This window comes from Camelus bactrianus, chromosome 1 (assembly GCF_048773025.1).
Source record: "Camelus bactrianus isolate YW-2024 breed Bactrian camel chromosome 1, ASM4877302v1, whole genome shotgun sequence".
NCBI classification, from domain to species: Eukaryota; Metazoa; Chordata; class Mammalia; order Artiodactyla; family Camelidae; genus Camelus; species Camelus bactrianus.
Genome location: NC_133539.1, coordinates 9180709 through 9468224, shown reverse-complemented (window position 1 = coordinate 9468224; position 287516 = coordinate 9180709). Strand labels below are relative to the sequence as shown.

At 46.2% G+C, this 287516-nt stretch overlaps 7 protein-coding genes, 1 long non-coding RNA gene, 1 other non-coding gene and 2 pseudogenes across 19 annotated transcripts; 4 read left to right on the top strand and 7 right to left on the bottom strand.

The window, feature by feature from the left end:
- Positions 1–29668: 29668 nt before the first annotated feature.
- Positions 29669–36126, top strand: KCNE2 (potassium voltage-gated channel subfamily E regulatory subunit 2). 2 transcript variants are annotated; one of them, XM_010956537.3, is made up of 3 exons: positions 29669–30064; positions 32383–32510; positions 35017–36126. In XM_010956537.3, the coding sequence occupies exon 3, from the start codon at positions 35029–35031 to the stop codon at positions 35398–35400; it is 372 nt and encodes a 123-aa protein (XP_010954839.1). In that variant the 5' UTR covers positions 29669–30064; positions 32383–32510; positions 35017–35028; the 3' UTR covers positions 35401–36126. The 2 variants fall into 2 exon arrangements, with proteins under 2 accessions (XP_010954839.1, XP_010954838.1); XM_010956536.3 differs by lacking the exon at positions 32383–32510 and having other exon boundaries at positions 29670–30064.
- Positions 36127–38969: 2843 nt separating this feature from the next.
- Positions 38970–49725, top strand: SMIM11 (small integral membrane protein 11). Of its 5 annotated transcripts, none has more exons than XM_045517805.2 (5): positions 39246–39319; positions 42214–42296; positions 42908–43010; positions 46489–46670; positions 48776–49725. In XM_045517805.2, exons 3-4 carry the CDS (start codon positions 42999–43001, stop codon positions 46651–46653), a joined length of 177 nt encoding a protein of 58 aa, XP_045373761.1. In that variant the 5' UTR covers positions 39246–39319; positions 42214–42296; positions 42908–42998; the 3' UTR covers positions 46654–46670; positions 48776–49725. The 5 variants fall into 5 exon arrangements, with proteins under 5 accessions (XP_010954837.1, XP_045373761.1, XP_045373763.1 ...); XM_045517806.2 differs by lacking the exon at positions 39246–39319 and adding an exon at positions 39418–39459; XM_010956535.3 differs by lacking the exons at positions 39246–39319; positions 42214–42296 and adding an exon at positions 38970–39028.
- On the bottom strand, positions 40678–42901 carry LOC141576438 (uncharacterized). Its single transcript, XR_012504857.1, has 3 exons — positions 42549–42901; positions 42248–42309; positions 40678–40996 (listed from the first exon to the last, which is right to left on the bottom strand). It is a non-coding gene; the product is annotated as an uncharacterized LOC141576438 (long non-coding RNA).
- Positions 49726–57305: 7580 nt separating the features above from the next.
- On the bottom strand, positions 57306–58061 carry C1H21orf140 (chromosome 1 C21orf140 homolog). The gene has a single exon (XM_010956533.1). It carries the CDS (start codon positions 58059–58061, stop codon positions 57306–57308), a length of 756 nt encoding a protein of 251 aa, XP_010954835.1.
- Positions 58062–66172: 8111 nt separating this feature from the next.
- On the bottom strand, positions 66173–72245 carry SMIM34 (small integral membrane protein 34). The gene is made up of 2 exons (XM_045517746.2): positions 71706–72245; positions 66173–68895 (listed from the first exon to the last, which is right to left on the bottom strand). Exons 1-2 carry the CDS (start codon positions 71710–71712, stop codon positions 68504–68506), a joined length of 399 nt encoding a protein of 132 aa, XP_045373702.1. The 5' UTR covers positions 71713–72245; the 3' UTR covers positions 66173–68503.
- An 18225-nt stretch (positions 72246–90470) lies between these two features.
- On the bottom strand, positions 90471–96119 carry KCNE1 (potassium voltage-gated channel subfamily E regulatory subunit 1). Of its 5 annotated transcripts, none has more exons than XM_074359403.1 (3): positions 95965–96119; positions 94916–95010; positions 90471–91089 (listed from the first exon to the last, which is right to left on the bottom strand). In XM_074359403.1, the coding sequence occupies exon 3, from the start codon at positions 91035–91037 to the stop codon at positions 90648–90650; it is 390 nt and encodes a 129-aa protein (XP_074215504.1). In that variant the 5' UTR covers positions 91038–91089; positions 94916–95010; positions 95965–96119; the 3' UTR covers positions 90471–90647. The 5 variants fall into 5 exon arrangements, with proteins under 5 accessions (XP_074215504.1, XP_074215631.1, XP_074215666.1 ...); XM_074359530.1 differs by having other exon boundaries at positions 90471–91086; XM_074359565.1 differs by lacking the exon at positions 95965–96119 and adding an exon at positions 95202–95336 and having other exon boundaries at positions 90471–91086.
- A 24049-nt stretch (positions 96120–120168) lies between these two features.
- RCAN1 (regulator of calcineurin 1) lies at positions 120169–210638 on the bottom strand. Of its 2 annotated transcripts, none has more exons than XM_074359308.1 (4): positions 210252–210638; positions 126321–126494; positions 124149–124308; positions 120169–121945 (listed from the first exon to the last, which is right to left on the bottom strand). In XM_074359308.1, the coding sequence occupies exons 1-4, from the start codon at positions 210492–210494 to the stop codon at positions 121773–121775; spliced, it is 750 nt and encodes a 249-aa protein (XP_074215409.1). In that variant the 5' UTR covers positions 210495–210638; the 3' UTR covers positions 120169–121772. The 2 variants fall into 2 exon arrangements, with proteins under 2 accessions (XP_074215409.1, XP_010954831.1); XM_010956529.3 differs by lacking the exon at positions 210252–210638 and adding an exon at positions 129137–129417.
- LOC141576319 (protein kish-A pseudogene) lies at positions 144177–175733 on the bottom strand (annotated as a pseudogene).
- Positions 188303–202480, bottom strand: LOC123617326 (large ribosomal subunit protein eL21-like; annotated as a pseudogene).
- Positions 210639–245660: 35022 nt separating the features above from the next.
- Positions 245661–283385, top strand: CLIC6 (chloride intracellular channel 6). Its single transcript, XM_010956528.3, has 6 exons — positions 245661–246874; positions 273172–273281; positions 273816–273941; positions 274533–274639; positions 275169–275350; positions 281282–283385. Exons 1-6 carry the CDS (start codon positions 245807–245809, stop codon positions 281441–281443), a joined length of 1755 nt encoding a protein of 584 aa, XP_010954830.3. The 5' UTR covers positions 245661–245806; the 3' UTR covers positions 281444–283385.
- On the top strand, positions 250927–250999 carry TRNAT-GGU (transfer RNA threonine (anticodon GGU)). The gene has a single exon. It is a non-coding gene; the product is annotated as a tRNA-Thr (tRNA).
- Positions 283386–287516: the final 4131 nt, after the last annotated feature.

Below are 287516 nucleotides of genomic sequence, written 5' to 3'. Positions count from 1 at the left end.
TTTATCAAATGCAAAATGTATTAACCACATAAGCCTATTAAATATTGTTCTTCAAACACCGCTTGTCCAACCAAGGACACAGAACTTAGCAGGTGAGGGTGTAGCTCAAGTGGTAGGGTGCCTGCTAAGCACGCTCAAGGACCTGGGCTCAATCCCCAGTACCTCCTCCAAAAGTAAATGAGCCTAATTATCTCCTCTCCAACCCCCAAAACTAAGCAAAAAGCAAGACATAGAACTTAGGAATTTACTTACAAATTTAAAAATTCCCTGATGTTTAAACATTGGTTACAAACTTCTTTAATCAAATTTTCCTAATTATCCACTTGAAATCGCAAGTCTATTATACAGGGTTCTTTTATATGCTTCAAAAAATTATTATCACAATGATGATGAAACTTTGTTATAATTACACTTAAAATAATAAAGTACTACTATAAAGTTACTAGAATTGTGGACCTGATACGTTTTCTGTATTATCTTTCTACTTATTTTTACTTTATCTGCTCCTGAGATGACACTGATTACATAAGGGTTATGATAACGTGTCAGACCAGAAGTCCAAGCGCTACCTCAGCCCAGTCTGAGCAGCAGGTTCTAGGCTCTGTGCTGACTGATTCTTGTTGAGATGTAGGATGTGGTTACAACACCCAAGGAAATGCAATTCTGAGCTTAGAAACTGGGTCCCTTTTATAGTTGAATTTGGATTGCTGTGTTTGGTGGATACCTTCCCTTTATCTTGCTGTATCCACTCTTCCCCATCCTCACCCTGATCTCTGCCTGGGGGGCCTGACCCTATAGCTCAGGATTGTGCAGATGCCTTTAACCAAACCCAGGCCGTGGCTGCAGCTGGTGCTCAGCAGAGCGTAGCTTTTCCTTTATTAAAATTGGCATCATTAGTATCACTGCCTGACTTCGTGTATGCTTGCTCAGGCGAGCTGGCGATTTGCGAGGTCGTGTCTGCGCGGACACACTGGAGAACTAAGGCGATTATGCAGATAATTCAAGCAAGAGCCTGGCTTTGCCTAAGCTCCGTAATCACCTGAAGAGCCTGTTTTTCAGAGCATCTCCAATGGCACATTCAGACAAAAACAATTTTGTTTTCTGGATGATTGCCTCACTCTTCTGGCCGTGTGACGTTAGCCCCAGTGGAAAAGTGATATTCATCACGCTCTGGTCCTGGAGCCTGTGGAATCAATAAACAAGATGTCGCGATTGGGACCGGTAACAGCTCCAACTGTGCACAGCAAGAAAAGAAAGAAAAGAAAAAGGAAAAGAACCCAGAGCTCTTCGCTCTCCATGTGCACAGCTCCCTTCTCCCCCTGCTCCCACCTCATGGCCGGGATTCACGCAAGGCCTAGCAAGCCAGCCGGGACCCTGTCGCTCCCTCGTCACTCTTCTGGCTGATGGTCACCAGGGCAGAGGCAGATCTTCCACGGAGCTCCTTTAAGTAACACAGGAACCTCCCCTGCTTACACCTGGCTGATGAAAATCTTAAATCAGTGTTAGCAGAACAATTGGCCACTTTGTGCCAACCGGCTTGGTGGTTCTTACTTGGGCCACGAGCATAGTCAGGACACATGGGCAGCTGTCTTGATGATTTGATTTGGAAGGTGCGAAGGACTCTTGGCCTTCCAGGGTGCCTGGAATTCTGCTGTTAGAGATATATTTGTTTAGCTGTCCAAGTGTTGTCTACCTCTAAGAGCCTCCTATTGAGAAGGGGTAGCTCCTTAGGCCATATAAATACAAATGAAAAGAGTTAATGCTCATTCAATGTTTGTACTATGTTACTTCATCCTCACAACATTCACAGGAGGGAGGTACTGCTATTATCCCCATTTCACAGGTGTGGGGTCCAAGGCACAGGGAGGTTCAGTAACTTGCCTCAAACCACACAGCAAATAAGTGGAGGAGCCAGCATTGAACCCGGGGAGTCCACTTGGAGTCCACGGCATCACTACTCCTCTCTTCTTCCTCTTGGGGTCGAAGTCAGTTCTCTCTCCAGTGGTGACAATTCAGCAGGGTAAGCGGGTGCACTGCAGCGGGCTTTGGTGGGAGGGGGGAAATGCAGATGAAGCAGAATCCAGGACAGAGATGAGGGGTCAGGGGCCTCAGCAGCGCATGTCAAGGTCTTCTGGAGACTGCTCAGGGATCTCTGGAAGAGGACAGGCCCCTCCCATTCTGGGTGGCCTTGAGTGGACCCAGCTGGGAGAAGGGAGTGTCTCACTTTGCCCACGGGCCACACCGTTGAGTGAACAGACTGCAAGAGGGGACCAGATACCCACATGAAGCAGGATACGCTCAGTGGAGCCCAATTCCTTCGATCAGTTTCTGGCTCTGCTGCTTTTTAAAAGGGAGACCCTGGGAAAGTAAAGTTTATCCTCTCTGGGACTCAGTTTCCTCCCCTGTGAAAGGGGAATGAGGATGGCAAAGGTACCTAACCCTTCGGGTGGTTGTGAGGACAGAATAACTGAGTGGTGTCCTGCCCCGAGCTGGGTGTTCAGTGGTGCTTGTCAGCGTGTGGGACAGTGCAGAGGGGCTGGGTGCAGGGAGGGGTGTCTCTGATGGATGTGGGAAGATGCTAGGGAGGGGTCTGTTTAAACTAGGGGAAGATTGGGGAAGACTCGGAGGAGATGGAGATGGGCTAGGTGGGCTGGCACACTTGGCGGAGCAGTGGGGTGGTGTGGAGGGCAGAAGTCGTGGATCACAGAGGGAAAGGAGGTGACACCTCCAGCAAGCTGGTGATTGACTTCTTGGTGCCATCTGGACTACCTGGAGATTCACTCCACGATTCTATCATTCCCCACGAGGCCAGGGGCCTCCGCCAGGCCCTGCCACTCGTCCTCCTGACTGTAGCCTTGTGCTGCTTCTGCCCCTCCCCAGAGTGGGTCTTTGCCCAGGGGCTCTGTCTTTGGCCTTGGGACTGAGAGCTTTGTTTGGTGGAGCGGTGGGATGACAAGCAGACTTCAGATGTTCGGAAGTGAGCAAGTGACTGCAAGATGTGGTGGTGGGTGAAGAACTTGTGATCAAGAATCTTGGCTGTGAAGATGATGTGGTACATAACTGCAGAAGAGTATTATTCAGGCATGAAAAATAAAGAGATCCTGCCATTTGGGGCAACAGAAATGGACATTGAGGGCATTATGCTAAGTGAGATAAATCAGGCAGAGAAAGACAAATACTCTATGCTACCACTTCTATGTGGAACCTAAAAAAGCCAAAACTGTAAAAACAGAGAATAGAATGGTGGTTATCGGGGGCCAGGGGTTGGGGTGAGGCATTGACGGGGGAGTCGTTATTTAAGGGTACAAACTTGCAGCTAGTAGTTTAAAAAGCTGGGGAGATCTAACGCACAGCATAGAGACTGCAGTTAACATCGCTGTACTGGGCAGCTCAAAGTTGCTGGGAGTCTAGACCTTCATTGGTCTCCCCACAGAAAAGGAGCGCTAATTACGTGATGTGATACAGATGCTGGCAACACTACTGTGATAATCATTTTGCAATACATAAATGTATCAAATCAGCAGGTTGCACACTTTGACAGGATGTTTTATGGTGATTATATCTCAGTAAAAGTTTTAAAATTTAATTTAATTTTTTTAAACAAGAATCTTGGCCATGAGTGATGGTCGGCTGGGGAGAGCTTGGGCTCAGGAGAAGGTGGTTTTGTAACATCAGGAGGAAGCCTGTGTGTTGAGGGGAGGCAGAGAAAGGCGTGAGAGGAAGGTTCTCTGGGGTGAGGGCAGACACGGGACAAGAGCTTAGCAGAAAGCTGTTGGCCCAGAGAGAGTGGGCACGCTGCTTTCCTGAAGCTGGGTGGAAGGAAAAGACGACAGGCTTGGGGAGAAGTAGTTATCAAAGACGGAGAGTGATCGTTGGTGTCAATGAAGATGACTCACTTTTCACGACCAGCTTTCTCCACAGTCCTGGGGGGGAGTCATCAGCCAGGAATGAGAGAACATACTAAAAGTTGCAAAACAGTAATTCTGCATAAAACCGTACATTTACCTCTGACGTCACGGTTCATGGAGCGCTCGTCGCGTGCCATGTCATTTAAATAGAGAGGAGACACCTGAAACAGCTACCGAGGTGAGCCGGCTTTGCAGGGCCCGGGTGTTCACAGAAAGTTTTGTCCACAAGGAGAGACTCCGGCAGGGAATCAGTGGGCAGCAGGCACGAGGGCTACGAGGGTCCCTCCATTTAGAGAGATTACGGTAGAGAAGCAGCTGTGGCCAGGACCCAAGCCAGGGCTGTTTGGGAGAACTTTTAAGGAGAGTCTAATTTATCAGGTTGGAGGTTTAAATTCAGAGGTGGTCCAAGTCCAGCGTTTTCAAGGACAAGCAAACGAAATGTACCACCTTGGCCAGGACTGTTGGGTGAAGGAGGGGGGTAACCTGTCATTACGTGTGGTCTCAGTGTCCCCAGAAACCCCGCTGCATCAAAGAAGACTCAGTGTGCCGACCTCACTTCTCTTGCGTGTCACCTGGCACATTTATGCAAGAAGACAGAATCACCAATCCTTTTACAAAATTATCTCTTTAGGGGAAAGAAAACAGATTATATCAGAGCAAAATCAGGCCTGGCCAATTTATTAGAGTTTGACATGAAGGTAAATCCCCCTGTGGGTATAACGTATATGGACTTTCAACAAACCTTTGTCTTGTCAGTAGCCGCTATGAGATACCGACTTCCTGTGAAATAGGTGAGGATGTAAATTTATGAAGACAGATCAGTTTAGGGAATGAATGTGCCCCCTGGTCAGGCAGCATGGCGGCCCAGAAAGGGTGAAATCTCCAGGGTTACCAAAGACACTAAATTCTTTGGTACTAAGTCATCAAATTGATGGATAGGGACTCTAGGTACATTTGGTAGGGACCCACAAGCGCCACACACACATTTATTGGTCCCTAATAATAGTAACAACAATCCTGACTTCCACAATTATTTAGCACATGCCTGTTCTACATCAGACCCTGCTCCAGGCGCCTTGTCATCTGCAGTCCTAGCCCTTACGAGAGTCCGGCAAGGCAGAAACAAATATTCCTAATTTATAGACGAGGAACAGAAGCTTGGAGAGAGCTTTGGGATTTTTGTTCTTTTGCCAGTATATTAAATTGCTTGGGCTCCACACAAAATACCACAGACTGGGTGGCTTACACATCAGATTTATTTTCTCACACTTCTGGAGGCTGAAAGTTTAAGATCAAGGGGTCAGCAGGTTTGGCTCTTCTGAAGCTTCTCTCCTTGGCTTGCCTCCTCCCTGTGTCCTCACGTGGTCTTTTCTCTGTCTGTGTCCTAATCTCTTCTTCTAAGGACATCAGTCAGATGGGATTAGGGCCCACCCTAAAGGTGGAGGACCTCATTTTAACGTAACCACTCCTTTGAAGACCCCATCTCCAAGTATAGTCACGTTCGGAGGGTGTCACACCGTGGGTCAAGGACTCAACCTGTGAGTTTTGGAGCGATGCAGTTCAGCCTGCAGCGACAGTAAGTAGAGTGAAGTGAGGGGGAGAGGGGATGAGCATGGTCGTGGAGTCTAGTTAGAGCCCTTCTCGGAAACAGGGAAGGTGTATTTCCCTGGGGGCAGGGGAGGGGGTGGTACCCGAGGAATTCCACAATAGGCGTCCATCATAAGCTATGAGTGGAAAGCATCTCGCTCTCCCTCTTCCTACACACCCTCCCTTTCATCCCCCAATCTTGACTTTTCTCTAGGTCAAAAGTACTGAATTGCTCTATGCATTTCCTTCACCCTAGGGCCCAAAATAGAGTTATAATGAGAGACCCGGCCACCTGCCACCCCAGCTCAGGGCCAAGTCGGACCCCAGGGAGAGCTGTGCCCGACACAGCACCATTCCTAGCACATAGTTGAGGTGGAGGATGCGGAATGCGGCTGAGGTTACTTGAATTCTTTTCAAGGCTGACATCCGCGCAACCCTAGGCACAAAAAGCCTTCTCTCTGCGTTCAATTTGTAGCAAAGCAAACAATTTGTAGCCAGTAAACAGGGTGTCTATTGTGTCGATGTTCTGTGGTTCTGTGAACTGGGCTTCAAAGAGGCTTTTTGTCCTAAAGGATATTTTAAAATTCTTCATTTGGTATAAAAGCTATTTAAAAAACTCTTTCTCAGACACTCAAATACCTCTTATATGAAGGAGAAGAAGAAGAAGAAGAAAAAAAAAACCCACAAAACTTACGAATAAGAAGGAATGGTCATTTGCAGCCCTGACTTCTCGTCTGGCCAAGTCAGCAGGGGTGATGGGGCACTTCCTGAGGTCCAGCCCCATACGAGGCTGGGAGACAGCTGGAGGCAGGGAGGAGGAGCCTCTTGCTGGGAGGGAGAGGGGGTGAGGATGATGAGCGAACAGAAACTGGCTGTGGAGGACTCTCCCGTCTCTCCTATGCTCACAGCTCTGCTCGGGAGGAACTGGAAAGAGAAGGCAGGGCTGCTCCCTTGCACAACTCCAGGGGGCGCTCTTCACCTTGGCAAAGCTCAACTGTTGTCTAAACTGCAGTGTGAGGGGTACCCCCTGCAGAGAGGTACACCTGGGCCAGGCACCAAGAGAGACATAGAAGAGGGGGGAAGCAGGGCTGGGGGGACCCAGGAATGCCTCGTGGAGGAATCAATCAGGAGCTGAAGGACGGGGTGTAAGGAGTCCGGGCAGGGACCTGGAGAAGCCCTAGCATGTGTACTATCAAATCATCCATGTGGAACCAAGATGCTCCCACAGGAACCGTCAGAGTGACAGCTTGTGTCCTGATCCCCAGGGCCCAGCAGACCCCCACCCCCGCCCAGCTGGCCTTCCTGGAGGCTGATCACAGAAGTGGTGCAACATCTCTCAGGATCCGAGAAGCAAGCTGCCTGTGGAATCACTACATCTTCATAAATAAACCCAGCTCCTTCTCAGGGGCTCATGCAGACCTGCCGCCCCTGGGCCGATCAAGATGGCAGAAGCATCCGAGTCCCCTAAGTGGTTGCTACCCCTCCTTATGCAGGGGAGGACACTGAGCCCCAGCAAAGGAGGCCAGTACACTAACACTTGACCTGTGATGGGGCAAAGATAGTGTATCAGATCCTTTCCTAGGAGCAGATTTGGACGGGGGAGGAGGGAAGGCCCTAAGCTGTTCTTGGTGGTGGTGGTGGTGGTGGTGGAGGAGGAGGAGACTGGCATATGCACCAGCAGGAAGGTGGACAAGAAGCAGGGAGAAGGCAGAGTGGAGTCCGAGACAAGTCTGCACACTACACAGTATTGCCTCCATCTGGCCTGGCTTGGACAGTCTGAATGATTTTGACATTATCCAGAAGACCTAGGATGCTGAACGAAGACTTCTCCAGATGCTCTGAAGTTACACTTCCAAGCATAATTCTTGGCTCTCCGAGAACCACAAGTAATTGATGACACTCCCCCGCCCCTTTCCACATCCTATTCTTTCCAGCTCCTGGACAGATAGATTTGCTTGTTTTCAGATTCATTCATTCCAGGCTTTGCAGCAATCTCAGATTTGACAAACACAAGCACGGTGTGGTTGCCTTCATCTGCGGTCACCTGGTCCTCATTAGGGCCATCGGAGGAGGCCAATGCCTGGTTCTGTGATTAGCACTTCCCCCTCCATGTGGGCTTGAAAGCTCTCAGCGGCCTCTGGTTGTTTGCACGAAGATCTCGGAGGACAGTGCCAGGCTCAGCTCAACATTTTCCACATGACTGATGGCATTCAAAGCTTTGCAATCCCAATAGGCAAATTTCTTGACTGGCTTTGTTTCTCGTTGGTTCAGGTGGAATAATAAGGTTTTTTTTCTGCCAGGAATGTCAGTGTGTGGTTGGGAAGCTGGCATTTTTCTCTAGGGAGGCAGGGAAGTTGACTGGTACGTGCCTGGGTGCCTGGCACCAACCGTCAGAAGAGTTGTTTCGGTATTTCTCATCTTAGTGAAATGAGAGGGTGTGCTGTAAGGGGTAGGTTGGGCGGACCCAAGGGGTCTTCCTGGGGGCTTGTGACTGCCTCTTGCTACCAGCCAGGCTGCTGTTCAGCCCTGCTTCACGCATTCTTCTACGGCCACGTGGGAACTGGGGCTGGGGTTGGCGGGGTGGGGGTGCTCTGGGATTCGTCTTTCATTTCTGCAGCTGGGAGAACGGCTTGGCCTCTGCCAAAACCTTTTGTCCCATTTTTCTCTTGCTCCATTGGGATATTTCCGGAACCAAATATACTCAACTAGTCCTCAGCTTCAGGAAGTAATTGAATATCCAAATGCTGGTCCTTCCATTGTCCGATGACCAGAACCAGCTGAAACAGTCAGTTTTGCAAAACATTATGCTCCAGTCATTTCCCTAAATGACTCTTCCAATTGTACTGTCTTCACATCCCCTTCTCACCGAGGTGCTCGAGGCCCACATGGATTCTGAGAATTCTTAGGGTAAATTCCACTCCTCATGCACCAGAGCTGTTAGGCAAAACTGCCCTCTCTTAAGGTGTTTTGTTCTACTGTACTTTGACATGGATTCCAAAGTCTGCATCCTACCATAGGCGGGCTATTGTTGTAATGATTATTTTGAAACGGACACATTGCTGAGCTCCTGGATCTGAGCCCGAAGATAAACATGGGTACTCAGGGGCCTTGAAATCCACACTCACAGCTTGCTGATCCTTGCAGGCCTGGTAGAACAGTGCCAGACTAAACAGAAAGCTGGCGCTCCCTCCCCGGGCCAGCACTTTGGGGCTTTTGTCAACTGGGCAGGAGTGCAAATCCTTGAAGACGCTCGCCATGGAAAGCTTGTTTCTTTCTGTCCTTTGGCCTGGACCTTGGCTAGTGTTGGCAAGGTGGCCTTGCGCTGCCCTGGGTGCCTTGACATTTCCTCATTTGGGCCTCTGGGGCCTTTGCTCCAACTCGACTGTATATCTCAGGGAGCAGGAAGGAGGGGTGACCCATGGTCTTGTTTCTTGTCCTCTGGGATTGAGAAGAAGCTTTGAGGTTGGGGAGAGTCAAGTTTCTCACAAGACAGGTGGAATGGGAATCAGAGAGGGGCGCTTTGGTATGGCAAGGAGGGGAGGGAAAACGGCAAACAAGCCAGGAGTGTGTGTTTATTATCTTGTGCTACAGGGTGTCTGATGTCACTCAGAGTCATTGAGTACCTGGGAAATTGTATCCTTTTCCCCAGCCAGGTGCCCCCGGACATGCAAATGCATTAGCTCTGCAGCCACGTGGTGCTTTGTCCAATGTGGCCGTGTTCCAGCCCCACTGTGTATCCCTCAGACCCTGGCACTGCAGGGGTGGTGGCCCTTCACAGTTCTTCCTGTAGGGGTCACCTCTCCATTCCTCCCTGTGACTTCTGCTGGCTTCCCTCAAAGCTTTCTATATCCCCATCTCTCTCTCCTTACCAGAAAGACACCAGAGAAAAAGGGGGAAATCCTCCAATTTGAGGAGTTCCCTCTTTCAGTTCTTTCTTTGGTTCTTAACCTCAAACAGTCCCTTGTCCCACCTGGGTGACACTGCTTCAAGGGGGCCTGCCTTTGGAACCTGTTTCCATTGTCTTTGGAAAGCAAGCCCAAGGGGAGAGTTGAAATTCAAATATAGAACATGTTCCTGAGGGTAAGGGAATCCTCACATCCACTGTGACTGGGATGAAGTGGGTGGGGGCTTATGTGGACAGGGGGTGCAAGCGGAGGGAAAGGGAGCTGGGATGGGTGGAGGGGAGGCCACGTCAACCATCTTGTCTCAGAAGAACCTCAGCTGGGTCACAGGAAATGCCATCCTGGAGTTGTCATGGAAACCTAAGGATATAGTGTCAGGTCACCTCTTTGTAAAGGGGCCCCTAGGAAGAAATGCGTACGATCTTTTATAATCTCATGACTTCCCTTGAGAATCAGCAAAGAACAAAGACCTGGGGAGACTCAACCCAGTGGAGCAAATTCAGCTCACTCCCAACTTAGGTTCCTTGAGGAGAGGAAACACAGTATCATTGCATTTCAATGCCAAGTGCAGTTCCAGGCTCAAAGTAAAGGCAAAGGAAGTGTTTGTTGGTGTGAAGGAGCCCAGGCTGGCCAGGGCTCAAGTGTGAGAGGAAGAACCAAGAAAATCAGAACAATTGGGCACTGGGTCCAGGGCCACACATGTCTTTAGATGCTGGGCTAAGAGGGTCCAGAGACAGATGGACCATGAGAAGGCAGGTGTTTTCACACGATGAGATATTACTTTCCCTTGATCTTCAGGACCTCTAATTCAGTACTCAGCAGTGATCATCCTTTTTTTTCAGTTTATTCCCTAAGTTTTTAAAATGATGGCTAGTTTTCTTTTAGTTCCAGGAAGTCCTTTTCTCGGACTCTAATTGTGTCTTCTGAGCATCCTCATTACTTGTTTCATCCAGCTCTTTCCTTCGCCCTCCTCCAATGGGGGCCACTTGAGCCAGAGGCTTGGTCTTTCTCTTCCTCGTCACAGAGGTCCTTAAATGCTCCTGATTTTGTGGCCCACTGGCAGGTAGATCAGGACGAGAGCATTTGTCAAGCAGCGGCAAAGTCAGTCAGCAAGGGATGGTTCAACAGTTTCTGCTTGTTGGAGCCAGCAATAAGCCAACTGGTCAAGCACTTCTCTGTAGCTCTGAGCAGACCATCTTCTCTTTGAAGCTCCTGGGATCAAGGTCTAGATCTTAAAGGAGATGAAGGGATGGGAATTAAGAGCACAGGTAGGAGAATTAGCTCTCAGGAGGAGGGGATATACCTTCTTCTGACCTGTAAGACTGGCTGGAGGGGTTATAAGTATCGACCCTCTACGTTTGCCATTTTGTGAACTGTCAGCTGGGGGAGCTCACAGGCAGTGGAAGAGATGGGCTCGTGGGTGCCATTTGAACGTTCCTCTGATTCAGAGAGAAATAGCCATTGAGCCGTGTCCTTCCGCGTCCCAGGGCTCTCATCTCTCACAGTCAGCTCAGCCTGCAGCTTGAGCACCTCCTCCCTGTCAAACACTACGTCAGGTGCTGTGAGGCACAAAGGACAATCGGAAGCCAGAGTCTCCACCCCCATCCCTCAAGGACCGGCTTAGCTGCCACCTCCGGAAGTCCCCCTCCTCTGAGGCACCAGGATGCTGCTTCCCCCCCCCCCTCTGTGGGGCTCTGGGAGGATGCGGCAGCTGGCCTGGGGCAGTTCACCCCCGAGAGCGCAGTGGTGTGGGGCGGTTTGGCAGGAAGGCCCTGGGGCTTTAGCTTTCCTGAGCTGCCCTTAGTGCACCTGTGGTGAAGGTGAGGCTAAGGAGGAGCTAAGGGCCTGGCTGGAGCAGGGCCAAGGAAGTCACAGCCAGACCTCACGGGAGAGGCCGAGTCGCCGGAAGCAGATGGCCTTTGATGGAGCCAAGAGGAGAAGACTGACCACATGGCCACAGCCTTTGGCCACCATTTCCAGTCTGGTGAGGCTCAACTAGCAGACAAGGGACACTGCCCAGGACCATTGGAGGCAGAAGTCACCACACCAAAGATGTTAGCAAACCACCGCTGGCCCATACTCTCAGAGGTCATGACCACCATGGGGCCAGGGAGAGAAATCTCAGAGACTTAGAATTTGAGTTTGTTTTGTTTTTTTCCTAGAAAGACCGAGCATAACTGAGAGGGATGTTTAAATTTGGGGATCTAAATTATAAAGCAGATTGGGTTAAAAATTAATCTTTTTCCTATTCACCAGCAGTAAAGTCCTAAAAGGAAGACAAATTTTAGACCAAATAAAGGAATTAGATTTCCTTCTTGCAAATCCAGGTTGTACAGGGAATTTGAATACTGCCCCCCAACACACACATTTTCATGTCCTTTAAGTCTTTTTCCTGACCCTATTGGTTAGAATAAGACCTAAAATTCATAGGGGAAACCACAAAAAGACAAACAACCCAATTTAAAAAATGAGTAAAGCACTTGAATAGACATTTTCTAAAGAAGATACATAAATGGCCAAAAAGCACATGAAAAGATGCTCAATGTCATTAGTCATCCAAGAAATGCAAATCAAAACCACAGTGAGATACCACTTCAAACCCACTAGGATGGCCAAGACTTTTTAAAAAGGGGGAAAAATGTGTTGGTGAGGATGTGGAAAAATTAGAGCCCTGATTCGTTGCTGATTGGAATGTATAATGGTGTGGCCACTGTGGAAAACAGTTTGGTGATTTCTCAATCAGTTAATTATAGAACCACATGTGACCCAAGAATAGATGTATACCCCTTCAAACTGAAAACAGGTGTTGAAACAAAACCTTGTTCACAAATATTCATGGCACACAATAGCCCAGATGACGAAAGAACCCAGACGTCAATCAACAGATGAGCAGATTAACAAAATGTAATGTATCCATACAATGGAATATTATTTAGCCATAGCAAGAATGAAATACCAATATATGTTACCGCATGAATGAAACATGGTGCTGGGAAACATTGTGCTAAGTGAAGAAACCAGACACAAAAGACCACATATCATTATATGATTCTGTTTATTTGAAGTAATCAGAGTAGGCAAATCCATAGACACAGAAAGCAGATGAGAGCTTGCCAGGGGCTGGGTGTGGGGAGGGAGGGATAGAGAGAGACTACGTAGTGGGCACAGGGTTTCCGTTTGGGGTGATGAAAAATTCTGGGACTAGATCAAGGTAGCAGTTACACAACACTGTGCAGATACTTAACGCTACTGAATTATACACTCCAAAATAGTATATTTTATGCTATATGTATTTTACCACAATTTAAAAAAATCCTCAGGAGTACTGCTGTAGCTGAAATTTCTGCCCTGCACTAATGATAGCCTGGATCCATTGTTGCTTGCTGCGCGCTGGGCATTTTACACAGACGGTCTCGTTTTGTCCTCACAGCAATGCTAGGAGGTGGTATCATTATTCCCATTTTGCGGGTGAGGAAGCAGATTTGGAGAGCAAAAGTGGTCTCCCCAGAACCCAAGCAGTTAGCCCTCCCACCATTCAGCGAGGTGGGGGGGAGGGAGGGGCTGCCAAGGTGGCCCTCCTTAGAGCAGGAGGTGAGAGCTCGGGACCGGCCCCCAGCCTTAGCAGAGGAGCTTCCTCACTGGCCTGGGGCAGAGAAGTGGGGGGCACCAGTGTAACCGCTTCAGGCTTCGATCTCTAAGGTACTGAACACAGGGCCGGGAAAGGGAATTTAGAAGGAGACACCGTCCCAAAGCCCATTGGGAGGAAGTCCAAGAATCGTCATCCGTGAAGGGATGGTTGGCGTTACCTGGACCCTGAATTAAGGCCCTTCTCCTCGGGCAAGAATGTGGTCCTGACCCCAAGGGAAGCCACTTCTTCAGTGTTTCCCAGCCCTGGAGGCCAGATTCACCCCACACCAGCGCTACATCAGTTTCCTGTGAAAAGGAGGGCAAACAGGCCTGCTGAGAAAGAGTGAGGGAGAAACACATGGCCTGAATCACTGTCGACGGGGCCACTGTCCCCAAGAAAGCACTTCAGGATGGTGGCTGCTCTGTCCCTGCTGTAGCAGACCACAGGCAAAATCTCCAGCTGAAGGACAAGCCTCAAGTGCAGGTGCAGCAAACAGAAAGGACGTGCCCTTGGCATTGGCCGTCCCAGCGTTGGGCCACTGTGCCTGGCTCTCCAGTGAAATCCTGCCCAGTGTGCCCTCTCCCCGATGATCATCAGAGCCCACTCTGATAAGGGGTCTGTATTTGGGCAGTAACTGGCATCAGAGCCACAGTCCTGTAGCTGGCCACCCCTGGATTCCTGTCTTCACGGGAACTTCGGTGAGACCGTAACTTTGGCCTCTTCTGAGTTACTAAAATAGAAGTGGCAAATATTTTTCAGCTCTCATGGCAACTCCTATTCTCTTGTAGTGGCTTCCTGGGGTGCAGTGTTGAGGATCCTGAGTCCATGTCTCAGGCTCGGTAGAAAAGATAACCACTGTTGACAAGGGACATCTGCACTGGACACGTAGCAGAAGTACAGGAGTGGAGGCTGATCCCCATCCCGTGGGCAGTAGACACTATTACATGGTGGCTCGGTAGTGGGCTGGGACGAGCGCCCCTATTATCGTAGGAATTCTTGTAAAGGATAACAAAGGCATTGATGCCATGGAAAAATCTTCGGAGGTGATGGCCACTCCATTCCATCCAAGAAAAAAAACTTTCAGAAAGACCCTTTTCTTCTCCATTATCTGTGCTCCTGAGAAGGGCAGCAGGTCAGGGGCTGTTTCCTCCTCTTTCCCCAAGGAGCACACTGGTTGTGGGCCAGCAAGGGCCTCTCTCTCCCAGGCTGTTCTGGAGCTCTTGTTTGCCCAGGGCAGCTGCAGCCACACAGTTTGTTTCTTGTCATGGAAAGCTGAAGCTTCTCAGAGCCCAAGCTAAATACTGGCTACAGCAGAACATCCAGTCTTTCTTCTTTTTTTTTCTTTCTTTTTTCATGAGCCCCTGGTGAATTGAAACCCAGAAGCCAACGGCCCACCTGCCAATTATTACAGTTAATTCTACGCAGGCTTGACTCAGGACCCGAGACAGAGAGTCCTGTTTGCTGCTGGGGGCGCACAGGGCGGGCAGGAGGGGCTGTGGCCCCAGGGCTGTGAATGCCCCTGTGTGTGCCTGAGCTGGTCCTGGCAGCCGCGGCGCCCTGCCCGCACCGGGAGTCTGGCATCCAAGTGTGACTTCAGCGGGGCCTCCTCCTGGAGTCTGCCTCTGAGATCAGAGACGTTGACTGTCGAGAGCTTGTCTTCCTCCTGTTACCTGCCGCAGCTGCCTGCGTCCCCTTAAGAACTCAGTGAAAAACCCTCGAGTTTACTTTTTCCAAAGGAAACGAGAAAAAGACATTCAAAGTTTTTTTCTGTTGCCTTTTCTCCTCTGACCCATTGCCTTATATGATCCCATTCATTCGGGCAGAGAACAGTCACCCTTTGTCCCCTGGAAGCACCTTTGGTGGGGGGCCACAGACGAGTTCCAGTTTGGTCTTGCCTCAAGGTGACCTCAATTCTAGTTAGTTGCGCAAAATCTCCCTCTCTCCTAAGTCCTTCGGTTGATTAATTAGTTTATCCATTCATCAGTTCATTCATTCCTAGTAAGCCTGGCAACCGGGCTGGGCATTGGGATGACAGTGGAGAGGAAGATGGATGTCCTGCTCTCTGGGAGTGACACCGGAAAGTAGAGCGTAAACAAATAATCAGAGGAATGACCGAGTACGTGTGGCCAGTGCTCAGTGAGGACGCTCAGGGGATAAAACCCAGCTTCACCCCTCAAGAGGGGAGGGAGTGCACGTAAGATGCTCAAGCAGCATCCAGGATGTGGTACAAACATCTAAGAAAGAGATATAATCTAGACCGTCGGGAGGTGCTGTCAGGAAGTTGTCCCTAACTTCCTTGAGGGTTAAGTGGCGAGCTGAATGGTGAGTAGGACGAAGCAGAGAGTGGCTCTGGGTGGTGGGACAGCAGGTCTCAGGAGAGCAAACAGTGTGCAGAGGTCCCCGAGACCCATGGCACCTTCCAACAGCTGAACTCTAGGGAGGCTGGAGCACGAGGGACAGTGCTGGGCAGTCTGGCACCAGGTGAGCTGCAGTGGGCAGCAGGCGGCCCCTCCCTGCCTCATGAGTCACGAGAATAGGGGCCTCTTTCTTCCCGATGCAGGGAGTCGATGGGGTGAATTGAGGCATAGTGCTGCATCACTGCTCCTGCTCCCGTCTGGTGGCCCCTGGATGCTGTTTTCCCTGACTCGGCAAGACCAGCCATTTCCCAAGAGAACTGCCCCATTGGACACCCTGCCAGGGCCCAGGCGGCTGCAAGATGATGATGGGTCACGGACCTTGACTCCAAGGAGCTCACCTATGAGTTGGGGGTGGATGGGCCTGGAAAGGGGTGACCTCATTACCCCAAGGAGGGAGCCATGACTTCTTCCAGGTGAGGAGGAGCTGGAGAAAGCTCGGAGAGGAAGTGAGACTCGAATGAGTCTCGTGGGGGAAGCCACTGCAGCCGTGAGGCCGGGGGTCCTCGGGCAGACAGTGCAGGCTGACTCCGAGACCGGAGTTCCGAGGCAATGTTTTATTGGGCTGTACGTCTCCTCACCCTAGAACAATTGCGCCTCCTTACTGACCCAGGCGGTGGGTGGCTGATTGGAACCATATGTTGGAACAAGTCTTCCCCTGTTGGTGCAGGATGGGGGCCCCATTCCAAACACGGCGCGGAGAGAGGAGCTGGCTGGGAGGAGCCAGTGCTGGGCTGGTCCCTCTTCCGTGAAGAACTCCATCCTCTGTGATGGAGAGCAGACCAAGGATGCCAGGTTGTGACATCTCCCCTGTGTTTTAGACGTGCCCACCCGGGGAGGTTTCTAGACCAGAAAACTGATCTTTAAAAAACTTATATCTGCTCAGGGTTCCAGGGGATCCTGTGCCCTGAGCCTCGCTCTGGCCTCAGCTGCAACAAATATCTCCCGACTGTGGCCCAACTCCCAGTAGCCACCTTAATCACACGGTATAAGCGTCTATTTTAGTTACATAAACAGAGTCGTCTACATTTGGACTCCGGGGCTGGCTGCAGGAATTTGTAAACAGCATGGTGGACGCGTTTCACAGAAAGTTGCCAGGACGCGCTCCTTTCCCACTGCCTTTGTCCAGTTTTCCCTTTTATAGAGAGTCTGGCTGGGAAAGAGAGACAGAACTTATTTGGGAATAGAGGACAATCTCTCAGGCAAATTCCTCTCTCCCACTCCCGCAGCCACTGCCTCCTCTTCAGAGATGCTGAGGTCTGGTGCGGAATGAAGCCTGCTCCTGAGTGACAAGTCCCTCCCGAACAGGAGCCTCGTCTAAATATAAATGTAAACCTCACAAAAAACAAATCTGGGGAGGTTTTATTCTTGGGAGGGCAACAGGGAATTTTGAAGTTTGAGGCAAGTTCTAAAACCTGTCAGACACTGCTGTTTCTATCCGACTCAAGACCCCAAGTGACATCACGATGTCCCCTTTGCTTCTCCCACCTAAGAGCTTTCTTGAGCTTCAAGCAGGAGCTGGTCAGGTTCTAGACGGGAGGGATGCTTGGAGCCAGCAAGAAGTGGTCGCCTCAAGGGGGAGAGGGGCATTCATCCTTTTCTTTCATTTAATAATCATTAATGAAGCATCCATTTGAATTTGAAACTGTGTTCAGCACTGTGGGCCTTGGAAGATGGATAACAGAAACTGATGGCCTCGAAAAACTTCAGTGATGGACGTGTGCACCATTACATCTGGTGGTGGTTTCACGGGTGTACACATCTATCAAAATTCATCAAATTGTACATCTGAAAGATGTGTAGTTTACTGCACAGGAATCATAACACAATAAAGGTGTTAAAAATTTTTAAGTGTCCGACAGTGAAAAAAAAAAAAGAGCTATCAAGCCATGAAAGACATGGAAGAAACTTAAAAGACATATTACTAAATGAAAGAAGTCAGTGTGAAAAGGATGCAAACTGTATGATTCCAACCAAATGACATTCTGGAAAAGGCACAGCTACAGAAACAATAAAAAGATCCTGGTTTCCAGGGGTTTGGGGAGACGGAGGGAGGGAGGGATGAATAGATGGAACACAGGGGAATTTTAGGGCAATGAAATGATTCTGTATGATGCTATAATGGTGGCTACATGTCATTATGCATTTGTCAAACACCATAGAATATACAATATCAAAAGTGAACCCTAATGTAAACTATGGACTTTGGTTGATAATAATGTGCCCATGTTGGTTCATCGATTGTACCAAATATGCTACATTGATGAGGGATGTTGAGGGTAGAGGAGTATATGTGTGTGGATGGGGAGGGCTACGTGGGAACTCTCTGTATTTTCTGCTCAATTCTGCTGTAAACCTGAAACTGCTCTAAAAAAATAATAAAGTCTATTAAAATTTTTTTAAAACTAAAGAAACCAAAGAAAAAACTTCCGTGAAAGGTGAGGACAAAGGGAGTAGAGTTTTCCTTATCATATGGATGCTTGCAGAATGGATGGATGGATGAAGAATAAAAGGTCTGTGGCTGAGAATGAAGCCTGCTACAGTGGTTGGAACTGAACCCTAATCTGAACTTCACTGCACGTTAACTTTTACTCAAACTTAAAGTTGGAGTCACAAACTGTCCCATTTTGTCTGGAACTCAGGAGGTGCCCAGGACACAGGATGGAGAAGAATTCCCAGGCAAACTAGCGTAAGTTGGTCACTCTACTCAAAATGTCAAAGAAAATAGAACTAGGAAAGAGAAAAGTTCGCGTAGAGGAAATACCTGAATTGGGAAAACGAGAGGTCACCGGGCCACGAGGCTTATACGAAACTGTTGTATCTCTCCTTCCAGGTTTTAGTATCAGAGAAAAAAGAAGCAGAAAATAATTTATCCACATAGAAAGAAACAGAGAAATTAGTAGGTTATATGAGGAATTGAGCATTGACAGGCAGAACAAGAGGGATTCAGTTCTTAAAATATTATCAAACAAGCTCAACAGTAAACAAAGCTGCAGGAAGTTTTTAACTTCGTCTCCACAGAAGACTGCAGAGAAATCCACGGCTTTGAATCACTCAAAATGCTGAAAGGGTCTGGAAGAGTTGTCTGTATCTCAGGAGCATCCATATAAGGAAACGCTGGAGTTAAAAAGAAGCAGCAATTTAAAGCAACTGATGTCCAATGTAAAGGTTCCGTCTTCTACCTAGATACTGTATTTCTTTATTTTTGCCGTAAGTATAACCCTTTTAGAAAGATCCGTAGGTGTTAATATTTAGTGATTTGATTTTGAAAAAAGCAAGGATGTCTGGCTCTTTTCATAAAGAGTTTCATGGGCTAGAAATGCTATAATTGAGTGGGAAGAAGCCGGGCATCAGAATCAGCAAAGGGCTTCTGTGAAGCCTTGCTGCTCCGTGCAATAAAAAGCTCAGCTTTGGCGCCACCTGGTGTCGGTTTCCTAAATCCCAAATGTAACACCCTGGAAAACAGGCACATTTCTTATTTAAGCTCAGAAAGTGACAGGAAAGACCGCTTGGATCACCAGAAACAATATTTCATGCATGTTGTACTGTGAGAAGTTTTGCAAAAGAATGACCTAGACCTGGGTCTTTTATTCTAAGACTTTTGAGTCCAAGATTATGACTTCTAGTGGCCACTATCTCATCTGTCAGATGTCAGTTGGGGCTTGGAGGCTGAGGGTAGGACCAGAGGCATACGCGTTGCATGAAGTGTCTTGCACATTGCCTGGCACACAGTAGGTACGCAAAAAATGGGAGAAGCTGAACTAGTGGCACTGGCTGTTGACATTGCGGATGGGCAGGGGGCCGGGTGAAGCTGGGAAGGCAGGCTGGGGGCTACGACTTCAGGCGGTATTTGAACTCTGGCGCTGTTAGTGATTTCCTGAGAGAAATTAAGGCAGAGCTGCAGTGAGAGCCGTGGGAGAATCCACAAGTGCAGCTGGAGCCTAGTTTCTTCAGCGGCAGCAAAGCACAAGGTTGAATTTCATGGCTGAGACTTTTCCTGAGGCTTGAACAAAGCTCTTAGGTCCTGCCCAACCTTTGACAAGTTTCCAGGGACGTCAGGAAGAGGAGACAGCTCTGCCTGAGACTGTCAGCAGGGTGAACAGGGATGTTGATAGTCACAAGAGGGGAACTGGAGGAAGGGGGAATGATGGTCGAGTTCCTTCACAGCATCTTGGTTCCTCCCTGAATCAACGGGCTGGACTAGAAAGTCTTCAAGGCCTCATGTGGTCCTAACGTTCTAGAGTCCTAGGGGCTGATAAACACGGATACAAAGCACAAAGCTTTGCTAGTGAGGATACGGAGCACCTGGAACTTGTACCCACTGCCGGCCAGAATGTAAATGGGCACAGCAACTCTGCGAGCTAAATCAGCGACTTCTTATAAAACTACACACGCATCTGCCACATGACCCAGCATTTGTGCTCTTGAGCATTTATCCCGGTGAAATGAACAGCTTACATTCACACCTAAACCTGGACGTGAGTGTTTATAATGACTCCACTCCTGATAGCAAAGAAATGAGAGCAACTCAAGTGTCCTTCGGCGGGCAAAAGAGTCAACGTCTGTGTAATGGGACACTGCTTGGAAATAAAAAGAAACTGGCTGTGGACACATGTGACAACTTGGATGGATCTCACGGGCATTATGCAGAATGGAAAAAAAACCAGGCTCAAAAGGTTATATACTGTGTAATCCTGTTTATAGAACAGTCTCAAAATTACAAGTTTATAATTACCCTATATAAAATAGATAAACAACAACGACCTACCGTACAGCACAGGGAACTGTATTCAGTTTCTTGTAATGAGTTGTAATGGAAAAGAATCTGAAAATAAGGTATATATGTATGTATATGTGATGCAGGAAAAACAGATGTGGGGCGCGAGGAGGGCCGTGTCCCAGGCTTCGGTTGAGCCCCTGGGACATGAGCCACCAAGTGTGGGTCCTTGGTTTGCGCAGAAAAGAATTCAAGAGCGAGCCACAGCTGAGTAAAGGTAGATTTATTCAGAGAGATACACTGAAAGGCAAGAGAAAGGCCATGAAGTGAGGGGGTTGGGTGCTCAGATTAGAGTAAAAGTAGGCACACACTCCACAGACAGAGTGCGGGCTGTCTCCAAACGGAGAGAGAGAGAAAGAAGCCAGGGGCAGTGATGCCCGTTTTCTTTATGGGCTTGGTGGCTTCATATGCAAATAAGTGGAAGGACCAGTCTAACTAGTCTGGGGAAGGGGCTGGGATTCCCAGGAAGTTGGCCATTTCCCACCCTTTGACCTTTTGTGGCGAGCCTTGGGACAGCCGTGGTGCCTGTGGGCATGCTATTCACCATGCTAATATTACAGTAGGCATATAATGAAGCTCAAGGTCTACTAGAAGTCAAATCTCCCACCATCCTGAGCCTCAAGGCCTGCTAGGGGTTGAATCTTTCACCATTTTGATGTTAATTGCCGTAGCATTCCTTGAATGGCTGTGCCCCGCCCCCTTCCTGTCTCACACGCATCACTGAATCGCTTTGCTGTATACCTGAAACTGACGCTGTAAATCGACTGCACTTCAATTAAAAATAAGAATTTAAAAAAGTACAGGTTTATGGAGACTGAAACTAGGGGAAAGGGATGGGAAGGAGGGTGTAAAGTGGGGTACGAAGGAGTCCCTTACCAGGGAAGGGGCAGTTCTTTACCTTAATTGTGGTGGTACTTCCATGAATCTCTATTTCAGAGAAAACTGCATCAAATTACACACACACACACATGAATATGTAGGAAAAAGCAAAATCTGAATAAGGTCTGTGGTCTAGTTAACAGCATCTTATGGATGCAGATGCCCTGGTTTTGATACTTTGCTATAGTTATGTAAGATGCCATCATTGGGGGAAGCTGGGTAAAGGGTACATGGGACTCAACATTTCTGCAAGTTCTATAATGATTTCAAAGTAAAAATAATAATAAAAAAGAGAAATGCATGGAATGGTTGCATCTGTCACTCTCTAACAAAAATGTAAAAAGAAATAAGCCAGAACCTTGCTAAGGGCTACTGGCAGTTAGATCCAGCGGGCAGGAGAACCCACCCGCCCAGAGCAAGGCAAAGTCGTTTCTATCTTATCCGCAGAACCAAACACGTCCAGACTGGGCTACTTTGGGAACCAGCACACTTGACAGCGCTGTGGGGACACAGTGTGGTCGTTTTGAACACCGCAGCCTCTGATTTGAATTTTCTTTCTCTAGCTTTAGCCAAGGAGAACCTATTCTAAACACTCTGCTTAGTCAGGCTCGAAAGACCATAAACTGGAACGTAGCCATCAGGAATTCCCTAGAGGTGGACCACAGGTTCCGCGGGGCCATCCCTTTTCTGGACACTCACAAAGCTGAGCTGTCTCCTTGAGGTCGCTACTCTGAAACCAATTCTTTTGTTTTTAATTTTATTCTACTGTTGTAAGAACATCTAACATGAGATCCACCCCTTTAAGAAAATAATGTGTGACACGTCATTGCTGACTCAGGGCACGAGGTTGTACGGCAGATCTCGAGAGTTTGTTCGCCTTGCTTGGCTGAAAGGTTATGCCTGATGATTAGCAATTCCCCATTTCCACCACCCTCCAGCCCCCAGCAACTCCCATTCTACCCTCTGAGTCTACGAATTTGACTATTTTAGATACCTCATTTAAGTGGGAGCACGCTGTATTTGTCTTTCTGTGACTGTCTTCTTTCCCTTAGCATAAGATCTTCAAGGTTCATCTGTGCTGTCACAGATTACAGAATTTCCATCTTCTTAAAGGCCATATATATATATATATGTATTCCATTATATGTATACACTACATTTTCTTCATCCATTCTTCTGCTGAGGGACACCCAGGTTGTCTCCACATCTTGACTGTGGTGAATAGTGCTGCAATGAACTTGGGAGTGGAGATATCTCTTTGAGATCCTGATTTCAATTCTTTGGGGTAAAGACCTGGGACTGGGGTGGCTGGATCACGTGGTAGTTCTTGTTTTAATTTTTTGAGCACCTCCATTCTGTTATCCACAGAGATGGCATCCTTTTGCATCCCCACCAACAGTGTGCAAGGGTTCCAATTTCTGAACATCCTCCTCAGCACTTGTCTTTTTTTTTTTTTTTTTTTTTGGTTTTTGTTGTTGTTTTTTAAATAACAGCAAATTTATTTTTGCTGACAAGTGTGAAGTGAGGCAAATTCTTAAAGCTGCCACGCATTGGAATCCAGATTTCTGGAGACAGTTTTCTCCAAGACAGGGCAAGGGTTTGTTCTAAATTTTCAAGGAAACATAATTCTCAAGGGAGCAGGTGCTTGGTTTTGGTGGATATCTCCCCTTGAGACCCAATCTGAGGGCATCAGGAGGGCAGAGGGGCTGGGGTCCTCGGTGGTGGGGTAGGCGAGCGGTTGGTGGGTGCCCTCCCGAGGAGTGCCCGGGGATTCCTCCTACCCTGGACACTCTCCATCGCAACCTTCTGTCTTTGAATCAGGCACACAAGTTCCAAAGAAAACCCACTCAACACTCTTCCTAAACGAAGGGCTCAGAAACAAGGAGAGATGCTGTCAAGGATACACCTGGAAAGAGTTTCGCTGGATGCGTTAACAGGAAGCTGGATTCTAAGCAGAGACCAAAAGGCAGGTCTGATTCCTGGCACAACTGGAAAGGTGAGACTCCCCCTTCCCTGTTCCCCTGTTTGGCTTGATCTGCTTTTCCCTGCAAGGGTCCACGGGCCTCCCACTTCTTCTGGGGGAACTGAAGCCCCCTTAGCTGTCCCTTCTCACCTTTCCATCCAGTTTCAGCGCCCACACACCTGTGGCCAGAGGCTGAGGACTCCTTTTTCTTCATTTTGATTCTCTTCCTCTTTGAAAACCACCTTTGTGAAATAACCCTGGTATCACAGGAAGGTATCATTCACTTCAGATTAAGGTGGGGGGGGAGAAATGCTCCCGGAGACGAGGGGGGCTCTTGTTTTTGCTCACAGAAACTGAATACAATATCCTGCCATTGGGCCCATGAGTGACATCTGCCTTGGCGCCCTTGGGCTTCACTGGAGCTGAGTAAGGTCAAGGAGAATGGAACACCATGAAGCTGAGGCATTACGTTGCAAAAATACGCCGGTAGCCTCTTGGTGGCAAGATTCTCACCCCCAGAAGCAAAGCTGGGAGAGCACCTTGGGTGAAGGGCTCCGCCCGGAGAGGAGAAACTTGAACAAAACTTGGTTTGCTCTATCACTCAAGCAGCGTTTTCAAAGCATCCTACCAGCTTGCTTCTTTCAAGGCTCAACCACGTATTTGGGGTGTTCCTGGTAAAGCCCTATTTGTGGGAAATGGTCACGCTTATTTGTGGCTCAGAGAAGAAAATTCCCGCAGTTCCTCAGTCAAGTAGTGTCATCCACTCCAGAACCACTGTCATCTCTTCTAATATTCTGAAACTGGGCATCCAGAAATCTGAAGCTCCTTGTACAGCTGCACAAAGCTACCAGTGTTTCTCAGCACAGCCAGCTCCAGCTTCTCACAAAGCCATTGCTCACATTAAGACCATCAAAGAAAACCTTCTATTTTATGAGCCCCATTTGCAAACTCCAGGTACTATTAATGTTTTTGAAATGATGCCGAGTTTCTTTTCCAAGCAGCTTTTTGATTGAAAGAATAACCTTGGTGCCTTGTAAATAGGTGATTTTGATTTCGTCCGAACTGAAATCTAGAATTGCCTCCTTTTCCATGAATTTGGAAAGCATTGGGAGCTTTTGTTCAACCAGACTCAGAATGAGTAACACAGACAATATTCTTGCTGTCATGGAGCTGAGGTACCAAGTTAGAGACAGGAAAAAAAAAAGCAATAAAATAGGATAACTTCAGAATTCAAAGATGCTATCACGCACGGTGGTGCAGGCTGTGCACAAGCTCCATTCACACTCTAGTCTAAGTGAATGGTGTCCCCTGGTTGTGCACTGCCCAGCCAGTGTAACAGTATGTGGTAGCCCTGCACAATTCAGAAAACTGAAAATGCTCTGAGTGACTGATGAGTGGTGTCTGAGGTAGGCATCAATGTTTCAGATTGGGTACACAGAGGGAAAAAAAACCTGCCTGAGAAGGTGTCATTTAAAGAGGTGAAGAAGCTAGCTGTGCTAAAATCTGCAGGACTAGCATTCCAGGCAGAGGAAACAGCTGATACAAAGATGTTGTGGCAAGCTGGATAATGGCCCCTCAAAGGTGTCCACGTCCTAATCCTTGGAACCTGTGAGTAAAGTTAACTTACGTGGTAAAGGGGACTTTGCAGTTGTGATTAAATGAGTCGCCTTGAGATGAGATGATCCTGGATTATCTGAGCGGGCCAAGTGCAATCACCAAGGTCCTTCTAAGAGAAAGGCGAGAAGGTGAGAGTCAGTGGTAAGAGGTGGGATGATGAAAGCAGAGGTTGGAGTCATACGAGGAAGGGGCCCTGAGCCAAGGAAAGCCGGCAGCCTCTGGAAGCTGGAAAAGACAAGGAAACAAGTTTTCCCCCAGAGTCTCCAGAAGGAATCAGCCCTGCTGACACCTTGAGTTCCGCCCAGTTAAGACCCGCTTTGGACTTCTGACCTCCAGAACTTTAAGACAAGAAATTTGTGCTGTTTTAAGGCACTAAGTTTGTGATACTATATTAGAGCAATGATGAGTACAGATGCTAACACAGAAACACAGGGAGCAGGGAAGCAGGACCAGGCTGTGAGGGAAGGATGAGGTCAGGATGGGGACCAGAGGCCAGGCCCTCTATGTACTGGGGGCTGCACTAAGGAGTCTGGAGTTTACTGTGAAGGTGATGGGAAACCAGTCGGGAGTTTTAAGCAAGGGAATAGCGTGTTTCGATTTATGTTTCTAAAAGGTCATGCTGGTCGCTTTTCAAAGTGAATGAATGAAGACAAAGAGGGAAAAGCTGAAGGCAGACGGCAAGCCGTGACCCAGTCCAGCCATGAGGAGGTGTTTCAGAGAGAAGTAGACTGAGTTGAAATGTGTTTTGAAGTGTCAAATTAGAACAAGGAGCCACCTGAGCAGTAAGAAACAAAGCTGGATCTATTGCTTGCCAGACAAAGGGACACGTTCAAAGGATCTGCTTGTGCAGACACAGGGAAAACTCGGCTTAAGGCAACCATAAAAAAGTACAACAAAAACGGGCAAGTTTCTGAGAACAGGTGTCTGGTTGGCTCATAACATGGACTGTAACTCTTCTCTGCAATTGGCCATTACACTAGTTTACAACACAAAAGCCCAGGCATGGCTTCCAAAGAGGTTGGGATGGGTTGCTATAGTTCTGCTGGGTGCAATGTCACCCAGTGTGCAAACTCACACAGCCACACTCAAGACTTGGAGAGGTCTTTCTTAATGGGAGTCAATCAGCTGTATCTGCAAATGGACTGGATGTGGGAGGTAAGGCAAAGAAAGGAATCAAAGCTCTGTCCTAGTTTTTGGCTTAAGGAGCTGGAAAGATTGTGGGGCCACTTGACTGTGATGGATCACAGGGGAGGAGCAGATCTGGTGGGAGAAGTGAGCATTCTGCTTGGACCCCTGACATTGAGATGTCCAAATGACATACACGTGGAAATGTCAAGTAAGCATTTGGCCATTTGAGACTGAAGTTTAGAGGAGAGAATTGGACTGGAGACATAAATCTACAAATATGGATTTTTAAGATATCAATTTTATTGTGGTCTAGTTTACATCAAGTTACACATACCCGTTTCAAGTGTACAGTTCAATGAGTTTTGACAAATGTATACACCCAGGGAACCACCACCATAATCAAGATATAGAACAATCAAGTCACCCCCAAAAATTCTCTCTCAACCCTTTGAATTCAACCTTCCCCTCACCTGGCCCCAGGAAACAACTGGTCTGCTTTTTATCACTGTGGATTACTTTTGCCCTTCCTAGAGTTTCTGGAAATAGACTCATTTAGTAAAACATGCTCTGCTCAGATACTGTTTTTGTGACTCACCCATGTTGTTGCATGTATCATGAATTTGTTCCTTTTTATTGTTGGGCAATATTCTATTGCCCATTTGGGTTATTCCCAAATATCCCTCAGCAGATATTTGAGGGATCTGCTATGAACACTCACGCGCAAGTCTTTGCAAGACTTGTTTCATGTATCTTGGGTAAATACCTAGAAGTGGAAGTGTTGGGGCCATTATGGTAACTTATTAAGAAACTGCCAAACTCTTTCCAAGTGGTTGTTTTACATTTTACATTCCCACCAGCGCTGATGAAGGTTCCAGTTACCCCACATCCTCACCAACACTTGGTGTTGTCAGTCTTTTTAAAATTTAGCCATTCTAGCAAGTGTGTAGTGGCAGCTCACTGTGGTTGTAGGTTCATTTCCCTAACGACTAATGATGTTGAGTCATCGAGGGGTGTAGGAAGAGGTTTGAGAACAGCCCAGTAAAAATATTTTTAAAAAGAAATAATTATTAACTCCAAGAAAAACAAAAAAGTGTAAAGGAGAGATGTTATTACAGTTCATGATGTGGGTCATCAAAGAACAATGTTTCTATCATCGCAGAAATACAAACTCTGAGGTTGGATTTAACCCTAAATTGTGATGTAACTGTACTGGGAGGGTGTGAAGGAGGGAAGAAGGTGTGGATGCAGGGTTACCTACCGTCCCAGGAGGGCAATGGATAGGGTCAGTGCAGGACTGAGGCAGAGACACTAACTGATTTGAGGATTTGCAAAGACAACTACCTAATAAGAGTCCTATTTACTTAAGGAGTGTTGTTAGCCTCTTGCTTTGTGTCCATAGTGGTGCCCTAAGAATGGTACAGGTCACCTGAAAGTCAGATTTGATTCTAAACAAAGTCCTCCACCCTCTTCTCTTCTGAAGGAATTTGGGGGTTTTATTAGAGCTGGCTGTCAGACTGAGTAACACTCAAATTTAAATCCAAAAGCAGACTCCACTCACTAGATTTATAAAAACATGTCATACATAGGCAGAGGAGCTCTGTAAGGACATGGGCTGAGGCTGGGCTTTAAAAAAGGACATTTGCTTTTACATAACTTGCTTTCTGGGCAGATAGCATTTTATTCTCCTGTTGGGGACGGGGCAGAGTGTACCTACTGAGAGCTTTCTGCAGAGGTCAAGGGCGCTGATGCCCATTGGGAGCAAACAGGGGACAGCTCTGTCCCCCTTCTGCTGTCTTCTCCAGGCTTTAAGGGACACCTGGGTCACACTGACCCTCTGCTTCTGCATCCACTTTGTCAGGTCTCCGTCTCATCCCAGTCGTGCGAATTGTGTACCGAGGCATGGGGAAGAGCTATGTAAAAATAAACCATGAAGGAGCCACTCTTCACCAGGTGCTAGAATGTTCTTTTCCTTGATGAGGTTGGTCAAGGTCTGTTTCTCACTGCCTTGTCCTCTTGTTTATTTCTCTTAAAAATAACGGCAAAAGCTAATGCGTGTAGGGCATTTACGCTGTTGCCAAATACCAGGTTCTGTATTAAGTGCTTTACATCCATTATCTCATCTAATTTTTGTGACAACCCAATGAGGCAGGATCTCTCCTGCTCTCCATCTTACAGATGAGGAATCCACCGATCAGGAACCCTGTGTAATTTGTTCACATGGTTTTTCAGCCTCCAGAGCCAAGCTCTTAGCCACCAGGATCTATTGCCTTCTGGTCCTGTCCTAATCCCCAAAGTGTAGACTTGCACACTGTTTTGGTTCTTCTTAACCTTTGCACTAGGAGAATTCAAGATGTGAGATTGCATGGCCAGGGCTGCTTAAAGAGCTGATTGGCCTCTGTTCCTTCTGTCTACCAGCAGGTGGCGCAGTCACCCCGGTGGAATTGCCCAGGGAGCCCTGCACTTTGAGCCCAGCTGGACCGTCAAACCGTTCCTTTCCAGTTGGGTTTGCCTTATCTCGTTCAGTGAAGGCGATTTGCGAGGGCAAACGGTGTCATGAGAAGCTGGTGCAGAGTTTCAGAGATCCCCGTGTTTCTTCAGATCACATCTCATACGTTAAGTATGATAATTTTGCCAGCTAAAACCTGGCACTTGCCATCTGCCTCTGCAAGGATTGGATCGCATTGGCACTGGCCATCTAGCTCTGCTTGGATTAGCTCACGAGTCGCTGCAGCCGCTGACCTTCAACACCCTCTGAAAGGAGTTCAGGATGGAGGTCAGGAACGAGGCGCTCTGTGCTCTGGGAGAACTGGCTGAACAGGCCGTCAGATAGTTAGATGTTTTCAGGAGAAGATTTTATGACCCCAGTTCTTGTGTCTCCTCATATCTAGAAAAGCACTAGAATCATAAACGGTGACGACTGCTCCTCATGACTAGCAGCAGCCTCTGCCTGAACGTGTGCTTGGCTGCACGTCCCCCCCTCACTGATGACATATATAATACTGAGCTTTCCCCCTGCCTCTTTGGAGCTGTTCCTCAGAGCTATCTGAGATGCTGGCTCCCTGGCTACAGTCCTCATTTGGCTCCAAATAAAACAACCCACAGCTCTCACGTTGTGTGGTTTTATTTCAGTCAACACTTTGTAGGGAGTTTTAAATCCCAGCCATCTTCCCCCTGCCACCCAGTGTGCTTCAAACTGCCTCGTTCAGAGCACCATTTAATGAGAAAATCCAATTGTGAAACAAAGTTAACGTTCCTTCGCATGAGTACGTGTCAGAGTGATGTCCAGCTTCTGGTGGAGCTGCCTCTCAGGACGGGACTCCAATCCTGGCTCTGCGTCTGTGTCGCTCTGTCCTCTTGACCTCTCTGTGCCGGGGCCCCTCAGCGGTAAAGTTGGTAGTCCCTTCTGCACTGGGTCGTGGCACCAGTGACATGATGCTGATGCAATGAAAGCATTTGGGAAGAACCTGGCACTGGTGAGAACTCAGAAAGTGTTAGCCCTTATGAAGTCCCACTCCGCCCAGTTCCAAGGACTCTCATTCTGATAGAAAAGTCTCTTTGGGTGAGAAGAGTTTGTTCCGCTCTTTTGAGGTTTTTGCTGACTTTGTGGGCTCGCTTTCAAATCCTCTGTTTAGCACCTTTCTGTGGCCAGTCTCTGTTCTACAAGACAACAGTGTTGTTCTAAGTCATTTGGAAATTGTCCCATACAGGGGTATTTAAATGAAATGTTGGCTTATGAGGAGGTGCTCAGAATAAGGGCACTTGTCTCCAATCATAGGGCTTTGTCCTCAACCCACACCGACCACTCAGAGATGGCTACGTTCATCTCAGCTCTTTGGGACACTTCCCTTCCCCACAAGGTCTGCAGGGAATGAGCTGTCCTCTGAGACTCATCCTGGGAGGGTGGCAAACTGTGCCCAGGCACTGCCCTGGCTGGGGCTGGCATCGTGAAGCCTGAAGAGGGAACTTGTAAGGCCCCTGCCCGATGCTGGACTCCCCGCAGGCACACCCCCTCGGCACCAAGGTTAATTACCAGCTGCCAGTCAGTATTTAACTTTCCACTTAAGATTAGATTAAATATTTGGGTTGGTAAAAGCCTAGGATTGCAGACGGGGGTGAGCCGGGGCACAGCTGGCTGCAGGCTGAAGCTGCCCAGCAGCCCGAGGGTTCTGCACCATCCCGGGGGCCCGCCAGCACCAGGGAGACCCTGCGGGGCTGCCCGGCTTCACAGGGAGGAGTTCTGCTCACGCACCGCCCAGTGCAGGTAAGTTTCCATCACTCATTATTTTTTTTTTTTGAGTAATTAAGTAACAAAGCTATTTTTCCCCCCAGAAAATTATGAAAGAAATGGTTTTCCTGGTATAAGAAGACCTGACCCTTCCTTCCTTCCTTCCTCGTTCGCAGACTTTCTCTCTTTCTTCTCCTTCTCCCTCTTCCCCCATCTTCCTTCTCCCTCTTTTTTGTAGTGTTTTCCTTGCTTGTTTCTTCAGTAGTCACCTTTGGATAAAACTTTTGAAAGTTTTTTTTTAATGGGAGTTTCAGGATTAGTGTGGATAACCATCTTTTTCTACTCTTGTTGTAAAACTGACAGACTCTGTTGCCTTTTGCAAGTCCCGGTGGTGCTAATGATCCACAACTTTTCAAGAAAAGTGAACTCTGGATTTGGGGGATCAAGTGCACGTTACTTTCTTCAGTGTCGGATTGTCCTGGTGGTGAATTGTGCACATTTGTGACAGGTGCAGCTGGAATTAGGTGGTCATCATGTGTCCTGAAGATCAGGCACAACTAATAGATATGCATCACCTCCAGCCATGGTCTTGGTCTCTTTTGTTTTGCCCACTGAGCTGACCAGCTACAGGTGATGGAAACAGGGAGTTACCGGAATTTGGGACTTCCGCTAGGACAGAACGGGTGCCGGGTGCCGGGTGCCAGCCTGGGGGGCTTGGGTTTCTAGTCTCAGCACTGTGACTGTGGACAGGTGATTTAGGCTCTCTGAGCTGCAGTTCCTCCACCTGCCAAAGCAGCAGACCAGCCCGAATCACCTCTAGGGGCCCATCTGGTTATTTGACTGAGCAAGAACCATCTATTTCAAAATGCCTGAAAAAAGTAGGTTCACATGTATTAGTTTGAACTATGTATGAAATTGCCAAATTTGACCCTTTTTAGCTTCTAAAACTGGCAACTTCATATAGTTCAATAGAGCATTACGTAATAGTTGCCTTCGCAGCACTGAAGTGAGTGCCTGGTAGGTATTCTGCTTAGAGGAGGGTTGAGCATTTATGCCAAATATGGTCAGTTCTCTCAGTTAAATAGTTATTCTGGGTATCAGAAATGTAGATCTGTTTGAAAGTGTTTTAGCAGCATGGCCATCAGTGAAATAGCTCTCATGCACTGGGGTTTGGTTTTTGCCCGTGTCTCAAGCAACAGCATCTGAATGGTGACTCCTCCTGGGGCTTGACTTTTTCATCCTGGCCAACGGTCAGCACTTAGGCATTTAATCTCCATAGGCCCTTTCCAGCTTTGTGATTAAGTCTTATCAAAAAGCACCTCCTGATCTGCTCAGCAGTGTGCCTCTGTCCACACTAGAAGAGCTGGACAAACAGTCGGCAGTATTAGCTCCAACAGGTGGACGGATGCTGCCTCGCCCACACCTGGAAACAAACCCCACTCCAGCGGGACCCAGCACCGAAGTCTCTTGTCTTAAAGCTATTTTTGGCAGAGATTTCTGGTTGGGCTTCAGGTTCCCATCCTCATTTCAGCTGTGGATGACTGAGGCTTCCCTTGAGGCTCCGCATCCTGGATGGCATCAAATTTACCTCTCCTGTGTCCCCCGTGTTCTCTCAGAGCCCTGAAGGGACAGGGGACTAACGATTGAGCACTTCTCATCAGCCAAGCACTGGCCCAGGGTTTTCGCAGGTGGTGAAAAACTAAAGTGTTGCTTTGATGAAAACGTTCACAGAGCGATGTTGGCAGTGAGTGTGGCCCATCCTACGGGCCTTCCTGTGTAACTCTGGGCCTTTACTGCCTCCACTCAGAGGGGCCATTGCAATTTCGAGCACAGTGGCACAGCCCACGAACGAGATATATGGGAGTCGAGTGGGCAGAGGAGCTCAAAGCACTTAGGAGCTTGCAATCCATCACCTCTCTGGGGGCACCCAGGTCCCAGGCCGGCCCCGTGTGGCCCAGTGCTTACCGATCTGGAGATGTGTCAAAGAAGCACTGTCCAGTGTGCAAAAATAACTAGAATAGTTTCCGTTTTGACGGAAAGACCACTACAGGGGATCTAATTCTCTGCCCAGAAGGGTCCTCTTCTTCCCTTTCTCAGTTTCCTCCTACCCCACATGCTCGGGACCCTCCACTATACCAAATTCCCCTCAGCACCCGCCAGCCCTTTATTTTGTAAACTTAGCTCTTCTAGGGTTGTTTGTTTGTTTTGTTCTGTTTTTTAAGTTATCTCTATGTTTTACCCATTTTTCAATTTGGCTTCACAAAAGGAAACGGAATTCTCTCTGGAGGGGCCACAGAGGGTGTACAAGCTGGGCAAATCACAGTTTTTTTTTTTTTTTTTTTAATCGGATGAAGAAGTGGAGAAGGGCTGGAAGAAACAAGAGGGTGAGAATGCTCGCAGGTGAAGTAATCCCACCCCGTCACATGTGTCAGGCTAGCCCTGACCTGGCGCTGCGGGGTAGGGGTGCCTTCTGATTCACGAAGTAAGTGTGAAATCCCCCCGAATGAGGAGACCTTGGCTCTTCAAGGATTAAGGAGCCAGTGGTGATGTCTTGAGTAGGATGACAGCCCGGTTAGCCGCACTCGCTCACAGTCCACTGTGTTGTTTTAAGGGGAAAAGCACGCCTCTGTTACATTGCTTGTAAACCCTGCGTGACGTGCCCTTGGGGAATCTTACCTGTTTGTTGTTTCTTTTCAACCCACCAGGCTTTGCGTGGAGGAGAGAGGGAGAGGAGGACCCAAGAGCTTTTCAAATAATAGAAATTAAAACATCAGATCAGAGGGGGAGGGGAGGGTATAGCTCAGGGGTAGAGCACGTGCTTAGCATGCATGAGGCCCTGGGTTCAATCTCCAGTCCCTCCACTAAAATAAACAAATAATAAACCTAATTGCCTCCTCCCTACCAAAAAGAAAAAAAGAAAAACATCAGATTGAGAAACCTGCATTATCTTAGGTACAAGAATTCTCAGTGAGTGAAATGAAGGGAAGGCATGTTCTGTGGGAGGAAAGACCTGGGTTTTTGTTTTTGTTTTTGTTTTTTTTTTTTGCTTCAGAGGGCACTGACTTAGAAGGCTGTTAGGTAAAGCCAATGTTGTTGACGGGGTGGCCCTGCAGGCTTACTTCCTGCTCCATCTCCCTGGTTCTGTTTCCCTGAATTTGCCCCATTTACGAGTCCTGCTCGGCTCCATTCTCTGAGCTCCGCATCCCTCTGTTCACACCTCTTGCCCACTCTGCGCCTCGCCCTGTCTGTGTCTCTCCCACTACATGGAGCTTCCTCAGACAGAAGTCTCGAACTTGTCATCGCTTCATTTCCAGTGCCCAGCGTGTGCCCAGCACAGTCATTTATTCACCAAACATCCATTGTGTACCTACTAGGGGGCCAGGCTCTGTGCCACTATTGGCTGTACCAAGATAGACAAAGGTCACACGAGCCCTGCCCTCACAGACATGACGGTCGACGGGGAAAGATACGCCAATAATCACACACACACACAGACACACAAACACTCACACCAGCAGTGTATACACATAACTACTACATATTGTAAAGAGAGCTTTGAAGAAAAGTAGTAAGACGCTATTGGAGAAGAGTGGTGGTATGGGTGGGGGGGACTGGCTGGGAGCAGGGCCAGGGAAGTTTTCTCAGAAGTGACAGTTAAGCTGGCCCAAAAGGGTGAGGAGGTAGCAGAGGGAAGAGCAGGCAGAAGTATTCCAGGCAGAGGGACTGGGACGTGCAAATGTCCTGAGGCAGGAGAACGCTTACTGCCTTGGGGGAAGGCAGGCCTGTAAGACCAGGTGGCATGAGGGTAGAATGAATGGGGAGGAGTGCAGGCCAGCCAGGACCAGGCCATGTACACCCGTTAGGGAATGAAGATTTTCTTTTGAGAACAACAGGAAGGGACTGCATTGTTTAAAAAACAACAGAGTGATAGGCTCCCATTTCCCTCTTAGCAAGAGCGCATTGATGGCCTTGCAGGGCAGAGAGGGGCAGAAGCAGCCTGAGGAGCTGGTTTTGGGGAAGGTTGCAGTGCGTTGCATTGTATCACCCAGGTGACAGGTGCTGGTGGCCGGGCAGTGAGAGTGAGGATGGCACAGAGAGTGGGAGTTGATGAATGATCTCTCAGGTTGTTCTTTTGTATCACTTCCCTAAAGTACTTCTTTCAAGTATGGATGTACACACTCATCTCCTCAGGATACTTGGAAAAGGCACTGTCTAGGCATAGGAGGTGGGGCCGACTGCAAAGTCTGTCAGTGCCCCTTGCAATCTTCTGCCCTGTAATTCTCTAAAAACACAGAACGTACATCAGTCATTACATCTTTCAACTGATGTCTGTTGACTATCTGTTATGAACAAGGCATCATGCTGGCTGTTGTGAGGTGACTGATCTATTCAGGAACAAAGTAATGAACGGAAGATTATTGAAGAAAATTTTGAACAAAAGAAAAACATAAGGAAGAAAAAATTTTGAATATACCACACACTATTAACACTGCAAATGCTTTATTTTCAGTCTTTTTTCATTTGCATGTATACATTTATTTACATATACAAATTGGGATCATACTATGTACAGTGTTATGTGCTCCGTTAAACTTTTATTGTAAGGTATCATGCATGCAAAAAATGCATAAAATGAGGTGGAAGGGCATAGCTCAGTGGCAGCGTGCATGCTTAGCATGCACTAGGTCCTGAGTTCAATACTCCATTCAGTTCAGTACCTCCATTAAAAATTAATTAATTTTTAAAAAAACTAATTACTTCCCCCCCAAAAAACAAATAAACAAATAAATATTTTTAAACTGCATAAAATGCATATGCAACATTTTAAGAATAACAAAATATTTACTCAATCACCAGCCAGATAAAAAAATAATAATAATATTTCTTTCCCCCCTTGCACGCCCCTCCCTCCTTCCCTTAAGGTAGCCGAGTGCAGAAAGAATCCGTTTTCTTAAACCTGTTCATCTATTTTATTATTTAAATTGCAGCAGGAGGGAAATATGCCTACTCTTTCCAATCTGACACAGACACTGGAAGATGCCTTCAAGAGGGTTTTTATTACTTACATGGACAATTGGCGCAGAAACACGACAGTTGAACAAGAGGCTCTGCAGGCCAAAGTTGATGCCGAGAACTTCTATTACGTCATCTTGTACCTCATGGTGATGATCGGGATGTTCTCTTTCATCATCGTAGCCATCCTGGTGAGCACGGTGAAATCCAAGAGACGAGAACACTCCAACGACCCCTACCACCAGTATATTGTGGAGGACTGGCAGGAGAAGTACAAGAGTCAGATCTTGAATCTGGAAGAATCCAAGGCCAACATCCCTGAGAGCACTGGTGCAGCGGGACTCATAATGTCTCCTTGATAAGCGCGAGAGACACAGAGCCATCGTCTGACATGCGAATATGAAGAGAGGCCCGTGCCATGGAGCAAATCCAAGTTGTCATGCTGAGATGACACTCAATTCCTCGCTCTCTGTTGAGAATTTTCATGGCGATCACATGGTTGGTCAACTGAGACAGATGGCATTTCGATCTCAGTGATTTATGCTTGTTTATTGGAGCAATACTTTATGCTGAAGATTTCTTTTACTTTCTGTGCAATGCAAATGCCATTTTAATCAATGTCAATAGTGGAAATAAGGCCAAATTTGAAGTAAAGTGCCTGGGCAGTGGCAGTGGGGACGGAAAGGAGAGATTAACAAATCATGGCATCTTCTTTCTCATGAAATATTATTTTGTATGTGACTAATTCAATTTATAAATAATCCAGGTGTTTTACCCAGACGCTGAGGTCCCAAAATCTATCACCTTCTCACTGGACTGACAGAGAAGCATTTATTTATTAATTCATGAATGCAGAGTTTGAAATGATGAATGAACAGAACCACTGAGCTTATTTGGAAGTCCGTGGACAGAACAAACATTTCACAGGGGCAGAGTCCACATCAGAGGAGTAGAATCTTTAAAAACTACCTGGTGCAACAGAAACATGTTAATTAACATTTAAAATTTTTACAGAAAACTAACCTTTAAAACTTCTTGTTATTATAAAAAAATAATAAAATGTTATAACATTGCTTTATAAACGACTCACTCTTTTCACTCAATTTATTTTCTCTATTTACAATTACTTCTTTTCACTTAAGTTTCAAGAGACTTATTTGCACTAACGTACGAAAGTGTGTGAATTGCTGATGTCTACTGAAGAGCCAGACAGCAGCTGCTTAATACTTTGAACCTTGGGGGTCATGATATCACAGGATGTTGGGGCTGGAAGGCAGCTGGGTGATCACTGTAGTCTTGTCAGACCATTTCATTTACAGATGGGAATCTCCAGTCCACAGGTTTGGTGACATCATTCGTTAATTCAATCAAACAGCATTTAATATCTGTCTACTTGGGTTGCTGACCTAGACCCCAGGAATACAGAAATGAGTGTGACTCCCTGAGCTGGAGGAACTCAGTAGAGAGGGAGTCAGACGTGGAAATAACATGGCGATACCAACACAAAGTGGCGTAGCTAGAGCAGGACAGAGGACAGTCCTAACTCCAGTTAAGGTCTACTCTTTCAGAGTAGCTGATTGTAGAAAGTCAATGTCAAGACAGATGTACGGGCTGCAGCTTCATGAAACTTCGTGCGTCCTCACTCACACTCTCCTCTCCCATCTACTCAACCAAGGCAGAGCGATTGTGAGCAGAACCTTGAGTCTCGGCACTAAGACAAAATTCAGTGACGGAGCCCTTCTTCAATGCCCTTTATGGATTATTTTGTCTCTTAGGGTGAGGTCTATATAGGGTATCTGTTTTCTGATAACAAACATCCAATTATGCAAACAGAAGCAGTGAATACAGTGTTAGGGAAAGTCATTCACATTCCAAGAGCAGAAATGGCAAGAGGGGCTTCCCTCCTGAGATCAGAAACCCAGAAATGCTGTACCACACAGGACATTTCAACCAGTGCGGCCAAAGCAGCAACCCAGGCTATAAAATCACAGCCTTGGGTCTGAATCCAGAGAGGAATCCAAGGTTTCTACCAGCTGACAAAGACTATCTCTTTGATCAAACTCTGGTTGGGCTCCTCTGAGCCTTTTTCTCAACTAGACCTCAACCCTGGCCTATAAACACTGCAGATTCTTGGCACAAAAGGTATCATCCACCTCCCCACACTAAGATGCTGAGCAAACACTACCATAGTTTCTAACAGCTCTAGGCTACTTCCCTACGAGAACCCTAGCTCCCTTTAAAGTGCCTGCCTTAGGAAAATCAATGAGCTGCCAGGAGAATTTACTGTTTGTTCCAGCCAAAATTTGATGAGAGGCCAATCAGCCCCCTGAATCTCTCCTAGAGCAGTTAGTTCCTTTAGAAATCTTATAATTATAAATCCTTCCTCTCCAGCTTTGAGCTGTTAATCTCTTACCACCCAGAAGTGTCTTGTCTCTTTGAAATGCCAACGTTCAAGGAGGTAGCCCTCCCACCTGGTGGGCACTTTGTTCTAACTTGTACCACTGCCTCCGGTCATAAAGAGAGAAGTTCGTTTCTCCTCCAGATAAGTGTCTATTAACAAACGCAGATCAAGTTGACCAATCCTTTCTGCTTTTTGGAAATTTCCACTTCCCTGACTCGGCTCAAGTGCCTGCACCCCTCATACTCCCTCATTCTCCCTCATTCTCCTTTTTTAAATGCCCAGTTACCTCTGCACAAATCAAAGTTGAGTTCAGTTCATGCTGGACTCTCTTCCCTACTGTGATAGTTACTAAATAAGGTCTATCCTTAACACTTCAGCTGGTGTCCGGCTTTGTTTATCTTTGACATAGGAAAACAAATTAAAGGGGAAAAATCAAGGTTTTCCTAATTAAGTATGTTTATTAACATCACTTAAAGTATATATAGCCAACATAGATGATTATCAGCCCACTTTACTTTGGGGTAATGGGAGAAACGCTCAATGTTGACAAGCATTTCAGGTCTGCAGTTACCGGCACTTGCTCCAGTTTGTCACTCCAGCATCAATTCCCACCAAACCCAGGCCTGCTACTTTCAGCCTGGCAACTAAAAATGCCAACTCAAACAACTTGCTGGTTTTCTTTTCTACCCCATTTGCTTTTAGAGTTTCTTCTGCTTGATCTACTGGCTCTATGTGATTTGAGTCCCCCTTACTTCTTACAGCACAGCTCAGGAGCAATTTGAAAAGGAACACATGGTAGTGTATGCCCTGCTGGAGTCTAGATCCAGATTACCCCAAGTCAGGTCCCAGCTCTGGCACTTGGGGCTTTAAAACACTGGACAAATTAATCTGTTTGTGTCTCCATTTCCTCATCTGTGAAATGGTTATAGTCTTCTCAGGTTCTTTATAGACTTATTAAGAGGCTTCTGTTAGACAAAAGCCTTAAAGTGCTTAAAACAAAGCTATTTTTGTTACTTTCTCCAGGGAAATGTCACTTGTTGACAGAACTAACCATCCAGCTTCACAACACCTATCCCGCCCTCCAATCCCTGTTTGTCCTTTCCTCTGCGCTCCCTAACATTCTGAATTTCATCACCACCAAGACGTCACAATGGGATTTGGAGTTAGACTGCCTGGGTTCAAACCTCGAATATGCCGCTCCAATTTGCAGCTCGTTTTCTTGTGCCGGCCACTTAATCTCCTCTTGCCTCAGTTTACTCATACAGAGAAGGGTGAGCCTAGTAAGAAGTCCGTGAACTTCCTTCTCGTTACCCTTGAATTTGGGTGTCGTTTGCGCCCTCCCGTGGGGCAAGGACTGACTGCGTTCAAACTCCGCTCCAGTTTACTAAGCGTGTGCTGGAAAGAATCTGGGAACCTTGTACCGGGCACCCTACCGCTATACCAAAGGAAAATGCATGCATTTCTGGCAGAGAAGATACACGCTAAATTTGGAAACTTCTGGGGACCCACGTGGCTTCAGTCGCACACAGCCAGGAGCACCCAGGGAGAGCGAGCGCCCCTCCGGCCGCCGTCCTCCTCCAGCTCAGGTAAGCTCAGAATGAGAACGTGCCCCGGGCCTTGAAGAAAGCGCCCGGCCCATGCCCAGCCAGCTCGCCCCAGGCCCAGCCAACTCCATCCCGTGACCCTATTCACGGTGCCACAAAGGCCTCCTCAGCCCACAGCGCGACTGCATGGAACGGCGCGCGCAGCGAGACGGCCCGGGCCCACTGCGCCGGCGCGCGGAGCGGTGCATGCCGGGACGTGTAGTTTCCCCGCGGCATTGTGGGAGTCGTGGTTTGTGTGCCGGCCGGAAGCAGGATCCTTCGCGGCCTGGAGTTGTAAGTGGGTGGCGTCCGTGTCAGGGGGATCGTGAGCCGAGGCCCCGCTGCTCTTCGGGGCGCTGGGGTTTGGGGAGTTGTATGGCAGGCCCCGCGTTCGCTCTTTTTCTTCAGGACGCCCTCCACCGGGGACCGCCAGGGTGACAACCTCCATCCCCCCCCGCCTCCCCCCCCCCCCCCCCACGCCCGGGCGCCCCTGCCTGCCTCGGTTGTCCAGGCGCCGCGATTCTGCGGACCAGGCACCAAGGGGCGGCGTGTTTAGGCTGGCAGGCAGGGCGAGCGCGGTCCAGAGTCGGTTCCGGCCAGAAATTTGGGGGCGAGCGAAAGCTCTGGACGCCCGGATTTGCAGAATGGTGGGGAAAGCGATTGTCGCCCTTGGCCCTCATTCTCGGGTCTGAGCGGGGCAGGTGTTGCTCCTCAAGTGTCGGGGCCATGCCCAGACAGCTGGGAGGACCCTGGCCCGGCTCTCTGGTTACAGAGGAACTGAGACCCAGCCCCTCGCCCTGGGAACCCCGGCAGACCCGGGCGTAGGGCCCAGAGGTCGGCCAAGTGATACCCAAGGTTCATCTGGAACCCCCTCCTCCCGCACCTACTGCTACCTCAAAGGACTGGGGAAAGGGTTGGGGTGGAAAGGGTAGAGACTGGGACTGAGAACAGCTTCGGAAAGTTCAGCCTAAGGACGCAGCCTAATTAGTGGCTGGAATGAGCCTAGACACCAAGAGACAGACCGAGCCTTGGGTTTGTTAGGTGTGCCTAGAAGAAAACGTAGATTGTGGACTATACATCGTCCATGTTGCTTTAACTGGCCTAATCAAAATAAGCCAATAGCTTTTCTGTTTTTTAGGAGAAAGCTAGCAAAGGAAAAATCAGAATATTTTTGCGGTAAAGGAAATAGAACTACATCTATGTAAGCCATTGTTATTTTGAGTTTTAAGCTAAGACTGCGGATAGTTCCAGGGGAAGTTTAAAACTTCCTGCACTTGATAGATTTTATGCCTCTTAAAATTGTCGGCATGTAGTTGGCTTTTGCAGTTCAACCCTCAGACACCAGCTGCCTCCTGGTTCTAACATCACATCAGGTGTACAGATGGCAGCAGAGCAAGTAGCCTGCTGATATATTTAGCTTTCTCAGTTGTCCTCGTTTGCTCAAGTCCTGCAGGGTGCTACAAAAATGGCTGAGTTGGAGCATGTAATTTAAGGGAAATAGAGGAAAAGTTATAATTTGGAGGCAGTGGGTGTGAATGAGCTTGATTGATTTGCCCTCTGGTCTCCCACCCTCAATGCACTCCTTACACTACTTTGCAGATTGACTTTAAATATATTTCTGTCCTAAAGAGATTGAATTTTATAACTCTGGATGTGAAGTGGAGGCAGCTGCCAGTATATTTTTACAGTCAGATGTCATGATATCAAAGAGAATGGTGACTTAGGAATTTTAGAGTTGCAGCGTTGTTCTTTGGATTCTGGTTTTAAAAATGATATCACTTTGGTTTAGAGAGGCTAATAACTTGCCCCAGGTCACATGCCCTGCCACTGGTGCCACCAAGAATAGAGTCCAGATGGCCAGTTCTCCTGGTCGTCCAGTGCTGGTTCTTTATATCATGCCCTGCTGTCTTGTGATGGCGGCGTTTTTCGCTGGATGCTGCAGGCTTATGCTCTTCAGTTTGACATGTCCATCTGTGGAAAGAGAGATTTATCATAATAATCATGATTGATATTTGTTTAGTGCTCTCTGTGTGCTGAGCATGGTGCCTAGTGTTTCCAGTCCAATCTCTGAAGGAGAATTTACAGACAAGAGAGCTGAGGCTTAGAGAGGTCGGGACTTGTCCAAGGTGACACCACTAGTAAACATAGTTTGTGTGCTGGCCGGGAGCAGGATCCTCCATGGCCTGGAGCTGTAAGTGGGTGGCATTCTTTTTAGTTTATTTCTTCCTATAAGCTTTTTGGACCTGTTTGTGGTCCTTGACCTTGGGAATTAATATCTTACCTACTTTAATTCACTTGTTATATAATTTGGTTTTAGAAAACGTGTGGGGAACAGCCAAACTTGTCTGCTTATATTTGTCTACAACTCAACAACAGCAGGAGTTGTAAAAATAAAATTTACACAAACTTAAACATTTTAATTTACAGCGTGGCTAATTCCTGCAATTAGTAGAGATCACTGAAAGTGAAAATTCCAGCAATAACCTGTTAGGAATGTATTTCTCCAGTGCAGGTCAGAATCTGCAGCTCTTAAAGACAAATAGTCCATTTATACATGAAGGTCACGGTCATCACATTTAAACACATTTATGGTGTAAATTCCTGTCGTTAGCTTATCTGACTTTGAAAAAGTCACGGGGAGAACTTGGCTGTCTTGTGCCAGCTGTCAGCTTGTTTTCAAGACACATTGACCTTGAATAGATAAGGCCTGAACTTTTTATATTTAGATGCTTTTGTAAGTGAAAGTTTAAAAAAAAAAAGTCCCTAAAGTTTATCTCATTATCCCCATTCTAAAGGCCTGTGAAATTTTGTGCTGCTTTTCTTAATTCTAATTGTAAGTACATTTAAAGAAGAGCATCCCTGTGATTTGGGGGTGCAAAGCTGTCTGCCTGCCTTAGAAGACTCTGGAGCCAGAGACTGGATGGGTTCAAATCCCAGTCTGTGCCCCCCTCCCCACCACCTCTTCACCCGTGTGACTCTGGACATGTCACTTGTTTCCTTGTGTCTGAAGTGCAGACAGTGAACTACACCTCGTGGGGCTGGTGTGAAGACTAGCTGAGCTAATGCATGCAGTGCACTTTAGCACAGCCGGGCACGATAAAGTGAAGCTGTGATCATGATGCTGTAAGTTGCCAAACTGCAGAAAAAGTCGGGCCCGCCTAGTTGACACCCCCTTTCTTCATTTGCAGATGGGACCGAGGCCCCAAGAGGGAAGTCACTTACCAGAGTGTGTAGGTTCCTCATCCAGAGCTCAAGTCTTCTGACTCTTGGGGTATGTGTCATATCTAAAAATAGTGACATGTGAGGCCTCAGAGCACATCCTGAGCTCCGCCCTGCCTTGTCACTTTCTGCCTCCCCTTCCCCTAGGTCTCCCTCACGTTTTAGAGGGAATTCTAGATATGAAAGGCTTTCTGAGGACAATTTTCCCCCCCTATCATTTATTTCTTTCCCTCCAGACATTTTTTCAAAACTAAGCTTAGCTTAACTCATACTTGGAGGGCCTGAGAAATAGAACGACACTCACCCACAAACCAGCTCTTGTTCAGGACAGGAGGAACAGACTTTGGACCTGGGTTCCTGTGTCCACAGACGAATGGAACAGGAGCACGTGTTGCCTTGTGAGCTGCACTGTCACCTCTGCTTGGGGCTTTGCTCCCTTCCCCGGTGCAGAGTGGCCCAGGAGCTCTTTGTTAAACAAGAGCCAAGGCTTCTCAGCCCTCACCCAGGCCTTGTGCTTTCCGCCCGGCCCTGGGTCACTTTGTGGGGACTCTTAACCCTCCTTTCTACAGTCTTGCACGCGTCCTCTCTCTCCATCAAAGAGAAGCTTTCCTAAGGTGGTCTGCTCTAGAAAACCCACATCAACCGGTTTCTTCTCCCCACCAGGGCGGTGAGACCTGACTCTCCAGCTCTCTCTCCTCCTATGATTGTCTGAGTGGCCTGTGCTGATCAGGAGTGAATTCCCCGTTGGTCCAACATGAACTGGAAGGTGAGGATAACTTTAAAGATTTATGTCTTGAATTTTTTCTTTCTCCTGATTATAAAACTTCAGAATACCAGTTCTGTAGAGATGGGTTGATTAAAAAGAAAAAAGGAGAAAGTAAAGTGGGAATCATAATAATATTTAATATTTTATTTTAAGTCAAATATATAAGGGTACATTTATTGACCAGATTTTTGGAGGAAGGCTAGACCTTATCTCTGAGAGGACGTACACTGACTTCAGATCCGCCTCGTTTTTCTTGCAAAAACGATGCCTTTAAAGTTTCACCTGCAGTTTCACACTTCGGTTTCCTTAAAGTGGATGAAGATCTTATGAAGCAGTTTACATACAAAATCTTTCCAGATTTTTATGCTCTTCTTCCCTAATCTTTTACATTTGTGTTACCAATAGTATTTTTTTTTCCAGTTCAAATTGAGTCCTTCAAAGCGTTCAACTTAGTTTTCATGGAAACAGCTTTTCCTTTACATAGTCACATTTCATTAATGTTGTGTTTAAATAAATTATCTGTTATCTATTCTACTATCACATACTACTTAAATAAACTGGCTGCGGCGTGAACAACAATTGACCCCTGTGAAACACAGATGCAGTTGGTGGGAGCGGAGTTCAGGGGCAACCAGAGAGTTTCCTGTTAGCCGCGAGCACCCAGAGGGCTGCGGGCAACAGCAGCTCTTCCTGGGGGAAGGGGGGTGTCACATTACCTCCCCAAAGTGGGTGGAGTGGGGTGGGGTGGAAGTTAGCTAAGAGAGCAATCAGATGCTTTGAAAAGTGTAAAATCAAATCCAAATCATGTATCATCTCACTATCCAGAGATGGCTACTACTAACAATTTGGTATATTTTCTTCTAGTATTTTTTCCATATATATATGAGTGTAATGTGCGTGCTTTCAAACTTAGGATCTCATTGTATGTATTTCTTCAGTTATTCTAAGCATTTCCTTGTTCAGAACAGCCCCTGGCTTTCCATTGCAAGGAGAACTGGAAAGGTCTGGAATCAGGAACTGGGAGCCGGGAGAGAACAGACCCCCTCCAGCTCCAGCTCTGTGGGGCCCGGGGGCCCTGCAAGAGGGCTCTGGGGACTGTTGTCCAGGAAGAGCCTGGCTGAGGTCCAGGAGGAAGAGTGAGGATTCTGTGAAGGAGTGGCAATGTGGGAGGGTCTGTTATGCATGTACTTGGGCTCCAGAGCTGCCCGTAGAAAGGTTGGGAGGGAAAGATGAGGCTGTGAGAGGATGTAAGTGAGGTGGGGGGAGCAGAGAGCAGTGTAGGGGCAGATTTAGGGGAGGATTTTTAGCCTCTGCAGAGCTTGAAGTCAGTAGGGATGACAGGCGGTACCTGGTTCTGGAGGCCTCAGCAACAGAGATCAGAGTGTGGCACTTGGGGCTCCGAGGCTGGCGTTCTCTCACTGCAGGGTGCATCAAAGCCCCCTTGAGGACCAGGTAAAATAAGGATTGCAGCCCCACCCCCAGAGTTTCTGATTGCAGAGGCCCGGGGTTAATGAGTTCCCAGGCGATGCTGGTGTATACCGGCAAGGCACTGCACAGAGCAAGGTTTCATTTTAATTACAGAGTGATATCAACCCCCCTTGACCACCCGGGCCAACTCTGCTTGTCACAAAAGAGTCCTTTCCTGTGTCAGAAACAAAATCTGCCCGAACCGTTCCAACTTTGGGCAGACACAGCTTCAGGGCTACCAGGGAGCAACCTCGTGTTTAGGAAGGTGGGGGAAGGGTGGGGTCCTTCCATGTAGTATGAGAAAGGAATGGCCCCTCCCCACGCCCTGACTCGGTGAGTCCCAGGAGGAGGAAGGACTACGGAACCCCCAGTGCATCCTGGGCTTGCCTTTCTGGCTCTGTCGGCTGGTGGCCATCAGCGACAGGCAACACTGCCTGTGCAGGAGCAGGACTATTTTAAAAGTCAGTCATTCTCATTACACAGGTATTGTATTTTTAATTGGTATAGATCTAGTCCACCCCAACATTATTTCATTCATTTACCTCCTTGAAGATTTGCATGTTTGGGGACTTAACATGAAGGGCTTGTTAGAAAGAAATCAAAGGAAGAAATTTAACACAACTGAGGAATTAGCAAATCTGTCCAAGAGAGATGCAGGAACAGGGGCCCTGAAACCTTCGGCTTTAGCCCTTGTGGTGTCCTTGACCTCCACTGCCACTGCTCCACCCCTCTCCCAGTCCGGAAACTTCTGCGTCTTGCTGCCTCCTCTCTACTACCTTTAAAATGAAAGTAAATACCCAAACCTAAACTTACTTGGGTCCAATTGTTGATGGGTTTCGATTTCAGTGGGTTTTCTAACTTCTGGCTGCGAGGTACATTCCTGTACCTTCTACAGCTAAGTTTTGGGTTTTAGGTCATGGGAACTGTGGGCTGTGATGGGGCCCTGTTATGATAGGACTCCAGAGGCTCATCCATAGAGACTGAGATAATTGAAAGCTTAACCTCTGCCAGGGTAAGTCAGCGCTTCAGCCTGGGAAGTCCCAGTGAGCGTGAAAGGAAGTTTGTATCTCCAAACTGGTGATTTTTGCTTCCAAGGAGGTAAAATTTAACGTTCTTTCCTTTCTTATCTGGCTTATAAACATAGAGCCAAGCCTCATCTCTAAAATGTGAACTTCCAAGAAAGTAGATGAATTAGAGGATTATTTGGGGGAGGTTGGGGAGATTTGCTGTAGGTCTGAGGGAGGAACGACTTGGACACCAAATCAGTGTTCTAAGCTGCTTGTGCTCAACCACAAGGCCTCAGCCCCAGCTGCCTTGCATCCTGGATGCACGGGAGCAAGTTGCACGCATCACTCTGTCTCTCGTCCCAGGTGGAGGGGACCCCGCGTTTAGCATTTGCCTTTAGATTTGATTGTGACATACAGGACTTCATAATAATGCCTGCTAGTGCAGAGAGTGAGTAATTCTAACCCCTGGTTATTCCCCAGACGTCATGTTAGCCAATGGGTTAAAACTTCCAACAGGAAATTAACTATAGGACCAGTGAATGAGTAGCTAAGTTTAATGTTTTAACTTGTATTGTATTTTATTTTTGTATTTATTTTACCTTCAAATACCAGTGCTAATGAGTAGCTGGAACCAAGAGAAAAATCATAGCCACCGATCTAAGTGGAGAATTCAGAAGGAAGGTTTGGACCGGCCTCCCTTTGTGGATGAAGAGACAGAAGCTCAGGAAAGTCAGGGGACTGACCCAGGTCGCATGGCCTGTCAGTGGCGGAGGGGGGGCTGTAACCAGGCCCCTGGCTCTGGCTCCTTGCTCTGGACCGTGTCATTGCCTCAGACGCAGAGGGCCTGGGTGATCGGCAAAGTGCCCGGTCAGGTTATGAGAGAGCAGAGTTATTCTGTCCGTCGTCCTCTGGTGGTCCTGTCTGTGAATGTTTGTCAAATGAAGGCACGTAGAAGAGCGTTCCTTACCAGTTCTGGAGCACTTAGAATGGTCTCCTTCTTTCAGGTTCTTGAGCACATACCTGTGCTGCTGTATATCTTGGCAGCCAAAACATTAATTCTCTGCCTGGCATTTGCCGGAGTCAAAATATACCAAAGGAAGAGATTGGAAGCAAAGCAGCAAAAACTGGAGGCTGAAAAGAAGAAGCAGTCAGAGAAGAAAGATGACTAAAGCTTCTGGAATCACAGGTATCGGGGCTTTACAAGCGCGCACCCCGTGGTGGGTGAGGGCGGGCACGCCAGCGGATGTGATGGTTCCGGGAATCCCGGCTCCCTCGGGTCTGAAGGCCGTGTGAGGGCGCGTGGCCCCACCTGTCGTCGAGGTAGCGCAGCCACAGCAGCTGTGTGGGTGAGGTGTGCAGATCCTGGCCGCACGCCCTGGCTGCCATGAGCCACAGAGTACGTGTCACTTGTCTCCGCCTCTGCTCTCGGCCCGCGGTGGTTCTGTCTCGTCCCCGGCAGTGATGCTTAACAGGAGTTGGGTCACAGGACTCTTGAGAATTTTCTGGAAGTTGTAGACCTTTTACCCAAAGAAGCGCACATACTAGAAACACCTAAATTGTACATAAAATTGCAGACAGGGATAGGGAGGAAGTGGGGTCCAGGTCATTTAAGACCCCTGCCTGTGCCCAAGATTAAGAAACCCCGCTAACCGCAGGATAAAGTCCGACTCCTAGGGGCGGCGTGTAAATCCCTTCCCAATGTGCCCTTCACCCAGGTCACGTCTGCCCCTCCCTCCGCTCCTGCGGGCCTTTCTGTGACCATGGTAGACTTTCATGCCCCTTGGCCTTTGCCAGTTAGTCCCCTGGCCTAGAGACCCGTCCCGATGATCACCTCGTCAGGCACAAAGTCTTCCTTGTTTTATCGGGTGCCTGTCACAGCACAGGGGGGGTGCCTGGAACGTGTCTGTTGAGTTAAGGCACCAGGAAGTTATTAAACCCCCCACTTACAGATCGAACGTACAGCAGTTAGCAGTTTTCTTAATTCTGGTGTACTCATCCAGTTGCATCATTTAGCAGCAAAGTTCTACGCTTTTCTTTAAAAATTAAAGGGTTCAAATATGGTAGCAGAGAATTCTAGATCAGTGGTTCCCAAATTTGGCTGATGGTCAGAATTTGCCTGGGGTGCCTATTAAAAATGCACATTCCCAGGCTCCAGAGAGCTTCCATCATGTCTGTGGTTGGGTCCGGGCATCTGTTCTTTTGAAGACCTTTTAGGTGATTCTTCCGTAGTCTTCTCAGCAACAGGCCACGGTAGGGACCACTGGATCGGTGACCCCCCCAAACCCCTCTCCTCCTGGAGGCAGGCTTCTGTAAAGGTGACTCCCTTACAGCACCAGTAGACTTGTCAAGGCTAAAAAGCACACTTATTAGTAACAATTGCAATATGTATTGAGAGATTATTCTGTGCCAGCATTTAGCTACGCATTTCATATACAGCGCTGTTATTGACAACTCCTAACAGTTCTGTGTGGTCCATTCAGATTTAAAAAATGGCCCATACTGTATGTAGGGAAGAGCAGAACCAGAATTGAACCCAGGCTGAACATCCAGCCACGGGGCCTCAGCCACAAGGCCCCAGCCCTGGCTGCGCTGCGTCCTGAATGCATGGGAGCGAGCTGCAGGCAGCGCTCCCTCCGCCTCTGTTCTCATCCCAGTGGAGGGGACCGTCCTCTCTCATTGCTCACTGCTCATGGGTCATCAGTGAGCTGTCTGCTTTGCCAGGCAAAATAAACTATTGTTAGGAAACCTTGCCTTTATAAATTGTTTTCCTAGAAAGATGTTTTACTGACTGAAACTCAGGAGTAGCACTATAGTGGGGCAAGAGGACGCACTTCGAAATCACAAAGGGCGAGGAAAGGCAGTTTCTATTGCAATGTTGGTTGGATTTCTTTTCCATACTGAGTCATCATTTTGTGGGTTAAACCACAAAGAGGAGGAAAAATTAGGTGTGAGGTCATAAACACTTCTCCCTCCCACAGACATCAGCACAGGCTGTCGGTGAGCAGGGATGGATGGCTTCCCCGGCTGAGCCCAGAACTGACGGGGGAGTCTGTCTCCCCTCCTTGCTGGCCGCTTTTTAAAGCTTGGCCTGGAGCCTTGTTTTAAACAAAAGGAATTTTTAGATGAAAGGAAATTGTGATGCTAAAAATACATTCATGAATAGATAATCTTCAGTGGTTTCTATTTGTTAAGTGTAAATGGCTGAGCAGAAAGGTTAGCGCTGAGCAAGTAAAACATTCACTGTTGTTCTCTCAGACATTTCATACTTACCCTTTTGGTTTTCCTTTCTAGGTTTTGTAATTTAAATGTCAACTTGAGTGGACTCCAGCTGAGAAGAAAGACTTAATTATTGAATGACGTGTCAGAAGATAAATTCCCAAGCTATAGCCTAACTTAAAGTGATGTGAATTTTTATACGCTTTTAAAAGAACCAGTATTTTGTTTACTGAAAAAAAACATACTTTGTTAAAAGGGTGTCTCTGGTGTTTGGAATAAGCCAAAGTGTGTGTGTGTTTCTCTCTTACACACACAAACCCCAGCATTTACGTTTCCAGCATTTCTGAGCTGTGGGTGCCAGATCATAGGTGCCCCTCCACAGAGGACTGGGCCGTAGCAGTGGCATCGGCCAGCTCACGCTCACCCACCCCTCCATCCCTCTGATCTGCTGCCCTGGTGTGTACCCCGCCTTCCTCCTCTTTCCCTCTTCCAAGCCCTTCCTCACGTGTTTTTACCATCGCAGCAGAGGGAGGTTGTTCGCTCATCCAGGAGCATCGGGCCTCCGCAGACGTGTGGGGGTCCTTGCAGGGAGGAGTACTGGGGAGACCTGTCTGCCATGATGGGCACCAAGTCTAGGAGAAACTCACTCTGTTGAGTCTTGTTGTGAAGAAGGAAGAGCAGCCCGCTGTGCTTTGTTCTCTGCCCACCAGTTTGCTGCTAAGAGAGGAAGTATGGGACATGCCGAGACTTTCAGAGTTGGGAGAAGTGGGGTTGATAGGTATTTTGACTTGGCACATAACAGATTGAGGTCTCTATTAAGAGGTTCATGTTTTTATACTTCTCTCAAGATACCAGAGAGGATGGGGAATAAGGAAGCAATAACCAAAGCCATAAACACGGTGGAATGTTTGGTCTCATTGCCAGTGGCGGCCAGGTGGAAAATTTGCATATTAGTAAATGCCCCCCGCCCCCAATTGGTGGAACTTGGAATTTTAAACATGAGGAATAAAGGGAATTATATCCTTCTTCAGTTCTACTGTGATTGCTGGGTGTGCTTAATCACAAATTAGAAAACACAAGTTATATAGGATCAGAGTTTTAAGAGACTCTCTGCCCTACAAGCTACAAATCCTGAAATAGTGAGAAGGGGCCCTTGCCTTCTGCTCACACCTCACCCTCCCTGCATGACGCTTCTCTGGCCTTTGCCGGGAGCCTCGCTGTGGCTGGGTCCCACACAGCATGAACAGATGACCCGAACAGAGGTGCAGTGCCCTGGGATTTCTGCAGCCTGGCCCCACACTTCCCTGACCTGCTCAGGTAGGGCCCAGGACTGACCCTGGGCTATGGCCTACCCTCTTGCCTTTGTCAGGCACCCTCCGTAGCCTGGCGGGTGACCCACCCACCCTGCTCTAGGCTCCTGCTCTGGGGTGTCAGCTTCTGGTTCCTCACCTCTCTGCAGGACCAGGGCATCACCAGCTCCCAGCACATCTGGCATTGCACACCCTACCTCTGGGTACACTGTCCTCCCACATGTCCTTCCACCCATGAGCCTCATTAATCCAAAGGCAGGGAATTGGAGAGGTGTTCTTGGCTTTCCATGGAGAATCTATGCCTACGTAGTAGATGTTCATGTTTATCTTAAACACAGATGTTTTTCTAGGCTTTGGGATCTTGGGAAATTTGGTAGAGGATGACCTAAGGATTGGACAAAACCATTGATCACGCCCACGGGTTTTCTGTAAACTGTTTTGGGGTTTAAGTTAACCTTTCTGATACTCTCTTAGACCACTAGGGGGAGATGGTCGCTCGTTGGAGTTTCGGATGCTATTCCAATCCATAAACATGAAGTCAGTAGATTTGTAGTTTGACTTCATTTATTTATTATTGATGTATATAGTCAGTTACAATGTGTCCATTTCTGGTGTACAGCATAATGTGTAGCTTGACTTTAAATAACTGGTTGGTGCATGAATGTGTGGGTGGATGCTGGTGGGTAGAGTGACTGTTAAAGCCCACAGCCAGGGCCTCATCTGACTGCAGCCATCCAGCCCCACTCGACCGTAACTGAGAACGAATCTGTCCCTGGGTAGGGGAAAGATGTTTCAAAGAGCATAAACTGGAATTTACGTCCTCCGCCCACAGGAGAGCCCCAGACTCCCTGACACAGACCATATTTAATCTTACTAGATGTGTGCCTAACACGTTTTTGGTCTTTAAGCTTACAACACATTAGAAGCAGAAATGAAGAAAGGCTGTTGGCAGCAGAAATACCTCAGAGCAAGAGAGATGATCTCTAAGCAGGAGACCAGGCCTAAGAACTGGTAGGTAGGATCGCCAAGCCAACGGTCAGACTGCCACCCATTGTGACCTGTTCATAATAATGATTTTAGTCATTAGGATAAGGTGAAACTGTCTTCATATACTTTGCTTAGGGAGGCATAGTCGTGCATAATATATTTCAGGAACTGAATATTTCAAACGAAAAATCTGAGGTGCTTGAAAAAAGGTCACCTTTCGCCATCCTGTCTCCAAATTCTCATCTCTAGGAAGCACAGTGGCCTGGATGACGCCTTCCTGAGGCGCATGCGCAGAGCTGCATCTCACCCGACGTGGACTTGATACCGGCACCCGCTGGGATCAATTCTTTAGTGCAGGTCTCGTCTGTGTCAGAGGGAGACAAGGCGTGATGGACAGCCTGGGGAGAAAAGTGGATTGAGGCCAGGTTCTCAAATGGGAGCATGTGCAAGAGGTTGTTTAAAATGCAGATTCTTGGGCTGGACTCCAGCCGCACCGCATCAGAACCCATTCGGGAGTGACCAGGAGTTTGTGTTCCCGTTTGAACCCCCCAGGGGATTGTGATGGGGTGGGTCTTGAGTCTCCTTTTGAGCTTTAAGTGCTGGGCAGAGGGAGATGAGCCAGGAGCCAGGCTGGGAAGAGCGTCTGAGCGGTAGAATGCCGAGCAGGAGCCAGAAGGCAGCCGCTGGTCCTCGTTCAGCACTTGCTCTTCCACCTGTTACCCCCAGCAGCTGTCATCATACCCTTCTCACAAATGAGGGGGCCGAGGCACAGAGAGGTTGGTCTCTCTATCTAACGCCCCACAGCTGGCCAGAGGCGGAGACAGGATGTGGACCTCAGCTCTGGGTTGGTACTTTTCACTCCTGTGCAAGGACAGGCAGGGCGGGCAGGTGCTCTCGTTCTTCAGAGTCATGGGTCGCCCCTTCCTCAAGACGACGCAATGAGGACAGAGGCCAGGCTGTGGGGAGCCAGGAGGACGAGAGGAAATAGAAACAGTGCCCTTTGCATTCTTACTTCGTGTGTGTGGTCTGCAAATTCAGGAGACAAACTTATGGCTAAGCAATATGTTGGTTATAAATAACTGGTTAGTTTTTCAAATAATTGGCTTAGTTTTCTCATGCTTCCAGATGTTTTGGACACTAATGTGTTGATCATACTATTTGAAGAGACACCATTAGCCCCATTGAATTAAATTTGGAGGGACTTCACCTGAAAACATGATGAACTGATTATTTGAAAATTGTAAAAGAACTTGTGTTTCCCAACGCTGCAGCGCGCTGCGTACCTCAAAGGAGGGGACAGAGACATTGGCAGCCTTGGAGGAAGGTGAGATTGATAGGTTTTTCCGGATGGAGTGAGCTTGATCCTGATCACAGGCTGAAGGAAATGGGAGAGGAAGGGAGGACTGAACCTGCAGGGCTGCGGGTGGGTGGCATCTGGGGGCCGGGCACTGGAGGCCCCGGTCAGTGCAGGGCGAGGGGATATTGAGGGGAGCTGGGCAGTGGCCTCCGTTTCCCCTGTGGCTTGAGGTAGAGGAGGGGTGCTGGGTGTGGTGGGTGGGGCTCGAGGGGCTGGATTCTGCTGTCCCCTCTCCTTCCCGGCCCTTTAGGGCAGAAAGCAGGGCCCTGGCTGTCACCAAGTCTTGTTGGGGAGGACAGCTTTGCCTCCTTGAGCCCTGTGGGGTGAGGCCTTTGTAACTGCCTGCCGTTGGGCCTGGAAATCACACTCAGGTTTTTAACCAGTGGGAACTGAGTGGACGGCTCAGCAGGAAACGTGTTTCCCCACCTTAACCTGAGAAGGCATCACCCTGCCCGGCACCCCTCAGGGTCTTTTCTTCTAGAAGAGCCCAAACTCCTTCTCATACAACAATTTTTCTTTTTCCATCCTGTCCCTTCCACACCTTCCTTTCATTCTGCTCACACTGCTCCCCACGCTATACACACACGCTCGCACACTCCACGCCCGGGGATGCGGGTAGACTCCATACTACCTCAGGCTTCTGCCTGGCTGGCCATCCCCTCCCTGCTTCTCCCGGTGATGGATTCCCCCTTCCTCTGGCCTCTGTTCCTGTTTCCCCTCTTCCTGCTGCTCTGCCCACGACTCCCCAGCACCAGGCCTTGGACTCTGAGCCCTCACTCCCCACACCTCCAGCATCTCACGGACCACTGACAGGTGCTCACCACCCGCTTGACTGCCTCGAGGACCTGAGCTTGCTTTCTTTGGGCCCCTGTCCTGAGTGCACATTACAGGCACATAGAAGGTGCTCGAATGCTTGGTGAGTGGATGAGTAACACCAAAGGGAAGGGAGCAGGGACTTTCAGCTGGCCACATTGCCATCCAAAATAAAAGACTACATTTCCCAGCTTCCCTTGTGACTAAGTCTGACCGGTGAGATTTAAGTGGAAGTGTTATGTGAGACTTCCTGGAAGGCCCCTTGAAAGGGGCGGGCCCTTCTTCCTCCCTGTCTCCTTGGCTGCCTGGAATGCTAATGCAAAGGCTTGTTCAGCAGACGTTGTGGACAGTGAGGTGACTGAGGACAGAACCACGTGTAGGACTGTGGAATAAAAAGATGAGACCTTGAGTTCTGTATGATCATGGATGCATCATGTTAGCCCTGCACTGCCACCTGGGCACTTCTAGTTCTTGTAAGGGGTGGAGCACCTTCTATTATGTTTAACTTCCTGATTGGCCAGGTGCGGCTCCATCAACCCAACTGATCCTGGACCTTCCTTGAGCGGTCAAGGCCAGAGCCAGTGAGCATCCAGCTCTATTTGTCTGTTTACCTCTGGGCTCAGTCCAGGGCAGCACCTTTTCTAACACCCACCTCCCCTGGGGGCACCCTGGCCCATGGGAAGGGAGTGGGGCTGTGGTTGTTGGTGCTGGCAAGGACCAGAGAGGATGGAATAGTCCCTCAGCCAACCTCTCAGAAGAGTCAGCACCACCGACATCAGAGTCTCTCCAGAGGACGTGTCCACACACGCAGGGCTGCTGTGCCTTGTCGCTCACTTTATTCCATACGACACTGCCCCCAGAAAGGTTGCAGGCTGCACTCAGCATCCTCCCTGCCCACCCCACCAGGAGAAACCTCTTATTACCCGTAATTGCCTAACTGATCATAGCTGGTCTTAAAAGAAATGCCAGAGAACAAAGTTTCCTTTGATCAAAGTATCTTGAGTGTGTCTCCTCTTATTATAACCAGTGATAAAAAAGCAGCAAGAATTTTCTTCCAAGAGTGAAAAGGAAGTGAGGTCAGTGACAGTAGGTCTCCATGGACAGGCTGGACACGATGCAGTGGTGTGGCACGTGGTAAGTGTGCAAAGCCCTCAGCTCTGGTTTGCTGAGCTCACTGAGCCTCAGGGAAGTAAAGTCATGTGTCCGAAGTCTCCTCGTTAACCAGCTGGAAACTTGAGATTCCAACTAGGCCCCTCCAATTCCCAAAGCCCAGTGCATTTTCCATTTTCTGCTGGAAGTTTCCAAGCTTGGTATAAAGCAGCATTTCTTAATTATGAGAACAATATTATGTAACTAAATTGCACATTAACGATGGCTCTTGATTTCTGGTTACACCACCGTTCGCTTTCTCCTACTTGCTTTCCTGATGATTGAACGAGGCCTCGAAGGAATAGAACCCTAATCTTGTTTTATTAGATCATTTTGGTTTCAAACAAAAATAGCTCCTATTGGTCTCTCTAGTTCATCTAATAGCCTAAAAGCCTCCCATTTTTTTTTTTTCTCACTGCAAAATGACGTGTCTTTAAAAGGTACTGGCCTCTAGCCTGACCTTGTGCTGTAATACATATTATTGTGGTCTTTGGTTGGGGGCAGCTGCTTTGCTGGCTGAGGTCAGTCTGATGTCAGAGGCGAGCCTTATGCCGTGTGAATTGTAGGAGTGAAAAGGAAAAATCTGGGCTTCAATAACCAAGCCAAGCGTGGTGGCTGGGCACACAGGCTTTAGCATCTGACTGGCCTGAGTGACTTCTCAACATCCCAGTTTCCTCCTCTGTAAAATAGGAAAGTGACAGAAGGTACCTGAGGGGGTTGTTATGAGGCTGAACCAAGCTGCTCAGTCGCGGAAAGGCTGTGTGCACAATGGCTCTCACCGTGAACTCTGGATTTGAACCTCAGATCCTCTGCACCGGAGCAAGTTAGGAATCTCTCCGTGACTCAGTTTACCCATCTGAGAACTGGAGACAGTGGTAGTTCCTACATCGGGGACCACTGTGAGGATTCAGTGAGGTAAGCAGGCATGGCTGCTAGTGCTGGTCACTACAGAACTCTGGGCAGGCGTGAGAGAAATGTGACATAGAGCAAAACACACTCACGTCCCCAAACCAGGCCACCTGCACGTAGGCCTGCACAGTGCCAGCGCCCTGAAGTCGCCAAAGAGGTCTGAGTACTATTCCTTCCTCTCAAGGAACTTACATTCTAAAACGTACATGAGACAAGTAGTAAAAACGACCACACTAAAGGAGCATGCAGCGAGAGCCATCCCACCAGGGTGACTGCCGGCGGGAGATGCGGCGTTTCAGCTGGCAGAAGAAAACCTCCTTTAGCACGTGTGCTCAACTGAATGGTGGTCCCCAGAGGCATCCAGGTCCTAAGGCCTGGAACCTGTGACTGTTGCCCTGTATGGACAAAGAATCTTTGCATATGTGATGAAGTTAAGGATTTTGAGATGGCGAGATGATTCTGGACTATCTGAATGGGCCTTAAATGCCATCACAAGTGTCCCTTCCAAGGGAGACAGAGGGAGATTTGACACAGAAGAGGAGAAAGTAATGTGGCCACAGAAGCAGAGATTGGAGTGATGTGGCCACAAGCCAAGGAATGCCGGCAGACGCCAGAAGCCAGAAGAGACCAGGAATGGATTCTCATCAGAGCCTCTGGAGGGAGCGTGGCCCTGCTGACACCTTAATTTTGGTTCAGTGGAACTAATTTCAGATTTCAGGCCTCCAGAACCCAGAGAGAATAAGTTTCTGTTGGTTTAATCCACCAAGCATGTGGTAATTTGTTACAGCAGCCACCAGAAACTCATCCTGCACCATTTGCTGTAAAGTGGGAGGTACAGCTGAGGCTGTCTGGTTCCAAGGGGCTGGCGGTGGTAGGTGCAATTTATCCCCAGATAAAATGCATGGTAACAGAAATGCTGCAGAAGTCCACTGAAAAGCACTGAACATCCATTTTCTGACAAAGCATTTCTAAATAATCCAGGGAGTTGCAGGAGGGAAGTCTGGCAGGAAGACAAGCAAAGAATCTGATGTTTCCGTGCTGGGCCAGCAGGAACCTGGCCTCACAATCTGATACAGAGGCCAATCTGTTAGGAGTTGGGTAGCAATTTTCAGATTTTGTTTTTGACACACCCCAGAATAATACAGTAATACTTTTATTGTAAACTTACTGCCTGAACATACATAAACAAGAGTGAATTTTTTGCTATGTTTAATAGGAGGCAGGCCTTTCTCTGTAGAAGTGAAAAATAACCACCACAGACCCTTGCAACCGCCATCAGCGCCCCCAAACTTGGTTAGCGTGCTGCTGCACCGGCCGCGGGCGGCTCAACCCTGAGAAGCAGCTGCGTGAAGGTCTGATGGCCTCCTGTTGGGATTCTTGGAGTTGGGGTGGGAGACAGATTGGATAAGTGGGTTCTGTAGACCCCCTCGCCCCAGTTTGTCACCTTTTCACCCGCCAAGTCCCACTTGAGCCAAACACTGCCAGAGCTTCCCAGGTTCCTTATGGGGACCGCCCCCTTGCCTTGGAGGCTCTGGATGGGGTTTCACCTTTTTGGCTGTCTCCTGCTCAGCCTCTGCCTCCTTGCTTTCAAGAAACAGGAAGGGAACATCCTGTTCAGCCACCATCTGGACCACATCTGCTGCTGGGAAGATGGCTCCCGGTGGACTGTTCTGGTGGGCTGAAACCAGTTGGCACACTACACAATTTCCACTCTTTGTGACCACACACTTGATTCTCTTTTTCTCTCAGACCCAAATTTTGACCACACAGTCTTTGGCTCTGTTCACGTCTGCTCCCTGCCAGCCTCCTTTGAGCTGGGTTAACTCTAATCCTCCCACTGACACAATAGCCCTCAGAATGGCCTCAACAAGATGGGAGTCCAGATCCCTAATTTACCAACAAGCTTTAATGAAACCTCCAGCGAACCTAAAGCTCTTGGCCAATGCTCTTAGGAACCTCAGTCTTCACAGCATCCCCGTGAAATCGTTGTTGTAGTATATTTGGCTGCAGTGGTCCAGAGCCAACAGAGTTGGTAAAGATAGTGCCTGTATTACAGTCCTACTGCTTGTTGGAATCACCCTTAGGAAAATTTACCAAGATAGTAGTTCTCCCATCTTCGCACTTTGTTAGTCAGTGTTTTCCATTTGCTTGGGTTTATCCTTTCAATCCCTTTGCTAATTAAATCACTGAAGAGTATATACTGGTAAGAATACACATTGTCAATGGACTGCAAACAAAACTCCTTTCTGTTATTGATGATAAACCATTTCAGAGAAGACCAGGCAGAGTCTAAAGGGTTCAGATAATTGTAAGGGGAAGGCAGGGAGAGTAGTTTATGGCCATAGGACTTGGCCACCTCAGGGCAACATACGATGCTCGTTAAGTTGATGACTGATGGGACATGGGCTTGGGCCTCCCACTCTTTGTCTTCTGTTGGCCTCAGCTCAGCCTGCTGCCTCCGCTCTTTGACCACAATGACACACTTCCCATAGGTCTTTTTCACCACATCACAGAACTCAAAGAAGAGGCTGTCTTCCTGTCTGACGCATAACTCATCCCTTAGGAACATCCGATATTTCCAAGGCACCCATCCTTGACCACCACCGGCGTGCACAATACACCACGTCGGAGTTGGCATGAAATAGCCGTCGCTGAAATCTTCCCCAGTTACAAGACTTTCAGGGAGATCAGTTTCCCCAAGATATATGGTTGTAAAGCCATCATACTGCAGTGTTCTCAGGGTTTTCAAATATTGGAGACATTGCTTCCTCTTGATGCTGCCAAATAGATTTCTGATAATGATGTTTCTTAAAAGAGGGTTTGCAAAGTGAGGCATGGTGGCTCCTCAAGTGTTTTTGAAAGCTTGGGTGTCTATCCTCTGCAGAGATCTAGCAGGAATGGGATGATGACCTCATAAAGGGCTTTCTTACAGCAGGGCCAGTCCCATAGATACGCTTTGGATTTCAAAGCGTCATGGAACACATATTCAGAACAGTTCTCTTCTGGCTTCTATGACATGGTATTGGGAACTACAGGCCATACAAAACATTGCTTTGACATCGCATCTGTAGTGGGTCTGGAGAGAGACTGGCAATTATATTAGTTTGCTAAGGCCGCCATAACAAAATTCCACAAACAGCAGACATTTCTTTCTTTCACAGTTCTGGAGGCTAGACGTCTAAGATCAAGGTGTCAGCAGTTCTGGTTTCTCACGAGACCTTTCTGCTTGGCTTGCAGATGTTGCCTTCCCGCCATGTCCCTACTTGGCCTTTCCTCTGTGTGCCCACGTGTCTCTGTCCTAAAGTCCTCTTCTTATAAGTACACTGGTCCTATGGGCTTAGGGCCCCGTCACATGCTCTTGTTTTACCTTAATCACCTCTTTAAAGACCCTATCTCCAAAGACAGTCACATTCTGAGGTACTAGGGGTTAGGGCTTCGACCTGTGATTTGGGGGAGACACAATTCAGCCCCTGACAGCAACCTTTTAACAGTGATGAGGCGAGTTCCTGACTCGTTTCCACTTGGGTCATGAAGATGGAGAGTAATATTTGTATTTATTCATCCATTCTAAGCACCTGCTTTGTGCCTGGCCCCAAGGGGACAGTCCTGACACATCCAGACAGACCTGGGCGTGCGTGTGGTTTCTGTCTGTGAGTGCACAGACTTTGTGCCCGCTGTCTGCCCACTTTCATAATCAAGAGTGCTTTTTCCAGTGGCACGAAGAGGGTATGGCCAACAGCAAAGGAAAGCTGGCCTGCACACCCATCTTTCACTGGGGCTGCCAATTCTTGAGCTAATTTAATACCCCATCTGCAAAGGACTTTAATTTTATATATTCAAGGCGAAATGCTAGTTTGCTTCAAACTCTAGCAGCCTCTTCAACTTCCTTTGTTTGTATTTTCTTGTCTCCTTAGAGCTAAAGATGTTTCTCAAGTGAGCATGATGGATTCCTTCAAATGAAGAGGTGGACAAAATGATTTATTATGTCCCTTACTTGACTATTGAATGGATGAGGATTTTCTTCCCACAAAGGGAATCCCCAAGGGGATTCCAGTTGCGGCAATGCCAGGCAGTACGACTAACCCAGTATAGTGACGTTAACACGAAGCGTGTGTTCTCCAAGCGCCTTTCTCAGAGCCCGGACTCAAGCAAAGCATTGAACTATGGATGGCCAGAAAAATTCAGAGAACCCTTCCCTTTGCTCCTTCCCCTGATGCTACACCATCCTTAACTATGGGTTCCACTGGGAGATACTGAGGGCCTAGGAGAAAGAACAAAGCTTCACTTTGGATCACCTCCTACTTTAGAGATTTTGCAGGGTGGCTGAAGAACCACCAGGGGGCAGTATGGATATGTCTCCATGAGGACTTAAGAGGCAACACTGTAACTACCTCCCAGGACAGGAGCTAGAAGCTTGCTATTCCTAAAGCGCCCCCCACCCCACGCATCCCTCCCCAGTCACAACCTTCTCCCTTGGCCCTGAGAGTAACTACTATCTGCTTTTCTAGAAAACGCTTCTGTACTTCTCTCTTCTCTGCTGCCCGGGGAACGGGTATTCTAAGGTAGAACAGTGTAACATGTCAATTCACTGAAATTAATTTTGCATGACTAGGGGATCAGGTTTGTTCAGTTCAAAGACAGACAGTGGCAGAGACCTTAGCTCAGTGTGTAAGTATTGCTCTGGTTCTGTCTGTGTACCTGGCGCAAATCATGCTTGTCCCACAAAGGAAGGGAACACTTGGAGAGTGGTTTCGTCCACCGCGACGCACCCCCTCCAAAAAAAAAAATCCCATGAACTAAAGGAGTTGTCCCGCATATAAACAGGTGTGTGTGCACGTGTGTGAGTTTGAGTCTTAGTCCACAAACGTGGCTGTGCAGGAAATGTTAGGGGCATTAGGCATGAGGCTGAGGTCAATCTCCCATCCGGGCTTCCCCTCCAGCCTTCCCCTGTGAGACACGGGCCAGCACACAGGGTCTGAAGCTGCTCCCACACCCTGCCTGGAACAGCGATCCTCAAGCCGGGTGCATCCAGGAACCCTGGGAGGAGCTTTGCTTCTTTCTGGTCTCCGAGCTTTGAAATGGTCTTGGCTGAGGCCTAGACATCACCACAATATTTGCAATCTTTCATGTGATTCTAAAGTGAGGCCAAGTTGAAACCCCCTGTCTGAGAACAAGGCCTCCTCAGGGCCTGGGGGGTCCCTGGGGGTGCAGAGCTGGCAGGGACCTCAGAGTTAGTTTTGAAAGGAACAGAACAATTTTTTTTCCCTCATGTACACATAGGTAGAGTTTTTAATGGAGAAAGGTTTGAGTTCTATAGAAATGAAAAGGGTAGAAGAGTAGGGGAAAAGTAGGGGACGGGGCTGGCTTCTCCCTGCTCCTGTGGAGACTTGAGGAATCCAGGCAACAAGGCGTCTCAGTCCCGCTGGGCTGCTGTAACAAGTTACCACAGACCCCGCTTAAACAGCGAGTGCTCAGCTCTCACGGCTCTGGGGGCAGGAAGTCCAAGATCACGTGTGGGCAGATCCAGCGTCTGGTGAGGGCTCAGCCCTGGTTTTCAGACAGCCGTCTACCCGGTGTGTCCTCACGTGGGCTGGGCAGAGACTGGAGGAGGCAAGCGCCCATGTCTTCTCTCAAAGGGCACCAATCCCATCATGGGGGCCCCACCCTCATGATCTCATCACCCACACAAATGCCCCACCTCCTAACACCAGGCATCAGAGGTTAGCCTTTCTCATAGGAGTTTTGTGGGGGACACAAAGATTCAGTCCGTAGCACATGGTTTGAGAATCCCCAGATCATGTTGGACTCTGGTAGCCACTGGTCCTCTGCCCAGATTTTTGGCCCTGGGCTTCCCTGCCCGCTTGTGGTTGGGAGGACCATGGGGCTAATCTAGCCAGTGAGTGGCAGTTGGGTGTGACGCATGTCTCTTCCAGGCTGAATCATTTAATCATCCAGGTGGGACTCCCTGGAGCGCTTCCCTTCAGCACAGAGAGCAGAGATGTTTCAGAGAGCGGATGCTCGGGAACTCTGGGTCTCAGAGCGAGGACAGGGCGACACAGAGCGGAGCCCCAGCCCACCCGCTGTGCGCACGTGGCGTGAGAGAGAAATGAACCTAGCGGGAGCCGGCAGCCTTCCCACTCCTCACCGTGAATGAAAATAAAGGTGTATTTTGGACAAAGAATTCATAGAACCATCACGTGGACCTAGCTTTGAGCCTCTTGCCCTGCTGTTTGACAACATACAGGCGTCTCAGACTCTCTGAGCCTCAATTATAGCACCCGCCTTGCGGCATTTTTATAAGGGGATCTCCTCTGACCATACGTCAAAGCAGCCAGCATCGGTAGTGTTCATTAAATCTTAGTTTTCGTCCCTTCTTGTCTCACTGTTAGTGGACACGTGGTTGCCTCCCTCGCTTCCATTTCCCCGCCCACTTCGCAACAGGGCCCTGAGTTCCCTTGGTGATCACCTGTCTCCCAGGAAGCTCAGGTTCTTTGGGAGGAAGCCCTGTCAGGTCCAGCTCCAGAACTAAGCCAATCAGCACAACGCGCCCCCCCCCCCCCGCCACCCCAGCCCATCACGTGGTTCAGGGTGTGCTTGTGACGTAAGCAGCCCCGCCCCAAATCTCAGAATTCTTCCTAGGATGTCTGGGCACTCGGGACCCGAGAGGGGCCCAAACTTACTTCCCTGCTTCTCTCTTTACCCCAGGAGGAAACATACCCTCTCCTCTTCTTGCAAAAAGCCTCCCTGACAATTGTTCAGATACATCCGACCCCAGCAGGGGACACAGCCTGGGCTCCAGCTGGGACCCCCTCTTGTTTTCTGCTGATTAAACTTCCCAATGTAACTCCCTGCTAAGTGAGTTTGCAAGGCAGCGGGTGTGGGATCAAGGGCCCTGCCTGGAGAGGCTCCCCTCTGCACCTCCTGCTAACAAAGAGGCACCAGTGTGAAAGGGCTTGTTTGGGCCTTAGGGGCAGCCTAGGGGCAGAAGGCATGGGGCAATCAGGGTTTCAAACAAGATAGGAGGAGCATGACTTGGGGCACAGACAGCTTAGTGCCTCTCTGGCAAATAATAATTACAGCAATAATACCCCCTGAGGAACCTCAGGATGTGCTCCCACGTGAAAGCCACGCAGAAGTCCCTGTCCTGGAAGTGATGTGGTTCAATTTGACATGTATGACTTCTGCTGGAGGCTCATTAACGTAATCCTGCTGGTTGGTTTCACGTCATTAAAATTTCCAGTGTGTTGAGTTGTGTCCCTAATGCTGAAGGTAGAAGACACATAAATTTCTTTTTCTGCTCTGACTTGAGTTTTATTGATCAATTTTTCAGTCCTCTTCTAACACATTCTCCTGAATCTCTCTCTTACAACGAGCACAGAGCCTGTCTTTCTTCCTATAAGGACACTAATTCCAATGTGGGGCTCCACCCGCATGACCTCATCAAAACCTGATCACTTTCCAAAGGCCCCACTTCCTAATACCATCACACTGGGGAAGAGGGCTAAAACATATGAATTTGGGGTAGAGGTGGGGAGACAAACTTTCAGCCCATAGCACACTACTGGTGCCCCAGCCTGCCTCCTAGCTGTTCACTAGCCCCTGCTGGCCTCTGTCCTGGACAGCTGTTTTCTGCAGCCTTCCCATGGTGGGCGCGGTACACACCAGACTGTGTGCCACCTCTCCAGTAAGCAGGATTCTCTCTCTGCACCCTCCCGCCAGCCCTATCTCTCCTGTGCCAGCAAACTTGTTAACTACTGTCCAAAGACTGTGGCCCAGGCCAGCCTGTGAACTTCTCCACTACCCAGTGGCTATAATCACATCTTCTCCGAAGAGGTCTGCACCTCAGCCTTGGGGAGGGGCCCCTTTCCAAGGCTGCCCTTTCCTGGGTGCCCTCTCTCAGCTCTAGGATATGCTTTAAAATTCTCTTTGCATCTTTATAGTTTCTTCCCTGTCATCATTTAATAATTCTTTATACAGAACTTCCTCTGTTTAAATGGGTGCGTGGTTGGTTTCCAGCTTCGTTGGTGGGTGTTAGCACAGGACCTGGGGATGCAGAGAGTGGGTAACAGGCAAGTGAATAATACATGCAGAACACTTGGTGCCTAGGACACACCAAGTCCTTTTATTGTAGTTGCTATTTTTAAATGAGTATGACTGGGTTTTTGTTTTGTTTTGTTTTGTTTTGTTTTGTTTTTAGCACATCTGTAGGATGTTAGGCACGAGGAGCAGGCTTTCTGGAAGAGAGCATGTCTGAGCTTACCCACCTCCCATGGCTGTTATAAGGACTGAAACGAGATAGAAAGAGAAAGGTACTGTGTAAACATAGAAATTATAACCAATAATGAGCCAGCTCTCTCTGCTTGTTGGAAGTGTACCTTAAGGGCAACCAATCTCTGTGCAAAATCCATGATCATTATATCTTGTCTGGGGACAGGACATTTCCACTAGAAGGAAGTGCCTAGAGAAAATTGTTGGTACCTACTGCCCCAAATGGAATAGCATCCATTGTGACACACTATGTACACATCATTCACTCATTTAGAAAATATTTCCTGTGTGTTTTGCAAAGAGTGGATGGTGTCGAAACTAAAAAGATCTTGTCCTTATTCTTAAAATCATATTCTCATGGGTCAGTGGGGGACAGAGACTGCAGGCTAGTACTTGTGGCGTTGCATGGTAAGCATTATATGATAAGTGCTCTAACAGATGGATCGAATTTTCAGGCGCCTCCTGCAAGCACTCACTGCGCCCTCCCTCTTCCCCACACCCAGTGTACGGGGATTTGGTAAAATCTGGTACCAGCTTCCCCATGACTTTTGTTGCTTCTTGATAGTTTAGCTGAAGCTAAACTAAAACTAAGCTGAAACTAGCCCAGCGCTCTTCCGTCCCCAGCGTCCCACGTCTGCCTGCCACTTCAACTCCACCTGCCTCAGCCTGGACACGTCACTGAGTGCCTTTGCTGTCTTGCAGACCTCTCCTTCAAGCATTTGTTTCGTGAGTTTTATAACACTGTAGACCAGGGCTGGTGGGAGCGGTGGTGGGCAGGCCATTGCAAAGACATTCCTCAGTGTAGTCCGCCACCCTCCCACATCCCTAAGTCCCTCCTCCATCTTTTCCTCCCTGCTACCTCTCTTGAGAAGCAAATTCTTCTCCTGAACTCCTGTAGAATAGTTCCACCACATCCTGGAGCCCTTGGGGGTCTGGCTTCCTGTATGGAATACTTGGTAACAAATGCAGTTCCCATCCTTGGAGAAATTCTGTTAAATAAAATTTTCTCTTTGATCCATCCAAGTGTTTACCAAGTGCTACAGTAGCCCTAAGAGGAGAAAACAAGTCTGCCTTTGAGATCAAAAAAGCTTCACAGAGGGTGATATCTGAGCAATGGTTCCTTTTAAGGGCATTGTCTTCACAGACTTAGTGCCCTCAGGTCACATGAGGGAGCACATGATCCAACCTCAGCCAATCAGAGCTCACCGCTCCCTGGGCCCACCCTCTGCGACTGGTCCGGGGTTGGGGGTGGAGGGGCACCTGCTGTATCCCATCCAGTGCTGTGCTCTCCTCTGACATTTGACTTGAGCAGAGGCACAAAGAGAACACATGGGAGCTAAGCCATCTTCTGGGAGGGCCCTAGAGAGAAGGCTTTCCAGCTGGGGCCCCTGAGTGAGGGCTTCTGTCCCTCCTGAGGCCGGGATAAGCTGCTGTCCTTGTGATTCTGTGAGCCACCTCACTTGCCTTCCCACAGATCCCACAGATCCTTTCCTTCCTTCCTTCCTTCCTTCCTTCCTTCCTTTCTTTCTTTCTTTCTTTCTTTCTTTCTTTCTTTCTTTCTTTCTTTCTTTCTTCCTTTCTTCCTTTCTTCCTTTCTTCCTTTCTTCCTTTCTTCCTTTCTTTCCTTTCTTTCCTTTCTTTCCTTTCTTTTCTTCCTTTCTTTCCTTTCTTTCCTTCTTTTCTTGTGAGTTAGCTACAGTTGGTTTCAATTTTGCCAAAAGAAGAACTTTTTGATTGAAGGGTGAGTTGACGTTCATCTGCTCTGGTGAAAAATCTAGACAAACGATCAGCATCAGTTCTGAGAATCAGAGCCACCTGCCACTCTAGGAAGAGCTGGGTAAATACTAACAAATGCTTAGCCTCTAAATTCTTTTTTAAAATCCTTTTAAAAAATCTTGTGATCATTATATCACATCAGACAAATCATAATGCAGCTGAGCTGATTAGACTTTTATTTAGAATAGATGCATTCCAATTACCCAGGAAAGCTCTGGGGAACTTGATTTGATTTGTTACAAACCCGGGTACCACAACCACAAATCCCAGAGGAAGCCATTTCTGGAGACAGCTAAACAGTTCCCTTGTACACTTTAAATAATTTCCATTTCAGAGGAAGGCCTTCATCTGACCTGATTTGCTAAACTGGAGGCAAACTTACTATGGGACAAAGAAGGAAAAAGTGTCTAGAATGTTGGGAATCAGTTTGCTCCGTTCCTGTCTCCACCAGGGTTGGTGAAACATGCAAACGTCTTCCCCACTCACGGAACTGAACACTTCCGCTGTGTTGCCGGCACCTTCCCTACTAGTCCAGCTACACAGGCTTTGCCAAGACAGCGATTACTTGCTCTGAGCCTGAACATTTTAAATCCAAGGGATTTTGAACAAAGTGTCCATAATACTTGAAGTTGTTTCCCACCAGTCTTGCTTAAAACGGAGCCTACGGAGACCTAGTTCCCGTCCAAGGACACATCTCCCGGGGAACCTCTCAGACCAGCTCCCCAGGAAGTGGGTGAAGTTGGCTCAGGCAACAGTGAGGTGCCAGGGAAAATGTCCTTGGATCCCATGTAATGTGCTGTGTCTGGGTGTCAACGGGAAGACAGTGGCTTTTGCTCCTTAGGAAACACATTTGGAGCCAGTCGTGACCTCATGGCTAACATGACAGGCCCTCCTAGGGGTTTCCATGATAAGATTCAGGGGTTGGGGATTAAATGGAATAAAATCTCACTGAATGCACTTCGAGAGGTCAAGTAATGAGAAATCTTACAAGTGGCCATTGAGCTGACATAAGAAGGAATACTGAATCTGTGTTTTCCCTATAAACACAAAATCCTGGAAATATAAAAATCTTGGTGAAAGAAATGGTCCCACCTTACCATATCACAATACTTTTATCAAATTCTACTTCAAGGCCCCGGTCCTTCAGGAAATTACTTCTCCAGCGGTATCACTGAGGACACTTTTGACTGAGGGGGACAGAAAGCTTACCTGCAATGGACTTAATAAAGGAAATTTGTTGGCTCATGGACTAAAACAGTCCATTGGGAAATTAAGGCCTTGGGCACACTTTGATCAGGACTCTAGCCACTGTGCTTTCCTCAGTTCTCCTCTCTGTGTTGGCTTTTGCCCTCAGATTGGCTTTTCTGATGGTGACAAAAGGGCTCCAGCAATTTCACACTCAGATCTCCTTTGAACACCACCCAGCACGAGAGGGGGCTTCTGCGTCCCAGCATCCCCGCTGAAGTGCTTCCCGCCATTCGGAGGGCTGGGCTTACTGATGTCATGGGTCCAGCCAGGACCCAGTCAGTGAAGCTGGAGAGGGAACTCACTGACCATATTAACTAGGTCTTTCATTTCAGCCCTTGGGCTGGGAGCAGTTTCAGCTGTCTCAGAGCCAGATGGAGTCCCACATGCAGATTAGGGGGTGCTGAGTGAAGGCAGGGGAGGATTCTGCCTTCAAATTCACTTCAGTTCTGACCTTTGGCTCCCATTTCAGTGCATTCTGTATTCTTATTCGCTGCAGATTACATTTTTGTCCATCTTTGTGTCTACTGTTTTATCCTGCCCTGTAGGCATCTCAAACACAGGAATGGAGCCCAGCCCTAACGATGTAAACAAACCAAGACTTTTGCTGGAGAACCCGTGAGATGATGATGTGGAAAATATGAAAAAAAAAAAAAAAAAAAAAAAAAAAAGGCTGGTTGTGGCCCAGATGGGGGAAAATTATTTGTAGTGCAGGGGACACCAACAAAATCCAAACTAGAGAAATTTCACAGAAGTTGGTATAAAATATAATTTTTCTCTTTGCCTACTGAAAGCCACTTGTGGAAATTGGACTAATCACAATGTCTCTAAATTAACCAGTCATCTAGGCAAGATCTTACTCTTTTTGAAGCAATGACAAATATATAAGTAATATAAGTAATAAATATTTGTAAAAACATTTGAATGAATCATATGATGTCTAAGGTAACAGAAACTAAAAGTGACTGTTTCATCTATGTGTACAACTTGAGTCTCATGGATTTGATTCAGAGCACAGGTCATCAACTGTTATGCAGAGGGATTCTCCTGTAGAATAAGGTAACACAGCCATTGCTTACAGACTAATTACCAGTAGACCAGTCATTCCCTGGTCCACAAGAGCTTCACCACCACCACCATCAACATCACCATCATCACCAGCACCACAACAAGCCTTATATTTACATATTTATTTTACTTCTCAAAATACATTCACGTGCATGAGCTCACTAGCTCTTACCTACTTTATAAGACTGGCAGAACACTGACATCATGAGCCTCCTTGTATCTGTAAGGAAACCAAGGTCTGGAGAGGGGAAGTTGTGTGTGCAAGGCCACCAAGAATGGCCAATAGTCAAACTCAGACTAGAATTTGGTTCTTCCAACTCCAAAATGAATGCTTTTTTTCCAGTGGACTCTACCCTCTCAATGAAAATGAAGAACTTTTGAAAATGAAAGTGTTGATATTGATAACTTTGTTTCTATATTCTTATCAGAGTCTTTAGAATGAATAGCGTTCCGGGGCCATATATCCAGCCCTCACATGTTCCAAGTGAGCCGCTGGCCCCTCAGAGTTCATGTGACCCTCTAGAAGTTGTATTTTCATCCAAGGCATTTGACTCCAAATTCAGCCTTCTTCCCATGACAAGAGGCCACCTTTATGTACACCCCAGGAATCTCCCAGATTCCTCTGAGGATGCCGGCTGTCCCACACCCTTTCCTGGAGCTTAAGATTGTCCAGTGAATGATAATATGGCTGGAAGCTACTACTCCTGCTCTTTCTTCTCAAAGCACCCAGAAGCCTGAGAAGGAAATGAGACGCTGGCTTTTGGTCACACCTCCATCTCCCAGAAGGACCCACTGCTCAGCAATGCTCTTCCAGCCCCACTCAGGGGCTCGACTCCTCTCTCAAGGTTCCAGGTGAACTCACAGCTACTCTCCCCAGCAGGAAGGTTGAATCTTTTGTCTCCAATCTGCTTGCCTCGACTTTCAAGGGACCCCTTGAATTTTGGTATGAGGCCTGATGTTTCCACGCGTGGGTTCCAGGCTGGCCTGGTTGAGCTGCAGGACAGCTTTGTTGCTAACGGTCAGTGAAGGGCATTTGTTCTGGAACCCTTTCTTTTTGAGTTCTGATGTCAGATTTGAGTAATAAATATCTTCCAAGGACTTATCGTTCTTTCTGAGGATGTCGCTGGCCAACCGGAAGAGTAAAATCACTCCGTAGATGCCGATGATGGTGAGGATGTACCAGGCGGCACTGGTCCCATCTAGAAGCTTCAGGGCCCTGGTGGAGTTGGTGCTGTTCCTCCCCTCCGTGGGGTCCCTCAGCAGGTTCCCCAGAACAGCGTTGGCCTGGGTCTGGTTGGGGGCTCCCTGATCCCCTGAGAAACAGAGAGGTCCACATGAGACCCAGCATTCTGTGCTGAAGGCTGCCTGGCTAAGCCAATGACAGTGTCCTTACATCAGCTGGGGAAATGGGACTGCTGGAAGAGACTCTATTCAATAGGCAGGTGCCTAACAACATGTATGTCAATATATTTTTAAAAATCAAAAGAGTTCAAAACACCAAGTTCTGGAATAGGAGACACAACATCATAAAGATGTCAGTTGTCCCTAAAATAATCCGTACAACCAACGTAATTGCAATACAAGTATCAGTAGGATTTCTTTGTGAAATAGACAAACTATGCATTACTGAAAAAGCAACTAACAAGACGAATTAGGAAAAATCTGAAAGAAAGACTGATGAGTGGAAATCAGCCTCGCTAGAAATTTATAACTAGTCAGCCAGAAAAATAAGTTTTCTTTTCTTTTTTTTCTTTGAATGAATGAGTGCCTTATTCGCCCACAGCCCAGCTGGGGCTTACTGGGCTTTGCAAATGGCATGGGGGGTCTCTTCTCCCTAAAAAGTCTCCCTGTAAAACTACCATAGCTGAAACAGTGTGATATGATACACAGACAGACCAACAGAACAGCGTAACGACATCAGTAGAACTGGAATTGGAATTTAGTAGATAATAAAGGGGCATTTAGGATCAGGAAGGAAAGGATGGATTCTTCAACAAGCAGCATTAGAACAAGATAGCACTGGATGCATAGCTCTTACCTTATGTCCAAGAAAAGTCCAGATAAATCAAAGATTTTCACATTAAAAAAAAGAAACAATTTAAAGCACTAGAAAAAAAGCATGGTAGACTTTTTTCCTTTATCATCCTGGAGTGGGGTATCCCTTGCTAAGCCTACACAAAAATTCTGAGATGGAAAAAAAGAAGAAAGAAAGAAAATATAACTTCAACTACATAGAAAAGTTTAAAGTGATTGCATATAATAAAACCAAAAGACAAATGACAAACTGGAGGAGAGCTGCAACTTATGTCACTAAACTTGTTAATCGCCTTCAGTTCTATAAGAAGATGTCCAAAACCCCAGTAGAAAAATGTGCAAAGATGTGGACAATTAGGTGGGAAAAAGAAATGGACCTTGAGCATAAAGAAAGCTTTTCAGTGTCACTCATAGTAAAAGAAATGCAAATTAAAACTACAGAGAGATAACATTTTGTTATCTATCAGGTTTGCAAACTCATGATGCTTCAGAACACACTGGATATGTCTGCAGGGCTATCGGGCCTTTGTTTAATTGCTGGTGAGAGTGTAACTTTATACAACCAATATGGAAGACACATTGAGAAGATCTATTGACATTACACATTTACCCTGAACCCAACAATTCTACCTGTAGGAATTTATCCTAAAAATATGCTGGAACATGTCCAAAACAGTGCACGTTTAAGGTTAGTCATTGTAGCATTGCTTATATGCTGAAGAACAACCTGAGTAGCATCAAATGGGGGATGGTTTAACATATTTTAGAATCTCCATGCAGTGGAGTACTATATAGCCACAAGAAGTAACAATGAGCTTTCTTGGTACTAAATATTAACAAATAAAAATGTGTACAGTGATATAGATGATACAATCCTACACATAAAGGGGGTTATGTGATTTGTTTGAAGCTTATACATGTGTAACATATCTCTGGGAGAATACACAAGAAATTGGTACCTGTGGTTGCCCAGGGGGAAGGAATTGGGGGAAGGAGGTGTACTTCCCCCTGATGCCCTTTTGTACATTTTGTACCATGTGTATTTTCACAAAGAAATTAATTTTAAAAATGGGAGAGTACAAATGGGCACTTTTCTGGCCTCCTTGGTGAAGTGCCTCTGGGTAAAGACACCAAGTGACCTTCCAAGACCAGAAGATTAAGATCTTAACTGCTGTTTATTTCAAAACTGTTTTCTCTACTAGGGGAGCAAGTGAAAATGAAATGATAAAAGTCAGAGAAGTAGTACCTAATCCTGTGAGACATTTTCCAGCTGAGTTTTATGGGTTCAGATCCTCATTTCTTGCTCAATGTGAACCCAGATGTATTCAGACATGTCATAGGATAAATCCCATAGCCTGTCAGGTAGACCAAAGGTGTTCCATAAGTGCTTTCTACTTGATGTTTGCTTGTTGCTAGTTTATATTGCTAATGCAAGGCTCAGAGAGACCAATATTTTTCATTATAGTTAATTGCTGAATGAATGAATAATCTTATTACTTTGAGATAAAGGGAGAAACTATTTTAAAATAACTGCAGAAATCACATGTCGCAAAGCCCAAACTGACAGATTGCAGGATATAAAATTGGTCGCTCATAAGAAATAGTACAATGACCAGGAATCTTATACCACTGTTGATGGAATGGTTTGAGAACTTAAATAGGGAAGAAAACATTCCCGTAATTATTTCAAAAAAATCAACCTAACACAGACATCATAAACCTTAGTTAGGGCAAAAGAACTTGTTTAAACTTGGGACACATGTATAAATGCATAGACCTTTCTGTCAATTGTTATAGAATGATGTGATATGTTCAAATACATATAAAATATACCCAACTAAGAACTACAGAGCATTAAATCATTTGAAAACCAGTCCATTTTCCACATGAAATAAACACACTATTTTAACTATTTCAGTACATTATTCTTCACTGTCTTATTAAATATATGAGTCAGTTAGATGGTACCTTCTCTATATAGAAGAGACAAACCTTTTCATCTGTGTCATTTTACACTTACGATTTAATAATGTGAAATGTATGAGAAATTCTAGAACAGCTCGCCCTTGCGTCGGAGCAGAATACTCACATTCCATCAGATGGTCTTTTCCTTGACTCCTAGGGAGGCCAGTTTAAGTGGCTGCCACGAAAAAAGAAGGTTTTTTGCTGATTGATCACCGTCCTACTGAAGTCAGGCTGCACTGAGATTCAAAAGCAGAGAGTAATGTGATATCCAAAGAATCTTAGGTCAGTACCAAGTAGAAACTTAGCAGAGAGAAACTGGACTAATCTTCTGTCATTCAATTAATCAGAGGATCAAAGTCGATCCATCTTCTGTCAGCTCAGAACAAAAATCACGTCCTGGCTTTGGCTTGGTGAGAAGATCTAAGGTGAAAGTGTTGTTTGAAAACATGCTGGTACCAAGGAGTCACCAGCTCTCGCAGGTCCCATCTGGGGCTGAGGTGGCGGGAAGCTCTCTGAGGCTGGCTTAGAGCCTGGGTGGCTCCTGAAATTCCCTGTCCTGCACCTGTTGCAGGTGTGGCTGAGACCCGTTGTGATAGCCAGGAAACTCCATGATCAAGAGTCACCATCTTCCTTTTGGACTGCCTCCCAGATGAGGAAATGGTCTGGAGGGAGCCTGTGCAGGAGGACATGGTGGAGGGCCCAGGTCCCCTCAGGGATCAGTGGGCGATGGGCTCCTCTTTCCCACATGCCTGAGTCACAGGTCATATTGGAATTGAAGTAGATTTAACTGGAAGTTGGGGAACAAGAGTCTAGGAGAAAAGGGATCACAGGGAAGAAAGATCAAAACACTCAGGCAGCTTCTATGATGCAGACCTTGTTGCCTGAATCCTCACTAATGTGGCCCTGACCTGCCTCACTTGTAAGACTCACTGGCTTTTAAGATATAATTTGATCAAATTTCCATCAATGAGGGACTGGATAAGTAAATTAACAAACAGGCCATAGGATCCAGCAATTCCATGCCTAGGTATACACCCAGGAGAAATGGGAACACATCCAGAAAAAACCTGCATGTGAATGTTCACGGCAACATGATTCATAAACGCTAAAACGTGGAAACTGTCCAAATGTCCATCGATTGATGAACAGATAAGTAAAGTGTGGTCTCTTCATACAATGGAATATTATATTTGTCAATAAACAAAGAACCAAGCACTGATTTATGCTACAACATGGATGACCCTTGGAAGCATTATGCTAAGTGAAAGAAGCCAGTTACAAAGAACAACATGTTTTATGATTCCATTTATATGAAATGTCAAGAATAAGCAAATATTTATGGCAGAAAGTAGATCAGTGGTTGCCTAGGGTTGGAGTGGGGGGCTGGGGGGGTGATAACTAAGGGGTACAGGACTTCTTTTGGGGGTGAAAAAGTGTTTAATGATTGTGGTGACATCTGTGAATATCTGTGAGCATACTAAAAGCCATTGAATTGTAGACTTTATTAACTTGGGTGAGTTTTATGGGACGTGAGTTGTATTTCAGTAATATAAGTATACAAGGGGATACTACACAGCCATGAGAAAGAAATGAGGACGCTATTCATGTACCGGTGTATGAAGATCTCCAAGATGCATTGTCGAATGAAAACTGCAAAGAAGAGAGTATGTTACCATCTATCTAAAACAGTAGGGGGAAGTCATCCAGATCTGATTTTGCTTGTATAGGCATTGAAGAGCCACTTTGAGGATGCCCAAGAAAGTAAGAGCAGGAGCAACCTGGTTGGAGAAGGGGATGCTGAGAACTGGGTAGATGAAGGGCAGGAATGGGAGTGAGAGTTCTCCCTATTTATTCTTTATGAGTATAAAGAAGTTTCACCATGCTGAACACATCTATTCATTAAATGTAAATCCTTGTCAAAGTCGTGTTTAGGCTCTGCCTGTCTCTTGCTGTGGGATGGCTGGACCATGGCCCCTCCAGCTCTGCCACACAGGCAGAGAATCCCAACACTGACCATGAGAGGTAAGAAGGGGCAGCTTGGAGATCCTTCATGATAAAGGGCAAATGCAATGATAAGGGTTGGGAGTCAGGGCTCAAGTCCTTGCCGTGCCCTGGCTCTGTGACCCTGAGCAAGTCCTCTCCCCTCTGAGAGCTGCAGTTTCTTACCTGCAAGGTGGAGGGACAGCAGGGTCTGATGCCCTCTGGTCCCTGGGAGGCAGCCCGGGGTGGCGTCTGGGAAGAGCTGCTCCTTGTGGAGGTGTCTGAACGGGAAGGATGCCAGTGCCAGCTTCCTCGGGAGAGGGAGGACATGCCCGGGTAGCTGGCACACAAGAGGTGGAGGCTTCGGAGAGTCTGTCATCTGTGAAGTCAGAAGGTATCAGCATTTGACTCAGCAGGATGTTGGCATGGGATGTAGGGAGGGAAAAGCTCCAGGAAAACGAGGGAGATGTAAGGAAAGATGTCCCATGATCTCATCCAAATTGTAAAGGGGCCACTGACGTCAGGGAATAGCCCTGGGCCAGGCAGTTTCCTCCTGGTTTCTGCCTCTTGGAATCCCTGTGAGGCAGGAGTAGCGTTGCCACTTAAAGAGGGGAACACCCTTTCACGCTCAGAGAATTGACTTGGCCAATGTCACACAGCTCGCAGGTGACAGAGGTGGGATGTCTGGCCACAAAGGCGTTCCCCTTCCACGCCCTGAATGTCACCTTCAAGCTGGACCCAGAGTCCCTTGAATTCTCCCTATTGCTTGCCCTCCAGTCTGAACTGTAGACTGTCACTGCTGAGGCAAAGCCATAACCTTGAAACCCTCTCTTGGCCAACATTAAATGATGCTGTGAGAAGTCAGGGTAATGAATATCCTCCAGCTGAGGATGGCTAGAGGGGGCACGATGGACATGCCCTGTCTCAGGAGTTCATCATTGCGGGGCACTTCACAGAGCTGTGTGCACTTGCCTGCATGCATCTTATATGTCCTTGCAAACCCCACCCTGCTGGTTAACATGGAAGGCCCTGAAAGGCGATGGGGAAATGAAGTTTAAGGTTTATCTAGAAACATATAAACACTGTTTTTAAGAAGAGTTCTCTATTCTGTCGTGGCTGGAGCCACATGACACCATTTAATGAAAAGTGCCCTGTGCCCGGCGGGGAGGGGGAGGGGTGGCCAAGATCATGGTCACGGGGCTGGGCAGCTGCCTGCCTTCTTATGCAGGGTGGGTGACGCCAACTCTGTCGTTCTCGAGTGCTTACATAACAGTGAAATGGACCATCACGTGGGCCAAGAATTTCCTTCCCACTGATGTGTGTCTCCTCTGGCCTTCTGGTTCAGTCTAGACCAATGCCAACCTAAAGGCAATCAAGCAAAGCCACTCATGCAGTAAGCTACAGTCCCGGGAGCAAGGACCCCAATACCCCCTGGCTCCTTTGACATTAGAACTTGAACTCTCCCAGGGGGCCATGGCGGTTTTTTGTCCACTGAAGGGCCAGTCAGCTTAGAGAATGTCTAAATTGGGAGCCAAGGTGACAGTGATGTGGATTTGACTTTCTGAAATAGAGAAAAAAAAAAAAAAAAAAAAAGAAACAAGTGTTTTTGCATTCTGGGGGACCAGAACCAGCATTTTCTAAAATGTAAATAAATAAATGCCCATATCCACACTTGGCCTTCTTCCTAAGAAGTATTTTTGGGGGGCTTGGGAGGCAGACCCCACTAACCAATTCTGACACACTGCAGTGCAAAAGGTCATTCAAGCTGATGTCCAGGACACCTGTGGCCAAGGATGTAGATTCTGGACGTTTCTGCCTTTGCAGGGGGTACAACTTCCCAGAGGACAATTAAAAGATGTTTTTCATATTTTAAAAAATCTTTAACTTATATGTCATTCTTGCCTTTCCTTTTACCTTCACTGTCGTCCCCTAGCATTTAGGAACATTAAATGTCACTTCTGTCTCCAGGGAGGTGCAGAGGGAAACTCAGAGCCTTTGGAATTAGAGAACCCAGGTTCTCATTGGGGCTTTATCATTTACTAACTGAGGGACTGTGGTCAAGTTACTTCACTGCCCTGAACCTCAGCTGTAAACAAAGAATAGTTAATTGTGACGACATGAACCACTCCAAGGGGCAAATACAGTCACGCTTTATTTCTTCTCCCAGTTAATTAATTGAGCCCTCACCTTCCTCGTTAGCAGGAAATCCTATATTTATCTCACTCTTAAGGCCTCCCAGGTTGACCAGGACTCCCAGGAACTTTGTCCAGAGTAGGGAGGGAGGACAGTCTGGCTTCTTCAGCCAAGCCCAGAGGACTAGCATCTGAATAACCCTCTGCTGCTGTTTCCTCCTGCTGCCACATGGGGTCGCTGTTGAACACCAGCCCTGTGCAGTCTGTCAGATGATGCTCAACAAGTCTTCAAAAATGTACCCACAAGAGAGGACATTAGCTCTAAACACTCACCTGTTGCTACTTCCACCACATAGCTGACATATAGGACCGTTCTGCTCCATTAGCTCTCTCCCGTTCCCTTGCTTTGGCCCCAGGGAGGTCAGACACCACAGTACAAGGTGAGGAGCAGAAGGACAGTGCTGAAAGGCAGAAGGCTGCCCACTATCCCCCTGCAGTTCTCCTGCCCCTACAGCCCCAGCTGGAGACGGGGGAGCCTCAACCTGAGATGGAGTTCGGGGTTTTGCTTATGACATAAGACTGCACATCTTCATTACTGAATTAAGACCATCTTCCCAACCTGACTCTAGGGGCACACTGTGTAGAGGCCACAGAGCAGAACTAAAGAAGTGGGAGCACAAAACAAAGTCGTGCTGTTATTAGGTCCCATGAGTCTTGTCTGTAATGATGGTTCCCATCAGGATGCTCTGGGATGCAGAACCAAATTCAAACAGGAGTTAGCAAAAAGGGAAACTCCACAGGTTCAAGTAAGCAAGAGAGGGCAGGGGAGAGCTGCCCTCAGGGCTAGATCCAGAGAGGACTGTCCATTTCTGCCTTCCCTCTCGGCCTCTCTCTGTCTTGTGGCACGTGGCACTCAGACTCACATCCCAGTAGTTTCACCACCAGATGGGAAAGAGGATGCTTTTCTCCCTCTTTAGCCAGGAATATCCCAAAGAATGGCTCTGATTGGCCAGGCTGAGGCAGGCGTCTACTGTGGGTAGTCAGAACTGGGCTGGGGTCTAGTAATTGAGCAAGTCTGTAGCACATGCTCAGAAAAAGACAAAAGCCCCCTGTCCTAGATCACACAGACTGCATTATAGGGCATGGATCGAAGAGGAACAAAACCAGAGGCAGAAAAACCAGTCAGCCAGCTGTGGGCTTAATGCAAGCAAGAGGGTAGCGGGAGAAAGGCTGGATAGAAGTCCGTGGATTCAGGAGAGCTTTAGAAAGTACAGAACATAAGTCACTTATTGTATGATTCCATTCATGTGACAGGTCCAGAATAGGTAAATCCATAAAGACAGAAAGCAGACTAGTGGCTGCCAGGGGCCAGGAGAAGGAGGAATGGGGAATAATGCTTAATGGGTAGGAAATTTCCCTTGGGGTGATGAAAATGTTTTGAAACCAGGCAGAGGTGATGGTTGCATCATATTGTGAATGTACCAGATGTCACTGAATTGTATACTTTAAAAAGATTACTTTTATGTCACATGAATTTCACCTTAATGAGGAAAAAAAAAAAAAAACCACTGGAAGAAGCAGATTATAAACATTTCAAATTGTCAGAGGCTTCCCAAGTGCAAAGCAAAGAAAATATAACAAATAAGAAAAATGAAAAATAAAGCATTAAAAACAAAAAGTATGATCTAAAACCAGATAATAAATCAAGACTAAATGTATTTGTCCTACCTGTCTATTGCAGATAGAAAAAAAAAACCCAACACAAACAATAACTAATTATACTTTGTAGTCAGGAAATACAAAGGGGCTTTGTTTTTATTTTTTATTTTCAGCAAACACTAAATTAGTCTTGCTATGTACCAGGCATGTTCTAGTTAATAATTGGAAGCTTTATATCGCTTAATTACATCAAAAGAAAGAGAATGGGCATAAACACACAAAATAAATATAAACATAAAGAAAGAAGAAATTTCCATGTTAAAATGTCCATGTATGTTGAATTCAAAACATAAAGCATTAAATAAAAAAGGATGTACTTACTAATCTGCTCTGATCATCTAACGTCATTAGCATATATGCACCAGATAACATAGCATCAAAATTCATAAAGCAAAACTTATGGAAAATGAAAGATAACAATAAAATAGAAGCAGGCAATTTAAATGTATCTATCAGTCCATAATAGAAAAAATAAACAAATATTTTAAGTAAAGGTATAGAAATAAAGATACATAATTGACAGATTTTGTAAGACAGAACTAATTTAATATATATTGAACTCTATCACATACAAAATACACTTTTTTAAAAAAACAATTGAATTTTCACACACAGAAAAGATCATATATTTGGCTGTAAAGGACACCTCAGAACATTTTTTGAAGTAGAAATATTCTTTACCAACAATTATTAAAAATAGAAATTAATTTTTTAAATTGAAAAATATAAATTTTTCTATCTGGAAATGAAACCTCAGAAAATTCTTGGATCAAAAAAGAAAATCAAAACTAAAAGTAAAATTATATCTAAAACCAGATTAAAAACAGCACATATCCGAACCTATGCCATACAGCTAACGTTAGTAAATAAGAAAAAATAAAAATAGATTTACCAAAAAATGGGGAAAGGCCATTCATTTCAACAAGTGGCACTGAAACAATTAGATATTCATGTTAAAAAAAAATGAACTGAGACCCTAATCTTACACCACACACAAACATTAACTCATGATGGGTTGTTTAGCTTAACCTCAGTGTAAGAGCTAAAACCATAAATCCTCTAGACAGACACATAGAAGAAAATCATTGTGATGTTCGATTAAGCAAGGATTTCTTAGACATAAGAGTAAAAGCACAATTTATGAAAGAATAAAAAACCCTGATAAGCAGGATTTCATCAAAATGCAAAACATGATCTTCAAAAGACACGATTAAGAAAATGAAAAGACAAGTCACCCAGACTGGTAGGCAATACTTGCAAGTCACATGTCTGATAAAGGACCACATTCAGAACACAGGGAAAAGTCTCACAATTTAATAAGGAGAGGACAAACAACTCAACAAGAAGTCCGAAAGTGATTTGAACAGACACTTCACTAACGTGGATACACAAATGGCAAATAACACGCAAAAAAAATGCTCAGCATTGTTAGTCATTAATGAAATGAAAATCACAATTGCAGTGAGATATCACTGTACATCCACTAAAATGGCTGTAATTTAAAAAGTGGACGATAGTGAATGTTGGCAAGGACGTGGGGAGACAGGGACTCTCGTACGCTGCTGGTGGGAATGTTCAAAGATACAGCTACTCTGGAAAACAGCTTAGACATTTCTTTAAAAATTAAACATATACCTACCCTATGACTTAGCAATTCCACTCCTAGATTGCTACACAAGACAAATAAAAATACATGTCTACACAAAGATTAAATATTCATAAATACTTATACACGAACATTCATATCAGCACCAGTTGTAATAGCCTCAAATTGGAAATAGTCCAAATGTCCATCCACAGATGAATGGAAAACCAAAATGTGGTATATCTTTTAGAAGGAACACTATTCCGCAATAAACATGTATGAATCTCAAAAGCATTATTTTGAGTGAAAAAAACCAGACACAAATGACCACATACTGTATGATTCCATCTATATAAAATTTCTAGAAAAGGCAAAATTACAGGGACAGAAAGCAGGTCAGTGTTACCTGGGTCCAGAGGTAGAAGCAGGGATTGCTGCAGACAGGAACAAGGGAATTTTTTAACCTGATGGAAATGTTCTGAAACTGGATTGTCGTAATGGTTCACAATTGTATAAATTTACTAAACCTCATCAAACTGTACCCTTACAATGGGTAGATTTTATGGTATGTAAATTATATCTCAATAAGGCTTCTTTAAAATTTTAATTTAACCACCTAATTCTAGATGTTAGAAATGGAAAATAACCCTAAAGAAAGTGGGAGGGGAGTTATTAAAAAGAATAAGAGTAGAATTTAGAAACAAGAAGAACAATAATGTTAATAATATATCTAAGACCTGGTTACTGAAAGAAAGAAAGAAGGAAGGAAGGAAAGAAAGAGAGGGAGGGAGGAAAAGGAAGAGAGGAAGAAAGAGAGAGAGGAAGAAAGAAAAAAGAAGGAAAAGAAACATACAAAATAAGAATTGTGAATGAAATAGCAATAGACAAAGAGGAAATCAAAGAAATGACTCCTTGATTCCTCTGCTCAATTCTGTGCAAATAAATTTGAAAACTTTGACTAAATAAATGATTTTCTAGGAAAATATAAACGACCAATACTGACCCTAAAAGAGACTAAAAATCAGAAAATAACAGTTACCATAGAAGATGCTGAAAAATTTGTGGGTCATTCCCCCAGAGAAGCACCTGCTTTAGCTGATTTCACAGGTGAACCCTCCTAAGCCTTCACTGGTAAGGATGCTGTTTTAAAACCGCTCTCGAGCGTGCGGAAAGGAGAAAGCGTCCCAGTTTTTCTGATGAAGCTCGTACATCAATGATAACCCAGCTTGATAAACCCACCACGATAAAAGGTAACCCCAGACCAGCTTCACGTGTGGATAAAGATGTAAATATTCTAAATACAGCATTAGCCAATAGTACATTAAAATAATTAAACATCACAACTAAATTCAATCGTGCCAAGTATGAAAGAATTGCTCAATATTAGGAAGTCAATGAATGTGATCTACCATATGAATAAGTCTAAATAAAACGTGTTCCTCTACAAAGATTTTTAGACAGGTGTTTGTTCAATTTCAATTCCATCCTGATTTTTAAAATCTTGATCAATAAGAAGATAGATATTTCCCTAGTAAGCTAAATTAAATACATCCAAAGTCAGAACCTAGACTTATGCTTAGTGGTGAAGCGCTGGAAGCACTTCAGCACAGGCAGGAACGCGATGCAGTCGCCCCACAACTGTCAGAATGGCTGCCAACAAAAAGACAACAGATAACAAGGGTTGGTGAGGATGTGGCGAAAAGGAAACCCTCGTGCACTGCTGATGGGAAGGAGACTGGTGCAGCCAACTGTGGGAAACAGTATGGAGAGTCCTCAAAAAATTAAAGATAGAGCTACCATGTGATCCAGCAATTCCACTCCTGGGTATTTATCCAGGAAAGTGAAAAAAACTGACTTAAAAAGATACATGCACCCTGATGTTCATAACAGCATCATTTACCACAATCTTCTTTGGTATTTTGGGAGATTTATTTTTACAATCCCAGATTGTGGCCATCTTTCCAAGCATGACACAAAAGTCAGAAATCACGAAAGACAAGACTGATAAATCCAACTACATAAGAATGAAAAATGTATTTGTGGCAAAAGCAAAATACGATCAACTGAGTCAAGATATAAATAAATGATAAATTTGGGGGAAGTATTAGCAACACATGTGGTAAAGTGTCAAGTTTCTTACTTATCAAAAGGCTTTTAACATTAAAAAAACAGGTCAGCAACTCAACAGAAAGATGGTCAAAAGGCATGGACAGCTAGTCACAGAAAAAGAAGTACACGTGTCTTTTGAACAGATAAAAATATGCTCATTCTCATTCATAATGATAGAAATAGAAATTAAAATTATAAAGAGATCTCATTTACTACTAGTAGAGAAGTAAAGATCATTTGTAAAGTGGGTCTATCCACAGTGCCTTCACCACAATTTACAGAGCAGTCCGAACGGTGTCCGACATGGTGACAGCTCGTCGAAGTCAGTTACTAGTATTATCATTACTGAGGTCAATTGGTATTATTAAAATTTTATAACACACATACCTTCTTGGGAATTTGGGGGACTTAAGAGTGAACGTAACTGCAGGAAATACGTACTGGTCTAGTCACTGCAAGCAAGAAATTGGAAACCATTTAAATGTCCATCAAGACAGGAATGGTACAGACAGGGTGGAAATCCATTCAATGCAATCCTATTCAAGCATTAAAAGGAATGAGGCAGATGTCTAGAAGAGGACCAGTCTTCAACATCTTGGTAAGCAGGAAAAAATAAGCAGGATGCACATTGGTGTGTGTTGTGCCCCATCTGCATATAAAAGCTGGATGTTCTTATATGTGCAAAGAAGGTCTCTGAAAAGAGACCTAAGAATCCTTTTACTGCCCGCTGGGCAGTAATCCTTTTAAATGATTTATTTGTTTATTTTGTTTTTTCACTATGTGTCTATTACCCATTGAAAAGGCAAATCTATTTTTTTTAAAGAGTGAAGAATTTGCAATGAACATATTAACTCTTTACAGGGAATCCTAGCCATTTCTGTGCTAGTATGTTTGAAATTCCTGTTTTCAAGCATTTTAAATCCACTCCCCTAGACCTCCGGCTCTGCCCCTGATTTGCACCTTCTCGTAGAAATGTCCCCCTGAGTGAGAGAGATCGCCTGCCTCACAATAGGAAGAAACACAAAAGGTGTGAAAACTGTATGTGTGCAGGTTGACCTGACTTTATCCACAAAGCCATTAGAAATTCAGCAATTTATTCTCTCTCTGATTCGGTGCCACCCGTAATTACTGATTCAGTAGTTCAGCGTAGCCTGTCCTGATGCTACCACCACTAGCCCGCGTCTGTCCACGCGCGCTCCCGGAGACCCCTGAAGGCAGAGCTCTGGACTCCGGGATTCTTGCGGGGCGGGATCCGTGGTACCCGTGGCTGCTCTGCCACCCTGCGGCGAGAGGCTGCTATAACAACCAGGCAGTCCCCGCGGAGCTGCCCAGACGGATTCCCTGGGTGAGCAGCCCAAGGGGTTCCCATAGAGGGCGCTGATGAGACAGCCGGGTTTACATGCGGGCGCTGCACCTGTTTTCTAGAACAACGGTTAGATATGTGGAGGTTACACATAACACATACAAAAGCACTCAAAAAACTGTAAAGTGCATAATTCAATGGGCATTGTTCTTTTAAAACCCCAATTCTGATATTCCATGCTTAACAGACAAAACTTCAAAGAACTGTGAAGTATGCTCAGCTCTCAGACTCCAGAGGGTTTTCACCTGCCTCTCACCTGTGGCTCCTGCACTTGCTGGCTCCAGGATACGCATCCACCGGAACACATGGAGCCAAGGTTACCAAGTATGGTTTAAAAATAAAAAAACTCAGAAAATTTGTGATTCAGTGTGCTCTCTGCCACAAGGACCCAACTCTGCCCATGTAACAAGAATGCAGCCTCAGACAGTATATAAATGAATGTGTGGCTGGGTTCCAATAAAACTTTATTTACAAAAACAGGCCTTGGGCCGGATTTGGCCTGTGGGCCATTGTATGCTAAACCCTAGTCCAGAACATTCCTCTCCATCTCTAAAATCCAATCATACTGTACCTGGTTGGCTGCGTGATGTTTTCTGGTCTGCTGTCCCATGGAGTTGAGCACATTTCAGCAGTGGGACATGCACAGGGGCAATGACTGTGGTCTGTCTGCCTGTCATGTCCACTTTGAGTCTGTTTGAAGTTCAGTGTGTCCAGACATGTTGGGACTTCTAGGAGCTGAGGGGAGTGACACACTGAATGTCTCAGTGCTCTATAAGGCCCCAAAGTCTTTGAGCCAAGAAATCAGCTTTAAAAATGCAGTTATCAAATGCTCTCTTCCTCCTCTGGCTGCAGAAAAACACAAAATTTCCATGCCGGCTTCAGTTTCTCCCAAAGATCCTGTGAACACACGTGCACCAGGAAAATGCACCTTCTGCCTCGCTTCCTGCATGGCACCTCGTGGGCCTCCCTCCTTGCCTTCTACTTGCCACGTGGTGACGTCTTTCTCTCTCCCTCTTTCCTTCCTTTGATGCAGCATGAGTCTGTGTGTGCCCTCAGCTGCTCCCTGAATTCACACTCTCCTGACTGGGAGGAGGTCAGGTTGGCCAACTTTGGGGACTTGCTTAATAGCTGAAACATTGGACCTTTCCTTTCCTTTCCTTTCTTTCCTTTCCTTTCCTCCCTCCCTCTTTCCGTTCGTTCTTTCTTTCTTTTCCTTTTTCTTTCTTTCTTTCTTTCTTTCTTTCTTTTCTTTCTTTCTTTCTTTCTTTCTTTCTTTCTTTCTTTCTTTCTTTCTTTCTTTCTTTCTTTTCCTTCCTTCCTTCCTTCCTTCCTTCCTTCCTTCCTTCCTTCCTTCCTTCCTTCCTTCCTTCCTTCCTTCCTTCCTTTCTTCCTTTCTTGACAAGTATCAGAAAGGCTACCCTTTAAAGAAAAACAGGCAGGAAGATTCAACCCATCACGTGCCCACCAGGGAGCCCTGGAGGCGGCCTCTGACCTCTGAGGAGGAACCCACGTGGGTTAGTTTACATTTCAGCCCCGAATAAGCAATCTTCCCTCCAGTCCCCGGCTTCAGGCAGCCTGGATGAGGATTCACAGGGCGACCGGCTTCCAAGAAGAGGCGGGGTAACAAGCCCCTCGGCCTCTCCCTCTCGCTCTGTTTGCTGGCTGCTGTCCTTAGCACCTCCTCGTTTTCTCAGTCTCTTTTCCCATTTCCACCTCTTCAGGTCTTCAACACCTGTTTAACCAATTCTTCCTATCAATTTCTCCGCAGAAACAAACTGTGGTTATTCGTTTCCTGATTGGTCCCTGACTGATCAGCCACAGAACAGGTGATAAGCCCGCGGTTAAGGAATGAGAACTTGCAGTGAAAACATCACTTGAGAAAAATCACAGCTGGCTTCATAATAGCGACTTCCGCTTGGTGAGAACGGAGAGTACTGACAAGTATTAAGTGCCTGTTGTGTGCCAGGCACTGTCTAAACCCATGGCCTAGAATCATTGTAGTGGCTTGAATAAAATCCATGTCCACCCAGAATCTCAAAATGTACCCTGTTTGGACACAAGGTCATTGCAGATGTAATTAAGGGAAGAGTCCAAATGAGATCATCCTGAATTAGGGTGGTGTCCCAAATCCCACGGCTGGTGGGTGTCCTTATAAGAAGAAGAATAGACACATACATAGAGGAGAAGGCCAAGTGAGATGGAGACAGAGGTTGGAGGGATTCAGCCACAAGCCAAGGATGCCTGGAGATGCCAGAAACGGCAAGAGGCTGGAAGGGTCCTCCTCTAAAGCCCCAGAGGGAGTGGAACCCCACCGACACCTGGATTTGGGACTCTGGCCTCTAGGACTGTGAGAGGATACACTCCTGTTGTTTCCAGCCACAGATTTTGTGATAATTGTTTATGGCAGCCACAAGAAATTAGTATGATCGCTCACTGGATTCTCACAGAAAAGCTATGTTCAAAAAGCAGTTAGGACCTTGTTGTTTACCGATTTTATATATGGTAGTATGTATCTGCAAATCCCAAACTCCTAATTTATCCCTCTTTACTGCTTTACCCTCTGGTTACTGTAAGTTTGTTTTCTATGTCTGGGGGTCTGTTTCTGTTTTATAAATAGGTTCATTTGTATCATTTTTTTTTAGATCCCACAAATAAGTGATATTATATGATATTCAATAACTTGTAATAACTTACAATGAAAATGAATGTAAAATAGAATATATATAATATATATATATGTAGCTGAATCACTATGCTGTACACCAGAAGCTGCCCCATGCTACCTTAAGGTCTTTGATCATCAGGTTACCCCAGAGCCCCCTCCTTGTCCTGGGGGAAGCCCTCCGGACCCCGGGAGTGAGCCCAGCCCCTAGCCCCCTCCTCGCACTCTTTCGCACGGCATTAGATCTCTGAAACTCGGAGGGCAGCCTGCTCCTGGGGACGGTCTAGAGTGACAGGGGCAATGCCCAGTGGAGAGAGAGGGGTGGGCCAGCAGCTCCGGCCGTGGGGGGCAGGGACCCCGCCTCCACTAGGGACCAGCCCTAGACAAGCAGCAGCTTTCCCCTTTTCTCCTCTCCGTGACGGTATCCCTCAGTTTATTGTGACCCGAATTTGCTGAGCCTCTTCGGTGACAGCCTGGAATGGAAAGGAGCTTAGGTCTGGGTGAGGCTGGAGAGGATGATGAAGAGCTATTCCTGGAAAGGGGAGGGGCAGGTTCCGGCACAAAGGAAGGGAGAGGTGTCCTAGCAACTTTCCAAGAATTCTGAGGCCCCAGCGCCCCTGCTCAGAGCGGGCGCCTCCCTTCCAGAGGCCTCCTTCTCTCTCTCCCTCCTGTTTCATAATTGTGTCCACGGTGGGCCCTGTCCCACTGCACCTGATGAGTGAGTAGGAGTTAAGCCCCCGCCCAGAGAATGTCTAAAGTCCGCCCGGAGAACCTCACTGCCTCCAGGAGCTCAGGCTCCCCGGACATTGAGAAATTCTCAACATGACCACCAGGGGGCAGCCGCACGCAGAGCGCCTTCCTCCGCACTTGGAGACTGGCAGACACACCCCAGTATTTCTGGAAGTATCTGTGATACCCGGCTTTACTGACCTCAAGTAGATTGACACACCAGTGAGCCTGAGGGACCAATTGCTCTAAATCTGACTCTCTTTTGTATTTGGATTTAGATTGGTTTTATGTATCCAATGCATCTTGCTTACTTGAAGAATTTACCGCCCCTTATCAATCCATTCTTAGCTTTCTGTACATTTCTTTTGTCCTCAAGCCCTCATAGCCTTTGGTTACCTCCCTTAATCCGATTTAGTATTTATGTATCATTTGTGCCCATAGGGAAGTCATCTACTGATACGGATTTAAGATCGGGCGTCCTCTGGAGAGAGCCACACACATTAATCTGCGCTCAGCACAGCCTTGCCTGGAGATACAAAGGTTGTGCCATCTGTAACAGTTTTCCCTGCCTGTCAGCTTGTTTCTAATTCTTTTTGTGGCTACTGTCGTGTTACCACAGTATCCTGAGGGGAGACTGAATTTCAGAGCCAGGGCAATGACCATATTTCAAACCATATTCTTAGAACTTGCAATTTGGCTTGCTTTTGGCTCAGTCTGCCTTTTTCTTTTTCTTTCTTTCTCTTTTTTTTTTTTTTTTTTTGGAATGGCCCAGCTAGTCTGCTGATCACCTTACATCTTTCTAAGCAGACCTCTGGGTGTACAGTGCAGATGGTATTAGGGTCTTTTTTGAAATTAAACTGTCTGATATTAGTAAGTGTATCCTATAAAAGATGATCAAGTTGAGTTAGTGTATAGAAAAGAATAAAATCAGAGCTCTGTCATTCCTTCCCCACCTCCCAGGCCCCCAGGAGCCCTTGACCTGTTGGTGCAGCTGGAGGAGTGAGGGCTGGAAGTGATGCAAGCAGACCTCCTGCTGGCTTCCTCCTTCAGGCAACTGATGACCTTGGGTGTGTCCGTGGACCTCACTGAACCTCAGTTTTCTCAGCAGTTAAGTGACAGCCGTGGTCTAGTTAACCTTCAGAGAGCTTGCTCTCCAAGGCCGCGGTCCAGTGAATTAATTACACGTGGCATAGCTCATCCAGTGCCCTTTGCCCAGCCAGGCCAGGTGACCCCAGGAGAGGTGAGGTGCCAGGACATTCTTGGTGTTGGCTAGTGGACCGCAGCCCACGGTCAGCCGTCAGTCTTGTAGGAGGCTCAATCTGTCTGCTCAAAGAGTAGGTCCACCTCTCCTGGGCAGATTCCACAACGAATTCCAAGTGACTGCGGATCAGAATCAGCGTTATGATGCCCTCCCTTACACTGATAGAGAGTGAGGGGCCTGGCATCTGAATAGGATGTCCTGGTGGTGCCAGGGGAAGCCAGCCCAATGCAGCGACCCTTCACAGGGCTGGGGTCTGAGGGTCCACTGGCCAGGACCACACCTGCGGGATTGCTCCGCCCGCCTCTGCCACCATGGCCAGGCAGCCCTCCAGACTCAGGACCCTCCCCCTGACTCTGCTTTCTATCAAGTGTGGCCTGGAGCTGGCCCAGAGCTATTCTTTCTCTTTAAAGCATAGGTGGTTAAGTCAGTGGTCTTTGAGCAGAATTCAGTTCAAGGTCATATATTCTTTGGCCCAGACATTAAAAAAAAAATGGAACTAATTGCCAACATTTAAAAATCAGGGGATTTCAAATAAATATCCAGATTTCCAGCTTCTCTTAAAAACCCACAAGTCCCTCACGACGGTGCCTGAATTCGCAGCTGGCTGGGGACGCCTGGGATTCAGTGGCAGCCTCAGCCTCTCCCTTAGAAGGTCTGCCTCCAGCTCCACCTGGGGCTTTGCCACTTGCTTTCTGCCTGTAGGATCGCGGGCGTCGAGGGCAGAGTTCATCCACAGGCAATCTTACTTCCTTATTCCCGAGCCCCTGCGGCTGCCTCATCAGAGCCCCTCTAAGAACCCACATCCACATTTCAAAGGTATCATAGTGATATTAACAAAACATACACCACAGATCATGATAAAAGACTCTGGTGTTTTAAAGAAAGATGTTATTAATATCTCAAAAGACATGTTGTCTTATCCAGTGAATACATAAAACATTGCACACAAAATGCTGAGATTCTAGCTGGAAAGCACTCAGAGAAGTACTTGGCACGTAGCAGACACTGCAGCATGTTAAACTAAGTTTTTAAATATGGTAACAAGCATTTCAACACGTGAACATGTGAACACAAGAGGTTTGAGGGGTGCGGGGAAGTGAACTGAACGCCTGGTCCTCCAAGGACGGCGAGGACTAAAGCTCACGGGATCTCCCTGTGCCTTGAAGGTGGCAGGAATCTCGGGGGGGAGAGTGAACCGGTGATAAAGAGCCAGTCTGTGTGCCCGGAATACCCCAGCGGCCCGCCGCTGCGACTCACATTGCAGACCACGTGCGCTCTGGGTCCCTCTCCAAACCCAGCCGTCGGCCTGCGTTCCTTCACTAGGGGCCATCTGTGTCTGTCCCAGCAGGGAAGTCACATGGGGCCAGGAGATGCCAGCAGTCACAGGTGGGCTTAGAACCAAGAACGGATTTTCAGGTGGCCCAGGAACGTCCAAGATGGTGGGCAAAATGCTGTGTCTGTGTGCAATTTGGGAGCTGGGGGAGTGTCATTTGCTTTCATTAGATTTCCAAAGGGCTCTGACCCAAAGAATCACATGTCTCGAGGACTGTGGGAACCCCTGCCAGGCTTCTGCCCCAGAGATGGCCCATCAGGAACCCTGCCTCCAAGCCCGCAGAGGCACCCCTGTCCGTCATGTGAAGCAAGGACTGGAGGATGGCCAGTGATGCTTACCTGCTGCTGTTAATTTATATTCTGTGCCATTTTCTAACAAGGATGTTTTATTTAAGTATTCCACCCGCTTCAGGAATGCCCCAGCAGGACTGTTTTCAGGACGGTGCAGACGACCCGGAGCAGCCGGGGAAGAGGGCGGAGACCAAGGGTCCGCATCCTCCGTGGTTTCTCAGGACAGGCCAGGCTCATGAGGCTTCTTCCACTGCTGTGAGCACGTCCCCTGGTACCGTCCACACCTACCCCTGAATCCCCTTCCCACCTCTCAGCAAGGAGGGAAGCTTCCAAGGGGACCTCTGTCTCCGGAGGAGAAGGGACTGGAGGAAAGTGCTGTTGGGGGTGGGGGGGATAGGGGGAGAGGCACTGACTGAGCTCCCCGTGGCTGCTGGAACAAAGTAGCCCAACCTGAGCGGCTTCAAGCAATAGAAACCCTTCATCTTACAGTTCTGGGCACCAGAAATTTGAAACTGTGGTGTCATGGGGCCATGCTTCTTCTGAAAGCTGTCAGGGAGACTCGCTCCTGCCTCCCCCAGCTCCTAGTGGTAGCCATCAGCCCTTGGTGGTCCTTGATTGGCAGCTGCATCACTCCAGTCTCTGCCCAAATCGTCTCTTTTCGTCAGGACATCAGTCATATCGGGTTAGGGCCCACCCCTAGGACCTTACCTTCCTTGATCACATCTGCAAGGACCTTATTTCCAGAAAAGGTGGCACTCACAGGTACTGGGGTTAGGACTTGAAGGTATCTTTTGGGGGGACAGGTTTCAACCACAACAGGCACCTCACCTTGTGTGTTGACATCAGCCCACACCCAGGCCTTCCCCTGGGCTCCTGAGGGCAGGGAGGGCAGCCCTCCTTCCCACCATGATAACTGAGCCCCTTCCCCTTGGTTCACATTCTGAAGTGGGATTTTTTTTTTTCCCCTGCATCTCAGTCCTGTAGGACGGAGATTAGGCTGTGTGAGTAGGAAGTGCGCGTGTGTGTCCTTGTGCATCTGTGTGTCTGCGTGCATGTGTGTGGCTGTGCATGTGAATGTGTGTCTGCGGGCGGGGGGAGGTGTGTGTGAGGAAGGGTGGGCATAAGGGAGGAGTGGGAGGCAGGAAAGCAGGAAGAGAACTGAGCCACAGGAGTGAGGATAGAAGTGAAAAGGGAGAGTAAGTCTTGTCCTGTAACCAGTGGGGAAGTGTGCTTGTGACAAAGATGGGAACATTATGTCTTCGGTCTTAGTTTCATAAGGTAGGCGTATAAGTTAGGATATTGATTCTGCTGCTGTTAAAGCCAACATAACAGTGGCTTAAGGAAGATCGAAATTAGTGTCTCTTTCCTATAAAGCCTGAGCTGGTAGCTGCCCCATGGTGGACGCCCCATGTCATTGCCCAAGGACCTAGCCTCTTGCTGCTTTGCACTCTGTGAATACACTGTCCTTTTCCAGAGCCAGGGCTGGCTCACACCTCACCCAGTCCCACTGGGAAGAGAGGAAGGGGAGTCGAGGAACATCCTTTCTTTCTCAAGGATCACTCGGAAACTGCGCACATCACTCCAGTTCTACCGGCCAGAACTTTGTCGCGTGACCTCGCCAGCTGCAAGGGAGTCTGGGAGACACAGCTCTTAGTCTCAGAGGCCACGGCCTAGGGATGCTGCTGGAATTGACAAGGCAGACACAGACACCGGAGAACTGCTGACAGTCGGTTAGAGGAGGAATGTAATTTCTAGAAATATAGTGTTGTTAATCCACCCCTCACCCCTTACAATAGAAAAAAAAAACCAATTACATCCATATGATAAAGAGTACAAGGACCTTGTGATTAGAAAAACCAGATCATCAGGGAGACTCGGTCTAGTTTAAACCAGTTGTGGCGGGTCACAACGAAGGCTTCCTCTCGGGAAGGTATGCATTGGGTCGTTCGGCAGCCAGCTGGTTTTCAACGACGTAGCACGCCCTGCAGCTCTCCAGAATCCGCTCCTGGAAGTACGCCTTGTCCTTCTCCTGCCAGGCGTCAGACTCGATGTACACGTTGAATGGGTCTCGGGAGTGCTCCAGTTTCTTGGAGCGGATGTAACTCAGCATGATGCCCAGCGTGAAGAAGCCGAAAAAGCCAAGAACCATGAGGATGTAGAGGGCGGCCAGCCTGCTGTCATCATGACCGGGGGCCCTGCGGGCCAGGCCGGATGAATTGCTGCCCTGTTGAACTGTCCCTTGCCACAGCGTGGTCAGAAAGGGCGTCACGGCTGTGGCATTGGGCAGGATCATCCTGGCCTTCAGGGTTTCAGTGCTGGACAGGGAGCTCCCCCAGGAAAACCTTCTAAAAGAAAAGCGCAACCTAAGTCAAAAAATATGTACTGTCCTTCCCCCTCACGCAGACACACATGCACACACACATGGGCACACAATTTAAAAGAAAATCTCAATGAGAGAGGTACCCTACCAGACACATCAGTCATGGTGTGTGCCCCCGCGGACCTGCACAGTCTCCTCTCTTGATCGAGCAGCTGATCAGTTGATTCACCTTTATTTCTGTTCCCCACTCCCAGCCCTTAATTCCACAGGTGATCACCAGAACGAGCTCCCTTAATACACACATTGTATCGAATGGGTGCATTTCAGTGTATGTGCTGTGGACCAAATTGTGTCCTCCCCCAATTCACTCGTTCAAGCCCTAACCCCTACTGTGATGTAGCTGGAGGCAGGGTCTTTAGGAGGGAATTAAGGTTACATGAGGTCAGAAAGCTAAAGCCTTAATCTGAGAGGACAGTGGCCTTAGAAGAAGAGGGAGACCCTTGGTCTGGGTCCCTGTCTGGCACTGGGACTTTTAGAAGCTTCCCAAGTGATCTTACTTGGTAGCGTCGACTGAGAACCACAGAGCCATGGTCTTGACCCTCAGGAAATAGACCAGTCAGTCTTTTGTGCCGCAAGGGAACCGGAGGAACTTTGAAGAAGAGAAGTAATAGTTTCATAGCATAATTTTCAAATCTTGTTTGCTTTTCGGATTTTATTTTTCAGTCTTGCACATCCCTGATGTAATGTGAAGAGAAGGTGCAGAGAGAAATTCTCAAGCCACCCCCGTGACCTCAGCTCCCCCCACCCTAGCTCACGCTGGCACCTTCAGTTTTGATGAGCATGTCGGAGCTTCATACTGGACCAGAAAAGCCAAGTTAATGAACGGCCTTTCACATAACAACTCTGCATTTTTAAAGAAAAATCTTTTTCTTACTTTACACTTAATTGATTATACTGCTTTTGCTAAATGCCTTCTGTGCCCCCAAGGCCTGCATGCTGGGTCACATGATATTTTTGCCAAATGAGCCACAAAATGAGTTTGGCAACATCCTGTAATGGCCAGCATGGTGTAAATGACACAGGACTCAACCTACATGAACACTGGGGGCTTAACTTTCGTTCTCCAATTTCACATCCATTATAATGCCAAAGCATTGCCCCCTGGCCACAGTTTAAGACTGTGGGACTCAAATGGGTTTGGAGACCAGCTGATCCAACAGTCTTAACTTGGTAGACAACTGAGTCCCCTGGAGGTGAGCTGACTTGCCCAAGGTCATGACTCCTATCAAAATACATCTAAATGTTAATCTTTTAGCCATGGACTCACATTTTATTAACATAGAAAAGGGAATTCCCAGGACCTTGCAGAGAGAAGGCAGATTATTTGGGCTCAAAGGAACGGAGGAGCTGGCCACTTGTATCAGGTGAAACTGGGTCTACCCAACTGGGGGCTGGTTTCTGACCTAAATCTGCCATCAGAGGACCCCTCTCCCCGACCGGGGAGAATCATAGCTTTTTGTAGCTTCCAGGATGAATAGGGAGCTGAAGGAGGCAGAAACAGCAGGAACCAGGAAGGTTCAGCTCCAAACACAACCAGTTTGATGCTCAGAAAGAAGGGGTGGGGTGTTCTAGAAGTTTCTGCTTCTGCCTGTTTGAGCCTTCATGAGACATAGACACTGCTCCTAATCAAAGTTAGTGTAATTTTTTTTTCTTTAAAGTTTAAACCGAGAGCTGCTGGCCTACTGAGAACCACTCAGAATCTGGGGCTCTGGGCAGCTGAGCTGAGCTGAACAGCCACAAATGGAGGCCAACTGGGCCTCCAGTGCCCCAGGGTTCTGCAAGCACCCCCGCGCACCCAGAGGAGGGGGGCAGCGGGTGATGTCACCCCCTTCCCGGCACACACTGCCCTCCTGCATTTCCCTACGTGTTCCAGCTCCGGCTCCTATCAGCGCTGATAAGAGCCTGGAGGCTTTTAAAACAGATTTCCTAGTACTGCACCCCCCCCTCCCCATTCGTTCTATGTGCTTACAGAAAGAGGAAGGCTTTTGTGGCTGACTCCAGCCTCTCTTTTGAGAGGGAAAGATTCTGGGGGCAAGTCGGGGAAGGCGGAATGTCTGATCTCCAGCTAAAGGATCTGAGTTCCAGCCCTGGCTTAGCCCTAGACAAGCCACGGGGCTCTCTGGGACCTGAGCTCACTTACCCAGGTGGGATGGGGACGACATGCCTGTCATTCTTAACAGCATTCCTTAAGTATCCCTAAAAGAGCATCCAGTCTTGAAGCAGAATTGCAGTAGGAACAATTATGGATAAGCTTAATTTGGGTGACTATAATCTTACTGTCAAAAATTCTGTGAGCCAATTTTCTTTGGAAATAACTGTCAACTGTTTTCATCTTTATCACAGCACTAGCTCCAAATTCTGGAGATGTATTTACCTCCTAGCAGAGAAGAAGCCAGTGGGACCCAGACCCTCCCAGGCAGGCAGCTGCCTTTGCCTTGGGCTTCGCACCTTCCTCTGTCCCGAGAGGGGAGTCACTAGGCGGCGGGGCCTCCAAAACTCAGGGTGAAACTGGTGCAGAAGCACAGCATCCGGCTGTCCTCACAGATCTGAAAAGGGCTTTCTGTCGCCTCCCTGCTGGATGTGGGGTGGGGCTCTTGAGTCTGGTCACAGGACCAAGAGCTTCCCAGACCTCTCTGCATGTGACCGAGAGGAGCTTTGGGATGTGAAGGACAGAAATGTGAACCAGGGAGCCGAGGAAAGGGACCTGGTCAAACTCAACATGGGAAAAAGTACAAGCATGTTGGCGTGGAGGGTTTCCAGACTCCAGCAGGGTAGCTGAAGTCCCACAGAAGGAAGAAACTCACCTTCAGCAAATTAAATGAATTTGGGGAGCCTCAGTTTCCTCATCTGAAAACTGGGAAAAATGGAACCTCCTCTGACTATACCACAGAGTTTTGGGAGGCATGGAATAAGCCCACAACTTCCGTATCTCTTGCTTTTGATGCTCTCTCTGCAACAGGGGCACAGCCACCATGTTTGCTTGCTAAAATCCTACTGGTCTTCCAAAAGCGGGCTCCTATGCCAACCTGGATACGAAGCCCCTACCAGATGTCCCCTCCCCTCCCCTCCTTTGAACCGCTCATATCATCTGTGCGCTTGTCTGTACACTTCCTTCCAGAAGCTCGAGAAGAGGTGTTTTGCTCACCTTATCCCCACTCCAGCACCCAGAATGATTCCATAAGGGGTTGCTGAGTTGAACAAGGATGCAAAGCATTAAATTCAATTCAACTACAATGTGACTGTGAGAGGAAATAATAAAGTGTAAGACGCTCTGGAAAGAGCTCAGTGGGCAACCAAATGAAAACCTCTCTAATGTAGTATAATAGCATTGAAATTATTTTCGTGTTTATTTTATTAACATTATTTATTTTGTATTTTAAAATTTATACTATTAATATAGTTATATATGTCTGCATCCCACCTTATTTCTAAAAAGGTTTAAGGCCATGAGTAATTGCTAATAATACAGCATAGTTTTCATCCCTCCTCCCTACTCATCACCCTTATCTTGCTGTCCCTTTTTCCAGAGTACTTACCACCTGCTGATATAGTGCAGTTTTCTTGTTTATTATGTTCATTGTTTATTGTTTGTCTTCCCAAACAATAAGCTTCTGTAAGCTATTGAGGGCAGAGATCTTTGCTTGGGCAGTTCCCATGTATCCCAAAGACCAGAACGGTGTCTGGTATATGGTAGGAGCACAGTAAATATTCACAGGACGCAGACATGCATGCGTGAATGAGCAAATGTCCCATTCAGCCACCAGAAGCACGAACCACACAAACTGTCTTACCAGCTCCACCTTCAGAGACTTAAGATGACAGGAGTGAGTCTCCTTTGATGTCCTCACAGTGCGCTTTGTTTTCAAAACAATCCACTTCTAATAACCTGTCCAAAACAAGACATATCGGAACTGAATATTCTGGACACTGAGAATGCCTTCCTCAGATCCGTCCTCAGCTCATCTCTCACGGGAGCAGGAAACCGAGCAGAGCAAGCAGAGGGGGTGGCCGCTCCCCCCACCCGGTTAGAAGCCCACAGATGAGAATCAAGGAACTTCTTGACAATTCACTCCTCACACATGAGTTAAAGCTGCTGTGTGATCCCAGCAAAGTTCCCCACCGCTGGGACCATAAGTGACAGCTGTGGTTACTGACAAGGCCCTTCTTTAATGGAGCTGGAAGCTCCTTCTCAACCTAAAAGTGGACTCAGGTCACAAATAGCAATCTGGAAAAGGGGGCGGGGGGGGAGGGGGTAACATGTGATAGACTCCCACATGGCACATGACTGCTACTGGCTCAGCTTTCTTCCAAAAGTTCCACACTTTCCCCAATTACTGCAATCGAGATGAGACACCAGCAATGTGCCCTGCATCCCATGCCTCTTCCCCGGGGGAGACGCCAACCCCAAGAACCTTTCTTGTCCCCCGACTCCCGCAGAAAAAAAAGAAAGAAAAAAAGTTCCCTTTGAGGCCATGTGTGTATGCAAGCATTGCCCGAACTGGAGGTCTCTGAAACCAGGTGGGGACGGGATCCTGGGCGAGGGGAGGGAGGTTTAGTTTTCTTTGGATGTTTTTAGGTATTTCCCTGATTTTCTACAAGAACGACTGTAATTTAATCACAATGGGGAAATGTCGTTATTTGGGGGCATGAGTTCTAGGCGCGTGAACAGGGCAGAGGGAAAGGAGGCTTCAGGGCGAGCCATCTATTCCGTCGCCTCCGGCCTGGGGGCACCCTCTGTGGCCCGGGGGCTGGGACCGGGTCCCCGGAGCCCCCTCAGGGTCGCCAGACTGGGGAGCCGCAGGCCGGGCGAGGAGCCGGGAGGCAGGAGCCCTTGACTTACCGGGGCCGGGGCGCCGAGGGAGCCGGGAGCGCAGCGCAGTCCACGCCGGCCGAGCGCAGGGCGCCGACAGCCGCGCCCCGGGCGGCGCGCTCCGGGGGCCAGTGCGCGGGGATGAGGAGGGGGGGAGCTGGGGGGCTGGCGGGCGGGCGGGGCCTCGGGAGCCAGAGGGCGCCCCGCCCCGTCCCCGCCGAGCCCGCGGTCCCCAGGCCACGCCGGGCCAGCCCCCGCCCACATCGACCTTCCGCACCGGCGTCCGGGAGGCGAAAGCACGCGGGGTAGGTGCAGAGCCCGCAGAGAGGCCGTGTTGGAACCGCCAGCCAGCCAGCCAGCCAGACAGCCAGATCCACCCGCCTGTGGGAGTCTGGGGTTGGCAGGCAAGAAGCCGCTGTGACCAAGCGTCCACAGAGGCCTGGAGACCCCCCACCTTCAGCCAGAGATTAGCCAAACACCCCTTCAAACAGCTCCAAGCAATAATTTCAAAGATGCCCAGAACCCCAGCCGACTCCTTTTAGCTGCACCCTGAACCCTAGAAGCGGCCATGCATCTATTCGGAAAGCATTTACTGAGCACTTCCTGACTGCCAAGCTGGGGGTACAGCTGTGGACCAGACAAGTGAAGGTCCCAGTGTGCAGTGGCAGTCTGTGGAGCCACCCACGATTTGGGGACCCTGTTCCTAAGTCCTTGGGGCCATGGGAACAGCCTTTCGGGTAGCCAGGGGCAAACTGCACGATAGCCAGAGTGAACTGGAGACAAATTTGACAGCAGCTGTTCACCAGCTTTGGGGCCAAGAGAGCAATTCCCAAATGACAGACCCGTGAAAGTGCTGGGGAATTAGGTCCAGGCTTGCGGTCTGCAGGCAGGAGCAGAGAAATTAGAGTCCTGACCTAGAGATAGAAGAGATTTTCTGAGGCCCCCACAGTCTTCCTCGGCCAGTCGCTTCTCCTGGGACCTCTGCCTTGGTGTTCTCTTGGGGAAGGAGACCAGTGAAGGCTCTCGAGGGGATCCACGGGGTGTGGCATTGGTCTAGGACTCAGCCCAGATGGCACAGGCGGAGCTGGCACCCCCCTGCACGGTGGGTGCTAGTCTAAACCCACGCAGCCACTTCGGAAAGTCCTAAAACGTCCATAGCCTTGATGTGGACTTACACCATGTAAAATCTATTCTATGGATGAGATCTGAACTGTAGAAAAGCTTTATGCATCGCAAGACCCTATTTTTTTCACGTATTATACTACAGGGACCCCCTGTTGCTACAAGGGGGGTTGTAAATGTTGTCTTAATGACCGCATATAATATTCCAGTATGTAGAATATTCTATCACATGTACCGTAATGAAACCACTCTTCTATTTTGAGACATTTATATTTTAGTTATTGTAAGTAAAACTACAAAGAGAGAGCCTTGTTGGAAGCTTGGCTTCTCTATCCCCGTGGGTGACTCTCACTTCTCAGTGAGAAACGCCTGCAAAGCCAGCAACCTCTCTTGAGCAGCCACAGAGCATAATCCGGGAGCCATAAGATGCTGAAATTACAATACGTCCTTCCCACCAGAAGGCCAAGGGTGAAGGGCACTGAAATCCCTATCCTGCCCGCGGTGACAGGTGAGGAGGTGCAGACTGGGAGGAGAGAGCCCCGCCTCGCTGCCCAGGCTTCCCCCAGGGCTACCCCAGTCCCATCACCATCCCACAGAGATGGCCGGACATGTCCGAGTCTTCTCTGCTGGCCATTCGGTGCTCTCCCATTTTCTGTCCTCCTTCCTTGGCCTGTATCTCCCACCTGATTTGCTTGGTCACAGGAGGTGTGCTTCAAGCTTCCCCCTGGGATTCCTCTTTGCCTGGGGGTCCTGCACACAAGAGGCATCCTTCCCAAATGCTTCACTCACCTGGCATTCTCCTAAAACTCTCTAGAGAGCTGCTCCTGTTTTAAAAAGAAACCACCCACATCCTGCTGAGGGATGGAGTGGGGCCCTACTTGCCGTTCCAGCTCCCCGACCTCGTTTCCCACTGCTCTGCTCCCCTGAGCTCCCACACCAGTGCTGCCCCCATCCTCTGTGCACCGCCCACCTTTTCCAGCTTCAGACCCTTCTCCATGGAGTCTGCCCTCTGCTTCCAGCTTTATGAACTACAGGTTGATGAGTGTCCTCAAATCCCAGATCTTCAGCAAAGGTCTAAGACTAGGGGACACTGGCCAGCTCTGAGCCTCCAGCCATAGCATGCATTTGTTTGCTTTAATTTTGAATTAGTTTTTCAGATTAAGAAAAATTGAGAGCTCTTGTAAGAAATATCTAGATTTTTGACTTCTCTCACAAAACTCAGTGGATCTAGAAACTTCATGCCCATCTTTGGCAGAACAACACACAGCAGGAGCTGATAACATCAGCCTCTTCTCACAAAAATGCAAACTCCACATTCTCCCTGACAAGGACACTTAGCAGATCCCACTTACGGAATGTCCTGCCTGGTTCTGTAAGAGTTCAGTTTGTTACATTTGCTCCAGGCCCTTCCATTCCAGGACAGAGCTTCTGCAAATCCCTTTCTCTGGCCATTCCTTCACTTTGCACACCTGGGAACTCGTTTCCTCATTGAATTGTTCTGGCCTTGCTCATGTGTTGTGTTGCAAGGGCCTTTTGGCTGTTTCAGCTGTCTGTGTTCTGTTTCTCCTTGTAGAGCAGTGGTTCTGAATTTTTCAGGATTCCTCTTGGGAATCTGGGAAAAGTGACACTTTTACCCTGCCGCAGCCTAATGCCACAGGTGCGACATTTTACCTACAATTCGGCAGACCGGTGAACCCTAGAGGTGCGATTCTTGGCCGCAGTGTTAGGAACTGTTGATTTAAGGCATCTCCCATAAAACAAATTCAACTCTAGCATCAATTCTATTGGTCTTTACCGTGTATGATGCTCAAAAATTGCCACTGCTTGTTGTCTGATGGGTGGGCAGCAAGATTGTCCATCAAAATAGTCATTTAAGCTGCCTCTGCCTAGGTCTTGGGGGCAGCTGCACTAATTTTTGCCACCCTTGAGTCAGTCAAAGAAGACTATGGCTGGATATGGACCCTCTGATTCAGACATGACAGCTGCCCTTGCCTTTGACAAATAACCACACTTTCACCTTGTTATGGAAAGAGCACAGATCTAATTAAGAGAACTTTTTCCAAAGAAATAACAGTGTTGGTTTACCTCGCTCTGCCTCTCTCCACCCCTTTATGTCCTGGAATAATGCTGTGCTGATAGGAACATGGATAAATTAATTACAGCTTGGAATGTTATTTATGGCCTAGAAAGGACACTAAATCTACACATACGGTGTTTGACATTTGAATACAAACATTGTCCTTATGTGTTTTTTTTTTTAAACTCGGTCTGTCCAGTGTACACTGACATATGTATAATCCCTTTGAACGCCGTGGATTTAAAATCACAAAGGTAACAATATGCTGAGTGTTTTACTCAGCCAAAGAACAAGGAGCCGCAGGAATGAGATTAGCATCTCTTCACTTCCTTGCGTGTCTGATATTATTTTGGTGCACCTCCAATTCCCGATAACACAGAAGCACTCTTGTGGCCAGCGTGCCTCAGATGGAAGGACGTTGGCAAGCCTGAATTTAAAACCAGGGCAGGCAGCCTTTCTGGGAATGCATGAAGGTCACTTTTTAGAAACGGGGCTATTCACAGCCATTGTCATAGTTTCTGTGTTATTTCAACCAGGACCTTCAGCCTGGAAGCCCAGATTCCTGTGGATTTCTGCAGGTCCTCCATGGGGATTGAAGGAATAAGAGAAGAAATCAGAGGTGGTGTCTGGCAGGACTCAAAGGAGGATGAGAGGAAATATATTTGAAGGAAATCTTTAGAAAAGTCAGTTCCAAAATGCCTTTAGGTGCAAAATTTGTCAACAGTGAAAAGATTTTGATGACAATCTTGATCTTCAAACTAAATCCTTATTCTGGGTAATGTCCTAGTCTGGACTCGGACCCTTTTCCTTACGATTTTTCTCAATAGATGAATCTTCTCCTTGGATAATTAGTCAGGTCAATCCACTGCTTACTGTGTTCCTCTTTGGGTAGCATCCCAGAAGGGCATCCAATCAAATGTATGTCCAAATTCTCCCACCTTGCAGATTAGAGCTCAAATGTCCTTTCTCTCACTAACTTCCCCCATGTCACCACTAACACATACAAAGACTTTCTGGCAGAAGTGATGTCTTCCTGCTGGGGACCACTGTGCAGATGCCAGCAGCAGCTGGGTGTCACCACTGACCACGGCCCTCTGCCTGTGGTGCTCTCAGGACTGCTCTTCTCTTCTCAGTTCTGAAGCCCCTATCAGGCCAGCCCACATCAGCTATTACCACAAGAGTTTCCTGGCCAATCCCTTGGCCCAGTCCAACCCTCTTCATCCATCCTTGCATGGTCCACTTCACCACTCTTCATTTTCTACCCTACATGTCAGGAATCAGTGACCATGTTGGCTCTCCTGCAATAAAAGATTCTACCAAAGGATTTGCCTTTCAGTCCTCTGCTACGACCAGCACAGAGCTAGGCATGTGGAAGGGGATTCCTAGACATTCCTATCCATGATTTGGGGGATACCCCTTTCTGGACCAGTCATAGACCAGTCATAGACCAGACTGTATGAGCTGGTGGTGTCTGAGCATGACAGAGCCTCAATGAACACTTGCTGAGTTAAGCTGAATTGAATGGAATGCTGGAGCATGGAAATTTGGGCTGGAAAGGTAAATGGGAGGAAGAAGTGAGAATGACAGTATCTAAATTAAAATCCAGCATTGTGACAGCAGATCAGACCTTTTCTCCTCTGGTACTATTCTGGAAATCACAAAATGCTCAAGGTGTCCTAAGCATTGCAAAATTGGTCAAGGGATTTGTCTTTAGTAAATGCCATGATTGTTCAGTGTTCTGTTTCTCTTGGCAGCAAGAATGAGTGAAAGGTAAAATGGGACGAGCTCTGGAGTGCTGTGTTGGGGTACAATCTCTGCAGGTAACCATAATCATCCATTTGCTAACCCTGAATTGAAGCACTTGAATTCTGTTTCTTGTTTTGCCCATTTGTCACTTGGGGTAATAGGAACACCTGCTCTGTTTGACTCATTGCATCGGCGTGATGAAGTAAATCAGCTTCTTTAAATCCCTGTGTGACAAGGCAGTGAATTGAAAATAAAAAAGATAGGGAAGAGTGTTTTGAACAAGACAGCTCAATGAGTTCTTGCTTTGATCCATCGTTTAGCTCTGAACACAAAGCCATGACAGATAAGATCTAAAAATAGAAAGCTAAAAAGAAATGTCTGGCTCAACAAAGGCAGAAGAAAACCGCCAGAAGCCTCTGACCCACTGGGCTCTTTGTCTAAAACCGGCAGGGAGGTTGGCTCCTGTGTGACAAACCCAAGACACAAACATCCAAGATGGCAGACAGGAACAAAGGACATTGCTTGAAGTCAGAAACTGGGGTGGGAGCCCTGAAAGAAAGAAATCATGGCTTACCATTACCTGGAGACCAAGATTTTCGAAGAATGAGGATCTAGGAATGTAGGGCTGGCGACCCAACCCCCAGCCAAAAACTGAATCTAGTCATGTACTGGTCTCATGATGCCATGAATGTCCCCGCAGTTGCTGTGAGTGAGACAGAAGCCCCAAACTGCCTTTACAACATCTGGTGCAGGATGAAATCCCAGAGTCCAGGTGAAAGCTATCACAAGATGATCATCAGAAAAGACCTCACTGGGTGCGGTGGAAGCAGGTGGGCGGAAAAAAATGAAAAGAATAAAAACAAAAACCTCTCTCAAAATGAGCCTCAAAATAAGAATTCTAAAACATGTGAAGAAATCTAATATGAAGGGCAGTCAAAATTCTTCACTCATTTTATGAAGCTAGAACTCTCTAATATGAAACTACATAAGGACTGGATGAAAAAGGGAAATTGCAAGCCAGTACCACTCCTGGAAATAGATGCAGAAATGCTAGATAAAATATTCGCAAACTGAACCCAGCAGTTCTAAAATAAACACTGTATCATAATAGAGGTGGGTTTACCCCAGGAACACCAAGTTAGTTTAACACAGTATAATACAAGAAAATCAGTGGGTGTAATTAACATATTACTAGAATTAATATTAATATTAATATTATGATGTGATGGTTAATTTTATGTGTCAACTGGACTACCACGTAGTGCCCAGATATTTGTTCAAACCCTGTTCTGGGTGTTTCTGTGAGGGGGTTCTGGGATGAGATTCACATTTAAATCACAGAGTGAGTAAAGCAGATTACTCAGGGAGGGTGGGCTTTATCCAATCAGTTGAAGACTGGGATAGAACAAAAGACTGACTCTCCCATGAGCAAGAGAGAGTTCTTCTGCCTGCCGTTTCTTCCTGGCTTACTGCTCTTCGCTCTTCCATGGCAGCACCTGTCAGAAGAGAGCACAGAGCCCACTCCCAGGGCCAAGGCCCACACCGACCACAGGCAGGCTAAGCAGAGGAGAGATTGGTTCTCTTAACCCCCAGAAAACACCCTCCTACCACTTAGGAGAAAAACTGTCCAAATACCATTTATGCTTCTCAGAACCAGCCGGATCACCTCCCAGGGTCTAATAGTAGGCACTCAATAAAGGTTTGAAGAATTTAATTCAGAACTTTTCAGTTGTTCTTGGGGCATATACATTGAAGTCATAGCGTGGTTCTGGGCTATCAGACTATACAGTGACATGGAGATAAGACTGTTAGCGAAGCTAAAGAGCTATTATTGGTGCCTCATCTGTGTAAAAACGATAGCAGAGAGGAAACATCTGAATGTATAAAAGAAGACAGCACATACCCATTCAATATATGAATTTTTTCATCTGCACAAAAATATTTAGGATATTCTTCAAAAGAAAAAAAAAGTTGCTTTTTCCTTTTCCTGTAGGAAGTTACAATTGTTTTCACCCAGAGTCTATGTGGGGCTTGATTTACCCTTCCTGCATCGGCTGGAACATGGATTACAGATTTGATAGAAAAATAAATCCTGTTTTTGATTTTTTAAAGAATTTATATATCAACAATAAATACTTAGTCAATAAGACTTCATATATCTGAAAACTAAAGAACCAATGTGCCTACTTAATTCATTGGTTAAAGAAGAAAACATAGTGAAAATAATAAGATATTAAATGACATAGAGAGTGTTATATACAAAAACCTCTGGGTTCATAAAGTAGTTCTTAGAGATAAATTTATAGCATTAATACATTTTTAAAAAGAAAAATAATATGAAGTAAATTAAATTTAACTCAAAAAGCAAAAGAAGAACTGTGAGATAAACTAAAGAAAGCAGAATAAATTAAATTTTAAACTAAGAACAGAATTGAATAAAAAACAGAATAAAGAAAAATAGAAAGGCTCAAATAAATGAAAAAAGCCACCCAAGAAATAAAATTTGAATATTGAAAAGAAATATTTGTCCAGAAAAAAATAAATTTCCAGAGTTAATTCATAAATAAATATGATTTCGGCAGAAAGCTAGAATTTATAAAAAGATATCAATTCAGTGAATGGATTGAGTAGCAGATTAGACACAGCTGAAGAATGGATTCATGAGTTAGAAGAAGTAGGTTCAAAATACCTAGAGTGAAGCGCAAGAGAAAAAATAATGGAAAAGTACAAAAAAGGAGTATAAGAGATAAGGGGGAAAGGACTAACGCAGGTACAGCTGGGGTCCTGGAAATAGAGAAGAAGGTAAATGGAGCAGAAGAACTATTTGCAGAGATAGGGACTGAGAATTTCCCAAAACTGATTTCAAAAAACCAAGCCACAGGTTAAAGCAGTATTAAAAACATCAGGCAGGGGGGCGGAGGGTGGGAAGGGATAGACTGGGATTTCAAAATTGTAGAATAGATAAACAAGATTATACTGTATAGCACAGGGAAATATACACAAAACGTTATGGTAGCTCACAGAGAAAAAAATGTGACAATGAGTGTGTATATGTCCATGTATGACTGAAAAATTGTGCTGAACACTGGAATTTGACATAACATTGTAAAATGATTATAAATCAATAAAAAATGTTAAAAAAAAAGGCAGAATTACTTCAAAGAAAGTCGCGCATAGGCACATCATAATACAAATGCAGCAAACAAAAGACAAAGACAACATCTTAAAATCAGACAGAGGGAAGAAAAAGATACGTAACTTCAAAGACTCATCAATGAGATAGATACCTTATTTCTCGAAAGAAATGATGGAATCAAAAAAAAAAAAAAAAAAAAAAGACACCTGCCAGCCTAGGATTCTATACACAGTGAAAAATATCCTTTAAAATTGAAGGCAAAAGAAAGACTTTAATCATTCAAGGAGAATCTTGTAACCTCTGGTGTTGTCACTAAAATAATAATGAAAAATGTACAGACAATAAATTAATAATGGGGAAATATGAAATAAAGAAAAATACTTCATTAATCCAGAAAAGGAAAGAAAGAAAAGGAACATAGACAGGTGGGGCTAACAGAAAATAATTATTTAGATGGTAGACTTAAACCCAAATGCACTAGTAATTATATATAAAAAGCTTCAATTAAAAGGCAAAGATTATCAGGCAGGATAAAAAAAAAAAACCTGCTATATGTCCTTTGCAAGAGACGCTTTTTCAATGTAAGGGTACAGCAATGCAGAAAGTGAAAGAACAGACAACAATATGCGATGCAAACACTAAACAAAAGAAGGTTGGTGTAAGTGTGCTAATACGTGACATAATAGACTAAGAGGCATAACAGATAAGAAGGAGCATTTCGTAATGATTATACTCAGTTCATAAAAGAGATATCAAAGTTCTAGATTTGCATGTACTTAATATATCATCAATGTATAAAGCAAAAAATGTAGGGAAAAAAGGAGAAAAAGACAAATCTACAAACAGAGTGGAATTTTAACACATTTCTCTCAGGAACTGATTAAACAAACAGATAAATGGTGGTACCTCCATATAATGGAATATTACTCAGCAATGAAAAGAATGAGTATCAAGCCATGAAAAGACATGAAAGAATCTTAAATGAATATCGCTAAGGAAAAGAAGCCAGTCTGAAAAGGGTACATATAGTATGATTCCAGTTCTATGACACTCTGGAAAATGTAAAACTGTAGACACAGTGAATTGATCAATGGTTGCCAGAATTTGGGAAGAAGGAAGAAAGGAGGTATACCACAGGGGATTTTTAGGGCAATAAAATTGCTTTAATAGTGGATACAAGATATATCATGCATTTGTCAAAAGCTATAGAACAAAGAGTGAAATTTGATGATTGCAAATTTTGAAAGAATTGTTTAAAAAGTTGAGGGAATCCTGGGAAAGAATGTAGACTAAAACAACAGAGGTTAACTGATTACAAAAATATGAACCAACTTTGCTGAAGGGGATGGGTAGGTGGAGTGGGAGCAGATGTTGCTCTAAGTATCATTGAAAATGAGTGACATCTCTAAGACTGAAGGCAAAAGGAACTGCATATGAGCTCTGTACCCTAGTTGGTAAAGCTGTGTCCCTCAGGGTACTCCTTAACAATTCTGATACTGCTATACATGTGGACTGGAATGGAACAATCTTGTAAATGGATGGCAGAAGGTGGGACCAGGTTTCTCACTATTCGTGTAGGAGTTTATAGGGGGAAAGGTGTAGCTCAATGGTTGAGCACATGCTTAACATGCATGAGGTCCTGAGTTCAATCCCAGATACCTCCATTAAAAAAAAAAGATAGATAAATTAAATGAATAAATGAACCTAATTACCCCCCACCAAAGCACACAAATCATAAAACAAATGGCTAAGATAGAGTGAGAGTTTATAGCTTAACAAGGATCCCAGCAGCAATTTTCAAACTGACAAGTGTGGTGTGAGAAATTAGGAAAATGTTTCCTCTGGGGAAGGGAGCAGATGATGACCAGAAGATGTCCCATGCAGGGCTTCTGGGGTGCAATTAACATTCTGTTTCTCGATCCAGCTGGGGTTACATGGACATGTCAACTTCATGAAAATTAATGGAAGTGATGCTCATTATTTTTGCACTTTCTGTACAACTCAGTAAATCTCAAAGATGAAAAGAAAACAAGAATGAATGAAGAATGAATGAAGAATGAATGGGAATATGTCTCCACACGGATAAACATAAAGAACGATGTTGAATTTTAAAAGTGATTTGCCAAGTATTATCTAAAGTACACCAATTTTTAAAATTTACCATCAGTAAAACAATCTTGCTTACAGACTTATGAAATTTAGACTAAGTATAAAAGCACACATGAGATTATAAATACCAAATTCATGGTAGCAGTTGCCTCTGCAGAGAGGAAGGGAAATAGAATCAAGGAGCGGGCTGTAGAGGGTCTCACTTCTATTTATAACGTTTTGTGTGTATGAGATATCCGGAACACGTACTGCAAGATGCGAAGTGGTGATATAGTTGCATTCAGCTACATAGGTAATCACAATAGTATCCTCTGTTCTTTTTCCTAATACACATGCGTGTATTTGTTTGTACGTATATATACGGAGAGAGAGAGTGAGCTCTGTAAGAACATGTAACCAATACCACAGAAGAACAGTAACAACCTAGGGAAAATAAAAAGTATTTTGTGAGCAAACTTGGTCTCAGTGTTGATGAAGATGAATGGGTCCAAAGATCCTTTGCGGTATGGAAACCTTTGGTTTCTTTTTTATCAAGAGTTCTAACTTGAAGAGTAATTACCTTTACATTTCACCAGCCCCTTGTTAACATCATATCTTTTGTGAAATATAATCTCGAAGTTTCCTGAAAGATTAATTACACGTGCTGACAACGCTCTTTCGAACTATTGGGAACAGTCCGGTATTGGAGGTCAATGAGAAATCAACCCAGCTGCTTGCTCATTCACTCCGCAGCATGGCCTGGGTGACATATGATGGTGTCTGGGCTAGGCTGGTAGTCTGGGGTGGGGCGGGGGAGAAACAACAAACAAATAGAAACATTTTGAGGCAGAGCAGATGTCTCTGAGGCATTCAGAATTCTCTGAATGGCTCTGAATAACGTAGCAGAGCCCAAGAGTCCACGAGGTGAGAAGTGGAACCTAGGCGGTCAGCAAAGGCTGAGCAGCTGCCTGGAGGCTGGTGTCATTAACTGAGATAGGAAAGATGGGGGTACATTTAGGAAATTTGTCTTTTGAACATGGGAAGTTTGGGATGCCTTTCAAAGTCCAAGTCTAGAACTGGGCGCGTGTACATTGACTCTGGAGGTCAGAGAGGACTCAGGCTGGAGACACACACTTGGTGTCATCCGTGTACCAATGGTACTTAATGCAAGGGGACTTGATGAGAAGAAAACCCTGGAGAAAGGGCAGCTAGAGAAGAGAGGTCTGAAGTTCGTGTCTTGAGATACGCCAGGGATTAGAGTTTCATCGTGGAGTGTGGAAATAATGAAGAACAATCAAATGAGAAAAGCAAAGGCTATTTATTCAGAGCTTTTGGTAGCTAGAGAGTCAGCCACTATCACTTGCATTTTGGCAGAGAGTCAAGGCGGGCAGAGGAGTGGGAAAGCCTCACAGTGGACAAAAGAGAGGGCTTCAGTGTGCGCTGATCAGAGGCCGTGGGCCTGGGGAAGCTGGAGGTGGGGTAATTGGAGCCGGACATCCTGCGTGAATGCTTAAGGCACATATTTGGCTTTCTCTGGTTGGCCTGAAGTTGGAAGTGGGGACAAAAATTGGAAAGCCATCAGTTACTAAGTCCTGGCCACTTGGGGCCAGTTGTTGCCGGAGTTATCGATGCACTTCCTGTATTGTTACTAGGCGTGGCAGTCTGGCTTCTACACGTCTGACCGGCAGCAGGCTGGCTTCCTGGGCTGCTTACGATAGACCAGGGTATGGGTTCCTGGACAGGTTGCTGCAGGTCGTGGGTCAGTGTTCTCTTTTTATATATGATCTGACCATTGTCCATTTGTCTATTCAGTCTCTCAGGAGCATAAAGCAGGAGAGGAGGCTGAGAGCAAAGAGAGATGAGGAAAACCAAGAGAGATACCGCCTTGCAAGTCTGGGAAATAAAGCATCTCCAGAAGGAGGGGTGGTTAACTGGCCAGGTTGCTGAAATGTCTGTTAAGAAGAGGAGGCAAAAGTAGATCCAGGTTTTCTGGATGAAAAAGAGTCACGTCCATCATTCTTGCTGAATTCTCACACATGAGGCACATTTTCCTGCGGCTATGGTTGGAAACTGGAACTAACAGGCTTGAGTTAGGAAAAGAAGAAACTGTCTGTCCCTGTAGGGGGCACCTTACATCAGGGTTGAGGACTGAGCAGTAAACACTGCCCCCTACTGGGGAGAAGTAGTGATTGATTAGCTCACATCTGAGATTTCCACCAATCTGAACCCATGCTCAGGACTTCAGCCCCACAGTGAAGGCTCTTTTATTGCATTTTAGGGAATTCTACTGCCAAATAGATTGGGAAATGGGTCACTCTCCTTCACAGACTTTTAGGAACAAGGGGAAGAAGGTGGAGGACAGCAATCCTGGATTTAATCCCAAACATTCCATCCCAGGAGCTCTGAATCTGCCACAAAACATCAACCACGTGCAGAAATTGTTTAATGATGCTTTTTACCATCACAAATTTGGTTTTCCTTTATCTACGTAATGTAACCACACGATAAAAATTTGTACCAGCAAGAATAGATAAAATTAGCCAGACTTTCTTTCCCCGACCATCCCCCTGTTAGAATTACCTTACACTTGACTTTGATGAGTGGTAGAAGCAGATGGGTCTGCCCCTTCATGAGGGGACACCTGCCTGACTTCTTGGTCTGAACACTAACTCCTGTTCTTCGGGAAACTGATTTAGACTACAGTAACCTAAAAGCAGAGAGAAGGGGACAGGATGACCTTGAGTGATGGTGAGCAAGGTCGAAGCTCCTCTTTAATTCTTCTCAGTCTCTGTCCCTTCTCCCTGGTCTTGCTGCCCCTACCCCAGCCCCGGCCCAGATGGCTCTCACCTGAATTATCCGAAAGCCTACGACCTGGTCCCCAGGCCTGGCTCCTCTCCTGTCCACCCTCCGCACGGCTGCCAGAACATCTTTCAGAATCCCCAATCCTATTCTCCCTCTCCCTGCAAAGTTTCAAGGGCCTTGCCTTCCTCAAAGGCTCCGGTCCGGACTCCCTAGTAACACACAAAAGATCTCTCCACGTTCTGCCCCTGCCAGCAATTTCCAACCTTGGCTGCACTGTAGAATCCTGGGAAGCTTTAAAAACTTCCAGAGGTTCTGGTTTCATCGGTGTGGGGAGAGTCCCAGGTATCTGGATTTTTCATTCACTTCCCCAGGACCTAGTGACACCTCTGGAACTATTTAGAATATTCCAGTGGCTCAAAAATAAGAAAAATGTTTGTGTCTCCAAGGTCACTCCATGCAACATACAGTAGATTTCAGACAGAGAGATGAGGGTGGGGATGAGAAAAGGAAAATGTGGGGACCAGGATCTGGGAAGGCGCTCCTGAGAGCTGGAGAAATGGCAGCTCTGGGACTAGCCAGCGACCCCAGAAGCGAAGTGGCCAGCAGCCAGGAAGGCCAGCCTAGTGGACTACAGGGCAGTTCCACCCCGGGCTTGGGGGACCATCCTCCCAGTGCCCCTCAGTGGATTCTCAACTGTTCCTAATGCCCTGGGCAGTGTAACCGTAAATACAAACAAAAAGATTTTCCCTGGGGCCAAAAGGGAAACTCGCTTTCTTAGAGCATTCCTTTTAGAATTCTTTCTTTGTTTCTTTGAGATGTGTGTAAACCTTTCAGAAAACGAAGTAAGCCTTTTACAGTCTGGCTTCTCCGAAATGCTTTTCTTGGGGGCCTTGGAGCCATCTCCCTGAAATGTGAACAACCAGGCGGATGGTGCCCTGACTCCCTGCCTCTCTGGCTCTAAGTTGTAACTTCCTGCTTTCACAAAGGTACAAAAATTTTAATTTTCTTTAAAATTAGGTGCTTCCTGCCAAATTCTGCTTTGGGGTGGCTGAGAGAGGTGAGACTTTGTCCAGAGTCATCCACCCTCAGCCCAAAGCTACAGGACTCTTTCTGGTCTGCCTCTGCTGTCTTCTGCTCTGGGAAAGGCGAGATAAGCCTGTGTAAAGGCCAGGCAAGGAGCGGCACTACCATGGAAGTTGGACTGCCCAGTAAGCGCACAGCTGAGCAGCCAAGACCATCCCAGATCTCATGGAAGGGGGACCAGGAACTCATATACATATCGCAGCAGAGAGTAGGACCAGGCAAGTCAAGGCTATCTACTATCGTTAAGTTCTGTCCAAAGAAAAAGTGACGGGGAAAGGGCCCCCACAGCCTTGAACACGGCAGTAGTCTGCTGCAGGCAGCGATGAGAGCACGTCCCCAGGCAGACCTCGAGGACTGGTGCTCGCAGCTCCACTGGGAATGGGGAGGGGGCTCCAGCATGGGTGTGGGGACAGGCACCCACTGGTCTGGGAGGATACGCCTGTTGCCAGGACTCTGCTCTTGATATGGTCCTAGAGGTAGATACTCAACTGTCTGAGAAAGAAACTGAGATCATACACTGGTTTCAGCGCCTGCAAAATGGGTTTCAGGACCCGGAGGGCTGGGTGGAGGTGGATGGGAAGGTTTACAGTCCCTGGGTCCAAGAGGCGTGGTTGGTGAGAACATGGGAGAATTAAAGAGTCATTGGAGCCTGGGGATGTAAGGGTTGGTACACAGAAGGAAACTCTGAGTCTGCGGGCCCCGTGCCAGTGCCCCAGGAACAGGTCCAGACAGGAGAACCCACCCCTGAACTATGACCTCACCTCCGCAGGCCCTAGCTCTATAGCTGGAGTGTCCATGACTTCTGCCGACTAATGACGGCCAGCATCTGTTAGTCTTCAGTCAAGGTCCACCTCAGCTACACCCTGGACTCCAGGAACAATGAGTTCAACAAGAATCCCGAGCCTCAGGTTTGCTGTTAGCCTTGGGGAGCAGTAGACCCCAAGGCAGGCTTTGAACTTGGTGTTATCACCAACCAGTGGATGTGGACCTGTAAGTCCCATACTTCAGTAAGAGCGGGAATGTGGCTGCCCTGGGAATTGGGCAAAGACAAGATAAACACTCCATTTCATTTGCTGTTGCAGTGCCAACAATCTGAAACACCTTTCCTTTTTTTGATCGCTGTGGCAGAGTCCTTCCCATCTGTTAAGAGCCAACATTAACATCACACGCTGAAGGAACCTTTCCTGGGTTCCCTAAGGTAGAATGGCCCAATCCTTCCTCTTGCATTCAATCCTTGTTGTTGAACCTGAGTTCTTGTCCCTGACACACAGCGAGGCCAAACAAACCAAAATGTTGGAGTTTGTCACAGAGAAAGGTTTATTGCAAAGCACCAAGGAGGGAGAACTGGGCAGCTCCTGCTCAAAAACCCCGAACTCCTTGATGATTCTTGGGAAGAATTATTACAGGCAAAACTTGGGGGGAGGGGCACAGGGAGTGTGACCTTCCTCTGATTGGTGGGTGGTGAGGTGACAGGGTGGTCTTCAGCCTCCTGGTTCCAGTCAGTCTGGGGTCCTCCACCTGGAGGGGTGGGGGGCCTTAGTTCCTGTAGAAGAACTCAGAGCTATCTTGTTAAGTACATCCCACGAGGTGGAGCCAGGACCCTGGTTCCCATCTGCACTATTGTTTCTTGGCTGCCTTCCCTTTGCTTCTGCCTTCTCTCACTCCTTTAATTAGTAATTGTTTGAATCTACATTTTGGAACTCAGGGAAGATCTAAGAGGCTGACACCATTTTCCTACAAACAAGAAGTGGGGGACGTGGAATGGGTCTTGAACTCGGGAGGGCCCCTCAGAGTCCTGCTCGGTTTCATCCTGGCTGGATTATGAGGATTTGGACTCATCTCTAGCTCCGTCATTTCACCCTGTATTGGCTACTTAGCAGGCACTCAATAACCGTTCAGAGATGAATGAATAAATGAGTGAATGAATGAATTCAACAGGTGAAGACACTGGCCTGAGGGTGGCTTGCCCATTTGACAAAGTCACCCAGCTTGTTAGTTTCTTATCTCTTTGCACCCACCAGGAATAAAGACCAAAACTCAGACTGGCTTTTTGTTGCAGGACATGTCCCATCCTTTATACAGGTGTAGGCTTACCTTGGAGTTCTTTTGTTGGCCACTCCTGATCACCCCTAGTGCCTTCCTGGATGGAGCACACACTGTGCGATGACGAGGAGAGCCTGTGCCCTGCCCCACTCCACCCCCTGCGCTCAGCCCCCTGACCCCACCTGATGACCTGGTCCATCCGTCAGTCGACAAGAGTGCATTGAGGACATGCATGTGCAGTGCAAAGAGTTGTTCAGGGCCCAGGCCTGGGATTGAAATTCAGCCAAGGCTGGTCAGATGACTCTCTGATCAGAAGTCACAATACTTATGAAGCCATGACAGTTTCCCTTAAGAAGTACGGCTCTAGAATTTCTGAGCTTTCCATTCAAATCCCACCATGGCTACCATCAGACATGGGTGAGTTTCTCATCTTCCAAAGTCTCTTTCTTCAGAAAACCACCTGTTTTATTTTAAGGGAAGAACATCCTTATGAAAAGTGAGCACTTTGGGGTCCAGAATTTCAACATGTGCCACCAGACTCCTTCCTTCCCTCTGAAATTTTGGACTAGCTCCTCTCTGTGTGAATTTGCAGCACTCCAAAGGAGTGAGCATGCACATTGAAATGCTTGCCAATACTAACAGTTATCTCCTAGTAAGCCACTCCCATATGCCACTTACACAGATGCAAGAAGATGGAGAAATTTTCATCTAAGCAGTTGGTGTCAAACGTCCTACCTTTGTCGGCAGACCTTGAGCCCTGGCCCTTGTGTCGACTGGCATGGGGCCTTCAGAGGAAGGGGACCCCACTGCATGTTGTGGAGGGAGAAGAGTTTGGATCTAGGTGAGTGTTTGGGGCATGTGGGATTCAAGAGGATAGAGGATGAGGAAGAAGGAGAGGGAGAGTGAGATGGTAGAATGTTCTGCAAGATGAGACCCCCCCCCCCAACCTCTCAAATCCAGATGAATGGCCAATTAAGCACAGGAAAAGGTGCTCAACACCCTTAGTCATCAGGGAAATGCAAACTCACACCACAGTGAGATGCCACTTCATGCCCACGAGGATGACCAGAAAAAAAAAAATCAGATACCAATAAACAGTCAGTCCGGGCAAGGATGTGGAGAAATTGGAACCCTCACACTCTCCTGGTGGGCATGTATGATGATTCAACTGCCTTGGAAAACAGAAAAGCAGTTCCTCAAATGATTAAACATAGAGTTACCATATCACCCAGCTCCGCTACTCTTGGTATTTACCGAAGAGAAATAAAAACTTTGTATGTCCACACAGATACTTCACATGAATGTTCACAGCAGCATTATTCATAAAAGCCAAAAAAAGTGGAAGCAGCCCAAATGTCCGTCAACTGATGAATGGATACACAGAAAGTTGTGTACCTATACAGTGAAACATTATTCAGCCATGAAAGAATGAAGTGTTGATACATTATGACACTGATGAACCTCGTAAACGTTATGCTAAGTGAAAGATGTCAGCCACAGAATATTATATGATTCTGTCCATGTGAAGTTCCTGAGTAAGGAAATGTAGAGAAACAAAGTAGACTGCTGGTTGCTTAGTGCTGGGCTGGGGTCAGGGCAGGGGAAGGACGGGGAGATAGAGGAGACGGGGTGTAGCTAAAGGGTGGGGGGTTCTTTTTGAGGTGATGAAAATGCACTAAAATTGACTGTGGTGATGGTTGCACATTTCTGTGAATATACCAAATACCATTGAATTGCATACATTAAACAGGTGATTTGCATGTATGTGAGTTATAGCTCAGTAAAGATGTTTAAAACGAACAAACCAAACCAAACCCTTCTTTCTGTCCTTTTGATTTCTTGTGGAAGCTGATGACTCAGGCACACTTTGTGACCCAGGAGGTATGAGCCCAGAGGGAAGAGAGCAGGGCTGAGACAGTGTGAGGCCCGAAGCAGCAGGCATCCTGCATGCGCTCAGGGCTTCCTAAGCTACGGAGTTGGAGTTTGAACTCACCCAGGTCTTAGAGACCCGAGCAGGACCAGTTGACATCGGGGTGCAAACAAATGTGCTCTAATTCACGCTGCAACCCCTACGAGCTGGGGATGCGCTGGTTTCCCTGCACTCTCTCTGTTGATGCGTCCTGAGCCCTGTTGAATATCATTATGCAGATTTCTCCATCTCCCCTCTTGTGTGAAAAAAAGGGAAACAAAATGAATGCAAACACCCCCAGCTGGTTACTCCAGCTCAAAAGAGGTCAGACTACACCCCTGAAAAGGGCCTGGCATGGGGTGTCTCCCAGTCACCCCACCCTCAGGACACTCAGTTTCCACCTCCAAGTTGGTAGAAATTCTCGTGTGTTGAGCTCAGTAAGAGAAGACAGAGGGTTCTGAAAAAAATAAATAAATAAACATTTTTAACAACAATATTTTTTTATGGAATATTGTTTAGAAATGATTTCAACATACACTGTCGGCTGAGCGGCACAGCACTTGTATGTTAAATGCCTTACATTATTCAGAGATGCTTTTGCTTCCAGGCCCTAAGGGGAACTCCTCAGGAGTGAATCACTATTGTGCCTTCAGAATTATGTGGCTGCAGTGGTTCCACACTGCAGGTGAAGGTCAAAAACTGGGGAGCCCTACAGACCCCAAGGGGATAACCTTTTGGAAAACTGCTGGGTGTCTAGACTAATCATGTCCTTGAAGTGCCTTCTCATCACTTAGGGATTTCTTGCTTTTGCTTAATTAAACTGGCTGGGTGGGTCGGGCAGATCACAATGTGAACACAGCCAGGGGGCACAGAGATGAGAACCAGCCTCTCCTAGACACACCCTGGGAAAGCCAGGCCCGGGTTTCCGTGTTGGCACACAGATTCTTCATTAAGAAAACACGAACACCCCTGTGAAGTATTCATCTGCCTTAGGTGCCACTCCCCTCCACTGCCTGCAGACTCAGCCCCTCAGTTGTGTTTGGGGGGAACTGCGTCTATCCAGAGTTAAAGAAAAAAGAATCAAGCTGGGTTGTAAGCAATTCATCCAACAGATATTTATTGAGTGACGATTCCATTCTAAGCCCCTGCTGGGTGCTGAGAAGTCAGAGGCAAGTCACTTGAAAGAGCTGGTGAACTGGCTGGGGGTTGGAAGGGAGGCCAACCCCTGGGGTCTAGCTCAGTGGGGTGAGAGCTGTGCTGGGGACTCAGTGGCTTTGCAGCAGCTGGAGCAGGGACACGCAGTTCTCTTTGGTGGGACAGGCAAGGGTCAGGCACTTCCCAAAGGACACGAGGCCTGAGAAGGGTCCTGGAGAACAACCAGAAGCTGGAAGGTCAGAGACAGGCATTGCAGGTGAGACACCGAGGCAGAAGCGTGGCAGGAACGTCCAGAGAAGCGCAGGTACCCGTTGTGCTTACAGCCTTGGCGGGAGGGGAGGAAGAACTCCCAGGGGAGATGGGGGCACCTTAGGAGACTGAGTTTGGACTTCGGCATGAAGATGAAGGAGGTACGAAGGTCAGACATACACATTAGAAAGCTCACTCGAGCAGCACTGTGGAGAATGGTTGGGGGAGCATTGCCTAGAGTAGGGTGAGAAATGATGAGGGTCTGATGGGGTTGGAGCACAGGGGGCATGTCCTAAAGACAGAAGACAGAGTGACCAAAGTGACAGAAGAGGGGGATAAGGAGCCAGAGGCCACCTTCCTTGGCCCTGACTTGAGTCATGGCCCTAGCTTGAGTCACAGGGTGGACAGGGCTGCCACCTGGAAATGCGGATGGGAAATCAGCATGCCCTGCCGGATGTGCAATTCTGGAGTTCCTGAGAGACGGCTGGGTGGGAGAGGGGGCAGGGAACAAGGACCTGATCCAAGAAGCATGTCAAGACTTCTTTCTGAAAGAAGGAAAGCACTTCTCTAATGATGAGAGAAATAAACACACATCAGCACGTCAGCCTCAAATATGTCTCTTGGGAGGATGAAATGCTGGCTCAGGGGTGGCCTATCCCAGATTCTCCCTTGCCTATGAGAGGACCTAATTGAGTGATGGCAAGGAATCTTTGAGCAGTCATATTATGTTTTATACAATTCCTTTCCTTAAAACTCCACTGCGCTTTGAAGTACATTTTACATGTTATGACAACCTAAAAAAAAAAAACCTCCACTGCATCACAAACCACATAGGAGGGGAGAGGGCCACCAGTAACTAGCAGCTTTGGCATATTGAAAGCCCCCTACTCTGGTTTTTAGAACAGGGACTGTGTGTAATGACACTACGATCTGAAATTTCAGGGCATCTTTCTTCGGAGGCATACAAATAGCCTAGCACAACACTTCGGGTCTAGGTTAGCCAATCAGTTTAACTCATGCTTTTGGTGTTTCGGGAAGGCCATCTGTGGGGTAACTCTCTCTTGAAAGTTTTCAGAATAATCAGACATTAGGACAGAACATGTTTTTGAAAACACGAGAAATATGCCGGGAGTGGGGAAAGCAGTCATCGGACACCTTGATAAAAATCTCCGTACACGTGGCTTCGGCGGCCAGGCCCCTGTGGCGGCTGAGCAGGCCGCCCCTCCTGTGTCTGTGGTCTGGGATGGTGGTGAGGATGGGAGCGGTCCCCAGCTGACCTCCTTCTCCTGTCCCGTTCTTGCCTCTGGAGGCCCCACCCCCAGCCACACTGCAGGGTTCGCATCCTCAGAGGGAGGTTCTGTCTTCAGGGTGGTCTCAGGAACTTGGTGGAAATCTTTCTAGTCTCCAACCCCCCCACCGAGCACAGTTGCACTGGGTAAGCTCCAGGCCACAGGGTTCTGGGTCCTCCAGACAGGCCAAGGGGCTTGTGTGGCGGTGAACCAGGGTCCCCTGGCCCTGGCAGCCAGCTTACACGGGCCCTGAAATCTGCAGGCCAGCAGTATGAGCTGTGACCTGCTGGGCCAGCGCCGCGTCCCCTGCACGCAGGCCTTGCCCAGCGCCATGGCTGTCCTCTCCTCTGCAGCACCCTCCCCGCCCCTTTCTCCTCCTCATCTCCATCAGCTTCTGCAGTTGGAAGAAGTTGTGAGTGGGGCTCAAACTACTGCTGTGTGGTTGTAACACCTCCTCCTACTGAGTTTCTCCATCAAGATAGAGAACATTTTCATCGTCCTGAAAAGTTCTTTCAGGCTCCTTTCCAGTCACTCACCCTCTAGCCAATCACCCTGTTCTGAAAAGAAAATTTTAAAAACAAAGTTTTTTTTTTCTTTTCTCATCTACTGCTCTACCCCAACACAATTATGTCTCCTTTCTGTCTCTTTCTTTCTTGTTGCTCTAGCAACCTGGCAATTTGTTGGATTAAAACACTGAGCTGCTTTTGGTTCTACTGAACCCCGAGGGAGAGGGGAACAGGACTTACTATTTTTCTATTTTTCTCAGTGACCCCCTTACTCTTCATCTTCTGAAATCCCCATCCATTCATCTCTCCCTCCCTCCACCCACCCACCCACCCACCTATCCATCCATCCATCCACCCATCCATCCATCCTTCCCTCCCTCCAGCTTTCATTGAATGTTTACTATGAGCCACAGGCCACCAGGAATCCCACCTCCACTGAAGTTTTAACAGGGAAGACAGACAAGTTAACAATTATGCTAAAATCAATACCTATTATAACGGAGAAGTACGGGACACCATGGGAGACTCGGCAGGAGTAGCTGGAAATGATTCTCAGTGGGAAGAGACATTAATGATGGAGACTCATAGGACAAATGTCAAGGAGTCGGTTAATTATTTCAGTAATATTTATTGAGCGCCTCAGGCTGGGCACAGGGGTAGCTGCTAGTGATTCAGACAGAGGTGAGCAGGGCAGACATGGGACTGGTCTCAGGGGGTGCACATCACTGTGGAGTTAGCCCAAGCTGGCCTGTGGCGGTGGGGTGATGTTCTAGGCAGGGGACTCATGCGTAATGGAGCAGAGGGAAGAGAGCACACGGTGAGTTAGAAACACTGAGAATTCCACATGACCGGGATATGAATGCCAGCCAGGAAAGAGGCCCCGATGACCTTGAAAGACAGAGCTGTGAGCAGGGGCTGCAGCCATCGCTTGGCTCTCAATCGCTGTGGAATGGTCATCGGATCCCTAATCAGAATCTTGAAAGAAGAGGAAATATTGAATGTAAGCGCCACATTTAATCACTCGCAAATAATCTCCTGTCTTTCATAAACAGAGCCATGATGAAAGTGACCTTTCACGATCAGCGGGGAGGGGGTGCTCAACAAAGTGAGGTAGGTGAGAACAAAACCCATCTACCTGGTGGCCATGTCACTGCTGGTGAGTCACAAGAGTGCGAACTTCAGATGTGAATTAAAGATTGCCGAGAGTGGCGGTATACTTGAAAACCAATTTCTCACATGTCCTGCTTTAGAACTAGAAGCCACGAGAATTGGGGGAGAAAAAAGGTCTTTCTTTTTGATATACTAACGTCTTCCCAAATAATTTTAAGGTGAATTATTTATTAGTTTCCATTCGAATTGTTGACCTTTAGATGAAGGTGACTTGATAGGCACTTCATGCACATATTCCCCAGGGTTCTTTCAGTGCTGTGAAGTGTGACGCACCCCAGCTGCCGGCTGATTCAGTTTTGGCCATAACATGTCCATACAGTGTATTTAACTCTTTGCAATTAATATTTGAGAAAATCTATTCACCTTGTAAGCGAGTTCTGTATAATTTCACCTAAAGTGAAAGCTCTCTGAAAACCCAAATCTCCCGTGGGTGCTAATTCACACAACATTCTGGAAATGTGAAATCCTAAATGCTCGCTGACGGCAAATCAGTGCTTATAGCTGGAGGATTAATAGCCACTTGAAATGCTGTACTTCTCTCACCATTTACCGCCTTTTTTTTGGATTTAGAATACATTTCGAGGGGCTGATTTTCTTCCCAGGGATGGATAGCTCTAAGCTACTTACCTTCAGATGAGAAATACATTCTATCAAAAAGCTATTTAAGGAACACATCCGATCGATGGCAAAGGATGTGTTCTGCGTGATTCCACCTGCATTGTGTCTGTCATCTTGCGTTTTACTGAGTCCTCTTGCCAGCAGGGCTGGAGACACACGTGAGTTCTGGGCACATGATTTGGGGCCCTCCGCAGCCTGCTGCCTGGTAACCAGGCTGTGAGCACTTTTGGCTTCGGAATTTCAGTGGAGGCTGCTGCGCGCACCTGCCACAGGACTGCTCATCAGACAGCATCCGTCAGGAGTGAGGCTGTGCGGTACCTTGTGATTTCTACTCTGGGATCTGATGGCTTCACGGGCAGTGGGACCTTCCACCTGTATTTCCCCAGCTGTGTAAGGGGACCTGCGGAAGTCTGAGTTAACTGACAACACGATTCGACTTTATTCCAGGGTTATTTATGAAATAGGATCCTGGACCAACACCCCTCCCAGTCCAGCTCTGCTCAGCAGTGGCTCCTGGTTATTTAACCTGATGACAGATAACAGCTCCCGCGACCCCGGGTGCCTGATTAGTTAATCTCCCCAACAATCAGATTCAGCCAAACCGATGGAAATGTGGATTTTGTAACATATGTAAACCTCAAACATATATGGCTTTAAGATGTGCCAGTGCTCTGGGAGAATGACAGAAGGAGGAAGAAAACAGAGAAGCCTGTGAATTTTTGTGGAAAAATGCCTGCTGTGCAGCTTAATCAAGATTAACGTCATTTGTGTGAATTCAGCAAATAAGTAGGGGGTTATTTAGCCTTTGAGGGCCGGCCAAGCTCATCACCATTTGTAATAAGAGTTCCAGGTGAGATTCAAACAGGAGGCTTACAGACCAACTTTCTGAACACAACTGGCCTCTGTAACTTAGTGTCTTTGGTGGATATCTTTTCTAACAGGAAAGAAAACTCCTCAAATTAACAATCAAAAACATTGTTTAGTGGAGCTGCTGGCAAAAAGGGTTTTCATCATAGTATCATCTCCCTGGACAAAGGACATACTCAGACTTCTGATTTCAGTTTCATCCATTTTCCCCTTTACTAAGTGATGTGCTGTTGGTGTGGCTGACCCTCTGGGAACCACAGCTGGGAACCAGGAGTTTCCAAACTGAAACTGATGAAGGGATGAATTCTTCTGAGACCTCAGAATTCAAAGGAGTCACAGGTTGACCATTAGAAATAAAATGACAAATGGATAACTTTTCCGTAAAGAGCATATTGTGTCAATTTATTATAGAATGCAGTTAAAAAAAATACTTTGAGGTTAGCCTCTCCAGTTTAAAAGCACTTAACTAGGAACACTTGAACAGCTAGGCAATGGTCTCTCCCTCACCTGCCCCCAGCCCCACCAAGTACTGTAAACAGGGTTTTGAGAACATTCAGTCAATTTCTTGATATGAACAATCAAACATATTTGCTTCTTAAAGAAAACCACCTCCCACATTTCCAAAGCATGCACTGTTACTTGACATTCGGTATTTCAAAATGACAAACCTTGTTATGGTATCGTAAGGCCAAAATATAACACCTATTTACCAGACATACACGTTACAACTAGAAAAAAAATTACAAACGTTAACCTAGTGTAACAATTCCATCAGGAATTAATGGGGAAAGGCACTGCATCCTTCTCATAACCTTTACACAATCTACTATCCACTTCACATGCTTCGAATTCAAGTCCTGCCCAACATTTGAAAGGCGTTTCTACAACATACAATTCACAACATACAAGTAGGTTAATATATCTTACACTAGCCTCCACTGATGTATTCCTCACCCGAGTGCACAACAGGTGTGAATGTATTCTATCAGCTTTATTTACAAGTTTATCTTGATGTTTTAGTGGGATTAAAAAAAAATCAATGAATCTCAACTGGCAGTTCCCCAAAAAAGGTTTTTGGCTATGATTCATGTAACCCCCCACATAAAAGAAATAAATGAAACCAATTTATTGTCTAACCTAAAACACCTAAACTAAAACTTCTCACCCACTAAAAGTTGGCAGTGGAACTGCTGTCTCCGAATTTTATAAGCAAAACGCTACATAGGAATTGCAGATCGACTTCTTTTGCAAAAGCACAAGTCCATGTTGCATCGGATAGGATGCCGAGTGGATGTATTCCAGGTGGAATCCCACGTGTGTGCGCTGTTGCAGAGACAGTCACGAATCTGGAAAGGTGACAGACTTTTCAAATGCTTTCCTATCTTCCCAAAAGATGTGAAACAACAATGGCATAACTCTATATACGAACAAAGGTTAGCTCTGAAAATCAGTAATATACATGCACAAACATTAGGACATGACAGGGAAGAAATGAAACGCTACAATTTCCACGTTGCACTGTTGTTTTCACAACCCTTCTGCACTAGACACCTCGTGGCCCCACGCAGTGCCTTTCTCTACCAGGAGAGAGCATCTACATCATAGGCTGGTTAGAAACAGAAGGCTCTCCCCGGACCCATTGATCAACCTGCCCCTGGCAAAAACAGAACCTACCAGAAAATAACAAGTACAGAACACTATCGTTATCGGTTTTCTCGAGACGTTCCCGAATGTCCTTGTGCGATCACCCCAAACTCAGTGATTGGCTCAGGAAAATTCCCGGGAGCCATGAACATTGACAGATACACAGCGTCGGAACCAGAAGACTAAGCCTCGGTTCTCTTCTGAGCAACGTGAGCTGCAATTTCTGCCACAGCGATCACGGCTGCTGCCTCCAAAGCTGTGACCAGCCACTTCCACAGTAAAAGATTCCTTCCCGTGAGTGTGACTTGGAATACCTCTTCGTCCGGGGGCCAGTTCAGCTTAAGTGGATGGGCGTGTACTCCGGCCTCCTGGTCTGGATAATTTTGGGTTTGGGTCTCTTCATTCTTTCCATCTCGTCTTCCTCCTCGTTCTCCTGATCGCTCTCACACACGTGGACCACCACGCTGGGAGTGGTGTCGGTCGCGGCGTGCAATTCATACTTTTCCCCTAGGGAAAGGAAAGAACTGCAGGGTAACTCAGGCACGGACCTGAGGGCCAAAGAGCAAGAGCGGGTGGACGCGCATGGAGGGGTCTGCTCGACCGAGCTTCCATGGGCATCCAGTGGGGACTGAGGGACACAGCCGGACACACTCTGGACTGGTGTTTCTTTGGTGGCTTATTGTATATCTCACCATACAAATAACTCTGCTTTCAATCAAACACTCAGAGTCCCAGCACATGAAAGGTATGGAAGGAATGTAAATTATACTTAGCATGTCCACCAGGCCCGCTGGTGGTACCAGGGGCATCCATTTGTGAAAAGACGTTGCACAAATAAAGGCATGAAGAAAGGACATCTTGAGCCTCCTTCCCCAGCTCCAGCTGCAGTGCGCCGCCCACACCAGGGACAGGAAGCACGGGAGACGCGGTGCTGGTTGAAGCAGGCGCTCCGAAAACATTGCTGAGCACAGCATCCTTTTCATACAACTATCAACCCCCTGGAACCAGGAGTGTCCTGCTGTTCTATGTCAGCTTGAGTTTTACCAGGTTCGGTCAAGATACTTTGATTCATAAAAAAGGTGTGGCTCCTTCTCTACTCCACACACAAGACTGGAATGTTATTTTAACTGCATTTGAGAGGGTTAAAGAGCCTCAGCATTCTTGAGGGGGGAGGATTAAGATGGAGGGTCAGACAGACCACTCAAAATGTTGGTCAGAATACCCTTTACAAATTCTTATCTACCCGCCAGTGAGTCACAACCCAGAAAACATGGGTGTATGATCATATTTGCAAAATCTTGGCCATCTTGCTGGCTGAAAAGCACAGCTGAATATGAAAAAACTCAAACTCATTGTTAAGGAAACTAAGGGCAAAATGATCTCATTATGTCTATTTTCTATAAAGGCTTCTCAAACAAGACCTCTGTAAAGAAGTGGCAGATTCTAGAGTGAAGAATGTTCATTAGTAGAACAGAATGTCCTGCCTCGGGGCAGTCTGACACCTCTCCCCAGGTGGAGCTCTCCGTCCTCCCTTCTCTAACATCCCAGCAGATTCCAACCCTGGGCTTTGCTAATGCACCTTGGCCCGGAGCTGCTGGGAGGAGCACCAGCCATTTCCACCTTGACCTTCAGGCCACGATTAGCAGGAAGTAATGTGATCCTTGCTTTCTACCACAGAGGGAATTTCCGTCAGAGCGATATTTTCAGAAATGTAATCTTTTCCAAGGGAAACGGCTGATGGTCCAAGAAAATAAAATCTCAACTCAAAGGAACATCAGATTGCTGGTCAAGGAGAAAGCTGATGGCCTCAGTGTTTACTGGATTTGCTCCACAGATAGGGCAGAAGAGGGGCTCAAACCTCTTTGCCCCAAGATCCCCACGGCACCTCCTGTTTAACCAAACCCTGTCAGATGGGACAGAAACCGCCAAATTTTATTGTTTCTAGAAAACATGCTTTGAGGAATGCTGATAAGCCAGGCACTGTATGAAGTGTTTTTTACATGGTGAGCTCATTTACCACTCAGAACTCCACCGAGTAATACCCATCTTCTGGATGGGAAGCCTGAGGCCAGAGTATCTTTCTTCCTAAGTGCTCACACCTTTGTCCCTTCAGAGGACCAGAACCTCTTCTTTCCCTCCCTCCACCCCCTGGGAAAGCTCAGCAGGGACGCACCCCTCCCTCTGGGGCTCTGCATGACTGGGGATCTTTTTCCACTCTGATCTATGGTCCTCCATTCCCTCACACATTCAAAAGGGTAGGTGAGAATCAGATCAATGGATGAAATTATCTTGGCTAAAAATAAAATTTCTAAAAGAGGGGAAGGCCTGATTTCCCTTCCCAAAGTTCAATAGCCCATCCCCACTTGGAGCAACAAGAAGTGAGGCTAGGTCTTGAGTCACCCGCACAGGCTGTACCCAGTGGGTGAGGGGATGGATTCACATGATGTGGTCATGGTACTTGGTCCCTAAGACCAACTCGCATGCCTTCTTAAGGGATGAGGCCAGAGGCAGGCGTGCACACTCCCAGCATGGGTTACTTGGATTCAGAAGAAAGCAAATAGGGATGATTCACAACACGCTGGCACCAATCACATGAGAGGTCAAAAGAGCAATGGGGATAGGACTGCTCCCGCTGCAGGCGAGTCTCTGTGCCTTTAGCACCATCTCTGCACGTCACCTTATCCCCTCCCCACCTGAGAGCACTGCTTACCTGGCCCCAGCTTGGAGATAGCATATAAAAGATCATAATTTATGACAGGAGTAGCATCTTCCACTTGTTTCCAGCCAACCGGCGGAGAGGCGGGAGGAGAGATCAGAAACTGCTTGTCTGGATTCGGTGGGGCCAGGTGTGAACTTCCTATGTGCAAAGTCTGGGGGGAGAGAGAAATACAGGTGGATGTTTCTCAAGGGCAGAACTGGAGCAATGCAGCAGCACTTAATGACAGCTTACAGAAGACAGATGTGAAGGGCAGACCCGCGTGCAGACAGCAGAACAGGTGCCCGAGGATGAATCACAGTGAGGTTTATAAGGGGAGGGGAAAGGGAACTCAGATTATGGTGCAGACATGATAAGAGCCCCCTCCCAGGACTGGGTCTCCCAGGCACAGGGACTGCAAGTAATTATGCTTGACCTAGACTGATGGAAATGAACAGAGATAATTTTGGTATAAATGAAAAAAATAAAGCACGGTTGCTGAGGTCAGAAGAGATCTCAAAATCAACTGCTTCCAGCTCCTCATATCACAGAAGCTCAAAAAGGCTAAGCCATTTCTAAGATGATACAGATTTTCAGGGAGGCAAAGTAGGGATGGGGACGCAGGACTCCTGCCCACTACAGTCTCAGGCTCCCACTGGGGCTCTGAGTCAGATGCCAGAAGTGACGAAGGAAAAAGAAATCCACCTTCCAGGTTACATATTTAAAAGAATAATGATAAGGAACAAAAACCCAAGATCCTAGTTTAGGCTTAAACATTATACCAGTGATTAGAGGGCTGTTTGGAAAGATCCTACATTAGAACCTTACGAGTTTTTACCAGGGGAAAGGGGGTGGGAAGGGATACATTTGGGAGTGCAAGATTTGCAAATATTGACTACTATATATAAAAATAGATAAAAAACAAATTTCTTCTGTATAGCACAGGGAGTTATATTCCATATCTTGTAATAACCTTTAATGAAAAATAATATGAAATCAAATATGTTTCTATCTATGTGTGACTAGGACATTATGCCGTACAGCAGAAATTGACACATTGTAACTGACTATATTTCAATTGAAAAAAAAGAATCTTAACAATTTGGATTTTCTTTGTTCCTTAATATTTTCCCCCATAAAAATTTCACAGTGAACATGTATTTACTTTAATAAACCAGAAAAAGTCGTGGAGGGACTAAGTAAGTGTTTACACGGAACCCTACCAAACACAGGAAGCAGCTTACTCTTAACCAAGGATCCAAGGTCAAAGCCTGCACCTCGGACTCACCACCAGGGGGCAGGGCATCCCGGCTCTCATTTACCCTGGGAGGGCGGGCAAGTTCGCCTTCCCACAAGGTCAGGAAGCCCCTCTAAAGAGTCTGTCTTTTCCCATAATGGCCTGGGGAACTCAGGACCCCAGTGGGGGTCTCTTTAACCAGGGGGAAGCGTTCAAGAAGTCCCTTCCTCTCCCCCTGCTAACCTGTTGGACTCCTGTCACATCGTCAAATGGAACTTCGTGAGCTGCCTAGAAGGTGGGCGGCCCAGCATCAAAGGGGTAAGGGGCACGGGCTAGGGGACAGCTGGAAGGGTGATGAGCAGGAGAGAAAGCAAACCCGCCCACAAGCCCACGGGGAGTGCCCTGGGGCCGGACCCCCACCTACCAGAAGGATTTCTTAGCATTTACCACCTGTATGGTGAACCCATTTTTTCTTTTCAGGCTGGGTCTGGCAGCCTCGGGCTGATGTGCAGGCCGGCCTGGCAGAGACCAGCTCTCCGCAGTGAGTGGGCTGCTGGGAACCTGCACAGAGCCGGGACTGCTCCCGTCCTCTCTCGATCTGGAAGGTGGCATTAGCCCAAACTAAACCTTGAACAAATTCCCGCACACCTGCTGGGTGGTCTTAGGGTTCTAGGGTAGCCACGCCCACAACCCTGCCCTCTACCACCTTCCTGAGTCAGGAAGGCTCGGGGCGATCACTACTAAACTCAGGTCATTTCTGAGGTCACTTTCAAATACACCTGATGTCTTCTTAAAAATAGTTTGACTTGAATATTTTTGAGTATAAATGTTGCCTTTGTCGAGAGGAGTTCTTGCAGTTTTAAATCAACGTACACGTAATCGACGTATAAGCTACTTTTAAGGGTGGGAGGGAGAAGAGAGAAGCATGAGTATCAATGATGTCCACTCACCTGAGCAAAATATAACTTCATTTCCTTTCCAAGAAATTCAGTCTTATGTAGCTGGAGTCGGGCATCCGCTGCAGATAAGGGGTTGCTGAAGTTTATTCTGACTCGTTTGAAGCTCTTAAAATACTGAAAGGTGATATCCTTGTCATATGTCCTAAAGAGGGATTCAAATTTGGCCTGAAAAATAAATATAAAAGGAATTGAAATTTACCTGCAAATGACCCTTGACTAGATGACTTCATTACATCTCATATGGAAAATTAATTAATCATTTCAAGAACTAACTTCTTTCTTAGAGAAGACAGAGAACCTGCCTTTCTTCTTTGAGGAAACTGACTTTTCTGCCCTTTTAATTTAATATAGGTGATTTTATACAAAAGTAAGAATGTATGATTTACTAAATTCATTTAATCAGCTGAACAATGATCAATACTTAAACACTTCTTACAGTCACAGAAACATTCTTTTTAAAGTAGAATGAACATTTTCCAAGCAGGTCCAGTTTGGTCATTGTCACCCAAATGGCCTGCCAGTTCCATGATTTTCCCCAGTCTAGTGAACTCCAGTCCCACCACTCAACTTAGGGCGCTGCCCTGTACATCAAATATTTCTTTAGGGCTTAAAAGCACTGGAGCTAATTTGAAAGAAAAAAAATTTTTTTTTTACTGAACTGGGAAACAATGATGTTAATAAAAAGCCTTATATTTCTTAAGGTAAAGGAAGCAGTTTTTAAAACATTCCCATGACTATCTTCCCGTTCAATCTGTTACGTTTTAACTCTCCAAAATAATACTGGTTTAAAACACGAACGTACTGCACCCAAACCCTTTTCTGCACGCTGGCTTTAACACATGTACAGACCTAGCTGGAGAGTTACAGGAACTAGTGAGCAAGACGGAACAGCAGGAGCTCTTAGAGCTGAGTTCTAAGAGAACTTTCTAAGACAATGCCTGAGTTCAATGACTGAAAGCTTAGAATCAGGAGAGAGTTCATTGGCTCCTGAGAAGAGCTCTGGGGAGCCCCCCTGGGCTAGGTCCTGGGTGGGGGTGTCAGTGGGGGGAGGCTGGGAGGCCACAGAAATCCTTCCAACCGGAGAGGGAGTTGATGGACAGTTGAAGCTTCTAGAAACAGGGTGCATGGACTTTTAGTCACCGTGTTTTCTGAGTCTTTTTCTCAGACTAGACACTCAGGATGGTGAGAGGCAGATGGGGGTGGCTGAGAGCCTGGGTGAGGCGGGGTGCCCTCTACACAGGGGACTAGTGAGAAGAGGAGGCCTGGGGCCCACCAGTTCTCTGGAGAACTATGGAGAACACAGCGCTTCTGCAGAGGGGAGAGAGGACTCAGCAAAAGAGGAGAATCTTGGAGAATATTCAGTGGGCAGGTCCTGCATTCCCTTCTGGCTGGTGTCTCTACCGGCAGGTTGTTCAGGGGAAGTGGGAACTACTCACAAACTTGCTCTCTTCCAATTCCCTGGCTTTTCTTTCCTTTAGGGAGATGTCTGTGCCTTTCCCAGGAGGGGTGTTGCAGAGGCAGAGAATGAGAAACCTGCGGTTTCCTCTGGAGGTACAGGCTTTTTATCCGCCTCTCTTGAGCACGGGCACGTTGCCGGCGCAAGGGTGTCTGCGCAGATTTGGAATTTCACGTGACCTCATCCATAGGCACTGTGGCCAACTGTTTAGTTTTGAAGTTATGATTCATAATTTGGGAGAGATGACTTTGATGAATATTTTTAGAATACAAGTCAGGGCTTAGGACCAAAACACAAGAGAACCCACATTATCTTGTTAATTTCATATTGCTAGCACGTTATTCTCTTATAAGATAATCTTATTTGTTCTAATAACTGATACCTAGTTATTATAGTTGTTGGATGGCATCTTGACTTAATGAAATAAATAAATTAGTGATTTTACACATATGAGGCTAAAATTAAATATATAGACTTTATAGAACTTTTATACATAGAACATACTCTAAGTAGTTCAAAAACTACAGTCCTGGCTCACAAGCATAGTACACAATTATAGAGTTAAATTTGAATTAAAAAAAAAAAAAAGAAAGAAATCTTCCCATGTCTCAATGAGGCTTTGGGTATAAAGATGAAATGTGATCACGGTCCCCCAAACAGAACACGCAGAATTCATTTATATGCAATATTGGTAAAGACCAATTAGATAGCTGCACGGCTACTGATAAAAACCTTACACTTTAATCAAATGAAGAAGAAAAGTATAGTAATTAAAATGACTAATTATATTAATTTACCACCAATGAGAGCTGCTTCCCAGGAGGTAAACTTATCTCACACTTAAGTTATTTATCCAGTTTTATTATTTGCTGTGGCTGCATTTTCTCCAACTAGACAAATCTGGAAACTCGAAGACAGGCTCTTGTAATTACTGCATACATTTAAATATCTTTCCACTATTTATTTCCTAAGATAAAATCAAATTATTCTGAACTCTAGATGTCAAAGTGAAACGTTTCTGTTCACTGTCAGAAAAGTCCTCCCTCCAAAAGGTTACTTACAAGCTACACCGAATGAAAAAAACACAATGCCAAACCCTGCCTTACTAATTGGTCAAGGGACGTGGACGTTTTTAAATATTGAGAGCTTTAAAAGTTCCTTCACAGTTAAACCTCAGGCAAAAACTTCTGATTTTTGACTCAAAGTATTCTGGATCTATTTCAAAACCCCAAAACCCACAATAGAGCCACATACCCCCCACCTCTCTCCCCCACAAATATTTCAGTTAATAGTCTCAATTAACATAATGCTGCAAAAATTCTCAAAAATCACATTATATAAGAAGCCTTACCCTGGTTTCACTTTCGCTGAAGATATCACTGTTTGCCACACAGGCAATCAGGGAACTAAAACTGTAGTTAAAGTTTCTAAAGTGCATCTTGCCTTCTTACAGTGAAAGCACTAGAGACTGAACTCAGTCAAGCCCCAAGTGAGGTTCCTTTACCAGAGGCTGTGGGTTCTTTCTCGAGCCAGCGCTTATAAAGCTCTGAGGTCCAGCCCCCTGGGGAAAAAAAAAAAAGCGCAGCTTCCAGAGCATCCTGTTTGGACACCAAATTCCTGAGTCAAGTCCTGCTTGCACTCCGGCAGACAGGGACAGAGTGTAAGTTTCTACTGGAAAGAGGTGACGTCAACACCTTAGTCATTTTCCCTATGCTAATTAACTTTGCTTGGGGAGGATGGAAAAAACAGCCAGGCTTGTTCTGCAGCTGCTTTATCTCCCCTGTCTTGCAGCATAGTTTCCACTGGTAGTAATTCCATTCAGCCACTCAGCCACCAGTCTCCGGGGCTGAATGGGACGACCCTTCTTAAGATGGAAAATGTTACAGAAGAAAAGGAGGAAGGTTGACAGCAGTAAATAGTAATTATCCTCCAGGGGAGTTTCAAGGCTGGGAGAAACCTGGAAACTGAAGTCTTGGCGAGTTGTTTGATCCCTGTCATTTCTGGAAAACTTCAGTCAAAATTTCACATATTGGGGTATTAGAGAAAACATTTTGAAATCTGTCATGGTCTATAAACTCTGTTTTTAAAGAAAAAACTGGAATTCATTTTGAAATAGGCCCTCCCCCCTTTTTTTCCTGATTGAACTTTATTGGATGAACGTACTAATTCCAACTTGTAGTCCACAGTGAGAATGTGGGAAGAGATTTTAGGGTTTTCGTTGGAAAACTTTATTATTGTAATTTGAGAACTAGGAATACGCAACACTTTGATCATTTTCTAATGGCTCCTGAATTCAGAAAAAGATACCAAAACATTTTAGAGAATCTAGACTCTGAAACTGAGAAAAGAAGCATTAAGAGGGTGTGTTGCTTAGAGATCTACAGACTGAAAGTTTTTTGTCTTTTAATAGGAAAGGAAGAGGAGGGAGGCTGTACCAGGGTGGTAAGGAGCACGTTCAGCATGCATGAGGTCCTGGGTTCAATCCCCAGTGCCTCCAAACAAATAAAGAAACCTAGTTACCGCCACTGCCCCCCAAAACCAACAAAAATAAACAAGTAAAGGGATTGTCTCAGTTCCTTTTAAAAAATAGGAAAGGAAGAATAAATGGAAAGCATGTACACTACAACTGAAAAGTTAGTTCAGCTGGCCTTTTTTTCAGGTGACATGTCTGGTCTTGGAGAAGCACAGTGGGATGGCAGGATGACAGTTCCTTCAGAAGGCTGCAACCCTGAACCTCCAAGTACTTTGCCAGTTTAGGTCCCTGTGGCAGTCTGGGTTCTGGATCCTCCTCACTCTCCCCAATTCCCCATTTTCACCTAAATGCAGTCACATTATTTATAAAAATGCTCTCTAGTCTAGGGGCACACAGGGATGCCTCTTAAGCTTCCAAAAGTTAAGTGGAATCCTGCCATTCACATTTAAAAATTAACTTCAAAGAATCATTAAAGTCAGCCAATAATAAAAGGAGTACATGCAATGAGGAAAAAGCAAAGCAGAGCATTTATCTCTCCATAAAAGGAAATGCAGAGTCCTCTTGGATGAGTGAGCATTGCTTAATCTCCTTGCACGGTGCCCTGCTGCCAACTGTAAGGTTATGTAAGAGACCAGGTATGGTGTTTGCTTTGCCAAATTACCTGTAACTCCCAACCCAAGAGATCTAAATGCATATGTTCTAAAAAAGTTTGGAACCCTGTGAAGAGTATGGTATGCATCAAGCACCGAGAGGAACTGGTCACATTGGTCATCGCTGGGTGATGGGGACTATGTGCTCGGATGTGCTGTGTTTTCAGTGCAGAGACTACAGCGTGTCCTGGGGGTCCTGGCAGACTTTGGTGGTGGCGTGGTGGCCCTGAGGGTATGGGAGGGGCTGGTGGGGGGCGGATCAGTGGGAAAGGGATGGGGAGACAGAAAACAGAGGAGAACTGCATTCCTCTCCTCCAGGGTGGTCCGGAACTTCTCTAAAGTACACTCCCTCCCTCTGCTCCAACCCTCCTCCCTCCTCTTCTCTCTCTCCTAGAGTCTGCGTCGCTAAACAGTTAAAAGGTGATCAGAGGAGGAAGAAGAGGCTAATTTCTTCTCCTCCTCCTCCTCTCCTTCTCCTCCTTCTGTTAAAACTCATGCCACTAAGCTCCAGCTCATTTGTGTGGGCAGATCTGGAACATTTCTGTTCATCTGAGACAACAGCGCTGAGCTCACCCAAATTTACAATCGTCGTTTCATTATACAAATGAATAAAAAAAAAAAAAGGAATAGTGAGGTATTTGAAGATGGTCCAACTATCTTTGCTTACAGAAATAAATAAGAAATGATAGCTCTTTCATTGGGCTGTCCAGGAAGCCTCCTCAAATATGTTAATTCTGTACCTGCCTTTGAATTGGCAGTCAGCTCCATCTGAATCATATTTAGTGACCTTGAGTGCTTCTATTTCTAGATCAGGAAAAGGGGCTCAAAATGGTGGCTGGCTGTAGGGAGGCTGGATTGGATGCTGGCAAAACTCACTGGGTCACGAAGTGTACCTGAGCTCTGGCCCAGAGGGGAAGGCGCCTTGGGTCCGCCAACACTGGCTTCCGCGTCCAGGGCATGCGCAGTGCAGAGCAGATCCGAGCTTTCACAGTGGGTCACCCTGAATAGCATGGCCCATTCGTGGTGCCCCAACACCCCGGCTGCCCAAGGGGACAGACTCCTGTCCCTGAACCCAGAGGTACTTCCCTGCATCTGCTGATCTGACAGTTATTAGGGACGTCCACTCTTCGACTGTACGTCTATTATACACGAACTTGGATTTCTAAACGTCCTATGGAAAAGAATTCACTTTGTAAATAGCAATTTTCCCCACTGAGAATAAAAACTATTCCAAAGCAAGAATTTAAAAGTTGACTTTCCTATTTGCAGACCCCTCTTGATTTCTTGTTTGCTTGTCTGATGTAGATGATTTGAAGCAAGCAGCACCCACAGCAACGTCTCATTAGAGCTCTTGAAAAGCACACTGAAAAACTGAACTTTTTAAAATCGTAAAACTGAAACCAGAAGTTAAAGAAGAAATGAAACGCTTTAGTCCACTGAAAGCTTTAGATGTTTTGCATTTCTTCCATTCACTCCATAAAAATCTTAAACGAATCTTTTAACCTGCAGTTGCCTCCTCTGGCTTCAAGCAGTTGGAACATTTTCATTAAGAAGTTTCTATTTTCAGTGAGGAAAAACTGAGGTTTATGTTGAAATCCATCATTCCCATTACAGCACTCCTAAAGCACAGTGAACATGACCTCAGCACGCCCATTATAAACCCCAAGGAGTTTACGATGCCGCCAAGAATGTGCCACCGTGGAACCTTCCAAAGAATGAGCAGGGAGAGAAACTGAGTTTTGACTCTGCTCTGAACATGAAAGCAGAGTAAAGAATGAGGACATTTGCAAAGGATCTCCTGGGAGGGAACAGGACACACCTGATTGAGATCAAAGGTCCCAGGGTGTTTATCTTGCATGCCGATGAAACTTGTGTTTTAGGGGAGCTTTAGCTTCCGAGATAAGGGAGTAGCTTTACTGTTACTTAATATTCGTAGCCCTTCCCTCTAGCATTGTCCCCCCAACCTACCTTACTGTACAAAAGAAACACACAGGGGCCTCTCTCACGTCTTTATCACTTCCCAGTCTAAAAGGTGCTATTAACTCAGGGGACTGCTCTTGTCCTCAACTTGTAAATGGAGTTAGCATCAAATCCAGAGTTGTGGTGAGGACGGAACAACCTGATGCAGGCAGTGTGCCCAGTATCGGGCCTGGAACACAATCAGGGGTTGACGCGTGTTAGTTGCATTTTTAATTCCCAGTTCGTAGATAACGATACTGAGGTTCAGAGGGGCACACAGTCTAGAGGAGAGCCGGGACTCACCCAGGTGCTTTGGTTGCAGATTCTATTCTTGTTCCATGGAATTATACCCCCCTCGCAGCAGTGCCCCTTGGTATTTCCCCATCAGCATCCTCTCAGTCCCTCTGCAGTCTTGGGTGTCTTCCTCTCCTATGTGCCCTGCTGGTCCATGGAGAGTCCTGGAGGGTCCGTGTACCACCCTCACCCTGCATTCCTGCACACTGCTTCAAGCAGCCTTCTGCAACCACAATACCTTTCTAACTGACCTCACCATGGCCAATTTCTTATTTCCAAAACAGTGTGTAATTCCCACAACATAAAACTTCCCAAAGCCGAGCTCAATCACATTTCTCTTCTGCTATAAAAACTGGTGGCTTCTCATGCTCCTTAGGTTAAAGGTGAAGATTTTCACTTGATATTCATCCATTCATCCATCCATGCATCCATCCATCCATCTGTCCATCCATGCATCCAAGCATCCATTTGTTCTTTCACCCAAACACGGTTCCAGGTGTTAGAGGTGAAAGGTGAAGATAGACAAAAACTCTCTGCCTTTATGGAGCTTACATTCTAGATAGGGAAAAAGAAAACAAAAAGAAACAAGCTAGGTTGGTAAAATATATAGCGTGTTTAGATAGTGATAGTGCTGGGAATAAGGCAGAAAGGAGGGAAAGGAAAAGTTGGGAAAAGAAGATGCTAAAAGACTGACTAGCCAGGAAAGGTGTCCTGAGAAGATGACATGTGGGTGCATCAAGATTTGAAGGAAGTAGGGAGAGAACTGTGAGATGCTGGGAACAGCATTCCAAGTCCAGGAACAGAAGGCACAAAGGCACCTGGCACATTCCAGGCCCAGGAGGCTTAGGTTGGCTGCAGAGGAGGGACATGGAGAAAGAGGTTGGGAATGAGGCCACGTGAGACCTTTAGCCACTGCAAGGACGCTGGCCTCCGTGCCGACTATCAGAGGGTTTTGAGCAGAGGAGCATGAATTGACGCCCATGCAACAGAACCACTCCAGTGTTACTCAGTGGGTGCTGGCCACCTTCTGGGGTGCACTTCTTCTGTCCTTGCTGCACGGGGGCTCACAGGGTGTCCGGGCACAGGACTGCACCATCAGCTCCAGACTCTGAGGTCCCATCCCACGGACACTCCCAGAGGCCTTGTAAGTCTCCTTAGGGGTCTATGATGAGGGTCTCGACCATCCTTTGTCATTTGGGCAGAGTGAGTTCAGTTGAACATATGCTCGCCTCGCCTTTTTAAAATGCCTATTTTTAGGGTATGTTTTTATAAGGTGCATCATGTGGAGTAGAATTAGTATAGAATTTACAAACAAAATGCTTTTGCCAGCAGATGCGCTCAAAATCGTTTATCCAAGAGGTTCGTAGTCAAAAGAAAGGCCTATTGTCCAAGCAGTAGTGATTAAGTTCCCAGACTTCTGTTTCTTCCTGATGATCACGTGTAAATAAAAGAACAGGAAAATCTTCTTCTTCTTGCTCTCTAAAGGCATTCCTATTTTGGTTCACCCTTAGGGGTAATCAGGAGAGCCAGATTTGGGCTCAGGAAGTTAATTTGGGGGGGGAGGTGATTAGGTTATTTATTTATTTATGTATTTTAATGGAGGTACTAGGGATCGAACTCTGGACCTCGTGCATGCTAACCAGGCACTGTACCACTGAGCTGGACCCTCCCCTCTATGAATTCTAAATCTAAACTGAGAAAACCATCTTTAATGAAAACCACCTTTTTGTTTAATAACCATTAATCTTCTGAATCTGTAGGATAACACAGAAGAGATGATACTGATACTAAACTTCAGCCTGGGTCATATCCGATGCTTTGGAAAAAAATGGAAAAGCCTGAAATGTTGTTTGATACTTGGCACAGATTAGTACAATATAGTACACACATAATTTGTATTTCTGTGATAACACAGAACTTCCTATTATTTAAATAAAATTTTTAAAAGGTGGCTTATTAATGCCAGTGTCAAAAATACTGGATGCAATGGTGAAAACCCTAAACACATATTTTAGCGGATTGGCAATCATGCTCTGTTAAAGCTTACGGTGGAAATAAAGAAAAAATGCAATCACCCTCCCCCCCTCCAAAAAAAAAAAAGAAAGAAAAGACAGAAAGTAAAATAAAATAAAATAAAATAACCAACTGATTAGGGGGAGAGTAGAGGTGAAGACTGTGTTCAAATTTATCCCTTACAAGAGAGGTCACAGTTCATACAAGATTTCATCTTGTTTGTTAAATTCCATGTGCACTTGAAATCCCATTAACTCTTTTTTCCTTATTACCTCAATCTTTCCTTAGTACATGAAGGTTAACCACCCCTCTGTAACTTCTTGGAAACTCACCACTTGCAATGCTTAAGATGGAGAAATAGCCATAGGCAAATCAAAACTATACTTAATGACTTGGAGACCGGCAGCCCCGGATTAAGGGAGGTAACATTTATTTAGAGACGACTGGGGCCAAAGCCACCCTAATTAATCATTCCTTATTTGCTCTCTTTAGTCAATTCCTTTCCTGACCTCACTTTAATTACTGATTTTCATCTGTGCTCCAAAGCTGTTCTCAAGCCGGAGCACAGTCCTGCAGTGACAAAAACCTGGGCAAGATCAGTCACGCAGGAGTGGGCCAGTGACAGGATGCTCTGTGGTCACTGGTCACAAGAACCTGGTTACCTTCCACTCCAGCTCGAAACAGATTTCAGTCCTAGACTGATTCATTCCCACCAAGTAAATCCCCTTCATTCAAAGGATGAGTTTGACACTATAGTGTTAATGCTGACAAAAAGCTTTGTTCTTTCGGTTCCATATTCCATACTCATCTCGGAAGAACTGACCCTATGAAATCCTGGTTGCTGTGTGTGCTGCCAGGAGGCAGAGGCCGGGTCTCATTCTGGTAGGTTCTCCCGAGGAACCCGACACAGTGCCAAGGACACGCACACACCCCATGGATCTCCGGTGCGTGACTGGCTGAACCAGAGTTGAAGATCCAATAAGAGAAAGGGGAGAGGGGGTTGGTTATAGCTCAGTGGTAGAGCATCTGTTTAGCATGCGCGAGGACCTGGGTTCAATCCCCAGTGCCTCCATTAAAAAGAAATTAAAAAACAAACAGGTAAATAAATAAATCTAATCCCCCCCCACAAAAAGCTTAAAAAAAAAAAAAAAGAGGACGGGGAAAAGAATGAGGCCAAATCTAAACTGTAAATCTTTAACACCAGATACAAAACACAGGTTTCAGTAACTTAGCTACACTGAGTTTGTATCCATACCCAGTTTTAAATCTCGGGATCTCAGCTCAGAAATCATTTTTTGCCAAATGTAAGAGAAGAGAAAAGTGTGTTATGTGTTCTTACCTACTCTTTCTGTCACTACCCACGGGCCTGATTTCCATGTCTGCAGTAGAGAAGTTACCGACTGGACCACAGGGTTCGCTGGCTTTTCACACCTATAATGCCTTCTTCGTGGATTGTTTAAAAGTCTGATAACAAGTCACGGGAGAAAGTATAACCTGTCGCCTCCGTGTGGGTAAGACAGTGATTCAGAACAGGTGTAACGAGCAGTAAACTAAACAGAACAAAGACGATACCACTACAACTTGAATATTAACAGTCACCATGAAAGACAAGAACAATCATGCCGACTTTGTTCATTAGGAAAATTGGGGCGTTCGTGTCAAGTGACTTAAAACTCGCACATGCATCTTAGCAGCAGAGCATCTGAGAAGGAAGAGCTGCCTTCTTTCCATCAATCAGGTCTAGAATGGCAGGTTAGTTTACTGGCTGTGAACTGGCAGTGCCCCCAAGATTAAAAAAAAATTAGTTGCCAATATTTAAAAGTTGGGGGTTCACACAGAAATAGAATTTCTAGCTTCTTTGGGATTTTAAAAAAAAAGAAAAAGAAAAAAAGGAAGATGTGGCCATTTGGGCCTGGAGGCCCATGTGGCTAAGTCCATGTTCTTCAAATACCCCATCACTCCCGACCCCAAAGGCATCTGAGGTTTTGGTCTCTGGCTTAATTTAGTAAGTCATCAAAAACAGATTAGCTCCCTGCTATGAGCCAGACACTGAGAGGCAGGGATACACACAAAGCAGCCTACCCATCCGTATCCCTGAGGCTCAGAATGTTCTGGGTCAGATCATCTCCTCCAAATGGTACCTTTAGAGAGAGTGTCCCTTGCTCCTTACACAGCAATTCTTTATTTTTTTTCCTGGCCTAACACATTTCTGTGGGTGACTCCTTGGGCATTTTGCAGAATGTGCTCTCCACTCCTGAAATTACACTCTTATGCAAGTGAATGGTGGGGACGTTATTATAGGGATGACCCAGATTCCGCTCAAACGTTTACAAACCACAGCTGGTTTCTTTAGCAATCATGAGACATGACTGGGCCACACCAGGGAGGCGCACGGCTGGGCTGAGAATCGGAACCTTAAGACACAGATTTCTACAGAACTGGCTTCTGAGGAATGGACGCAGAAGGGTTTTGCCACGATGCACGTTTGATGACATGGTTAGAAAGACGATCTGAAAATAGACTGAGATCCCGGTCTTCTCAGGGGGAAGCTTTTAAGACAGTTTTTTAAACGGTCAGCACTTTAAACTGCTCTTGTAAAATGCTAGGGTACAGCTTGATCTTCCTTCTTAGGTTGAAATAAATCTTAGGAAGATGGGAGCGTGAATTCATCTTTTTAAGAAAACCTCCTTTTAGGAAATCATCCTTTTAAGAAATGAGTCTGAGCTGCCCTGGCTCTTCCATCCCGAGGGAGGTGGTGGTGGCACTACTGTCCACTGCGGAGGTGAAATTATGCGGCACATACATGATCGGCTGCTGGGGTCTGCTGAGCCCCGGCATCTGCTCCAACCCTCCAAAAACTCAACAGTCATTGGCTGCTTCCAGGCTCTGAGACAGAGGCTCTTGTGCAGGGGGCTTACTAGGGAGTTCCGGGATCCACACCTAGGGAAGATGAGGAGAGGAGGGGGAGGGGAGGGAGGGCAGAGGCAGAGTGGAGCTACCAGGTGGTCCCAATGGAAGCCTCGCTGACCCCGTGGGCAGTTCTGAAGACAGGATGACCCTCGTTGGAGCCGAAGGGCTGGGGCTTGTTACCCCCACACTAGTCAGCTCTGGGATAGGGGCTACCTTGAGAAGAGGGGGCTTAGGGAGGTGGCTCTCCTCAGCTGAAGTAATCCCCAAAAGGGACAGCTGACAAGGGCAGCTAGGGGACAAATCCATTATTCCTGAAGGGACCTGGGGTGTTTCACTGTGTCTCTCAGCCAACCAACAACCAACCAACCAACGAACCAGACCCAAAGTCAACGAACCAACAAGACCCAGGTTCAAAGGTTTGAACCCTAAGTTAATCATCTGAAATTTCTCACAAATACGCCAGACTTTAAACTGGACACCATGAAATACTACTGATTCCACTCCAACTCATGAGCTCACCCACCGAGTTAAGGGACTTCGGAAGCACATGGCAGTGGGTGATGCAGTAAACTCAACAGTTTAAACTTCCAGTATAAACTAAAGCCCTGAATGCTGACTCAACTGTTTCACTCCCAGGAGTTTATTCTAAGGAAATCCTCATCCCTTGGGCAAAGATTCAGATGCAAATACATCCCCTCAATGTTCTTTATGCAAATAACACGCTAGAAACAAGCTAACCATCCAATCAGTGACCATCCAAGAAATATGCTGAATCCATTCAGCAGACTGGGACACCACTCACACCTCACAGGAAGGAGGTGAAAACTATTTAACAACATGAAAAGATGTTTACAACTTGCTTTTAGGAGGAAAAAGCAGGTTACAAAGCAATGTTTATTATTGTGACTCCATTTTGGTGAAAAGAAAAAATATGCGTATTAGTATTCAAGAAGATTGCAATGTTTTCCTTTTTTGTGTCTTTGGACTTCCTAGAATTTCTACAATGCACATTTATTACTTATGTAATCATAAAAAAAGCTTTTCTCTTTCCCCTCCCCCCACCATACATTCTGTCTCAATGGTCACAGAAACCACGGTCGGTTAACAGATACACTAGATAAGGCTGAAGGTTAGTTGGAGAGGAAACAGACTCCTTTTTTGTTTTTTTTTGCATAATGGTCTGATGTCAGGACCTTTAATTCTTTGCACTGTAAGTATTCATTATGCACCATTGCCAAACCTGGTGTTTTTAACTCATTATTACTTTGGAGTGCCGGCTGAAAGAATCCCATTTCTTACCTAAAAACCTCGAAAGACAGGGATTTCACCAGAGAAATATTTATTTTGCTTTTCTTTGATAAGCTCTCCTGCCACCGTCTTTATCTGGTGAGATGCCTGGCTAATCAGCCGTGTGGAGCCCGTTTCTGTGAAGTCAGGGCTGTGCCCAGGCCAGGACACGGTCGGGTGAGTGTGAGTCTGCCCTGCTCCGCAGCGCGGGTCGCTGGGCTGAGCGCCGCCTTAGAGCAGACCTCACACAGCACATTCTGCGGGCTCCAGGGTGTGGTCAGCAGGGAACATCTGATGGGTTTTTTTTTTTTTGAAAATCTCCCATCCAGGTCTTTCAAATACCATCTCAGAGCAAAACTATAGAATTCTTCCCCGTCACTGTCATTTCCCACACCTACGGCTTCCTCATCTGCATTATTTTCTGTTCTTCTTCTATACCAGAATCATATCCAGATCTTTTTCTTTCTCCCTGGGACAGTCCTGCCCTCTGCATCTCCCTTCTAACAAAACTGGAACGTTACCTAATGAACTTTTTCCTGTTGCTGTGTTAATGATGGCAACTGCTTAACATATAAGACCTCCCAGAGAATTTGTATTTAATCAGCACGTTCTGGAGATCAAAGTCTCAGCCCCAAAGGAATGCATCACTAAGGGGAAAATTCCAGGCAGCAAGTCAGTTACAAAGGAAAATTCCTTGGACAGGTGGGCTCTTCTGGGACAGGGTGTTGCCTACCTGGAGATGAGACACATATTTTCCGAGTGTCTACATTGAGCAGATTCTTGTGTGGGATGTTCGGAGTTAAGAATAGACTCCCAAGTCTCAAGAAGACCATTCATCTGTTCATCATTCAACCACCATTAATTAAGGATCCGCTAAATGCCTTCTTGAACTCCACCACTGGTTCAAGTTACGCATAACATATCCTCATAACACTGGGAACCTCTAGTTCTTAGTATTTATCACATTTTAATTGGTTTCCTCCACTGAACTAAGGGCAGACCAAGCCATGGACCCTGGAACACTTAGGACCCTCCATAAATATTTGTTGCATAAAGCACGCAGCTAAGTACCTGACTCCTTGCTGCAGATACAGAGAGGAGTAAGGCGTGACTGGTCCTTTAAAAATTCACAGTCAAATCGACCACAAAATACTTAATAAGCCATTACTAGGGGCTCAGTGCTCTACTAGGGGTTTCAAAACCCTAAGACACGGTTCCTGCCATTACAGAGGCCAAACGTTGAAGCCTGGGAGAGAAGACTGCAACTCCAGTGACAAGAAAATAACATTTTTCCTTCACAAGGCCTTGAAAATAGGGTTAGATTTTAAATGGGTGGGAAAAGGATATATCCCTGTATTTTCTCATTACTATTTGAATAGAAGGTGTTAGGAAAGTTAACATTTTCTTCTCCCACTATCATGCAGAATCAACCAAGGAGCTGCTTTCATTAAAAGACATATACACTTTATTCCTTCTGAATAAATTTCTTTGCCTGCCTGCATTTTGGCATGGCACAGGTTTAGTGCTGACATCTGTTCATCTGGTGTCCTGGATTTCTTGGGAAATCCTACTTTTGCTACTTTGACTTATTTCTAAAATACAAATGATTCGTGTAATATATGTGGCTACATTTTAAATATTTTAGTAAAAACAATATAATGAACAGATTAGACAAAATCTTCTTAGTTCCTACACCCAAATCTGAGCTTGGGGAAAAATGTATCCAGGAGTGTGGGTGGGCTGGGGGGGATGCAGGGAGCTGCTATAAAGATAATTCTGGCTGATGGAATTTTCTAAAGATAGATGCCACAAATCTCCCACCCAACGTGCCCTTGTGGAATCTAGCCACTCCCGCATCCAGATGAAGGGTGTGTATTCCCTGCCCTTGAATGTGGGAGGGCCTTTGTGAGTGTCTCTACCGACACTGTATAGTGGAGATGACACCATGTGACTTCCAAGGCGAGGTCATAAGGAGCCATGCACTTCTGCCTTGATCTCTTGAAACCCGGTCACCATACTGTCAGGAAGTCCAAGCAGGCCGGGGGGAGGCCACATGGAGAGGGGCCGGGGCGAGGCCACGTGGAGAGGGGCCGGGGCCCCTGCCCAGAGCCCTGGCCAAGCTCCCAGTGGGCTCAGCCAGCACAATTCACCAGCTATGTGAGTGTGACATCCCAAGAGTGGGCTCCCAGCCAAGCAAACCCAGCAGATGCCACACGGAGGGGAGAAGAACCATCTCTGCACACACTTAGATCCATGAGCAGAACAAGGACCGTTGCTGTTTTAAGCCACGGAGTTCTGGGTGGCTTGTGTCCCAGCAACAGTCGCTGCAACGTTTCAGAGGCAGGCCGAAGTGACTAGGCCTTGTTACTGAGGACACTTGGAAAGCAAGGAAGGACAGACCAAAGTGACTGATCGCTTTCCCACCTGGGAGAAGGGTCCTTAACAGGCGCAGAGGGGGTCAGAGGGAGGGGAGGGGAGGGGAGGGGTTGAGGCAGGATGGTGACTTTGGCTTCTTGCCATTTATATAAAGTGGCCTGCTTTCCTTCTGTCCACAGATGAGGGGTGTGCAGCAGAGTGGGAAAGAGCGTGGACTCTGGAACCAGACCGTCTGGGTTTGAATCCTGGTGGTCTCATTTCCTGGCTATGTGATCTTGGGCAAGGTCCTTAACTCCCAAGTGCTTCAGTTTCTTCGTGTGAAAAAGGAGGACAGTAATGACAGAACCTGCTTGTGACACTAATGACCTCGTGTCTCCAAAGGCCTTGGCAACAGGCGGTTCTGGGAGAGCTGCCGCTGCTGTGGTCCACATACACGTGGGCCTTGGGTAGTGAGGCAGGCAGAGGAACAGCCTCTCAGAGACACCCCTGTCCTAATCCCAGCAGCCCTGAACACGTGACCTGACATGGCAGAGGGGACTCTGCAGGTGGCACTAAGTTAAGGACCTTGAGATGGGAGATGACCCTGGATGGTCTGGGGGCAGGTCTTTATAAGAAGGAGGCAGGAGGATCAGGTTGGACCCAGACACGATGATGGAAGCAGAGACTGTGGTGATGTGAGGCTGTGGACCAAGGCAATAGCCTCTAGAACCTGGAAAAAGGCAAGGAAACATTTTTGGTTCTTGGTTTTAGCTCACTGAGACCGATTCTGGCATTCTGATCTCCAGAACTCCACAGTAAGAAAACAAATCTGTGCGGTTTCAGGCACTGAAACTGGTAATTTGTTACAGCAGCAACAGGAAACTAATGCAGATTTTAACCTTGAGGAAAGTGGCTTTATAGAACATAGAACAGACAGAAAGAAAAGAAGACAGGTTTTGGAATCAATAAAATATCTTTTTGTTTCCTCTTCTGACTTAGCCTTAGTGGGACATTTTCTCTTTAATCTTAGTTTGTGGATACTATATATAAAATAGATAAACAACAAGTCTCTACTGTACAGCACAGGGAACTATATTCAGTATCTTGTAGTAACCTATAATGAAAAAGAATATGAAAAGGAATATATGTATGTGTATGTCTGACTGAAACATTATGCTACACACCAGAAATTGACACAACATTGTAAACTGACTGTATTTCAAGAAAACAAAAATGGAGCAAAAAGGAACCTTCGTTTGTGGAGCAGCCCAAGCGCCGGCTCTGACGTGGGCACCGGCTCCAGCCCTCACTTGCTGGGGGGTGGGGGGGTCCTCTGTCAATAGGTGCTGGCCAGCAAGACCACAGTGGTTACACGTAGCCAAGTCTGTCCTGATTGGTTTGACATCTGTTCTGATCGGTTGGTGCCCACGAGGTACTAGCTGCTGTGTATTTTGAATATTACCTCTAGACTTAACACTGTGGGTTTCCTCATCTGCAAACTAGGCACATCTAAGTCAAAGGTGGTGGCATTAGCCTAGGTAAGTGGTTCTCACCACGTGATTTCCAGAGCAGTAGCTATCTCATCACCCGGGAATTTGTTAGAAGTGCAAATTTCTGCCCCACCTCCTGTCGCAGACAGAATTCTAATACGGTCCACTATCCCACCCCCCGGGGGACACGCTGGGCATAATCTCCAGGACTATGGCCAAGGTGGATTTTAGGTTATGTTACACAGTATGGTTTGTGAAGGGGAGCTTAGTTAGCCAGGGTGAGCTCCTGAAAGATACCAGTCTCTTCCCAAAGTCAGAGATTTGACCTGAGAGAGATTTCTTATTGTTGGCTTGAAGGAGGAAGGGCCAGGTGGCAAGGATGGGGGTGGCCTCTCAGAAGGAGGGTAACCCTGTAAAGAAATAGGGATCTGAATGTTTGCAGAAGCAGATTCTTCCCCAGACCTCCAGAAAGGAAGGCAGCCCTGCTGATGACTTAATTCCAGCCTTGTATGACCCGGGGCAGAGAAGCCAGCCACAGCGCACCGCGCCCGGACTACTGACGACAGACCTGTCAGCTAATAAGTGGGTGTTGTGTTAGGTCACTCAACTTGTGTTATTTCCTTATGCAGCTAAGAATATATTTACTGAATCAGAAGCTCTGTGTTTTCACAAGCCCTGCAGGTGACTGGAACGCATGCTCAAGTTTGAGCACCTCTGGTGTACATAAAAGGCCCACCCAGCACAGCTTGGCACGATGAGGTGGCATGAGTGGCAGCTGGGGCTGTTCTAACTTATATTCAAAGATCCTTCTACTCCTTGGTTGCATCTGAAAAAGTTTTAAAAAGCACAAAAGAAAAATAATCTTCCAGACTTGTCGTTTTCAGGTGTCAGATTAGACTGGCCACTGGACATTTTGCAGACACCAGACAAGGGGGTCATGCAAACTTCCCATTTCTCCTTCAACTTAAGGGTCCAGGGCAGCTGGGGCCAATACCCATTAAAGCAGTGGCAGAAGGAAAGTTCTAATGGAAGTGGGGCCAGAGAAGGTGGGAGGCTGCAAGCAGGGGCAGGCTGACCTCAGTCCCCAAACTTTAAGAGCCAGATCTGTCTCCTAGGGTTGTTGTCAGGCTGTAATGGGAGAAGCCACACCCAGGGCTCAGCACAGGGATGTTGAGTCAGAATGAACCAGTCCTGTGTTTGTTTCTCTTTTCTATCTTCTTCCTCCATTTCATCCACCTGCATCCTCCTCATTTCTTCCAGCTTTTTTTTTATTTAAAAAAAACCAAGGTTTATTCTTTTTACCTTTATAGGAAACTAATAGCTGAGAACAATATCTAATTAATACTATCTATAGTGGGCAATTTTTAGCTAAGAAGTTCTATTTTGGTTCTTAAGAAATGTTAACCATAAATATGTAATAACTGCTTTACTACAAAATTTATAAGTCACATTTTCAGCATTTTGATGAAAATTATTGAAGGTCTTCCTTTATCATCAAAGCCCAAGGATATTTATGCCATGGTATACAGGTAAGTAGATTTGAATTTTTGTGTATCATCACTTACTAAGTTACACAGAAGATTCCAGTACAAGTTAATAGACAAAACATAAGCTAGATTTAAAGTGCTGTATTTAAAAAAAAATACATACAGTTTGTATTTTGCAGTAATTAAAATGTGAAGACCTGACAGTAAAAAGAATGAAAACACATAAAGGATTATCATTCTCTAGTTGTCCTGTTTTGTTCTTTTTACTCTAAGCATGTAATCTCATTCAGAGAATGACAGTTAGCTGGTCAAATTTATGCTTAGGACATTTATCTAAACTTTACCAGAGAGGTTTCAGAGGCTACACCACCAGTCAGATATTCTAAATTCTTTGACGTTAAATAGGAACATTTCCTCAATACTACTTTTAAGTCATCTCATTTTATCTTCCTCCTTAAGAACTGCATAGGCTTGTTTTAAATAGTTTAAACATCTGTAATAAACTAGTTTGCTAAGAGAAGAGGTACTCTGGTTAATGCTTGAAATGGTGTGGCCAGGGGAAAAGCAAGCCTTATGCAATATGAATGCAATCTTTACCCACACAAATTGAACCTTTTTTTTTCCCAACAAAAAAGCTAGTCCAAAAAAAGTTCTCATTCTATAAAGATTTATCATTTCCAAATCACAGTGAAAGGAACTTGAGTAATTTACCAATTTTGTTTTCTACTATGTGCCTTAAAGACACCTCACCAAAAACCGGTATCTGACACAACAGACTGACATATGCAGAATGTGATACTGTAGTGACAGTATTGAGGTTGACTGTTACAGACATATTTAACTCTTTAAGTAGTAAATGGTTACATCCTAATTATTTATATAGAACATTGGTCCAATAACAAAAATAGAGAATAGCAGCTGGAAATTTGTCATTCAATGTTCAGAGATAAAATGGTTAACCATTCGTTCCATTATTTTCTGCAGTAAGTCCCTTTTTTCATTATCGAAATCAGTCTGATGACAATTGAATTCTGGCATTTTTCCAAGCTACTGTTTGAAGAGGATGCTGAAGGCCATCACAATACAGCACACTGCAACGTAAGTGTTCTTCCGTTCGCCAATTCTGGCGCGCTTCCAAAATATACCCAATAACCCAGTTTTATTTCTGTCCAGGAGGCTGGGTTCCAAGGATCAGATATAAGCACAGGTACATATAAGCAGCAAGATTACAGTCAACAGACTCTGAAAACTGGAAATGGCAGACATAGTGAGGCCAGCGAAGCCCCAGCCACATCACCCTTCCGGGCCCAGGGCGCTTTTTTACTTTTTTAAAATTAGTGTTAGCATTTACTTATATCTCCATCCACTTATTTTTAATCTATACATGCCTTTATATTTAAAATGGGTTTCTTATATACAATATATGGTTGGTCTTATTTCTTATAGACAGTGGTCCACTGTCATAATCTGTCTTTTAATTGGTGCATTTAGACTGTTGACATTCAAAGTGCTTACCAATTTGGTTGGATTAATATCTAATATATTTGTTATGATTTCTTTTCTCTTTTTTAAATCCCTGCCCATTTCTCCCCTCAGCTACGCCATCCTTCCTTCTATCTCTCTGGTTGGTTCCTGAGTCATCCCCCACCCCCATCTTCACTCCTGGGAGGACTCCTTCACCGTGGGCTGTCCTGAGGGTCCTGGCGGAGGGTGACGTGTGTGGATGGCCAATGATGCTTTTACCTGAGCTTAGGGCAGCCCGTTTATCTGAAGGGATGGCTGGAAGCCCCGCCCAGTTCTTTGCAGGATGCTCCACAGATGGGACCTGGAGCATGAGGAAGAGGATGCATCTTGGGAAGCAGGCTGGCACGTAAGCCTCAGAAAATACATCACCGCGTCCTCTTCTTTGAGACGTTCCCACCGTGAGCGTTGGGAAATGGCCTGTCCTTCTCTCTCTATAGCCCTTCTAAGTGCCCTTCCATTGGCTCTCAGGAGAAAACCCGGCATCGTGACCACCAGTGGCTCCTGCCACCTCTTGGTGCAGGTCCTGCCCTTGACAAAGTCCAGCTCCGGCCACTGACCAGGTCCATCGGTGCTGCTGGGCCCGTCTTCAGGTCTCAGGACCTTTACCGGGGCTGCTCTCTCTGCCTGGAGCACCCGAATCTGCTCCTGGCTGAGTCCCGCTTGAATAGCCATTTAAAACATCACTCCTCAGGGAAGTTGCCTTGGCCTCCTAGACATGGTTAAGTTCTCTATCGAGCACTCCTTTTCCTTCTTGGCACACATGACAGTTGGTAATTGTCCCAGGTTTAGGGCTGGAAAAGGACCTTGCTGTGGCCTGCTGTATTTCCACATCTAGCCCATGTCCCGGAACCAGGAAGATGGCCCAGTGGCTACCTGTGGACTGAATGCCTGAATGAATTAATGATCATGCTTTCTGTCAACTCCAAAATATTGATCTAAAAAGAGAAGTTTAGGGAAAAAAAAAGAAAAAGAAAAAGGTACCTGGTACCTTTTAAAACTCGTAAATGAGTGAGGGAAAATCTGATTTTCGGATTCCTTTCCTTAGTCACTCAACAAGTGTTTTCTGAGCATTTTCCCTGTCTGAGGAGCCGCGCTGGTCTGGGAGACAGCAGGTGAATGAGTCACAGCCCTGCTCTCAGGAAGCACAGCTCTAGGTCAGAGTAAAAGGCCGTACATGGGACTGTCCTTTAAGTCTTTGCATACAGCAGTACGAGCGAGAAAGGGGTCAGCGAGCGTCCTTGGGCGCCAGGAGGGAAGCTGCATAAGGCTGTGCCATGCAAACCTCAAGATCAAGCCCTGAAGGCCAAGGACCGATCAGAGAGATGGAGGCATTTGACACGTGACTTTATGTTGACAAAGCTTCTCCAGCCCCCTGTCAGCGGTGTGAGAGCCCCCAGACCACCCTTCCTGCGCCCTGTGCCTGCAATCGGGGGCAGGTGGACTGGCTTCTGGTTCAGCAGCCCTGGGGGCTTCTCAGTGGGACATGAACTCAACCAGGAGGCAAGAGCGAAGCAAAGCCACAAAAGCAGTCCCCCTGCACACCCCAGTCTTGTTCCACCATCACCTCAAGTTTGCTTCTTGCCCCGGTGAGGCGACTACAGCATCACACCACGGGCAGTATTACCGGTCAGCACGTGTCACCCACGCTTCCAGAACCCAACCGGAGGTCAGTGTGAACATTGGCTTGACATTCTCCAACAAAAGATTGTGCCGCTGACGTGCATGAGCGTGGGTCCCCACAGAAAGCTGATCGGAGCCGTGACTAAGAGGATCATTTTAGAAATGAGGAAGTGGATCTGGGGCTCGTTGTGGTTTCTGATGAAAACTGCTGCAATGTGGGGCCCAGGGAAAAGGACGCTGGGCAGAGAGATGTGTGTCCTCAGCTTGCTCTGTGGATAATGGGGGAGCCGAACTGGACGGGAAGGTCCCTTATGTCCTAAGAGTCTGTGAGCCGACGGCTCCTCTCAGAGTTTCTCAACATTTAACACTCATGACGTTTTGGATGAAAGAAATTTTCCTGCATGGCCCTGTCCTTTGCCTTCTAGACCGTTTTAGCGGCTCCTCCCCAAATGCCAGCGGCTCCCTGCACCCCAGCCCCTCCTTGTCTTCCATGAATTTGAAACACTCCTGGGAGGATCATAACTCTGGGATCTAAAATCAAGCAGGTTTGTTCTCACACCCTAAGAACAGCCCCAGCGTGCCAAGCACATTCACTTAATTTCTTGTTCAACAGGAAAGAATGACCTCTTTTAATACAGAGATACTTTGAAATGTGTCATTTCAAATGGGTCCAAAAGGAGATATTGTCTGAGTCTCAACTATCTGCTTGAACACAGAGAAATGTAGAGAGGTTTCAGGCAATCTTGAATAAGATGAAATCCTTCAGACAACATGCTCTTTGATCATCAGAAGAATGGTGAAAGAAAGTGATTTACAGAAATAAAATGGATAACAATTCGGTGACTCAGAAAATGCCTAGAAATCACGAGGCAAAAGTTCACTTTTTTCCACCAAAAAAAAAAAAACCCAAACTCTGCCTAATACCAGCCTCCTGCTCCAAATACCTGCCAACCAGTAGGCTGAGAACTTACTAAATTTTGCCTCTAAGAGGAAATGACGTAAAAATACTGACTCCGTGTACTTGTCACAGTTCCTTCCTTACCATTAGATTTTGTTTTATTTTAAATATAGGAACCATTTTCTTTGTTTCCAATGAAGTAGGCTTTAACTTGAAATCATTTACTGGGATAACTGAGCATTAAACTGTTGGAAAAAATCCCAATCATGCTGCTAAGATATTGTCAATATGTGTGTAACTACTATTTACTTTAGAAGCTGATGCAAAGGGGGTGCCACACACAGGAACACGGAAGAAAAATCATCGCAGCTTAAAAGTAAAACTGTTTTTGTCGTTTGAAGAAACACAGCTTTCTCATACACTAAGAAGCAAGTAAGTTGTTATAACTCTCCAGCTGAGAAAGTAGAAGTCAGAGGGCAAAGGCAACAGCCACTCTACCAGGAACTGAAGAATTGGAGGAAGAGGTTCAAAATAGCAATGGGTTTTTCCCTGAGATGTATATTTTACAAGAAATGTTCAATTCCATTTTAGATATGGAAAGAGAGTGTGTTTTTCCCACTAAAAGGGGAAACAGGAAAGGTATAAGTAGCTTGCCCCGTTACTATGTCCCATCTGGAAAATAAAAAAGATGGAGAAAATGACTAGTCATCAGTGCATGACTTACTGAAAATGACTTTCTGGATAACAGGGACGTACCTGTGTGAACGGACATTTCCCACAACCTCTATGTGGGGGTCCTTACTTTCTTTCCCGGTGGTGAGGCTTACTTTTGAAAGGCCTATGTAGTTAGCTATATGGTGGATTTTGGTGGTGGTGTTTTCTTTGGATCCCAAAGGGTCATAGGAAGGCTCCCACCAGGCTGCAGTCACACAGTCACCAAGGGGCAGTGATGTCAGGGAAGGACTAGGGCCCCCAGCACCCGGGCGTCTCAGGAGCCTGAGGGCAGATGCCGGCACTCTCCCAGCACACCTGGGAGATGGGGGCATTTCCAGTGGAGCCAAGAGAAGGGACTTCATGGGCAACCAGTTATCCCCACATTTCTCCCTTTATCATGTACCTACGTAATACCTCCTAGGAGATAGAAAATTTGGAAAAAACAGTCCCAGGAGAAAAAGTGAAAACCTGTCACGAAGAGGCCAGGAGAATGAGATAAATTAAGTACCTGGTCCACTGCTGTGGATTGAATTGTGTCCCTTACCAATTCATATTTGAAGCCCAGACTCCCAGTGCAATAGTGTTAGCAAGTGTGGCCTTTGGGAGGTGATCAGGTTCAGATGAAGCCATGACGGGGGAGCCCCCACCATGGGAGTAGGGTCCTCACAAGAAGAGGAAGACAGGCCAGAGCTCGCTCGAGTTCTCACCAGAACCTGTGCCATGATGCCCCTGATCCCAGACTTCCCGGAATCCAGAACTGTGAGAAACGAATGTCAGTTGTTGAAGCCACCCAGACAAAGGTATTTTGTTACGGCATCTCCAGCTAAGGCTCGCTATCACTCAGCTTTGGAACCAGGATTGCAAACCAAAGTCTACAGATTCTAAGCTCATGTTCTTAAGAACTGTGCCTTACTGCTTTCTGAGAAACACTGAAGTAAGCCATTCAATGTGTTTGAATTCCAGTATGCTATTTGCTTTCAAAGCTACTCATGAAATTTGGTTTGCCTGGTTAGATATGAGCTGGATGATTAAGAATTCTGAAATTAACATAGCAATAGTCAAATCAGTTCTCTTAATAAAACGACAGCTCTCTGATTTCTGCAAAAGCTCTTTGAGGTCCCCTTGAACTGGGAAAGCACAGTTTTCCAAAGGGTAAAAATGATTACAAAGGTTTAAGTCAGTATGTGCTCAGGATTTAAAATTTCCACAATATTGAAACGTTTGAAATATGAGCATAGTACATATTTTAATTGAGGTATAGTTGCTGTATAATATTATATAAGTTTCAGATGTACAATATAGTGATTCACCATTTTTAAAGGTTATACTCCAGTTATAGTTATTACAAAATCCTGACTGCATTCTGCGTGTTGTACACTTCATCCTTGTAGCTTATTTTATACCTGGTAGTTGGTACCCCTTATTCCCCTACCCCTAACCTGCCCCTTCCCCCCTCCCTCTCCCCACTGGTAGCCACTAGTTTGTTCTCTATATCTGTGAATTGAGCATTGGATTTTTTTCAACAGCTTTATCGAGATAGAACTTAAGTACCATTATAATACTTCAAAACTCTTTGTCTTTACAGTAACTTCTCTAAAAATAAATAAACAAATCTACTTACCCCCCCAAAATTTTTAAAAAATAAAGAAAAAAATCCTTGTCTTTAACTATATTGTGATAAAATTGATATTTTGTTTAACATCATGAGAAACAATGTTTTAACTGAAAAACATTATTCTTGATAATTTTAAAAGCTGTTATGAATATCTACATCTCTCAGTAAATCTACTAATATCTAGTGCAAAATGGGCCGGCAGAAGAATGTTACATTCTGTCTCGATGCCATCCAAATAAAACCTTCTAAGTTTACATTGTAAATTCAAGCAAAGGACTGTAAGAGGATAAAGCAGGTACCAAGAAATGCAGGCTTCTCCCCTCTGTGCTGATTTTGTGTGCTTGTTTCTCATTTTGGGTAGGCTTGATGAGTTTGCTAACTTGTCCTGCCAACAAATTATCTTGTGGTCAATGAGCGGGAGAGGGACTGTGAAATTTCGTTTGTCGGATGCTGGGATATGACCAAATCGTCATGTCTGAAGTTCTCCTTCATTTGCCTTCTGTTACTCATGCTCTTTACTGTCTCCATCCTGCATGATGAAATGCAGCTGGGTATCTTGGGCCAGTGACTAAGGGGCCTTGTCCGTGCATGCTTGGTTTGGGTCCTGGCGCCTCCTGACTCAGGCGGTTAGTGGCTGTCGGAGGTACCGGGCAAAAGCACAGAGTCGGCCGGCCAGAAGCCATGGTTGTGGCTGCTTGCGTTCAGAAAGGTGAAATCTGCCCCGAAGGCACTTTCATGGACAGACTATGACTTCGTATAATTATTATTTTTATTTCTTCATAGCAATGTTCACATTCTCACCTGGTGGTTTAGGTGAATTTGAAGAGGCGTCTACCCCATGACTCGCTGTGGTTGCTCAAAATCAGCATGAGTGGTGGGTGCCTAAGACCCCAAGAGGACAAATTATGAAGGTAAACATGGAACAATTTTTTTAAATTTAAGTATAGCCAGTTTACAATGTTATGTCAGTTTCTGGTGTACAGCATAGTGTTTCAGTCGTACATATACATACATATACTTCTCACATTCTTTTCCATTATAGGTTATTACAGGATATTGACTATAGCTCCCTGTGGTGTACAGTAGAAACTTGTTGTTTACCTATTTTATATATAGTAGTTAGTGTCTGCAAATCTCGAACTCCCAATTTATCCCTTCCCACCTCCTTTCCCCCTCTGGTAAATATGTTTGTTTTTTATGTCTGTGCATCTGTTTCTGTTTTGTAAGGAAGTTCATTTGTGTCCTTTTTTATTTTTTAGATTCCACACATGAGTGATATCATATGGTATTTTTCTTTCTCTTTCTGGCTTAGTTCACTTAGAATGACGATCTCCAGGTCCATCCAAACATGGAAAATTAATACTCTCTCCCGGCCAGGGTGGAGCTGGTGGCCCTCCAGTTCACGTTAAAACAGGACTGACCACACGATATCGCCTTGCTTCCAATGTACCTAAAGTTAACACCAGTGGCTAACTCCACCAGTGGGATCTATACCAGCAGCCACTAAAGGGACTGCACGGGGTGGAGGGAAATGATGGAGGGCAAGGTCAGTAGCCTCGATAGCTGACGTTCTTCTGAAATTCATTCATTCGTTCATTCATCTGTTAGTTGAATATCTCCCACAGGCACTGCCCATGCCAGGTTCTGGGGCCCGGAAATGACTCCACCATGGTTCCTTAAGGAGTGGGCAGTCCCACAGGGCAGACCTGGCCACCCAAACTGACCCCAGGAGCTACAGAATCCAGGAGGAATTCTGAGGACTGGCCCCCTGATGTCCCGTAGCCATGGTACAGCACATTAGCAGCGAGGTGGGCAAGTGAGAACAGAGGAAGCCCAACCAAGACTCCAAAGTGGCAAAGGTCCACTCTGTTACCTGGAGAACATCCCGGATGTCCATCCAAATCAGTCTCCTCGCAGAGTGAAACCCTCTCCACTGACCAGAAATATCACTTAGAGAATGAAGTCCTTGTTGCAATTCTTACTTCTACAAAAGAATCCCAGACCTGCCGTCTCCCTCCTAAGATAATGACAGAACCATTCTTGAAAAGAAGCAGAAGAACTGCAAAATAATACAAGGCTACAAAATAATTTTGCAATTTCAAAGTGGTTTCTATGACCTTTGTTACAGGCTGAACGTCATCCCCTCTCAAATGGAGATGGGACCTTCAAAGAGGTGATTAAGATTAAATAAGGCTATTAGAGTGGGCCCTCATCCCACAGGACTGTGTCCTTATAAGAAGAGGAAATTTGGACACACAAAGGGGTACTAGGGATGAACAAGACAGAGGAAGGATCACAGAGGACACAGCGAGAAAGCAGCCATCTGTAAGCAAAGGAGAGAGGCCTCAGAAGAGATCTACGCCTGCTGACACCTTGATCTTGGACTTCCAGCCTCCAGAACTATTAGAAAATGAATTTCTGTTGGTCAGGCCACTCAGTCCATGGCATTTTGTTACAGGAGCCCTAGCCTAGCAAACTAGTACAATCTCCAACTTCAGAGTATGTACCACATAAAACACACCCATCTTGAACTACCTACTGCTCTTAACTAAAAATTCTTATAGAAGGTCTCTGCAGAAGTGCAAGTTCTAATCTATAGGTCATTTTCGTGTTTTCAAGGAAATGTCCCGGAAAGAAAATGACTGGACAGGAGCATCACCACTGGAATGCACAGACTTCAGACTCGTCCAGTGGCCTGTGCGGAGCTTTGCCATAAATTCACAACCGCCATCATCCAGCACCAAGCTGTCAGTCAGTCTCACATACGCTAAACCACATAACTCTCTGATGTTGATAAAGTAAGACAGACAGGAGACTCTGTGTCAATGATTAAGCATGCCTTTTCAAAGGCCACATTCTTGGCAATCATTTGGAATGGGTTTTTTTCCCCCTAAACAAAGACCCAAGGAAAACAGTGGAAAGGCTTTCAAAGGCACCCATTACACTAAGGGCGACCAGCCGGGAGGATGTATGCATGCCAGTGGAACTATTTTTACTCCTACATTCTGAACACTGTTTCTTTTCAAACTGGCTGTGTGAAGGGTCTGCTGGCTGGCTTCTAACTGGAAAAGTCACAGAAATTTACCCTTGCAGAAAATGTCTATAACAGTTTCTTCCTTGGAAAAAATAATGACAAACCCTGAATCACATTTCCTAGGATCTTAAAATAATAATTTTGATTTGCTGGTTTATTTGAAAATTCCATGGTAATAAAATAACCAATCAAAGCTTTAACCTATTTCCATTGGCGCAATCAAGGGAAAAGGAGGTGACAAAAAGTGGCTCTGTCACTTTGGCTTGACCATTCTTTGGCTAGTCCAAAACCCACGTCTGATGATGGGTGGTTCTGGAACACAGCAAGCGTTGAAGTGTCCAGGCTGGGTTACGCGCTGGGTGAAAATTCCTTCTTCTCTCTTTATTTAAATCAATCTTGAGGAATTCTTAAACCTCTCAAATCTTCGCTCATAGAACGTCTAGCATTTCCCCGTCGGCCACTAAAATTGAAATCCTTTCTCATCCTTCTTAACTTTCTGAGCCTTGCACATTGGAGGATGAAGACAAGTGGGCTGTAATAAAAATCTCTGAAGATTAAGAATAGGTCTTGTGCGTCCCATGAGAAGACACAGATGACCAACAGTTCTAGAAATCTTTGTACTAAGAAAGAGTCCAGCCAGTGGAGAAAGGGAATTATCGGACCTTTACAAGGCTTCAGCAGAGTCTGTGTGTGCAGACAGCCGTGTGTGCTCAGAGGATGAAGTGTAGTCGAGAGGTTAGGTGAAGAGGCCAGCAGGGGAGTCCTGCCACGTGCCTGTGAGGGTTCTCCCATCCCGGGGTGTTTCCCGGTCCTGCTGGGGGTAGGTATCAATGTCATGTAGAGCCTCGAGGTCATGGACACAGAAGGGCTCTGGAGGTATCAGCATCATACGGTGACACCCTTTGGGGTTTGGCTTCTTGCTACCTCTGCAGACATTGCTCATTTATACAGTCCTGGCCTGGATGGCCTGGATTCTCACAGGGTAACCCTGATCCAGCAGCACTGGACTCACCTGTGAACAGGTGAGAAATGTAGAACTTCGGGCCCCACCTGAGCTACTGAAGGAGAGTCTTTGTTTTCACCAGATTCCCAGGTGATGCTCATGCGTGCTGTCTAAGTCTGTTCAGGTGCTAACACAGAACACTGTAGACTGGACACCATATAAACAGCAGACGTTTCTTTCTGACAGCTCTGGAGGCTGGGAAGTCCACGATCAAGGTGCTGGCAGGTCCTGTGTCTGGTGAGGGCCTGTTTCTAGGTTCATAGAGGGCTATCTTTCACTGTGTCCTCACATGGCAGGAGGGGCGGGGAGTCTTGGGGGTCTCTTTGATAAAGGCACTAATCCCATGCAAGAGGGCTCTGCCCTTTGACCTAATCACCCCAAAGGTCCCACTTCCTAATGCCACCACATGGGAGTTAGCATTGCAAAGTATGAATTTCAGGGGACACAAGCGTTCATCTGTGGGACGCAGTAAGGTTAGGGAAGCGCTGGTCGAGGGCGGAAGGGGAGGAAGATCGTGCTGATTATCACCATCTGATCGCTAAGTGGTACCGCGTGACAAGAACATTAAACCATCCTGGGTTCACTTGTGGACGGATACTTCTCCAGGGGAATCTTGCCAGATGGCCACACATGGCAAACAAGGCGAACCTGGTGTACAGGATTCTTCCAGAGGGATGTTTATCCAGGTTGCCATGGGCATCAGAGTCAACTGGACTTTCATCGATGGCTGATGAGAAGTTGAGCACTCACAGAATTATTCCATTAGATACGCCAGTAAACAACATATACATTGCATGTGTATATACAGATATCTATCACTCTCTCTCTAAATATACACCTCTCCAGCTGTAATTATTGAATGCTCTATGTCCCTATCAAGCATAACAGGGAAGAGATGACTCGCTTACTTACTGATCTTAACTGACTTACATGGCCAATAAAACAACAAACTTATTTTCCTCCATGCTTAGTTTTAGGGGTTGATTATATTTTCAACATTTGCCTCTAGAGATGTAGTTTTATGAAACTTACATGATCCAAAATTTAATCCACTTCACTTCTACGAGTTTTTCTTTCTCTTTAAGGGGTTGACAGAAGGCAGCTCATGCTGCCTTCCTCTGAAATTTCAGAGCACCTTTCTAAAACACGGCATGGCACAGGGAGCGGCAACTCTCTTGCAGACCATAAATGGCACTGCTATATAAGCAGCAACACCAGGGGCACAAAAAATGTATTAGAAACAAAAGAAAAGGACAGAGTCCTTTGTAGCAGCGACTCTGTCAAGGCCAACTGCTTTTCTGACTTGACCTAGCAGCACTGATGGGCTTTTGGGTCAATGTCTGTATCCCCCACAGAGTGGGAGTGGGGTGGAAACCCATTTGAGCTGATAGGAGGGATGGCCAACTACTGAGAGGGCTGTGGTGCTTTCACGCCATAGTACTTTTCAATTTTATCTCAAAACTTAAGATTGGAAAAAAAAAAAAAGACTCCAGGTGTCTGGAGCATTTTGCCACATGATTTACAGTACATAAAATCATGGAAAGTCACACCACTTCCTGATAGCACACAGCTCATGTTGGCCACTGAAACCCTTCTTCTGACTAATTCATTCCATGCTGTAGTTTTCCATGGCTGACTCATAACCATATCCTACTTTTCTCATTTCCTGAAATGATTCTGATGAAGGTTATTCCACATAAAAAGTGGAATGATATATAAAATCCATAAACCTAGGTACAATTTTAAAATCTTAACTCTAACTCCCAAATAAACTTTTGGTCATAAATTCGTGAGACAGACCCATGTTTCCGGGTTTCAAAAGGACATCATATATTCCAGCAGATAAGTCCATAGCACAGAACTGGGCTCACGATCAAAAGTTAGTGAATTCAATTCAGAATCAGATCTTCTTTTAATGAAACAAAGAAGCTGTAAAGCAAAAATATTTTGAGACCAAAAAGAGATCTCAGAACAAGATGACGTATCTTGAGAGGGAATTAGAAGCAGTTTAGACGTTTCTGTTCTGTAAAATGTCACCATTATGCTTTGCTTAAAAGGACACTTCAATATGTAATCACCGATTTTTTTTACACTATTACCAAAAGAAACACAGAGTACTTTGAATTGCCTTGATTTGCCTGTGTTTTAAGGAAAGTATTTATCTTTAAATTTAAAATTACCTGTGCTCTCTAAAAAAAACCCACCACCACCACCACCAACACCAACACCAAAAACTCAGACGCAATGCACAATTCAAATCTTCAATTGGAGCTGATGGGAAGAGAGTCAACAAGCCTTCCCCTTACTAATTATTTCTCTTACTCATCTTCTAGCTTTGAGACGGAGAAGTATTTTTATTTTTCTGGGTAGTACCCTGAAAAGTATGTGTTTCAATATAAAAATGTGAGATTTGTGAGGCAACTGGGGAAATTTGAACACAGAATCAATACTTGATATTAAGAAAGTACATTTATTTATTTATTTATTTATTTATTTATTTATTTATTTATTTATCTATTTATTTATCTATTTATTTATTTATTTATAAAAGGGTCCTTATCCCTCAGAGATGCACATCATTGAAATATGAAGCCCACGGGTATGTTTAAAACTACCTTGTGGTGTAAGGATGGGAAGAGGGATTCATGTGTTGATCGCTGATGAATCTGGGTGGTGAGTTGAGTACACAGGGTTCATTAGACTGTAAGTGTCTGAGAACCTCCATAAATAAAAAGTTATTTTTAAGAAGTTAAAAGGCAAAAAAAAAAAAGTAGCAAAGAATTGATAAAGGATTTAAAATAAGTTCAGCATTCCTGGTACTAATTCTAAACAGACACAGTATAAATAATTTTCGTAATTCACACAAGCTGAAAATACATCATTTAATTTTTAACCATTTTTCAAGACAAAATTTCATACTCTGACATAAAGTATACGACAGAACTCTCTTGGACATGGTTCATTTTTTGCAATTACTGCCATTGAGTCAGTAGGGAAACTATTTAGAACAATTTTCAAAATGCTGGAAAATATGTGCAAAGGAACACCTCAGCCTACTTATCAGATGAGGACCCAGTAGTGTGGAAGTTTTTGTTTCTTACTGTGTAATAGACCTGGGTCAGATCAGTCAAGTGACCTGAAAGGTCTAGAGGCCATGCTGAGGTGGGTGTTCTTACCGAACGGTTGAGGGAACATTGGGTACATTACGGTACTTGAAAGCTGTGAAGCCCACACAGAAGCCATGGATAAGGGTAATGTCCGTTCAACCGGAAACGCCATGTGGATTCCTCATGCTCACCTGGCTCATTCCAGCCACCCATTTCAGAAGCACTAACTCATAACTCCCACAATGATCCCATGAGCTGTGGAGGTGGCAACTGATATATTTTTATTTCATTGATGAAAAGATTGATGCAGATCATGTGATTCCTCAAGTCAGGGAGTGACCAAAGAGGAAAGCAGGAAATAAAACCCAACCCAGCACTTGGAAAGCCCCGCATACAGCTTTCACCATCATTGACAGTATCTTTTGTTCCAAGCCTGGGGAAGATGCTGAACTGAAAGACATATTAAGATGCATATTAGCACATAGCAGGGGATGGGATTTTAAATTTCCAGATAACTTCGAAAAAATAATAAACGTTAAAAAAAACTGTCACATTTAACACACTTAAAGGATGGAAAGACGATATCCTTTCACAGAAGAAGACGTCAATAGACTTGGCAGTCAACAGTGACACCGGTGGTGATGAGATGGATGGGAAACGACAGCTTCCACAAATCGACAGCTTACTCACTACTGGGTTTGGAGGCAGGTACCTGGCATCTGTTCTCTCTTTTCACCCTCGAACTTCTCTGTGGGAGAGGCGCTATTTCTTTTTCACAGATGAGGAACTGAGGCTATATGTCGTGCCTAATTCTCTTGGAGGTTTGACGTGGCATCAAAATCTGGAGCAAAGCGACAATGAAACTGTACCTAGCCTAACACAAATTCTTAAAATAGCGAAGAATGATCCATCATACCCCGTGGCAAACGATGCTGACAAGTTTGAGCTGTCAAGGAGGTGCCTGTGGTCCCATGTACTGCTGATGGAAAAAGCTGGATTCTCTTAAGGCTGCTGATTATTCATGAGACATTTGGCCGCTCTGTGGAAGATGTTAACCCACGCTGATGTCTTGCGCCAACAAGGTCTGCAAAACCAGCGACCTTCTGTAAGAAAGCTGGCCTTGGGCTCAGGCCCTTCCTTTCACCTTATGCACCGCACCACCTTCATCTCCAGCAAAACACAGTGCCTGTGGCACAGATGGATTGATGAGCAGGGCTGATAGAGGAATGGCTTTATCAAGAACTATCCAGAGAAGATAATATCAAGAAAAACCCTTGCATCTCTATTTAAGATTAAGACAGGGCTGCACTGTCCATTTTAGACACTGACAGCTCAAAATGGTTCAGCCTTTAACTTCTAACAATCAGAATGTTATATACCCTTTTCTATAGAAAATCTGACAATTTAAGGATTTTGAATAGCAGAGGCTTTAATCTGGTTTCCCGAGGAGCCATGGCATCTTAGGACACTGGTCCAGGAGTCAGTTTTGGTCTCTAGCCTTGGCTTTGGCAAAAACAAGTTGTGCTGCACTGGGCAGAATGTTTCACCTCCCCGGATCTGTCTCATCTGTTGCAAAATCAGTGATGAGGGAGCTCCAAAAGGATGATAGCAGGGGCAGTAAAGATCATAATCACATATAACAGAATTCAGCTTATTCAACGGAACAAACTGCAGGAAAGCAGAGGAGAGATATTAATATCTATGCTAATGGAGCACTATAAACACATTTCACCTGAATACTAAAAATAGGCTTCCCAGTAATTGCAGTAATTTTTTAAAAAGATCATAAATTACTGTCATCCTAGCTGCATGAAACTCCGATTAGAGTCGCTGGAAATTGTGAGAATGCAAAGGTGGATAAATGTAGCCTATTTATTCCAGGCATCGTTCGAAAATTCGTACAAGGTCAGGATTAGTGGGGGGAAGGGGGAGAAGGAAAACTTGCCTGAAAAATTAAGCAGTGTCAGGAAGCTGGACACAATCTGTGATTCACAGCACAGGATTCTTTCTATAAGGACTCTTATCTAACCCTGTTTGTTCTGGATAGTGGCTCGTATGCTCTTGAGTGATGGGTTCAGACAAGTTCAAGTTAATAAGCTCCATGATGAATCCTATTATGCAGGTGTTTCTATAACTTTTATAGGCAAGACAGAAGATAAAGAACTTGTTTGTAAGACGCACAAGCATCCTGCTGGTCATGGTCTAATCAGCCTAATGCTGCAGATGCCACGCTTTCAAACAGCCCCTTGTTCCTGCGGATTAAGTCAGTCCAAATACCCGGAACTGGGACCCAGAGAAGGTCTTGAGGATCTTTTGAGAATGTAGCTCACATTTGCCAGTTGCTTATGCAGGCTCTGACTGATAATAATTCTAAGTTATATTCAACCTCCACTTTGCAGTTTTTGTCTTTTCACATGTAGTAACTCATTTCAGTTTCTCCCAAGCCCTTGGGAGGACTCAGGGAAGGCATTCTCATTCTTACCTTTGCAGAAATGAGGCTCGGTGAGCTCAGATCGCTTGCCCAAGGTCATGTAGCTCATACTGGCACCACCAACACGCACGTTCATGCCCTCTGACTGTTTGTTACCCAGGATGGCTGTACCCAAATACGCCTTCTTGTAAATCCTTAAGATAGTACCAAAAAAGGCACAGGTGAGGTATACACACATGCCTGCAGATTTCTGTGGTGAGTCAGTAAATATGACTTAAAGGGAACTTTGATCAGTGAGCTCATTCACGCTTCAGGCTCTGAACTGAGATAGGGTTAAGACCATCAAAAAAATTTTCCCCCCAATTTTTAATCCAAGAAGTCAGGTTCTGGGCATTTTTGAGTACTTGAATATAAACCCTGAATCTGCCTAAACTGTTAACAGGGATGTATGATTTATGACTCTAACTAGACTGCTTTGGTTTGAAGGTGGGTCTGATCAAGGGCATAGTCTGGCACAGGTGCAAACCACCCATGAAGGGGCCACTAAGGAAGCCCCCACGCTGGAAGGCGCTGGAAGTTTCTGCAAGAAGGTTCGTTTGAACACTCCTCTGTGAATTGCTCCATATAAGGACACCAACCCAGACTTCTGTAAGAACTTGAAAAGCAGGCTCTTCCTTTACCATTTCTCCATCTCTTACTCTTAGAAGGGACGGGAAATAGAGAAGAAGAGAAACTGATGAAAAGGAACAGAAGCAGACAAGGAAGGCTCATCCTGACACTCCTCTCAAGGTTTCTGGTTTTTATGGGGCATCCCTTTGATGGAAAACATCTGCACGGAAGGAGGGTGGGTACATAGTTTTAAATAATGAAAATAAGGCTTTAGGATGGAAACCATTTATGCAATTATTTAATAATTTTAATACTTAATGTAACAATCTGAAATGTACCAGAAGAAAATTTGGTTGAAGCGACAACAAAAAACAGCGTGTCAAAAATCACAAATACTGACATGGTTTCACAAAGACCTCAGAAGAATGATACGTCTGTCTAGGGAGCATAATGAGAGCCTGGGGGAAGCTAAGTGAAGAATTAATGGAGAAATAAAGAAACAAAAAAGAGAAATGTCCAGCAAAGCCTCTCTCAATATATTTAAAAACTAATGCTGGGCTGAAATCACAATGAGCATAAATACATAGTAAACGTTCCCAATCTAGGCCATTTTCTCCAGCACCACAAAACTCTTTTTGGTATGTGATTACTTTAAAACTTTTATTTTTAGTAGAAAAAAAAAATCCTCCAAATATATTTATAAGCCCTGGTTGGACTATTTTTGCTACCGAAAATAGTTCTCTGCCTGCTTACCCTATTTAACTTTAAATACCATTCTGATGCTCTGTACGTAAACAAAAATAATTTGAAGAGTTTTATTTTCCCCCAAGAGTTAAAAATATTGTTGCTACTTCTACTTAGCTGGTTTGAATATCTGAAAGCAGAATTGTTAGAAACAGTTCTTTCTGGAAAATGTTTACCTCTTTCTGGATTATATTACATAAAAGTTAGTTACCTGAGTAATCTGTTTAGGAAAAAAAAAAAAGCTAAACATGAATTCATACACAGTGTCAACACCAATCAAACCTGAATTTTAACTCAGAAATATTCTATTGATACTGGCCTCAGCTCAGGGGACCAGAACAGTCCTACTGTTCAAAATAGCTGATGCAGGGTTGGCTCCTGCCCAACTCAATTTTCCACAGGCACATATGATTCAGGATTTGGCCCTCAAAAGGCTCAAGATCCTATCTTTTCCAACTCAGGGACTTACCCAGAAAATTTCACATCGTTTATCACTCTGTGCACTAGTGCTACACTCAATTACATTTTCTTAAATGTGACTGCATTAACCGAAGTGGGGCACTCCCAGGTCGGCCTCAGATTTTCTGTGATGTCAGGCAGAACGAGCGCTTCAAGAAAATCTGACTGCATGCTCTGTGAATTCCATTATGAAGGCACATCAAATAATCATCTGGCTCTGGTTCCCTCAGGGGTAATCTCTGAAGGTCACATTTTGGCTGTAAATCAATAAAGACTTCCTGGAGCACTGATTTAATCTGCGGTGACATCAGTTTGGAAACATTCTCATGCTCCTGAAAAATCAAATTTCTCTATATTCCATAATTACCCCCTGGATGTTCTGAATATTTGGCCACTGCTGACTGAATAATACTATATACTAGGCATTCCCAGGAAAGCAGATTTTCTAGGGGAGGCAGGCACCTGGCACACGTGGCACAGGAAGAAGTACAGGTGACAATGCCCAGGGGAGGCACTGCAAAGGGCAGAGGAATTACACCATGGGAGGGCAGGAGGGAGGAATGTGGTGCCAGCTAAGCCCGCATCCTCCCAAGACATTCTTAGTACCTGAAGTGCTAGGACAACAGCATCTCTGCACACTGTCAATATACTTAACACTGCTGAGCTGTGCTTTATAAAAAGGTATAAAGATAAATAGCCAATAGGTAGATTAAAAAAATGCTCAATATTGCTAATTATCAAAGAAATGTAAATCAAAACTACAATGACGTATCACCTCACACCAGTCAGAATGGCTGTCATGAAAAAGTCCACAAGTGAAAAATGCTGGAGAAGGCGTGCAGAAAGGGAACCCTCCTACAATGTTGGTGGGAATGCAGTTTGTTGCAGACACTATGGAAAACAGTATGGAGATTCCTTAGAAAACTAAAGAGACTTACCCTATGATCTAGCAATTCCACTTCTGGGCATATATCCAGAAAGAACTCTAATTTGAAAAGATACATGCACCCCAATGTTCATAGCAGCACTATTTACAGTAGCCAAGACATGGAAACAACCTAAATGTCCATTGACAGATGACTGGATAAAGAAGTTGTGGTATATATACACAATGGAATACTACACAGCTATAAAAAAGAATAAAACAATGCCATTTGCAGCAACACTGATGGACCTGGAGACTGTCATTCTAAGTGAAGTAAGCCAGAAAGAGAAAGAAAACATCATATGATATCACTCATATGTAGAATTTTTTAAAAAGGACACACATGAACTTATTTACAAAACAGAAAGACTCACAGATATAGAAAACTTAGTTACCAGTGGGTGAGAAGGTAGGGAGGAATAAGTTGGGAGTTTTGGATTTGCAGATACACACTACTATATATAAAATAGATGAACAACAAGGACCTACTCTATAGCACAGGGAACTATATTCAATATCTTGTAGTAACTTATAATGAAAAAGAATATGAATAGGAATCTATATATATGTATATATGTATAACTGATCACTGTGCTGTCCACCAGAAATTAACACAACATTGTAAATCGACTACACTTCAATTAAAAAAAAAAAAGATACAAGTCCTGAATCTAATCCTAGGGAAACATCAGACAAATGGCCATTGTGTGACATGATGGCCATTCTGTGACATGACAGGCCTAGTACCCTCCAATAGTGTCCAGGTCATGAGTCCAGGAAAGACAAAGGAGCTGTCCTAGACTTAAGGAGACTCAAGAGATAAGACAAACCACTTGCCTCAAGTGAGCCCCAGTGGGATCCTTGACTCCAAAGGACACCACGGGGACAACTGGGGAACTCTGAATGGAGGCTCGGGATTGCATGGCTGTAAGGTGTCCGTGTTATGCCCTGATCCCGATAGCTTTATGGTGATCATCCTTCTGGATAGCCTTGTTTTCAGGGATATCCTACTCTGTTCAAGCATGGTGGGCATCGCTGGCAAATGGTTTCAAATGTTACTGGTATTAAACTTGTGACTTTTCTATAATAACAACAATAATAACAATAATAACCACACACACACACACACACACAAAGAACTACAAGTCAGGCCAATGCAGAAGTTCAACACAGCGTTGTCACAGGGTGGTGTTGGGGCTCTGGGCCACCCAGGAGTGAACCCCAGCTCCACTATGTGCCTTGTGGACTTGCCACCTTGGGCAGGTTATTTCATCTCTCTGTGCTTCAGTTTCTCATCCATAAAGGGACAAGAACACCCCAGTACTAGCCCAAACAGTTGTTGTGAGGACTCAGTGGGAGACCCGCAAAGTGCTCACAGTGCCGGCACTATTACGACAAGCGCACATGTTGGATAGACACCCTTACCCCAGATAATCAAAGATGCTGTTGACGGTGCATCCGTGTCAACCTTCTGCGCATGCCTGACTCTCTTTTTTACTCTTCAGCACCACCTTTGCCAGATACATAGGAGGGACATCTTTCAACAGAATTTTTATCTTAACTCCTACTCATCTCCCCATCAGGCTCACTGTCTTCACCTCTGCCATCATGCATTGATTAGGTGTCCGTTGTTTTCAAGGTAAATGAACTTTGGAAGACAGGCCCTTGCCTTTGCAGAACTACTATCCAAGGCAAAAAGCCTAGTAGTTTGACATTAGCAATTACAAACCTGAGGACTTACCGTACGCTCTAGTGTAAAACCTAACTTGGGGCCAATATTGGCACCATATTTCTGAGTTGAAATTCAGGATTTATGGGTGTTGACACCAAAAAGTGGCTCAACGTTTCTGGAACACAAGTTGGCAATAGACAACCATGTTTATAAGGTCCATAATCTTGGGACTCTATGATTCCATTGGGGGGAATTAATTCCTATATTCAAAAAAGACAAATTGTGTAAAGATGTTTAAGTCAGTGCTGTTTATGATAGAACGATACTTGAGAGAATGCAGCAAAGTGGGGAGCTTGTTATCTGTGGGAACTAACAGCTGCGGTTCACTGAGCGCTGGGGACAGAGTGCTGGTTTATCAGGGCTGCGGGCGGGAGGCGTGAAAAGCCAGGGATGGTCCAGAACTGTCTGGAACTCAGCACGGTGGAGCACATGGGGTACAGGGGAAGGGTTGTAGCATGGGAAATAAATAAGAAACGAAGTCAGAGAGGCAAGTAGGGGCCACATCAGGCCTTGGAGGAACACAAACAGCAGAGACAGCGACCTGGTGGGAGGTGAGGTGGGCCAGGACCCAGGCAGTGCAGCTGGGGGATGTACATGTGAGAAAAGGGCCAGTGAACAAAAGCAGAATAAAAAAACAGTTAAGAGGGGAGGGAATAGCTCAGTGGTAGAGTGCATGCTTAGCATGCACAAGGTCCTGGGTTCAATCCCCAGTACCTCCATCAAAAAAATAAATAAATATACCTAATTACCTCCCCCCCCCAAAAACAAATACATAAAATCTAAACCAAAAAACCCCCACAAAAACCAGGTTAAGAACCACAACTATGTAAAATGTGTGCTCTGTTCACTGGAAATAAAATTTAAAGTAATGCAAATTGAATATGATGTTCATTGATTTTCTTCTTTTTTTCCTGAAAAGTTTATGAAAACCTCCTAATTATAAATACACATATTTCTAATTTTAAGTCCAAGCTTTGACCTCTCCTTGCCATTTAGAACGGTGCTACTCAAGTGTGGTCTGTGGCCAGTGGCCAGTCTTCAGTGAGGTAAGAAAAGAAACTGGGAGTTTAGAATCTTTTAAAGCAATTTATCAGATTTATGTTCTTTTTTTTTAAATTTTAGATTCCACATATAAGCTATCTCATATGGTATTTTTCTTTCTCTTTCTGGCTTACTTAACTCAGAATGACATTCTCCAGGAACACCCATGTTGCTGCAAATGGCATTATGTTGTCATTTTTATGGCTGAGTAGTATTCCATTGTATAAATATACCACATCTTCTTTATTGAAGGGACAGGCTGGGATTTCAAAATTTGTAGATACTGACAGGCATATGCAGAATAGATAAACAAGATTATACTGTATAGCACAGGGAAATATATACAAGATCTTGTGGCAGCACACGGTGGAAAAAAAATGTGACAATGAATATATGTATGTTCATGTATAACTGAAAAATTGTGCTCCACACTGGAATTTGACACAACATTGTAAAATGACTATAACTCAATAAAAAAATGTAAAAACAAAAAAGCAATTTATCAGAAAAATTGCATATCCCTTGCATCTAATAATAAAAAGTTAAGGCTTGTGTTTTGTATGTCTTCCTGATCCACTTCATTCTTCTAGTAATTTGTTTTTATTATATTTTATTTATTTGTTGGCAAGAGGTTGGACATTGAAACAAAGCAGGGCACCCTTATGGACAGTTTGAGAAACGTTGACTGAAAACACTGCACAGCTAGCGGGCTCTGAGAGTCTGGTGTGGTCCACATAGGGCTGCCTGCTCCACCGGCCTCTTGGCAGTGCCTCTTGGCCCACCCCTGCCCCTGAATCTGGGCTGCTGCTCCATTTACATGGTGGTCAGCAGGGTGAGGGCCCAGCAGCTGGGGAACAGCTGTGTCATAGTCAGACAGCCCTAACTGGGGGAAGACACTACTGCAGCGATCACTTGGATGAGCGTGTGTATGTGTGTGTCACAAATTACAGGTTAGAAAACACTGCCTACACAAAAAGGGGTCTCATCACGTAGCACTAGGACCTCTTCCTGGCTGATACCTTCATTTTTTGCCATTTTTAAAAAGGTGCTATTAGATGAATCCAATGGCCTTCCTTCTTTGTGCTCTTGGAAAATTTTGCCACTTACATCTAATAAATTCTAGCTGCAGAGAAAAGACATAACTTTTGAGTCAAGGGCTTCACCGTGTCTCCTCAACAATGATGATGTATATGCACTTGACTGCTGCTCTGTAAGGGCAGGTTCACGTCTGGATTTTTGTTCACCACTTTGTGTACAGTGACCATCAGGTCCACAGGATGAGGGACACCACCGTAACCCCAATGGCACACGACAGTGTAAGGCCTTTCCATGCTTATAGTCTCAGTGGAGCTGCACCCGTCTCCTGGAAGGCAGGGATGGTTACTGCACTCATTCAGGTGCTTTGGACTTCTCATCTAACCTGAGACCTTTCTGGAATGTTCTAGATAATGCCACAGTGGAAATGGGGATAGTTTTGGCAAGCACAGATGGCTTCTGGGCACAGAAAGTCCTTTCCAGACCCCAGGTCTCCAACTTCTGAGTGAAGAACTCCAGACCTGCTCAATAATACAGCACAGGGGTTTGCAACAGGCTGCCTTTATGAACAAACACAGGCCTGCATAACCATGAACCTAAATGGCCAAAAGTTATACATCAATAATACATTTTAAATCAAATACTTTCTATTTTCCTACCTTGAAAAAACAGATGGTCATTGCAATGGACTGAATGTTCCCCACCAAATTCAGATATCAATACCCTAATCCCAATGGGATGGTATTTGGAGGTGGAGCCTTTGGGAGGTAATTAGGTCATAAGGATTGTTCCCTCATGAATGGCATTAGTGCACTCATAAGAAGAGGTCAGAGAGCTTACTCACTCTTTCTACCACGTAAGGACGCCAGGAGAGGCTGGCAGTCTGCAACCCACAAGAGGGCCTTCACCAGAACCCCACCTTGCTGGCACCCTGATCTCAGCCTCCAGGGCTGTGAGAAATACATTTCTGATGTTTACAAGCCACATCCCCTATGGTATTTTGTTATAACAGCTTGAGCTGACAAAGATAGTCAGAGTGTCCTGGAAGGCCAGGCTCAAATTTAGGATCTCAGACTCCTTGGTGTTCCCCACTGGAGTGTGACAGAGAACACTGACCGCTTCTCTTCCTATGACTGCCTGCACTTCACTCTCTGAGGTCACACCTCAAATGGCCTTGCCCACTCCAGGTGGGTACCCCAAATGACATAGTGAAGCTCTGTCCACAGCCCCGGAGACAGCTGCCCTCAGCCACCCTCTGCCCTAGCAGGGCACCACCTGTCCACAGTCTGGGGAAGAAGCCCACACAGATCTTGGAAGTGGATGTGGGTCATTTGGGGAGGGACTGCAGGGTCTTGGGCACCCAGAACGTGGTGTTAATGGAGGGGTGTAGGGTCTGGGTGGCACGTCCCCTGGACAGAGGAGGGCTACAGTGTGGAAGCGCTAGGTCCAGGGTCGTGCTGGTTGCCAGGGTCTATGGAGGTCCTGATTACAAGACAAGCACCGTTCCACTCCCAAAAGAACATGGTTCCTTTGTCTACTAGCTTCTCACTTACAACGAACCAAACTCTCCTTGTTTCTTCTTCGCTGCTCCTTTCCCATCCTCCCCTACCAGTGCGTGCACACACATGCAGGCGGCACAGACCGACACCTGCCCACGTGCACATCCTGGGCGCGCATGCGCAGGTATGGACCAACCACTGTTCGCCTGGGGGAGCACCAGTCAGACCGCTTCTGACCCGCAGGAGACACGCAAGACCAGCGAGCCTCATCCTCACCTGGCGGGGAGGCCGAGGAGGGCCCAGAGTCACGCTAAACCCCCTCACCCTGACTTTCGCGTTCTTTGACGTGGCTTTAAACTAAAAATCTGATAAATGGTATTGCCTTGCCGTCCTCCCACCCTAACCCCGTCCCCAAAGGTCTTTATGGTTCTACGTGTTTCTGCAACTTGAAGCTCTGTGTCGGCACAAACCAGATGCTTTAACGTAAAAAGAAACTCTGAATACTTAAAAGATTGAGAACACAAGCTCTGAGAGGCAGCCTTCCACTAGAAAACGGTAACCAACCATTCCAAATAATCTCAAATCAACTTTGAAACTTAAAACTTCAGCCCAGTTACTGACAGGGGAAATGCTTAGGGAAATCTTTGTGAGGTTTAAACCTACAACCCAAGAAATCTCTAGCAAGTATTGGCTTCACTGGAATTTCCTACTTCTTGCTGCTGTTGCTGGGGAAATGAAATAGTAATACAACAGGAAAAAAAGAAGGAGGAAACATGTGTCCCTCTTTTGCCATTTATATCCCAGAGTTCCATCTGTTACGTGGACAGAAGATAATCGGAGTGAAATGGATATTGTCCTGTGTCTCTCGTGCATTTGGTTGGTTTGCACAGTTAGGACCAAATTCCACATGATGGATAACCGCACAGAAAGGGCTTAGCTCTGAGAACAGGGGAGGTGTTGGCAGATCTGGTTGGCAGTGCACTTAATGCAGCGTCCACGGGGACCTGAGCCTTCCACTCAGGACTTGAGCTCCAGCTTTGAAAGCACAATACGTTCTCATTAAAAGAAGATCGATGTGCACACTGAAAGCCGATCTCCTGCTTCAGCACTTCCAAGGCTGCTGATACCTCGGCCAATGTCTCATAGTCCCCTCCAGTTGTCAGAATTCCATCTTGCAATCTAGACACTTTTCTGTGCTCACGCTAGGCAGGAGAAAGGGCAAGTAGAGACACTCCATATTTGATGCAATTGCTCCCCCACAAAATCCATCGAAAGACTTTGCTAACATAATCAGATTGGCTGTTAAGAGCTTGACTTCGGAGTAGAGTGGGTTTTAACCTTTCCGTTAACTTTGAGAATCATGTTTTCCAACTTCATAATGATGTGAAGTTGCAACTGAGTCTCAAATGTGCATTTGCTGATAAGGAATGGCAGTGATGCCAGGGAGCAAAGGTGTGTTAGATCTTAGCTCCTTGACATTTACAGTACCTGGGATGCCCTGGATGGGTCTCCTTACATCAGTCGAAGGAAGAACCCCACGTTGGTAGCATGTTAATGGTGAAGGGCTCTAACCAGAAGGGAGCTTTGGTTCTCTTAAGTTCTTATGCTTGTGGACGATGGGGGCAGAAGCCACTGAACAGGGCACATTGGACCTGCCTTTTAGGCAGCATGTGGAAAAATGCCTTCCAAGAACTAAATGGTAGGCTAACAGGGAATTTTGGGGAAAAAACTTATTTTTGAAGTTGGGAGAACTGCTGTGTAGGAACTGCCATAAATCCTGAAAGACTGAGACCCAAGAAAGAGCTCATTTCTCTTAAGTTATTTTCAAAGAATTTAATACAAACACTAACAACGAATACTGCCTTTATTCTGCAGCGATTCTTTGCCCATTAGCATCTTTTAGATTGCAAACCGGATCTGACTGTGATCCAGAGGGAAAGAGCAACATCCAGAGCTGCAGATGGAAGGCAGGGGTTTCTCCCTCCCTCCACCCAGAGAACCAGGAGCACTTCCTGCTGTGGGTGCGCCCTGCCCCCCCAGGCACTGCGTGGCAGGGAGGTCGCAGGACAGAGCTCTTAGGATGGAGCAAGCCAGGGGGTGGGAGTGGAGGGATAACTGGAGAGAAAAGGGAAGACCAGGAAGGGAAAGCAGCTAACAATTTAAGCACATCTCACGTGCCAGCAACTGTGCATATGGAGGTGTTCATATATATTTTAAAATTTCTCATCTTGGTCATGGTGTACATGGGTTATTTCCATTTATAGAGGAGGAAACAATCTCCAGGAGGTTAAAGCCAGTTAACTCCATTTTTAAGGCAAAGATCACTGGGCTCAGGGCGAGATCTAAGGGGCCTGAAGTGGAGGTGAGGGGGGCTGGAGGAGGCAGGAAGCAACAGGATGAAGGGGTCAGGGGGGCATTCCCAGTACTCCTCCTGGCGGCCTTGTCCAACCACGGACTGAAGCTGAGGGTCAGGGGACAGGGGACAGGGAGGGGAGGGCCTGTGCCCATGGCCTCTATGGCCCCACATGAGAACCCCAAGCTCCTACATGAGTTGAGGTTTCATTAAGTGTGCTGCCTGTAGAGATTAAAAAAAATACACCAAGAAGATTCCAGAAAACAACAAAAAAAGCCTTTTCCTTTCTAAAAATACAGAGTTAAAAAAATGGTATAGGTAAAATATGCTCTGGCGAAAAAAAGAGAGAACAAATCAAGTGAAAGGGCAATAATTCAAAAAAGAAAAAAGATAGAAAGGGAGGAAGGAAGAAAGAAAAGAAAGAAGGAAGAAAAGAAAGAAAGAAGTGGGGGAGGGAAGAAGTCGGGGAGGGAAATGAAGCAAGCTTTTTTGGCTCAAGAATTCTCCAAATAAGATTAGGTTATTTGCTTCTGCATGTAACTTCCATTAATTTAAGTACCAGTGGTGTAAGAGGCCTAGTGAACACGGAAAAAAATCCCAAGAATAGGATGTAAATGACAGCTTCCTCGGTGGTAAGAGTTAAGACTACAGAGCAGTGTGGCCAGCATCCCGAGTTAGCACTCCGCTGCTAAAACGTACAAAGCATGTTGTCCACGCGCCCCGTACTTTATGGCTCAAAACGTTTTTGGAAATCACATTCCAGATTACCTTCATCTATAACACATTTTTCTGCTAATACATCTCTGTCTTTTGATGATGGTGGATTGGATTTCTTTTCTTTCTTTTTTTTGAAAACTTGAAACAAAATTTGCTACATAAAGTACATGGTCAACACAATAACACCGTTATAAACCAGAAATAGAATGTGATCATAACCCCCACCTAATTTTCATATACTTAGTGAACTTGCTTCAAACACAATTTGAAAAGAAGACCCACAAATGACTTTCAGTACAGTGCTAGGAAATGCTCTTGTTTATAGAGACTTACGTGACTTTGTATAAATAATACATTAAAAGAAAAATCCTTTCTCCAATCACAGACTCAAGTAAGTTGCAAACTTTAACAAAGACCCACAAAAATTAACCATGATTCTAAAGAGTTCTCAGAGGGAAGTTGCTTTATAAATGAATGGAACATGTTTAAATGTGCCAAAACATAGTTTGATTTTTTCTGACAATTTTTTTCTGACAAAAAAGATAAAAATAAATCACCACTTAAAATTTCATTAAATTATTCTATAAGAATTAAACTTACATCTACCACCTAAAAATGAATATTATGCCAAAACATGAATGTACTTTTAATGTATGAATCCAAATTTCCCTAATAATGCTAATCAATTCATTTTAAATTAAAACTATACAGAGGATACAGATATGATTTCAAATGACTTTACAATTAATCATCGACACTCTATTTAATTTGGTAAATTACAACAAACTGCTTTCACTTGCATGCCTGTCAAAGACCTAATTTAATTATCACTAACATAATTGGTGACCAAGAAAAGGCAGAGACCGATCACCCTATTGCAAGAAGAGTCCTCTTTATCACCATGGAAACACGGTACCCAGAGGTTCTGAGGACAGCAGGCTGGAAAATCTTCAGAATGAGCCTGCACTTTATCTGAAGGGCACAAATGAATCTGTGGGACTAGAACACAAGCTGTTAACTCCCCTATGACCGAGAGATTTCATAAGAGCCTAAGGTAAAAGAGCCTCGGATTAAAACTCTCCTGAGGTGTCTCCTTTCATCCCCGTGAGGCTAAAATGTCAAATGTCTGGATTCATCCACAGCCCTTTCGGGTCCAGAACGTGCTGCTTCTCAGTGGCAGGGAGAGCAGAGTGAACAGAATGCAGGCGGCCTGGGTGCAGTTCTGACCTCGCCTGCCCTCCTTGGGGCTCAGTTTCATCAATTATAAAATAAGGGGAAATCCTGGGGGTCTGTGACGATGGTACAGGAGGTAAAGAGGAACTCAGCTCGGGGCTCCAGGGCAGACCCCCTACTCCACAGGGGGGTGGCTGTACATCGCTGTATGTGTTGGTGGCCTCAGTGGAAGAGTTCGTTTTAAAATGGTATTTCATTAAACACAACAGCAACCACAAAACCCGAAATGAGACCATTTCAAAACCACTGAGCTTGATCTCCGAAGGTTCTCCCAGCTTCAGCATTCTAGAGTCCATGAAAGTGAGTGCATTTGGCTTATCTGGGCCCTGCTCCTAGAGCCAAGCTGGAAGTTGCGTGTGTGCAAGCCAGAATGACTGGCTTTATGACGGTGATCCAAGGATAATGTTTGAATCCGGGCTTGATGTAAAAGGAAAGATTTTAGCAGAGACCCTCAAATTTGGGGACCAAAGGCTTCCAACTTCCTTTTGGTCTCAGTTCTTCTGGGGACAAACTTTGACATGGTGACGGTGATCGAGGGTTGGGGGGAGGGACACAGAGAACACTGAGTCGCAGACTTGGATAAAGTCAAGATTATCGAGCTCTTCTCTCACGTTAACATCACTGGTGAAAATATTTCATCTTGGTTGAGTTCTCTCATCAATGTCCTGTTACCACACTTGCTGCCAAATTTCAATCCCCTCCTGCTCACAGCCCCGAATTATTGGATGTTACAAAACCTGGCCAACCTGCCCTACCACTGATACACCCTGGGTCCTTCAGATGAGTCTTCAAGGCTTCTGGGTCAAACTTTCATTCACCACTTGTTGCCTCAGCAGATGCTCCATATCTTTTCTTGCCCAGGAGTCTTCAGTCTAAGTGGATGACCTCAACTTCTATTTTATGTGACCAGCAAAGCCCAGAAACTGGAGTGAACTTCTCTCTTCTGTACTAGAACATATTTCTATTTCCTGGCATGGCTCCTTGGCTATTATGTCAATAAGAAGCATTCCTCTTCCTTCTCAAAGACAAAGCCTTCATTTATTCCTTCAATTCAGTTCCCTCCTGCCTCCGCCAAGGACTCACTCCATCTTATAACTACTCAGATTTGTCATTTTTGTTGTTGCTGTTACAATACACACTGCTGCTCTAATTAGCAGAAAACTGCCAAAATGACCCGTGTCATAATAACCCATAAAGATAGAAATCATGAGATACAGAGTACCAAGGTAGGAGACTCCACATTCAATTTCTAGGATTCCAGAAAGAAGAGAAATAAATAAAGAGGGAGAGATTAGGAATGCTAAAAAAAAAACCCAAAAACAAAAAAACAGATTCTTCAGGTCTCAAGATGAGGCTTCAGTCAGAAAGAACTTACCAAATGAAGGCTACCATGAATGAAGACCCACATGTGGACAAGTGGGTAAAACATTTCAGAATATCAAAGATGAGGAGAGATGTTTGAAGACAAAAAAACAAAAAACAAACAAACAAAAAATCCAGTCACCTACAAAGCTGGGCAAGTCAGAATGATAACAGACTGTAAGAGACACTGAGCTTTCCCTGAAGGTTCTGGGGAAGACAGTGTTCCCTAGAGAATTCTTCATGCAGAGAAACTAGCCCTCGAGCGCAGTGGTAAAAAGCAGCGGCAACAGCAAGAACAAAAACTCCCCCAAAGCTCCACATGCATTTCAAGATATTTTCAAGAAATCGATTTACTTTACTGTCTCATTGGGAAGAAGAAGTTAACGGGAATGCAGTCCAGCAAAATAAAGACGTAAACCACACAGAAGAAAAACGTGGGATCTAGGAAACCCTGGAGCCAAAGTAAGAAAGGAGTGAAGAAAACTCCCTGGGTGGCAGGTGAACCTCAGACCCTGAGAAGAGCCAGTCCAAGAGCCAAAACGAGAACAACGGAACGTCTGCCATAGTTGAGAAGATGCAAACACTCAAGACGGTGATAAAGCATGACGACACTTAAAAAAAAAAATAATAGAAACTCTAAGAAAAACAAAAATCTATTCAAGAAAGTCAGGTCCAAACATGAAGGAAAGCATAACGTGATGCGAGTTTCAATTGGCAGCTTTGGGAGTGAATCAAAGGAGTTTCCATTCACCTTTGATGCTAAATACATTTCTCTTCAAGTGCCTCTGGGTCATGAAGTTGGACCTGCTCAGAAGGACATGTAATTCTAACCAATGGCTTGGCCCAGCACTGAAGAATATTTTGTAGCTATAATAGCATAAACCCTACTTCCTGATTTACAGGTTTTAGAATCAAGTTACGACTAAAACATGGGCAATGGTTACAGCAGAGAACGTAAATGTTAACACCTAAAAGTAAATGTGTGATTGTCAGGAGGTGGAACCCGACAGGCAAGAGGGAACTGAGGGGAAATATGGGGAAAAGGACGGTGGCAATTCTGGATTCCAGAATTTGAGGGGCTCTGCTAAAAACGGCCGATTGATAGCAAGTGAATTTCCAAACAGCATCGTGGATCGTTCTTTACCGAAATCGGGAGCTTTTAAGAGCTGTGGAGTGAGCCGCTCTCTGCCCCACGTACTGACCCCTCATTGCCATCACGCCCGGGGGCCCCCAGGTGGCCCAGGGCCACCTCAGTGTTGATGATAGCACCATAAAGCAAATGCAGCTGAGGGTCTCCCCCTGCCTGGAACCACCCACTCAACTTGCCAGTGACGTCACTGCCTTCCCTCCTCTCCTCCCTCCCTCCCTCCCCTCCCCCTCGGGAACTTCTTGCAGGCGCCAAACACTGTCACTGAGACAGCCTTGCTCTCCAGGTGAACCGCTCTTCAGTAAAGTCACATCTGGAGTCTGAAGACACTACTCCTGGAGGTGAGAGAGGAAGATGTGACGTAAAAGTGTCTTCTCAAGGGCCTTCAGCATCGAGCAGGAATCAGGACTTCTGAAGCATAATTCCACTGACCAAGGACGTGCACAAAAATCACCAAATGAAACCCAGAAGAGTGGATGAGCCCCCAGCCACCATGTGACCCTCAAACTCACCATCTCACTGTTCCTCGGGACCACTCTCTGAGTTGTTTTACTGATGGGGAAACAAATTCAAAGAAGTGGAGTAGGCGCCCCCAGGCCTGTGCAGCACCAGCCCTGGGGTTCCACCCATCACACCGCCTGGGATCATTAAGTCTGTGTTTCTTTGAGTGAGTGGGTGAATGAACCAGGGCCCTCCCCAAGTTTCCAAAACAACGCACCCCAGATGTGATGGCTGGAGGGGAGGGAAGGCAACATGCAGAAGAGCTTGAGGGAGGTTTTGATTCGTGTCCAAGAGCTCAGCGATGTAGACGGTCCCTAGGAACCGCCCGAAGATGAAACTCCACGATTCTATACGTGGCCCCCCAGCTTCCCCTGTTTCCCTACACCAGGATGGTTCTGCATCCTCTCTGAGAGCCAGGGGCTCCACGGGCTCACACCTGCACCCCCCGGCCTCGAGACGTGCCCTCTCCCTGACCTGTTCTTCCCAGCAACAAGAACTGGGGCCTCTTCAAGGGCAGGGCTCTGGCTGCCTTCCAGACAAGCCTGTGACAAGAAGAGAGCCCGTGGGACGCCATCCAACTCGGAACAAGGGAGCGGCGGGTGGGCGGCTGGTGGGGCTTCCAGGGTCCACGGAGCTCTCTTTGTACTTTAAATCAGTCTATGATTGTCTTGTGTGCTCTGAAACTCAGCCTTCCTTTTTAAGGAAAAACGATGCATTTTATTAAAAAAAAAAAAACAAAATAAAACCAAAACCAGCCAGCAAGTATAGTCTTTAGAAGAAACAAATTACAGCAGGTAGAGATTAGTGCAGGAGCACTGGAGAAGGCTGCACATCTTGGTAAATGCATGTGAATGTTTTAAAGTTGAAACCGGGCAGATTTCCAGGGGGTCTAATTGCTGCTTGGCAGGAAATCTACTGCAGTCAGATGAATTTAATAATACACACGAGCAGGCGAGAGAAGACCCAGAGATACTTCATGAATCATGCTTTCCCCTTTGGGGCAATTCTGTGTCTTGGTTTTAAAGTGACTAGCTAACTCATTCATTCATTCATCAAACATTTATTAATAACATACAACATGACAAGCAACTGTGCTGGGAACTGGTGATACTGAGACAGTTCCTTTGTTTCTTCATCTGAAAAGATCAGAGGTTAGTTGGAAGGAGTCAACCTCCGCTGAAAGGCTATTTGGGAGGAGCAGGCAGAGCACAGGGGATTTTGGGGGCAGTGGAACCACTCTGGATGATACTGTCATGGTGGGTATGTCATTATCCATTTGTCCAAACCCAGAGAATGAACGATATCAAGAGTGAATCCTAATGTGAAGTATGGATGGTGGGTGATCATGATGTGTCAGGGTAGGTGCATCCGTCGTAAGAAATGCATCGATCGCTCTGGTGGGGGATGCTGATAACGGGGTGCACATGTGGCGTTGCGGTACAAGGGAAACCTCTGTACCTTCTGCTCAATTTTACTGTGAACATAAAACTCTTCTAAAACATAAAGTCTATTTTAAAATAATTAAGGCTATCGGAAGGACTGGAAAGGGTCTGCGCGATGCATAAGTGGGTGAGGCATCCTGGACGGAGCCAACACCAGATTCCATCACACAGCACACTGCGTTCTGGGGACCCCAAGTGGTTCTGCACCCTGGCTTTGATGAGCTATGCTGGGGGATGGCAGGGACAGGGCAGGGTCCTAAGCAGGAGCAAATGAAAGGCCTTATTTGCAAAGTAAGGATTTTGAACTTTAAAGACAACCGGTAAGTGTGGAAGAGTTGTTAAAAGCAGCATAGGGAGGAGATTGCATAGGTCTTCAGAAAGATCATTCAGGGAGCAGACAAGAGGTAGACCAGAAGTCGCCGGAGCAGAACAGGAAGGCAAGGTCAGAGGCTGTTTCAGAAACCCAGGTAAGAGGCATTCTGAGTGAACTGAGGCAGTGACAGTGAGGATGGGAAAGTGGAAACAGATGTGAAATCTACAAAGCTGTAGCTGAATAAGTGAGGTTGAAAGAGAAGGTGGTGACAGCCTTTTCCTTGGATAGGATGGGGCAAAAGACAGATGGCAAGTGCAGGAATAAAGACAATGGCTAGGATTTGGAACCACAGAGCTTGAAATGCCTGCAAGTATCTGAGGGGAAGGTCCCCTAGGAAGGTGGCTAGCCGGATGGAAACAGGAGATGTTACATTGTCCTTGACCCTGCATCTCTGACTACTTACCTCATGATCCCCACCCCCCAAATATACATAATTTAGGTAACTAAATGAGGACATCATACTGGACTCCATGTTACATGAGTAGCCAGGATGGGCACAGTCTGAAAAAGAAATTTCTATATATTTGATCTGGAAATAAGTCACAACATTAGATTGAGAAAGTCCAGGAACAGAAGGGGCACCAGCATTATCTTGCAGGAGGAAATTAAGGAATGTATTACATCGTAGGTTAGTAGGTCTTCTGCTGTGAGTAGCAATTAGCCAGACCCCCTGGAAATCTGAGACAGACCGAACTACCCATTCTTATCATCTCTCTATTAGGTCCAGTAAGTAATAAGATAGCCAGTGCCCCATCTGAAGCTACTGGACAATCATTTTTGAGGCCATTTAAAGTACTAGCGATGTAACGTACAACATGAATGATACAATTATTACTGCTGTATGTTATATATGAAAGTTGCTAAGAGTAAATCCTAAGAGTTCTCATCACCAGGAAAAAACTTTTCTTTTTCTTCTCTTGTATCTGTATGATGGATGTGCACTAAAGTCAAATCATTATGCTGTACACCTTAAACTTACACAGTGCTGTATGTCACTTAGATCTCAACAAAACTGGAAGAAAAACAATGTTTAATAAAGTAAAATGGGCCATTTAATTGAAGCCACTGACAAGTGAAGTTCACTGTCTACGACAACTGAACTGGTTGTGTAACAGCAAGACTGCCAGGCAGGTTGCTGTCACAGGGCAGCAGGTAGACTGGACCGACCAGCCCTATTCTAGGGCCAAGCCCTGGCACCTGCTCCAATCCTGGTGGGTCCCATTTGGGCCCTGGGGCGGTGGGCTTGCCCAGAGAGGGCAAAGTCTTTCTAGACAGAAGTAATGCTTCCTGAGGGTTAGCCAAGAATCTCCTGAACCCAGTGGGTCCTCCGAGAGTTGCATGCTGGCCAGAGTGACTTTACAGGAGCCTGGGACACATTACAACACATTCCCAAGAGTGGGCTGTGTGTGTCTCTGCTGACAGCGCCTTGGCCACCAGCCTCTGCTGGCCACGCCGTCGGGCTGCGTTCACGCTAATGCCATGCACAGAGTAGAAGTGGGTTTCCAGTCCCAACTGTAACACTTGACTAGTCGTGTGACCCCAGGCAAGGGGCACCTAGCCTTTGGGCCCCAGGTTCTCCACCTGAAGAACAATAAAAACAGTAGGCAGGCAACCAAACCACCCCCCACACACAACCCCAATCCCCCCCAAAAAAACAGCAAATAAGAAAATGTGATTCTCAAATGTTTCTCTGAACCTCAAATTTAGAGATTTTTAGGCTGGGTGTATAGGAATCACTTGAGGAGCTTGTTAGAAATTTAGCACTAAAGACAGAGGCCAGGTCGCTGGTGCTGGGACTGGGGAAGTTCTGGGGCGTCTGTATGTGGAATCAGCTCTCTAGGTGATTCTGGTAAACAGCCAGATTTGGGAGCCGCTGGATTACATGATTACTAAGTCTCTCCCAGCACGTACACTGTATGACTCAATGCATGTATCTAATCAGCGCTCATGACCAGTTCAATGACCGTGACCCCAAACCCAGCACAGTGTAGCTGCGTTACTCAGACATTGCTTACACTTGCTGATGAATAGCTCTTTGCTTTACAGAAAACAGAATAAGACAAAATTAGTCAGGGGTCCTAAAATAGATCTGGTCTCTCATTTCTCTTGAATGAATTTACTAAAACTGAAAAGAATGTCAGCCACGAATGTCCCTGAGCTCAAAGGAGGGAGGTGGGGGGTTGGCAGGTCGGGGGCCATGAGCTCTGATTCCACCAGGACGGCTGATTTGCAGGGATGACCCTGAGCAGAATTTTTGCTTTTATCTTTTAAATTGCCTTTCGACTCTGTAAAGTAGAAGTAACCACCGCCAATCTGTCTCCCGGGGCTCTTGGGAAGAATCCATAAGGAATCTGTTATCAAGCTGACTTTTACAACTGACACCAAGCGTCAGGGAACACCAGGGAGAAAGTCACATGGCACTACTTCCAGACCCAAAGCGTCTGCACCGCCGTTACACCGACAGCTCAAAATAAGAGAACCTGACCAAGAATTCCCAAGGAGGAAGGAGACGGCCCTGTTTGTTTTGCTTTCACAGGTAAGGCAAGTCCAGCTTCAGAACCACAAGAGCCTGCTTATCTACCTTCAAGCGTGTTGGAAACGGGGCCGGTCTGCACGGCCTGGTCAGCAGTTGCAACTTCCTCTCCCAAACGTGCTGGCATTCGCCCTGAAGCAAGCAGGGTCAGCGTGGATGGAAAGAATGACAGCGTGTCCTTCCATCTTCTTGAGGCTCTGGCTGATATGGAAACCGGCTGGCGCAGGCGGCAGTGGAAAGTATGAATCCATTCTTGCCTGGGGTTGAGTGACTGAAGAATAATCAGATCGGGGCTCGTGTTCAAATATCACTGCAGCTCACTTGTCAGGCTGTTATCCAGTCACGTCCTTCGGGGCTGCAGGAATTATGCGCTGCAGCTCGGAGCAGCTGGAGAGACGGCGCCTGCAACAGCGGGTGGGGGCTGAGGTCATGAGAACCAAGGTGGGGCGGTGAGGTGCTGGCGGTGCTTCTCGCCTCCCATTGCCCAGCACAGTTCTGGAAGCTTCTCCAAGGCCACTCACCTTGGTGGGAGCCTCACTGTGATCCTAGGAGGTGTGCAGTATTTGCCCCGCTTTATCCTCATAGAGTTGAAAGGCAATTAATCTGAGGCTGCACAGAGCAGGGACCCCAAGCCCAGGCCCTTTGAGTCTGAAGCCTGAGACCTGGGAGCTTCCCACCACGCACATGTGTCACATGCACATTCACAGGTGCAGAAGCTCCTTGTAAGTCAAGGGAAAGCAGAGAGAAGTATGGGACACAGGGGTGTTTGTGAAAAGGACAGGTAGGGAGGAGGGAGCGGAGTTTTAGGCCAAAACTTCAAATATGGCTTTTAAACAAGCACTCAGAGAAGAACCCCCCTGCCAAACAGATGTACTGAGCAGTGAGTCCTGAGTTCTAGGCCCTTCTGGGGACAGGCTCAGGGTCGCCCCGGAGATGTCTTCGTCTCTGTGGGAAAGAGCAACTGGACACGTGTTCCAGCTGGAGGGTTTAAGTAGCCAGTGTTTGGGCCTCCCCTGTAATTCTGTCAGAGTCTCAGGATGGAAAGTTGCTTAGTCCTGCGTCCCAGTCAACTTAAGACACTGTTTCTAGGGTCCTGACTGTCTCTGCTCAGACAGCTCCAGGACTGGGCAGAGCAAGGAAGGGAGGAGTAAAGGCTTCTTAAAAACAGAACAAAGCAAAATTGAGTATCTCTGGAAGTCAGAAAATAAGTTGAGCTTGCCCCCTTAAAGGTCTTTTCAGGAGGGGAGGGTATAACCCAGTGTTAGAGCGCATGCTTAGCAGGCACCAGGTCCTGGGCTCAATCCCCAGCACCTCCATCAATCAATCAGTCAACCTAATTTAGCTCCCCTCAAAACAAAACAAAAAATTTTTTTAAAAGATCTTTTCAATCTGAGAAAGTATTATTCATACCCTCTCCTTCCTCTTACTTGAAAAGTTTTCTCAAACAGGAGAAAAGAGGAAGGGGAAATTCCATCCCCCGCAAGCCCCCAACTCTCCTCACACCGTTTGCTAAATTCTGATCACGGAAGTCAAGAGCCCCAAAGGAAAGGAGTGGCCATTCCCAGACGGCAGTCCCATTATATGTGACAAAAATCCCTAAGAATGAAAAGTCTCTATTGTTTACAGAACCTAAAAAATATTAAACACAGTTAGGATACCTCACATGACAGTTTCAGTAGAGTATTTATGGGAAAAAAAAATAAGTGAGGAAGATGGGTCAGTGGTCTGCACGTCGGCTGAGCAAGACAGTGGGCAGGGCAGCTCCCGGGGCTCTGCTTCCTTCCTGCAGAGCGGGCACCACTCTCTTAAGGTCCGAGAATTAGAGACCAGACTGCCCGTGACCTCCCAGCTCTGACTTTGTTATCAAAATGCCAACAGGGCTGCTCTCCTGCAAGCTGGGTGAGTCATTAGTCCTGCAGGTGATTTCTCAAGGAATGGTCCCAGGCGCGGCATGCTCTGGGTGGGACTGGGAACAGTGCGGGTCTCCCCCTGTGACCTCTTAGGATTGGGGGGGAAAGGGTCTGTGCTCACTGGCGAAGGCGCTCTGCCTTCTCGGCCTTTGACCGCAGGTTCCCATGAGCCCCGGATTTTCAGTTACGACTCCTGCCTATTTACAAGCAGACACTGCTCTAGGTGCTGGGAACGAGTGGTCAGGAGGACGGAAGCCTTCAGGAAGCTCCCATTTCAGCATAGAGAGGAAATAAGCAGTTATGTACCCGGATGTCTGGGAGCGACAAGGGGTCTGAAGGCGACTGTGAGGACAGATGGGAAGGGGGTGGGGGACAGTGCACCAGTTTAGCCAGGGGCTCAAGGAAGATCCTGGAGGAGGTGACATCTGGGCAGAGACCTAGAAGACAGGGAGTAAGCCCCGTGTGTTGATCGGGAAGAATTTTCCAGGGTTCCAGACCTTTGCGGGAGGGACCGTACTTGGCACACTGGAGAACTCACAACAAGGGCATGATCCAAGTGGAGACTTGGGGGGAGGCAGACGGCGGCCAGTTCATGGACAACTTCACGGGCCCAGAAAAGCATTCTGGAGCTTGTGCTGCCTGTGCTGGGATGCAGCTGGAGAATTCTGAGCGAAGAGAGTGACCGGATTGGACTTCTGTTTTAAAAACACCACTGGCTGCTATGTGGAGAGCTGGAGTTCTAGCAGGGGGCAAAGGTAGAGGCGAGGATTCGGAGGCCATTGCAATAATCCAGGGAATCAACGATCCTGGGTTAGATGAGGGAGTAGGAGCTGGAGGGCAGGTGAACTCAGAGCATCTTCTGACAAGACACCCGAAGACCCTGCACCTGGGCTGGACGTGAGGCTTGGGGAAAGGAGTCGGGTGGCTGCCATTTTAGAGCATCAAAGGGAGAACACCTCTTGCTTGTTTTAGGAACCACGGTGCTAATAAATTCCTGCAGATTCTTCCCCCCAGCTTTACTGAGGTTTAATTGACCGCAGAAGTTGTACATATTTAAGGTGCACAACATGATGGATTGACATACACACAGTGTGAAATGACTACGACAGTCAAGCTAATTAATACATCCATCACTTCACACGTTACCCCTTTTTTCCATGTGTGTGGTGAGAACATTTACGATCTGCTGTCTTAGCCAATCTCAAGTATACAGCTCAGGATTATCAGCTATTCTCACCATGCTGTACATTAGGTCTCCAGAACTTACATTCACCTTAAAACTGAAAGTGTGTACCATTTGACCAACATCTCCCCATCTTCCCCACCCCCCACAACCCGTGATAACCACCATTCTACTCTGTTTCAGCTGGAGGGCTAAGATTATACCAATAGTGTTATGGGCTGACCTGTGACCCACCCCCAAATTCGTATGTTGAAGCCCGAAACCCCTAGACCTCAGAATGTGACTGTATTTGGAGACAGGGACTTTAAGAGGAGATACGGTACAACGAGGTCCTTGGGGCAGGCTCTAATCCGATCTGATTGATGTCCTCGTAAGAAGAGGGAATTAGGGTACAGACACGCACAGAGGGACGACCCGGCAAGAAGCAGCCGTCTACAAGCCATGGAGCAAGGCCTCAGGAGAAACCAAGCCTGCCAACATCTCACTCTTGGACTTAGAGCCTCCGGAACTGTAAGAAAATAAGCTGTGACGTGTAAGCTGCCCAGTCTGTGGAACTTTGATATGGCAGCCATGGAAAACTAATACAAAGAGCCTCTATGTTGTTTTAAATCTCTGTAGGTTGATAAACTTAACCCCAATTTTTGGAGATCTTGTGACCAGATCAGCCACCACAGACTCCTGAAGGCTGACCATTAAAAATTCAAACTCTACACACACACAGACAGACACACACACACACATGCGCACCAAGCTAAACAGGTTAAGAAGTCTAACCCAGAGCCAGCTGTTTACTCCCAGTTACCACAGGACAGCTTTCCTTTGAGCTTCCTGCTCTAGGGCCCTGCGTCTCCAGCTCCTGTGTGGATTCTGAGGACGGGGCTGACCAGAGACAGCTGGCAAGAGCCCTCCAAGAGCCCAGTCTGCCACCTGCCACCAGGCAACAATTTTTTTAGGTTAACTCTTGCCCGTATTCCAGACGTGGAGAAGTCACACCTCATTTCAAAGACTATTCGTACCCCTCCCTGGCCCTCAGAAGACATTAGTAATCCAAAGGGGAAGTCAGAGACTCAGGTAGCACCCAACAATCTCATGGCAAAATGATGGTCCAAAACAAGCCTTCAGAGTATTTCTCTTTCCTAGTGTTTCTACCAAATCTAAGACAACAGACGTTACTATGGTTAAAAAAAAATTGTATTTGGTAAAAATAAAACTTCATAATTACAGTGTGTTCTTGTGAAAAACTCCGCAAATACAGCCTTCTTGCAAAAGGTTTTCTTTTACTGACCTCCTCTTCTGTCATCGCTGACTGCAGTGGAAAATTACATTCCCCTACGAAAGATCGTCCTGTTGATATTGACACCAATTAAGATTTTCATCAAATTGCTAGGTGAGACGGTGTAATGAGGGACAGGCCAGGGGAAAATTACAAAGGGTGCAGAGGACATCAGTCCAAAGGAGATAAATCCCGAAGAGATCATAAGTTGTTTTTAACTTTGGCTCATGTGCTTACAAATTTTTAAAAAATGCTCACAGGTCAAGCTCCTTCAAACCATTGCAGAAGCAAGTAACTGCTTGCCTGGGGGACAAAGTCTTTTCGAAAAGAAATCTGTACGTTTTCTAAGTCTGACTTTCATGAGAGGATTCATCAGAGTATCCTGAATCCAAATGACAAAACTAAATGCACACTGACTACTAGCCCCTACAGCCCCATACAAATGTGTGACATTAGGAACTAAAAGCAAGAAGTATCTCTGACAGGTGTATATAGAATAGATAAACAAGATTATACTGTACAGCACAGGGAAATACATACAAGATCTTGTGGGAGCTCACGATGAAAAAGAATGTGACAATGAATATATGTATGAATATATATGACTGAAAAATTGTGCGCTACACTGGTAATTAACACAACATTGTAAACTGACTATAACTCAATAAAATAAAATAAAATAAAATAAAATAAAATAAAATAAAATAAAAAGCAAGCTGTATCCATTATCCGAGGGTCACACTTTGATATGCATTCAGTGGATACCAGTTTCATATGCTGAAAGGGCAGTGTTTTAAAATTTTACATGCTCGTTTGAAGACAACTGTGAGGACAGATGGGAAGGGGCAGGGACAGTGCGCTGCTTTAGCTAGAGATTCAAGGAAGCTCTCTGAGGAACTGACATCTGGGCAGAGCTCTTTATATCTGCATCTGTGAATACGGAACTCCGTTTTGCTTGTGTACATAGATGGACACATATAGACACACAAGCACAGGAATACCTCGTTTTATTGCATTTTGAAGACACTGCGTTTTTAATAAATTGAAGGCTTGTGGCAACCCTGCCTCAGGCCGGTCTATCGGTGCCATTTTTCCAACAGCGTTTGCTCATTTTGTGTCCCTGCACCACCTGTTGGTAATTCTTGAAACATTTCAGACTTTTTCATTACTATGACGCTTGTTATGGTGATCTGTGGTGAGTGATATTTGATGTTACTATAAGACGCACTGAAGGCTCAGATGCTGGTTAGCATTTTTTTGGAATAAACTACTTTTTAATTAAGTTATATCCAATGTATTTGTAGACATAATGCTATTGTACACTTAATAGGCTACAGTATAGCGTGAACATAACTTTTATGTGCTCTGGGAAACCCAGAAATTCGTGTGGCTCACTTTATTGCAATAACTGGCTTTATAGCTGTGGTCTGGGACCCACACTGTGTCTGAGGTCGACCTGTAGATGTAGTTGTACATCTCTCCTCTCAGTTCTGTTTCTCTGCAGAACCCCGACTAAGACCTAAGTCTGGAGAACACCTTTCAATGCTTACCCATCTTCCCTTTGTTTCTTACTTCCTACTCACACCGGCTTCCTGCGTGAATACCCCACGCTCGTTCTTCTGAGGCCTCTGCACCAGCCACCCCCTATCTGGATCTTACCAGGCTCTCAACACCCCTGAGATCTCAGTTTGTATGTCACCTCGTCAGAGAACCTTCCGGGCTCCCATTAAATCTCTCCTGTTCTCCTTCCTCACGGCTCCTCAGGTGCCTCACTCGGGGCGCTAATCATAAACTATCACCAAGACATTTAAACATATCATCTGTCTCTGCTGTGAAAATGCACCTCCCCTGACGGCAAAGGCAAGGTTCTGGTTCCCCCGAGGCTAAGGACACCGCCAGAAGCATTCAGTAAATGTCAGCTGGACGAACAGGTGAACGACTGAATGGCTGTCTGGTGAGCACGCCTCACAGGATACCAATCTTAGGACTCCTCTAAATCAGAATGAGAACTGGAAACGGAAGGAAAATTGTTCTGAATTCCCTTTCTAAATTGCATCTCTTCGGTGGAGTCTTATCTCTGCATTATTCTGACACACATTTTTTTCATGTTAACAAATCTCCCCCTCATCCAGCACCTGCTCCTCACCTAGTACCCTACGGGGCTGCAATATTCCAGGCCACTGGGATTTTAGCCAACGCTTCTTCCTATGGCTGATCTGTCCCTGGGCGAGGCTGCAGAGGAAGGTTACAGAAGGACTAGAAGACACCTCTCCTGCACTTGAGAAGCTAGAAATCTCCTGGAGAAGTAAAACCGTGTCCTTGTTAAAACATAAAGATCATCTGGCCAATGACAGCTGTAGCATAAAGTGACCACAATGATTGGATTTGGTTGGGCTAGAAATTTCTGGGCACAATACTATTCTCTGTTATGATCTGGGGGCGATAAGGATTTGTTTATTTAGTAAAAACCCATCAAGCTGCGCCCATATAATGCACGTCCAAGGTGATACCTGTGCGGTGTTCAGAAGAAACCAGGAAACAAAAGCTTTCTCCTTACGAAGAGTAGAGAATCAAGAGAGAGCCGAGTCCCGCGCCCACCTCCAGGATGCTGCGCCACTGGAGATCTGTCAGAAGGGATCTGTTCCCTAGTTTGGTAGGTACTGATTTAGCCCCTACTGTGTACCGGGCACAGCCCTCGGACCTGGGAACGTAGATACAGCGTGAACAAAAGGAGAAAAAACCCCGCCCGCATGCAGTTCAGAGTTGGGTAGGAAGAGGCAGACAATAAATAGTGAGACCCACCGCGGGTCTTGTGGGGACAAAGTGGGGGACAGAAGGTCCAGGGGACAGGGTGCAGCTGAAATAGGATGGCCAGGGTCCTGCCCCCTGAGAAGGTGACATTTGAGCCAAGACCCAAAGCGGGTGAGGAAGCCAGATCTAGCTTTCTGGGCGAAGGGAAGAGCAGGCACAGAGCCCTGTGGTGCAGACCAGGAGCCCGAGGAGGGGCGCGCCAGCTGCTGGAGGGGTGCTGAGGGGCTCCGCACCAGGGAACCCCTGGTGGGTATGAGCCAAGGGACAGAAATTGAAGCTGGGCTTCAAACACAATGACTCTGAGACCAAACAGCTTAAGTCATTTGAAAGCACTGAAAAGTTTAAAAAGCTAAAGCTCTAATTTGTTCTTAGAAGCAATGGTCAGTAACATACATGTAAACTAAAAGGAAATGTGCAGTGTACTGTGTGTATGTGGTTACATGCAATAGAATGTATGTATGCAGCTTTACTGTAGTAATTCTACCTAATAAAACTGAAAAGGAAAAAAAAAATTTCAGTTAACTGAAAATAGATAGATAAATAAATAAATGCCACTAAATTCCAATTCAATTAAATGATCTACCTAAAGGGGTCCAGATCCCCACAAATTGGATTTTTTGATTAGCAGGCAAATATCCAACTGGCCAGCAGTTTATGCGAGTTGGCAGAAAGAGCCACCATCTAATCTGACCCCCATCACCCCTCCTTCCCCCACCCCTGTCCCCACTGCAACATGCATGGTTGCATAGCAAACGGAAGCGCGGCCAGGATTTGAGCTGTAAAAATGTCGTTGCATGGGATGGGGAAGCGCTCCCACCCCCTCGCACCCTGTCAGACTTTCCAGGCCCACCATCTTGACCAAGTCTTCCTTTTTAGAGAGACGAAAAAAATGATGGGGAGCTAGAAAACCTGAGAAAATAACCCTCATTCACCCCAATGTTTGAACTTTCATTCTGGAGTTAAGTTCTGCTCTTGGGGGCCACTGGTGGGGCAGGGGTAGCTCCCAGCCTCGCAGGGCACCTGGGCATCAGGACCGGTCAGGGACACCCCCTCTGGCCCCATCTGCAGGTAGCTCTCTTGCTGGACTCAGGCCCCCTCCCCAAATAAAACTGCCTTCCTTATTTCAGGGTGACAGCACCCAAGCACAGGGCCACAGCCGGCTGGCGCTGCCTGCTGATTGACTGGCTAAAAAAAGATTTGATAAAACCCAAGGATCAGTATTTAGGCTGCTGCTCTCTGAATACAACACCAGAATCGGGAGGTGATTAAAGTTTAAGTGGGAGGGGGAGGGGTAAATCCTGTTTTCCCAGCACCAGGATTAGACAACACATCAACACAATGGGACGGTTTGTTCCCATGCACACCCACCGAATCCCTGATCTCCTTTTCCATCCGAGCCACCTTTCTGGGACCATCTAGGTGCCTATCATTGCTCTACAGCAGGGCTCACAGTCTACACGGACACAGCCATTTATCAAGGACCCGTGTTGATTTGTGTGGTCTTAAAAAGTGAACAGAACCTAATTGTCTGTGACTTGTGTTTCCTGATTCCAAGAAGAAACATTTCTTGGCTCAGGCCATCTTGTCCTTGACCAGATTTTCCTATATGATTTCCACGTACCCTAGGGCTTATTGGGAGACATCAATCTACAATCACAGGAAACCTCAATGGCCTGACTTAATTGGAGCACCAGGAGGATGTGGGAAGGGACTGGGGTGCTATTCCTTTTAAGTGCATATGGAAGCATGAAGATGGACCCGCTCTGGGCTCTGAGCAGCCATGAGGGCTTCGCTACACAGAACACCCATGAGCTCAGTACTGCACCAACGCCGGACATGACTGCAAATACACGTGGGTTGGCCCTCCCTCTGTAATGAGCTAAATCTTTCATCACTTACATTTCAGTAAAATTTAACCCAAGTTTACACAGACTGGGACTTCAGATGATGACTTCAATCCTGCTTTAGTTTGGAGAAGTTCACTATGAAACGGTTTCATACAAGAAACCTGATCATGGAGGGACGCCTAACAGTAAAGCACCAATATTTTTAGGTCAAAGATGCTCAAATATGAGCAATTTCCTGGGTTTCGACATAATGCTAATTAGCCCAACAACCAAGTGCTAACAGAGTGCCTATAACCAACCGTTGGCCAAGGTGAGACGGAGGGAGGGGGGCAGGGCACGAGCACTGAAGGAATGGCACAGCCATTGAGGACAGGACACACTGGTTAGAGCCAAGGTGGCAGAAGGTCTGACTTCCAGTGGACCTTGAGCCTCACGGTACACCCACAGGCACCAGGACAGTTCCTAGGCTGACCAGAAAAGGTCAAAAAGCAGGCGAGGGAGGTGGGCATTTCCTGGAAGTCCTCCCCCTTCCCCAACATAGTTGGAATAATCTTCCCACTCGTTAGCATGTGGAATTACCGAGCCCATAAAAACGAACAGCTCTGCACCTCACAGTCACTCTCTTGACTTCTGAGACGGCCCGCACTCTGCCTATGGAGGCTGTATCTGCTTTTGCTTTAAACACCCAACACCGCTCGGCCTCTCTCCCTATCGCCTTTTGAGATGGCCCGCATCCTGCCTCTGGAGTGAGTGCCTCCTCAGTCGCTTTCCTTTCTGAGTGAGATGGCCCCAACTCTGTCTATGGAGTGTGTATCTCTCTAAGCTTGCTTTTACTTGACTGTACCTCGCTCTTGAATTCTTTCCTGCTCCAGACAAGAAAGAACCTATTGTTCTCCGGCAACAAAGGCACAACCTATTTTTACCACATGCAAAGCCCCTCCTTGCTTGGCTGGTCCCAGATGCATCATCACCAATTGTAAAATAACTCAATTGTTAGGAATAAGATTTGGCTGAGGTGCCACCCAGAAACACAAGCCTCCTCTTACGGAAGTTATGAAGGGATGCTGGGCGAGCCAGTGTTTCCGCCCTCCTGTGCTCCTACTAAGAAGGTGAAGTGTTCTCACGCACGAGTCCAGACGGCCTCCCTCTTAGGCAGGGACGGAGCTGCCGGAGTTGGAATAACCGTCTGGGTTTTAGAGGCGCGGACACAGAGCTTCCTAGAGATGGAGGACCCGGGCCTCAGTGAGTCTGACGGTCGGCTGAGGGGTCCTCTGGCTGCGGAGACAACTGGGACGTGGAGAAAAGATATGCATGGTTTTCAGAGTAGGAAATAGGTCTAGTAAATACACCATTGGAGAAAATGTCCAGAAAACTGAGAAGAAAACCGCCATGGATGTTCTCTTCGTGGAAGTTCTGTATTCCTGGGGCTTCCCATCAATTACATGTGACAGACATGTATCACAGATCCCCTCATGCTAGGTCCCAAAAAGGGTGCAGGGTGAATCAGGAAGAGCCCTGCCCTCAAAGAACCGGTGTTCAGACTAGAGGACTGGCTTGTGCCCTGGATGACCACTTCCCTAGGCAGTCATGCTTGTAGAATATGTGTAGGGAAAAAACTGCCAGTTTACACTTTTGTTTCATCGTGAGGCTGGAGGGCTGGGGGATGAACAACGTCTGCATTCTGATCCTCTTACTCCACATTAGGGGCACGTGATTATTTTCAGAATTGTTGCAGGACAGAAAAGGGGTAAAGATGTTCCACACAGATTGATGAGATGAGAAGAGTTTCTGTCCTGACCCTTGAGTCGGACAGTGGACCTGCCTCAAACAGTCTAGCAGCTGAATAGGCAAAGGATGTGAACTGTCTGGAGGAAACAGGCTGGAGGAAACAGAACCAGTCAACATGTGTGTGGGAACATAGAACAATTTTGTAGTCAGAGACACAGCTAAAAAAGAAATACGAGAATGTTCCACGGAATAGGAGCAAGGAGGTGCCCCTAGGGGAGCCTGGAGCCCCCTCAAGTCAGTTACTTGCCCTTGACAGATGCGGGGCAAGGCAGAATCCAGGGGCTAGGATGGCAATGCCCCCAGGGGCACAGGCTGGAGCAGCGTTTGGAGTCAGAGCCTTGGGTGTGGCGTCTGAACCCCAGGCTGGCTACTGCCTGCACGTGAACTCTGCAGGCCTCAGTGTCTTCATGCAACAAGTGTAGACCTCCCAGGGATGCTGGCATCGAACTAAGGCGAGGGACCGGAGCAGAGAGGCAGTAGGGGGTGGGAGGTAGTGGTTAAGAACTAGGACTCTGGGATAAGACAGCCTGCGTTCAAATCCTGCTCCAACCCCAACCCCAACTTAGCTGTGCAGCAATGAGTGTACCTCAGTTACTCCATCCATAAAATGGGGCAATAACAGCATCTCCCTCACAGGGTTTGTGTGAGGATGACATCTGCCTTTCTAAGCAGGTGCAACGGCACCTGGCACAGGATAAACACTGACACAGGGAACTATACTCAATACCTTCTAATAGCCTATAATGGAAAAGAATATGAAAAGGGATGTATATATATATATACACAGACATATATATATATATATATATAACTGAATCACACATGCTGTACACCAGAAATGAACAACATTGTAAACTGACTGTGCTTCAATTAAAAACAAACAAAAAACACCATACAAGCTTTTACTTAAGCACATCCGTGTGGCCCCCTTGCTATGGGGACCACACACAGCAGGTGCTGAGTAAATGGCTGGAGAAAGTCACCAAGGCCATGTGCCTTCTCTGAGTGTGCTGGGAGACCAGAAAAGAGGGGGAGGCAAAATTCCCCAGTTTTTAAGCTCTAAGAAAGTACTCTAAGACTCTTCCCTGATCATGGGGGGAAATACTGGAGCACCAGCTGCAGGAGGAGTAGAATCCTAGTAATGCTGTGTTCTGATCAAGCTGAGTTTGACCTTTTAGCAAGTTACTGACTCTGCAATGAGTGTATATAACCCATGTACTCATCACAAACTCCACCATCTGGGGGCCAGGCTCTGCAGGTGGGTGCTGGCATTGGAGCCACCGTGGCAGCCGGTGCTGCGGAAGAGAAACAAGGGGGTGTGATTGGGCTCCCAGGAGGCAGGTCCTCTTCCCACCTGAGGTGCTGACTTCTCACCTGGCAAACAGGTTCAGACCTGTACCCGCCTGCACTGGCCACCGGGCAAGCATCACCAACATGCTGTCTGGACTGGCCTGTGAGCCGGCGTCCTGACAGCTCCGACAGGGTCATGGGGCTGGACCAGCTGCCCCAGGGGCCTGGGACCCTGCTGTCAGATACACCAGCCGCCCCTCTGCCAAGCTAGGATGTATACGTGATGCCGCTGGGAAAGGGGACTCTCTGGGGCCACTGGTGCAGCCATCTGCGCACACCCCAGCAACACTCCTCAGATCTGCCCGCATGGAGAGCTCTCACTGATGGGCAGAGGTGGATGGAACCTGGAGGTCACCCGCCCTCACAGTGGAGAGAGGTGACCTCTCTCAGGTGAAGAAGAATTACCATTTGTGGAAGGTGGACAGCTGAGCTGGGCCCCCCACGCACCCTCCACCTATAGACTCGTAATCGTCACCAGAGCCCTGGGAGGGGGTGTGATTCTGAGCCCCCATCTTCCAGGTGGGCAAACTAGGCACAGAGCAGGTGGTGAGTGGCCCAGGCTCACGGAAGGAGCCACAGGGCTGGGCTGAAACCCAGGTGATCCGGGGCTCTTAACCTCTAAGCCACGATCATTGACCTTCAGATACAAGGGTAGGGTCCTCCTGTCCAGGGCGGGTCACTCCTGCTTCACCTGAATGACTGGCTGAAGGGACAGCTAAGAGGGCACCAGCAGTGGCCCTGACCAGGATCCCCCAGGGGAGAGAAAGGGGCCGGCCGAGGCAGAAAGAATTCCAGGCAGCTTGTGAGCAACGCCGTGGCTGCTTGGTTACTGGGAGGCCCTCCTTCTACGTTGGAGCCCCCGGCCAAGGGCCTCCTTGGAAGGCTCTCCTTCCTCTGTCTCCTCCCCGACTCCCTGACTGGATGCTGAATTCTCTTAAGGTTTAGCTTAGTCACAGGCGCAAAGGGCAACCTCATGGGCATTTACACTTTTAGGGAATGGGCTAGAAAATACATTTGTACTAACAGGGCTCAGTACTAGTATCTCCTGAGGATGCCCGGGCACAGTGCCTAATGGTGCTTTCATCCCACCAGCAGAGGCCACACAGAAAACCCGGACAAGCAGCCGTGGGACATGGCCTCCAGGGCCCGTGCACCCGCCCTGATGGCGGAGCGCCTTTGCCCTGCAGAGCGAGATGATGCAGCTGAAGCCTCTCCATCCACACCAGCCCTGGGGTCCACCCACATTCAGCGGAGAAGTCAGCGGGGCTAAGATGTGTTTCCTGAAGGCATATAGGTCCGCACACACCGCGACTCTGGTTGTCATTTAAAGAAGGGACGTGGATATTGAGGAGTAAGGCGAGGGCCAGGCATGGCAGGAAAAGCTTGAGACGAGAACAAGGAGCCTGGCCTCTCACTTCAGCTTAGTCATGAACTTGCTGTGTGGTGTGGGGCCGATCTCAACCTCTCTGGGCTCAGTGAGCAGCCGCTAGGGCCTTGCTAACGCTCACATCCTAGCCTTTCAGGACACGGCTGAGGAACCCAGGCTGCTTGAGTCTGGAGCCACTCGCCACATGCGGCTATTTCAACGAAAATACAGTAATCTCACACAAAACTAAAAATTCAATTTTTCAGTTGCACTAGCCACATTTTAAGGGCTCCATTGCTTGTCATGATTTAAATTAATTAAGATGAAATAAAATTAAAAATTCAGCTTCACAGTCATGCCCGCCACATCTCAGACGCTCAGGGGCTAGTGCACTGGGTGGGCAGACACAGAACATTTCCATCCACACAGGGGGTTCCGCTGACGGCGTAGAGACTGTGCAGATGGAGACGTGTGGCTCAGAAAATGTTCTGGAAAGATGTGCTATGTACATACAATGGAATACGACTCAGCCATAAAAATGAAATTTTGGAATTTGCAACAACGTGGATGGATCTGGAGGGTATCATGCTCAGCGAAATCAGTCAGACAGAGAGAGACAAAGAAATAATGTTATGATATCACTTACATGTGGAATCTAAAAATTACAACAAACTGGAGAATACAACAAAAGGAAACAGAGAGAACAACCTAACAGTTACCAGTGGGGAGAAGGAGGGGCAGGGGCAGGTGGGATTAGAGGAGTAAGAGGTCAAACTGTTACATATAAACTACACAAACAAGCCACAAGGATATGCTGAACAGCACGGGGGCTGCAGCCAATATCTCATAATAACTGTAACTGGAGGATAACCTTTAAAAACTGTGAACCACTATGTTGTACCCCTGTCACATAACACTGCACATCAACTATACTTTAATTTTTAAAAGTTTTTAAAAAATGCTTGAAGTCACTTCTTTTTCTTTGTTTGTTTTTTAGTCCAGAAGTCTTTCATTTTATTTTATTTTTACACCCATCATGCCATGAACTCACAGGGACCGGGTTCTAGTAGTTCCGGCTCCTTTCCACTGGTTTCTGCAAAGCGTGTTTCTCTGGGTGGAGCAGGCTGGTGCTTCAATTGAACCCAAGTAACTTTCTCTGGCTTCCTTCCTTTTCTGACCATTTTCCATCACGTGTTGCAGGAAGCTATCTCGGCTCTTAGTATGCTTACTATGATCAATAGGTACATTAGTTCTCTTGGCAAGAATCTTGCCGTGAACTTGTTTGTTGACAACACTGTCAACAGCATGCCAGGTTAATACTGTACACTCATCCAGTTTTGGGGGATGTTCTACTGTGAACAGTGCCCATTCCATTGATTTCGACAAGATCGCTTTTCTTGTAGATCTGCAGGCTTGTGGCCAAAGGGACAGCTCCATGTTTTCTAAGCGGCCTAGAGAACATGGAGCGGGTGCCTCTCCTCTTTTCTGTGCTGGTCATCTTGGTGAATTATTGGAAGATGGTGGCTCTGGCCGAAGGGCCAAAGTCGCTTCTTTAAAAGGAGAATTGCGTGCTAGGTAAGAGACTACAAAAAAAGCAGTGAGAGAGAGCTGAATGTGTCTGCTGTGTGTGACCAGGTCCCGAACAGGAAAGTATTCATCAACAATACCGGAAGGTAAATTAAAGTACCATAACACCACGCCAAGGTTAAGGTCAACGGTGGAACACTAGCACATTTCCCTTAAACGCTGGGTACCAGACAAGGATGCCACCTGCTGCTGCCAAAATCTAACGTCAAAGAATCATGTGGGTAAGAGAATAAAACAGAAGCGCTGTGAAGAAAATGGCATAATCATCACCGTTGGCAGGTGATATGATTTAATACCTCCAAGATGCAGGAGAATCAATTGAAACATTATTAGAAACAGTAAGAGGCTTTAGTTAATGCATAGAAAACAACAATTTCCCTTATATGGAAGTAAAATTAAGCATAACGGAAGACAAGATCTCATATTTGAATACACTTCCTAAGCTTACATAAAAATATTTATACTGAAAAATCTAAAGCATAAACCAAAGAAACACATGGGTGATCTATATAAAGAATATACATATATGGAAAACGTCAAACCTGTACAGGTGGCGTGAGAGATGGCTTAAATCAGTAGAACAACATTACAGGAACATAATACTGAAAGATGTCAATTCTCCCTAAGTAACTATAAACCCAAAACAATCTCACTCAAAATACCAACAGGTTTGGTTGTTGCGTTTTTGTTTTTGCTCTTTGCAGGGGGATACTCTGAACATGACAGAGTGGTTCTTAAAAGTTCTCGAAGGAGAATAGCAAAGGAAACTGGCCAGGAAAATAAATTCTGAAAATGAGAACAGGGGAACATCAGCCCTCTTAATTGTTAAATAAGGCTAAAACATAAGGTCTGGTCATTAAAATATTATGAAAATGGTTCAGATAATGGACGAAGAGATTAAACAGAAGAGCCCTGATTCAAGGACATTTGACCATTTAGGTGCTATTTCAAATCTGCAGGATTTGGAACTTGCAGGCAACATGCTAATGGCGTCAGACCTGCATAGAGCATGCACGAAGGAGGACAGTAAAACTTATCAAGGTTGTCTCTAAGAAACAGGTTGAGGGAAGACGATGAGGAATTTTTAGTAAATGCTTTTTATGACCAAATACAAACTTTACAGTGAGTTACACTTCAAAGCACACAGCAACCTAGACAAATATAATAACCCAGAGTTGGTACTCAGTAAACGGCACTCACTGTGAGCTGTGATCTTCAGAAAGTTCTCCCCAGGGCCATTAAATACACTTACGCCAACACAGTGTGGACACAGGGCAACAGAGGGTCACTTCCGCTAACGTCAGCTTGTAACGGCTGTGTTCTCTGGCTAGAAGGCTGGATGAGGGGTGAGTAATCCTGGACCAAAAGCACAGAGAACTGGCTCCAAGAACTATGAGCCCAGATCACACCACACTAAAGCCCCTTGATCCAGTCTTCAGTCCCCACTGGTGCCGCCCTATGATAGTCAACTGGAATGACTGACCTGGGACAGACTGTGGGTGACATGCTGCTTCGGGGATAAAAATGGAGTTTTTAAAGATTGGTTCATTTAATTAAAAGCACAGCAGGCCACTGCGTGCTAAGCAGACAGCATGCATTTCATTATGGAAGGTCATCTTTCCTGGCACAATCTAATGGAAACCAGGGCAGCATTCAAAGATAAGATCACAAGTTGATTCTGCCCCCTTAGGACAAGATTTGGCAAAAGAACGACCTTCTATGGAGGGTGCTAGAGCCTGGCCAGTAGGTGGAGACTTAGCAGATGACAATGAATTTCTGAAAAGATCTGTCTCCTAAAAGGCATTCTAAGAACAAAAAGAGAGAAAGGAAGGAGGGAAGGGGAAGAGAGAGAGAAAAGAGGGGAGGGAAGGAGGAAGGGTAAAACCTCACCAGCAAACAGGATGTTTATTTTTCAATTACAGGATCTTTTTTTTAAATTGTGCTGAAAAGCCTAGGATGTCTTACTGTCATCAATAATGATTTTATGCTTTAGATAAAGTTTATGGTTTTATATCCATTATCTTATCAAGTTTTTTTTTAAGTGTTTAGGTTTTCTATGTCTTCAACTTTTTAGCAACGCTCATCCATGTTAAAACATGATTTTCTAAGCGCGCCGCGTGATAACAAGCCACGCCAGTCGTCTGGAGTAATGCATCTCACGCCGGCATTCTAGCCGCTCAGCAACATCTAGGTCTGTTAATTGCACACAGGCGCGTGTGTGCGCACGCTCACAATCACTGCAATAATTTTAGAGCTTCAGAGCATACTGGCCTAAAGTAATTTATGCAATTTCTGGAAGTGCCCAGAATTACTCCTGGGAAAATAAAGCTTAATATTTAATGAACTGAAAAGAGCAATAGTTTCATTTTCATGTTAGTGTTTGATTTCCACTGCTACACCGATACTTATGAAGTGCCTACTATGTGGCAGGCACTGTCCTAGGCACAGGATAAATAGCAGTGAGCAATACAGACACTGTAATCTTTGCGTTTGAAAAATAAATTACATAATATGGTAATATGTACAAAACTCACTGTAAGCCTGGTATTATTTTTGGCCCTTTATGTCTATGCTCACATCTTCACAACCCCTTGAGGTACATACTTCTATCATGCCATTTTGCACAGAGACTGAAGCACAGAGAAGTTAAATTACTTGCCCAAGGTCACATAGCTAGCTGCTGGCAGAGCTGGGATTTGATTTCAGACTGACTTGGCTCTGAGGTCCACACTCCTATCTACTGCATCTTACTGCCTTTATCATATGCACAGCTCCAAAGTAAGGCATTTGTCCATAAAGGGTGAGCGCTCACAGGTAATATGTGCATACTCTGGAGCACATTTTCACTCTCGGCTGAGGCATAAAAATAAGACAGGCAGCAAGCAACAAGAAGACCTGGAAGTAGGTGATCCTGCCAATGTGGCCCTGGTGCTATCTAGCAGAGAAAACAAAGGAGGACAAGATAATAAATGAAAAGGAAATAAACAAACAAAAATTAAATGGTTACTCAATATAAAACCTCTAATCATATATTCATTGACATTCAAACAGAGTTCTTGATAAAGAAGAAATAAATCATTTCAGGTACCCCCTGCCTTCAGATACTATCACAAACACTGTCCTGCTGTACTTAAATTCTCACAACATCCTAGTAAGGTGAAGGACCACCCAGCCCTCCTTTTACAATATAAGATAAAGCTGCTCAGAATCTCAGACACGGCCCTCAGGTGTTACTGCTTCATTCCAGGCCACGAATGCAGCACCTAACACTCCACTCTGTCCTCTGCACAACTACCTTCCAATCACTGCAGGAAGTCATGCCCCGAATACCTCTCTACCCTCATCCACCTCACCTGTGCCACAGTCTCAGGCAGGCTCTTAGTGCTGAGGACCAGGTCATTACCCTGAACATGCTCTAAATAACTGAAATCCTCTGAGTGTGGATGTTACAAAGTATGTTATGATCCATTACAGTATTTCCCAATATGGGTCCGGGATTAAACGAATAAGAGACTGCATTAGGGTCTCACTTCAAAGGAATACACAAATTCCAGAACTGATTTTAAAAATGAAAACCACTCTGGAAGTGTGCCAGGGTAAAACAGGTGGTTGAATTTGAAAGAAACATCTCGGATTCGGATATTCTAGAAAGAGAGCTATAGATGCCAACCAACCCTGCTGATGCCAAACGTCTGTAAGGCTCTTCAGGCCAGGCCACGCACTGTTTGTAACCCAGTGAGTTTTTCTGATGAGAGGTCTGTTTTCAGGAGCTGACAGACTGCTGACTCAGCCCTGAGGGGTCTCCATCACCATCTGAGATCTGCAGCTCAGGAAGCAAAGGTGGTTGTGTGAGCACAGCCAAGATCTACGTGAATTCCCCAGAATCCTGACTCCAGCCCAGAAGAAAGCTGTCCCTCCATGGCCCGAGCAGCAGGTAGTCCTGGACTTGTCTGAGGACAGGAGCCCACCACACTGGCCTGGTAATCCATGCACCAGCACAAGCTTTGCCTTTTGGAAGTAATCTACGCAGTCACCCAATAGGTGAAGCCAGCCCAGAAAATTCCTCTTCTCTCTGAAATGAAGTGTTTATTTCATCTGAGTGAGTTCTCTCTTTACATTTCTTTATGCGGATAATTTGAGTCAGAGGCTGGTACAACAAATGTGTGTGTTGGGGCGGGGGCAGAGCATGTCACAAACGCGTACCAGGCACAGCTGGAAGAGGAGGGTCACTCCTTGGGGGGGAGCTCAGCATCCCTGTGCTCCCTGCTCTAACCAAAGGGGGTCCCATCGCCCCGCGGCGGGAGGGTACCCTCAGGGGGTGGCTGTCACTGCTTTGGCTTTCTGTATGGGGAACTGAGCAGAGGGGGGTGTCTCTCCACTTTAAAGTTCCAACCTCACATTGATGGTTACAAGAGCTTCTTCGGCAGCACAAGGAGTGACTTCTCCGTTCTGACAATGCCTGTTCGGTCTTTGATGCCTGAAACAGTCTAAGGCAACTACCAGGCTCCATCCCAGAACACACGTGAGGTGACCTCCCCCTGGTGGCCGGTGTTTGAACAGCCCGGGATCAGCTCTCTGGGCCACGCTCCCTCCGCCCCTCCCCAAAGAGGGATGGGATACCCTGCTCCTCGGCAGCCCCCTAACGGTGGCGCAGGAGACAGCCCTGCCGGTTCTAGCTGTTGACTCTGGTGTCCTTCTCCTCATCTGCATGCCCTGAGTTCTTTGTGGGGATGGAGCTGGGATGGGGAGGACATTATTCCACAGGAAACTAGATGAGCGGTGTAACTCGTGGGCTGGGAGGAAGGAGACCCGCGAGCAAGTTCTAGTTCTGTAAATGTGTGGTGACCGCCCCCCCCCCCCCCCCGGAGAAAACGTTGTCACCGCTCTGAGCCTTGATTCCTCCTTGGAGAGACGGAAGGCTTGGGCGTGAGGGCCCTTCCTGCCGTGGTTCTGCAGCTGCGCCCAGAGTCAGACGCCCAGGTGCCATGGGATTCTATGTGCTGATTAGTTTTGCGAAGGGAGGAGCCTTCTCCATCTATAAAATGGGCAAATATAGTATTAATCTTAGGAGGTTGTAAGAAGGATGAAATGAAATGATGTACATAAAATATGTGGCAAATGGTAAATGCTAAATAAATAGGGTGTTTATAACTAACTGTATAATTACAAACTACATATATACTTTATCACCCAAACTTAGAAGAGTGAAAGACGGTACCACTAGTAACTTTCCCGGTCGACAGGCTTTAACCAGATGGACCGACTGGGATATACTGTCACTCTATCAAAAAGAAATAATTATCAGGAGATTTTGGGACAATCCCCAATAATGGACAAACTTAAAAAAAAAAAAGTTTCACCTAAGTGTTCTGGCTCTGCAAGGCTGTATCTTTGGCAAACCCTCAAATGGTAAATGGACAGAGTCAGCGCTGGGGTCAGTGAAACCATCTCTGACACAAGTTCCTCTCTGATCAATTAAATTTCCAAGACCAAATACAGGCACAAGTGTTAAGTGGCTGAAATTTACCTCTTCTCTCACCACAAACCAGCAGACAGGCCTCCTACTGACCAACGCAGGATCAGGCAGGAGTGTAGGTGTGGAGACCAGAATGTCACCCCAAAATATGCCTCTCTGACACAGAAGTTATTTTGAGTTGAATGAAGGCCATTACGAAGCAGCATATGCAGGAGAGGTCTGTCTTCTCCCCTTTTTCCGCCTGAAGGTAGCATAGCAATGCCGCCTTTACTGAGAGGGCTCCAGACTCTTACAGAGGGACCTGAAGGGGCACCCCGTCAGGTTCCTTCCCCCAGCAGGCTACCGTGTGGGGGCCTGACACTGCTTTCCCCCTCCTGTCATTTCTCTATCAATTTATTCTTTGTGGAAGTGGCTACACACATCCCTTCTAAGCCTCCACCTTGAGTTAGGTTTCACCGAGGCTTCTCGCAAGGATATTCATGATTATCTGTTTTTCTCTCGTGATCCATCTTTTTGGGGAAAAGCTGCAGCCAAAAACCCAGGATGGGCGAAAAAAGCTGTCTCCCCCGCAGGTGGAACTCCGGGAAGCTGGGTGGAAGAGAACCAGAATCACACTAGAGGAAATTCTCTTCCTGAGCAAATTTCTACTTAGAAAAGTCTGATTGAACACATTGGGGAGCAAGGGGTAAACAGGCCGTGCTCCGTGATCCAAGAGCCAGAAGTGACCTCGCCGAGATGACCCAGTCAACCTGGTCACTTTGTAGATGAAGCAAACGAGGTCTGGGTGGATGTCGTGCCCAAGGACGTGTGGTTTACTAGGGATCTGTTACGCCATTTAGTTGTATTTACACAACACACACAACAAAAAATTATCAGGTCCTCCCTGCCAGCCGGGGAGCCCGTAACGGGAGGGATGGCGTCTGTCACTCACCGAGGGCTGCGCTCCCCTCACACTGGCCTTGCGGTGACTGTGGGGTAGGGTTACTGTCCCCCTTTTGCAACTGGGGATACTGGACCTGGGGAGGTTGACTGACTCACCTGGGGACCCACAGCTGGCCTGTCACCAGCACGGTGCTCAGAACATAGCAGGCCCTCAGAAACAGTTGTAGAATGAATGAATGAATGAATGAATGGGAGAGTGAGTGAGTGAGTGAAGTGATGGAGCTGGGAATCAAATCCGGGTCTGTCTGGCCCCAGTGACCAGGCACTGCCTTCTGCTGGAACACAAGAACATCATCACGGCTGCCACTGATGGACCGCAAGCCCTCCAACAGATCCGTTAATGTAAATAAACGGCTGAGAGAATAACAGAGTTGTTGCTCATCTGAAGCTCAGTTTCCTATGGATAAAAGTACTTTCTTCATAGAGATGTCTTAGGGTTTAAATAAGATGTGAAAGATACAAAAAAATTCACGTGTGTTACTGCACACTATAAAATGATTATGGCATGGGCTTTGGAGTTGGCTAAAACTAGGTTTGAGTCCTAAAACCTGCCTTTACTGGCTATGTGGCCTGGGACAGGTTAATTGGCCTCCCCCTAGCCTCAGTTTCCACATCTGTAGAATGGGAGTAATAATAGTACCTATTTCATAGAGTCTTTGTAAAAAGATGAAATGATACACATTATACTTCAAGCATCTCATGTTAATGAATAGCAACTACTTATATTATCTGTGAAGTGAAGCAGAAAATTTAACAAAAAATATAAAGGTGATAAAGTAAAGCAGACTACTGTTATATTGTGCAAAAAAAAAAATCCAAAGTAGCTTTCTGAATTAAATAACATTTCTGTCTTTTAATTCTGAATTCAGATCAACCTCAAATACCTCTTTCTATGGTGTTGATTATGACTACACATGGGAACTTCACACTGCACCTGCTGAAGTTAGTAATGAAAGGAAATGTACTGAACCTTCACAGTGTAAAAAAGGTTCAGTTTCCTGAGCTCTTGGTTCAAAAGTTCAGTGGCTAACAGCTTTTGCTACAAAACCCAGCTATAAACCTATCAGGGAGGTATTTTATGTTAAGTATTGGTGTCTAAAATGATATTCTTTTAAGAGTTGAAGCTAAAACAAATCAGATGGGAAACTACCTTAAACATTTCTGAACAGTAGCTGCTCCAAGAAGTCAAAAAAGGTTACAGAGTAAAAAATGTACTAATAAACAGTTACTGTGGTAGGCAGCCTGTAAGACAGCCCCCCAGGGACCTCCACCCCCCAGGATTCATGCCCTGGTGTAAGCCCCTGAGTGTGAGCTGCACTTACTGACTCACTTCTAACGAAGAGAATCCAGTAAAAGTGGTGGGAAATCACTCTTGAGATTAGGTCACAAAAAGGACCATGCATTCCATTTTATCTCGCATGCCCTTTCTTGCTTGCTCTGATGGAAGCCAGCTGCCAAGTTGTGAGCTGCCCTAAGGAGGGGCCCGTGTGGCAAGGGATTGAGGAAGGCCTCTAGCCGGTAGCCACCAAGGAACTCAGTCCAACAACCCACCAGAAATGCAATCCTGCCAACAACCACGTGAGTCAATCTAGAAGTAGACACTCCTTCACTTGAGCCATCGGATGAAATGGCGGCTCATGCTCTATTGCAGACGTTGAGGTAGGGGCACCAAGCAAAGCCATCCCTTGATTCCTGACCCAGAGAAACTGGGAGATAATCAATGTTTATTGTTTTCAGTCTTGAGTTAGTTTGTCACACAGTAGTAGGTAACTAATACACTAACCTACATTGTGTGTTTACTATGTTCCTGTCCCTAGGACAAGCATTTTATGCACATCTTAAGGTGTACTATGCAACCCCATTTTAAGGTAGGCAAGCTAAGGTGCAGTAGGGTGAATGGCTTCCCCAGAGTCACACCGTGTAAGTGGTAAAGGTGTGCTTAAGATCCACTCCAGTAACTCTTACGCTGCACTGCCTCCTCATGTACACACATCAGTGGGGAACGGGAGTATATTAAACTCCATGAAGTAAATATAAATAGTAAAATAAATATAAATAAAACATAAATAAAAACACCTACACAAACTAAATCAAATATAGTAAAGGATTTCTACAGTGACTGAAATCTATACAACATGATGTCAACTCTCTCTCCAACATCAAAGACTGAGTTGAGTTCATTAATATTTTCCTGATGTTATATTTTGAAAATGTTTCTGTTCTGCCCAAGAAGGGTCGAGGAGCTATTTTTACTTCCTATTACCATGGCAGAAGCCTGCCAACGCCCAGAGAACACAGCAAAGCCATTTACCGCCTCATTAATTGTCAGCGTCCCCATGTTGTGACAGTGATTAGTATTCACAAAGGGAAAAATTCTCTGTCACAACTGAGTTGTATTTCGAATAACTGGCACTTCCCCTCAGCCCTTGAAATGAGTCCTCACAATTTTGCACAGAAAATGCACACTGAGGAGTCTATTCCCGCCTCTGCCATCACCACCCTGCCCCCGGCACACACACTGATGTGGGCACAACAGCTCTGATGGTAACAGGAGGGGTGCATTCACCGGACAGGGCAGACAGGCCCCTCATTGGCATGTCTGAAAAAGAGTGGACTGTGTCATCTGATGACATTTATAGAAATGAAAGAAAGAATATTGCCTGAAACATAAACCCGGGAATCAAACAGCCTCTGCTTTAGCTATTCTGATATATCACAAATCTTTTTTTTTTTTTTTGAGTCCCTTATGTAATTGTCTTTGGGGCTTGAAAAGTCTGTAGGTGCTGGCAATAACATTTAAAGCTACAGCTACTGAAGAAAAAACGCTTGGAGCAATGGAGCTGAAAAGAGGACCAAATTTTGCTAGGGAAGGGAGTGGTGAGAACTCATAAGAACCCCATGAATGTAAAAAAAAAAATGGGGAGGGGTTTATTTAAGAGTCAGAAATTCTAAAATTAGAGAAATAGTGGGCACTTCTAAAGCAAACTTTGCACAAAGATAATATGCAGGCTTTTCTTTCTTTAAACTTAAAACATCCTGAACTTTCCCAAACAAATTAAACCAGACCATATTGGTTTAATATCTCTCCACCCTTAAGGAGGTTTCAGGGGAAATTTCATGTGTAATTGAAGTCTGAAAAACCACGTGCCTGTGACACCAGGATGAAAAGTGAAAACGGCCTGGAAGGGCTGAGGTTCATGCGGTAACAGAACCCACCTGTTACCCTCTTGCTGGAATGTCACATTTACAACAGGCTGCCACAGGATGACTGGTCATGGGGACAGGCAGATACACAGTCAAGCATATATAACTTTACAAGAGGAAACTGCATATCAGCCGTGCCCCCTTGGATCTTCAAAATATTGCAATCATCAGATTACTACTGAGTGGTATCTTGTCTACCGAAGTGTAAGCTTTGGGAGGACAAGCCTGGGACCTGACGCCGGGATGGAGGGTGAGCAGCACCAGGAGAGGATGTGTACAGAGGCCCCAGAGACAACCCCCTGTCGAAGTAAATGTTCTTATCTCCCGTGTCACTTGCCCAAAGGCTGGACCCTTGTGCTGACGGCCAATCATCCCACTTCCTGGCCACAAGGTCAAACACCACTTAGGAGAAGGGAGGAGCCAGAACCAGAGGCTGACTCCCATTTTAGACTGGAGGAAATCAAGGCACAGATCTGGCTACAAGTGGAACCAAGGATCAGCTATTCAGTATCTTTTCATGATACAACAATGACTCTGGTCAGGCAAGACCCGCTTCTGGCTAGACGATGGTCCTCGACGTTGGCTCCCAATTAGAATCACCTTGGGGAGCTTTCCAGGTGATTCTTTCCAGGCGGCCCCCAGCCTCTGAGACTGGGACTGGCCTAGAGCAGCCTGGGCATGGGAGCTTCCCGAACTGCTCAGGAGTCATCACTGATGCAAAGAATTTAAGGACACCACTCAAGCTGCTTCCATGTCCATCAGAATATTTCACGTTATTAAAAGAAAGGAGGGGGAAGGCATAGCTGTAGAGTGCGTGCCTAGGATGCACAAAGTCCTGGGTTCAATTCCCAGTTCCTCCATTAAAATAAATAATTAAATACATGCATACATAAATAAACAAACCTAAGTACCTCCCCCGCCAAAACAAACAAACCAAAAAAAAAAAAATCCACAAAAAAAAAAAAAAGGAAAGTATCACAAATCTTACGTGGCCATTTAAGAAAGGTGAGTTTATTCACTAGAAGAGTAAATTTTTCTATGATTAGCATTTTCCAAATTAGCCTTCAGGCAAAGCTTTGTCAATCAAATATACATTCATGTTTTAGACAACAGAAAAATGGTATTTGTTTCCATTACTCTATCGAACTACATCTACTGTCTGGAAACTAACAGAATATTATTTGAGAACTCTAAATTTCTGGTTAACTTGGTGACAACGGAATAAAGTCTTATTCCAGAGACCCAGTGAACCACTGCCAACAATCCAAAGCACATGTAATTAGTGGTTCAAAGCACTGCCTGGCTTTCTCAGTAAAAAGAAAAAAGGTTCACAAAAAGAGTACGGGAATCAAATATGCTAAGCAAATATCTGTACAGCAAAAAAACTCCTTATTTTAATAAAAGGTTTCATTCATGTGTAATGGTGTGAACCTCTCTAATAATATTACTTGAAATTAATGATACAGTTTCAGTTATTTTTTAGATAAACACTTAATGAACACAGTCATCATAAATTATTTACAGCACTGATGATGATCTGGCTAATAAAACAAATTTACACATCAGATCCAACTGTTACTGGTCAGAAAACGGGCTTCTGATGTAAATTCCCAAATGAATTGGTAGTTCAGGTCAATTTCTTTCTTTCCTTTAAGATTAAGTTTAGACAATGATATGAACACATGTAAACAACGCTGACAGTCTTTTTCCTTCACACCAGCTGCCACCATCTGAATGTTTGTGTTCCCCCCGAATTCATATGTTGATATCCTAATCCACAGAGGTAACAGTGTTAGCTGTTGGGAAGTGCTTAGGGATCAGGAGGATGGAGCCTTCCTGATGTGATTAGTGCCCTTATAAAGGAGACCCCACAGAGCTGTCTCATCTCTTCCACCACGTGAGGACACAGTGAAAAGCGTGAAACCTGGAAAAGGGCCCTGACCCATCCATGCCGGCCGACAGAACTGGCTATAAGCCACCCAGCCCTGGGTACTTTGTTACCATAGCCCTAACAGGTTACTACACCATCACTCACTCAGGGGACGTCCCCCTCAACAGACTGGTTAAAGAGAGGGATGGCCCAGGCCACCAGCACAGGGACTTCTGTTGGCAATGCAGTTAATGGTCCACTTACTCAAGGGTCAGACACCCCTGATCTGAAGTGGAATCACAGTTTCATCACACCGTCCAAAGGTGACACCCCAGCTTTAAGGAAACAGGGCTTTCAAAATAATAAGGCTGTCAGACTGAAATCTCAGGAGTCACATCTTCCCACCTAGAGAGATGGTTTTAGCTAAATGAGGAACTATGTTTCTACTGGAAGGCTTACCAATGGTCTCCAGGACTCTGTGGATGGGCACCCAAGGCTCAGAGCTCCCCAGCCCACATTCTGAGGCTCTGGTCCCCCGAAAGGTGAGGACAGGCCCTGCTTCACCTGCAACACCACTGTCCCAGTGCAGACACCTGCCTGGCGCCCCCACCACGGGAGTCAAGAGCCTCTTAAGGGGCCTCCTTGCTTCCTCTCCTGCCCACCCAACCTCCTTCTCCAAGACATTCTCCACCTAGCTCTGCAAGCAGAATAACATCCGAATCTCTGCCATCGCCTCCCAGGCCCCCATGGAAACCATTCCCTGGATACCTCCAACCTGGGCCACCACCACTGCCCTCCCTGTGTCCTCTGAACACACTCCATTCATCCCTGCTTTGGAACTTCGGTATTTGCTGTTCCCTCTACCTGGATGCCAGACACACTACAACTACACCAGGAGCTTCTCCCTGTCAGCCAAGCCCACGCTGTGCAGAGCGGCCTCCCAGGGCCACCCCATCTAAAGTGGCCATGTGCTGACCCCATCTGCATGTCCTCTTGGCCTGCAATGCTCCCAGGGCCCTTCTCTGCCCCCTCCACCTGCCCTGGGCCCTGGAAGGCTGACCCACCCACGGGCTGTATTGCTTGGGCTCCCTTGCCTCCTGGCTGCCAGCTGGGTTCTGCCACTCAGATGAGAAAACTGGGGCAAGTGGGGGTATTTCTTCCCTGCTACTTCCTGCTTCACCATCTCAATTCCAGACCTTCGTGTCCGTAGCTCTGCCAGGAGGCTCCTCTGCTAGGGTGCCAGCGACATGACTTCCTCCCTGCCACCCAACACTCCTCGCTGACTCCCTCAGTCCTGCCCCAACTAACCAGTTCTTCATTAAAACCTCCTGAACCACCAGAGTGTCCCTGTTAGGCTGTGACTGATACAACCCAGACCCTGCCCTCTCCTTGTCGCTCTCTGAAACATCACCCTGTGTATGTTGTCCCTGCACCGATCACCACCTGAAATCACCTGTTCACTTCCTTTTTTATTGTCTATCCAGGAAGCTCACCATATTCACCACTCTATCCACTAGGCCTAAAACAGTACTTGGAACGTAGTAAGCATTCGATAAACAACAGAAGAATAAAAGAATAATGAGTGAATGAACATCAACACATTGTCTCTGCTCAATATAGCACCTTGTGAGTGAGCTGTTCCCTGATCATTTTATGTAAAACAGCCATCTCCCCCCACCTCTCCATCTTCTCAGTCTAACTTTTTCCTATAGCACATCACCTCCTGACATAATTGACATGTATTTGCTTACTGTCTGTTTCCCACAACAAAAATGCCGGCCCTGAAGGCAGGGATGCTATTTTATTCACCGCTGCGCCCTCAGAGCCTAGAACAGTGCCTGGCTCATAGCAGAATCTCAATATACATTTGGCAAAAGAATAGCTAGCAAAGTGGGTGAGATTTTATACAAAGCAATTTCAGGATGGTCCCCAAGAGTTACTGGGGAAACTGTAAACCTACGAATTGCTAGACACCCAAGCGAATAAGCTGCATCTTACATGATCTCATCTTGCTCCTTTAGAATGACAACCCAGGACCCTTAAGAAAGAGACTTGATATGCTGCTAGACCTAAGCCTCAAGAAGACAAAAGGTTTTAGAGTAGAATGAGTGAGGCCCTGTATGTGTGCCAATTGTTGCTTTAGAAAGCACACATAGACGATTATCTGAGAGCACAGCCGCTGTAAATCCTTTCTGAAAGTGGATGAGCATATAAATTATAAATAAATGGGACTCAGGCACACCATTCTCTGTTCCACAGTGGTGTTCCTCTTGGCAGCCGCCTTCAGCTACAGTTCATTGACAGTACATGGAGACTCAGCCAAGCACCGAAAGCATCACTTTCTTTGACAGCTGCTCTCCTAAATGGGCCATATCTCTCAAAGACAGGCTTTATTCTGCACTGCCCACATTGTCCAAATTTTATTCTGCACACATTTGCAGATTTGAAATAAATTCCTCCTCCTCACCACAGCTGATTACTCATACCTGCCCCCTCACCCTCCAAAGCGTCTAAACTGTGCGGATTTGGGTGGGGGAAATCAACTCACCATGTATTGAGTGTCCCTTATGGTGGCATGTCGCCCATCACGGAGCAAGATTCCTGACTAAATATCCTAAAGGCCGAGAAAGTGGGCCCCTTCCCCCGCAACACCATTCGACCAAAACTGGCCAAGAGCTGGATAATGAACAACCGCGGATCCTCACCCAAACATTGGCTTTTCTTCCAGTTGTGCAGATTGAGAATGCGGAGACGCGGTCCTATTTATGAACAGTAAGTCACGTCGCCAATCAACGTCCGTTTCCCTCTCCCTGTGAATGAGGCGACCCCCTTTTGAGATGAGTAAGTGCCTGTCACGGCCCAAGCCCCCACGCTGACAGTACGAGCTCCAAGGAGCTAATTACAGGAGCTAATTCATCCCTTGATTGTCTCCTCCTACGTCGCCCCCTCTTCCCCACCCCAGCTAACACCTAGGGCAGGGGAGTCGCTGGGAGGCGGTTACCAGCTGGAAAGGCGAGCCTCTGAAAACCCCCTGGGCGGGCTGTACGCGCGGCCCGGCAGGTGCTCAGGGGACCCGGACCTCGGGGAGCGTGCCCCCACCCCAGCCGAGACATAGAGGACCGAGGCAGGGCGGCCCAGGACGTCGCCGCGGCCCCGGGGGTCGCCTCCCCGCCCCGCCGGCGGCCCGGGCAGGGAGAGGCTGCCCCGGGCCGGCCGGGATCTCGGCGCTGCGTCCTCCCGGCAACAAGTGTCCGCCCTCCGCCCGGCGGCCCGCCCCGCCCGGCCCTCACCCGGCACAGGCCGTCCACGAACACGCGCGGGTCCAGGTGACAGGCGATGGTGGCGCTGGGCAGGTCCTGCAGGTCCACCTCCTCCATCTCGCAGTCAATGAAGCTCCAGTCGCCGCCGCCCTCGTCGGCCTCGGCCGCCCCTGAGAACGGCGCCAAGGGCCGCAGCGTCACCCCGGGCGGCGCTCGCGCCTCGGCCGCCTCGGCCGCCGTCCCGAACCGGGTCCCGGCCACACCGTCCTCCATCCCGGCGCCCGCACCCGTGCGCCCCCGCCGGCTGCGCCGGGCTCGCGCGGGATCCTCGCGCTCTCCCGTCGGCCGGCTTGTGAGTTAACCTCCTCGGGCTCGCGTCGCAGCCGGCGGCGGTCACCAGGGTTCCCGGAGACGCGGCCTCGGCGCGCCAGCCCCGCCCGCCGCTGTTCCGCCGAGGGCGGAGCTCTGGCGGATTTAGCCAAGGGCCCTTTAAGGCCGGTCCCATGGGGGTCATTGTCCCCCGCCCGTCCAGGAGAGAAAGCCAGTAGAGGCGCAGGATTCTTTCACGTGATCCTCATTCTGCCGCCCTCAGCCTGAAGCCTCAGGGCGGCCATGTTGGTTAGGGGCAAAGGTCTCCAGCCAGTTCCGCTTTTCTGACAGCGGATGCCAGCTGAATGGCGCCGGGCAGTGTCTTGGGCGCAGAGATAACAGCTGTAAAGGCAGCGCCTCTGTGGTTCCCACGCGATGACGTTTTGAGGCACACAGGCCAACTTTGGGGGATTTCAGTGAGATATAGTCCTGGCTATGGTTCCGTGGTCCTTTGCAAGTAGTTAGATGCTTACCGTATATAGTCAGATATAGCCGCATTAGGGAATTGAACTAGACCATGGTAACGATACCTTACTGTTAGATTTTAGCTTATTAGTCATTATATCACTGCTCAAAATTTATATAATCAGACACGCTATTTTGAATTACCGCGATGTACTGTGTACAATGGGAAATAACAAGTGAAACCTTGGTCCTTTCCTTTGGGGAGTTTATAGACGGAAAGGGCAATGAGGTTCAGTGAAAACCTGAGTCTGAATTTCAGCTTTGCTGTTAATTACTTGGACAAGTAACCTAAATGTCATATATGGTAAGAATCCAGTAAAGGACCAGTAAATGGAAGGGCTGTTTATGTGTAGACTTTTTTGGAAGATGTGAAATTAAACCTGCATTTTCTCCTAAAGTAAGCTTACCCTCTAGTTAGGAACTGTAAGTGATTATAATAAAAAGTTTATCCAACTAACAGCTGAGATTTACTCAGAACCTGCCGAGTGCCGTGGTTGCTGTTATGACATCTCAGTGCAGTTTGTGCCTTCTAGGAGTTTAAATCCAAGGAGAGAAGTAATATGTGTGCAAAGATAATATGTGTGCAGAGATAACTCATAACATAGAATGTGATGTCACGATCTTGAGAAATTGGAACCATCACACATGGTGAGAATGTAAAACGGTGCAGCCACTTTAGAAAAAGTTTGGCAGTTTTTCAAAAAGTTAAACATAGGGTTGTCACATGACTCAGCAATTCCTCTCCTGGGAATAGACCCTAGAGAAATCAAAGCATATGTCCACACAAAAATCTATATAGGAGGGTTCATAGAGTCATTATACACAATAGCCAAAGAGTAGAAATAACCCAAAGGTTCAGCAACGGATGAATGTGTAAACCAGATGTATATCCATACAATGGATCACTTTTCAGCCATAAAAAGGAATGAAGTACGGATACATGTTATAACATGGATGAACCGTGACAACACAATTGTAAGTGAAAGAAGCCAGTCACAAAAGGCCACATGTTGTATATTTCCATTAGTAGGAGGTGTCCAGAGTAGGCAAATTCCTAGAGACAGAAAGCAGATAGTGGTGACCAGGGGCTGAGAGAGAAGGGAAGGGGAGGGGAGTAACTGCTAAAGGATATGGGGTTTCTTTAGAGGGTGAAGAAAATGTTCTAAAATTGGATTGCAGTGATGTTTACACAATGCCATGGATATACTACAAGTCACTGAATTGCACTTTAAAGGGTGAATTCTATGGTATGTGAATTGTATCTCAGTGAAGCCCGTATTTACAAAAAAAGAGAATGCGATAAAAGCCACGAGGGGTTAGATAAAGTGTGGTGGAGTGAGTGATGTTAGAGTCAAAAACTGTCAGCTCAGCCAGATATTCTCAAAAAGGTAACAAAGAGAATGAGCCGCCAGTTTTGAAAAGCGACGCCCAGCTAATCTGTTGCTGGGCAGGTCTGTGTCATCATCACCCTTAGGAGAGTAAGCTCTTTCAGTCCTGGGTTTCCCTAAACCACTGACGGAGAGCAGAATGGACCTGGTGGACAAAGCCTGTGAGAGGAAAGAAAGCCCTGGTGAAACAGAAGCCTGTAGTCCACTGTGTCTGTAGTGGACACAGACCGGGGCATCCCGGCCGGCTGGTCACTGAGCTAAGAGAGGAAAGCACAAGGTCCACCTCAAGCAAGTGGTGAAGACAAAGTTACCTGTCACTGACTTTGGAACGCAATGAGTCCTCACTGAGAGGCGGCGTCGCACGTCCCTTCAGTGACTTTGGATCCCCACCTTTATCTCTCTCCTCTCCCACTCCAGGCAGGAAAGTAAAGAGGGTGTCATGTATCTGTTTGTACCTCTCCAATCATAATACCAGCTCTTAAATAGTATGTGGGAGTACACATAAACTAGCCACACAAACATTATTACTCCAGATTCTTAGAACCGAAGCTCAAAGGAATTGAATGGCCTTCCCACAAGCAAACACGTAGCACATGACAAAGCAGGACATCACCCCTGGTTTCGTTCTGGAGCTGCCTCTGCTCTTTGGGACTAATGGAAACAGAGAAAGGGAAGGAACCGAAAAAAAAAATGGTGGAGAAAGTAGAGAGGGAAAATAAAGCAGAGAAACAGAAGGGGAAAGAGAGAGGTGAGGAGATCGAGAGCAGAAAGTCAGTGGTGCTTGTGGTCCAGAGTGATGGATGATCCCAGGAAGAGCGCAAGTTACCCCAGCACAGCCAGCCCCACGGACACACTCTCACAGCCCCAGGGCCAGCACTGGGCCTGCCTCTCCGGAGGTAGAGAGCTGTCAATATAGCAGAGTGAGATGATGGAAGCTCTCAATAAATAGGGTAAGTGTCATGCCTTCCACGTCTGAGTGCCCCTTTCTTGCCCTATCGCAGGTGACATCTTTAGTAATAAAATGTCACATGGTTCTCTCCATCTAGAAAATAGAATTTTATAGTAACTTGCATCTCTAAGAAAGGTGGATGCTGTGCCCTATGCCTTCACTGACACACAATTAACATCAACATCAATGGTCTCTTCCAAGGGGGAAGAAGCAGAAAATGTGAGCTGTCAACAACACAGGTAGAAACTAAGCAAAACGTGCTGCTGAAGTATGAATGCAGACATTTATTTCTAAGGATGAAATCAATTAAACTTGAGGGTAATATTTTGAGAGCCATTTCACCATAAAATCAGTAGAAAATTCTAGAAGCATCCTTTGGGCATTGCTCATTGTCCTTCTTTTTTCGAGCTGTGGCATTGGGATCTAAGATTGATCCCTGCTTCCTGTTTTGGCATCTAACTCAAGAACTTTCCCTCCTCACTGGTTCAAAGGAGAGGACTTGATCGAAATCCCGGAAGGGAAAGGAACCAACATGGATAAAGAGCTGCTCTCAGTGATTCCTTTTTTTTTTTTTAATGGGGAAAAGGGCACACAGTTTAATTACTGCATCCTACCACCTCCCATTCATTTTCGTCCCAACACTTCCTTCTAGTCGGCCACGGTAATTTCCTAATACAGAAGGCGGAGAGGCACTCAGAACACCACATTTGGTTATTTTTGTTCTCAGCACTTGTCTGTCTCATATCTGATGCAACCCGGTTATGCAAACATGCCTGTGCGCAGATAAACCAGCCTACTCATTTGCCAGGTGGGAAAGTTTCACTGTAGAGTACTTTTCCATAGCTTCCTATTTTGTTCTGGAAATTGAAGGGGGCTGTGTGCAGTAGGCTTTTGAAATAAACCAAACGCATTTCCGCACATTCTGGGAAATTATAGACATTTAGGCACATATTCAAGATAGAAGCAAATAGCCAGCTTTCTAAGTGTTTGCTTTTAGAAAGAATGAACTTTTCCAAAGTCTGCTCAGACAAGTAAACCCTTTAAATAAGCCAACTGAAAGTTTCTATTTCATTACCTCCTGTGAAATGAATGAAAATAAATGCTATGTTGTTGTTGTTTTGGTTGGTTTTAGAAAGAGGGATATTTTTCCCTACTCAAGGTTCATTCTTAAAATCCCTTCTTAAAAATCCTTGGTAATTTTTTATCTTTGTTTATAGTCCCTGTGTTGTACAATATGTCCTTGTAGCTTATTTTACACATAATAGTTTATACCTCTTAATCCCCTAAACCCCCCTGTTATTTCTAACAGTCTTCTGGTGCTTTTTAAATCAGAAAGCCAGAGTTATAAATTAGGTTTGGGGGGAAGTATTGGAATTTGGTTACTTTGCCTTTCCAAGTTTAGAAAGGAAATTCCCTGACTTTTACATTACTCTAAGCCCTCTTTCAAAACTGCTAATACTTGCGTGGCTTTTATGTGAGTTAAGATTCTTCTGCTTGCAAGTAACCAAAATCCCTGGAGCTAGTTTACATTAAGGATGTGGGCATCTCGTGGTAGCCAAAGGCAGGAATGCAGCCAGGCAGCTCAGGAAGGTCCCAGAAATGGACCTCAACAGCTGCCTAGAAGCCAGGCTGTCATTTTGGGCCATCGTAAGGCCATCAGAGATAGGGGATGGGCACATAAGCAAATGGATGTCTGCTCCTGAAAGTTCAGAGCCCGAGCTTTTTCAGTGAGTGGTCATTGTCCAAAATATCTCTCTTTGTTTTGAGCTACAATGATCACTCCTATAATAGTCTCACACAATCTCCTGTGTAGCGCCAAAACCCAGGTAGAGCTGGTCTATATTCCAGTTCTGTCCCTTATTTATTATCTCTGTGGCCTTGGGGAAGTCACTTGACCTCTTGGAGTCTTCAAATCCTCTTGTATGGATAAGTGATGCAAATAGCTTCCTTTTAGAAGTGTTGTGTAGAAACCTTGTCCAGCCTCTGCCTGGCTCAGAGGAGGGGTTCAGAATGGAAGGATTATCATTTTACTCTTGGTTCTGGATATTCCACTTGGAGAGCCCCTTCTCTTCTGTGTTAAAGTCTTAACAAAGGGAAGCCAGGTAGATAGACCTTCCCTCTGGCCAGCTGCTCGGGCAAGAATACCAGGGCAGGGGCTAGGTCTAGGGACCAGTAAGCTATTATGATTGTTTTTAGTTCTTCTTTAGATTGCAAGATGGATGGTACGTCAATGACTTGTCCCTCTTCATACCCAGTCCATTGACAGTCTGTCCCTGGAAGCCACCTGTGTGCTGGGCTAACCCGTCCTGAGATCCAGCTGATGTCTTTGTCTTGTTCCAATACGAGAGACTTCCCTTCAGGGGCCGGGGTGGGACATCATTGGTGCCTCTCCCAGTGTTCTCCTTCAGGGATGGTTTCTAACCACTGTGATGGGTTCCTTCTCTGGTTTTACCCTGTAGTGTAGGAGCCACATCTTATTTGCCTGTGACACCGAACAGTGCCTGGTGTGTTGCATAACGTGACTTAGTGCTCATGAGCTCACCTGGAGCAAGGCTAAAGTGACAGCTGTGTCTGGGAGAAGTAAAAGTAAGGGGAATTTTTTATTTTGGTGGGGGTTGTTTACAGATGGTAGAAGAAACACCAGGTTTGTATACTGATGGCAATGACCCAGTAGACAGGGAAACTTGATGATGACCAGGTGGGGCTAGAGGGTTTCTGGAGCCATCTCTGTGCAGGTAGGAGGGGAGGGCACCTGGTGCATGAGTGGAGAGGAGGGCCCCAGCTGGAAGACTGGCATCCATTCATTGTCACCATAAAAAGAAGGTAGCAAGCTGGGCACAGGTGTTGGTGGCAGGGGTGAGGTGACAGCGGGGCAGGGATGGCGAAAGTTCCCTGCAGTGGTATGATCTCCGTGGTGAAATAGGAAGCAACACCATCAGCTGAGGGGGAGGATGAGGAACACGACGTCAAGAGTTTAAGGCAGATTAAGAAAATGTGAAGAAGTCCCCCAGGAATGAGGGAGAGTGAATGGACTAGGGACATGGTGGAGGATTCCACATACACTCTTATGCAGTAAGAGTATAACATACATAAATTACAAGACATAAATCCATGTATGTGATTACAACATATACATATGCATTATCAAATATAAACAAATATGATATTTATGTACAATATGCATAACATAATGTAACATATACTACAAAATGATTACAATCAATAATATAATATACACTGTATATAACATGGTATATGAATATATGTTCACCCATCATAAGGGGCGTATAGAAATACATGCAGGTCATGTATGTAATAACATATTACTAAGATGTGTGTATTATTATATACACTTTAAAATATTTATCTGTGAATTACCTGTCTCCCCAGCTCTTCATAATATGCAATACACATTAAAAATGTACACAGAAACAGGAATTTTTAAAGTATAAGAATAGAGAAATAAACACAAATTTAAATGTTTCCTGTGTTTTTATTATCATCTCTAGCTTGGAAGATCAAGGAAGGCAAAGTCTTTTTCTATCAGCAATCAAAAATACTCTGTTTTCTCAAAAATCTTCTGTTCCTCTGAATTACTTTTGACAGTGTCTTAGTGAGAGTGATGTGATTAAATACGCTTCATTCTTTTGGAAAATCATAGTGAGTGTTGTGCACTCTGCTTATTAAATCAGAGTACTCATTTTTCAACCCCACCTGCCAAATATGCAAAGGTGTATTATTATTATTATTATTATTATTATTATTATTATTATTAATATTATTATTACGCAGTTAGTACATTTCCATGCTCCGTGATGTTGGTAAATGGTTCTTGCAAATTAATTGCAAGTTACTTGTTTTTATGTGCTTCACAAATGGGTTTTAAAATCCAGGGGATCACTTGGAAGCTTTTTAACAGGTTAGAGAATGGTGTCTCCAGTTATAAAGTGTGAGATATGAGAGCTTTTATAGATTCACACATCATTTGTTGGCAGTAAAATCACTTAATGACAGAAACCTTTCCAAACTTCTGTTTTCACCGTGTTTTCACCCTACCACACGTTTCTGGCAGAAAGCGGTCACTTGCTCACTCGCTGTGAAATGTCCCCTTGACCCTGAAGGGGTGGGTTAGGTTTGTTTATTTATTTACTTAAAACTTCCACCAAGGCTCAGACTTCATAAGTGGGCTGGTGGTTGGTCATACCTGGAGTGGAAACGTGCCAGCCCTCCCCCTACCTGCCGTCCACCTCTGTTTGCTTCCTGAGAAGTGTCTTCATGCCATGGTTTAGTGGGCAGCTTCGTAAGGCACTTGTCCATTTTCTTGAGGATTTATTTAGCTTAAAACTAGACAATATAACCTGTAAATTTTCCTAATGGGTATTTGGGACCTGCAATAACAGCGAAATTCTGGAATCAAGGAAAATGTGAGGAGTGGCATCAACCCACATCACCTGGAGCTCCAGATGTCCCATCAGGGTGCCTGGTGCAACCCCACCAGTCTGGCTCCAGCAGGGAGGGTGGGCACCTGGGTCACCCCACATAGTAGAGTGGCAGGAAATGATTCTTTCTTTTCTTTCTCTCCTCCTTCCTTCCTTTCTCTCTCTCTTCCTTTCTTCCTTCCTCCCTCCCTCCCTCCCTCCCTCCCTCCCTTTCTTTCTTTCTTTCTTTCTTTCTTTCTTTCTTTCTTTCTTTCTTTCTTTCTTTCTTTCTTTCTTTCTTTCTTTCTTTCTTTCTTTCTTTCTTCTTTCTCTCTTTCTCTCTTTCTTTTTCTTTCTTTCCTCTCTCTCAACCAATAAAACAGAAATCCTAACATTTTCACTCACTCCGGTGAGTGACCTTGAACCAGCAGGGCAACTACACAGAACGGGCAAGACTCCACCAAGGACAGCTCCTTACACTTAGCCTGTCTCTCTCTCTCTCTCTCTCTCTCTCTCTCTCTCTCTCTCTCTCTGACCCAGGGCTGAGCTTCCGGCTGTGGGGCTTCCTGGGCTTTATGTGAGTTCTGCCCTCTCCACCTTCCCAGCCTATCAGTGGGGTCAGAAACATACGCTAGTCTCCAAAGAACATTTCACATTCAAAGGGCCAGAATGCGAGTTTTCACTTTTCTCACCCAATCTGCTCACCCCACTCTGTCCTGTTCAATCTGCCTGGTCACCAGGGAGGAAGCCAGGAATCCCATAGACTGCTCCCTCTACCTCCTTCAATTTTTTTTATTTTTTAAATTTATTACTTTCCTGTTGTTGCTTTCTTTGTTTTTAGGGAGGAGGGTTAATTAGGTTGGTTTATTTATTTATTTATTTTAATGGAGTACCTTGCGCATGCTAAGCATGTGCTCTCCTGCTGAGCTGCACCCTCCCCACTGCTCCCCGACCTGACCCATCCCCACCCCAGTCCCCAAGCCAATCTTCCTGCTGAATCGTCCTGCCACCCCGGCTAAGTTTACCCACTTACCTCTCTTCCACCTCCAGGCTCTTCGTTCAGGACCCCAGCATTTCTTGTGTGGCTCACCCAAGCTGCTTCGTAACTGAGTCCTGCTCCAAGTCCCCCACTCCGGTCCCCTCTCTTCTTAGATGACAAGATGGGTGCCCTCCAGTGTCTTCCAGGAAGTTCCCAGGAGCAGAGCTGAGGACTTGGCTCAGCTCCTCCTTTTCCATTCATGGTTGAATTAATCATCAAAAACTTCCAAGGGGAAGGAGTCCAAGTAAGGATCATCAAATTCCCCTCCCTCACCCCTCCCCGTCAAGGTCTGTGCTCCCCTGTCCTTGCAACCCCTACTGTGATGCCCTATTTATCACTTTTATCAAATACAAGGGTCATACTGCATTATAGCACTTAACTGTCTTTCCTCTCCACTACACTGACAGCCCCCTGAGGACAGGAACAGTGTGGGGGTGGGTATCCTTGGCCCCTGCATAATGCCAGGAAACTTACGTTCACATAAAAACCTGCACACAAGTGCTGATAGCAGTGTTATTCATAATTTCCAAAACTTGGAAGTCACCAAAATGCTCTTCAATAGTTGAGTGAATAAAGAAACATCCAAACAATGGAATATTATTCAGTAGTAAGAAGAAATGAACTATCTAGCCACACACACACACACACACACACACACACACACACACACACACGAAACTTAAACGCATATTGCTAAGTGAAGGAAATCAATCTGAAAAGACTACATATTGTATCACTCCAACTATACAACATACCAGAAAAGGCAAAACTATGGAGACAGTAAAAGGATCAGTGGTTGCCAGGGGTTAGTGGGGGAGGGGCTGGAGATGAACAGGCAGAGTACAGGGGATGTTCAGGGCAATTAAATTATTCTGGGCGGAACGGTATAGCTCAGTGGTAGAGTGCATACCTTAGCGTGTACGAGGTCTTGGGTTCAGTCCTCAGTACCTTTGTTAAAAAAAAAAAAAAACAAATAAACAAAATAAACCTAATTACTTCCTCCACCAAAAACCAACCAACCAACCAATTATTCTGTATGATGCTGTAATGGTGCATACATGTTATTAAACATTTTTCACAACTCATAGAATGTACCATACAGAGTAAATCCCAATGCTAAGTGTGAAATTTAGTTAATAATAATGTATCATATTGACTCATCGTTAGTAACAAATGGACCTCACCAACACAGGAGGGTAACAATAGGGGAAAAGTGTGCTGTGTGGGGGTTATGACGTGATAAAAGGGGACTCTCAGAACTTTCTGCTCAACTTCTCTGGAAACCTAGAACTGACCTAAAAAAACAGTCTACTAATTCTTTTAAAAATTGCCTAATAATATGGCCACAATATACCTGATTTAAAGCAAGAAAGCCAAGGAAACTTGCTGGAACACACTAGTGGCAAATTGTACCTCTCCAGAATAATGTTGGAGAACATGTGTTAAAAGAATGATTTAGCTTTAGAGTAGCTCTCCCTTCTTAAACATTCTTAGAACAAATTGGTGCCTCTGTTGGGGAGGCTCCTAGCAAGTTGCAGGGTAAGGGACAGCAAGCTGTGGAAACACTGCCACCTAGTGGTCAAAGACAGACGGTCCAAAGCGTGGCTTAATGCTTTGCACGGGTCACATTCTGTGATGTTCTCACTAACACCTGGGAAGGGCCCACATCCCTTTATAAAAGTTGGGAAAGAGAAGACATGGGGGGAAGGGGAAAGTAAATGAGAAGGAGAAGGAGGGCTGGGCTGCCCACGTGGTCAGGTACCTTTTCTATCAAACAGACCGACCTAGGCAGGAGGATCAGATCTGGAGAACCCAGAAGGTTCTGACACAGATAAGAGTGATTGAAAAGGCACTGCAGGATCTGTTTGCTAAAAAAAAATCTCTGCCACGTAGGACAGCTCGGACGCCCTGCCTGACGGTGAATCCCGCAGGATGCGAGCACCCAAATGGCAGGGCCGCCCCTCACTCCGCGGGTCTCCAGTGAGCACCTGTCCTGGGCCAGGCACTCCCATGGGCGCTTGTGGGAAATGTTATACCCGGAGACTTCCCATGGCATCTAGAAACAGGCAGCCTTCTAGCCCCTCTTCCTGGGTGCAAAGAGATGTATCCCATTGACTAGGAAACGGAAGCAGGAATGGATTCTTTGATGGGAGGCTCTGGAGGTGGAGGGGGAGCCCAGGGCTCCTGGCCCTGAGAATGCTTAGAAGGATGCCAATTACCAGGTGCAGGGGAGACCTACAGGGCAAGAAGCTGGGTGGGGAGTGAAAATAAGAGTTAGCCACTCCCTGACTTTGCTTTAGGTCTGCGATGACAGCAGAATTAGCAGCCCCTGGTGAAACATGTGAGCTGGCGAATGGGTGGCCAATTCTAGGCCACTTTACTTCCCACGGAGGAAAATTCCTATTATGAAGGGACTCCAGGCAGAGTTTCAGCCTCTGTTGCTCCTTCCCTGATTATCCTGTATGTCAGTTCCCACAGATGCTGAAATGAAGTCCCACACCCTGGGAGGCTTACAACAGCAGGAATGGACTTTCTCACAGTTCTGGGGGCCAGAAGTCTGAGATCCAGGGGTCAGCAGGGCCACGCCCCGTCTGGAGCTCGAGGAGAGCATCTTCCTTGCCTCTTGTGGCTTCCAGTGCCTCCAGGTGCTCCTTGGCTTGTGGCTGCATCACTCCAATCTCTGCCTCAATCTTCACGTGGTCTTCTCCTCTGTGTGTCTCTGTCTCTAAATCTCTCTCTCCTGTAAGGACACCAGTCATTGAATGAAGGCTCCCGAATCTCGTATGACCTTATCTTAACTTGATTACATCTGCAAAGACCCTGTTTCTAAATAAGGTCACGCTCACAGGTGCTGAGAGTTAGGACTTCAACATTCTTTTGGGGAGGGGGTCAACTTACCACCCACAACAGCCTGCCTGAGGTACCATATAGAATAACTCACCGGCAGTTGCATCCCTTCCCTGGGAACCAGAGCTGCGTTTGGTCTGGTGTGTCTATGACCTTGGGTTCCTTTGAGTTAGGGGGAATCTCTGCTCGGCTATTTCTGCCCCAATAAAGGGCCAGCTGTTGGAAGTCGGCTTGTCTATAGCTTCCCCGATACACTGTTGATAGCAGGATGGATTCTTACAGAACAGTAATGGTGGGTGATGCCATTCTGCTCACAAATGCTGGATGCGTTCAGGGAACGGGGGCTGAGATTCCACCCAAAGCCACTCCTCCACTGCAGGTGACAAGTTTGAACAGCACATTCTCCGCCCCAGAGTACAAGCAGGTACTCTGCCTTGGAACAAGTTGACAGTGGTCCTACCACTTCTGGGGCTCCCACATGGAGGAATTTTCATGGTCCCTGGATCTGTAAGCAAACACAAAAGAGGATTTCTAACTAAAAGCAGGCCAGGCCCACCAGCGTGTCTCATTCTGCTGCTTTGTTTATCTCCGTAACGCTTATCACCATGTTCTGTAGTAGCTTGTTTATTTATCATGTTGTGAAGATTTACAATGACTTTTCTGCCTATGCCCCTGCATCTCTTCCTATGGTTGCTGTAACAAATCACAGTGCCTGAAAACAGCACTTAATCAGGACCTAAAACAGTATTTTGAAAATTTAAGATATATTATCTGATAGTTCTAGGGTCCAAGTCCAAAACAGGTCTTACTGGGTCTCACTGAAATCCACGTGTTAGCCAGGTTGCATCCCTTTTTGGAGGCAGAATCTGTGTTCATCTTCTTCTTCTTTCTGTTTAATTGAAGTACAGTCAGTTACAATGTGTCGATTTCTGGCGCACAGCACAGTGTCTCAGTCATGCATATGCATACATACATTCCTTTTCATATTCTTTTTCATTATGGGTTACTACAAGATATTGATATAGTTCCCTGTGCTCTACAGAAGAAATTTGTTTTTTATCTATTTTATATATAGTAGTGAATAATCGCAACTCTCAAGCTCCTTCCCGCCCCCTTCCCCCCAGTAAGAATCTGTGTTCTTGTCTTTTCCAGCTTCGAGGGGCTGCCTGCAGCTCTTGGCTTGTGGCCCTTTTCCATCTTCAAAGCCAGAAATTGCATCGCTCTGACTTTTTTTTTCTGCTCTGACTTTTGCCTCCATCATTTTGTCTTTCTCTTTCCAAGTGACACTGCTGCTTCCCTCTTTGACCGTCTTGGCACACCTGTTACTACCTCGGCCCTCTCTGGATAACACAATATAGTCTCCTTATTTAAAAGTCAGCTGATCAGCAACTTTCATTTCCTCTGCAACCTTAGTTCCTGGAAGTGGGTATGAGCATCTTTGGGGGACCAGTATTCCATCTACCACAGCCCCATCCCTCAGGAGTGAACCCAGGACATCGTGCATGCTAAGCATGTGCTCTACCACTGAGCTCGACCCTCCCCCTTCCCCATTTAACTATTGTGCTGCTTATTCATAACTCATAGGTGTGGAAGGGCCACTCCAGGTGTTCTGTCACTGGAGGCAGAGGTTCCAGGGCTGTGCAACTTCCCGATTCCAGAGCCTGCTGCTGGACTTGAAAGAGGCAGCTCTCCTGGTGGGTTAATTCTCTGAGTTGTTCTTCGGGGCCCCGTCTACCACCTGCTTCTCTAGCGCTTCTGAAGGTTTTGTAAGCACATAAATCTGATATTACATCTATTTCTGCTTTAAATAACGAGACTGGGTCCTACATCTGTAAGGGGATCCTGCCTGAAACAGGCAGGAACTCTCACACCCACAGTTGGACATGGGATGATGAACAGCCACCCTGGGCCGTGGAGGTTGTAAGGGCTCCCCCTGGTGTCTGAACCCAGGTATGCCGCAGAGAGGCAGGATGGTGACAGGGAGCATGTTTACAAAGTGGTTTGGTTCCTGAAGACACAGTGGACCGGTGGTGAGAGTAGGAGGATGAGTCATGGAGGGAAGGCAAGAGAGTGGGGTCGAGAAACCTTAAGTGGATGAGTGACCACGGGCGTGCAGGTTAGCAAGCTGACTTAGTAGGATTGTAATGTGAGGCCAGGCAGTGTCATGGGCACCGGGACAAAGCATCCTTCTGGACTAGGCCGACTTGGGTTTTGATGAGAGGCCTGGTGACATCTGCTCTGGGTTTCGTATGGAATATTGATGCAAAGTTGTTTTTGTCTTTCCCAGTTTCCCCAGGAGCTGGCAGGTGGTGGTGGAGTGACCATAGTGGAGTTGGGGGCTCGCAGCCCTCTTTCAGAGACACACAGCTTGGAAATTCCCAGAAGCCTGCAATCGTGGGCTGAAGAGCACCACGCCCTCCCCAGACCCTGGAGGAATTCGCAGGGCTCTACCTGCGGGCTCAAGGACGCAGAGAGAGAATTCCGAAGGAAAATATTCAAACCCACCCACACCAACCAGGAGCTGAGGTAACAGGTCAGAACACCCGAGGGCAGGTGGACTTGACTGTTCCTCTGATGGGAAAGCCCAGGAGTTTTGTCACCTTCTGATGGCCCCAGACCAGACACCTCAGTTGTGTTTGCAGCAGAACTCAAATAACCCTAGGTGTGAGAGGGAAGATGCCTCCAGTTAGAGTATATCAATGACTGGTGAAGGTAACACTCTATTGAGTTGTTGGGGCCACCGTGAGATTTCCATAGTGTTAATGTTGATGAAACATGCTATGGTGCAAGTTTGAAAAAAAAAATGAAGTTATAGCTTTTGACAAAGCTCACTTTCTCCCCATCAGAAAACTGGTACCTAAGGCAGGACTTATTGAATTAGATGCAGTGACCGAATACACCTGATTTACTAGGGATCCATGCTAAACATTCTGATTCCTGGGCTTAACCCAGACTTACTGAGTTGGAATCGCTGGGGATGCGCATTTATAGGCGTCTCAGATGATCCTGATTCACACTCAAGTCTGGAAGTCACTGGTCTTAGGCGTTCATCAGAATAATATAATTACGGATCTTTTCATACCTGTCTCAAGATGTTTTCCAAGAGACCTGAGGAATGGTGGAGTAAGCCTGGGCAGTCATGACAGACTGTTTCCTCCAGGGCCTCTGCTGGGTCAGCTGTCTGGACAGGAAGCACACCCGTTCCTACACACACCCGTCCACAGCTTGAAAGAGAGCACTAGCACATCCTACGCCATCACAGATCTTAAAGGAAGTACGTACGCTTGTATTTATACCCCACCTTATTCCAATGGGATTGAAGATGTTTGGTTTATCGCAGTAGATTAAATAAACTTCACTTAAAAATAAAAACTCTAATCTACTTTTCTTTCTTTCTTTTTTCCCCTCAATACCTTCATTTTGGAGTTCTAGCCTCCAGAATTCTGAGAGAATACATTTCTATTTTTTTTAACTGCAGTCAAATACACATAACATAATATTTATAATTTTAACCATGGGTAAGTATACCCTCCATTGACATTAAGTGTGACAATGTTGTGTAACCATCACCATGATCTGGACCTAAAACTTTCAACATCCCCAACATACACTCTATATCCATTAAATGTATATCTCTCTCTGGTTCTTCCCCCAGCTCCTGATAACCTCTATTCTCCTTTCTGTCCTGTTAATTTGACTATTCAAGGTACCTCATATAAGTGGAATCTTACAATATTTCCAGATGAAGCAATCAGGTAGGATCCCCTCTTCCTCTGCCTTCCCTTCTATTCAGGCCCTCAGTGGATTGGGTGATGTCCAGCCACATTGGGAAGGGCCATCTGCTCTACTGAGTCCACGGATTCAAATGCTAATCTTACTTGAAAATCACTCACAGACATATCCAGAAATAACATTAATCTGGGCGCCCTATGGCGAGTCAACCCACATATAAGATTAACCATCACAGGGACTCAAATTCTCCATCACTTTTGATTCCACCTTCTTTCTCAGCCTTCTCCTCCAATCCATTGCTCCGACCTGCCAATCCTCCCTTTGTCAGATTCTCTCCCATCCAGGGCATTTATTCCTTAACTCTGTACAAGGTCACAACAGGTGATCCAGATGCTGGAGGACAATGCGCTCTTGGGGGCCGGCGTGCACTCACCCTGTGACAGAGGAGAGGGGCTGTTTGTAAGCCCTCTGCAGGACAGGATCACTTCCCTCTTGAGATCTGTGTAGCTCTGGGGCTTCGGAATTTAAGAGAAAGCAGTGGTTTACTCTGTAATATTTAAAACAGCTGAAAAAAGAAGACCATGACCTGTATGGAATCTAGGGGGAAAAAAGGGGAAGCTGTCAGGAAGCGGCAGGGACAAGCGTCTTGGCACCCCGGGCTGTGCAGTCAGCGCTGTCGTCCCGTGATAAATGCCTCTCTGTGCGCTGGTCCGTGTTCACCAAGCAACCTGCTGATCCCTAGTTGCCCCCCCACCTCCCGCCAAGCACCTGGATGGCAGAAGAACGGTGCCTTGGATGCTAGCCCAGAGTGTGCCAGGATGCTGCTGGGAAAGTCCATGGCTGAGATGGTTATTAGATATAAAACGGTACTCCGAGGGCTGGAGAGCAGATGTGATCCCGCTCACCATGGACAAAGCTCGCTGATGTGAACCCAAAGGCATCAGCCACCTGTCTGCTTGGGCACAGTGTCGCCCTCATGGTGATAATGCTCTTGGTGCACAGACTGCATTTGGTCCTGATTCCTCACAATATCCAAGGGTTTCCAAGCCTTGATCTGAACCAGAGTTGAATCCAAAGAGCTGAGCTTGGTATTAAAGCCACAGAATCAACGATCTGTCTCAGCTGCAAGTCCTGGGAGTCCCAGGTTGTCGCTAGAGCCACTGGCCTTGGGTCTTTGCCTGCCTTCACCCCCTCAGCGTCCTCTTCCCCAGCCTGCTCGCCTTGCCCATGAGCGCAGCTTCCTCGGCAACTCAGAGGGCTCCTCAAACCCGCTGCGCCCGAGGCTGGTCCTCAGCTGGGAGGGAGCCCATGGGATGGGGCCTGCCTGGGGGCGGGGGCCGGGGCTGCCCATCACCTGTGATGTGGGAGAAGGACATGGTTGGCTGCCTTTGGAAACAAAAAGGTGCAATGCTATCCCTACTGTACTTCAGACAGCGTGGGCTCCTCAGACTCATTCTGGGCCGGGATCTGCAGCGTGAGGGCTGAAGGCCATCGTGAGTGGAGGAGTTTCAGAAAAACAGCAGCAATGGAAGATGAAGGCCTGGAAAGGCAGGTGGGGTGGACACAGGAAGCCCGAGGCTGAGGGCTTTGGGTTTTACTCTGCAGGCGGAGAGGAGCCGTAGGTACAGGTGACCCCGCAGTGTGAGGAACAGGGGTTATCTAACTCGGTGTGTCTTACTGTTTTCCTTAGCTTGTTTTTTTCGTTTAATATGATCTCCTGGAAGCCATTCCACAGCAGTGTAGGAGTCCTCATTCACTTCTACGTTGTATGCCTGTGCCCCAGTTTATTCAACCAGTTTCTAACTTATTCAACCAGTTCCCTATTCATGGGCATTTGGGTTGTTTCCAGCCTTTTGCTCTTAAAAATGATGCTTCTGGGAACGGCCTTGTACATACATCTCCTTTGCATTTTGTCAGTGTGTCTTTGGGAAAGAAAGAAGTGAGATTGCCAGATGAAAGGGCAAATGCACATATAAATTTGTTTGATGGTGTCAAATCCTCCTCTGCAGAATTAGACCATCTGAATCCCACGTTTTTGTGTTTATCTTTCTTACGCTGTTAGGCCAGGAGCTCTATGTGTAACTTATTGTAAAAGTGTCCCCTCCACCCCCCGCCGAGGTAGAAAAACAAAACAGCTCGTCTTCCCTCTTCCCCCTACACCCACCCACCCTGTGTCTCCCTGACTTTCACACAGAACATTTCACTTCTGACGTTTCCCGTCACCAAATTTATGGGTGACCAGACCCACACCAAGCACTTCCACGACACCGTCTGAGGGTCCTACGATTTTACTCAGTCCTGACACTATCTATGGGAGAGTGTCGGATCCCACAAGTTAAGGGTTCGGTCCCACAAGACTGCCCTCCCCGCCGCCCGCCCCCGCAGCTTCAGATGCTGACAGCCAGTCTGGGCTGTCACCTGTGCTTCTGACCTACAGGCTGTGAATCAGAGGTTCCCATGACCCCTTTCTCAGGTTCAATTAGCTTGTTAGAGCAGCTCACAGAACTCAGACCAGTTGACTTATGCACTGGCTTATTATAAAGGACACAGATGAGCATCCAGATGGAAGAGATGCGTCAGGCAAGGAAGTTAGGAAGGGGCGCAGAGACTCCGTGTCCTCTCCCGGCTCCTCCACGCGCTCGCCGACCCCGAAGCTCTCTGAGCCCCGTACTTCGAGGATTTTATGGAGGCTTCATCCTGTGGGCATGATTAACCATTAACTCTGTTTTCAGCTTTTCTCCCTTCTGAAGAGAATGGGGCGGGGGGGCTGAAAATCCCGAGCTTCTAACCATGGCTTGTTCTGTGTGGTGACCAGCCTCCATCCAGGGGCCCACCCAGAGCTGCCTCATCAGAACAAAAGACACTCCTGTCACCCCAGAAATTACAAGGTTTCAGGAGCTCTGAGCCAGGGACCAGAGGCAGAGACCAGTATGTGTATGTGTATATATATATTTTTTTCTATTATCTTACGTCCACTTAAGAAAAAAATTACATTGACAGACTAAGCTTTTAGTTCCCATTACAGGTTTTATTCAATGTGTCTGTGAAACAGAGTCTTTATCAGGCATGACAACAAGCCAATTAGGCACTGACAAAGGTGCCCTCATGCCGTATTTCCAGTATTACTGGCTGGCTGTTTCAGCATCATTAAAACTATCACACTTTGAAATTATTTACATGAAGAAAGTTTGTGCTGTCCACAGGAGTAAGGATGCCGGTGCTACCGTGTCCCCAGATGGCATCACACGTCCCTCAGGGCCCACAGGACAGGGAAACTCCATCTTGCTTGGACATTGAATTTCCTTCTGCATCCAGTCCCCTCTTTCATCACTCCCACTGGTCCAGCCAGGACTCTGGATCCTCTTTGCCTCATATCACCTCCAAAGAAAGCGGGCCACAGGCAGCCCCTGGAAACGCGGGAAGGGCTTCGATTCCATTTACCTGGGCGTGGTGGACGGATGCCAGCCTGTCTGATACAGGTAAGTGAGTCATAAATTCCTTGGGTTGACCCCCCATTTGGGGGAGTTCGGGTCCCATGATCTGGGGCTTTTGGTAGCAAGTCAAGGCTTCAAATTCCTCTGGCAGTTGATCACCTGCCAAAAACCCCTTTACAGGTGAACATGCCCTGAAAGGAGGGCTTACATACCTCAGATACCTGATCTGCCTTCCTAATGAGCCAGCAGCCTCTGTAAAGGGACGGGGCAGCAGTGGAAGAAAACAAGAACCTTGACCTCTCAGAGCTTATGGATACAGGGGAGGGGTCAGGTGACCACTTCATTCAAAAGCTTCCCTGTAGAATAAATGCATTTCACAGGTCAGTTCTGGAACAAAACAAGAGGCACTGAAACCAGACCACTGTTGGCTTCAGGAAAGATTGAAGAGAAGGTCGAGCCCTTTTAAAGAAATAGGATGCACATCAGCTGTGTAAATTTCACAGGAAGGGGATAGCAGCCAGCATGGCATTTGAATAAAGATGCCACCACCGATGTATTAAGAAGAAAGGGCATCAGAAAACTCCAGCATTTACAAATAAAGTTCAGACGGGATAGAAACCTGAATTTCTAACATCTTAAACAAATTACATATTATTTTTGAATTGGTAAAATAAATTTTAATATTGAACATTTAAAATATAATAAATCTAATGTATAGGAATCAATAGTCAAAGAATAAAAAGTATTCAGAGAAATGGCTCACTCCCACCTTCACTCCCTCCCCTAGTAACTATATATTGTTCTTTTTCCTGCGTTGAGATGCCAGCCGGCCCTGGTGGGCAGTACCCACCGCCTTTCTGGGAATGTGGGAAAGGAAAGAAGAGAAGGGCTTGGTGAACAGACACACCTTCCCAGCTCTGCCCAGGAGGCGGCACCTTTAATCTAGACTCCTTTCCACCTGAGAGGGCAAGCGGGGTCCCCCCAACTGCAGTGCAGGGCGGAGCCTCCAGGCAAAGCAGAGGGAGGCCCTAGGACTTGCTGGAGACACACCGTGGCAGATATAGATAAAAAGCTGCATCTTCTGCCCAGCTGCTTCAGGTCCACACTTGCTGAACAAGGTCCTAAGGGAAGAAGTTCAATTTAAGGAGGTTAGAAACCTTTGGTCTAAAAAAAAATTTAAACCATCTGAACAAATAGAGCAATGCCCCAAATCCAACCGTCCCCAAGTCACCCCATTCCAGACAAATAGTTGATAGTCAAAGCCAACAGTTTTTGACTGAGCCCCCCAATTAGCACATAAAAAAATTTTTAAGCCTGGACTCTCAATATTTTAATTTATGTAAATACATTCATTAACTATGTTAATCACACATTTACCTATTTGTTTTATGCATAATTTTATTAGTTACAGAACGTTACACTACAAAATATACGTATGAGGCAGGTATTAAGAATGTTCATACTGAAAAATGTGTCCGTATGTGCTTGTAGTTACCTCCTTCATCCCTGGAGTATAGACATCCTACTCCCATGGGGACCCGTGACGCGGGAGGTGGAGGTGCAGGCTCCCAGGCTGACGGCTCACCTGCTCAGATGTGCCTTCATCTTGTGTTCCAGATGTACAGGGAGTGGGGGGACGGGAGTGACATCGATTGACGGTCTATAATGGGTCAGCGCGCTATCAACTCGTTTTAACCTAGACCCAGAGATTAGCGTCTCACCAGTCTGGGCATCTGAGGCTCCCACGTGGGTGCCCTGCCTTGAAGCCACCACAGCCTGGGGCAGGGTGTGACCCTGATGCAGACCTCCTCCAGGGAGTCAGGAAGCTGAGGCCAGGGCTTGGAGTCCAGCTCAAGGGTATGCTAATTTATCTCCTTTTGTTTATTTTTCTGCTTGGAATTTCTTGAAAGCCCTGTTTTACTTCTTTTGCTTTTTGAATGTAGCCAGTTGGAGAGCAGTGTTCCTCCTTCTTTGTCCCCAGGGAATTTATTGTGCATTGTTCACAAATTGCTTTGTTTGGGTCATCTGTTCAGCCCGGGTCCTTCGTTCTTCCTTCGGAGTGGTGGGCTGTCTTGAGCCTTGGGGGATGTTAGGCAGCCTCCCTGGTCTCAGCTCATCAGATCCCAGTGGTCCTCCCCCGAGCTGTGACAACCAAAGATGCCTCTGGATTTGGCCAAATGTACCCTTGGGGGGTGGGGGTGGGAACTGCCCTCAGTGGAGAAGTACTGGTGGAAAGTCAGAGCCCACGGTCGGGTGGCTCCCTTTCGGACACCCCTACCCCATTACTCTTTGATGGGAAGCCCGGTGCAGCTGTCAGAGTCCTGCCCTTCAAGGCTGGAGCCACCACTTCCCAGGAAGCAGTTGTATTAAATCTGCAGAGTGATGGCCAGGGCCCTACCCTGGACTGCTGCCACATCCTCCTAACCCGCCTCCTGCCAGTGCTCTCTTCAGATGCACATCAGTTCACATCACCCCTCGGCGGAGCCTCAGTGCTCTTTGGATAAAGCCCGGACTTTCTGATGGGCTCATGGGGTCCTTCTACACTCAGGCTTTGCAGCCCCCCGGGACTCCCCAGCCCGCCTCCCTGTGCCCATCCACACTTTGGTCCAACCTCTCTGAGATGACTTTTTTTCCTGGCAGATTTCTTGCTCTGGGATTTTCTCATGCTTTTCCTCTGCCTGAACACAATCTTTCACGTTTTTTGTTGTTTATTTATTATTATTACTATTACCAGCTAAACTTTTATTCTTTTTTCAGGTGGACCTTAGACATGACCACACCTCACTCTATACTTATCCAGCCCCAAGTCAGGGTCGAGCATCTCTCCTATGTGTCCCTAGCAGGCGGCCCTCTCCTAAGGGAACACTCGCTGCCCCTGTGTTGTCATTGCTTGGCTGATTGTCTGAGACCTCCCAGGAGTGTGGTTCCGTTAGGGCAAAGATTATGTGGCCTTGTCACCAATGTGTCCCCAGCTCCAGCTCAGTGATTGGCATACCACAGGTCCTAGGGCATATCTGTTCAATACACGCACACACTGTACAGTGCCTGGCACCAAGTGCACGCTTCCCAAATATTAGGAAGGGTTAAGTTCACAGATTCCGGAGCCAGGCTGTCTAGGTGCATCGCTGGGCCGTGCTGCTTTCCAGCTGGGTGCCCTTGGGTGAATTGCTTCCCCTCCCTAGTCCAGTCTCTTTGTCTTTTGCGTAGGATGGTAATAACAGTATTTACCTTAAAATTATAAGCTCCATGTATGAGTTCGTATATGCTATATGCTTAAAACAGTGCCTGGCAGACAGTCAGCACTAAGTGAGAGTTTGCTGTTAGTTTCTGAACACTTAGTAGGACTCACCCACATGGAGGGGATAAGCGTTTTGATTTGAGGGAGACGGTAGGTGACTGGGATGACGATGGAGAGAGAGGCAAGGTGGGTTCCGGAGTCCTCGCATCAGTAAAAGAGGAAACCAGGAGCCTGGAATTCTCAGGAATAACATTAGGATCTCAGAGAGGTTCAGAAGGGCTGGGAGGATTCCAGAAACTCACTTACTTTATAAGAATTTATGGTCCATTAATTTTGGGTCCAGGAAAGAAGAATGAAACTGCTTCTCCCTTCTCTCCTCCCCCGGACTCACATGTGGAAGATTCTCTGGACCCCTAATCACCATTTATCACAAAACGCACATCTCAGGTTCCTCCCTTCTGGCTTGTCAACACAGTCATTAGAAAAGAGGGGGCTGCCAGTTATACAAAACCACAGCGGTTTCTTCTAACCAAGCATTTGGTTGAAGTGGAAAATTTAAATCTGTCTCAGGGGGAATTTCTAACTCTCCATATTTGCCTGAACTCTTTCTAAAAAAATTGAAATAGAGTTTAATGTACAATATTACAAAACCTGAATTCTTCATCTGCGTTTTCAGTTTTGCATTCACAGGTCTGGAGCCATAGAGAGATAACATGGTGTGGTGTCAAGTCTGAGTTTTAGTGTTGAGAGGGGAAATGACTTCAAACTTTTGAACAAGGTTATCATAACTAAAGGAGAAGCCCAGAATAGGAACATTTTCTTGATTCTGGATCCTGTGTGCAACAGCTCACACTGACCTTTACTGATTATTTGAGCTCATGCAGTTGGGAATACAGTGGAAACAGCCAGACTGTTTGGAAGCTGTTGTGTTAATTTGGTTGTTGAAACAATGACATCACGCAGGCCGGTGGGCAGGCAGACAGCAAATATTTGCCTGACACCTGTACTAGGTACCTGGGACAAGGCGAGGGTGATGGTGGCCTTTTGTAGGGTCACCTGTGCTGTCTGAGAGACTCGGATTGGACCACTGGCTCTCCGGAGTTATTTGATACCCTGAATCTCAGTCTGTTCATCTTTAAAATGGGCTTTGTAATTTCAGCTGCCCCATAGAGCTCTGTAAGGGTGGACTGAGAATGCCCATGTGCAGTTTAGCACCTTAAGGTATCAGCGATTAAAGTTGCTGCCTCTGTTTTGTTCCTGAGCAGATGGAAGCATGTATCAGGGGAGAGGATTGATTAGCAAAAGCCCCCTAAGGACCGTGTTTGATTTGGGAACAATAGCTCTCTCAGGGTATAGGCAGATTGTGTGGGGAGTGAAACAAAGATGGCTAAATTGCTTTGTATAAGAGATTAACAGGGATTTGGGGGTTGAGCGGGAGTAAGCGAAGAGGGAGAATTCGGGATGAGGTGGAGAGAGAGTGCGGGAGCCCCAGCATAATTCTTTCACTTTCAAAAATGTCCAAGTTTGGGCTATAAATTATGTCCTAATTAGGCCAACTTCCTCTGTGAAGTGGTATGTTGGAAAAACCAAGCAAAAGACGCTGGGCTCTCCTGGGAGATGAGGAGGAGGGGGGGAGCAGCAGGTAGAGATGGGGTGGGGGTGGGGCAGGCACAGGCGCTCAGAGCCAAAGGGAACCGCGTGAGACGGGGTGGAGGTGGTGGGGGGTGCTGGGCTGCCCTTGTGCTCAGGATGGGGCTTCTGGACCCCAATCTCCTTGGGGAGAGTTGGAAGACAGGGGGTACTCATAAAACTAGCATACAAGTTGTATTTACAGCACTTCTAGGTAAATTAACATATACTGAAATACAAAAATTCTGTCAGCCCTGGAAAATCTCCTGTGCCCTTTGTTGGCAATTCCTGACCCCACTCCCTGCCTCTAGCCAACTACTAATCTATTTTCTGTCTGTTTTTGGCTTGGAAATAGTGTCGTATATATGAAATCATGTAGCCTTTTTAGTCTGGCTTCTTCCAATTTTCATTATGCATTTGAGATTCACCCATGTTGTTGTACATTTCAATAGCTTATGCCTTTTTATTACTGAAAGTGTTACATTACTCTTCATCTATTCCCCGGTTCAAGGACATTTAGATTGTTTTCATTATCTGTATAATTTTGACAAATCAGTACACCTGTGTAACTCACACCCCTCTTGCTGAGAAGCCAACAATAGGAATATTTTAAGACAGACGTACAGGTTTCATTTAAAATACCACTGCGAAACAAATTCTAGTTCAAGTGTTCTTAATCGTTTCTGAACTATGGATATCTTTGCTGGTCCGGTGAACTCTTCTCTGAATGTTTCTAATGTGTAAAATAAAATGCAGAGGATTAGAAAAGAAAGCCAATTACACTGAGATACAGTTATCAAATATTAAGAAGAAATGTGTGATTAACAAGAACTGTAAGAGGCAATGAAGTAATATATGTATTTCTTTATGAACACGTCAAATAAGATCCAGAGGCAGACCTAATAACTACTGAAATTTTGGCGTAGTAAGGAGCACATGTGACACTTTGAGGTAAGTCACGTCTGGAATAAGATATAAAAATATTCGTGATTTTAACTGGGGACATAGTCACAGACATAATTATTACTATTTCCCCCTAATTCATAATTGAAAGAAATTACAAATTTCAATTTGAGTTTCGTGAAATTCATAATTGAAAGAACTGGTAAATTTCAATTTGAGTTTCGTGAATACAAAAATAGGAATTTTCCCAAGGAACCTGCTGAATTCTATGCATGTATCCTTTGAGGACTTTGATTTTGGCGCCTGGTTATAATTAGATCATCCGGCTCATTTTGTTGCTATTACATTTAAAAGAGGGGTGAGTAACGCCTTTTTGCCGACTCCTATGTCCACACAGAAAATAGAGCCCCGGCTTTTTCTCTGCTGACTCACAGCTGTTGATTAGTGCGTAACCTGCCTATTTCAAGCAGCTATGTGATCCCTGGTCCTTTCTGTGACTTCAGAAACTGCTCAGCTTACTTACCGCAGTCTAACAATGATGCCTTCAAATCCCATGACAGAAACATGAACAAAGCCCCCGAAGTCCTCGGGGAGGTGAAACATCGAACTTTATCTCAATCTGGGAGACCTGCCACCTGAATTTATAGCCATGTGCATATACTTAGAGTAAAAGCAGGGGGAAAAAAGGCAAGAAATTTAGCCAGGGGTAGAAAAACACAACCTGTATTTTGTGGGCTCTGAGTTTCTATTGAAACATGAGCCAGTCTGACTCTGGGAAAATTCAACTTCCTGGTTTGAAGACAGGCTTAGAAAACAGCTTTCAAGTTTTACATATATCAAATGCTTCTGCCCTGCCCTAATAGGATTTCTTTTTCAGATGTAATGAATATAAGTGCACCAGAGACATACAGACCAGTAACGCTTTAAAAACCAATTAGGTTTATAAGGAGAAATAAATATATATATAAAAAATCTCCAGGGTCGGGGGTATAGCTCAGTTGCAGAGCATGTGCTTGGTTTGCATGAGGTCCTGGGTTCAATCCGCAGTGCCTCCGTTGAGGGAGGAAAAAAAGATCTCCAGATAAGTTTGCTTTGAAGTCTATCTTTTTCTCACTGCAAAGAATCTAGGTTCCCCCCCTTGCTCCCATGTGCCTAAACTTCTTTTTGATCTACCAAGTTCCTCATTCACTCCTTCACTACAAAAACCCATATAGTTCAAATATACCTTATTACATTGTCTGGGCAAAGGTCCCACCTAGGTTAACGTCAGAGAACTGTCAAAGATTCTTTACCTGAAACATAGCTTTCTCATTTGATCTTGAATACCTTCAATATTTTAATCGGTGCAAAGCCTTTATTGCTCAGATAGAGATAGGACTTACTGGGCAAATACTCCTTTGGGATGGTAACTCACTGACCCAAGTTCACATACATGTATACATGTTTGGAAGAGCAGTCTTTTCAAACCTGGGAAAGCATGAGACATTCCTGCACAATCTGTGGAACAGACCCCAGGGCCCTGAGTCTGACCCACTGGGAAAATCCTTTCTGGAGACGGGGCCTGGGGGTCTTTCTTCCTGACCTATGTCTCCGTCATTCTGATGCACAGCTGGGGTTGGACACCGCTGCCTAGAGGACTGAAGGGCTGATGAATGTGCCTTAACTTTGTGTGTCCACGGTTCATGTGTTCTGTTCACAGAGATGTCTTGTTTAGTCCTGAATAACCTTGCAAGAGCTGGGCAGGAATCACTTCCCAATAGAACAGGTAGGGAAACCAAGGACTGAAGGTGTTAGGAGACAGGTCCAAAGGCATCCAGACACCAAGTGCAAGGAAAAGGGGGAAAGAAGGATTGGGCCTGCCCTTGGCTTGTTTTGAAATTTTGTTTAAAGGCCATCCTATATAATAATAAATGTCATGAGTGTCATCTGTGAAATCAAGGACTTAAATATGAAAGCTTAAAAAGCTGGCTTTCATTTACTAATGTCGTCGGGAGCCTTCCAGATGGGGGCCACGCTGGATGTTAAGGGTGTGTTTCTTTTATTTTTCTTGGTGAAAGATGCTGTCTATGAATCAGCAGAGGAAGGGCTGGTCAATTATCTTGGATTCACTGAAAAGACAGGTGCAGGCAGGGCTGCCCTGGGTTACTGGGGAAGGGTAGAATTGGTTTGCTTTTGTTCTGAGGATTAAAGAAGAAGCTAGCCCACCCTAGGGGAGGCAGGGTGGTGCGGTGGTGCTGAACTGTGCCCCAAGCTCAGGCTCTCCGGGGGCTGGCTTGGGTCCCAGGACGGGGCTGGGAGTGAAACCAGCCACATGGGGACTTGCTGAGAGCTGAGATGTGGGAACTCCCCCTGAGGAATTTGGAGTTTAAGACCAAGGGTGTCTCCCTTCCAAGCTTTAGCCCCTGGGGCTCTGTGGGGACCGAGATCAGGCCTCCCTGCAGAAGGGAGAAGGGCCCCTGGCTTGAGCATCAGGACTGAATGGAGGTGGGAAAAGCCAGAATAGTTTCTCACCCCTTTGGCATGAGGAAACTTCTGTGGTCCTTGGGCAGATCATATGAGGGGGAGAGGCCCAGGAGGAAGCTATCTGACTTCCTTTTAATGAGGCAAAAGAGTCTGTGGAAAGAAAAATGAGGTGGCTGCATTTCAATCTTGACTTTAGAGACAGCTCACAAGTGAGGTTCCTAGCTCACCTCCACCTGGGCCGGAATGACAGAGGAACTTTGCAAGTTAAAACATATTTGATGGCTGGCTGACTGAGCAGGACATTTGCTCTCTAAGAAAAAGCACTGGCTGTGCAAACAATCCTAACACGTCCAGTCAGCTTGGATGGCCAGTCAGGTCCATTCAGTCAGAACAGCAACCATTCGCACGACTATCGAGAGCCTCCAGTACGCTGGCGCTGTTCTAGGTGCTGACGAGACACCAGTGAACAAGGGGCAGGCTCCCTGCCCTCCTGGAGCTCCCTGTCTTGGGGGAGGCAGAAAACCAACACACAGAATAGAGCTGAGTAAGAGGATGGAGAGGGCAGAGTGGATGTTTTGCGCAGAACAATCAGGGGAGGTGGCCTTGAGGAGGTGACTTCAGCAAGGACCTAAAAGAAATCAGAATGTGGCCCATGTGGAGACAGGGGTAGAGAGTTTCAGGCTGGGGGCCGGGTTTAGATTTGATGTGGGACAGTGATGGGGGACAGTGAGACAGGACATAGATATCAGAGAGGGAGTGGGAGGCGATCCCTCCTATAGATCTTCAGGGCTGCTAGAAGATCTTGGATATAGCTCTCAGTATATGGTGAAGTCATTGGAGGGATTTGAGGGGAGTGGGGTTATCCAGCTAACGTTTTTAAAGGATGACCCAAGTTGCCACGATTGAGAACCCACTTGAGGGACAAGTGTGGAGTCATGGAGAAGGGTTAGGATGCTACTGCAGTGGTCCAGGTGGGAGATGGAGGCAGCCTGGACCACCATGTGATAAAGGTGAATCCAATTCATTCTTTAGCTGACTTATAGACAATACATTTCCATGGGGTTCATAAAACTAACAATCTTTGTTAACCCAAAAACACTGACTGTGAGAACTTTCCAAATAATAATAGTTCAGTGGTAATGTTCAAGGGTCATCACTCTGTGCCAGGCATCCTTCTAAGCACAGTTGATTCTTGTTACTCATGTTGGTGCTATTAAGTTGCTGTGAACACTGAGTTAGCAAATACTGAACCGTTGGCCCTAGGAGAAATACAGGGTCTCTGATCACAACTTTTTCATCAACTGGTCAACGTATAACTTTGTTTTATGTGTGTTTCTGTCTAAAGACACATTATTTAATATATATTGTTGATCCACTTACATTGGTCTCATGGCCAACAGCACTGGAACAGCTCCTGCCTGGAGGAATCTTGTTTCACACATGTGTTTTCTCCAGCTCATCTGTAGCCTTCTTGCATGTAGGAACACCAAACAGCATTTCAGCACTGCACTCGGAGGCCATTTTAAACAATGAAATCAACAAAAAGTGCAAAACACTTGGCACGGGACAGACTGTGAAAAGGAAACTTGTTTGCAGCAGAAGAGCTGAAGGAAGAAGGCAGAGCACAGCCTCATTAAACCTCAGGTGAGAACCTGTGCATTGGGCGACCCAAATTGTTTTTTTTTTACTGCTCTGTGCATGTCTGTGAATGACCACAAAAGCCCCATTGGAGTATTGATTTGGGGGTTACAAATACTTACAGTGTAAATGGGGTTGCGAATGTATACAAATGAAAAGATTTTTATCAAATATTTGAATCCTCAAATAATGAGAATTGACTATACCTTATACCCACGGACTTACAACATCCCTGCTAGGGCAGAAGAGGAATTCAGGGCACAGAGCGGGGCAAGTGACTTGCCCCAAGTTGTACAGCTAACAAGAAGGAAGTCACATTACATACAGATGTGAGTGCTCCCCAGACCTTCACCTGTTGCTCCTGATACGTTAAGAGTGCGCGTCACCATGGAAACCTCCACATCCCTTGGGGTTTTTAAAATTCCCCTGCTAAGAACACCTCTGGCATTGGGATCTTTCCAGAACCCCTTTTGATTGTTTTTAGGGCTGCAGTATAGGGCTTGAGAAAGGCACCAGTGTTTCCTGTGAGAAACAGATATTTAGGAAATTGCATTTTCTAAACCCTTATGTATCAATGGATGCCTAGGGCCATGAATGCTGGCTTTCTGTCAAGTGTTGAGGGATTAATATTTTAGACAAATGTCCTGTGTTATAGCAGGGTGAGGTCAATTGCAGTATCTGAGCAGTACAAAATAGGACAAGCCGTTACCTGAAGGAAATTAATAACATTGCTTGGTCATTGTGCAGCAGTTTCATAGCTTACAAAACACTTTACATATTATCACTTTCAATGTTCAGAAGGGTCCAGTGCAACTGGTGTATCACCCATGGCCAGGAAGCAGCAGAATTAGGATTTGAGCCTGGATTTCTAGATACAAATCTCATAATTTCTGCATTATCCTAAAAAGCTTCTCATCTGGACTCCTTAGTAAAATGCAGGAGATGATTTAAGGGGTGACAGTTCTCCCTAACACAGCATACCGCCCCCCGCCCCATCTACTGTTCCAAGCTTCTGGTGGAGTCAACATATGGGATTAAGGCATTTTCTATGGAGAAGCCTGTAGTTAGTGAGCTGGAGGGAGGCTGGGCTTCCTCTAACACAACGCTTGACATTGTGGGCTGGTTCACTCTTTGTTGTGGGGACTGTCCTGGGCTTTAGAGGAGGTTCAGACGCATCCCTGGCCTCTGCCCACTGGAAGCCAGCAGCTGCTCCAATCACGACAACCAAAAAACGTCTCCAGATGTTGCCAAACATCCCACGAGGGACAGACCTGTCTTCAGTTGAAAACCACCTTTCAAACACAAGACCACAGATCTGTTCCGTCAAGTCAGCATGCATCACCTTAGATTTCAGGGTTCTGGAGGAGATCAGAAACTTGAAGTTTCAAACAGCAAAAGAAGGTCAAGTTTCTAAAACATGTAAGAGAGCAAAAACAGGAGATTGTATAGTTTTAGAAAAATACAAAAATGCAAAGAAGAACTTTGCAGGTAGAGTTGGAAGGTTCTGAACTGGCTTCCAGTCTTTAGTTCTGGTGGGTTGTTACCCTGCTCCTGGTGTCAGAATTGAGGGTGATGTGAGAATAAAAGCCTTGAAATACAGTCTTCAGGACCCAGAAGCCAGCTTGGCATGAGGGCTCCATATCCTTCCTCCCCTGCCCTTCGCCCTGGGCTGACCATTTTCTGGCTGAGGTGGTCACAACGCCTCCCAGATTACGGGCTCTCCAGAAAGCCTTCAGCAAGTGGTTTGTAATAAACATTTGGAGACTTTCGCCCCTCCCTCTCCCCTCCCATCCTCCTTAGTCTCTCCCTCCTCCTCTTCTCTATTTTTAAAATCTCTTCTATCATCCAACAAGTATTTGTTCAAAATCTAGTTTGTTTTGAGGACAGGGCAAAATCATGTGGAAAGAAAACAGAAGAGACTCTCCCCAGCTCGATGAGTTCATGGTAGGGTGATCATATAATTCACCGTCTAAACTAGGACACTTTCAAGAGTGACAGGATGCACTTATGATTACGACTGCCATGGGCCACGTGGGACGAAGTGTCACCCTGGCTCTCTGTGGATCTCCTTTCTGTCAAGATGTGACAGTTCTGTCCTCTGGGACAATGCAAACAACGAGGTCGTCATGTTAACAATAGCCAGCACTGTGCTGAGTGTGATATACACATTCTCTGATTTAAAACCCACAATGACAATGAGTCTGTGATAACGCCCACTGCTCTAGATGGAAAACTTAAAATGATACAGCTAACATGTGATTAAAGTGGGATTTAAATCAGGGAGAGTGACCAGAGGAACCACCCATTTGACATGGCATTATTCGTGTCGGTTTGTGTAATGTTTTCATTGGATTCAAGATGCTCTGTCCATGCTGCAATCTGGCCTCCTCGCTGAAGCTATTCTGCAGAGATATTCTTCTTCAAACTGAAATAGACCTTTACAGGTAACTAAGCAAAGCCAGGTTTGGGGCCAGTCTTAGGTGAGGAGGAAGAGCTGCTTGAAGAGAAACTGGTGGCAGGAGGACTTCTGTTTGGCCCTAAGTGTAGCCTGTGATCTGAATGTTCTAGATATATCATCATCCCAAGGGGTCTTCTGAAAGCAGCAGAGACCTGCTAGAGAAGGAAAGAGTCTCTGTGCAAATGAATCTGTTTGTTCTGGGAAAACAGCAAAGACAACCAACCTTTCAATCATTTATTTTTAAGCCCTTGAGGTCTTCTTTGTAACCCCCCAATTGCCCTGCTTCATGCGTCCTCATAATATATGGTAGGAAAACCCTAAAATTACTAAAAACTACATAATTTTTGCCTCTTGCCTCCCATCCCTGAGTTTGTCACCTCTTTTGCCTCTTATCCCTGAATTTGTAACCTCTGATTAACCCTCCTTGGTATTTAAACAGCTAATCTGGTGCTGGCTGACAAGTCAACACTGTGCAAATCTCAAAGTGACTTCACAGCGACCTTCAGATCTCTATTTATTTGGTATTTCCTTTGTGTTCCTTTATACGAACTGACCAACCTTTGCTAATAAATAAAAGTATTCACCAAAGTCAGTAGATAAGAATTTCTGTGAACAGAGTGTCTTGTGACATTAGCTTGTCCTTCAAAGTATAAAACCAACTGAGAAAAGTATTTTTGGAAACTGGTTCAGATTGATACATACGTATGTGAAAGCATGCATGTATTCCTCCGTCAGCCTGTATTTACTGAGTGCCTACTATGTGCCTGGTTCAGTTCTAGGCAGCGACAAGCAAAAAATCCTTGCTTCACGGAACCACCATCCTAGTGGATAATAAGTAAGTAATATTTGTTATACGTCAGATGGAGATAACTGATATGGAGAAAAATAAAGCAGAAAAGGATAACTGAGAGTAGAAGCTATGTTTTACAGCAGAGTGCCTCGGTGGGAATGTAGTTTGGTGCTGCCATTATGGAAAACACTATGGAGTTTCCTTAAAAAACTAAAAAAGGACTTACCATATGATCCAGCAATCCCATCCTGGGCATATATCCGGAGGAAACTCTAATTCAAAAGGATTCATGCAACCAATGTTCATAGCAGCACTATTTACAATAGCCAAGACATTAAAAATCTAAATGTTCATCAGCAGATGACTGGATAAAGAAGTTCTGGTGTGTGTGTGTGTGTGTGTGTATATATAAAATACATAAATATATAATATATAAATATATATTATATATAAAAATATATTATATATAAATATATAATATATTATATATAAATATACACATAATTATATATAATATATAAATATATAATATATAAATAAAAATAAATATATATATATATAAATATTACTCAGCCATAAAAAAGAATAAAATAAAGCCCTTTGCAACAACATGGATGGTCCTGGAGATTGTCATACTAAGTGAAGTAAGCCAGAAAGAGAAAGAAAAATACCATATGATATCACTCATATGTGGAATCTGAAAAAATGACTCAAATGAACTTATTTACAAAACAGAAACAAGCTCACAGTCGCAGGAAACAAAGTTATGGTAACCGGGAAGGGGATGGAGGTGGAAAGGGATAAATTAGGACTTTGAGATTTGCAGATACTAACTACTATATATAAAACAGATAAATAACAAGTTTCTACTGTACAGCACAGGGAACTTTATCCAATATCTTGTAGTAACTCATAATGAAAAAGAATATGAAAAGGAATATATGCATGTATGACTGAAGCATTATGCTGTACACTGGAAATTGACACAACATTGTAAACTGACTATACTCCAATAAAATGAAAAAAAAAAAATAGAGCGGTTATCCATGTTCATTGCAGTCTTACTCACAACGGTCAAGATTTGGTAACAACCTGAATGTTCTTTGATGGATGAGTGGATAAAGAAAATATGGTAGATACATACAACAGAATATTATTCAGTCTTAAAAAAAGAAGGAAATCCTGCCATTTGTGACAACATGGATGAACCTGGAGGGCATTATTTTAAGTGAGATAAGCCAGACAAAGAAAGACAAAGACTGCATGATCTCACGAATAACGTGTAATCTAAAATAGTCAAACTCAGAAACACAGAGCAGAACGGTAGTTATCAGGGGCTGGGGTGGGGGACGGGGGAAATGGTGAGGTATTGGTCAAGGGTACCAAGTTTCAGTTATGCAAGATGAATAAGTTCTGGAGATCTAACATATAACATGACTATGATTAACAACACTGCTTATCGCTAAGAGGATTAAATTAAAAATAAATTAATAATATTGCTTGAGTTAAAATTTATGGAATATTCCTACTTGCATAAGTCTGTGTCTTAATTTGGTTCTTCGCAAAAGCAGAGTGTTGGAGACAGTTGGTTTTTTATTAAGAACAAACATATAGATGTAACTGATCTCAGATGTTTCCTAGCAGCGCAAATAAACCTGTAGCCCTTTGATGAGTCACAGGACCACAATCCCATATGTATATTCTGAAAGCCAAAAATCTCTGAACTGCAAGTGTTTTGGGGAACTTATCTGAAAGCAAAACCAGACTGAACAGAACTCATCTGGCGGTGACCTTGAACTGGGATTCTGAAACTATGTATGTTTTTTATATATTCCACCTAAGATGAATGTTCATCTGTGTCACTGCCGAAATATTAATGTGTTCAGTCACAGGGTGGTGTGCATTGCTCTGTAATCGACACTATAAACACTCAGTCATCTTTATGAGAATTCTGTTTTCTGAAACATCTGGCCTCACTGGGTTTGCATAAGGGTCTCTAATCCCGTACTGTGCTTGCTGTTCGGAGATGAACGTGCTGGCTTCCCCTTTCCTCAAGAAATAAGGCTGATGGCTGTTTTCTTGCTGTGGGAACACATCAGAATTCCTCTTCTAAGTCCCTGGAGATTCTGCAGAGCAGGATCTGTGTCTGACACGTTTGTCTAGCTCACGTGTGTGAGTGCCATATTTTGAGTAGATGCTGTTATGTGGTGACGAAGCTTCTGGTTCGTTCCTTTCCAAATAGGGCACCACCTTGGAGAAAGGTGGTATGAAGCTGAGTGACTCTGGGCTCCTGTCCTTCACTCATCAGTAATGGGCAATGGGAATTAGAAGGAGACATCCTGGTGGTTGGCCAAATGTGTGACTCCACGCCTGCTGATCTTTTAGTGATAACAGGAAAATCCTCTGTCGACATGATAGACTCATGAGTCTCAGGGCAGTATTCAAGCCTTTAAGAGCCTGACAAGTTAAATCAGTCTTGGTTTGGGATCCCTGCTTGCATTTAGACTATGCCACCCTGGGCAACCAGTTCCTCACTGTCACCCACATGATCCAGCTTGATTCCACAACACACTTACTACATAAGTTTCACCATAAATTCTTTCTTTCTTTCTTTTTCTTTTTCTTTTTCTTTTTCTTTTTCTTTTTCTTTTTCTTTTTTTTTTTTTTTTTTTTGAGAGAAATGTGTCTGGTCTGTGATCCGGAGAGATTCCTAATCCAATGAATTCCAGAGCTCCCCTCCTTCAAATTTTTCACTTTCATCTCCCCACCTTCAGCTCCCCAAGCCTCTGAAACACAACTTACAAAAAAAAAAAGCTTTGAGCATGAGTTTAGAAAATCTAGGAGAACCAGAAAGAGAAACAGATTCTCAGCATCTTCAGGGACCAGGGAGATGATGGATTTAACCTCTGAGTGCAGAACTCCTAGAATTTGTCATGGAGAGAGGAGAGCCAGCCCCTCATGCATAACAAAGCCCATCTCTGGTCCAAGCAGATCACCTGGCTCCTCTTGCTTCTATGTTGGGGCTTCTGCAACTTCTCAGAAGGGCCCTGCAGAAATTCGAAGGAGGGGTGTGGCCTCCCATTCTTTCTTCCAGGATTTACCATCCCTGCTCTTGCATATTTAGGCAGTACAGGGGCATCTTGCAGTTGGGCACCTGTTGAGCTTAACGCTTGACTTCTGGGAAAGTGAGGAAATAGGTGTTTGGGTGTCCAGGTATGTGTTTGGGGGTGATTTTAATGGCTCTGAAACTTGAAGTTGTTCCATAAAACACCCAAGCGGCCAGTAGAATCAGGATCTTTTCCCTAAAATCCACAAGGGCCACAGGAACGGCCGTCATTGGCTAGGATTTCAGGCCACCCAAATAAGGGGAAAGGCGGGGGATGCAAACCCCGCCCAAGCCCCCAGGGGATGGAGTTGGCACCTGGGACTTCTGGTCAGCTCGTGGATCGTGGAGCAGGCACTTCAAGGAGTGTAGGAGCTAAGTGGCCCTCCCCAGCCACACGCTCACCTCCGCGGGTGCATTTCCAGGGAACCAAGGTCAGAATTAGGGTCCAGGTGGTAAGCAGACGCGGAACCAGGGAGAAGCACGAGAAGTGGAAGAAGACCTCAGAGAGCTTAAACTCAGGGTAAGGGCCGCCGTGTCTTGGGGCGAGAGGATTTCGCCCCGCGCGACCAGCGCACCGCCCCGGCGCCGCCAGAGCCCGGAGCAGCGGTCCTCTCGGAGGGGGCGCAGTGGTCCCCGGCACCGCGCCCTTCGCCCAGCGCCACCTGCCTCCTCAGCAGCGTCAAGGAAGGATCTCTGGTCAAAGACAGGGCTCTGCGGCCATGGCCGAGGCCGGGGAGCCGGAGAGGGGCGCCCCGGGTCCCCAGAGCCCGGCCCAGGAGCCGGCGCTGCAGGAGGAGAGACGGGGCGAGCCGGGGGCTGCCGGCCCGGAGGTGCAGGGGGAGGAGGCGAGCGACGGCGCGGCGGAGGCGCCGAGGGGAGAGGGGGCGGATGCAGCCGGGACCGCCGCGGTGACGGAAGGAGAAGGCCCGGGGCCGGACGGAGGGCGCGCGGGCGAGGTGGCGCCGGGCGCGGGCGGTGACCCGGGGGCCGAGCCGCCGGGCGCGAGGGGAGCGCAAGGCGAGGCCGAGGCGGAGGGGGTCGCCCGGGAGGGAGAGGAGCAGGCGAGCGGCGCGGAGCAGGTGGAAGAGGCGAGCTCAGGGCGCGGCGCGCAGGGCGAGGCCCCCGGGGAGGCTCAGGGGGAGCCGGGGGACACTGCGGCCCCCGAGGCGAAGGGAGAGGCGGAGCGCGGGCCCGAGGAGCCCGGGGCGGTGGGGGACAGCATGGAGGTTGGGGGGCGGGCAGAAGGGGCACACGGGGCCGAGGGTGAGCCCCCGGACGGAGGGGACGGCAGCCCCCAACCCCAGGCCGAGGCGTCCGAGGCCACGGCGGCGGAAAGCGCGGAGTGCAGCCCTGGGGAGCTTGCGGGGGAGCCTCGGGGTGCAGCGACGGCCGCCCCGGAGCAGGCGGGGGCCCAGGAGGGAGCAGAGTCGGAGGAAACGGCCCCCGCGGACGCGAGGGCAAACGCCGGTGAGGCCGCGGACCAGGGTGGGGCCCGGGAGGAGACGGAGAAGGCCGAGGGAGAGAGGCGGGAGCCGGGTCCAGAGGGGCCAGGCGAGGAGTCCACTGCCGGGGGCGAGGAGGAGCCCTCCGACCGCAGCGCGGATGCGGAGGTGGCCCCGCCGACGGGGGCGGCGGAGCCCGAGGCCGAGCTGAGCAACCACCTGGCGGAGGAGGGCAGCGCCGAGCGCGGCGAGGAGCCGGCGCGGGTGAACGGCCGCCGGGAGGACGGCGAGGCGTCTGACGAGGGGGCCCCGGGGCAGGAGCACGACATCACCCTCTTCGTGAAGGTAAGTCTCGCTTCCCCCAACTCCCGTGCCTAGTCTTGGTCTTCTCAGATCCTATCCTAGACGGACACGCGGGGATCACACTCTAGGCGTCCTGATTGTCACCAAGCGCGTCTGTCCGCGGGAGGGAGGTGGGGCAGCCTGGGTTTCAAAAGGAATGCTACGAGGAAGAATTGAGGGTTTGGAAGCAAAAAGGTTGAGGTGGGACTGGTGGGAAGTGGGGTCCGGCATCCCACTGTCCTTTGTCCTGAAAATCCTAACTGGCTCTTCTAGTCAGGAGGTTGTTAAAGAACTTAAAAAAAAAAAAAAAAAAAAGCAACAAACTCTATTGATGTTCAAAGCAATTTCTGCCAAAGGAAATGCTAATACTTGAAGTGAAAAAATGCAAACAGGTAGGTTGTAATGTGAGACAGTATCCTGGACTCAAATCTCAGAGGCCCAGAGCTGGCCAACATTTTCAGCTCCAAAGAGGTTTTCCATTTTGGAAGAATCGATAAGGCAGGTTTGGGAGAAAAATGGAAGTTCATTTCACTGCTATAATATTTAGTGAACATTTGAACATTTATTTTGGAAGACTACAAGAAGCTGATGACAAACATCACCTGCTTTTATGTCATATGTTCAGCCTTCAAAGATTCAGAGAACAAAGGTTCTGTTAAAGTTTCTGTAGAGACACAAGTGAGGAAGTTCTGAGTTGAAACAGGCATTCCTAGGAGGCATCACAAGTAAGGAACAAGGTCCAGGGGCAGCTCACAGGAGAATCTTTGTTGAAAAAGCCCTTCCCAGAGACCTTTGGCCAGATTGGGAGAGCAGCAGGTAATAAGGTCAAGAATGTGCATTGTAAGTTGAATCATAATCCATCCAAAATACTTTCAGGCTTATGGAGGCCAGTTATGGCCTAAACCTCCTTGACAGAAATGTAAGCAAATTTTAATAAGAAACAAAACAAAACAAAAAACCCCCTAAAAACCCAAAGTGATTAACATTAGAATTTCAGGAATTCTTTGGGTGGCAAGAAAGTTTGGGAAGAAAGGGTATGTGTTCCCTCACTAGTGAGAAGATGCCCTTCTGAGCACTTTTGAAGATGCTGAGACAATTTAAGATGATGTATTGGGACATAACCTGAGGGCACAACCCCCAGGAGGCTCACTGGGAGCCGGAAGTCTTCAGGAATTTGGAGGAGGGGGAAATCTGAACACTGTGCTGCTGTGTGTGCCCCACATCTGCTCCCTGGTTTAAGAAATTTCCCCTTTCTCCAGTGGCCTGGCTACAGGGTTCTAGCCTCTTGTTACAGCTTGGAAACACAGCTACCTAACTAGTCTCTCTGCACCTATCCTCTGTTCTCTCCGATCGAGTCCCTTCGTAATAGCCAGTGAGCTAGGAAATAAAAGATCATTTGATCTTCAGTTGTTTATTGAAGAATTTCAGATAAACCCACACTTCTTAGCCAGGTCACAAGACTCTGCATGATGTGATTCTTGTCTCCTTGGAATTGCCTGGGTGCCCCCCGCCTTTGTCACCCGTGGTGCCGCTTTGCCAGTGGTGTTAAACTACATACCGGTCTTTGAGAGAACCACATTCTTTTCTGCCCTGAAATTTTGCATATTCTGTACTTGAATCGAGTTTCTTCCCCTTCGTCCCTCTCCCTGTCCCCTGTCTGGTTATCTGCTATGTGTCCAAGATCCAGCATGGCTATCGTCTCCTCTGGGGAGATTTTTCTAGCCTTAATTTGGGTTGGGTTCCCCTCTGTTGAAGCTCCACTCACACATGGCACTGTCCTCTGCGTGCTACCTCTGGTGCGGAGCACAGGTCGGGGACACGATGGTTTGAGTGGGTGGCTGCCTCTAGGAGGCAGCATATCGTAGTGGTCAATAGCACAGATTTTAGAGCCAGTGGGTCTGGGATCAAATCCTGGCTCTGCTGCTTTCTTGCTGTGTGACATGGGGCAAGTTACTTAACCTTTCTTTGCCTTTGCTGCTTACGTATAAAACGGGAACAATAATAGCACCAACTCCACGAGGTGGTTGAGGAGATTCGGGATGGAGACTGTATAAAGCACTTAGAACAGTAAGTGACTTGAAGCAAGCCTGGTGTAAGTGTAAATTACTATTACTCCTGCTCAGCTTTGATGAACTTTCATTAATTTTGCACAGGAATAATCCCTTTCTCATTCCATCCCTGCCATTTTAGTTTAATTTTTTTTAGGGCAGATTCTCTAGGTACCCAATTGCCTCCATACTCCGGGGAAAAGGATGTCATGAAAAGTAGAAGCATGTTATTTTCTCAGATTCTGCTCTGAGGAGTTTGTGGAGGCAGAGGCAAGGGCCACACCGTGGATGGCTTGTCCAGACTCTGTCTGTGACGATTGGTTTGGTGCTCAGTTGTTCTCTTCCTTTCCTTAAGGAAACAAATGGATCTCCAAACAGTGAGATTGGTTTTCAAACAACTACTTTATACAGCTCCTGAGGGGCACTTAGAATTGCTCAAGCATCCCACTTTCTTCTTAGCTTTCTAATCAAAAGATCCCAAAGCAAAAACCAAGCAAAAGTCCTTTAGACTGTTTTATCTTTTGAGTTTGTAATATTTGATTTAAGAATCCTTAAATTAGTTCAGAGTAGGATTTCTTTGCTGGATTTAACCTTTTCGAGTTGCCTTCTTTGGGCTCTATTTTGTCTGGCCTCAGTGTTCCACAGTGAGCATCTGACCTCCTGGTTTTGTAAACATGTCAGGTGTGTCATGGTGGGTTTTCTTTTCTTTTTTAAAAAATGTTTTCTTTCTTTTGTTTTAAACCTTTTTTTTATTGAAGCATAGTCAGTTTACAATGTTGTGTCAGTTTCTGGTGTGCAGCATAATGCTTCGGTCATGCATGTGCATATATATATTCCTTTTCATATTCTTTTTCATTGTAGGTTACTACAAGTTATTGAATATAGTTCCCTGTGCTATAGTGAAGAAGCCTGTTGTTTATCTATTTTACATGTAGTAGTTAGTATCTGCAAATCTGGAACTTCCAATTTATCCCTTTCCACCCCCTTTCCCCCTGGTAACTATAAGTTTGTTTTCTATGCCTGTGAGACTGTTTCTGTTTTGTAAAGAAGTTCATTTTTGTATTTTTTTTTTTTTAGAGTCCACATATAAGTGATATCATATGGCATTTTTCTTTCTCTTTCTGGCTTACTTCACTTAGAATGATAATCTCCAGGTCCATCTATGTTGCTGCAAAGGGCATTATTTCATTTTTTATGGATGAGTAGTATTCCATTATATATATAGTGGGTTTTCGATGCCATGGCTGGAGTGTAGAACTCACAGAACTGTTCTTTACAGAGAGTGCTGCGATGCTGCTCTAGACATTCCCCTAGCCTTCAGGATAGCCTGGTAAAAACTGTTTTACACTAATTAGCTCACACTTTATTTGGGAACTTTTAACTTTTACATTTCTTCCTATTTTAAAAAATAAATATCTAGGTTAAAAATATACCAGAAAATAATGACATAGAATCCAGTAAAATGTAATAATAAAATATGCTTCTAATTTAAGCCACCTGGTGGTTTATATTCCCCACCTTTGTGTGAATTGTCATTTTATTAATTTGTCATTTTGTTTCATTCTGTACCTATGTAAGAATGTATGCTTGGATGTGAAAGATCCAGGAACATATAGGACAGGCCACAGGAAGGCCTCCCAGAATTCTTGTATGGGAAATTAACTGCCTCTCATTGCTAATTTTTAGTTTTGTTTTCTCAAAGTGTTAATTATTTGTCATCAAATTATAGGGTAACCCTGCAATGTATTTAGTAAGAAAGACTCTTCTTCTCTACTCATGAAAATGGAGGATAACAACATAATAACACACCATCATAGTGCCAACAAATGGCAGAAGAGATGCTAATACTGTAAATAACGGTGTTAGCGACTGCGGGGATTTAGTCGCTAAGGAAGTCTGGCTTACAGGTTCGGTTCTGGCACTCGGAGGGAGGGCCTAACAGGCGGGACAGTCTGAGATAGGATTTCCTGGCAAATTTCACACGACTTTAAAAAACCTTAGGTAGGTGGAGGATATAGCTTAGTGGTAGAGCGAATGCTTGGTATGCACGAGGTCCTGGGTTCAATCCCCAGTGCCTCCATTAAGGGTGGGGTGGGGTAAAATTAAAAAAAAAAAAAACCTTAAGGTGACCAGTGAATTATCTTTGGCCAGGGCTTAAGAATTTCTTAAATTATGTTTTGGACTCCACACATTTAACCACTGATACACAGCTACCGCTGAGCTCGAAAACTTACATCTGCCATCACATTTAGATTCTCCATGGAGGTAAAACTGAGGCTGGAGCAGGACTTGAGAAACACACGGCCTTTGAGTAAGCATTGTCACCCAGAGATACGTCCCCCACATAAGTAAGCCAGCAAATCCAGCCGCCAGAGCTTTGTCACACCCCGTGGGTCACCATGGGGTGGACGTGGGGCGGGGATCTGTCGGGCCCAGGGTCGGATGGGCTCCTGGGGGATCAGCAGGCTGAAGCGCTCCATGTATCTTCCGTCAGGAGCCAGCAGGCTGAGACCGCTTCTGTGGGGTCTGGTCTCCCAAGAGCTTGAAGGGGAGATGTTATTTGCGTAACTCAGTGTGGGCTATGGGTTCAGAAGAAAAATGAGCAAAAAGGCACTTATGCAACTTTGAGTTTTTACTCCCAGTGACATTTTTTATACCAAATAATGCTCCCCGACACTAGATGAGTGGTCTCTGCTTTCCCAACTTTGCCCGCTCAGTGCATCCCCCAGCTTCTTGAATCTGGGAGGTGAAAAAGGATGTCCACTGTCAGTAAACTCACATCTCTTTTAGTACACATGAGGCTGAATTTACTTTTATGTATTTAAAAACCGTTGGTATCAATTTTTCCGTGACCTGGCTGATTATGTCCGTTGCTCATTTTTCAAGTTGCCCTTTGGTCTTGTTCTTCCTGATTTTTATATTAAGGAAATTAGACATCTGTCTGTCACAGGAGTTGTATAAATTTTTATGGGACTCTTTTGACTACTTGGAGTCATTTACCCTTTTAGTCTTGGTGATTTCTGGTCATGGATACTTGGGAAAGCAGAGCACAGGCCGTGCTAGCACTCTTAGAAACTTCAGCTTCATTTCCTGGAACCTTTAAATGCTCTGTTTTACTTTTTATTCTCTTAACTTCTTAAGTCCTGAGGGATTAGGTATTTCAAGTCTTGCCTTCCGCCCTTTCTTTTTAATTAGCAGGTTTACATTTTATCAGGCACACATCCTCTCAGGATCAAACTCTTTCTTACATTGTTAGAATTCCTGTTCAAAACTAAGTTTAAAGTGTATAGACAGCAGCATTATTTCACACCCACACTGCTCGACCTGAAAATGTAAGATGGATCACTCTGATCGTGGCTTGCCATCGACCGAAATGCATTTATTCCCACAAATAAAAACCGTTGTGGAAAGAAATTATCTGTGATGAAGATCACTTCATCAAAGTGTTGTTTCGGAGGCTGTGTCTCCTGGTTCTTTTTGGGATCCCATCTGCTGAAAGAATTGACTAAAATATACAGAGGTTGATGAGAAATCCTATTGAGCCCAGTGAATTGCGGAAGCCTACCTGTAGCTCATGTTTAATGGGAGGGAGGATGGAAATACGCAAATATCCAAAGATAGTTTGGAAAGATAATTTTGAAGCTTCGGAGAGGGTAGCTCTATAGAGAAACAGAGACCGTGCTGATATACACTTACTCAGTCTGGGAGGGAAAGTCTAGTCTTACATGTGAGTGCCAGAAATCATCAGATTAAAAAAAATTCTCCATTTTTACCAGTTTTTTGAACTCTACCCCAACTCACTCTTTCTCCTTCCTTCTGTACTTGGTCATCCACCTGAACGCTGCTTCTTGATATGGGGAGAAGTAAAAGCTGCTTTTCAGCCTTTCAATCCACCAGGTGGTGTTTTGGACCCACTTAGACTACTCACTGTGAATGCTTCTGAGAACCCACCACACAACAGGCACTGTGTGTGGGGCTGGGGGATCAGCAGTGACAAGCAGTGAGGAACACAGCCCCTGCCTTTCCGGAACCTTCAGCCTTAGAGGATGATCCAGAAGGAAACACTTACAATGCTGCATGAGGAAGGGGAGCTCAGGGGGTGGCTGGGACACGTGGGAAGAGCAGGATGGCAGGCTGGACAGTGACAGCCAGAAGGAGAGACTTGGCCTCTAGGTCTCCGACAGCGAGGGCCCCGCCCTTCTCCTGTGCTCCCCTCTGCGTGGAAGTCTGTGCTGTGCACAGTGGGTGGATGAATGAAGGGGACAATATACAAGCACGGCTACCATATCGGGTGGAAAGAACTGGGTGGTTAGTTTTAATGGTGTATTTGGAAGAATGTAAATTTTATAATCCCATAAATTATTTCCAACTAAGCCAGCACTGCCTCAGCTGTCAGACTGCATTTACAGACATTGGCTTTTGTCTGAGCCACAAAATTGAAAAACTATTAAAGTACAAGGCATGTTAAAAATCATTTTTTAACCTTTTATTTCTATGGTGGGAGACTATGGTAAGGAAAATAGTTGAAGACCAAAATGGGGGAGTGACACAGGCCACTCAGTGGTGTTCAGCTGGTGAATGGGATGGGCCCGGGGGTCAAAGACAGCTTCACACACTTGTCTAGTGTCTCGGCAGGATGGCTGCGGGGCTGAGCTCAGCTGGGATTGTCAAACGGAGCACCTACAGGTCGTCCTTCCAGCCTGGTGTCCTCAGGGTGGTCAGTCAACAAGGCAGAAGTTACACAGCCTTTTATACTGAAGACCACACAGCATCGCCCCCGCCATATTCTACTAGTTACCGAGTATCACAAAGGTCAGTCCAGGTTCAGAGGGAGGAGTCAGACCCACTTCCCAGTGGGAGGAGGGTCAAAGAGTTTGCAGCCATAACCCACCATACTCTCTGCTTTCAGGGTGCGCTGAAATGCTCAAATCATTCATATATAGATCTGTGTCTTTACTAACTTGAACCGGTTTAAGAAAATTTTAGCAGTGCCTAAAGCAATGGAGTTATTTTTTTTTTTATATTCCGTGATAAGTAGATCAATGTGTCAGCAGTACTTATACAGCAAACCTCAATTTCATATGATTCCCGTAGAATTCTCCTAACTCTAGTACAGCAGCAAAGAGGGTCTCTCCAGCCCTGATCTGGGCTGCTTCATATGCCCTTTTTGCAGTCACCTCTTTGTGATCTCTAAGAGGAAGCCATTTATTCTTACAAAAGAGAAGCAATATGTGCTGATTAAGTAGACACCAGACTCATTGCCCCCTTTTCGTTTTGGAATGTGCGAGTTTAGAGTCGCCCTGGAGAAGCAAGAGTTGGGTCCCCTTTTTTAAATCTGGGGGATTCTGCCTTCCGGCCAGTGAGACTGACCCCTGGTGAGAGTGGCCAGCTGCTGGCAGAGGACACCCGCACACATTCTGCCCAGGCTTTATGTTCGCATTTTTCTAACCTTCCTGGGGGCTAGGATGCAGCTGTCTGGTGGGAAGATGCTCAGGTACCCAGCCATCCCCCACGAGACCCCCGGCCCACCTCCAGCCACAGTGAGCTGAGGATGAGGAGTCAGGGCAGGGAGGCCACTGTTCTCTTCCCTGCATGGGGGCACACGAGGGGTTCTGAGGGGCCCTCAGGACAATGGCCACAGGCATGTCCAAGACAGCCAGCACATCTCAGCTGTCCTGTGCTTTAAAGGTCGCCCAGAATAAGGGTGTTGTTGGAGATCCAGAGACACCAGGCTTTCCCTGTAAATGAGGAAGATTCACACTTTTTTGTTGCCTTTGGTGTCAGGGCCTTGGACACGGTGAGTTTGAAGAATCTTGGAAAGACTTTATCTCTCTCCAAGGCTGTTCCTTTTGTTTGAACTCCATCCAGGCTGGATGCCTTCAACTCTGTTCCCGTAAGTGGTCACACAAGATGAAGTTTGGGGTTGCACTCAATGGCTTTTTTGTGTCATTTAGCTCTCTGAATGGAGAATTCCATGCTTCAGAACACTCAGAGGTATTGACACATGAGAGAGGGAGGGGGACTTTTTTTGTTAACTGCCATTTTAATGTTTATATTATGATTATTTGCATCACGAAAAGCAGCAATTAAAGTGACATTGCTCTGTCACTCTCCAGAGAGTGAGGTTTGCTGTAATAAGTACATGTGGATACACAGCTCTGCTCACCACTGGATAACATTAAAAAAAAAAAAAAAAAAAAAAAACTATTGCTTTAGGCACTGCTAAAATTTTCTTAAACCAGCTCAAGTTAGTAAAGACACAGATTCATTTATATGTGGAATCTAAAAAAAAGGAAAAAAAAAACATAAATGAAATTATTTACAGAACAGAGATAGGCTCACAGACAAAGAAAACAAACTTATGGTTACCGGGTTGGGGGGAAAGGTGGGCAGAGATAAATTGCAAGTTCTGGATTTGTAGATACTAACTACTAGATGTAAAATAGATAAACAACAAGGTCCTACTGTAGAGCACAGGGAACTATATTCAATACCTTGTAATAACCTATAATGAAAAAGAATTTGAGAAGGAAAATATATATGTATAACTGAATCACTATGCTGTATACCAGAAATTAACACAACATTGTAAATCAACCATACTTCAATTGAAAAAAGTTTAAAAATAAAAGTTAATAAAAATAAAGACACAAATAAATGATTTGAGCATTTTGGCACCCCCTGAAAGCAGAGAGTGTGGTGAGTTATGGCTGCAAACTCTTTGACCCTCCTCCCACTGGGAAGTGGGGTCTGACTCCTCCCTCTGAACCTGGACTGACCTTTGTGATACTTGGTAACTAGTAGAATATGGCGGGGGCGATGCTGTGTGGTTTTCAGTATAAAAGGCTGTGTAACTTCTGCCTTGTTGACTGACCACCCTGAGGACACCAGGCTGGAAGGACGACCTGTAGGTGCTCCGTTTGACAATCCCAGCTGAGCTCAGCCCCGCAGCCACCCTGCCGAGACACTAGACAAGTGTGTGAAGCTGTCTCGGACCCCTGGGCCCAGCCAATTCACCAGCTGAACACCACTGAGTGAGCTTGTCAGTGTCACATGGAGCAGAAGGATCATCTAGTTAAGCCTTTTCCAAACTCCTGATTTACAAAGTCATGAGATAGAATAAAACAGACCATTTAGGCTGCTAAATTTGGAGTGACTTGTTCTTGGGCGATAGGTAACCGGGACATGTGGTTTATGGCTCTTCTAAGCTGGTGAAATCTGGGTGGGCGAGAAGATGGTCAAGGGGAGAGGTGCAGAGTGGGTTAAGGCGGTTCCAAGGGGGAGTGGAGGGGTGCAGTGCAGATGAAAAGAGGGCATGCGACCCCTTCTTCTGTTTGGTGGACCTATTTTTCCCTTTGGAGTCCCTATAAGAAATGGAATACTCTCAGTCATTCAAGAACATAAACCACCAGGGTATAGAAAAACAGGCTGCGTTATTAAGCTGGCTTTCCAGAACAAGATGTTCCTTTGTTGTAATAATTCCTTGTGAGAATTTTACAAGGAAATAAGCTTTTCGTTTCTATGGAAAAGGTTCAGTTGGTATCAGGCCATATTATTAAATACGGATTAAAAATAGCCCTGGAGTTTTTAAAGCATAATTCCTATAGGAGGCTAAATAGCGAGTTTCCATTTTGTTCATCCACGTACTTCTTCTGACTTGATTCCACCCACTGAGACAACGAACATCAGCATAACTAAGCCGTGGGCCAGAATTTAAAGCTAAGAGCAGTTGGGTTCAGTGATGAAGCTACGTGGGTCACGGGCGGTCAGCCACCTAATCCAGCTAATAATACACTGATTGTTACACAACAGTTAAAAAGAATGAATACTGTACATACTTGGGAATGTATTTTGGATTCGTAGGCTTTTTGAAAAGTTCAGATCTATGTTTCAAAGTTGCAAGATCTAAAATGTATTTTCTCAGGATCTAAGTGTAGTGATGGATGAAATTGTCCCTAAGCTCTAAGGTTATGGAGGAGGGAGAAGCATATTTCAAGATAGAGCATAATCCCCTCTGTGGCCTGGACCCAGGACCCTAATGAACACATTTTACCGATAAAGTGCAGACAGCGAGCATAGCTTTCCGCTCCACTGGGAGGAAAATGGCCTGAACCACTGGTTGGGTGTGGAGACGAAGTCCATCTAGAAAATTCTATCAACTGTGTGGGCATTTACTTCTTTAAGAAAAAAATACTCAATTTTTCTTTTTTAAAAATAGGCCTTGCTGCCCTTAGGATACCTTTTTCCTTTACAGACTTCCAGGAAGTGCGATGTGTGATGTTTGTGCCATAGGATGCGCTAGTGTAACGACAATAAACAAAACCAACAAAGATATGAAAACGAGGCCCACGGGGGGGTTCAGTTCTTATTCCTCAAGGAGCCTTACTTCTGGCACCAGGTTTTGTTGATTGTGGCGACCTCGTTGGCTCGTTTGTTCCACTAGAGGGCGGAAGAGGGGAGAGAAGGGAACGCAGGCCCAGCTGGGTGGTTTCCTGTCCAGTTAGCATTCCCTGTCCTTGCAGAAAAGTTAAAGAAACCAGGAAGATTTACACTGTAGTCACGCGATGGTACGGCTGGAGCCACTGGCCTTTTTACCTGCAAGCAGACTGGTACAGCCTAACCCTTGGCAGTCACCCTGGGACCATAGTGGGTGGGAGTACGGGAGTCCAGCTTTCTGTTCACCTGCCCATGGACTTTTCCCTCCCAACCGCTCCCCTGCACCCTACATGGCTCCATCCTGCCCTAACCAAGAGGTGGGGATAAGACCAGTGTGGATTCCAACTTTGCTGGCACAGACCGTAGAGGAAGAAGGGAGAAGACACTGTTGGCTGAGAAGAGCTTGGGTGGAGGGTGCCCGGAGAAAGATCATTGGACCCCAGTAAGTGGCATCTCATGACTGTGATTCCCTTCAGTCTCTACGGGAGACTCACAAGTAGAATTCAAGAATTTGAGCTGAGATACCAATTTCTGATGGCGACCATGTCAGAATCTCCCCAAAGGAAGAAACTTCCTTGCATTTCAGAAATTGTGAAATTAGTTAAGAATTGAGCACATGAGGGACTGGGACTCTTGTCACATTTCTACTGGTTTTTCCTCATGTTCTCTCTGTCACCCACTTAAAGGGTTCATATATGCTCATGGAACACTGCTCCGCTAATTTTGTGGTTGATCGAACATTTGTACAAAAGTTATTCCTTTTCCTAAACTCCATACTTATTTTTTTTTAATTCTCTGATTTTCTTGCTTTTGAAGCTTAAGGCCAACTTTTCCGATGTTACACACAATGTGATTTTATGTACTCCTGCCCCTCCTGTCCCATCCACCATGTGTCCTCTCTCCTCTCCTGGTTCTTCAATGAGAGTCCCAGAAATAATTTATACATTTTCAATTGTTATTTTCCTATCATGAGCAAAACATGCACAAGTCAGCTGCTGATCTCAAACCGAGATGCGTTAGTAAAGGCACTACTGTCCAGGTCCCAATTATGTTTGGGACCCGGTTGTTGCAGGGCCCAGGACCCAGGAAGACCAGGCTCTCTTTGGGTAGTTTTTCCATGGGGTCTAAAGGGAGCCATAGGTATGGAGACCACGGCGTTCTGGTCTTTCCAGGACTTTCCTCATTTTAAAACTCAGAATCCTAGGTAACAGGGAACCTGAGTCCCAGGCAAATTGGGAAGGTTTCGCCTTCTATAGGGCCTGAAAACTAAATGTAACGTTTTCCACCAGACCCTAATGAGGGATGGGTGTGAAAAGGGAAGGTGGTAAGTCGGAAAATGCATCTCAAGACCACTAGGGGGAGCCAACAACCTCTTGAAGCCGTTAAGCGGCTTGACGCTATTAAGCCCTTTTGAGAAGAGAGATTCTGAAAACCCAGTAAGGAACCAAGATTAGAAAGAGCAAAATGTCATGGGTGGACCCCTCATCCTCTTGAGAGGATGGTCTGTGATTGTGCCCTGTTCGACTTCTGGCCAGATGGCTCCTCACATCAGTCTTACCAAATTAAAACACTGAGGGAAAAAATATAGCCCACGAGTCAAGTAGAAAGCTATGTCCCAGGCTTGTCTGCCAGAGGCTGTGGCCCCAGAGGTGATGTGGAGGAGCAAGTGGGCCTCCCCATAATTCGAGCCTAAAAGGTTATTGTGGTTCCCAAGTCTGCATAGAGGAGCAGTGGTCTTGACTTGGCTCTGGTGGGCTCAGTACAGAGCTTCCTCAGATGACAACCATGCTTGGTGTCCATGACCAATCCCTGACAAATGAGGAGAGGCTCATGTGGGAAGTTTCTGGGAATAAGCTAAGGGCTGCCTGCTCCAGCGTTTGTCCCTCTGTGTGACTGATGCAAACCATCTTAAGAAAAGGTTTGGGACTCCTTTATTGGAATCATCAACTGTATTAGCTTCCTGTTGCTGCTGTAACAAATGACCCCACACTTGGTGGTTTAAAACAACTCACATTTAGTATTTTACAGTTCCATCAGTCAGAAGTTGGACACAGGTCTCACTGGGCTAAAATTAAGGCAGCAGCGGGCCTCCATTTCTTTCTGGAGGCTCTGGGGGATGATCCACGCTGTGGCCTTTTCCAGCTTCTACAGGGCACCTGCATTCCTTGGTTCATCGCCCCCTCCCTCCATCTTCAAAGTCAAGCCTTCCCTGACCACAGAGGGGAAAAGGTCCTTACTCCTCAGGATATCCGCATGTGATCAGACTGGGCCCACCTGGCAATCCGGGGTCGTCTCCCCATCTCAAAGCCATCACCTTGATCCCATCTGCAAAGTCCTCTTTAGCCATGGAAGGTAACATACTCACAGGCGCTGAGTTATTAGGATGTGGACATCTTTGAGGCACTGAGGTTCTGCCTACTTACCAGCAAATAGTCTTCACAAAGATCTTGTTCTTTCACATTCTGTCACTGTCACCCCAGGCCGTGGCTAGAGTGAGTTGTGCTCAAGTGTCAACCTACTTGGAAAGTTAATTGGTGGTTATTTCCCTGGCTGCTTCTGAGATTGTCCCATGGTCCTTAACCAGTGCCTTCTCAGGCCCTGAAATGAGAAGGGCAAGTCCAAAACATCTTTTTTCTACAGCAGGCAATGGTCTTGCTTCCTCTCAACATCCTTTGGATGCTCTATTAAAAGCTATTTAGGGCCAAGGTCAGGCATTTGGTTCTACCTGCCTTGAAAAAAATCCCTGACCCAAACTCTTTTGGCCCTGTGACAGAGAACATGGTACCCGGGCTGTGAGGAACGGGATGAGAGCAGATTCGACAGGATCTTTCAAGGAGCACTTTGGCCCCGCGTCTCCTGCTGGAAAGGGGTGGGCTGTCCTCACAGCTTTGCAGGACTCACCAGATTTTGCAGGTGATGCCAGCCCTGCATGGCTGTGTGTGTCTGGGGAGGGGGCGCTGCGCTGTCAATCAGGTAGAAGGACCATTTGTACTCCAAGTGTGGGGATGGGAGATGCGATGTCAAGCTCATCGTCACCCTGACTTCTGGCAAAAGTTTCCTAGAGAGGGAACAGAATATGGAGCACACGGCCAGAGGCCCCTTCCACCCAGCCCACTTGGCCACCACCGTTGTCCCCCAGGGCTGTAAAATGTCCCAACCACTATACAGGGCACTTTGTACTTCCACTTGCCTCTGATACATGTTCTCTTATTATTCTGGATTCTTGCAAGCCGCCTCCAGTCCTTGCTGAAAGGAGGTGGGGGTAAAACAAACAAGCAGACAACCCCGCTAATGCCCTTTACTCTGAGGAAAGGCTCTGCTGGAGCTGGAGCCTCTCCATTTGCACATGGGCCAGTGTCCAGAGTGGGATGAAGACGATGGACTGTAGCTGACTCCTCGGTTCAAAGCCTGCTGTGTGACCTTGGGCAGGTTACTTGACCTCTCTGTCTTAGTTTTCTCACCTGTAAATGGAGATAGTAATAGTATCTACAGCTGATAAGGTTGCTGTCAAGATGTATTGATTTAATATAAGTAGAGTGTTTAGTGCTTTGACTGGTAAAGGGTAAATGCTGTGTGTTAATTGCTACCATCGACATCATCATCATTATTTCACAACATAGCCGTTTGGTTCATAAGGATGTTTGTAAAAGACAGATCTGGAATCTGTGACCTTGCTGAGGTCTTGGGTGAACTCTTTGGAAAAGATGCATCTGCTTACGTGTCTTCTTTTTAGAATAAGAGGTAGGAGCTGAGTTCTAAGGTGACACTTCCTAATCATCCTGCTCTTTCCACCTTTTAAATTCCTCAGAGGAGGCAGACACTCAAGCGCGCCAGGATTTCTCCCAGCTGCTGACTTGAGGACACCTGGAAGATACTCGCATTTCACTAGGACAGAAATTCTTGCTTTTCTTTTTAATCCAAGGGGTAACATGGAGGCTCAAAGATAAATAGTGGCCTTTGTTGAGATCGAGTTAAGATTTTAGGATGAGCAGTTCGTGGTTTCCAGCCCATTCGTGTGGTGCCCTTTGGTCTGGAGTGTCCGTCACACCCAGAGATGAGCTCTTCTGGGATGGGTTTTTTCTCCTGAACTGTACCAATTTTTTTTTTTTTAATTTTCATTATTTTATTTCTGAGATCTCAGTGAGATTCTACCCCCTCAACTGATGGTTATGACTGTTAATCTTACTAAATCATTATGCAAATATATGTCTTTGTGCATTACAATTAAAAAAAATCAGTTCTTTATTGACGGTACTCGAGTAAGGTAGATAATCTTATAAGAAAAACAAAACGAAACAGAAACAATCTCCAAATCAAGCAAGAATAGCAAAAAGAATTTAAGGTTTTCATCCTCCACCTTAAGAGGAAGATGAAGGCGCTTCGTCGACCTCCCCTTTTGCTGGTGTTCAGCTCTTGGGCCCCCCTTAGTTTTCTGAACCAAGCACCACTAATGGGACATAGGAAGTTGAAACACATCAAAGTGTGGGCAGATGAGTCTCAGCTTCCCTATGTGGGTATGTTTTGATTTCATTTCAATTTACTTATTTTCTCAATTGCCTGGAGTTTCAGAGGCTGACCCTGAGAGTGCAAAAGCTCTTGACTGAAATGCTAAATGACTTTCCAGTGGCTACGGTTTAACATGGGCTGGTAGCCAACCTCCATGGTGTCCGTGATGAAGGACAGTTTACCTATTAATTACATTTAAATGTTTTTAGTTTTCATTTTTATTTATTTTAAGCATTTTTTATTGAGGCATAATTAACCTACATTATGTTAGCTTCCGGTGTGCAACATACTGATTCGATATTGGTACGTATTTTGAAATGATCACACCAGTAAGTGTCGTTAACATCCATCACTGCACACAGTTACATTTTTTCTTTCTTGTGGTGAGAACTTTTAAGATCTTAGCAACTTTTAAATATACGATATAGCATTATTAAGTATAGTTGCCATGCTGTATGTTACTTTCCAATGACTTATTTATTTTGTAACTGAAAGTTTGTACCCTCTGTCCCCCTTCACCCATTTTGCTTCCCCACCTCTGGGCAACCACCAATAATCTGTCCTCTGTATCTATGAGCTTAGTTTTTTGGTTTATTTTTGTTGATTCCACATATAAGTGAGATCATATATTAGTCTTTTTCTGCCCTCAAAGGCCCTGAAAGCCCACCCATTTTATCACTGATGGCACGATTTCAGTCTTTTTAAATAAGTGAATAATAGTCTATTATGTATCTATACACATTTTCTTTATCCACTCATCCATCATTGGACACTTGGTTGTTTCCATATCTTGGCTATTAAAAATAATGCTGCAATGAACGTGGGGGTGTATATATCTTTTCAAGGTGGTGTTTTTGTGTCTGTCACACCCAGAGATGGGCAATTCTGGGGACATTTGCTACCTGAACTGCACCATCGATTTTAACTTCTCTTTTCTGAAGGTGGCCTGAGAGTCAGGAGGGGAAAGGCTGTTCCCGCATAAGCTGGCTCTGAGTAATCTGGGGAGTTTTCTAGGCTTGTCTTAAATTCCCGCCTCACTCTTTGTTCATCTGTTCTGCCTCCTGGGGAGCTGATATTTCCATCTCCTTAGCATTCAAGAGATTGGCTACCTAACCCAGTCCTTCAGGTAGGTTAATTCACTGATGTTCTGGTTAAGGAGGAGCAAAGTCTCACTTCTAGGTTACCTATGAGGATGTTAATAATGTTTTTGATCCTCTCAAAAAATAAAGCTCTCAGTGGGGCAGACAATAAGGTGACCAGCCGTCCCACCTTGCCTGAGACTTAGTGGCCTGATGAGGGGTTTCCATCTTTAAAATCAGCACAGACCCAGGCAAACAAGGTCACCCAGTGATTGTCCTTTTGTGTGGGTGGAGACATGAGTCCCAGAACAAGCAGGCTGGGGAGAGGACGGGGGCAGGTTAGGCGAGGTCCCCGATGTTCTCCGTAGGGACGAGGCAGGGTTTCCCTGTCTTTAAAGGAACTCCCTGTGTTGAGGGGTTTCCTAGAACCTTAGAGGACAGTGGCCATTTGCTCCATATGTGAGTTTTCCTGGAGTGACTTCTGTGGGCCTGGCCGTGGGCAGTGGATGATGCCAGGGAGAGGGAAGAAAATGAACCCGTCCCCGGCACAGTGAGGGGACTGTTAATCACCAGCTTACAGAAAGCTGACAGGGTCCGCCCTGAAGGAATGTGCCAACAGGAAATAATTAGTAAACGATCTGGCGTTAAACCAGGCAGAGCCAACTCCATTGTCAGAGGACTTCAGAAAAGGTGAAAAACAATGCTGCCCAGACGGTCATAGAAAAGGATGTAGAGTTGGAGGAACTTGCTGACCAGACCTGAGGAGGAGCGAGATGGTAGCAGAGTGGACAAGAGGGACTTCAGGAAGGTGATGTGGGATAATTAAGGACCCAGCAGTTGGCCTGAGAAAGGACAGCATTTAAGGGGAGTACGTGGCTTGACTGGCTGGCATATATTAGAAAGTGGAGAGGAAGGGAGGGAGGAGGGGAGAGAGGACAGAGGAGAGAAGACAGAAGTGAGAGAGGAAGGGAAAGGGGAGGGTCCAGGAGGGGGGACGAAAGAAGAGGGGGTTGCAACAGAGTATTGAATGTTTCTGTGTGTCTGGCATGGTTCTGTGTGTTTTCTGCAGAACAGCTAATTAGTGCTCACCCAGCACTGCTGACCTTAAGTTGTGAATGAGCAAGAGCTACACTGGAAGTTTAGGTACTTTGCCCTGGTCACACTGCTTGTGAGCAATGCAATTAGAATTTGCACTTGAGTAACGTTCCAGCAGCATGAGCTAAGGACACGGGCATTTTATCTGGGTTAAGCTTGTCTAGGATATGGGGAAGATCAGAGGGGCTAGAAATCCCAGGCAGAGAGATCAGCAGGAGGCTGCGGCAGGAATCCAGGTGGGAGGCTCTGCGACCCAGGTGAGAGGGGATTACAAAGGCAGAAATCTGTGCTGGAGGTCAGAAGAAGGGTAGGAGAGTCTAGTTTCCATCTCAAGGACCTGGAAGGAAGCTGGGACTGTAGATTGAATCCAGTTTCCAAGGATAGGAGAGATCTTTCTTTGCCTAATTCTGTTTGGGTCTTTGGGCAGCTTACGTGGTCTCTCTGAGCCTCAGTTTCCGCATCTGTAAAATGGGAATAGTAATAGGACATCTTACAGGCATTTGAAAGGATTGAATCCAATCATGTCCATAAATAGTTCACAACTATACTTGAAATCAGAGTAGGTCTTCAAGGAGTGTTTGTTTTTAAAAATCACATTCAAAATTGCTGGTCTGGGAGGACATTTTCTCCACAAAACATTCCTGTTTGATAAGGAAGAGGTGGGCTAGCTTGTTTCCCCCCCCCCACCTGGCTGTCATAGTGTGGATCCGAGCACTTCCAGAGTGTTGAATGTCAAGTTCTGATGGGAGGAGGGGGTTACCTTCTTCTCTCATTGCTCGGAGCTCACTCTCCCCCAGGTGATGGTGGACACAGCAGTGGCCACCTGCTCGGGCCCCCTTGGTGCAGACTCCAAAAGTCAGAAAGGAGATCAGCCTCTCAGCTTTTACAGGCAGAGGGCTTTGGTGTCATTTTCTTAAAAAGTAAGCAGCTCCCCTGGGCTCATCAGCCCTGCCATCGGTCAGGGGTGGTCAGGGGTGGTCAGGTGTGGTCAGGGGTGCCCAGCCCCCTAGAAGGTGTTTCCTCTGGACGGTTCCCCGCAAGGTTGATGTAACTCCCAGACACGATGCCAGGCCTGGGCCCTGCCGTTTCTGCCTCCTGGCTGGGGATCTGTTTGCTTTTGCAATTAAGCAAACGACTTCAGTTACTAATTTTCACTTGGAATAGATGGAAGAGGCGTTAGGTTGTGGAGAAGTAAAAAAAAAAAAAAAAAAATCATCGCTTCTTTAAGGCTGTACAGTTTGGTATGAAAATGATGCTAATTGAGCCTTGTTAAGAAGTCCCCTAAGTTCCCTAATTGTTCTGAGGTGCCCGGGTCCGCAGGGGTAATGATGATGACGCTGATGACCGTAATGCCAGTAATAGCCGCCTTTATGGGGTGCCCGCGGGACTCGGGCCTCTCTCATGGCTATGCTGCGAGGCGTAGGGATTTTTATCTCCGGTTTTTAATGGAGAAACCGAGACTCGGGGAGAACAAATGAACTGCCCAAGGCCACTTGATTAAGTAAGTGGTGGGGCCCGAGTTTACCCGGGTTCTCCCTGGCTCCTCACGCCTTCCCCCGACCCTGTTGACTCTGAGAGACCTCGTGGCGTTCAAAATGGAAACGTCAGCGTGTCCGGCAAATGGAAAGAATTGTACACTTTTTTTTTTACTTATAGATTATTCAAAATCAGGAAGTCTTAAATTGATTTGAATATTGCATTTTAAGTCAAACTGCTGGTCCCAGAGGCTGGGGGAGACTTAGCTGCCCAGGTCCTGGGCCCTATGTGCTCTCTCCTCCCGCCTCCCTCCCCATCCCCCTCTCCCTCCATCTCCCCCTCCCCTCCAACTCCCCCTCCCCTTCCTTGTCCCCCTCCTCTCCCTCCTCTCCCTCCCCCTCCCTCTCCCTCCCCCCTCTTTCTCCCTCCCCACCTCTCCTCCTTCTCCCTCCCCCCTCTCCCTCTAGTCCACCTTCTCTCCTCTTCCCACCAGTTAGAGGTGGTCACTCTCCTTGGGTGATCTCTCAGTAGTGACGATTTCTGAGCTTCTAAAAGGGAAAAGTTCATGGGCATTGCCCCAGAAAAGAAAGAGCAGGGAGGGGCCGTGAGGCATGTTCTGAAGTGGACCAGGCCCCCAGGCACCTGGCAGCAATTGGATTCAGGCCCTTAGTCATTTTCTGAGTGTTTACTGTGTGCCAGGAGGTCTGCCAGGGCCTGCCGGAGCCGCCTGGACGGAGGAAGAGGGGTCCCTGACTCCCGACACGGGCGTGTCCAGGGTTAGGGAGATCCTGGCTCTCCTGCCTGCTTCCACGCAGGAGCAAGAGAAGACCCGGGAGGAGTGCCCCCCACCCCGTCCCACAGGCCTTCTCCCTGGGTTGGGGCAGTGTCCCCGGCGCTGATTAAATAGGCCGGACATGGTGGGTTCAGGCTGGGAGGTGCGGTGCACCGTCACTGCACCCACATTTCTCTTTACAAGCACCAGCCATTCCAGTGCCCCGTGTGCACAGCGATAACCCTCTGTCCTCCTGGGGCCAGGTTTATAGCTCCCGTTCCACGAGAGGTGCTCACCACACCTTAGCATTAGCTATTAAGTGGTGTGTGTGTGGCAGGGGAGCCAGGCCTCCGTGGACCAGTCCAGGGATGACAGCCGGACCGGGAGGGCTGACTGCTCGGCCTGAAGGCTGGATCTTTGTGCTTGACGATCGCTTGCAGGGCCCCAAAGCACACGGTGCCATCCTGCCGTCTGCAAAGGTCGCGGGAGGAATTGCAGGAAATTTGTACATGGACTTGTGGCTGGGAGTCGGCCCCCATCTGTCTGGCTGCAATGGTTTCTGTCTGGCTGTGCTGTGTCCAGCCTTTCACTGGGCCACCTGCCTGCAGAGGGAGGTCCTGGCTGGCCTTTGGACCACGTTGTTCTTCTTGGAGGAGACCTGATCCTAGTGGCTGCCATTGCCTCCCACATCAAAGTCTGTCTTCTGACTCTCACCTCTGGTTAGCTACTGTTTTCATTCGGCCTAAAGTCCCTCCAGAACATTGGAAACACAATGGCCTTTCATTCCTCAACTGATTTTCTCCTGATCCCTGTGATGGAGCCAAATTAGCTGTTTGCCCCCAGGTCCCTCCTGATTTTCTACAAGGACTTCCCTGCACATGAGGTCAACCTCCAACCTCCAGTTGTCAGAAAAGGGACAAGGAGAATGTGACCCATTTATTGCCTCTTCCTTCGTCTTCCCTCTGCACTTCAAATTGTTTTTCACGACATTTGGGCAGAGTAGGGGAAAATGCTTACTTCGCAGGATGTATTTACCATTTAGGCCCTCATAGAATTTTCTAGAAAGAAGGAAGAGGCAAGAAGTTGAAGAATCAAGGTGGTGGGGGCATGCCCTGTTCTGGTGGGAAGGAGAGGGTGGGGTGCTAAGGAGCCACCATGAATATCTCCAGGGGGTCATCACCCCACTGTCAGGTCTGGCAGGGTGGGGGTGTCCCTCAAAGGCAGTAATGAGCAGGAGTCACTTTAGTGGAAGGTGGGGTGGGTGGTACCCCTGACATGGAACTCCAGCCCAGCATCGGAAAGGTCGCTCCCCAGAAGCAAAAAGCACCCAAAGGAAATTAAAAAAAAAGTTCCCCACAAATTCTAAATGGAGTAAGTGTGGGAGGAATGGGTGGGAGAGGTTCTGGTTTGAGGAGGGCTGTGGGGCAGCGGACCTGCTGGCCTTTCAGTGACGTGTGGACCTTTACAGCTCGGCCCCGGGGCCTCTGTGAGGGGGAGGCAGGCCCAGGCCAGGACCCGGCAGAACCGCCACGGTCACAGATGCCACAGCCGGTCTCAGGGGCGAATGGAATTTCTCAGAACTTGTCAGAGACATCAGTGTTTTTCTTTTGAGAATTACCGTCATAGGTGCTCAAAAAAGTTGAATTTGAAAGGCAAATGTACACATCTGGGTTATCCAAGTGCCCGGGTCTTCGCTGGAAACAGAAGACACTCTCAAACTGCCTGATTTGATTTTATCAGAAATGTGAACATACAAAAAATTTCCCCCGTAGGCTGAGAGCTCTGCTGAGACGTTTTAGCCAGAGTGTAATTAGCTGGAGAGAATTATCAACATCGGAAAATAAAACTGCGTATGATAAAACGTCCCAATTATGGCCACGGTGTCAGTTATTCACCGCTAACGTGAGTGTTTATCCCATCATCTCGTCTGGTTGCTGAACGCGCCCAGGACCAGACTCTCCTGGGGCGGCCCAATCATGGGCCGTGGAGATGGCTGGACCCTTGCCTTCATTCTTGCTGGCACATCCGAGCACCGAAGCACATTAAAGTCATAAAATTAGGCAGCAAGGCGTCCCAGTCACTCCCACCATGTTCCCGACACCCCTTCATTTACAACAGACCGAGACAGAAAAAAAACTATTTTCTTTTAGAGCAATTTAAGATGAGGCAACACTGGATATGTAAATCCTGTTTTATTGGCGGTCATAGCAGCTGGCTAATTCTTCTAAAATGCCTCACAGCCTTCAGTCCAGCAGCCGCGCTGGGTTGGAACAATTCTGTTTTAAGGCCACATGGTCGGAGGAGATGTCCAGGCTCAGCTTGCGTCACTGTCTTCTGAGCTGTGGGTGCCGTGGCCGTGCAGACCATTGTCCCCTCGTGAAGTCCCAGTCCCACGCGAAGTCCCAGTTGCAGTGCTGACGAGGAGTCTATTAAGAAAGTTAAGATTTTACAGAGTTGGATGACAAAGGCCATTTTTACATTTTAAAGTATGCTTTGCTCTTACCCACTCCCCTCTTTTTATTTCCCCTAAAGAAGTAGCTGCCAGGACTCAGGAAATGGTGAGAACAATTTTAAGGGAAAACACCAGCTTGAGTCTGAGACCATTAAAGAGACAGCGCTATGACACAGATGAACTTACTTACACGGCAGAAACAGACTCACAGACATAGAAAACCAACTTATGATTCCCAGGGGGGAAAGGGGATGGGAAGGGATAAATTGAGAGTTTGAGATTTGCAGGTACTAACTACTGTATATAAAACAGATAAACAACAAGTTCGCACTGTATAGCACAGGGAATTGTATTCAGTATCTTGTAGTAACTTATGATGAAAAAGAATATGAAAATGAACATCTGTATGTATATGTATGACTGAAACATTATGTTGTACACCAGAAATTGACACAACACTGTAAACTGATTATACTTCAGTTAAAAAAAAATGCTAAAAAAAAAAAAAAAAGAAAAAAGAGAGAGAGACAGAGACAGAGCAAAGCAGGGAGACTGCAGAGTAACTTCTCCAGATGCCAGGGCAGAAGGCGGCGGGTCCCAGCGTAGGGCTCTAGGTGAGCTTCATCAAGACACCCAGAGATGACGGAGAATGCCCAGGCTTCCTGGGGATCTCACCGGCTTCGGAATGAGTTACAAGAGGATTCCCAGGGATGGAGACAGAAGGGAGAAAGAGAAAGAAACAATTGCCCTACTCTGTGGAACTTTCCTCAGACTTCACTGAGCTTAGTATAACTACTATAAAAATAAGAGGCTCAAAAGCTGTGGAACAAGTCAGGACTGGCCAAAATATGTGCCCTGGTGTCCCTGTGCTTTCATCCACCCCCCCACCACTCCCCCGGCCAATCTGGCGTGACTCTGCCCAAACCTGCTGTGGTTAGGAAAGCACCATGATTTAGGAGGAAGCCCCAGCCGCCAGCCGCTGGGGGTTTTATGAAGCTCAGCTCTGCCCTGCTTCTTGCTCCAGAACGGAGCCAGGAGGAGACAGGGGAGCCTTCAAAGTGGCCACGAGGCAAGGGGACCCCTGGGTGGTCTCAGGTGGCCAAGACGCCATCTACAGGGGAGCTGTATGTCTACTTGGATGCTTGGGTCCTAACTGCCCACCTCCCCACCCCTCAGGCTCCAGCAACTCCACAGACTCCAGCTAGGGGGGTTCTCAGCCCCTCCCTCTATGAGGTGGACCTGCATGTAAATCCTGGAGGCGGAAAGGGAGAGCTGGAGGGGCTGGAGCGGGTGAAGCAGGTGCCCATCGCTAAGGGGACTCAAGTCAGTTTCCTGAGTCTTGGTGCCTCTTTCTGTGTATTAAGTCACCCGTTATCTTTACACTTACGTGGTTGAATTTATTGACTAGACCTTGCAAGTCTTCTTATCAGCAGATCATCCAACTGTGGGGTTAGACAGTTCTGTCTGACGTATTAATAATAACACCAGTGCCAGCCTTCACTCTTGTTCCAGGTAGGGCTAAGCTGGTGCTTCCCCCAGTGAGGTCCAGCCCACCAGCATCACATCACCCTGGGGGAGCTTGTTAACAATTCAGATCCCTGAGCCCCCTGTAAGACCCACTGAATCAGACTGTATTTTTTTAATTAATATATTTTTTTTTTTGTTTTTTTTGGAGTATTGAAGTAAAACACCCAAGAAAGAGCCTTTATTAAGACTTTGTCAGTCGAGTATACCCACCATGCAGCCACCACCCAGATCAAACTATGGAACATTTCCACCACCCAGAAGTCTCCCTCCCCTCCTTCCCGACAATGCCTGTCTTCCAGCGGTAACTGCTCTTCTGACTCCCTGTCTTTGAACTTCACCTACATTGAATTATGCAGGACTCTTTTGAGTCTGGTTTCTTTCTCTCAACCTTATGCATGTGAGATTCATCCACATTTTGGCTCGTGGTAGTAGCTAATTTTTTTCCATTGGGGTGTGGTGTCTGACCATGTGAATAAACTACAATTTATTCATTTCTACTCTTGGTGTCTGAGTTGTTTCCAGGTTTTGGCCATTACACTAAAGCTGCTAAGAACATCCATATAAGTGGCTTTTATGCCTATAAGCACTCATTTCTGTTGGGAGAGGAATTGCTGTGTCATAGTGTCCATGCGTCTTTAGCTTGGGTAGATAACTGCCAAACAGTTTTCCAGAGCAGTTGTAGCAGTTTGCACTCCCACCAGCAATGGATGGGAATTCAGTTGCTCAATGTTCCTGTCCACACTTGATATTGTCAGATCTTTTCGTTTTAGCCATTCTGGTAGATGTGCAGTGGAATCTATTTTTGGTCTGTAACTTGCGATGCCCTGCTGGCTAATGACCTGAGAACTTTTTCATGTGCATTTTGGTCATTTGGATTTCAAATTTTGTGAAGAGGCTGATCAAGTCTTTTTCTTTTTTAATTTTTATTGAAGTATAGTCAGTTTACAATGTTGTGTCAATTTCTGGTGTGCAGCATAATGTTTCAGTCATGCATATACATACATATATTCCTTTTCATCTTCTTTTCCATTATAGGTTTCTATGAGATATTGAATATCGTTCCCTGTGCTGTGCAGTGCAGACTTGTTGTTTATCTATTTTATATATAGTACTTAGTATCTGCAAATCTTGAACTCACAATTTATCCTTTCCCACCCCCTTTTATCCCCTGGTAACCAAATTTTGTTTTCTGTCTATGGGTCTGTTTCTGTTTGAAATGAAATATGTTCATTTGTATCTTTTTTTTTTTAGATCCCATATATGAGTGATATATGGTATTTTTCTTTCTGTTTCTGACTTACTTCACTTAGAATGATGACCTTCAGGTACATCCACGTTACTGCAAATGACATTATTTTATTCTTTTTCATAGCTGAGTAGGATTCTATTGTATAAATATACCACAACTTCTTTATCCAGTCATCTGTCAGTGGACACTTAGGTTGCTTCCATGTATTGGCTATTGTGACTAGTGCTGCTGTGAACACTGGGGTGCATGTCAAGTCATTTTAATGTTGGGTTTCGGGTCTCTTACTCTTATCCTCTTCATTTTGTTATTAACCACCTCTCCAGGTGACTTAAGAACACTAGCACCAGAGAATCACCTCTGAAGTTCTCCTTAAATTGTCCAATTTTCTGGAGGCATTTTTTTTCCTTTCTTCAATTCCCAAACCAGCAGCTCACTTCCTGCCTTGTGTCCTCCTGTTACTCAGGTTGTAGATACAGTACTTTCCTCTCCACTTTCACAAGATAGAAGACGCTCAGTGAGTGTGTGTGTGTCCTCCACCCGGTCCTCCACCCCCTCCCCTGCCACCTCCCACTTGGCGGAGAGGCTGGTGAAGGGGCCTCAGAAGGCCGCCTTCTGTATCCTCACCACTAACACAGACTCATGATGATTTTGTGTAAGTAAGTCAGAAACAGAAAGAAAAATTGTGAGTTCAAGATTTGCAGATACTAAGAACAACAAGTGGCAGAAATGGACTTCCTGGATTAAATATTTAGGCTGTGTTTCTGTCATTGGAGTCTGCCTGAGTCTCCTGGTCTTTCCTGCAGCATTTTATTAGCATTGTAACCTTGACAGAGATGTGTCGGGGTAGAGAAGGATGGGAAGAGAAGGAAGAGTTCCAGAACTCCCCAGGAGGGCAAAGCCACCCCTCCCCTCTCTTCTCCAACGCCTGCCTGTCTCTCCCCAGAGCCCACAGGAAGGAGGGTGTCTGTTCTGCGTGTTTCTATGCCTGTGTCTGGGGAACGTGCATGTGGATGTCAGCCTCTCGGGTCATCAGGGAGGCATTGTTTCCTATCCTTCCATCCTTGATGTCACCTGTGCAACAATCTACTTCTAAGTACAAGTGCTCCCCATATGATGAGGGGACCTCAAAGGTTCACAGTGTCCAGGGGTCTTAGAACTCATATAATCCAACCCTCATTCTGTAGACGGGAATAGTGGAGAATATTGGGGATGGATGGTGTCTTGATGGGAGAATCTGCTGGTCTGTTTTTATGCATGATCGTCCTAGAGGTGTGTTTCTTCTGAAGTGGATCAAGAGATGGAGGGAGGGAGAGAGCCTGTCTTTCTTTTTCTGCTTTTAGTCACAAAGGGAATTCCCTCTGGCAGTTCTGTCCCTCTGTGAACAGCTATTCAGAGGCCCAGCGTGGCAGGAAGTGGTGAGGTGGTGGGAAGGAAGATAGAAGACGCTCAATGAGTGTGTGTGTGTCCTCCACCCGGTCCTCCACCCCCTCCCCTGCCACCTCCCACTTGGCGGAGAGGCTGGTGAAGGGGCCTCAGAAGGCCGCCTTCTGTATCCTCACCACTAACACAGACTCATGATGATTTTGTGTGCGTGCATGCAAAGGCCGGCATTTATAATTGTGAGACTGGCTCCGATGAAGATTTCTTTTTCCATTTGTAGGCTGGTTGTGATGGGGAGAGTATTGGAAATTGCCCATTTTCTCAGCGTCTCTTTATGATTCTCTGGCTGAAGGGTGTCATATTTAATGTGACAACAGTGGACCTGAAAAGGTAAGACAAGGTTTCTGCATTATTGAAATAGTCATACCTCATTCCCTATGTACAGACACACATACACACAAACGCACACACACAGCCAGACACACACAGACACAGATACACAGATGCACACACACACTCCTAGGACCCATGGCATGTCTGCCCTCGGTCAGGACCGTCAGTTGAAGCTGGAGAAGCGTGGGCCACACTGATCCCAGGATGGAGTCAGATGTATCCAGAAGGAGTAGGAGTTGGGGGCACCATGAGGAGCCTGCTCTCCCAGTTCCTGGTCAGCTGTGAGCCTCTCAGAAGCCCGTCTGAGTGCCACGCCTGGCTGATAACACTGGGGAGAGTTAACTTCTTCACCTTTCTATCCAGAAAAGGGCTACACTCTCACTGCCAGTAGGGCATTCTGTAGACCCACAATCACCTGTGAAATTCTCAAGGGTGATTTCTCCTCAGCTGGGGAGGACACGGTTAAGCCTTAGAGACCATCCAGACACTGTGGCCGCCTGCCCACCAACGCCGCCCTTCCCTCCCACCCAGGAAACCCGCAGACCTGCAGAACCTGGCTCCCGGCACCAACCCGCCTTTCATGACTTTTGATGGTGAAGTCAAGACGGATGTGAATAAGATCGAGGAGTTTTTGGAGGAGAAGCTCGCTCCCCCAAGGTGGGCCTCATTGGAACCCGTGTTCACAGCTGGGTCATCCCTGCTCATGGACCATTCTAAAGCTCTTGGCTCCGGGGGTTGGGTTTTCTGTGGCGGTGGTACCTCTTCCCTGGCTGCACCTGTGGTGTGCCGCAGAAAACACAGTGCGATTAGAAACTGCATTTAGGTGGCTTGGATTTCTGTGCTCTGCACCTGCAGTTTGGTGATCAGGGTCTGATGGCCGGAAATGAAGAGGAAGTGGGCGGATGTCACGTGGGGTGCCGTTTCTGAAGGAAGGTCAGGAGCGTGATGGCAGGCAGCAGCATCACGGGGTGCTGGGCCTGGAAGGGAACCTTCTAGGCCATCACCTTCATTTCAGGAGGGAGGGAACTAAGAGTCAGGTGAGGCCCTGCATCCCGGGATGAGAATAGTCCACCTGTGCTTTCCCCTGACTGTGCTGCTCCAAACTTTGAAGATGGAAAGGTTAGGAGAACACTCAAGGGGAAGTTTCCATTTTTATGTCCTCTCAGAGAAAGGCACCCCCAACCCCCACTGTATTCTCCTAACTCAAACAGTGCTCATCTGTGATACTCTCATTTTGAATTTTTCAAGGTACCCTAAGCTGGGGACCCAATACCCTGAATCCAACTCTGCAGGAAATGATGTATTTGCCAAATTCTCGGCGTTTATAAAAAACACCAAGAAGGATACAAACGAGAGTGAGTCCCTCCCATCTTCCTGTCTTCTGTTTTCTACACAGATCTCCACTCTGCCTCCGGTGTGGCTTCTTATAAGATCCCAGGAATTCTGACCCATTCACAGCGGGGAGGGACCTGTATCTAGAAATAAGCAAAAAGCACCTCCAACATGGAGTCTGCATGTGGGTTATAAGAGATTGAGTGCTTCTTTTGGAGGTTGGGGGCTCAGAAAGCGACACTTTTTGGGGAAAATAATCACCACCAGGAGTTCCTAGTTGTACCAGGGGACTGTTTGAATGAAGCTTCTGCCAGTGCTTACTTGATTACATGCTTTCCATAAAGATTTTTGAATAAAATTGAATGAGTTCTAGAAGCAGCAGTGTTGTGTAGACAGAATTATTTTCCAGGGAGAAGTGAGTCCTTTATTCAGATCTTGTAAATCTCGCCTCTCCTTCCCAACTCTCCGGTGCTCCCTGGCCCCGTCTCAGGAAAGAAGGGCAAACTCCTTCATAATGCTTATCTTAGCCATTTCTTTGTCTTTCTGTTTCAGTTTATGAAAGGAACCTGTTAAAGGCCCTGAAGAAGCTGGATAATTACTTAAATAGCCCTCTGCCCGACGAAATTGATGCTTACAGCACCGAGGAAGTCGCTGTTTCTGGCAGGAAGTTCCTGGACGGGGACGAACTCACGCTGGCTGACTGTAACCTCTTACCCAAGCTCCACATTATTAAGGTCTGTCATTCCTCCTACCTCGGGTGCTGAATACGTGAATGGGGCTTTGTTTCATTTTGTTTTGACTTGTGTTTTGGCCAGACAGCTTAACAATCTAAAATGCGGACTCTCGAATGAAAACTGTCTAGCTGGTTTCTGTTGGAAGCAGCTGAGTCCCAAGTGTCAGATCCAGGCATGATATTCTCGGGTGTTCTTCAGAGGTTCTCAAGAAGTGTCTGCGAACTTGGCTCCCATCCCTCCATCCTCCCTCCTTCTTTTTTCAAGTCTTCCCCCGCAGCCTGAAGAAAAACGGTATGAAAGCAGCTTGAGGGGGTCCGTGGGTTATACTTGGCAGTTCCCACTCAGGCTTGGAGATGGTGCGTGGAATCTGAGAGTATGTGAACCCAGCCAGTTGTTGGTGATGGCAGGGTAGGGGTAGCACTGTCTAGGGGCGAGAGGTGTGTCTTCTTGGCTCTTAGCATCGACCCCCTACAGTTGGGGAGCAGCTGACAGCTCCTTGGCTGGCCTTCTGCCAGACATGGCATCCTGTCTTCCCAGATGGTTGAACGTGAACTAAGAGTCCCCAGGGTTAGGGCTGATGAGACTCCCTAGCCAGTGGTTCTCTAACATTAGTAGCTGTAATAATTGCTTGGGGAGATTTTTAGACGTGTGAATCCCTCGATCCAGCCCCTGACCTACTAAATCAGAACTTCTGGAGGTGATCTTGAGATTCCGAGGCACGTGGCCCCACACGTGGACTCCTTAGTTTCAGCTGCTCCCAGTTGTGCCCCAGCCCCTCTCTTACTTACAGGTGCTAATTGTCATTATCATGATCACAAGGACTATTGTCATGTCCTTTGCCCTCAGTAGCCCCAGGAAGAAGCCCAACTCTTGTTCTGGGGTATCTTTTATTTTTAATTCTAAAAAAAATTTAAAAATTTTTTTGAGAGGCTAGGAGGTAATTAGGTGCTTTCATTTATTTAATGGAGGCACTGGGGATTGAACCCAGGACCTCATGCATGCTAACCACACACTCTACCAACTGAACTATACCCACCCCCTGGGGGCATCTTTATTTTTCAGATCCTACCAGGTCCAGAGCTAGGTCCTGGATTTAAGGATAAGGGAGATGAGAGAGAAGACACAGGGAAATACAAGTCAAGGACCCTGTGTTCTAATAAGACATTTAATTGGTGTTTAGAAATTTACTAGTTAGGTTTGTACAATCTGTGACACTGATGTCCTGGGGGTTGCTAGCCCCCTGGTTACTCTGAGTCTTTCCCTTGCTTTTCCCTTCCTTCCCCACTCCATCGCAATCCTTGCCCCATTTATCTTCTCTCTTCTCTGTTGTACTCAACGGGTACCAACTTACAATTCAAGCCTTCAACATGTTGCTGATCCTGCAAATGAACATTCTTTTCAATAATTCTGCCCAGACATCTAAAATTTAACGAAAGCATCTCACCTTCTCGAGCCTTCTACCTTGGTGATTACCAAAATTGGACATTAGGGAGTTGCTTTCCAACAAACATTTATGAAGTTGTGTTTTGTTTAGTCCCTTTACTGAATGTATTCTAAACATTGCTAGGACTAGTGTAGTATCACAGAAGCACATGGAGGTTAGGGAAGGCAAGAAAAATACATACATATATACATACAGCATTAAATGCTACTTGTTTAGCCCCTATAAAAAAGACTATTTAAAATTTCAGTAGAACTTCAGAGTAAAATAAAGCAGTCCATGGTTCCAATATAAGACCTAACAGCAAAATCTTCAAAGCCATTTAGCACTCAAAATACTAAACAGCTTAATAATTTCCAGAAATGGAATACTTCTGAAAGGAAATGAGAATTAAAGGAATTTATGGTAAAAAGATGAGAGAATAGAAGAATTTATGATTTATTTCCCTTCCAGAAACCCAGAAAAAAATATGAAAAATAGAGCATTAACTTTACATTTTATAAAACTATGAAAGGATGGATCATCAACTCAAAGACAAAGGAACATCCAGTGTGAGGATGTCTTCTGTGAGGACACAGCCTACGTGTGTTTCTCTGTATCTTTAGCAAGGTTCAGACGTCTCTAGAAGTAAATAACAAGAGTCCTGAAATGTCCAACTTGTTCGTTTGGGCCATGGGAGAGGTAGATCTCTGTGGAGACAGAGCTGAAGGAGGGACCATTCAGAAGTACCACCTTTATGCTCTGCCATCATCTCCTGACTCAGAGGAAGAGGGGGGGCAGGTGGAGTAGAGGAGAAATGAGTGGCGTTCTGCTTCATGACTGCTGAGCAGAGAAAAGGAACAAGCCTTGAACCAGTCAAAAGAGAGACTGTAAACTACCTGAGCTTTGTTTCTAGCCATGGTGACCTCCTGCCCAATCTGTGAGCCTCATAGTGGAGGATACCCTCACCCTGACTCTCACCCTGGCCCCGGCACTAACTAGTGTGTCTCTGGGCAGGGTATTGAGCAGGTGTTTGAGAGTAAATATCCAAATTGGTCAACCAGCTGTTCTGTCTCACTCCCTTGGGCCTCTGTACTGTTTTTAAGTGAATGGTAGGTCCCATAGATCCACCCATTAAATGATCATTAATAACCGGAAAGAATCTAGGTGGGGCCTCTATGTGGATAGAAATGATCAAAAAGGAGAGGGGAGAAAGCTTAAAGAGAAGGAACAAAAGAGGAAAAGGCAGTATCTGATAAATACTGCTCCAGTAAATGAAAGAACGTTCCAGACAGACACTTCTCTATGGCCTCAAAGAAATGAAAGAGAACATGAATCTTTGGAGAAAAAGCTCAAAGACAAGTCACAAGATGTCAGAAAATATAATGTCACAAGGAAGATGAAAATTAAGATGGCAGAACTAAAAAAAACTTACAGACAAAATAATTTCGGAAAGAACAGTTACATTAGAAGTAACAAGAAGTGGAAAAAGACATTGCAGAAATTCATCAGGAGTTTGGAGGACGGGCCTGAGAAAATCATCCCAAATCAAATGGAGAAGAAGCTAGAGGCAAAGGTGAGTAGAGGGGTCCCATATGTACATAATCAGGAACAAGAGAACAGGAAAGAAAAAAGAGAAAAAAAGAAGGCTCAGAGGGAAATTATTTTGAGCTAAAGGGTGAACTTACATACCATGATTGGAAGAATATTGCCCAGAACAATCAATGACATCATTGGTAAATTACTGAACTTTGAGGATTTAAAAAAAAAAAAAAAAAAGAACCTTTGGGTGACCAGATGATGATGATGATGATTAGTAATAATAATAAAAGGTGAACCACCTACACAAGGAAGATTCAGACTGGTTTCATACGTCTCTGACCGCATTAAAAACCAGAAAACAGTGGTTTAATAGTTACAGAGAATTACAGGAAAGGATGGGTGATGGAAGAATTTTACGTCCAAGGAAACTGTTGTTTTCTACCTAGGCTTCTGGTCTCAATGAAATAAACACTCCTGAGCCATTTTTTAAAAATAAAATTGCTATATGATGAAATCATAAAACATGCTAATAAAAGAAGAATCCAGGACCAGAGAAGGTGTGTCGTATAAAAGGATTGGTGGTAAACAGAGAACCCATTTAAATCTACAACCAAAAATAAGACTAAACAGCCTTGGGAATTATAGCTACAAGACCAAATCAGAATACAGTAAACTCGGATGTTTTATGCCATTGGAAGGGGGATCCGGGAGCAGAAATGGAAGAAAGTGTAGGTGTACTAATTTCTTTATTTGTCAGGGTTTCAGAGGTGAGTAGAGATCATCGAAAGTTGATAAATCAGGAAATAAGACTTTTTACTACTTAAAAAAGTTACAAGGGAGAAGGGTATAGCTCAGTGGTAGAGCACATACTTAGTATGCACAAGGTCCTGGGTTCAATCCCCAGTACCTCCATTTAAATAAATAAATAAACCTAATTACCCACCCCCCTCCAAAAAAAAAAAAAGGAAGAAAAAATTTAAAAGTTACATAGGAAACCGTGGGAAGAGTTAAAAAGGACCATGAACCTTCTAAACTACCAGAAAGGGAAACACACACAAATTCAAAAATAATTCACAGAAAGTTGGAAAGCAAAGTACTACATTCATAAAATGTGACACAAAAACAAATTTACATCTTTGAGAGGCATATATGTAACAAATTTACTCAGAAATGTTAAAATTAAAAGATGGGCAAAGTTAAACCAGGCAAATGCAAACAAGAGGAAAGCAGAATTCTTTACTTTATTGTTTCATTTTATTTTTTTTCCCCTGTTTAAATTGAAGCATAGTTGATTTTCAATGTTGTGCTAGTTTTAGGTGTCCAGTAAAGTGATCCAGTTATATATGTGCTATTTTTATTTAGATTATTTTTCGTTATAGGTTATTACAAGATACTGAATATAGTTCCCTGTGCTACATAGTAAATCCTTGTTGTTTATCTATTTTATGTATAGTAGTCTGTATCAGTTAATCCCATACTCCTAATTTATCCCTTCCTCTTTTTCCCCTCTGGTAACCATAAGTTTGTTTTCTATGCCTGTGAGTCTGTTTCTGTTTTGTACATAGATTCATTTATATTATTTTTTAGATTCCACATAGAAGTGATAGACAATATTTGTAGAAAAGCAGACTTCTTAACATTAATATTAGTAAGATTGAATTCAAGCAAAAGATGTTAAACAATTTAGGAAGCTTTCTGGAAGGTTTATGGTCCTGTTTGGCTACATCAATGGCTTCTGGCCTCCAAAAATCAGAGAAATCAGTCACAAAGATCTTCTGTTTGGTGATAAATCCCATGTTCATATCATTCAGAACCCCAGGAACTGATGTGATGGGAGGTAACAAAGCAGAACTGGCCTTTGTAGCCCTGGGTCCCAGATGTGGGACGAATCATGTCCCCCCAAATTCGTATATTGAAGTCCTGACCGTTGGCATCTCAGAACGTGATCTTGTTTGGAAATAGGGTCTTTGCAGATGTAATTAGCTAAGATGAGGTCATGTTGGAGTAGGCTGGGTCCCCTAGCGTAGCATGACTGGTGTCCTTATAAAAGGGAAATTTTTGGACACAGAGACACCAACCCAGGGAAGATGCCAGGTGAGGACTGGAGTTGTGCTCCCACAAGCCAGAAGCCAGGAGAGACCAGAACAGCTGCTTCCCCAGAGCCCTCTGAGGGAGCACTGCCCTGCTGACACCTTCATCTTGGACTTTTGGCCTCTGGGACTGTGAGAGAATAAATTTCTGTTGTTCTAAGGCACCCAAGATTGCAGTACTTTGTCAAGGCAACCCCAGGAAACTGACACCATCTCCAACAGTATACGCCCTCCTTTGTGACAGATTCCCCAAGGGATCATCTCACAACGTTGTGTTTTCATGGTGTTCACTCTCAGCTGCCCTGTCCACTGTTTCCATGAGGATAAGGATATTTTTTGTTTTCCCTGAATCTGTCCTCTGCACACACACGGTAGACCCACAATAAAATGATCCTCTCCGGGACACAATGGTGGAAATCTGCAGGAATAACATCCGCAGATATTTGGGATTCCAGGAGGTGAGGCTCAGCAAAAAGGAAAAGGAGAAGGCACTTCGCAGTGATCCTGGCACAGTTGAAACCGAAGATCCGTCATGAATGTTTAGGCACCAGATAGCACGGCAGCAGAACACAGGAGGGAAGACCACCGGAAACCCAAAGAGAAATCTGCCGGCGTTCAGGGCAGTTTCATGCCAGTGGCTCCTGAGGGTCGTCTGTGATAGATCAGTGGGCACGACTGCGCAGAGCCACTCTTTCGAGTCCCTTGCTCAGTACGCCTCACGCCAACTCAAAGTGCAATTCGGGGCAGCTGGATGGCTGTCGGAGGACATGGAAACTTGAGAAATAGAACACAACACACGCCTCAAAAGAATGGATTGTCTGATCTAATTGCCTACGTTAGTGGGTTTTCCCTTTCTGACTATTTCCTCTTCATTTTCAGATCGTGGCCAAGAGATACAGAGATTTTGAATTTCCTTCTGAAATGACTGGCATCTGGAGGTACTTGAACAATGCATATGCCAGGGATGAGTTCACAAACACGTGTCCAGCCGACCAGGAAATTGAACATGCATATTCAGATGTTGCAAAAAGGATGAAGTGAAGCCGGGGTGTTTTCTGTCTTATTCCTCAGTTGTGTGAGCTCGACCATGAAAAGAGCTTGTCCTTTGTGTTTCCCTTCCAATAACCATCCTATGCAAAATAATGCCCATATTTTAACAACACCTATGTCATAGCACGATCCCCTCAACACCAAGTGACACATAGCCTTAGAATTGTCAACCCACCTGTGTATCTGAATGATACCTGTATCTGCTGTTATACACACCAGTCATCCAGTTTATGTTCGTTTATGTCTTTGACACTCACTGAGCTTGTAATCTGTGATATTTAGGGCAGGTGTTTTGCAGGTTAAGTTTCAAAGCAAATAAGGCTTAGGTTCCGTTTCTCCTTTATTTTTAAAACATGTCTCTCTGACAGTTTTCATAATCAAGTATAGCCTATTTTTCTGCTCTAAATAGTAGTTGGATTTGTTGCAGAATGAAAATAACTGTTTTTGTAATTACAAAATGATACACACTCATTTTAATTCTTTAAAACCATGTCAGAGGGTATGAAAAAGAAAGAAAGCACTCACTTAACAATCTCACTACACTTAGATGACTGCTGACAACTTATGATGAACATCGTCCAAATCTTCAGACTCTTGGCCTCACACACACAATCACACCACACACAATTTCACACCTCTGGGGTATTGTATTACTTTATTTTAAAGGACTGGTGAGGGGACCCTTTGGTAATGACTACAAAGTGTGATCACAGAGCTGGAGAGGACACTTGTGGTCAGATTTCACAGGGGTGGAGAACTGTAGAGTCCACAGACCCACAGGGACAGGCAGGGACCAGCAGGGACCAGAAGCCGTGGAGGTTTTGCCCACCCACCGCCTTGTTCTGTCTTCACGATGCCACCACCCCTGGTGCCAGGGAAGGCACAGAGGAGAGTGTCCATCTATGTCTCTCCTTCCGGCTTCCTTTTGTGCGATCTTCTCCTGCTCCCCCACCCCTCACGGAGACCATGCCTCAGGAGGACTCTTAACATCAGTCGAATGTTGGAGGGTCTCCCTGCCCTGTGTTGAAATGTGAATCAGGCACACTTCGATTCCTTCCGACGGCCACGCTCTCTAAGACCCAGCACTGCACACCTTCGGCCATGATGTCGTGTGGGGCTCACCCAGTTCCTGCTGCTCCTCTATCATGTCACTTCAAGGTCAAGCCAGGAAAATCCAGGGAGATTAAATTCATGGTGACTACTCTTGGGCAGTTCTGGTAAAAAGTCAAGTTGGGGAGGAAGTGGAAACTATTGACTCAAAAGAGTGTTCTGGTGCGTCTGTGGCTTCCTCTCCACCATCCCTGGAGTCAGCATCTCAGCAGCCTCTGTGTGTGGGCTGGAGCTGGCCTCCAACTCAAGGCACAGAGGGCGGAACGGGAGGATGTTTCCATCTTCATCAGGACCCGCAGGTTTGAGCATCATCTACCAGGCTGTGTCCCTTTGACATGTGCACACCTTCCGGAAAACCCTCCTGTCCAGTTGGCTGCAGCATATGGTCAACGTTACATGCTTGTTAGAAAAAAGAAAAAGTATACATCTGTTCCTTGGGAGATGCGTTTGGAAGAGAGTAAAATGCGTTAACAGTTACTGTTCTGGGATTGAGTGAAAAGTGTAAGAGAAACAAACTCCTTGGTACAACGGCCACTTTCTCTCCCCTCTTACAGGATGCCACGCTCTCACCTGGGGGCGGCTGACCCCAGCCGGCTGTGTGCTTTATTAGCATGTATTTTTGGAGGTAGCATATGTCACTATTACTCATGGTTCACATCTATTTAGGAGTCAGGTTTTTTAGATGAGTTTTCTGATGTCACATTTAAACTTGGTAAATGAATTGGCTACCCGATGGTATTAGCTCGAACTTCGTAGTTTTAGATGTTAAAGTGATCTATGTAAACTCCGTGTGCCTTAACAAAATAAACAAATTATAAAAATGGTTACGTGCAACCAATATCTTTAATTTTTCTTCTTCTTCTTTTTTTTTTTTTTTTACTTTGCATTCCCCACTGAGATTTAAAGAAATAAAATGTATGGAAATGGGCTTCCTTTAAAACAGTGAGAGCAACTTTGAGGCGGATATGATCAGTATTTGAATTAGAGATTATCTGTATTTGAATTGTGAACCACAAAGCCATTTTAATGGAAACTTAAAGAGGTCTGAAAGAACACATGTGCCCTGACCTTGTTCAGGGGGCTGAAATAGGGGCCCTGCAGACCGTCCCATTTTTAAATGTAGTTGTAGGAAAGTGGGCTGGTTCCTGGCAGCCTTCCCCTCCCAGAGCACCCCCACCACCCTGCACCCCCTTCACTGGCCCCTAAAAAGTTACTTATATGTGAGAAGGTGAGAAATATTCCAGAGCTGTTAAGCTGGCTTTCAGTCTTTATTACAGTGTGGTTTTTGAAACAGAATGCATTTGTTCTTCCAAACATACCGCACAGAAAGCAAATACAGACAAGCCATAAGAAGCCCTCCTTTGAGGCTGATTGTGGGAAAGTTCTCCGAGTGAGGGAATTCCATTCCGACTTCTGGTTGCCCAAGGGGCCAGACAATTAGGGAAAAATAGCTTTACTCCTAAACATAGAATCTCCAAATGTAGGCTGAAAAAGAATGTATGAGTGTCATGAAGTTATACTTTCTGGACATGGTCCAGCAAACAGGGGTGGAATGGTAGAATTCAGCCCAGGAAAGGACTTTCAGAGACCAGATGTCTCCATAGATCATCTGTGATCTCGGAGACCAGCCTCAGGAATTGGATGTTTGCCCAAGCCCTCCCCCTCCAGACAGACAGACACAAATGCACACACTACACACATGCACACATCACACACATTCACACATACACAACACAGTCACAAGCACTCTTTCACACAGGTACACACCCATTCACATCCACAAAGACACACACATATGCAATACACTCATGCACCCGTGTACCTACATATGTGTGAACACACACACACACACACACACACACACACACCCTGCAGGGTGAGGTCCGGTCTCCCTTTCATCCCTGCTTTAATCACTGACCAGAAACATACTGCGCCTCAGTCCCCACTTCCATGGCTCATAATTAAGCTTTGGAAAAACTTTTAAAGAATCGTTTTTTTTTTTTTTAATAAGAAAAACTCCAATCTTTCTTTTATATTACAGCTAAGAGAACCAAAGTGTGCACCATCCTAAGAACATGAGAGTCACAAACTCCTGGGACATAAAAGGGCTAAGTCAGAGGGTGTTTGTTCACAGTGTAAAATGACTTCCCTTTCCACACAGTGGTTTAATTCTGAATTCTTCAATATGGCCAGTTTCCCTTCACACGTTTGATTTTGGGTTTAATATGTGGCCACATTTCAGGGTGTCGGAAGACCAGACACATGTGGTGTCCCCCTGGCCCCCAGAACAGTGAGAATACATTTCTGTCTGTTGTTCAAGCCACCCCCTTTGTGGTGCTTTGTGACTGCCACCACAGGAAACTTACCTACGTGGTGAGGTTCGGGTCTCGGAATGGCTGAGTCACCTTGTCATTGCTTAGCAATAAGCCGCTCTAGAGCTGACCGCACAGCTCAAGAGAGGCGAGCTGGCTGGCAGGAGAGTCGGTGTCATGCTTCCAGCTGAGCAGGGACCGCCAGGTGCAGACTGCGCCCAGGTCTATTTGAGAGAGTTGACCATTTAACCGATAGGCACCACCTGTGGTCATTTGCGCTAGAGGACAGGTGACAAGACAGGAAACAGCTGAAAGCCCTGAGTTTTGGTCCTGCCCCTGTTGCTTCTGGATGGGAGGGGGGCGGTCTTTGGGAAGCTCAGCTAACTTCCCAGGGCCTCCATTCCTCATCTGCCAAACTCAGGGATTGGATGATATAATCTTCCATGTCCTTTCCAACTATTAAACTGTAAACCCTGAGCCAATGAGGCAGTTAAGTACCAGTAATAATGCTTGGGAACAGACCCCCAGGCCAGATCAGCATCATGTTCCCCACAGCCCAAGTCCGGGTTTTGAGTTCAGACCCGTCTAGCTACCTGCTTTAAGGATTTTTGTGGATGTTTTGTATTCTGGTGGAGCCACTCTCCAAATTTAGGATATCGATGCAGTCTGACTAAATTAGCCATAGCTAATCATCCGATCCTGTAATACAAAGGAAGGATGAGTCCCCCACAATGGGACCTTTTCTCAGAACACATTCTGCATGGTCAACAGACCTCTACCAACCCAAGCAGCCAGGTGCAGAGGTCGTGGGAGCCTTTCCCGGCACCACCGCCCCCTCCATGCGGTAGTCTGCTTTGCCCATGTGTCAAACAAGCCCGGACTTTGAATGTTCACCTTGACAGGGAAAAGCGGGAACAGGACACATGGATAAGGAGAAATGAAAACTTGGGCCCATTTTCTCTCTGCAGGTTCCAGGATGATGGAGAGTCGTCCTTGATACCCATGGAGGGGTTGGTTCCAGGACCCCTGCAGATACCAAAACCCCGGATGCTCTAGTCCCTTCTGTAAAAATGGCCTCACAGAGTCAGCCTTCCATGTCCAAGGGTTCAACATCTGTGGACTCAGCCAACCAGGAATTGAACCTCCAGATCCAGAGGGCCAACTGTATCAGTTTTCTCTGCTGCTTAACATATGACCATGATCTTAGGGGCTTAACTCAACTCATTTATCATCTCACTGTTTCCGTGGGTCAGGAGTCCAGGCACGGCACAGCTGGGTTCTTTGCTCAGGGTCTCACAGGCTGAACTCAAGATGTCAGCGAGGCTGTGATTCTCCTCTGAGGCTCAGGGTTCACTTCTAAGCTGATTGATTGTTGTCAGAATTCAGTTCCTTGCGGTTATAAGACTGAGGCCCTCTGCCACGTGGCTCTCTCTTTAAGGTTTGCTTCTTCAAGGCCAACAGAAGAATGTTCCTGCTGCTTTAAATCTCTGACTTCCATCCCAGTCCCTCTTTTAAGGGACTCATCTGATTAGGGCAGGCCCACCCAGGATACTCTCCTTTGGGATTAAAGTCAAGTGATGAAGTCAGGCCCATGTGGACAGGATAACGTCCCTAATTAAAGTCCATTGACCAAGGACTCTAGTGACAAATGCAAAATGCCATCATCTTTGCCATATAATGTAACTCAGTCACAGGGATGGTATTCCATCATATCTGAGGTCCTGTCCCCCCTCAAGGTTGGGGGGTTATCTAGGGTGTGTACACCAGCGTCTAGGGATCTGAGGGGCCATCCTCAGATCCTCCTGTCACAGGTGAGTTTGGGGGTCTGTGATGGCCATTCTGAAGGAGCCCATGGGTTGAGGTCAGCAGAGATGGTGTTACCGTACCCTAGCAGCAAGTGTTTGCTGCCTCTGTTCTTGGCAAACTGCCCTGAGACACTTTTATTTCTAATCATGAGGCTCCAACACCCGGGGAGCAAAAAGGTATGGCATTTCCGTGAAGTCCTCTGACTTGGTTCCCAGGTTCCCCTGACAAAGCAGGAGTTTGTTGACCTTCAGTCCTGGCACCAAACGTACCTATTTACTGAGGCTTTTGCCAAAGGGTGGGGAGATAGGGTGGAGCAGAAGGAAGGATTCTTTTGCAGCTGGTCAATGCAGTGCTTTGTTGTGACTGCTCCACGTCGCACAGGTGGCCAAGTGTCCCACGTACAAGGCAGGCCGATTCCCACCCCCTCGCCTTCTCTGCCGTCACTCAAAAGCCAGGTGTAAAGACTAAAAATAAGGGGGTGGGGGGGAAGGCCACCATTTCTCCTGTGGTAGGAAAAGCTATCTTTAGAAAGAAACAGAGAGTCTGAGAGAAGCTACACAGTTTAGAAAAACGACAAGACATGAATCCTTCTCTGTCCTCTTTGAGTTTCATTCTGTGTTATTTGTCAATGCTCGCTGGATGGTTTCATGTCTTTATTTTTTTTTTTTTAAATAGCACATTGTTTAGTTGAACCTTTTGTTATTTATATCAAATTTCTATCTCTAAGTCTTGAAAGCTCAGGCAACAGCAACAGTCACAACAGAAAAATCAATAATAACCACCATCACTGAGAACTTACTCTGTGTCTAAGGTGCCTTTAATTCTCCTATAATTCC

Bases quoted from the DNA above. Each gene is read 5' to 3' on its own strand.
- KCNE2 (XM_010956537.3), top strand. From the start codon at position 35,029: ATGCCTACTCTTTCCAATCTGACACAGACACTGGAAGATGCCTTCAAG.
- C1H21orf140 (XM_010956533.1), bottom strand. From the start codon at position 58,061: ATGCCTCACTTTGCAAACCCTCTTTTAAGAAACATCATTATCAGAAAT.
- RCAN1 (XM_074359308.1), bottom strand. From the start codon at position 210,494: ATGGAGGACGGTGTGGCCGGGACCCGGTTCGGGACGGCGGCCGAGGCG. The intron at 126,495-210,251 runs GTGAGGGCCGGG...TTTATTTTTCAG, and splicing joins TCGTGGACGGCCTGTGCCGG to GCCAAATTTGAATCCCTCTT. The intron at 124,309-126,320 runs GTGAGTGGACAT...CTCTCCCCCCAG, and splicing joins TGAAGTTATATTTTGCTCAG to ACTTTGCACATAGGAAGTTC.
- KCNE1 (XM_074359403.1), bottom strand. From the start codon at position 91,037: ATGATCCTGCCCAATGCCACAGCCGTGACGCCCTTTCTGACCACGCTG.
- CLIC6 (XM_010956528.3), top strand. From the start codon at position 245,807: ATGGCCGAGGCCGGGGAGCCGGAGAGGGGCGCCCCGGGTCCCCAGAGC. The intron at 274,640-275,168 runs GTGAGTCCCTCC...TTTCTGTTTCAG, and splicing joins CAAGAAGGATACAAACGAGA to TTTATGAAAGGAACCTGTTA. The intron at 275,351-281,281 runs GTCTGTCATTCC...CTTCATTTTCAG, and splicing joins CCAAGCTCCACATTATTAAG to ATCGTGGCCAAGAGATACAG.